General features: G+C 36.2%; 5 protein-coding genes across 5 annotated transcripts; all 5 read left to right on the top strand.

Annotated features, from left to right (window-relative positions):
* The first annotated feature begins 50,337 nt into the window (after positions 1 to 50,337).
* rps16 (ribosomal protein S16) lies at positions 50,338 to 53,916 on the top strand. The gene is made up of 6 exons (XM_088922829.1): positions 50,338 to 50,396; positions 50,484 to 50,535; positions 51,406 to 51,507; positions 51,946 to 52,042; positions 53,005 to 53,052; positions 53,726 to 53,916. Exons 2-6 carry the CDS (start codon positions 50,488 to 50,490, stop codon positions 53,869 to 53,871), a joined length of 441 nt encoding a protein of 146 aa, XP_088778955.1. The 5' UTR covers positions 50,338 to 50,396; positions 50,484 to 50,487; the 3' UTR covers positions 53,872 to 53,916.
* Positions 53,917 to 59,407: 5,491 nt separating this feature from the next.
* otogl (otogelin-like) lies at positions 59,408 to 132,458 on the top strand. The gene is made up of 57 exons (XM_088923690.1): positions 59,408 to 59,483; positions 60,433 to 60,475; positions 61,390 to 61,438; positions 62,499 to 62,580; positions 63,593 to 63,685; positions 69,798 to 69,952; positions 70,723 to 70,844; positions 72,421 to 72,626; positions 73,527 to 73,651; positions 74,348 to 74,454; positions 77,689 to 77,795; positions 80,633 to 80,758; positions 81,645 to 81,753; positions 82,309 to 82,355; positions 82,683 to 82,828; positions 84,280 to 84,412; positions 86,572 to 86,749; positions 88,829 to 88,953; positions 89,133 to 89,342; positions 90,400 to 90,565; positions 91,165 to 91,239; positions 91,707 to 91,750; positions 92,187 to 92,358; positions 94,683 to 94,790; positions 95,765 to 95,903; positions 97,631 to 97,765; positions 98,697 to 98,843; positions 99,720 to 99,839; positions 100,510 to 100,626; positions 101,230 to 101,386; positions 101,897 to 101,923; positions 102,714 to 102,881; positions 105,158 to 105,436; positions 108,949 to 109,066; positions 109,397 to 109,476; positions 110,268 to 111,349; positions 112,235 to 112,412; positions 114,303 to 114,445; positions 115,236 to 115,259; positions 115,346 to 115,438; positions 115,542 to 115,731; positions 116,414 to 116,631; positions 117,347 to 117,488; positions 117,821 to 118,006; positions 119,583 to 119,795; positions 120,829 to 120,933; positions 122,126 to 122,233; positions 122,410 to 122,511; positions 122,687 to 122,791; positions 123,112 to 123,152; positions 123,374 to 123,437; positions 123,849 to 124,027; positions 124,134 to 124,238; positions 124,624 to 124,743; positions 125,739 to 125,784; positions 131,275 to 131,354; positions 131,825 to 132,458. The coding sequence occupies exons 1-57, from the start codon at positions 59,408 to 59,410 to the stop codon at positions 132,023 to 132,025; spliced, it is 8,016 nt and encodes a 2,671-aa protein (XP_088779816.1). The 3' UTR covers positions 132,026 to 132,458.
* A 4,473-nt stretch (positions 132,459 to 136,931) lies between these two features.
* On the top strand, positions 136,932 to 226,958 carry LOC148829314 (phosphatidylinositol phosphatase PTPRQ-like). Its single transcript, XM_088923767.1, has 59 exons — positions 136,932 to 137,082; positions 137,665 to 137,751; positions 138,010 to 138,141; positions 140,340 to 140,484; positions 140,818 to 141,075; positions 141,269 to 141,486; positions 148,177 to 148,366; positions 148,679 to 148,975; positions 149,738 to 150,022; positions 150,618 to 150,893; positions 151,177 to 151,437; positions 152,741 to 152,871; positions 152,971 to 153,100; positions 153,295 to 153,448; positions 154,155 to 154,261; positions 155,800 to 155,897; positions 159,199 to 159,364; positions 159,633 to 159,893; positions 160,569 to 160,729; positions 161,354 to 161,465; positions 162,174 to 162,400; positions 163,133 to 163,202; positions 163,319 to 163,518; positions 165,958 to 166,198; positions 172,459 to 172,587; positions 176,322 to 176,468; positions 176,715 to 176,881; positions 177,327 to 177,846; positions 178,399 to 178,560; positions 178,685 to 178,864; positions 179,149 to 179,256; positions 179,549 to 179,830; positions 180,722 to 181,003; positions 188,320 to 188,607; positions 190,794 to 191,069; positions 191,157 to 191,308; positions 191,690 to 191,831; positions 193,727 to 193,996; positions 195,485 to 195,811; positions 197,893 to 198,011; positions 199,440 to 199,626; positions 200,359 to 200,600; positions 201,985 to 202,051; positions 202,666 to 202,824; positions 203,535 to 203,754; positions 205,083 to 205,156; positions 207,235 to 207,334; positions 207,991 to 208,119; positions 212,814 to 212,858; positions 216,420 to 216,446; positions 217,369 to 217,450; positions 219,875 to 219,965; positions 221,638 to 221,714; positions 223,340 to 223,474; positions 223,565 to 223,690; positions 223,800 to 223,948; positions 224,589 to 224,724; positions 225,176 to 225,299; positions 226,445 to 226,958. The coding sequence occupies exons 1-59, from the start codon at positions 137,041 to 137,043 to the stop codon at positions 226,480 to 226,482; spliced, it is 10,008 nt and encodes a 3,335-aa protein (XP_088779893.1). The 5' UTR covers positions 136,932 to 137,040; the 3' UTR covers positions 226,483 to 226,958.
* A 6,153-nt stretch (positions 226,959 to 233,111) lies between these two features.
* myf6 (myogenic factor 6) lies at positions 233,112 to 235,067 on the top strand. Its single transcript, XM_088924113.1, has 3 exons — positions 233,112 to 233,700; positions 233,946 to 234,042; positions 234,325 to 235,067. Exons 1-3 carry the CDS (start codon positions 233,182 to 233,184, stop codon positions 234,438 to 234,440), a joined length of 732 nt encoding a protein of 243 aa, XP_088780239.1. The 5' UTR covers positions 233,112 to 233,181; the 3' UTR covers positions 234,441 to 235,067.
* An 8,726-nt stretch (positions 235,068 to 243,793) lies between these two features.
* On the top strand, positions 243,794 to 246,348 carry myf5 (myogenic factor 5). Its single transcript, XM_088924112.1, has 3 exons — positions 243,794 to 244,469; positions 245,463 to 245,538; positions 245,946 to 246,348. Exons 1-3 carry the CDS (start codon positions 243,966 to 243,968, stop codon positions 246,134 to 246,136), a joined length of 771 nt encoding a protein of 256 aa, XP_088780238.1. The 5' UTR covers positions 243,794 to 243,965; the 3' UTR covers positions 246,137 to 246,348.
* Positions 246,349 to 247,514: the final 1,166 nt, after the last annotated feature.

The following is a 247,514-nucleotide window of genomic DNA, read 5'->3' as shown; positions in this document are numbered from 1 at the left end:
TTCCTTCTCATTTAATGTGTTTTTGGATACGTCTGACTTTGCTTTTCCTACCAACTTTTTTCATGCCTTTTTCAAAGCAGGATCCTGTGTCATATTTGAATTTCTAGATAAGTGCTTTTATGAAAAGTATAATAAGGCTCTAAGAAAATATTCTTTTTCTCGGAATGTATTATCATGGATGGGATGTGTGCAGCACAGATGGGAAGAATACAATGTGCTGCCAGTATGGTCCTCTCTGAACTTTCAATTGACAGAATTCAGTGTTCTTTCCTTTCATTCCAAAGTAACTATAATACCAGAAATAATCTAGAACAAGTGCTTATCAGTATTATGCTTCCATTTACAGACCTCAGTTCGTATCAGTATAAATTATGGTGCAACTCTGCATTTTTAAAGCACACTTTAAACAATAGGACTCTCATTTCAATATAGCTCCTTAATGTAGTTTGAAAATCAACCTTTATCTTGAAAGAGATGTAGTTCTTTTCACCAATGTTGAATGTCATGTAGCTGAAAAATACGAAGAAGAGTACCATATGTACTCTTATATGTGAATAATTTTTATTTTACTTTTATTCTTCACTTCTTGTGAATGATGTTTTGCAAAGAATATTTGGTTTTCTTCTGGGGCACCCAAGTGCGGTGGCTCTGTGGCTAAGGATCTGTGCCTGTGGCTGGAAGGTTGCCGGTTTGTACCCCGTGGCCAGCAGAGGAATCCTCTGTGCCATATAAATGGCTGACCCTGTGCTCTGACCCCAAGCTCTTAATACAAGAAATAGTATATGGCCAATAAAGTGACCTCATCTTTTATCTCTTATAGAGTTATCTGTAAGTCTTCTATGTAAGAGACGCATTGTATTCTTTCCGATTCCAGTGCTTGATTTTGCATACTTTTGGCAGAGCAGTGTGTAAACTCAAGTCATGTGACACCAGGGCCTCTTAAGCATCTGATAGCACAGAAAGCTTGCCATCAAACTCTAAAACCAAACAGCTATAGTTTTTTTTTCTGTAGCATCTCTCATTTGGAAGAAGTTAGCAGTTCACAACAGCCTTCTCATTTGTCGCACTACAGTAAGATTAACCTTGTTAGACAGCAAAAGTGACAGTAGGATTTCCACCCTAAAGCCTGATCAGACACTCAGCGAGGGTGGGCCTGTGTCAATAGTGGAGTGAGAGGCCTCTATCGAAAAATCAGGTTGCTGTTGTACATGCTGCTAGTAGACCAGTTCGTGGCACTCTTCACTCTGAACCAGAATTTTTGTAACAACACTGAAGTATGATGACTAGGGACACAAATCCTTTTTGCTGAGATATCAAAACTAAGTCAAAGACAACTGGTGTCCCATCCAGGGTGTACCCTGCCTTGTGACTGTTGCTTGCTGGGATAGGCTCCAGCTCCTATGTGGACCTGTATTGGATAAAGCAGTTCTGCATTGCTTTAAAGAGTAGGAGCATTACAGAAATAAAATACTTTGTATAGCACTTTTCTTCTCAAGGATCTCATAGCATAACCCTTATGTACTAGCTAAATTAAACCCTGAGCTTTACCTATTTGGCATACCAATTTTTCTCCCATCATTCATTTACTAATTAAATTAGTGATACCATTTCTCACTCTGCACCTTAATTGTTTCGTAGTGGGGCTGCTGACACATAATGGCTGCTGTGCATTACACATTTAAATGCTACATTCCAGTGGTGGTTGAAGTTGGTCTACTACTATATACTAATTATTATTACTGCATTTCATGAACATTAAACACACATTGGCTGATATCGGGCTTAATTACCAAAATAACCAGTCCTGAAAAACAAACCATGGCCTGCTTCTACTTCTTGTCTGAGGTATAATCTGTCTTTAACTAATGCTGACCTAGTCTCTGATTGAGCTGCAATATCTTTTAGATATTCAGCAAGTGAAACCATTTTCTTAGGTCCACTGCTTTTCTTTCTGTCTCTGAGGAAATGGAATATGCACTGAGTTATAAATAAAAAATGAATGATTAGTTTCACTTGAAACCATGAATTAATGGTTTGCAATGGAAGCTTGATTTAATAGTTACCTTTGTTTAAATGATTTATTTTACATAAGAAGACTTCGGTTTGTTGTCCTGCGATGGACTGGCATCCGGCCCAGGGTGTATCCTGCCTTGCACCTGTTGCTTGCCAGAACAGGCTCCAACTCTGCCATGACCCTGTATTGGATAGTTAGAAAATGGATGGATGGGTACAGTTTGTACCTTGAATCTTGAGCTTAAATAAGGGGTAAACTTATTAAACAGGCTAATGTCATTTCCTCAAGAAAACAAATGCTCAATTTCGACGTCTTTGCTGCTACATAACTTTTACATGTCCAGTTACTTTAAAGATTGGACTTTATTGAACTAGGATTATATCTTAAATTACAATGTAAAGTTTTTAAACAGTTGTGTTTGGATATTCTGCAATGGCCACAAAATCTCAGGAGGTAAACAGTAATTTATAGAAAAATGTAATGGAATATCTAATGTGTTTTTTGTTTTGATTTATTTTCATGGTAAAGATGTTTTTTATAGTTTATAATTGTCTCACAGTAACTATAGAAATAAAACTAATATTCTGTTTTTTAAAGAGAAAAATGTCTTTACATGTAGCACCAGGGCACTGCTGTAGATTAGTTATTAAGTAAGGCCTGGTTTATGGCAATTTAATACCCGTGTTCTTTCCATGGGAATTATATCCTTTCTTTTCAAGAAGAGCTCATTAAAGCTTCAAGACTACACAAAGAAGCAGTAAACATGACAGATAAAGAAAAAAAAACAGATGACTTTTAATTGTTAACTTTTAAATTGAGGCAGTTCCAATTACATAAAATGGTTTAGAATATTTGTATTGGTGCTTTCTTCAATCTTTTGCAATGAAGCTTTTAACCTAAAAGCAGATTATCTATCTTCATTAGAAGCAGTATCACTTCTGATTAGATTATGTGCACTCATGCAGACATGACACAGTGAACACTTGAGTGTTTTCTCATAATTGCTCACACACAATTGCAGTTTTAATGCTGAAAGGGAAAAATGTCGGTACCAAGCACTGCTTTCCAACAGAAGAATCCCTTCCAAACCAGCAGGCATGGATTGGGGCTGTTTTGTTGCCTTAGTACCCCAGTGGTTTGCTGTCATTGACAGTACCATGAATTCTGCACTGTTAGCAAATTCTAGAGGAGAATTGCAGGCCATTCATTTACCAGCTGAAACCCAGCTGTAAGTGGGTCATGCAGCAAGACAATGATACTAAATATACTGTATAAGCAGAACTACAGCTGAATGGCTAAAGAAGAAGTTTTACATTTTGGATCAACCAAGGCAAGGGCCGCACCCAGATCCTGTTGAAATGTCATAGGAGGACCTGAAGCGACATTGTCATGCAAGGAAATGCTCAGATATTACTGTCACAAAGCAGTTCTGTGAAAAGGAATGGGTCAAATTCATAAAAGCCACTAAAAGAGACTGACAAATACTTACAGGAATGTGTAGTTGGTGTCACCACTGCTCAAGGAGGTGTCACCAATTACTGAATGGGAGGTTCACATACTTTTCCACATGAAGATATTTATTGTTGGGTCAGTTTTTGGTTTAAATAAACAAATAAAATATAATGACTCATCTTTAAACATTCTTCTTACTTCATACAGTACATACATCTTTTTTTAAGAAGTTTGTGAAGATCTAATTATGGGCAAGATCTTCAAAAGCACGTATTCAAAAGCACAAGCACACAGATACAACTTAGAGGTTCCAATTAAACCAGCGATCTTGTCTTTGGAAGGTGGGAGGAAACATGAGCACCGGAGATCTATATGGAGAAAGAAGGGCTAATATTTATTTTTTTATCACAGGGCAGTAGAAGTAGAAGGTCTGCAATATTTTCTTTGTACCAACCGCAGTGTATTAATCAGATTGCTTGGAAGTTCAATGAGAGGGGAGTTACAGTAATTGATTTTTGCAGACACAGCACATGAATCATGATCCTGGCATAAAGAAATTACAGCCAAGGTAGCAGCACTTTCAGATGGTAGGAAGAGAACTGGCACAGTCAAGCCAATGTAAACACACAGGATCAAGCCCAGTTTGTCGTGATTTAAAGTTAAATTAGAAGCGTATATTGTGCCAAAGTACATGATAAAACCAGTCTTCTGCTTATGTCAGAACATCCTCAATAAGATCATTAGCATATCTCTGAGGTCATATACAGTACGGTGAATGACTTGTGACTGACAGCGTGCTCAGAGCCAGCAGCTATTTTGTCTGGTCTTTATATACAGTATATGAGTATATCAATATGCACCCATAATTTTATAAAAAGTGCTGTTACCCAGTGCCGTGATTCTTACAGGACATACAGTATGGGAATTGAAGAGGTTTGGTAAAATTCAATAAACATTATTACCCATATACATAAATTCTTCGGTTTTCCTAAAGAACTCCTTTAAAATATAAAATTGTTATTTTCAAAATGATTACTTCATAATAATTTAATATCTTCTTATTTGTATTTTTTTTCGCATGCAGAAACTTGAAACTCTTGGCTGGTTTGTTGCTGTTGTTGTTGAGTGGGTACTTTTTTATTATGCAAACAAAAACCTGAATATCATGACAATACAAAAGGTTTACACGTTTCATCATGTCCTAATGTTTCATAGTGTCTGAAGCATATACAAGGGTAGTATAACTGAACATGAGGAAATTGTTCTTCCTCCTACCACAGAGAACATCATTTCACAATTTGAGTCTCAGACTCAATGTACTCTTTCTTTTAAAGAAGAACTTCAACACCACAGCACTCTATATCTTAAACTAAGATACAAAAAGGATTCAAGCCATTTGGTCATAATACATTTCTGAATCCAAGTGGATGGCACAGACAAGTCACCTGTCAAATACAGTTCTTTACAGTAGACGTATCTGTCATTCAATCGATTCATGTTTTTATGTTTTTGTTCGAAAGGCTGCTGGTGCAAATACACTCAGGGAAACTCAATTTTTTTTTTAGAACAAAAGGAATGTCTTTAAAGTTTGGAACAAGCTATCCAGCCATTTTAATGAAGCTGACACCCTGCATCCTTTAATAAACAGCTGGATGATTTCCTTGGATCAGTTAACTACTAGCTATCAGATGTTTTAAACCGGCAAAATGACTTTATGTTATTTGTAACCTATTAAGTGAATGTAATGGTTAAACCTTTATTGGTTGGTGCACTTGCAAAGTATCCTAATTTTTGTCAACCCTTTCATTTTTGTCAAGTCAGTCTTAGTAAAGGTTGCCTTTGGTGCTGATAGTTTGCACAGTCTTGGAAGATTTGCTAGAATAAATAGCAGTGAATTAAAGATCCATGTAGAGCTAGTACATAAGACAATTTGTACAAAGGTTACTATAAGTTGCATTTTATTTGTTTTTAGTAATAGAATTACAAATGCATGGGAAAAACAGAGAATTCTGTACAATTTCGGTTACCATGTTACAAAAAAATCTAAAGAAAAATAACCAGACATATTCCCAGTTTTGAATAGATAAAAATACAAGAGTGTATGATTCTGGTATTCAAAATTCTCAAAGAAAATCCCAAAATCAAGCTAAAAAACTTCTTCAGGATGGATAGTGGAATACAAACCAGAGGATTCAAGTGTAAACAGGAGTGCAAGTGTAAATTTTGAGAGTGAGAACAGATTTTTTGTTTACACAAAGGATTGTGGGAATCTGGAACAAACAACCCAGTACCCAGCCATGTCATCAAACTTGATTCTCTGACTTCCTTTGCAAAATGGCTAAATGAGCACCTCAGAAAACTGGATGGGCATTCTTTTATCTGCATTAGTGACCTCACAAATCAAAATAAAACTTTTTATGTTCATTAATACGGAAAGAAGAGTTCAACATTAACAATATTCATATTCCATCAAAAAGGTTTAGTTTAAGGGGTAGCTTTCATTTAGTGTTTATATTAAGTTCATGTGATGAATTTGGATACATTTAAAAGAAAAAATCAGTGTTAGGAACAGTCCTTCCTGTTTTTAATGCGTTATTACCATAACCCTCCAAAGTGATATGGGTTTAATGGAAATTTCAATCTAGTTTGCTGATTTGGGAGAACAGAGAAACTCACTTAGAACAAGACCATGAAAGAGTTATTGCACTTCTATTGCTATTATAAACTACAGCTACTGAGGTGGCATAAGACTTGACTTGATTTACACCTCCAACTCAGTAATTCCAGGAAGCCTACAAGTGGTCAGTAGTATATTCTTAAGGATCAGGGGGGCCTCCTATCCAGGGAAACTGTCAACCCACTGTTTCGTGTCTGCAGCTGTCAGCACTGTAAAAGCCATTATTTGAATCTGTCACATGACCCTAAGAGGTAGTCAAGTGAGACCAGAGATATAACCACATCATTCACTGACACATCTAATTCCACAATGAATTCTACATTCATCAATTCAGTCAGGGATTGTAATACAAAATGAAAGGCATCCCATGAGTCACAGATTCATACAGTCACCTCCAAAAATTATTTGGCACCTTTAATAAAGGCGAGCAAAAAATGCTACAGTATATAAAACAAACAACACTGGTAATGAGCCATACTGTAATTTTCAGGCTTGCAGAATATATTTTACCTCTTAAAGATTTGATGAAACCAACCGAAATTGTACATTTCTCAAATTATAAATGTATTTCCAAAAAAATAAGTGGCACAATTTCTCAAATATGCATGAGTTGTCTACAAGAGCACCTATTTTTGTAATAATTGCCCTTATAGTGGTAAGTGGTATATTTTTTATTTTTTATTTTCGTATCCATTTATGGAGGTCATAAACCATTTGTCTCTTATCATGTGTGAGTTCTCCTCCTTGGATAATAAAAGGATTGTTCGTGTTACCTCCTTTTTATACCCCAGTGAAACAGGAAACCATGGAAGACCACAATATAGTTTCTTAAGACTGAGATGAACATAAAAAGTAGAATGTTTATGCAGATTTAATTTTGTTTGGTTATATTAATACAAATATTAATTGTGACAATAATTTGACACCTATCTTTTTGAGGAATAAAATTATTACTTGTTTATAAAGACCTTTTTCTCTGACCAATTGCATTAGAGTACAAAAAATACCTTTTTCATTTTTTTTCTGAGTAATAAACTATAGCTCATTACCTGTGTTATTTATTTTATACAGCCTTTCTTGTTCATCTTTATTAAGAGTGCCATTAATATTGGAGATGACTGTATGCATGAAAAGGTATGTTCATCCTTTCTATTTGTTCATCTACAAATTTGCACTTAAAGATATAGACCTCACATTCTATATCCTGAATATTGTGCAGTATTAAAAGCTGTGATTGCAAGATCTAGTATGAGTCTTCCAAAAGACCAAACTGTTTATGTTGTGTTCTGGAATCCAAAATATTCTTCCAATTCAACGTCACACTTTCTCGAGTCCTTTCCTCTGATTTGCCTTTCAGCGCCCAATTTCCCCTTCTCAGCAGATGCCATTAATCAGAGGATGTTCCTGAGCTGCTGACTTTAAGACTCCTCCCAGACACTTTCCATGCCAGGAAATTAAGAGGAAGAGTTCATTAGCCATTACATCTTTCCAAAAGTACAAAGCCTCAAAAATGGGAAAGGCAAGAACGGAATTGTATGTTGTTACAATTTTCCATCATCTACTGTATAAGGTGGATGTAGAGATCATGAACAGTAATTTACAGGGAAGTTGGAAAGCTGGGGAATTGTAAAGCTGAGATATTCCATTTCTGCTAAAGAGCACTAAGCAGGCAAAAGACATTATCACTACATGTGATGTCCAGGAGCACAGTCCACTGTCTGTTGTCACAGTACTGTATATCATTTCATTAAGAGTAATTTGTTTTGCTCCCCTGCCAAAATCACATGTTCTTATGTTCTTATATGTGTTAATATTTGTATTATTTAATACCTCATAATTGCTGTAATTGCTATGTTTTCCATTTGGGACAGATTATTTACAAAAAGGTGTTATTCAACGAGGCTATTGCGCTGAATTGATTCAATGTATAGATTGTGGTCAGTGCTTAGCATTTCTGCCAATATTAATTACTTTCCATTTGCTTATGTTCAGGATTATAGTCGACACACCAGTCTGATTGACGAGTGTGCATACTTTACTCAAACAAGCCATATGAAGAAATGTCTAGTCTGAAACTTGTCAACAGAGGTTAAAATTATGTGACACCTAAAATATAAAGAAAATCCATCTAAAATTTATCTTGATTCTGGGGTTGAGTTTCTAAAGCATTTCAATGTACTATGGAATCTGCACATATCCAAAATATTGGCAAAAATAATCTAAAAACAAGAGAGTATCTCCCTTTTTTCAGTTGGTTTATCTTTGATTGAATATTTCAACAGTACAAGGAATCTTTATTGATTGACTGCCATGGGGGAATTCTGGTACAACAACTGCATTTTAGAAAAACTTTCTAAATGTTAAATACATCGCAGACATAAAGGGAGGATGAAAACACACTTGTGCAGGTCATGAATAAATGCAGAAGTCTGACTAATAACAAATGGAAAGTTGGCACTGGGAAGTGCTGATATTTGAGCGTATGAATTAAATTCTTCTGGATGACTTAATAGTTTAAGTCACAGTCTAAATGTCTGAAAAGTGTTTTTCTACATTTTAAGTAAGGCGTTTTCTTATCTTGTAAAAATAAAAGTTTTGACAACCTTTAATAGCATATTGCATATTTCATTTGGTGAATTGTTCAAATAAGGCACAGATAGATCAGCATGTCTTTACACAATTTGTGCTGATTAATGAACATTACTGTCATATGAAGACATACTGTACAATAGATGTATCTTACATAGCAGAAGGTCGTTTCTAAGTAATTATCTTCAATGACTACTGCTCAGAGAAAACATTGTAAGATAAAAGATGTGGGGAGCAATCAATAAAAGTGAAAGATAAGAAGTCAGGAAATCGATAATGTCACAATTGTAGTCCCTCCCCCTTAAGGGCGCTCCAGCTTGTTCACTTTTTAGTTGATTTTGTGCACCTGCTCCCCGTTCCTTCTTCCCTACAAAAGCCAGACGCTCACTCTGTTCCGGGCTCTGTATTGGTTTCCTGTACCAGCCTAGTCCAGGACCCGTAGCGCCTGGTTCCATTCCCCTTTTTCCCCCAGACCCTTCGCCGGATCCTGCTCCGGTTTTTAACTTTGTCATGTCTGTCTACTACCCCTCGCCGGATTCCGCTCCGGCTTTTAACTTTGTTTTGTTCGTCTTGGATTTATCACCCGGCTCTGGACCTTTTCCTACACTGGACTTTCTTTTGGACTGTTCGCCTGGACCACGCCCCAAGGAGCACCTTCGTCACGCTCCCCCATCCCCCCCCCCCAGGTTCCTCTACCAGCCCTGTTCCTCATCTCCTCCCTGTGTGTGTTCACTCCCTTCCAGATTGTGCCCTCTGCACAGGGTCCTGAAAGAACGCTTCGTAACAGATAAGCCTTGTTTTAAAGATAATACTCTAAAAGGGAAAACTGAATATTCTCACAACCCGTCACCAAGGTACTGTGCATATTGAGATCAGAGAGCAAATCATTGGATATTGGATCTACCCACTGGTAGAGTACAAAACACTTTGGGATATACAATACCAATAAACTTCGCCATGCCATTTCCTCTTGTTCATCTTTGAAAGATGTTTCTGAAAGCTTTAATTTTCTACTGAAAAACCCTATTTGTAATTGTAGACAAGTAATGGTCTAACCAGAATAAAACAACCTAAATGTTTAAAAGCCTTAACATCTATGCAGCCTTGCAGTTTTGAAATAACCACATAATATGGAATGGTCCAGTTTTTCCTCAACAATGAATAACGTAAGAAGGGCTACAGATGAGAAGAGGTCTTAGTTTGAGGATTCCAGGGACTCTGCTTCACCAACACTGAACAAATTTTCCCAGAAAGCCAGATCTCCCCTGTTTTCAGACCCAAAGGGACACCTTTTTAATTTCTGCTTTTGTCCTCGAGTTCATTTTTCACTCTCAGTCCTATAAGACTCCTTTGGTTTGACCTTTGTCGATATCTTTTAGGATATGAAATGCATGCATTAAGCGCTTGTTTGATCAGCTCGTGTCTAGACTTAAGTGGTTGATTTCTTTTTCTCCTTCTTGTGTAAGGCTTTCTATTAAGGCCAGGGATTAAAATCTCGCTCACTCATGTTCAAGATGATTCCAGACTAGGAATGTCTTTTTGGCAATAAAATTGTAATCGCTGTTAAATAATTATTATCTTAAGCTAACTCCGATTGCTTGTTAGACTTATTCAATCGTTGGATATTAACAGATATAGATGAGCTATTGGCAAATTTCAACCTTTTAAAACAAGTGGTAAGGTGAAGGTGTAGAACCAGGTATCGTGCAAGTTTCAGGTGAGACGAGGCCTTAGACAAGGAGATGTGCGCTCGTGTTTACTATTCAACTTGGTTCTAGAATCAGTGATAGGGAACATTGATATCAACAGAGGAGGAACATTACTGAATAGATTGGGACAGTGTTTAGCATATGCAGATTACGTCGATTTATTGGGTAGTAACGTCTGGACACTTAAAGAAAACTTTATTCAGCTGGAAGAAGTATGGCTGGGCTGACCATCAATATGGCGAAGACCAGATACATGGTGATGACCAGGAAGGGCACCATCACCAGCGATGCACTCCTCAAAATCCAGGGCTACCAGTTCGAGAAAGTCAGTGCTTTAAATACCTGGGTTCGCTGATCTCAGAGAGAAATGAAAGCATCCTGGAAATTAGAGAGAGATGTTTTCTGCAGGAAATCAATGCTACTTTAGTGTGCAGGACCTGATGAAGACCAGAAAGACTTTTGTCGAGGAGGGTAAATACCAATGATATATCGAACCATTATCCGCCCTGTGGTTACCTACGCAGCGGAAACATGGGTGCTGACGAACTCCTTAATACGTGGGAGAGAAAGATCCTCCGAAAGATCTACGGGCCAGTCCAGGAAGCAGGAGAATGGCGAATAAGAACCAACATCAAGCTACACAAGCTGTATGAGGATCCCTCAATAACCACGGAGGTAAGAGCGGCACGACTACGCTGGCTTGGGCATCTAGAGCGGACAGACGACACCAGAGGGGTACGGTGAGTCTTCTGTCAAAAGCTGGAAGGAAGGCAGCTTCGGGGGTGTCCCCGCAAGAGATGGATGGACGATGTTGAAGGAGACCTCAGAAAGTTGAGAGTGAGAGGATGGCGAAGACTGGCTTAGGGCCGAGATGCGTGGAAGAGGGTTGTAGAGGAGGCCAGGGCTCTACAAGGGCCATAGTGCCATGGGGTTAGGTTATTGGCAAGTTAACATAAACATCTAACTTCCTTTTGTAAGTTGCTTCAAGAGCAGGGCCTCCCATCTTGTCTATTTTTGTATGTCCTTCTGTATTTGGAATTTCCAATTCCAATGGTATAAATATCAGCACTGCATTTTGCACAGTGTCTGCATCAATGACAGCATGATGGACGAGGCCAAGCCATCAGATGCTACCATGTTTGCTTCTGTTCCATTTCATCCATGCTATTGTACAGTATTGTATCGTATGTTATTTACATGCTAATTTTAATGACAATGATTGGGATAATGGCAAATACGTCTCTATAGGCAAATGGTAAGTGCAGAAGATATGAAATATGTACTCTTTTATAACTCCATTTTCAGCTCAGGAGTTTTAAACTGACTGTAACTGTAAGTGTTTCAACTGACTATAACGTGTTTTATACCGGTAGAAAAATGTTCTTACTCAGGCTGAAGACTAATCTTGTAGAGCCTGCCACACCATCCAGTGGAAAATTTAAAAGCTATCTAAATCTGTGTTCTATCGTCCCTCTTATTTACAGTGCAACATGGCCAAACAAGGCCCTTTTTTCTGTTGCCATGTATTGCCATCACTCAAGTTTATTATACAGCTGCACCATTACTGAATCCTTTATGACTGCAAAGATAACCAGGATCAAAGGGAGGAATCTACAGTATGTTCTTCTGGTTTCTCTGGAGTCATGCTACCCATGTCTGTGAGGACATCTATTCTGAACAAAGCTGAATGGGCGAGGCTGCTTGTTTTCTCAGTTGTTTGCTGTCCTTTTAGTTCCATTCTCTGAGGGATCAAAGAACCCCAAAATGCAAACCAGTTAAGATAATCGTACCCATGAAATCCCTGCTGTTGGCTGATTTGTAGTAAAGCATTAACTAAATCAATTGTAAAAAATACCCCAGTACAATACACACCAACTTTTAAAGATAGCTCAGGTGGGTAGCTGCATCAGCATGCGTAGGCTGCAAAGGAACAAGTAATAGGTTTATTCCATGCTGAAAAGAGAAGAAAGAAAACACAACGTTTCGGCCATGGAGCGTTCTTCAGGTTTGCCTTCTTCACACACCTAAAGAAGGCTCCACGGCTGAAACGTTGTGTTTTCTTTCTTCTCTTTTCAGCATGGAATAAACCTATTACTTGCTCCTTTGCAACTTTTAAAGATGTGCTTTATATCATATTCTGAACATTGTCCATATATTTCATTCACTTGTTCCTTATCCTGTGTTTTGAGTGATGTGTTGTGTTCTGCTATTGATCTTCGGATTATGATTAGATTTTGTTTTTGCTTTTTACTACTTTCCTTTAAAATTTGAAAGCAGTTATGGACAAAAGAACTTGGTTCACCACTAAGGCCCTCCTATCAGCACATGATGGATGCACATTTTCTTATAAAACATGTACTGTCAAGCCATCTGCCTTGTTTCACACAGCAAGTCCCACAGTACCTAATGATGGCCTTAACTGTTATTAATTCTGCAAACACGCAGGCAATCCATGAGATCTGGGTTTGCACAGCAAGAAAGATACTCTGTCTGGCCCAAGCCAATGGCATCTAGCCAGATGTGAACTGCTGCTCCAAGAATCCTGCCAGCACTTAGCAAATAACACACACCAAGCTTAAACCACACGCTTTGGATTTTCACCATGATGATTAATTATCCATCCGTACGTCCAACCATTTTCTGCTACTTTATCCAATTCACGGTCAAGAGGGAACTTGAGCCCATCCTGGCAACAGTGGGCGCAAGGCAGGACACACCCTGGATGGGATGCCAGTCCATTAGAAGGCATACACAGACATCATTATGTTGTTGGGCTGTAGAAGGAAATTGGAGCACTGACTGGAAGCCCACTTGAACATGGGATGAACATTCAAACTCCGCTCAAAAAACACCCAATGTTTGGAATTGAACCCAGGGCCCCAGTACTGCAAGGCAGCAATGCTAACCACTGCATCACCATGCTGTTTTGATAATTATTTTAGAAAACAGCCATATCACCCTGCAACTCACAACTGGTAACCCACTGAAGCTAAGCAGGTGTGAGACTGGTCAGTACCTGGATGGGAGACCTCCTGGGAAAAACTAAGATTGCTGCTGGAAGAGGTGTTAGTGGGGCCAGAAGGGGGCGCTCACCCTGTGGTCCATGTGGGTCTTAATGCCCCAGTATAGTGACAGGGACACTATACTGTAAACAGGCACCGTCCTTCGGATGAGACATAAAACAGAGGTCCTGACTCTGTGGTCATTAAAGGGCATTTCTCGAAAAGAGTAGGGGTGTAACCCTGGTGTCCTGGCCAAATCTCCCATTGACCCTTACCAATCATGGCCTCCTAATAATCCCCCTCTATGAATTGGCTTCATTACTCTGCTCTCCTCCCCACTAATAGCTGATGTGTGGCGTGCGTTCTGGCACACTATGGCTGCCGTCACATCATCCAGGTGGATGCTGCATATTGGTGGTGGTGGTAGGGAGTCCCTATTACCTGTAAAGCGCTTTGAGTGGAGTGTCCAGAAAAGCGCTATATAAGTGTAAGCAATTATTATTATTAATTATAAACATATCTCGCAAGTAACGTCACATCTAAAGGAAGTGGTTGGGAGGGCTTTGCAAAAGCAGACTGGTGTTGCACACTGAAGGCACCAGTGAAGCTCTGTGATGTGACATACTGCAACACGCAGGTAGGTGTACATTCCCAGCAAACCTCCCCAAATCATTTTGATTAATCTTTTCAGAAACCACTTTTTGTTGGAATGTATCCACATAAGATATTAATGACACAATTCTCAAGGAACATGGTTTATATACTGTATGTAAACCATTTGTCATTAGAATAAATGTGGTTAGTGTCATGTCTGGCCTGAATTAAGAAAGAAGAAATGTAAGTTAAAAATACAGCTAACAATGCAAAGAGAACACATTTTAAAGAACTTCAAATTAAAAGCTTTTAAAGAATATTTTCCAGAGATTCCTTCACGCATTTTTAATATATTCTTCAGAAATTAAGACAATTATAAGGTCTTAAATATGAATTGAAAAGAACTGAGGTCCTTATTGAACTACTTGATGACTGCAGTATTTTGAAATTAATTTGAAGTAATCATGGGCAGACCTCTGGATTCAAGTTGTTTTCCAAGAGCCACACAGCCAAAATGAATGTTTGAAATGCTTCCCTAAAAACAGTTCTTGAGTACTGGGGATCTGGCCACTCCTGAGATGATATCACTATATCAGACTAATTCTTCACTTTGAGTACTATTTAACGAATTGTGAGAAATAAGGATGTACCCCAGTAAAAAATCAACAGGTAACACATTTATTCAGTCACAGATAATTAAGGCAAATTTTTAAAAAATTATTAATTTTGGGAGAAGATTTAGGAGCTATACATGAAAGGACAGGGTTTAATAAACAATGATCCTGGCTTCTGATTTTGCCATATACTTACATATCTCTACATATTATTTACTACATATCTTCAAAATAAGTAAAAAATGAGATTGCTCCAGAAAAAAAAATGTTCTCTGGGTTAGTCTTAAATCATACAGGATACATACAGTATTTGGAGGTGATGCACCGGCTTTGATTACAGGAAAAACGGGAATGGGAGCTGCAGGCGGTTAAAGGAACTGTGGACCATCAGAAGGTTATGATGGTTATGATGTGATAGTGTCACGATCGCAAACCCCTCTTCTTAAGGGCGCTCTAGCCCTTCATTGTTTGCCTCATTCCCCGCACCTGTTCCTCGTTCCAGCCCCTTTTCAGTTCCCCCTTAAAAGCCAGACGCTGAAGCTAATCCGGGCTCTGCATTGGTTTCCGGGACCTGGATGCGCCTGGCTCCGGTATGGTTCCTGTTCCTGTTCCTGTTCCTGTTCCTGTTCCTGTTCCTGTTCCTGTTCCTGTTCCCCTGCCGGTCCCGACCCTGTTCTGATTTTAATCGCCTGTCTCGGATGGATCGCCTGGCCTTGGACTTATGTTCTGTTTTTGAATTTCTCTTTGGACTCATCCCTGGATTGTTTGCCTCGGTCACACCTCCCCCGACCACCAGCACTCCTTGGACACGCCCTCCTGTTTTTATTCCCGTATCCTGCATACCTTTTTTCCCAGTGTTTCCTCATTCAACCCCGGATCGTGTCGTCTGCATAGGGTCCGGAAAGAACTCTCCTTGACAGATAGAGGATCTGAGAACAAGGTTACAGTTGAGCACTTACCCTGTGAAAAGGAGAAGTGTCCTTTGGTGATCTTGGGAATAGAAAGTGTGTAAGGGCGAAGGGGGAATGGTTCTGAGAAATCTTTGTTGGGTTGATGTAATGAAAGCTCTTCATGGCTTGAGTGAGGGCCCAATCAATGGAATGTCTAGGGTTTCCCCTGTCCATGGAAAAAAAAGCAGATTTTAAGAGCTCTGTTATGGACGTTTGTGTTGTCACTGCATAACTGACAAAGTCTGAGGAACTATGAGAAAAAGAGTTTTTAGAAAAAGGTGACTTTTATGGAATGAGCTGTAGAAAAGATAGGTGTATGAGTCTCTGTGTCACGATCGTTACTCCTCCTCTTAAGGGCACTCCAACCCTTCCTCGTTCTGTCCCATTCCCCACACCTATTCCTTATTCCAGCCCCTCTTTAGTTCCACCTGTAAAGCCAGACGCAAGCGTTTGCCCGAGGCTTCTCATTGAATCCAGCTTCGTGAGAGCCTGGAGTCCTGCCACGTCTGGCTCCGTTATGGTTTTAGTTTCCTGTTCCTGATTCCCTGCCCTGCTGGTCCTGACCCGGTTCTGGTTTTTAATTACTTTGGATGGATGCCCTGGTCTTGGACTCTGCCTTCTGTATTGGATTTCCCTTTTGGATTTATGCTTAGATTGTTCGCCCCGGACTCACTTCCCCTGGACACCTGCACTTCTTGGACACGCCCCCTGTCTCCATCCCTACTCCTGCATGTTTTTATTCCTACTGTGTCTTCACCAACTGGATCACGTCGTCTGCATAGGGCCCGGAAAGAACTGTTCCTGACACTCTGTGTTTGTAATACACAGAAGTTGATAGTCCCAAGTTGTCGATGGAGAGGCTAGAAAAGGAAGAATGGTGGAGGATACATTGTCTGTGAATTTTAGTGAAGGGCGAAAGTTGGAGAAATGAAGCAGGTATTGCTGTCACTGATTGTAGAAGTTGGTACCAGCACTGGCAGTCATCGAGTATTGCTTGTTGAGATAAAAAAGCAAGCCAGTATAGAGGGGCAAAAATCTATTCTTTCATATGGCCGACAAAGATGTTGGCACACCATGGTACCATTTACATACCCATGGCAACTCCACTGACATGTGGGTGGAAAAGGGGGTCAAAATGGTTTGTAGAAATGCATTCAGTGGTAGACCCATTGCAGCTAATCATACAAGGGTATGGGTAGGGGGATCAAGCACTGTGTGTTTTGCAGGTGTGCGCCTGAGGGCTGTGAGACCCTTGTCATGAGGAATGATGCTGCAGAGGGATGTGATGACCATGATGAAAATTAAACATTCGGGACCCTGAAATTGGAAACTGTCATAAATCTAGTTTGTGTTCTTAATATATGAAGGACACACTTCTTAAGGCCATCAAGAAAAGCTGGTGGGGCAGGAATGTCTTTATTACTGGTCTGGAGGTACCCCATTACTGGTGAGAAGTAAGATGGTGGATATAATGTCCTTTTGGTAGTCAGTGAAAGGATCCTATTGAAGAGGGCAGTATATAGAAGTGTTATTTTGTTGTCTAGAAATGTCAGTGATATAGAAGTCCTACAACAGCACTCCCTTTGTTTACTGCTTTGATGACAATATCATTTCTGTTATGGAATGACTGGCGTGTCAGGAGTTCTCCTTTGGTGAGGCTGGACTTGTTTCCTGAGTGTGGAAAAGGGTTTGGGAGCTTGGTTATTCCATTGAATGATTAAGTTGTCCTCCTAAGTACAACAGACAGAGGGGTGAGTCCAACAACTTTGTCTGGGATTAATGTTGTTAATGATGTCAGTTACTGGGCTGTTGTCAACTGCTGATGAAGGGATTTCATTAGAGAAATGTGCTCTGAGATATCCTGTGGTAAAAACCTTTTTTTTATTGCACCACAGAGTACAACGATAAGGAGAAATTATATAGATAGTAGTGCATGATCACAACTAAGTTAGTAGTTATACACTATACATTAAGAAAAAATGTCAGCCATAGTAATCAGATACTAGATATCAGGTGTAAGTACAGTATCATTTGGATTTTATTTTCAAGCTTTATAATTTAGTAACAAGCAAGAGCCAAAGACTATATGCCCTAGATAAGTTCAAACACAGGATTGACACAAAATGTATGGAGCATAGAATTCTTTCACACATCCTCGTTCATGCTCAGCTTTATCAAAAGTGAATTAATGAGTTGCCATATACTCTGGCAAAGAAAAAAAAAGAAAGAGTGACAGGCAGTTCACACTTCATAAAGGCACTGCTCTCCCATCTCAGCCCTGTCTATAGTCACGGTGAAGTTAACAGGTTGTGTAAAACAATGCGTGTTTGAATCACAACTGAACAAATGAAATCTGAAATTCAAGAAAGAAGTCAAACAAAACAAAAAGAAATCAGCCCTCTGTGAAATTATGATCTTTTCACACTTTGTCTCAGTACAGACAGTCCTACCCAAATTATGTTGCAGTGAGCTTCATTCTAAGAAGGGGGATACGTGTACTTGGCACCTCTTTGGTAGACACAGAGATCTTGATGCCAAAAAGTGCGTGTGTCTGAGCTACCAAGCGCATGATACAATTTCACTGTATCCCCGTTGCTCAGGATAATAATAGCATCTTGACCTCCATAACAGTCACATGCGAGCAACTGCCATTGCCTTCATTGTAATCTAAATTGGTCCCAATAGAGCCATTTTAGCCTTTTTTAACAAAAACATGGAATCAATCGTCATGAACTTTTAAGGTTAAAATAAGAACATTCCAAAAATCTGCAGTTTATTAAGAAATACTGTACAAGGTCAATGGGTTTATTAAGCCCTGTGTAGCATTGAAAAAGTCCAATACTGTCTGAGACTGAACTAGTCATCTGAGGTCTGGGAAATGATGCAAACATACACCATGTACACATTCGGAATGGAGGCATTCTGCCGAAAGAAGTTGTGGTTAAACTTTGACAGGCCAGGATTGGTTGTCCTGAATCACTTGGCTCTGCTGTCCTGTAACAAAGCAGCCCTTCCGGATTCTGTTAGACTTCAAGTTCTCACTACCTCTTTGTTGGCTGAACTCAGCGAGTCACCTTTCTCGGTTAAAATGCTTGTATAACTCCCTTGCTTGCAAGTCTCAACATTTTTTGCCTCTCGCTTTGCCCCTGATGAGGGCTCTAGCCCTCATCAGTGTGAACCCCTTCTCCTATGAGTCCAAGCTTTGAACAGAAAATGAGCTCCTACAGCCTATGAGCAGAAATACAGGGAGGGTTTAGCAGGTGAACCCTTATACCATGTCTTCAGAAGCGAACATCAGATTCAGCTTTCTACAACAGCAGATCATGGATCTTGCCCACAAATCAAAGAAAAACTCATATAACCAGAAGTGAAACAGTAAGTTAATTTACTGAATAATAACTTCACTTTTTTTAACAGCAAATAGCTTCACTAATGGGCACCACAGTGGTTAACATTGCTCCCTTGCAGTACTGAGGCCCAATTCCTATCTGTGGCGGAGTTTGTATTTTTTCCCTGTGCTTATGTGTGTTTCCTGTGGGTGCTCCATTTCCTCCTACAGTCCAAAGATATATTGGTAAGCTAAAAGACTTCTGAGAAAATTAGTGCTGGTGTGAGTGCGTTTGTCTTTGTGTCTGTGCGTGCCCTGTGATGGACTGGTGTACCATCCAGGATGTATTCTGCCTTGTGCCTGTTGCTCGCTGGGATAGTCTCCAGCTTCTCCTCAACCTTTCATTGGATAATACAAAATGGATGGATGGATAGTTTCACTAAAATTTGGGCCACCATTCCTTCACCCCAGGCCAGTGTTTTTCAAGTCCTTGTCCTGGATTACTCCTGTGTCTTCTGGTCTTCATTCAATTTAAACTTGGTTAGATTGGCTCATCAAACTCTTAAATCAAAATGTGCCAGATGCTTGGCTTCTCCCTCTCCCCCCCCAACTTCGGTTTATTTCTTCAGTGACTTGTTTGAACTGAACCAACAGGCCTAAGCAGATACATCAGCAGTATAGTTGTTTTATTTTTTTTCAAATTTAACAAGATTAAATATGGAAATCATATCTGTATTGTAATTTTACTCAATGTTTTTCTTTGTGTTTTCTGTTACCATGTGCATTGGATTTGGCATGGTATCAGTACGTTTCTGAATGAACCTTGGCTTGGTTCTGCAAAGCATGGACAAGATGGTTTTGTAAAATAGTGCTATGACCAGCAGCATTTTAAATAACTATGAATGGGAACAATCAGTGTTTTAAACTATGCCTAAAATGCACCCCACACATGACACTGACACCACCAAATTTGACAGATCTCTGCAAACAAGGCAGAGGGAGGAATTCAGTTTCAACATCAATACACATCTACACATCTATAGGAGCTGAAGATCTGAAAATGGGATTCAATGGAAAACTCTGCTGTCCTCCATTATATCTCAGGATGTTGACTCATTTCCCTAATATAGGAAAATTGTTGTCTTTAATGTTCTGTAGTCAACCACAGCTTTTCTCCTTGCTACACACCTTTAGTAACCAAGCTTGTGAACCGATTCTCTTGCCTGCTGTTTCTGGAACATTTGACAGGCTCTAATAATTGCTGATGCAGAGGAGCTCAATTTATGTTTTCAAACTGGAGGGCAGAAGAAAAGTCAAAGATGATACCAAAATCTATAAAGAAATTCAAACCAAGACTAGAAAAAATGCTGACACAGATCCTGTCTGAAAACAGGTAGTTTTTCATAAAAATGTTTGGAAGGGATTTTATGTAAGCATGTGAGTATGTTTAGTCTCTTTCAGTCTCATGGCTCTTTGCTTTGTGAAGTATTTGGAGGGCCATTTGGCACTCAAAGTCCTACTTGCGGTTGCTATAGTAACAGTGACAACTCTTTCAGCACAGGGGATTGTCTCTGAGAGTGACTCTTTCTGTATTTACCTTTTTATTAGCAACAATAAGTACATCTTCTTTTTTATTTGAAACAGTAAAAACAATCACAGTTACCAATTCACACCAGGTTGTTTTTCCTACATTTTGCTTTGTTTTGTCAATTTTTTGTGCTGTATCTATAACTTGTCATCCATTGGCCATTATTATAATCTTTTTATGGGAATCTTCAATGACATGTAATTATAAGACTAATTATAAATACTGTTTTCAGACTAATCCTTTCTTGCTCTGCAAGTGGTTATTTGATAGCCTCTCCATCTTGCTGATTGATGATTCCAGCACAAAAACCTATTTTCCTGCAAAAGTTTGAAGAGGGTTGCGTTTTTCCTGATGTGACTTGAAACGTTCCGTTATTTAACCTTGTGGACTTTGAAAACGCCATGTTCTTTGGACGATTCCCCTGCAACACCACATGTCATTTACTGGAGCCAACCTGGCAAATGAGAGACTTTTTGACCTATCTCCCACCATACATAAGCTCCATCTGTTTGTGTTTATTGTGGTTTTTTGGGTGGGGTGTCGAATGACAATGTCAAGATCAAGATGGTGTTTTGAATAAGAGAGATGTAAATACAGTAGATCCAGCCATGGTTTCAAGCAACAATTTGTTGTGATACTGGGCTCAAGAGTCAGTTTGAACATGAGCGTTTTATTGGAGAGTGTTGAAATTTCCTGGCTAAAAAAAGCAGAACTGACTCATAGATACATGATGATTTTAGTAATATTCAGAACTAGGAGATCATACAGTAGTTAATACTGGTACTGTACAATGAAAAAAATACTGTGCCAAGTTATTAATCTTTTTCCATTATATTCAGATATTTCAGATGTTATTAGTGGAGCTATCTACATGGTAGTATAATTGAAGGTACGTTATAACCTAATTTTGCATTTTAATAGACACATCTGACTTCCCCTCCTAGCAAAATCAGGAAGTTAAAATGTGCTGTGAGGCTATTCGTGTTCTGCAGAATAACACTCCAAAAAGCTGTCATTGAAACCTGTTCACCTATGCAGAACATTGATTCTAATCACACCGGTTGCCAATTTTTGTTTTTAAAATGCAGTCATGCTACCTTTGTATCTTCTCTACGCTTTATACCTATGGAAGCCTGTTTTGAGTCAGAGGTCTTGCCCTTTACACAGGAAGCCTGCAAGCTGAAGCGACAAGTGTCTGCAAGATGAAGCAATTCTCAAAGTTATAAATAGAGATGTCTACTTTCAGTACATTTATTATTGTGTTCACAGTGGCGAAGGAGAAAAGCTGAGCACAATTTCATTATACTGGTATCCTTTTTCTTAAAAGTGTGCAAATAATGGTCAGTTAATGTTAATAATAGTAAAAACAATGATAACAATACCTGGACTCAAAGGAACACAGAGGTATATTAAAGCTAATTCTGCTTAGTTTTGAACAGAGTTCAAGTTAGTTTTGGTTGCTAATAGCTAAGTTTGTTTAGCTAAGTGATCCACGTATAACCATGGGAGAGACATGTGGAGTCACTAACCATTAGAACTCAGATTTATATTGCATTTGAAAAATGAAGCATAAGAAGTCAAAAGATTGTGTCGTCCTTTTACAAAATAATAATGGCAGTTAAAGTGAACCAGTGACACAATGACATGTTGCCCCTTTTTAATAAGAATTGAATGAAGATGAGTGTTTTTAACTAATTCTATTTTTATTTTGAATTGACCTGGAGATCACCTGAGATTTTTGCTTCCTTATGAAAACTATGAAGAAAGCAGGACTTCTTTGCTGATATCAGAATATGTTGATGCAGCCATGAACGGTAAAAACACAGAAGCTTATTTCAATCGGCAGATGGAGACAACACTGTCAGATAAAAACATGGTCTCTTTGTGTCTCCATGTGTCCTGTGTGTAGAGGACAGGCTCCATTTTACAACTGAGTACAGAAAAAAATCTAATTGCACAGAAAACCTGTTTTTACTTAATATTATTGTGCTCAGGATGAATATAGACATCAGATCATCCCTGATTAATCATTTTGTTGAAACATCAATTACATTGTATGAGACATGGCCAAAATCATTACTATACATTACTTATATTACTAAAATATAAGCATAATACTAAGTAATTTTTGTCTCTCCTGCCCTCCCTCTAGTAAGCATAAAGGAGCATACAGGAACGTTTTCTCGTGAATTCTACGTCTACCACTGTCACACACTGGTAGGGTTTTTTGCACACTGCTTGTGCTGACTTTTATTTCTGTTGAGTGCGATTTATCTTATTGTTGCTGCTGTAGTTCTGTGTATAAGATTGTTGTTTCCTTAATGTCTTTGTATTGGTGTATACATACAAATGAGCATTTGTATACATACAAATAAGTATTTCATTGCCCTTGTGCATATGACAAATAAAGTGAACTGAATGATATTGCACATTTAAGCTTCTACATCTGTTGAATATTTTATTCAGGTTTTCAGTAAATTGTTTTAAATTGCTTTAAGAAAAAACACTTTCTGTAATCTGTTTAAGAATGGTTTTAAAGTCTGTTTAAGGGAAAGAATGGCAGGTTGTATTATTGATGATATATTTCATTATGATTTTTAAGATGCTGAAGTTCAAGAAGCAAAGCAATCATAACAGATGGACTGCTAAAATCAAACTCATAACACTGAACAATTAAAAAAAACCTCATTAAACATTAAACTGAAGGGGTGACTTGCTGAACCTCATTTCATGTAAATTATCAGGTTTTTATATTACACTTCATACTCTTTGAAACATAATAATTTAATCAAAACAAAAACAGACTTTAAATTATGTACATTTCTAGTTATTGGTTAAAATTATTCTTCTCAATCAGAATTCAATCCTTCTGCAGACACATACAACAGCTATGATCAGCAATAATTAACTTTGAGAACAATATTGTAGGTTGCTCTTATGTGGGAGCACAAAATCTGCAGCAATTCCAAAACATGTCTCTGCCTCAGGCATGTTTACTGTCACTGCGCTAAAAATCAGTGATAGTGACTGCATTCAGAAGTCATCCCAGATAAACACTGCACCACTAAGCATCTATAGTATATTGTTTTTGAGTTAGGATTAAAGGTATATTTTTTTTTAAAAAAAGGAATATTTGATCACTTTGTAATGGCTGTGCTTGGGTGTCTTGAAATTGTTGGTTTCCATAAAGGTCAAGAAGTCATCTTTCCGGTTTTGCATTGTAAAATTAAAGCAACAAAAAAAACAACAAACTCAACCTGCTCTTTATAGTAGAATCCATTCAAGTGAAGGGTAAAACTGCAATACATTATACAATGTGCATGATTATACATTTTGGTCGTCAGTTAAAAGCATCAAGTTTCGAAGATTAATTTGTTGGGAAGAATACCAATAGTAGCAGTGTCAAAAATGTATATACACTAGAATGGCAATATGCAAAGAATAAAGTTTTTTGGCATTGATTTTTTCATCAAAATGGTATCCCTGTTTCTCAAAATATTAAGAGTCAGACCTGTACACAAGACATTCTACAGATGATGTCAAAACTTATTTATAATCCTGACATGTTTCAACAAGAGATGTGTTAGTCATGAGTGCAAACCATAGACATCTCCTACACGGCAAAAAATGTAATTTATGGTTTTCCAAAAGAGAAACTGCAGACTGCAGGTGTCTGAATCACCACTAGAAACCAAAACTAATCCACAGGCTCCTGGTTTTTTCAAACTCAAATTCACACTTGCTGCCCTAAATCACCACTAGGATCTCCAAAAGAAGTAATCATGAATTGTGAAAACTTTAATCTGGGTAAGAATACTTTTTTGTATACTGCTCTAACCACAGTTTATTTGTTTTAATTTATTTACTTTGTGCAGATAACACCTCCTTCCACTTGTATTAATATTGCTTCTCCTCTAGATAGGCTAGGCTGTCTATTATGTGGAAAAATGAGTACAGTATATGAGAGAGGCTCTGAATAACAACAGGCCATTACAGAGCCAATCTGTACTGGAGCAACTTGTTGCTTACGAGTCCATTTCTAAAGTGAATCTCGTAGTTGCAAATGAAGAAAGCCAACTGTTTTTATACCTCAATAAAATCTGGTAGTTTTACACACTAATTAAAGTATCTTACATTCATGGCTTAAAATAAAAATTAAACATTGCAGAAGTGGCATTAAACCATTTTTTTCTGATTAATAGCATGACATCATAATAACAACGTTAACAGAAGGCGAAAGCTAAAAATAGAAAAGACGTCAACTTACTGGTACATATATGTCCAGAAAATGTGAGCAGCATTCCTAAGATATCTGCAGATGGTTCACAGATTCTGTACTGTGAAACAACAACAGCCTGCACAGTTTTAAACAGCTCTTGTAAACCCTTAGGTTTAGTACTTTATCTATGTTATTGCCCCTGAATCACAATATTGAAGAAAAACTGGTTTAATAATAGGAGCAGCTTAGCTCTTGTTCGTCTTATGGATTTATCACCATAAAATTGACTTTCTCTTTAACCCAGGTAGCCTTTTCAGTTTAGTTTGGTTTTCAAAATGTATCTACCACTGTATAATATATCCTTTATGAATGAATTCTGTCTTAGACAATCATAGATTCCCTTGGTTGCTTCAGAATATGGAAACATAGGCAAAGACAAAAATATTCATCCAATAACAATATGTGGGGGCAATGCATGACTACAAATTAATTGCCAAAAAAATCCATATTTGTTAAATGCCTCTAGTTTTGCTGAACATTTATGCAAATGCCAGTGAAGGAATGAGTCAGCTGACCAATTAAGCATAACATTAAAAGGGTACCACTGGTCTGTCATTTTTAGAACCAAAACTGAAAGAAAATATATTGTCAAATGATTATTTCCCCTACATGATGTTTCTTCTGATATGAGTGTGTCACATGAAACAGTGCCCTCCAAAAGTATGGGAAAAGTGAAATTCAAAATTGGAGTTTTGCTATGAACTCTAATAATCATTTCTCTTAAAGGAAAAAAAACTACAACTCCCAAGCGGTTTCTTTTTAAATAAAGTCAATTAAATGTTAACACTGATTGTGTGTAACTTCCCTCTTCCAAAGAAGCAACAGCACCAGGACAATAGGCTGACAGGTGTCTCTTGTTGGTCCAGTGCTTATTATTTGGTAATTATGCACTCACAAAAAACCTGCGGACTTCCTTTCAATCTTGCTTTCATTCCAATGTTTCAAAATCTTGCAAAATGAAAATCAAAGTGAAAACAAAGAACTTCCTATTAAAGAAAAACAGACGATTCTGAAGCCGAAAGAAAATAAAAAAATCATCAACAACTTTCAGAAGGCGGGGGTAAAGTTTGCAGAAGACTGAGAAAGCCGAATTGGAAAGGCCGCATCACAATATACGAGGCTTTCATCAGTACCTAGAACAGAAAAGCCAGACTGGAGTTTGCCCAGAGGTACAAAGATGAGTCGGGAGAGATTTAAAAACAAAGGTTTTTGGACAGATGAGACCGAGACCAAATTTGAATGATTTTAGCATTTGTTTATATAATCTGCAAAACGATAGAAATTAAGAAAGCAGGCTCTCAAAAGAACACCACCGCGTCCGTGAAGCATGGTGGAGGTACTGCTAATGTGATCACCTCTGTACTAACTCACTCGTCTTTCTTGATGATGTACAGTAACTAAAAGGCTGGCAGCAGCAGAATTAACTGTGAATATAATTGAACTGAACTAGAAGGTGCAATGCAGAAAAAGTCACATTCACTGTGAAGGTATTTATAGTAGTGTAGACCAAAGGATTCAACCACTCTTTGGAGGGGAACCCAATTTTGCACTCTTTGGTCTCTGCCATTATAGTTTTGAATGATGATTTCTCCCTGGTATGATATTTTCATTATACAGATCCAGTGAAATAAATGAAGCAAAGTCAAGTAAAATGCATTTAGATTTTGCATGACATTTTTAGAAACCAGACAAGAGCTAGTGACAAAAATCTGTCCTAGATATAGTGCCATTCAATGTTGTGCATACCCCTGCTGAAAAAGGAACACAAAAACATCAACTAATGGAATAAATAATGAAAACCAAAGGGTCTGTGGAGATGTTCATCCATTTTCCCTCTGCATTGTTAGAACCTCATAGTCACTTTAGGAATATTGTATTTCCTTCCAGAGAAGGGGTGTGAATAATTGTGACCATTGTGTTTTCTGGACATAAAATATTTTTTTATGGCAAATATGCTTTGCATTTTTATTTTGTTTTAATCGGGAAACAGTATCAACTATTTAAGCCTTTCTGTTATTTGCTGAAACAATCTGGAGGGCACTGAAATCTTTATATCGTACTGTGTTCCTAAACTGTTGCTTTATGTGACAAATATGACATTTGGGCAGTAAGTATTATTAAAGGTCCAAATCTACAAAAAAAGAAAAGTGGGTACAGCAACAACTGCTTGGGACCCCCAGAAACCTGTTCTCTTCTAGTGAGTAGTTTCATTTTACACCATTATGTGCTTACTTGATACTAGGTGGTGAATATGGATAGTAGATTAAAATGTGTGCATTCCAGTGGGCTGCAATTTACAATTGAAACCCATTTAACAACTAAAGTGACAATAAATAATGTAGAATTTAAAATAATGAATCCTAAACTATTGAAATCTAACCCTAAAATCCTAGTAATTTTCTAAAAACAAAGAAGTGAGCAAAATACATCGTGGAATTTCTTGTATGACTTGTATTTCTTGAGAGTCCCAGTTGTGCATACCCTCTGCTGTGGCCCTAATGTCACTTTAAAAAAGAACGGCCATGCCAGGCAGATTCAAAGAACTTCCCTAATAGGCTTTAGTTAAACTCCACTTTAGCTAACTACGACTTAACTTCAGTGGCTACATGGTTAAAATGGGTGAAATGGCCTCCTCTCATTTGTAACCTTTCTTTTTTGTTTGAATTTCGGGAAGAATTGTGGTAAAAATACAACATTGTGTCACAAAGCGTTCTTTCAGGACCCTCTGCAGACAACACAATCCAGGGGGGAGTGAAGAAAACACGGGGGAAAGGCATGCAAGGGGGCTGGAAGGAAAACAGGGGACGTGTCCATGGTGCGCTGGTGTTCGAGGGAGGTGTGGCCGAGGCAAACTGTCCAAGGGAGTCCGAGGCAAATCCATGAGTGAAACAAATGTCCAAGACCAGGTAATCCATCCTGACAGACAAACAGAGTTAAAAGCTGGAGCGGGATCCAGCGGAGGGTCGGGGGAATAAAGGGGGTAACAGGACCAGACACTTCCTAATCCCGGACTCAGTAGGTCAGGACCCCATGATGAAGCCTATGCCGTTGAGTCGCTCCTGGACTCGCAGGTAGGCGGGCTTCTGGAATGTCTGGCTTAAATAGCATGGGGGGCTGGAACCAGAGGCAGGTGTGGGAGATGAGTATAAAAGAAGGAAGGGCTGGAGCGACCTTAAGAGGAGGGGTTTACGATCATGACACATTGTCCAAACCAAATTCATTACAACAAATACATTTTGCGGTGCATTTTTACATGTGGGGTGGTGCGGTGGCTCTGTGGCTAAGGATCTGTGCTTGTGGCTGGAAGGTGGCCGGTTCGTATCCTGTGGCTGGCTGAGGAATACTACTTGATTGGGCCCCTGAGCAAGGCCCTTAACCCCAACTGCTACAGGGGTGCTGTATAGATGGCTGACCCTGCGCTCTGACTCCAAGCTTCTCTCCCCATCTGTGTGTCTCAAGGTGAGCAAGTTGTGGTATGTGAAAAGACAAATCCTTAATACAAGAAACTGTATATGGCCATTAAAGTTATCTTATTATGTGCCACACTATATATTCCTTATAATAACTGTTGCAAAAATGCAGTATTAAAATGCAATCAGTGAAGCCAGACGCCAGTTAGCGTTTTACTGTAGGCAAAAAGGCACTGCAATCCAAGAAGCAAGGCTTTTCCTGCTGGCCCAGAATACAGTGGTCTCAGTGACTCACAGGGAGGACCCTCAATGCTCTATTACTCTGCCAGATCAGCCAGCTCAGATATACCTGGAAAAAACCAATGGAAATGCCTCTTGTGATAAATCATCTAGCCTGGAAATCCTGGCTCAATGCCTCCGTTTATCCGTGATCATACTTTCAGTGTAATTTTGTAGTCCAAAATAAACCCAGTAACGGAACAGAAATGCAGGGCCTGCAGGAAATTTACAGGTAAATGAGTTTCTCTTCTAACTGATCTCTGTCTGTTCCAGAGTCCCCACGAGAAAGAAGGTGATGATTTCTCCCAGCTGTCCAGCAATGTGACACACATGGGATCTTCAGGGTCCTAACACAAGGGATTGAAAGGTGATGGGAAATTTGTGGTTGTGGTGGGAATTTGGGAATTACAACAGAATATTACACGAAACCTGATTACCTTTTGATATCACACTGGCCTCATAAACTTAATTATATATGGCCATCCACACTTCAGTATATAACCCTCCTTGTGAGAAGGTTTTTTTTATTTATGGTAAATCCTTTAAAATGATGAGGGTACAGTACTCCTCAAGTTCTACATACAGAAGGGTATTTTTAAACAGTCAAAGGGTTCAAAGAATTCTTGGTTAAGTGGGCTTTAACTATGTAAAAGTGAAACTGTTATGGTTTCCTGTAAAAATGCATGGCTCAGTGCCGAAACACAGTGGACATGGTTCTCCTGACTTTTGTACAACCTGCACATGATACTTGTGAAAAATCATTCTTGGAAGAGGGGGGGGTGGGTCACATACAGAAGCAGCACAGAAGTGCATTCTATTTGAATTCCACAAGCTGAGATAGGTGCTGATATTTGTCATATTAATTGTGCATCGCATTTGGGAGGGTAAGAACTAAATTTTTCTTTCCTAGTTATGAGAACCTACAGAAGAATCTACATTATACTGCCATCACCGTGCTTGACAGTACGGATGGTGACTGAATGATGCATTATTGTAGATTTGCTTCAGATGTCAAGCTTTGCCTTCAGAACAAAGAGCTTAATTTTGTCTTGATTGACCACAAAACCTGTGTTTGCAGTATCACTTATATGATTTGATATGGTTTTTGCATTGTGTTGCGCATTGGTGCGGCATGGCGGAAACTCAGGTTAGTTGGGAAGCTTTTGTTCTCAGATGAATGAGAAACCAGTAGTCTAGTACAGATGCCAAGCAGTCCAGCTAAGCTCAGGGAAGAAAAAAACTAATAAACAGTCAACCCCCTTTTTTGAAGTTGCGCCTTCCTTTTTGTGGACAGCAAGAAAAGTCACAATAATAAAATCAACATCTTTCACAGTAATTTACAGCAGCATGTTTAAGTCTAAGATATTATCCGCTTTGTGCTTTTTATACCCTATTACCTGAAGCCATTATGAAGGTGAAAAATGGTGAGCTTGTATCTTATAAAACACCAAGAAGAATATGAAACTTCTAAGTGGTACAGAGCAAATGAATTAAATATGATGAAGATAACTAAATCGGGTACCAGAGAAATAAAACACACATACAAGCATTTAAGACCTGACAAAGGGGATTCAAATTAATGCAAATTAAATGGCAACAAGACCGCAGCCTTCAAAGATCAGAATTTAATTGGCCTAGCGAGTATGGCAGCCATGTTTTATCTATTGTAACAAACATGCTTGTAATTTATTTCTTCTAATCTTCTATACGTTTTGCCAAGCCGTACGTTGTTAAGCTGCCACATCAGAGCGGAGGCTCAATATGGCAATTCAGGGCGTCTGTACATTTGTGTAACACAAACAGGGGCTATATGATGAATTGCTGTTTTTTGTGCCAGCAGCAGAAAAAGAAAAAAAAATGGTGGCTGAACTATTGGGCATTCTCTTTCCCATAAAGGAGTACATGTGCAAAGCCATTCTTGGGTCTTGGAAAGGTAAAGATAGATAGCATCTTTGGAATCCATATACAGATGCATGACTCATCCAAATATTTTCAGTGCCTACCTTTCCCTGACATTTATAAGAGCGCTGCTGAGCCGAAAGTGTTTACAGTAGTCGCTTCAGGAAGGGCCACCTGGGTTGTTTTAATTACTGTCACAGCCATCCTCAAAGCTCAGAAATGTGTTTTCATGTGCCTTTAGGTATTTTTATCTTCCGCTGACACCCCTGACTGCCCACACAGCTCACTGCACAGACCCCAAAACAGTCCCCCTGTATTGTGCACAGTCTGAATCACTGTTACAACGAGTCCCTTCCCAGTCCGGCTTGGCACCAGGAGCTGCAACGGCGTTGAATGGCATCAGCTGTGGCTGGAGCCAGGTGGCATCTTTCTGCTCCTCTATTTATAGTGCTTTATTCCCGTTAAGGCATACACACCAGGAGCTACAAGCTGCCCTGCCTTTGTTTTGCATCGCAGATCTGCTCCATGTTCTCCCCTCACACCACTACCCTATCTCCGGTCTAACCCGGAAGAGCAGATCGACTTGGGAGTTAAACCACTGCTGGCCCAGTGGGTTTGAATAAGCAGGAGTGTTTTAAGACCTGCTCACTGAAACCAAGAGGTATCGCTTAAGATGCTCGTGAGAGAATAACAGACTGCAAGACCGGAGTGAAGAGGCAGTTATCTATCAAGTGTCGGTACCTGGAGCTCCACAGCTGTGAAATAATAATGTGTCCTCAGTCCAGTGGAGGCAAAGATACCATTTCTTTCCAAATTAGTTTGAGACTTTTGCATTTTTATTTATGAACGTTTACTGTATATCTATTAAAATGTCAGCAAGGACTGGATAATTCAGGAAACGTGCAGTTACATGCAATTTTGAAAGCTACAAAGTTGAAACTGCAGTTAAGATTTTCTTGTGGAACGTACTGCAATTTAAAAAATGATATACGTACATGAGATCAATAGATATTCTCCTTAGAACAAAGGCTGCTCTGAGATTACCCTGTTTGGTCTAGCAAGAAGATGTCATATAAAAAACAAAAGAATGATGTTAAAGGTCCTAATTTTCTCTGTGAGCGAACTGCCCACTGGATAGAAAATTAATTAGATGGGCAATGTGCCGACAGTTAGCCTGGAAGGGAAATGGAGCCAAAAGACATTTAAATTGAAAAAGAACAGTACAGTATATGTTGGATTTCTCTCAAACACTATATGAGACTGATATGTTGTAAGGACTCTCAAGAATTGTACTACACATTGTTAACAAATATCATAAAGGAGCGAGTGGAAACGAAACCTGACTAATCAGCTTCTAAGACTGAAATACTCCCAGAATGTCTTATGGTGTCAGGATTCACCAAAGACACTTAAGTTTATAAATAGTGATTGATGTATATGTATATAATGATAAGAAAACAATGTCCATTTGAAATCCAAAGGATTTTCACCTTTTGCTGTATTTTGTAATTAAAGCTTTTGGACATGTGTGACAGAGAACAGTAGAAATTAAGTACTTGTAATCTGAGTCTGTTGTAATCTGATTTCCTGAGAAATCTGAATAATTGTCACAAACCAAAACAATTGGAACATGACATGTTTTTGACAGGATGTAAGCAGTAGGAATTTACTGTGGAAAAACACTGTAGTTAGCTCAGAAGCATTCTTGATCAAATAATTTGACTCAGAAAGAGAGAGCACCAAATAAAACTAAGTGAGATAAAAGTATCATGTTTAATTTGGTTTAGCAAGACTTTTGAAAACCTGGCAATGAGCATGTTTCGTGGAATAGTTTCTTTTGCCCTCTTCAGGTACTTGGCAAATTCTGTACGATAACATTTAGAGAAACAGAATATTTTGACACTTTCCTTGAAATATTGAAGGAGAGTTTATGGCTGTTTTCCAAGATGAGATGACTGTCTTTGTTTTTTTGTTTTCTACTTGCATTGCACACACAGTTTCTGTATTCATAACTGTCAGGCTCTCGGTACATTTTCCAGACCTTGCAATCCGCCAAATGAAAATGCTCTCAGGTTACTGCTTTGGGTATGGTGTTTCACAGAGGTCTTTGTGGTGTACAGAATTTCTGCCTGCAATATTACAATCTAACTTGTTTCATTAGTAATAAGCTGGTGAAGGGCATTTTGTACTTAAACAAATGAGCAGTAAACCGTATTTACAGGGAAAAGAAAACATCTTGTGGAGAAAAGGCTGAAGTTCACAGATTGCGGTTAATGTCACAAGTAAAACCCTAAACCTGACTAAAAATCCTACCATATATGTCTTCTCTGGCAGCCTGACTGTTTACACTGAAACACTGAATGGAAACGTATCACCTAGAGCTGTGACCTACCATCCCTAAAGCCACAGTCTTTTACTTGGTTTGGTAACCTGAGCAGGAGAAACTTGTTCCAATTTTACACTGAAGAGGCTGCCTTGCCTTATTAGACTTTGTTTTACTTGACCATGATAAGTTCCATCCTCATTAAACTATTGCTTGTAATTGAGGTTTTTCTTTGTATCTCAGACCTATCATACGTGGGTGCTGTTGCCATGGCAATGTGGAAGCACTCTTTGGGCTGCTTGTGAGCAGAAAAGGCTGCCATATCCCAAGGTGGGTAACTAATGCAGTGTAGCAGTATTAACTGCATCTGCCTTTTTTTAACCAAATCTTGAAGTATCAAGAAACATTATTTGTTTCACTTCGCAAAGTGAAAAGTTCCAATTCAAAAGCTGTTTTGTTTTTTTAAGATTACATGTTCTAACTTAATGAATTAAGTACTTCTTCCGCACGGAACCACTACTCCCTTGTAAAATTCTAAAGGGCTAAAATACTGTGGGCATGTAAACTCAATGAACTTTTCTTTTGACTTCATGCATTGTTTTAGTGGGGCTTGGTCTTTTTTGTAATGTATGTGTCATTACAAAGGCTCCAGTACGGTATCTGGAGTTTGGAGTTTGACCTCTGAACATACAGTAAAGAAACCTAATTTAGAATTGACAGAATAAACATTTCTGTATGTCTTTGTGTTATTAGTTAATAATTTTGAGATTCATTATTTTTCATCCTGTTGTTATGGATTACAGACTTCTGCAAAGAGAATTTTATATGTGGTTTACATACACAATACTGGTTAAAGCCACCGTAGATATCCCCGAGGACAGACATGTGGGTTTAATTGTAATGAAATACTGTATGCTAATAGCATGTACTGTAAAGGCAGGACTGGATATAGAAGGACACACAAATGTAATTTCTTTGTATTAAATTAGTACTTAAAACCGTTAGACATTAAAACGGCTCTATTCTTCCATAACAAAGTAACATTGTGCCATGGCAGCTGTAAATATTGATGTTGACTTTGTGTATGACAGCACACTGCAATAGAATGTGGCCCAGTATTGAACTTGTTGGATATGAGCCCTTCCATTAATTTAGCTATTTTAGCCTACATTCATCTCATTGCAATTCAAAAGCAGCTGTCTACAGAGCCTGCACGCGTGGGTGTTTTGTCTACTGACTTTCATCGACGGTAAATCTAAAATGTATAAGAGACAGGTCTGGTTTAATGTAATTGTATGTCTACCCCCCATTGCTGAATATGTTATATGTTATCCCTGTATATCATGCTTGACATTAATCATAGTTGAGACTGTCATTGCTACGAGGGAAGCAAATGAACTGCAAACCTCTGTCTTGGAAAAAAAAGGAGAATGTGTATTTTATGTTATTCCTTGTTCTAATTTATTATTCTTAAAACTGCCTTTTAAAGACATGGGGAAGGTAGGGCTAAGTCCTGGAGAGGATGTAAGAAGAAGACATTATTATGTAAAGGAACAAGTAATAAGTTTATTCCATGCTGAAAAAAAGAAGAAAGAAAACACAAATGTTTTGGCTGTGGAGCCTTCTTCGGGTGTGAGAAAGACAGGGCAGTGGGCAAAGGTAATGTAGTGGGTAATGTAACCTCTTGGTAAAAAAGCTTATTGAATGAGAATGCATTCAGTGTGAGAACCAATTCTGCTACCCACCTGAACTACTACAGCCTACACCAAATATTTTTCTAGATCTCTTCGTCATACCTTTTCTTCCTCCCTGGGCCACTTGCCCGCTTCTCTCAATAAACCAGCATTCCGTCTCTTCACAGCTACCTGATTCAAGACCAGGCTTTCTAACCACCTTCTATTCCTTTACAGATGTCGTCGACAGAATATCATCCCTAAAGGATTTCACCTGAAATTTAATAGCTTTTCTTTTGACTCTGATACCACCCAGAGTAACACTCAGAGACTTCTAAAACAATTTTTCTAGGAAACTAATGCTTTCTACCATTTTCTCCCTCAAAAAACAGATTATCCTTTCTGACAACAACATCAAAGAGGCTAAGGAATTTCTACGGCAGACAGCTCCACATCATCTTCCCTTTATAACTAACCTCATTAGATCTCTCAGCTCTAAACTCTACCAGTTTCTCACTACAGAGAAGGACAAAAAAACCATCAACACCCCAAACACCTTCACCAATCCTAAGCTTGTTGTCACTATACCTTCTGACCTTTCCCTTTCACAGGATGAGCGATCCCTCCTCAGCAAAGGCCTCAGTTTTGTACCAGTTCCCAGGAAGCTGGACATCCCCCAGACCAATGTTGACCTTAACCGCTTTTACCGCAGGATCTGTCTCAGAGCACATTTTGCTGACGATTCACAGGCAGCTGACAACAGCTCACACCTGAAGAAGGCTCCATGGCCGAAACGTTGTGTTTTCTTTCTTCTTTTTTTCAGCATGGAATAAACCTATTACTTGTTCCTTTGCAGCCTACGCAAGCTGACGCTGCTCCCCACCTGACATTATTATGTTTTACAAAAAGGGTTACAAAAAGAAAATAGTTTGAAAAAACAGAAACATGGAAATGAAATCTGACACTAGTTTATGACAGTAAAAAACAGCATTTTTAAATCACTTATAATGTTCAGTCATACCTGAAATTCAGATGAATAAAATAAGATTTGATGAAAATCACTAAACATGAAAGTAATAGTCCAGAGAATGAAAGTAGTCAAATATCTTTAAAAACGTATGGTTACTTCCTAAAGAAAATGTTAAGGAACACCACAAATGGTTATAAAACGTTATTGAAAGTGACTCCGTTATCTATTGTAATAGTTAGGACTATATTGAAATGTAAGGACTAAAATTCACATTTTGCATCATTCTGTTGAAATAATATTGTTTTATTGCATAGGCACAGCACAGAGCAGCTGTTAGAGCTCCAGACTCCTGACTGGAAGACTGAGTCTGGTCTGCCGTGTCCTTGAGTAAAATAATTTAATCCCTGTTGCTCCAGTCCACCCAGCTGTAAAAATGGGTATCAGCTTTGCTCAGAGTAACTTTCCAAAGGACCAGCATCCTATCCAGAGGGGAGTGGTGTACTCTCAGACTACTTTGCACTACAAAAACCAGGTGGAGCTCCAGACCTGATGAGTCACTGTTTTGAGGTCCGCCAGAACATGCCAGCTCTAAATGAGAAAATTACTGATCGAGTGCTTTTAAACCAGCACTTTAAAGAAGTAAAGATAAAGTCACTTTTGTACATTATTTAGAAAAAAATATCATTCACTTTTTCAATATTTGTAATACTCATTACATACTACAGACTTATGCCAAAAGCTGACCACATAGACAGAGTGGACAGCAGGGAAATTAATCAGTGCAGTAGGGGATGATGGGGATTTTCGTTCACTGTTTGTTTTCTTCCTGGGTGGTGGGTACAAGAGCTAACAGGACAAACAACCCAAAGCCTTAGAGAAAGCTGGTTTTCCACTGTAAAGCTAAAACTTTGACTTTATTAAAATTTTCCAAAGAGGATGACTAATACAATTATCTGACAAGTAATGTTTTTTTTGTGATAATGAAGAAATTACCTAAAAACTGAAAATGGAGTAATTTTTAATAATGGCAACGTTTGTTTCTGAAAAACTTGTCATATAAGGTTACTTTTTTAATTACTTAAAAAGTTTAATGAAGTGTGTCCAAGACCCATTTATAAGTTGCTTTAAGCATATTGCAGACATGCAATATATATATATAGTTTTCAGTTGTTTCTTTTTATATTTGTATATTTTTAAATTAATTTTACAGTGGGGTTTTTGTAATTCTTTGTTTTTTTCCCTTTTAGTCGCTATAACATCTTTGATATTGAAATAAAATCTCTTTTCTAATCACTCCTTTTTTCACACTGAACTACCACTGTTTATAATGTACAGTATGTGAAAAACTGAAACCTGTCTTTTAATTTACAACTTCTTTTGTCTTTTTCTTTTTTACAGTGTCAACTGCAACAGGAACATCAAATACAAAGATGGAAGGTTAATCTGCAATACCACTTTTGTACTGGTAATGCGAAGTTGTTTTGGCACATTCATGAGCCATTCAAACATTTTTCGGATAGTTGTTTCTTTTTATATTTGTATATTTTTAAATTAATTTTACAGTGGGGTTTTTGTAATTCTTTGTTTTTTTCCCTTTTAGTCGCTATAACATCTTTGATATTGAAATAAAATCTCTTTTCTAATCACTCCTTTTTTCACACTGAACTACCACTGTTTATAATGTACAGTATGTGAAAAACTGAAACCTGTCTTTTAATTTACAACTTCTTTTGTCTTTTTCTTTTTTACAGTGTCAACTGCAACAGGAACATCAAATACAAAGATGGAAGGTTAATCTGCAATACCACTTTTGTACTGGTAATGCGAAGTTGTTTTGGCACATTCATGAGCCATTCAAACATTTTTCGGATATTCAGATACATTTCCTTTATTTCCAAGGAAATGTATCTGTATATCTTGTGTTTTCAGGAACTAAGATGAAAATTAAAGAAATGTATCGGGTTTTATGAGAAGCCTCTGGATCAGACTATGGCTGTGTTCCTCTTTCCCTACAGACAGCTGAGACTGAACAGAGAATGTCCGTGCCAGAAAATTAGGCCAATACATTGCTTTAACCACAGCAGGACTCCTTAAAAGGTGCGGTAGGATGACACAAGGAGTTCTGAAGGCATCTTTTTGTAAAAGAAGGTTTGTAGGCAGTGGAAACTGGTTATCCACTCAAGAAAAGTAACTAGCACAACAGTGGTTGTTTACACAAAGCACGTTCCCTACAGCAGTAGTGTATTATTGGGGCTACAAAGAGTTTCAGAATTGTTCAGTCTTTCCTCTCCATTACCTCTCAGTTATTTCATCAAATCAGTAGTTCCCTTAATTCAAATATAACAGAGTTTGGAAGGAAACTGCTGCCATACAACATGTGAAACGTTGAATTTAATGCAGGCATTTATTGCAGAAAAAAACTTTATTTAAAATTGTTTGATAATTATGTGATGATGTAGTATATTCCTCAGTATTTCCATATCTGGGTCATTTACTATTCTTCACACTTTACAGTGGTAGTAGATAGGGGAATATTGAACTGAGTGTTGGCACAGTCGTACCAATAGTGTCAAACTAAACCCATGATAGAGTGCTGTTTGGTAAGTAAGAAATTTGGTAGATTTGGCGCTAACTTGATTGACAGAGTGAATGACAGCCTGTCCCTGAGGATAAGAGAGTGTCAAAATCCAAAATCCAAACACCAAACTCTCCTGCCCACACACTTGCACACACACGCATCAAAGGAAGGAGGGATATGAAATGATGGATGCTAGGAAAAGGGCACTTGTTATTCATAATGCTACTCACCTGGGGGCTGTAGGGGTTGTCTTTAGCTCTCAAACCTAAAGGCCAGATTCTGGAAAAAAATATTTGAACCTTGCTTAAAAGAGCTTGCTGTTCCGTAATTTTAGGAAACCCTGATTTCTTGTATAGGAATCCGTATGCAAAAAAAATTCTGTCTTGATTAGTGGATGCTTTTTTTGAGTACAGAGATAGATTCCTTTTCGCTTCGGGAGCATCCAGATTTCTAGGAAAAAAGACTTAGCTCTCTGTTGTATTCTGTCTTGCTTAGGACCTAGGTTTATCTATCTGCGGGGCCTGTTTAGTACTTAGTACAGGGATAGCAGTCTGGGTTTTTCTGGTTGGTCAGGACATCGGCCTCTGTGATGCCAACTCTCCTGAACACCCCGGACAGAGAGAGGGAGGGACAGGAAGAGAGTGAGACAAGGGGAGGATTTGTTTTATGTTGTATGTTTTATGTTGTGTTTCCTACTGTTTAAGTTTTAATAAATAATTGTTTATCCCAGTTTACCTCTGATTTATTACTCTTTTTCCAGAGCTATGCCAGAGAACAAAAAAACTCAGGTGCCTCTAAAAGCTTTGAAATATTCTTGGTATTTCTTTAACGATTTGTGGGTTATGATTAGTTGTTTTAATTATTGATTTCCCTGCTTGATATTCTCTAATTTCTTAACTTCCCTATTTGGTAACTAAATATATATAATTATATGCCCCCAAAAGTGATCAAAATCCTATATGTTGTTACATATTATTTTTGAAGTACTGTATATATATGTATATATTACCATCTGTATACATACATTTTTTGATGAATACATATTTGCCCTTTTAAAAGTAGATTTGCTCAGGCCTCACTTAGGCAGAATTTGGCTTAGAATCCTAAAACCAAAATCCAGAAATACATTTTTTAGGAAGCCCTTAAGCACATATTAATAAATATTAATTGGGCTCTATATTAAAGCTGAAAAACTTCAGTAAAAATAAAAAAACCTTTACACTTTAAATAAAGTGAATAATAATTTGGTTACTTGAGATTATTTCATTTTACAAAATGCAGACCGGGAATAAAGACGACCACACCGAAGACAGACTTCAGGTCACAGGATTTGCTAATTGTAATACTCCTTCTCCTGTCCATGATAAGAATTTTACAAAACATAATGAAAAGATATTGCTGCTTTGGAATCAGTACAAAGAGGAGAAATCAGATGCATTCTGGGATATTAATGTCCTACATGTCAGGGGGGCCGCTCCTGACTCCCATGTAGTGCATAGTAAAGACCCCATCTGTGGCTGTATAATCCAGAAATGACTGGAGAAGGACAACATGGAAGACACGACGAGGAATGGATGGGATGACGAACAGGGGACGGTGTAGACAGTGATCCGGTGCTCAGGGGGAATCGAGAGTGAACTAGTCCAGGAGGAAGTCCAATAGGGGAAAATCAGGCGCAGTCCGGGGTCCGGGTACCAGGAGATCCATACAAACGAACACGGGGGAAAAGGAATCCAGGAACATAGAAGGTTAAAACCATAATGGAGCCAGGCGCTCCGAGCTCCGTCTCAGTCAGGACACCGTGATGAAGCCTGTGCTCTCGGGTTTCTCCTGAGCCTGGTGATAGACGAGCTTTCGGGCGTCCGTCTTCCAAAGCTGAGCACTGAACACTGGAATCGCAAGACTTAAATAATAAGAGGTGGAACATGGGACATGTGCGCGTAATGACAAAAATACAAGGTGGGAGAGCCCTCGAAAGGGGGGATGATGATCGTGACACTACAAGTACAGGTTGAATGAACTAAACATTTTTATTCTTAGATAAGACTGTAAGGGGACCTGACACTACTATTCCAAATCCTCAAAGGCATGGACAGAGTCAACACGTCAAATTGCTTCAGAACGAGCAGTGAAACTCAAACCAGAGAACATATGTGGAAAGTACATGGAAGAGCATTTAAAACTGAGAACTAGAGGCACATGTTTACCCAAAGGCTTGGGAGAGTAAGGAACAAGCCATGTGGTTGAAGCCGATCCTTTGACTTCCTTCAGAAAACAACTGGATGAAATCTTTGGATCAATAAGCTACAGTATGAGCTACCAATTGAACCTGATGGGCTGAATGACCCCCTCTTGTTTGTAACCTTTCCTGTGTTCCTGCTACTATGGGAACCTAGCACATTTAGTTCCAGAAACTGGAAACAACCAGTGGGAACACCCCGAGAATAATGACACAAAGAAACTTCAGAAACGCCAGCCTTCCAAAGCCAGAAACCAGAGGCTGGTTAGAAAGAAACACACTGCTGCCCTGCAGCTGTTTTTTTAGATACTAATAACCAGCTTTGTACCAGCTGCAATCTTTATTATATATAAACGTACAGGCTGTGCAGAATAATAGTGCAGAAAAATCCAGGCAAGTACTGTAGATTGTGCCTGTTCAGATCAAAGGCGAAAACACTATGACAAAAAAGGAGAAGTTCTTTTCCCCATCAGTGTCCTGGAGTTATTTTTAAAGAAGAGATGGTTATCTGTTCAGGCGAACAGATATATTACTTATCCATGGATTACAGATGCTTCTAAACTTTAGAAAGCACTTTCTGACTAGCGTAAAGGTCGATTAATACTAGTATGGAAAGCCAGATAACTCAAATTACAAATGTATTGTTCATTTTCCAACAACTTTTATCAAGTCGCCAAATCTTTTCTGAACATGGAAACACAACTGACAATTGTTTTTGATCAGTGATGATAGCGAGGTGGTGGTGGTGGGATGGTGTGGTGCTTAACATTCACTGCTCTTGCAGCTTGGGTTTGATTCAGGACTGGGACACTTTCTGTGTGGAGTTTGCATGTTCCCCACATGTTTTCACAAGGTGCTCTGGTTTCCTCTCACCTCCCATAGCAGACTGGCATTTGAGGTGTAAATGGTGTGTCTGACGTTTCCCTGTGTGTACAGTATGTGTGCAGAAATGATGCATCATCCCCTAACCATGTGAACAGTAGTTCCCTGCTGGAACCTTTGCTTTAACAAGAACTGACAGCCTTCTGTTAATGATGGATAATTGTTAAGAAAAGTGATTAAATATGAGTTGTTTTACCACGCCAGAGTCATGTATGTATTTTGTTTTTAGAATAAGTCAGCTTATTGGAAATCACCAGTTATTTCCGGTTTTATACCGACCCAATGCAGAATCATTATTTGGTAATGAATGATCAAGTTTTCTTCCTAAACTAGAGAGTGAAGAAAATGAGGGCCGCTGCTTTGAAAGGACTCCCGCATTCTCCACCTACTGTATTATACAGATTCAATCTTTGACACTGCGATCTCCACAGTGACTCACAGGAGGGTGAGCATGACTGGTGGACTGAAGAATCTCTCCCTGGCATTTCTGCAAGCTCTCAGGTCCCAGGAGGCACTGTTGAAACAATAAGCTAGAAACAAAAACAGAACACTAGCCCATCCAATGTTTGGCCAGTTGTGCAACACAACTTGGGAAATCCTGGTTATAGCTTGGAAATGGCACAGCTCAGACTTGAAGCAGAAATGTCGGGGCTACGAGGCTCAGCCAACTCTCCTAGGAGATTCACGACCGTGCAGTTTTTTTTAAAAATAACATATTATACAACGCTAAAAGCATCGGGGACAGAATAACAGAGTGCAACAAGAGCTTGGGAAGGATAAAAAGTTTTCCCGAGTGGGATGAAACAAATAGAAACATAAAGAGAAATAAACACAGTCAATCAATTTTGTTGCTGCCCAGCGAATGAGAAGAAATAGGGAGCATGCCAAGCCGAATGCAAATAAACCTGAAACCTGATTTGCATACACTGTTCATGGCTAGCAAAGAAAAAAAAGAGAAGAAAGTAAAGAACTCTGCTGCACCATCTGACATGCAGTGAAGTATAAGAGTGAACAGAGCTTGTTTTGATTGCTATGCTTATTTTTAAAGTTGTTTTAAATAAAACATTTGTTAATACTGAAAAAAGCAACATGTAAAGAAAACATGTGAAATGGTTTAGCTAAAGTTAAACAAAGCTGTTTTATGAGTCATAGCACAGGTTTCGTGCTTTATTGTATGTAGGTGCATTTAATGCATCTTACAGGGTTGCATTTACAATATGTGTTTTTTCACAAGAAAAGTTGCAAAGGAGTTTCTAGTGGAAAGCTCAGAAGAATCAAGAAAGTTGATGACATGAGGTCAAACTGAGGATGACAACAACCTTGTATAAATGACTGAAACTTACAGCTTATGAGATTCCAAAATGTACAAACTTTCCATTCTGTTAGCACTATGCCAAACATTTTAAAGAAAGCTGGTCACTGATTTCATTCCAAAGCTTTTACCTCTCGAGCTATCGTAAGCAAAAGATATATGCAGAAGCAAATTAAAACTTGAAACTTGAAAACCAGCGTATGAACTTAAGATTCAGTATAGAGCATCATTGATATGGGGAAGGCAAAGTCAAAAGTAAGTTTTGCTTTACAGTTATTTGTCATCATTGAGATTAATATGAATAATATGGACATTATTATTTATAGTTTGTTTCTGGGAAATTTAAAACATACATTTAACCATTTTAGAACAAAAACGCACTCATTTCGGGTGTCCGTAAGTATTGAGACACTTTCAATTTAATTTTCAGACTGTGAAAGTCAGTGTTTGGTTGCATATCACTTTTTGGAAATAACAGCATGAAGCCTGAGACCCATTGAGCTTACGCAGCGTTTTGTGTTAACATCTGAGTTGCTTTGCTGAGCCTTTGCTGCAACCACTTTGAATTCTTGCCAGTTTTTAAGGTTCTGCTTTTTTTTCTTCACCATATAAAATGCATACTGAAATGGATAGGATATATTCTATCCTATATAAGGAGATTAACTTGGCCAATCTATTTTTGTTTACGTTTTTTGCTGGTGAACTTGCTTGCGTTGGCTGTGTGTTTTGGGTCAGTGTAATGCTGCACAGTGAAGCACTGCCCAAAACTTATGGAATCATCCTCTTTTACATAAGAAGACAATGTTTCTAAAAAGTTTAGCTAATTAATAATATTAAGTCTAAACTGTGCCCCCTGAGAGCACTTAGACTAGGAAATCTAAAGTGGGGTTTTCACTTTGAAGTCTAATAAAGATAATTAGGCAGTTGTCAAGCTGAAAGAAAATAAAAACCCATTGTGAACCACATCTCAGAAATTGGGCATACCAAAATCAACAATTTGAAATGTACTGAAGAGGAAAGGAGCCGCGGGTGTAATTCAGAATCAGCCACATGTGACCAACCTGCATTTGATACAGAAAAAATGATCACACTGTCAAGGGAATACTTGAAACAACTGTCGGGGAAATTGACAACCTCCAGAGTGCAGAAGTGAGGGTATCAAAATCCATAGTTTGCAGTACAGACGGCAGAACTACAAAGAGTGCATCACACGATGGAAACTTTCTACAGCACAGAAATTGTACAGAAATGTCAATTAGAATTGGCTCTGAAGTAAAAAGATGAGCCAGTAGAATTCTGGAACAAACGTTTATGGTCAGATAACACCAAGATAAACCTTTATTGAGGCAAAGGAAAGGTTTAGTGTGGAGAATGAAGGTAACTGTGGGGGCTCCAAAGACTTCCATCTCATCTGTGAAGCATATGTTAGGCATAGTTGCCTCTAGAACTGTTCAATTCATCTCTCTGGAAGAATGATGGCAGAAGCAGACTTAATTATAAATTTTACAGACACCTTTTATCTGCTTATGTATTTTAAAAAATGCTTCCATAATTATTAATTGGCTCTTCACCATGAAGCATGACAATGGCCCAAAACCTAGTCAGTACAATCAAGGAGTTCATCAAGAGAAAAAAATGGAAAACATGGAAATGACCATTTATCCAATAATCCAATAATGATTTCAGTTTTCCTACCTTTTTGAAAAGTCAGAATCAGTTTTGTTTTATGTCTTTTAATGACATTGATGTAATTTTACATATGCTGAGCATTCAAGTTAAGCTCAAAGCTACGTTCTAAATCTATTTTAGCTCTGGGGATAGATTTAATGCTCAGGACAGGATTAAATGTCTATGAAAATACCTAATACTTATTACTTGCTTGCTTTATTCCTTCTTTACATAATTTAATACACTTCTGTACTTCTAAGCAGGGTAGAGTATGAAGCACATATTGTGCTTCAAGTTTTACAGCTACGCAAATCAGACTCAAACCCAAGTCATCCGAAGAGTGAGCTAATTGAAGTGGAGATCTCACAGGCAAAGGTCCCATCATGTAACATAATTCTAGTAGAACCTTAAACAATATTGCTTTGCAATGTGGAATATGAGAAAAAAGGCCACCCAGAAACTGACACAAAAGCAAATGTTATTTATTTTTATATACTGCACCTCTGTATTTAACTTTTAAGGTTAGTGTTAGGATAGGTTGTTAGACGTTGTTTTTCATTATTTTAAAAATGTTAATTATTTGCACTTCGATCTCTGATCAGCTCTTTCTTATTCTCCCTTTATTTTTCTGAATGGTTTGTTTTCATATTCAGTTTTTGGTGAGCAATATTTTTGTTTTCTTTCAGAAAGTCAAATTCCCAAGTTTAAGATCCAGTATTTCCAACAGACTAATATGTAATCAGATGTTTTGGCAGGATTTGTGCACGCACATGAACTTTCAGCTGCAGAAATTACTTTTATTTTGGTACAGGTGTCATCTGTGACTTGGGTTGCTTTACGTCCTCTCTGTGATATGTAGCAGTAAGTTTCCTAGTTGTATATTTCTTTCTCTACCCTGACCTGCTGCATGTTTCTGTATTATTTTTTGTATTATGCTCCGTTATTTAGCTTTTGTAAATCAATGAGCTTTGATATTATGTGCATAGTTTCTCTGTCCAATATTAGACATGTTATACTGCTCTACTGTTGGCACTTTACTGTGGGCAGGGATGTACCTTTACTTTTGGTGACTATCTTTCTCTCTTATCTTATATGATAGATGGGAACAAAATGACAAAAAATGCAGAAACGCCTACAGCACTCCACAGCAGAGGAATGTAAAACTCAGTATTTACCATTCTTCTGTAGAAGCAAGTATTGAAAGGACCAGAAATAAGTAATATTCAGGTGACCCGTCTACCTTCAACACAGTGCCATTTCATTGGCTCAACTATCCAGGATGTTACGTTACTTTCCCCTTGATGTCTGATACCTGATCCTAGACTGAACTTGAATACACAGTTTATTATTTGCCTTATTCTAGGCTTTGAATTTCTAACAAAGTACCTTGATTTTAAAGTAAAGAGAAGTAGCAAATAGTTGCTTCTAAACTAATAGGGTATATATATAATATTTTGCATACTTCATCCTTGTTACTTCTGTGAAATATTATGTTTTAACATTTTGGTTGTAAGTTTGAAGGATTCCCCTACTTGAAAACATCAGAAGTCATCACAGTGTCCAAAGTCTACTTTTTTACCAATGGTGTATATAATGCTTTTAAAATCTACTTTATTGGAGACAGGCTCATGAACTGAATCGGAAACATTATTTCTTTCCCTTTTAGTTCCCCACTTTCACTGCACCGCAGTGCAAGAACATTTACCAGGACAGGAATGAACGTCTTTATGTGGAAAGAAAGAAGCGTAGCCAAAAAGAAATGATGTATCGTGATTTACATAAGACAGGAAAGCACTCAGAGAAGCTAGTGCAGTATGCACAATTGGAACAAGCAGAATCTTTTTGCTCACATAAGAGAACGAAAGAGTGTCTGCAAAATAGCAGACAGAATCTGTTTACGTTAGTATCCGAACAGTGTGACAAAATGCAGTCTTTCAGCGATACTCCCTGCATTTTATTTTTTAAATTAAATTCATGCAAGACAAATGGTGTTAAATACTGTGCGTTGGAAAAGGGAAGTCTTTGAAGTATGTTAACAGTTTATGGCTCTTCTACAGTATAACATGAATATAAATATTATACAATATCATCCTAATGTCATCACGGGTTGACTAAGTTCAGAAAATAGATGCTCCTTTGAGGTGTTGAGCTGTGGTAGTCATTTCTAAGTTTAATATGATAGGATGCAGTGCAGAAGAGTTTAGGGAATGAAACTCAGGAGGTCCTGTGTTATGAAGATGAAGAAAATCTTAATTTCTTCATTAGGCTGGGTACTTAAAAAAAACAATGAATAAAGGTCAAATGTGGCCCACTGTATAAATTGATAATATGCAATTGCTATGCCCCCCAAAAGTTTGTCTGGAGTTTAGTTCCTTCAAAAAACGAGTTATTTACTTATAGAGACTAATACATTCTTTTGTAACCTTTAAAAACAACTACATTCGGTAATATTGCAGGAAACTCGCAAACTCCAAAAGATTCAATGCAAGAAAAAATGCAATTTAATATTTATTTATTAACCATTATGAGCTTTTCAGTTTGGCATGGCTATGTTCCATATACAACTAAATCACACACATAACATGCATTAAAACATTCGTTATTACTCATGATAACTTGGTCGCATGTAGACACCTCGCTACTTGGACATGTGATCATATATAGGAACCGGGACTCCATCTTGTGGTCGGCATAAGTAAAACACAAGAAAAAGAAGAAAAAAAAGAAACTCCAGGACTTTGTAGCACCATTAGAGTAAAGCAGTATTTGTCCTTACCAGGATGCAATCTACACACATTTTCATGCCCCATTTCCTTTTCTCTCATAGTACATTGTTAACTTTATAAATGTCCCTCAGTCCGCCCCAGGCTGTGAAAATAATGGTACAATTTAAGTACAGGGAGAACACTTCTTTTACTAAAATTCTGGTGTTTTGGTTTATTTGGGCTCATCTTCCAAATACCACTATACACCCAACACTAACGGACATAGTAAAATGTACAAACATCTATTTCTCACAGTTATTTATAATTTTTAGAAATCATACGGTTCTCATAAATTTTGAAGAGTAAATACACCGCAGTAAGGTGCTGCTTGACAAAATCTCTCGGATTGAAATTATTTTCTTTCAAATTTGAAAGTAAGACTAGGTTTCTGTGTAGTCTTCACACTATTCACACAATTGCTTTGTATATAGTGACATCAGAGTGAGCTTCCATTGATATCTTCTACTGCCAGTTTCCGCTAACAAGTCAGGAGAATAAAAAGGGAGACATTTTTGTCAACATTAACCTGTTTTGAGGGCTGAACCTGAATCTTCTGTTTACAACTGCTGTTCTGTTTACAACGGCTGTGCAATCTATGGAAGTGAATTTGCAAGTGATCTATAATTCTGTAATATATATCTACACTTGTGTAATATGCTTGTGGATTGTTCAATATATCTATACTGTGCAATACATCTTCTTTGGGCACTGTATATTCTGGTTTATTTTGGTATGTTCTGTATTATTACGTTGTACTGTGCTGTGTTGATTGTGCCTGGCTGCTGTTGCACTGCGATTCCCCTCACGGGATTAATAAAGTATGTATCTATCTAGTTTTGTCCTTTGCTGTTTTTAGTTTTCACAATTACGGCAAGCAAGAGTTGTAGTCAGATAAAAAATAAACTTCTGTGACACTTTTTGAACACTATTTATATGTAATAGAGTTAAGAAAGTGTCATACATTAACCATTAAGACCTTGTAGAGCGCCTTAGTGAAGAAACTGTAAAGGGTGTCTTACCCAAATATGGCAATAAGCAGGGCCAACAGAAATATGTGTAGACACACTTTATTGTTCATCAGTCATTTGAGGAGCAGCTGTGTCTCTTCATTTGCTGCATGTCAGAGAGAACAAGCACTCTCAGGGGCAGGCTGTCTTTGTACTTATCAAGTTCAGGCCAAAACCTCCATGGTTATCCCAGTGTGAAGAGTGAAACAAGGTTAAAACAAAGCAGTGCTAAGTGATTGCAACGATCTTAAACAGAAGCACTATCTTTTCATCAAAGACACTCAATTTGTTTTGATGGTAAACATTAGAAAACTGCAGAGTAACATACAAAAATCTGTGCTACACAACATAGATACTTTTTCATCTTGTGTACTACTCGTCAATCAGCTTATCTATTACTCATTAAAGACTGTTTACACTACACTTTCCCAACTCTGGACTTCAGGGTTCAGAATCCCCCGTTTTTCTGATTCTCTTTAAAACATCAGCAGCTGAACGCTTTGGAGAAGAGATTTAGTGGTCCAGTCAAGCCTTGATTGAATCAATGTACCCCTTATAACTGTTTATAATTCAAGAACACATAGAACAGTTGCTGGATTCCGGACTCCGAGAGATGATTTGGGGAGTCTGCAGTTTACACCAGGTAAAGGAAGGTACTGAACACCAGAACATAAAAAAGGTTATAAAAGAGTGAAGGCCTTAAGCCCAGCTACTTGCAACTAGCAACCCACTGAAGCTAAGCAGGTATGAGCCTGGTCAGTACAGAGCTGAGAGACCTCCTAGGGAAAAACTAAGGTTGCTGCTAGAAGAGGTACTAGTGTGGCCAGTAGTGGGTGCTCACCCTGTGGTCTATGTAGGTCCTAATGCCCCAGTATAGTGACGGGACACTATGCTGTAAAATGGTGCTGTCCTTCAGATGAAATATAAAACTAGGGTCCTGACTGTGGTCATTAACAATCCCAGGGAGTTTCTTGAGAAGAGTAGGGATCTTACCCTGGTATCCTGCCCAAATTTCCTATTAGCCTTTACCAGTACTGGTCTCCTAATAATCCCCATCTATGAATTGGGTTCTTCACTCTGTTCTCCTCCCTACTGATAGCTGGTGTGTGGTGAGTGTACTGGTGCACTCTGGCTGCTGTGGCATCATCCAGTTGGGCCTGCACATTGGTGGTGGTGGAGGGGTGTCCCCATTACCTGTAAAAGGGCTTTGAGCGTAGTGTCCAGAAAAGTACTATGTAAGTGAAAGGAATTATTATTATTATTATTATTATTGATCCAGGGATTTCATCCTGTCATTTCCAAATTGAAGCTAGGATATTGTCAATAAAATTACTGGGTATTTTGTTCCAGAATCCTATAACACTGCAAAACAGTGCTTCCTTTTCTCAGTTTTAAAAGTAATTTACCTAGTTTTCTTTCTGCTTCTTCTGGTTCACGTTTTACTGTTGTTTCACGGGCAGTGAGATAGCAAGAAATGATTGTGCATAGCATTCATATGTTGTATATACAGTACAAAACTCATTTTTGAGAAATTAATAACAAGGAAAAGGAACACTCCTTCGTGAACACATCGCTCACCGGAAAAGTTGTGATAATACGTACAGTAGATGGTGCTTCTGAAACCCCTGCAATTAGATATACATTCAGTTACAGAGGGTTCATGGGCATGTGCAAAGTGGGAAACATTTCACTGTTCATGAACGAGGAAAATTTAGTTACGATTTTTCTAAAAATACGTATTTTCCTCGGATCCTTGCACATAAAGTAAAACATCTATGCACACTTTTCAATCAGTAGTTCTTATTTTGAAGTTATTGAAATGTATCTCCACCTAGTGGCAAATATGTTTTCGACTGCATTTTACATGCAATACTCGTGTCCCCATTTATGGTACTGTTAGGTTGGTTTTCAGGTAAGGTAGGGTGCGTGATTACGTGTGATTTATACGTTTCGAATACTTGATATAATAATGCCAAACCTGTTTTTGAACATCTTATTTCAAATTGCTATTATTTGAAATAGGCATAATACTGCTACCCACCGAGTAATTGGACAGCACACGAACACAACCATCATTTTCTCACTGCAAGTAGGACTAGACTTTTTTAACAGGCAAAAATTTTGCTTAGGTATAATGTCATCTGGGGATTTTAAAAGATGATTCAGTACACTTAAATTGTGTTTTCCAAAAATTCTATATTTCACTTTTAAAAACATTTCATTACATTGTATGAACTCAAATGTTCGCAAAATTAACTGGAGGAGTGTAATGTGTCTTAAAAGTGTTAAGTATATTGCTTCGGTTATTATACCATATTATCATGAAAGCGTATACACAGACCTTTGCGCTGTGTTGCCTTTTACAGTTCCATATTTTTATATTCTAAAAAATCTTAAGATTTAGATAACTTCGTCTGTTGTAACAAGGCACTACCGGTAAGGCAGATAAATCACATGACGGAAAAGGTCCACAAGTGTCGTACTAATGCCCCCCCTCCTTGCCGTAAAGTAATCCGGCAATGTCGCGCTGCAGCCCGTGATGTGTGGGGTGTGAAACCCGCTCGGTCTTTTCCTGCGACTCTGCATCACAACCTGGTATGGCCGATTGAGCGCTCTGTAAAAAACATCCCGTTTCTGAGTCTTTATGAGTGAAAAATAACGTTTATGTATTATTTCTTTTAGGAACATGCCGGCTAAAGGTCCCCTGCAGTCCGTCCAGGTTTTTGGACGTAAAGTGAGTGAAAAAATAGTTTATTCCTTACACGTGTGTAATGAGGATCTCTTCGCTAGGCACCCACAGCGATTAAAAATTACTGTTATATTGTACAACATCAATAAAAAATCAGCATACTTACTTTATTTTACTTTATATAAGCTCAAGTGGTATGTGTCGCCAACAGCTTTAGCTACATTATGTTGTTAGAAAACAGTAATAACGTGAAGTTTGTCTGCGGCCTTGTCATGTTGTAACTGGAAGGGATCGGCTTTTGTAAGCAGCGCTGTCGAAAGCAGCATTGTGTGGCAGATAGTTTACATTTCTGTCACAGTTTGATCCAAAGACGTTTTTTTTAAAAAAATAAAACATTGGGTTGTATTTTTTTGTACCTCGGTAACCCGCCGAGTGTAAGCACGGAACCATTAGAAGTATATATCATCGTGGTAGTAAGTCTGGTCATCTACATCGTGTAACAGGTCTGGAATTCATTAGGATTCGGTATGTCATCTTTTGATTAATTTAGGTTTTCGATCTCTGTGCGATAAGTCAGAATCGATACTGAACAGATTTGTAGAATTGGAACCGGATGTATTAGGAAGGCATCTAATATCCCGTGGATGAGGAGGTTAAATAAAAATTAGGACTCCTAATGTACTGTATCGCTCTTGGTGAAATAAATGAACGGCACATCGGTCATATTGTGGTCCTTTTGTGTAGCACATACCCGGGCCTAATTTGTAAAACTTCACTCTGTTTTCATTTTTAAAGTGTTTCAGGAAGTAATAGAGTTTAAAACAGTTACTTAAAATATTATACACTGTGGACATTGGCCCATTTAAATAGCACTTTAGTTTGAAGTAAGTTATAACTTTTTTTTCCCCCCAACAGAAAACAGCCACTGCTGTCGCTCACTGTAAGAGGGGTAATGGCCTCATCAAGGTGAATGGCAGACCTCTGGAAATGATCGAGCCAAGGACTCTCCAGTACAAGGTAAGAGTGTTGTTTTAGCACCAGTTGTGTTTTGGCCCACTTGCAGCTCGTATTGAAGCCTTGGATCATACTGCGTACACGCACCTGGCAGGGAACTATCTGTCAAATGCAATTTCTTTAGCCTATGTATGAAGCAGTTTTTTATTCTCCCAGTGAACCTTGGCTCATGGGGCATCGTAGAGTAGTAATTAGTGCTCTGGGCACATAACTGTAAGGGAGATTGTCTTGAGCAAGATGCTTTGCTATAACTGCTCTTGTCAACTAAGATATAAAAATGGATACTAGCATTAATAGGAGTTAACCCTGAGTGTTCATTTTTCTCATTTATGCTATTTAAAAATTTATTTTTTAAACATTAGTATTAGTAAATTGGAATTACTTGTATTCAAGGTATGGTGAATCCATTGACATTGTAATGTTTACTGTTTTTCTTTTCAGCTGTTGGAGCCAGTTCTTCTCCTGGGCAAGGAGCGCTTTGCTGGTGTTGATATCAGAGTTCGTGTGAAGGGTGGTGGTCATGTTGCACAGATCTATGGTAATGCAAGTTTGCTTTTTGTTCTTAGAAGTTCAGCATTGCTGTTTGCTTAATTCTGATACATTTGTAATATCGCATCTAATTCAAGATGAATGGTGAACTAGCTAAACACCAGAAAATATATGGATTTAGATGTATTTTCTTATGCACGATTTTTTAAGATGTATTTTGTGTTTTGCAGTGTTACTTTGTTCCCCAAAGTTCTGTATTGGAAGTATAAATGACTTTCTGTGGTTCTGTTACCCGATGCAATTCAGTGACAATCATTAATGAGACCCTTTTCAGTATTAGCTGGGACTTGTAATTTTAAGGGTCAGGATCCAGTGTTGAGTATTGCTGCTTCTGTAGGACCACAGGTTTAAAATGACGTTACCTGTATGAACAGTAGATTGAATTTGTGCTGGTTGCTTGTCGATATTTGTTTACGCTATTGCTCCTTCATGTAGTCACTAAAGTGAAGTTTATGGAAGAGACCAGGATTCAGTAAGTGTACAACATAGTCCAGCCCACCAGAGGTAGAAATTGATCATGGTGGCTGCCTGTCAGACAAACATACATGACCACCATATAACAACATAGCATCACTTTATCAGCCCTATACAATTTCTTGCATTAGGAATTTGTCTTTTCGCATACCCCAGCTTGCTGTCCATGAGACACAGACACACAGACAGGGAGAGAAGCTTGGGGTCAGAGTGCAGGGTCAGCCATTGTACAGCACCCCTGGAGCAGTTGGGGTTAAGGGCCTTCCTCAGGGGCCCAACGGAGTAGGATTCCTCTGCCAGCTGTAGGATTTGAACCGGCAACCTTCCAGCCACAGGCGTAGATCCTTAGCTACTGTACATATACAGGCAGGAACTTCTAGTTTTTGATTGAGTGATTAGCCTTTTGATATATGTATAGAATTCATGACACTGGATGATTTCGTTTTGCTGAAGAATTTTTTTCTTTTTACTTCACAGCCATCCGTCAAGCCATATCCAAATCCCTGGTTGCATACTACCAGAAGTGTAAGTTTTTCTGTTTTAGCACGGGGTTACCATTACATTCTTTGTTGAGTTACAAAATAAAATTCACATTATTAAATACATCCCAAGATTCTCAAAATGACTGTGTTAAAAACTATGTTGGTCAGCAAACATTCAGTAGTTATTTGTATCGGGGAAACCAATAGGTTCTTTTCTGATCGTTGCTTTGTAGTTTTAAAAATACTCTTTTGCCCACCTCATTCCTTGCATCGGAGTACTTTTTCATTAATTTGGTGGCTTAGATGTTATTTTACTTTGTGCAGATCAGGAATTCTGAGAGAGTGCTTTAAATATGGGATTACCCACTGTTTGTTTTGCCTTTTGGGTTCTGAATTTGGGTTCATGGGCAGATTAATGACGTATGTCTCAGTGTTGTCCTCGTCTTTCCTAGTGTTGTGTGGGAGCTCTGGTGATACTTTCCCATTAACTTGGATTTGGTTGTTCTGAACCAGTGACTATACAAGACAGTTTTCAATGTTGTGAGTTTTAAGATGTGTGGGGCTTCAGAAATGTTCTGGCTGAAAGGCGTTTCAATTAACATAAAACTGATGAATTAGAGGACACTTTGTTTAATGCATAGCATTTTGGATATCCCTTTGTGTCCCAGACCTTGAGGTGCCTGACATCTTGTCAACACGGTTCTCTTCTTTCGTAGATGTGGATGAGGCTTCAAAGAAGGAAATCAAGGACATCCTTATCCAGTATGACAGGACCCTGCTAGTTGCCGATCCCCGTCGCTGCGAGTCCAAGAAGTTCGGTGGACCTGGTGCCCGTGCTCGCTACCAGAAGTCCTACCGTTAAACTTTGTGTGTACATTTTCATAAATCAATAAATCTGGATCCAAAACATCTTGCATTCTTTTTATGTAATATTTGTTTCTGTAATAAAAGAAAAGACCCTTAATTTTAATATTTCAGACTCAAACCAATTTCCTTTTAATTTAAATGCGTGTATGAAATGATTGTCAGTACTGGGGGACAGTGCATAGTATGAAAGTATTTTTGGGAAGAGTGGTGTGTTCAGCTAAATGTGTTTAATACTCATAATGGAAAATGTGTAGATGTTACCTTGATCAGGCAGTTGACCTGATAATACTGGATGCGTAATTAGTACTGGGTGAAGCCTTTTCGATTCGATTTTCTTAACGGCATGTTGTCAAAGTTAAAATTTGAATTTTAATGATCCATAGTGTGACATTTTTATTACTGGAATGGTGTTGCGCAGCTTTTGTTTCCCTGGGGGCTCTCTAAGCAGTCTGAAGACTCAACAGCTTCCCCAAACCACTGATTGAAATGATGATTAGCTGGTGTTGTTTGCAGTAATATAGATTCCTCTGTCTTGGTTTTATAGGCCATGCTTGTTTTTCAACAGCATTTGATCAATTTCAGCAGTTGAGGTACAATGACATTTTCACTCTACTATATAGCTTGGATGAAGCTGAAGTTTAGTTTCTGGCTCTTGTGCCAGAAACCATTTCACCATTGTTGGACACATGTTCTTATTTTTTAGGCAGGGACACCTTGCTAGTCCTGGAGAACCCCAGTACAGTAAACCTTATGCTAATTCTTAAGTATTTTACTGATCAGTTAAGTGTGCAATTGATTCAGTGAAGAAAACTGGTCAAGAACTTGTGTTCTGATTTGTGTTGATGTTATTTGTAAGTACTAAGCTGTTAATCTGTAAAATAATTACAAATCTTAAGTCATTATTTAGAGGCTCCATAGAGTGCCTCATAAGAGAGCACAGATTTTTTAGAATATTTCTTAATCGAAACCCAAATGCTCTAACTATACATTAATGGGTAAAATGTAGGTGTGCACAACCTGCAAATAATCAAAAATCAAAGTACTGATCCAATGAATATTCTGTATCGGTGTTGCACACTAGCATGGTGCAGTTTTTGCATCCCTGTCTGTTGTATCAATTGATTTCTTTGTGGTTAACTCAATGAAGGAATATGATTTTTTTGCCAGTTGCTATAAAAGTGAGTTTTTCAGAGTGACTGGGATATTGACTCATTTTCCACCCCTCTCAGCCATTGAACTTTGTAGCTATTTAATGTTAGCCTCACAGGTGCATCCCTTACCAGTTTCATCCTGACTATTCTTCTGGAGGCACAGCTTGATCTAGGAAGTCCCTGGGTATCTTCTAATTCTTAATGACTGACTTCACCATGCTTAAAGTGATAGTATCTCTGCAATTTTTTTATTACCCTTCTCCTGTTCTGTGCCTTTCTACAACTTTATCCCTAAGCTGCTTTGAAAGCTCCCTGGTCTTCATAGTTGAATCTTTGCTTGAGCTAACTGATGGAGATTACAGAGGTGTATTTATTTTTATAAATCATGTGAACCACTATTACTGCACACTGAGGTTAATTCAGTCAGTCATGACCTGTCAACGTTAAGTGCACAGGAACTATTTTATTTTTAATAGCAAAGGCTAGTGAATACTTAACATTTTGTTTATTGGTTTTTCTCCAGTTTTGCTGACATTTAACTCCTTTTGCCCCTAAAAGTGTTCAGTGCTCACAAATATTCACTTTCTAAAAAGTGGACACCTTATTAGTACTTCAATACAATGGGACAGCCAGTAGCCATATCACCCTGCAGCTCTCAACTGGCTACCTTTTGAAGCTAGGCATGGTTGACTCTGGTCAGTACCCGGATGGGAGACTTCCTAGGAAGCTATGGTTGCTGCTGGAAGTGGTGTTAGTGGGACCAGCAGGGGGTGCCCACCCTGTGGTCTGTGTGGGTCCTAATGCCCTGGTATAGTGGGGGGGGGGGCACTATACTGTAGTGGGCGCCGTCTTTCGTTAAACTTAGGTCCCGACTCTCTGTGGTCATTAAAGATCCACGGGCATTTCTTGATAAAAGTAGGGGGTTATCCTGGTGTCTGGGCCATATCCCGCCCCCCTCCAAATTGTCCCCATGTATGACTGACTTGCACTTGTCCTGCGATGGACTGGCGCCCCGTCCAGGGTGAACCCTGTCTTGTGCTCGTTGCTTGCCGGGTAGGCTCCGGCTTCCTGCGACACCGTATGGTGTAAATGACATAACAGAATGGGACATCACCAGAAGGAGGCGAAGACTTTTTTAAAACTTTGTATAAAACTTGCTAGATTGGAGCTTTGCAAAATCAGGTTTGGAGACACCTGATCTAAAGTGTTTGCGTTGTCCACGAAGTAGGTAGCCCGTCCCCAGGGAAGCTCTATAAGAAGCGCAGGCTCATTAACTACCACACTGCTTCCTTTCCTGACTCAGGATTAAAAACCCGACAACATTTTTGTAAATATAATCATCCAAGATGCATGGAATGTGAAAGACATTTTGCAGTGTTACTTAATTTTATTATATGTTAAAATTATCTTATCAATTGCCCTTTATTGAATTTGAGTGTACGTCTAAGAATATGATGTTTCCTTTCATGTTATATCCTAATGGATTTCGTAAGCACTAAGTATTTTTGGTTACTTCTAACGATTGCGAGCTACAATATCTTGCATTTGTGTGTGCGTGTTGTGTTATTAACAAAAATAAAAACAGAAGAAACGGAAGTAAACGTAACGACTTGATAGGGATTGTCGGGTCTAAACAGAATTCCAGCTTGGTAGGAGCTATTTTTAAAATCAGATTCAAAACATGTTGGAATTTCCATCTAGTTCGTGTATCATGTGTAACGTTCCTGTCTTCTGTGATTTTTTTCATAGTAGAATTAAATTGTGTAGTCATTTGGCAGTATTACGACATTGCCATATCAAATTAAGTTGTGTCACTTGAGTGAAGATAAAAATAACCACAGGTAAAATGTGCCTTCCATTGTTGTGACGTCGTACAGAACCCTTGTTCTATCTGTCCTCAGACATTAATTAAGATACAGCAAAGTACCCTGCAATGGGCATTTCACAGAACCGAAAACCACGGCATCTTCTACATTCGGTAAGTGCTATATTTGCCAACTGCTTCTTAAAAACACGTGTAGTTGGTGATAAAGTGTATTTTGGTTTCTGCTCTTATTGAACTCAGATTAATTTTATGCTCGGCAGTGAAAGAATCTAACCAAATTACTTTATCTTTAATGTTCCTGATAATATAATATACATGTCACAGACGAATATGTCCTGAGATACAACTTATTTGATCCTCAGACTCATGAGGGCAGTATTTCCAAAGCTTTGCTACCTGTTCATCAGAAACCTGAACCTTTGATTCGAATGCTAACAAATTCAACCTTAGTGTACTTTATTTAGATGTGTTTTTTCCATGCTTAAGTGTCTCTGTGTAAAATTTAAATATTTACAGCTACTAATGACATAATTAGTATATAAAATATTGGTATTCTTAAACCCATCATTTTTTGGAAAGCGGTGTTCAACATGCACATAAGAATATAACATTACTTAGTATATAAGGCGAATCTTATGTATGGAAAAATACCCTTAAAGCTATCAATGAATTTGCACAATTAAGGCTAACTCAGGCATTGAATACATGTACAGAATAAAACTTTCATGTTTTACTTCCAAAACAATTCAAGCAGTTGCACAGCTTTTTGGAATACCGTTTTAAAACGTTTCCTATGGAGAAAATAGCTTCTGGGAATAAATTAAAGATAAATGCTTTTTCTGAAATTCCAAATTTAAGTTTTCATTTAATTTTGCATGGAGCAGTGATTATGATTCTGCAATCGGACTGGATAGTCGCGGCTTGCAATTCGGGCAGGACTGCTGTTGTAAGTTTAAGCAAGAAATTTCACTCATAATTGTTACAGTGAAAATGCCCTGCTTAGCAAATGAGCATTCAGATTGTCATAGTTAAATTTGATTTTTTTCCAGCTTTCATGGTAAAACGTTTAAACCTCATCAAAACATAAAAACCGAAAAATACTTAAGTTGGACTCACTGAGCCACTTCGTTGGTATGATAGGACTACACTAATGTCTTTAATGATTTTAAATAACACAATGGCTAGGAATAAATACTGTACAACACTGCACCAGAAAATAAAAAAAAACACTTGTGATTCTTACATCTCCGCGTTTCAACTTAAAAATATATCGTGGGTGTCTCCGTAAGTTCATGTTCTAAAATGTGTCCTTGTGATGTCCGTGATTTATTGTGAAAACGTCGACTGCAAAGCATTAAATGAGCCCCTTAAGCCGTACTGACAATACTTTTTATTTCTATTGATATCGGAGATTTATTTTAATTATTGAAAATAATTCAAATATTGTATCTATGCTGTATTGCAATGTGAATTTAGCAATTATTCAAAATGTATTGATAAATTATTTTTATCCACTCTTCTGTGCTTTTATGAATGCATCTCGTGTGACGTTTTCTACTTAATGAGATTGATTTCTGCCTATGTTAAATTTATCACCACTGTTATGCTTTCTCGTTTGTATAAGAAGTTATAGATTTAAAGTGATTTTAACAATAACAACATAACATTTTGATATTTTGAACAACAATATATAATTCAAGCCCTTAACTCACTACTTACATTAGACAGTAATTTGTTTGCCGTCTTCAGTTGCAAAGACAGTAGATCCTAACTCAAAAAAAATAAACTTCAAGTTCGAGACAGGAGTTGTGGTGCTTTGTTGAAATTTAAAATAAATGTACGGAAATATATAATGTGATAAGTCCCGATTATATTGTAACGCAACGGGGGAGCCCCCGTTGCGTTACAATATTAAAAACTACATTTTGTATTGCAATGTAAAAGTCTGCATATTTTGTATACTGTTGTATACTACTGTATATAGCTCTCTCACGTTGTCTTTGCATACAACCTTGTGTCATGTACAGTATAAAACGATAAGAACAAATGTGGAAAAGACTGACTTGCTTTTGCTGTGACGTTTCACACATTATTAGGCCTATATGTATTTTTTGTCCTTTGTCACTTAAAATGCACTTCTATATTCAGATATTTTACCTTTAAGACCAGGATTGGTCGTCTCATTCATAGTTTCATTGTGAAAAAAAGATTGCGTTTTCATTTAGCATGACGCAGCACAATTTTTCAGTTCACAAACACGTTATTTAACCACGAATGCAGCCTGCAAATAAGAACAGATAGACTTTACATGTGTTATGTGAGGCAGTGTAACTAATCCACCCACAGGTAAACGAGTCACTATGCATTGCTAATGAGAGGGAGAAAAAGATTTTCATGGAAGATTTGTCAAGTCCTCTGAAGACTGTCGGCGAAAGAGTCTATGCTGCTGCAGAACAGCTAAACCTGGAACTGCACAACAAAATATTCTGACAAACGAATGTACTAAAATGCCCTCATAATTTTGATTGCTGGTTTCAATAGGACGCAGCCCTGAAATGAACATAAAGAGGAACTTAAAATTAATGATTCCTTGGATCGTAGTATTATTCTGCCAACTACTCCTTTTTCAAGGTAAGGTGTATTTTTTTTTGTAATTATTGTTCGTTTTCTAAACGTCTCCGCCTAATTGTTGCTTGACCGCATATACATTTGATCTTTGACTAATAAGATGTTTTTTTTTATCATTTAGGAATATTAACCAAATAATGAGTACAATCCATTAGAAGAACAGACGATTTTCATTTTTAATATTTAATTGTAAAGTGTTTTTCGCCTCTCATTATACTCAAATACAATTTATTTTCTTTAGAAAACTAAGATTTGTAAGAACAAAACTACGCAATGCGTTGTAGAATTGAAACTCAGTTTAAATAATTCAGTATAATTATTATTGATTATTATTAAGTTGATGCCTGATCTTTGATTTTATATCAATATCTTTGATGTCAGTATTTAAGCATTATTTCACATAAATAAAAATATTGGCTGTAATTAAGTGGCAATTAGTTATAAGATGAAACTAACGCCGACAAGTATTCATATTCAATACCATGGACACAAAGCCGTCTGCCGATTCAAGTTGAATAATGAAATAAAATGAAAACAACTTTATTATAAAACAAACGTAATGCCTTCGTATTCTTATGTGTTCAGTATAAAACATTTTACATAAAGCAAAAAAAGAAAAATATATGTATAATATTAAAATACTTATGCATTTGGCATTGCGTTCTGTATTCCTTTCTGACCCCCCTTGGCCGAAACAAGGCAGATTTAATACACTTGTGTTTGTTTGTAGACACTGAATGACATGATTTATTGTTAGAAGTTTGAATTGTCAAAGAAATTGCAAACAATGTTTTAAAATAAGTGCGTGTTAAGCTCTCAAGAGACTACGTTTTAGTAACGGCAGGATTTTTTTTCTTCATTTATTTATTGAAAACCATTCCTGTGTTTTAAGAAGTAAAGCACTGCTTCTTGTGCCATGGCTATTAATTTAGGCTGTCTCTATGTTAATCAGGATTTAACTGCCAGTCTACAGATCCACAAAGTAGAACACAAAGGTAAGTTTATTTGAATTAAACATATCCATCATTTTGCACTCTTAATAGATTACGATATTTGTGCAACTTTACTGCATATTTCTTGTATCACATACAATAATTCGTAATGCTACATATGTTAAAAAATAATTACTATTGTATAAATTGCAAGTATTATAAAATTATGTGCACTTAGAAAAATGTAAGTTTATACCACTATTTAATTTAAAGAACCCCATGTACTATGAAAAACATAAATTAGTTGTTTTATAAACATAATTTTCTTTACTACAGGAATGTGTTCATCCGTAAATTTGTAAAATGTGGGAAAAACTGATAAAGCATCAATTTTACAAAGTTTGAAGTTTGTCACTTGTGTTTTAATGTAAAACTGTTTATTAAGTTGTGGTACCACTTGTTGTATTGGCAAATTATTTGAAAGATTGTTATTTAAACAACTCTGTAGAAGACAATTCAGAAAAAATGAATATTATGGAAAGTGGGAGGGGGAACTAATTTGCAGTTCAAGAGCTTTTTAATTAGAATATGACTGATAAAAGTTGTGTATCCTTCCAGGGGTAGGGAGCGGTTTTTTAATCAACTATACAGTAGTCCCATTTTAGCCTCATCTGTGACTTATTTTATGAACAAATGTAACTGTCCAGGCCCTGTTGATCGTCTAGTTCACTGATTTGCTGTGGAAAACAAATTTAACATTGATTGATTCAACATTTTGAAGAGTTCATTGTGGGATCTCTGGTTCAGCTGGAAAATTCTTTTTAAATTTCTTCAGTATCTTTTGAAATCAAAGATCTTCTTAGAGAAGAGGTGGGCATATAGTATGTGTATGATCCATATTGTAGGGTAGGTGCCTTAGGTTTCTTAAAAAGCCACCTTGCCCTCTGATAGTACAAGTTGCTTTTTGTTCCTTCCAGGAAAAGGTTTAATGCACTTCGGCAGAAACGAGATCTCTTCGGAGAAGGGGTAGGTATACCTAAGAGAAAGGAGAAAAAAGGGCACCAAAATATTGAAGCACACCTGATTTTACAAAGAGCTCTTTGTGTGCAGCATACAAATGGCCGAGCTGCTCAAAGGATGGTTCTTGCAGCCAGCTGCCTCATTGCCACTGGTTCCTGGTCAACAGGTGCCTACAGTCATGTTGATCAACTCTCAGATGACAGTTATAGTCTTCGCTCTTGAAAGCTTAAGATGAAGCCTTCCTGAATGGAATCCATGAGAAACGTCTGTGGTACTGCAGTGTTGTCTCCTAGTCATTCCTCCTTCAGTGCAAAAAATGACCTCCCCGCTGTTTCAAAGGAGTGTCGTTTTTCATTTCCAGTTTACCTTGACTGCTACGTGCCTCAAAGCTGGGTGTTCACAAAGTCAGAACAGTTGTAGAACTTTTTGTCACTGTAGACGTATCTGCATTTCACGGCTTTTTGAGGTACCCTTTGCCCTTTGTGTTTTTTTCCTGTTTTGTAGACAGATTTCATTATAAGAGATGTCACTGGCTGGTAGTCCATAGCACATGATTAAATAAAAAAAAAACTTTCTCATTCAATTGTTTTAAAGGAGCAAATGACAATAACTGTACTAAATAACTGCAACTCTCACTTAAACTCATAACAAAGTTATTAGCATTCCATTTATAGTAATAAGCCAATTACACATGAGACCAAACTGAAATGTCTTTATAACAATGCAAATAACCGCTACTGGGGGTTGTTTCCCATTGGCTTGCTAATATTTTATTAATTTATTAATTATTTATTAATCTTAATTTTATCTCATGATATATGAAATTTCTAAAATTATTTTGCTGTCCTTTTAAATGAAGTGTTCCAAATAAAACATATCAGAAAAAGCAGACTATTTATCCCCCTTTTCTCTTGTGGAAAAAAAACCGTTTTCAATCTTATTTAGTACAGAACATAGTTGTTTGCTATTATTATTGGAATAAAATACAGTATAACAGGTAATATCTTTTGTAAAGTGTTTTTCCTGTGAAATGTCAGTTCCGATTTCTGTCATATTATTATTACAGACGATAAGGCCACTGCTGTCTGAACCTGGCCAGCAAAGAAGCATCATTCATAACCGGTCTCTGGCTCGCGACGCATCGTCAGGTGTGGTTTTCAACACTCTCTGCTGATCAAGAAATTATTTCATATGTTTGTAAAACCTGAAGAACTTCGTTATGTAAAATATATTTCTCTGTGGCTTTTATTTTTTTCATAACAATTTTAATAGTCTGTTAGCTGTGGGTGGTCAACTTATAAGACTAATCCAGCTCCACACCAAGCGACCTCAGGCCTCATCCAATGAGATCACTAATGAACTGTATTTACTCAGCAGGGAAAATTTTAAAACAAATCTGCTTAAAAAAACAATAGATATGAGAATCTATATAGCATATTTTTTGTTGTTATTTCATAACATTACAGAAACATTTTACAGAAATACATTAATCAAGAGAACATGTTTTGCAGTCCTCCAGAGAAAACCTGTTCATTAGAAAGAGAGACTCCTTTCGTTTTACAAGTGACACAAAATCAGGAGACAGATTGTGGACTAGAAAGTTAAAAGCATTAATTGCCACTGACTTGCACTCACCTTTAACAATGACCCTCTTTTTTCTAGGTTTTGTGTTTCACTGAGGTATTTGCTTAGTCTGTGGAGTTATCACTGGAAGCTCATTTGCTTTAACTTTATTGTGTAACAGCAAAAACTGTTTTTGCCATGAACAGAGCTTTTATTTTCTAATTTAATGAAGACTGACTAAACCATTTACCTGTATGTAGGTGGATATAAAGGTCTGAATGGGATAGTGTATCTCAACTGATGTCATCAGTGACATTATAATTGCGGGTTTTAGCATACCTGAAAGCATCAGTTCGGTCATCTTAAGAGTCTGACTGTTTGGATAAATTGTTTTCGGGCAAGAGACAGTTGTAATGTGTAAAACATGAAATGCCACGTGGTGTGAAATGAGACGTGGTGGATGTGTATTCAAAATGTTGAGAGTAAATTAAGGGTACATTCAAAGACACAATCCGGTTTGTCCTAGAGAAAGTAAAGGCTAGGCTCTTGATGGGAGCAAGTGGAGTCTGACAGTCTACTGATTGTACTGCCTTTCAGAATCCTGCAGTTGCCTGAATGGAGGCTGGTGCATGAGTGGTGGTCTTTGCGAATGCAGCCAGTTCCAGGCTCTAGGGGACCGTTGTCAGATCAGTGAGTACCAGTATTCATTTTGTAACAATGAGAGGGATGTACACGAATGCCAAGAACTGCACTTTGTATAGTACAAAGTCAGCATTTTCCTCTTTGAAAACCATGCGGTATTTGTTACAATCTTGCCTTGAATTCATTCAGTAGAATAAAAATAAATTTGTGCTGTTGTTATACGTCTTAGTGATACTAATTATCGTGTAGCCTATCGTACCGAACAAAACAATGTCTGTCCCCATTTCAAAACTTCCTTTTCTCAGAGACAGTAAAGAGTTTATTAAACTGGTTGCATACCTACCCATACTACAGACTGTATTGTCAGTAATTGTGTATTTTTCCTTCAACACAATATGGTAATAATTGCAATGTGGGATTTTGAAAATCAAATGAAAAATGATGCCGTAGTTTAAAGTGATAATTTTAGATTTGATACATCCCAATCATGTAGATGAAATCGAGTTTGCAATTAACTTTAAAAGGAAATCCATTACTTGATTTCATGAATAGCTTCAGAAAGCAGCCAAGTACATAATTACTGATCATATCAGCAAGGAGAGCTCCAGAGAGCCGGTGAATATCCAAAGCAATAAACAGAAAACTATTAAAATCTACTTAATGCAGGATAGAATCATTAGATAATTCTGTTGTATTCTCAGATTGGAGGTTATCCCTTTAACTGTAATATAAGTAACTACCTCTTAATATGTATTTAGTGTTAACAATTTCATAGCATTTTAAGATTTTCCTCAGTAAATTGTGTCATCTTAGGCCATGTGCTTTTCTGAAATGGACCAAAATCGTAACATGCTGCTCATCTTCATGAAAGGCCTCATCTTTATTGATGTTTACGAAGAGCATTTTCCTTGCATTGCAAGTTTTTCTGCAGTTGTGCCATGTTAACACCATACAGTTTGTGTTGCCATAGCCTCCCACCTTTTCCAGTGTGCATTGCCATAACACTATATTATTCACCATGCTTTTACTGTGCTTTCACTGTGTTTTTTTCTCCCCATTCTGCTGCCCTATTTTCACAGTAAACCTTTGTAAGAGTGGCCTTGTGGTAAACTACTTCCTCACAGCAAAAGTGATTGGCTCCTGTATTCTGGCTACCTTTCACATTCAGTCTTTTCAACAGGACTCAGATAATCAGATTGTCTTAGGAAGTATATTCGAAGATTGTTTGTCATCTCAGCACTAAGAACAATTACATCCTTTCTTCAGATCCTTAAGTGCCATTTCCATTAAATGCTAAAAAAATTGTAGATGTGTATTTTGGTCTTGGCATGGCTTATTATGATAGAGCCAGCATTTTTTAACAGAGACAGCTTTTAGTGTATTGGCAGAAGAGATTTGTCATTTTGCTGTGCCCACTCTCTCATGAGTACTTATGGTATTACTTATTCTAGTTGTATTTCTATAGTTTTCATAAGAGCTGGCATGGGCGGCTTGTAAAGAAATTCTTATTATGAGGTCAAACATATTTATTTAATGTATTGTAATACAGTATACTGTATAATTAATGTATACTGTATTGCTTTTTTTCCTGTATTTTGTATCTGGTATTACCTGTGAACATATGATAAAAAACCTATTATTTAACAGAAAATACATACTGTAGGATTGGTGTTTCCAGAGTTCTTAACAGTTGCGTGTTCAGAGGGTACTAATCGTTATGCAATCATTCTCCAGGGATGCAATGTCAACCTTCAACTTTGTTTCTGTCGTCAAACTCAAACCACACAATTTAGTACACCCTGAAACTCTTGAGTTGTTGATTTTTTTAAATATCTTGCATTAATAGCACAGGTAGGTGTCTTATAATTCATAGGTCCGGGGTTCGATTCCATGAGTGTGCGTTGCTGAGTTTTTTTCACAGCACCTTGGATTCCTCCCAATGTACAAAGACATGCTGACCAGGTTAATGCATGCATTTAGTAGGCAGGGGACTGACAAAACAAATAACTTATAGGTGGCTGGGTGGATCAAGCAGACACCAGACACACTGAGGCAAGCCATGATTTGAAACAAAACACATGTTCAACATTTAAACTACATTTTCATTTTTATTACATGTGCATAGCTATATTTTCAATACAGTGAAAGGGGAATGATAGCCAGACAAACACATACTCACAGAAACTGCTCTCGTAGTCTCTCATACTCTACCTTATACTCTACTCATACCTTTCCTCTCTTATAGTTCCAGCTCATACTCTGCTCCTTTCCTCTCCTACAGTTTCAGCTCATACTCTACTCCTTTCCTGTCCTACAGTTTCAGCTCATACTCTACTCCTTTCCTCTCCTATAGTTTCAGTTAACACTCTACTCTTTTTCTCCTTAATAAATGTTGTTACTATAATATCTACTTCAAGACCTAGCCAGCAAACCTTACGATCACTGCTATTTCAGTATTGGCTCTCATAACACCTGCTGTACTTTTGTTCAGTCTGAATATTCAGAAAAGTTATGCTATATCATGAACTCATTGTGGCTGACTTGCCACAATGTCTTGTCTTTTTTTACTGAAACTAAATATATGCCAGCATTAAATTCCATCACCATTTTGGCTTCCTTAATCTTTAAATATTGCAGCAGACAACAAAGGGAGCTTTATAATGTGTATTCTTAGAAAATGAGCAGAGCAGTGCTGGTTTCATTAAATTTGGGTATACCTTACAGATTAAAGTGACTTTCAGCCTGATCTGAATAGAGTGTGGCTGAGGTCAAGCTGCAAATATTGTGTTATCTCCTTTGCTGAATATAACAGTCCCAGTCAAATAATTACACAAAGGGAGGTGGTTACTACAGGATATCATGAATGCAGAGCGTTGCAAAAGTATTCACTCCCTCCAATGATTTCCAGTTTTGTTAAATTACAAATGATGTACTAGCAAAATATAAAATCCAGGCTATGCATAACAATCTATACAGTGCCTGGCAGTTTTTGGCAAAGTTTGAAAGAAATGTATTTACATACTATGTTCAGTCCTTTGACTAACTATTATATAAAATACCTAGGTATTATACAGTATGAAATACTGAAATTAACTTTGGTAAAGTGCTAGTAAGAAAAACAGGCACGTTTTTCATATTTAATAACAATATGTGAATGAAAAATATGTACATAATACTCTTTGTTGTCAACAAATTAGTGAACTATTATTCAGCAGTATATGAAAAAAACTTAAATTAACTGAGACAAAGTATATATTTTTAATATGACAAAATATGAGTGAAAAATATCGACATAATGGCATGTTTTGCCAAAATAATGAGCTGATATTGTAATGAACTGAATTAATGAATCAAAACTATTACAAAAGTATGTTTACTTATTGCAGCAAGCAAAACTAGAATGGCATTTGAAACAAAAACATTTAATGGATTGGCCCTTTCTTTTGCACATGCACTTAACACAACCTTGTCCAGTCCCCCCCGTATATACAGTAGCTGAGTAGCTGCTGATCTGAGAGACATTTTTTTGTCCACAGGGACTTCCTCTAATCCTAGGAATCCTTTCTGATGTTCTGTGAACTGTGATCCTGTATGCAGTTGTTTCAAAACTCCTTGTCTTGTGCGCAGCTGATAAAACCCATCACTCAGGAGCAAGAACAATGAACTGCTGCACTTTACTGAACTGGCAGGAATGGCTTGTCAAATTGTCCTTTCATTTCCTTTGCTTGCTGCTCCAGATTAACCTTGGCATGAACACATAGAAGGCACAAAACATGTGAGCTGTTCCTTCTTTCTCCTCTTCCTCACTAAAATTATAGCCACAGATGAGCATGACGCCCGCTGAGTTGTGGAGCACACACAATAATGAAATCACTTGACGTACTTCTCACAGATGATGCATAGTGTTCCGAGTATTTTTTTTTCCGTTGTTGTGCTGGGCTCGGGTTGAGCTTGGGAAGCTGTTTCATCCACTCTCTCATCACTCAAATTATTCTCAGTCAAGTCCCGCTGAGTTGTGGAGCGCACACAATAATGAAATCACTTGACGTACTTCTCACAGATGATGCATAGTGTTCTGAGTATTTTTTTTTTCCGTTGTTGTGCTGGGCTCGGGTTGAGCTTGGGAAGCTGTTTCATCCACTCTCTCATCACTGATATTATTCTCAGTCAAGTCAACAATCTCTTCTAATTCCTCCTCCTATTCCAGATTTTTAAAAAATTATTGTGGGAGATTCAATGTGTTTTAACACAATTTTATTTCACAGCCAAAAAGAGCTTCATAAGGTGACCTCTTTTTACCAGCATGGTAGGCACTATTATTCATTAAGTGGACAAAATCTTAGACCTTCAGTCCATTTTATGCATCCTGCATCCTTGTCAAGATCGTATTTTCAATATCTTGATTCACCCTTTTGACACTGCCCTGGCTTTGCTTGTAATGGGGCTTTCTGTGCATAATTTTCAGTTCAGGTAAGTAATCTTAGTGGCTCAAAGAATACTGTTAGCAAACTCTCTTCCATACTGCAACAGAGGGAGCTCCAATAAGAGAAAATATATCAAACAAGTTGTAAGCCAGCTGTCTTGAGAGCTTTAAGAACAAAAAAAATAATGTTTTCCAGGTACACTAATGGAATCCATCAGTTTATCTTGATGGGTTTGAAAATCATAAGATTGACTTGACAACATGACAAAATAGGTTGATTGCATAAGTATTCACCCTCCTGAGTCAATACTCGGTGGAAGCACATTTGGCAGCAAATACGAATCTTTTTGTTTCATTTTTTACTCTTTCCTCTTTGCAAGTTGTCTGGGTATTGACAACAATATTCAGGTCTTGTGGTCTAGACAGATTTTCTGTTGGATTCAAGTCAAGACTTTGACTAAGCCACTCATGAACATTCACATTTGTCTTGCTAAGCCAATGCAATATAGCTTTGGCCATGTGCTCTTGGGTCATTGTCCTGCTGAAATGTTTAAGTCTTTAACAGATTGAAGTAGGCTTTTCTCTAGTGTATTTTCCTCCATCCATTTTCCCCTTAATCCTGACAAGCTTCCTTACTGATGAGCAGCAGTGCTACAACATGCTGGCACTACCTTGCTTGACAGTAAGGATGATATTGAGTGGGTGATGTGGGTTCTGTGTTGGTTTTGACCAAAAAGTTCCAATTTTGATTTCATCTCACCCTTTTTGTCATTTGTTGGCAGTATCACGTAAAAACTTTATTGATAACTCCATTTGGGAATAATGATGAGTTTGACATTCTGCCATACAAGACAGCTTTGTGGAAGGACTGAGTTATTGTTAACTCATGGGAACTTTCTTCCCATGTCAGTCATCTGGGCTGCTCATTTTGGAGGGCGTTCAAGTTCATCCTGACATTATGTGGGTGGCGTGATGTACCTTCCACTTCTGAATGATCACCTTCACAGTATTCAAAGGGATTTGAATTTTTCTACATTTATTATGATCTGTGCTTTTCTACAACTTTATCCGTGTTTTTTTGAAAGCTGCTTGGTCTTTCTAGTTGACAATTACATCATATTAAGTTTTGGATTTTTCTTTGCAGTTTTTACAAATAAATTCTTCATGGTTAACTTCACCCATAAAGGTATTCAGTTTGAGAATAGAAGTCTTGATTAAAAATACTCACTTGAAATATTTTTTACATCATTTGTAAATCAATTAAATGAGACTTAAAAGGAAGAAATTTGTATAATTTTACAAGATACTGGAATGAAATGGCAGATTTGATTCTCTTCTGTAGAGTTAAATCCCAACGTTTTGTTTTTTGCTCCTATTTTTTTAAATCATAGACATTTGACATCACATACAGTACCTTACATTTTTTAGTAACTAGTAATTGCCATCGCCTGTTAGTATTGACTTTTTCAGTCAATGGTGCAAAGTCATTGGAGCATTTATTGTGATTTGTAGAGCTTTCAGTCTCATTTGTATGTTCTTGTGTGCCTAAGATTATTCAGTCTTCAGTACTGTGGATTGTGTTTGAAAGTGGGAGGAGTAGATTTTTAAATGTTTTAATGATATATTAACAGACATATACAAGAATGCTATTTTCAGTGTTCTCAGCTGCATTGCTTTAAAAACATGCATTGCCAACTTCAGTAAATGTTTTTTTTATGTTTTTATTGTTTTTTTCAGTCCCCAACAATGGAGAGGACAGGGATGGCATCTGCAGATCATGGGGACAATACCACTTTGAAACGTTTGATGGCATTTACTATTACTTTCCAGGAAGATGTTCATACATTCTTGCCAAAGACTGCCACACGACAGAACCGCAGTACACAATATGGGTATATCCCTTATAAAATTGAACATTTTTTGTTTCTAAAAAAAGTAGAACTTTAAAAAGCATTGAGACTTCATTTATATTTCATATCATTTAAAAAAAAATAAAATTGCTTGCTGAATATAATGACATTCCATTTTTAACTGAGGTTTAAACATTTGGACAGTTAAAATTGTAAAGCACTGCATTTAATTTTAACAATTAATAAAAGATAAGGTACAGTACATGTTTTTTAATGCAGTCAAGTGGGTGTATGCTGAAACTGTACAGATTTACTCTGAGGAAATGTTTGCAGTGTATTTTGGAAAGAATCCTTGCTACAAATATTCTGCCTGGGCTTCTTTCACAAGAAAGTGTGAAAGGATTTCTTATTTTTGAGGTGAACAAATTAAAGATTCCTCATATCCTGTATTAGCTACTGATATCTGGATGGAGTATTTCTTTTAAACTTTATTTTTAAAGAATATAATTACATTGGAATTTTATTTAATCTTTTAATTTTGGTTTATACCCTTGCAATTTATTTTTAATAAAGAGATTCTTTTTAGCATTTCCATAATGTGTAATTTAACAGCATAATCGACTAATGCACCTCTAAGGATTACAGCTATGTTATTATCCACATAAATGTTCTGTATATGAAGGATTCAGATTTAGGTGAACCACGCTTGCAGGTGTTTTTGAAAGCACATCATTTTAATTTGAGCTGAACTCTAGAAATCCTCTGGGGTCCATGGATAATCCCCGGTAAATTATTTTCTCACTAATTTTCAGGTTCATAACAGCCGGCACTGTGAAGACTCAGTGTACTCCTGTCTCAGATCTCTCAGCCTGTACTTCCCCAACGAGGAGGAGATCCAAATTACCGGCTATGAAGTCAAGAAAGGTGGCATCAGGTGACTGCCAGGGAGAAAAGAAGGAAATGAGGAATCGACAGTTTTAGCAAACTCACAGAGGAGAAGAAAGGAGAAGGGATAAGTGCAGTAGCAAGGGGGTGGAGAAGGCTGTCTTCCCCACTTTTTCATTAAGACAGGATTGCTCAACTCGCATTTCAAAAGTAACGCTATACGTTAAATTACAGGATGAGTTATTTACAGTTCTAACCAAGTTGAAAATGACACAATTCATTTTCCAGTATGGTTAAGCAACCAAATGTTTTTCACAGCATTATTGATGATGGTGTGCTGCTGAGATCTTTAGTGTTACACACGCAGCAAAACCATCAAGTCTCGACTACCTCAATTTAACAATGATCTAATGTTATTCTGTCATAAAAAAAACATTTTTATATGTACTGTACATATGTGCCAGTGCTACATATTGATATATATATATATTCTTGTGTATATTAACATGTTTGTTTAATAGTTTGATGCCTCTGAGTATTTTGAACAGGCTCATTAGGTCACATTTGCATGAGCAGGGTTTTAAAAGTGCTTTAATTAGCAGATTCAGTATATTTTACAAAAATAGGTGCAAGATATGGGATTAACCTTCCAGGTATTAAAAATAAACAGACTTATCAGTCTATGGGTATGAACTTACTTCTGTGCACTGAAAAGTGCTAAGATATTTCTTTATGAAAGCAAGCTAACGATCAAATAAGTTGAATTGTGAAGGTGCAGTGACCCATTTTGAAGGAGGTTGAGGATTTCAGTATAACTGTCTGCCCATGGGATTTCTTTGGTCAGTTCATTTTGCTGCGAGTAAGAGGAGTCTCACAATACAGCAGTATTAAAATTCAGCATTCCAAGAGGAAGTGTATACAGGCTTGGGCAAGAGAACAAGTTGTATGTTCAAATTCCTCCTTTGACCGTACTTTAGTGAGTGACCCTGTGGGTGTCATTTGATCCCAATACAGAAAGCCAATGTCTTTGCAAAAAAATTACTGATTTATTCAAAAGACAGGTAAAATATCTTGGGTTATTTCCAATCTCAAACCAGGGAGCCTGATGTGGCTTTAGAGGTGCTTGAAATTATAACAGTCACTAATGACTTTCTAATGGCGAAAAAGTATCATGAAGTTTCTTTAATTGACACCTGTTTCCTAGTTTTCTTTGTCGTGGCTTCGTAAAGTTTATGAAGATTGTCTTGGGTGTTTGTTTGCTCATGAGGGTAATTGTAGTAGTTGAAGCACCAAAGTAAAACAATACTAGCAGTATATACAGTAGCTAAAGTAGAAGATCATCTGAACAGACCATTTGACTTTGAATTGTTAATACTGAAAAAGTAACAGAGAGGCATACAGTATTTATAGTCAGCTGTATAGATAGCAAATACACACATTAGTGGAGCAATACATGTATGTTACTTACACTCCCGGATTTGTTTTAGAATGGTTTAAATCACATTACAAAGACTTTAGCAGTGAATTGAAATGATCTATTAACAATAAATGTGATTACTATGATTTTTGTGTTACAAACCTGGCAGTGTGGGTGCTTATCCTGTGATGATGTGTGTTTTTGACAGGCTGACATTACCCCAGACCATTCGAAATGTGTTCATTGAGAGACTGGCAGACTACATCCTGGTAAAAAGCACCTTTGGGTTTTCCTTGGCCTGGGATGGGGGCTCTGGAGTGTATATCAAAATGACAGAGGAGCACAAAGGCAGGCCTTGTGGGCTCTGTGGAAACTACAATGATGAAGGAACAGATGATCTCACCACCAGCTACAGTAAGACAAATAGGCCGGCAGTAGTTATCCATTCATTCATCACCAAATTGCATGCGATTATTTCTTTAGTGAGAACTGCTGTTCACCTGATTGAAATCCTGCATTTAAACAGATAATTTCCATTGTCTTTGTTATGTCTGATTGATGTAGGGGAATGGTTTCATCCTAACCCTAGACTTAGTGAAAGTTGAGATTTACAGTTCTTAAAGAAATTCAAGATGTACTTTCATGAATTAATCAGAAGAAGTTAAAATCATATTAAATATTATAACTTTGGAAAGCAATGGAAATGCATAGGTAAACTGCATGACATTATGGATTTTGAACAGGAATGAGCATTCATTATTATTATTATTATTATCAAAACTGGGATGGCACAGTGGCACAGTGGGTAGAATTGCTGCCCTTCAGTGCTGGGGCTCTTGAGTTCTGAGTTCATTTCTGGACCTGGGGTGCTATCTTCGTGGAGTTTGCATGTTCTCCCCGTGTTTGCATGGGTTTTCGCCAAGTGCTCAGGTTTCCTCCCACAGTCCAAAGCCATACTGGTCGGTTAATTGTCTGCTGGTAAAATTAGCACTGGTGTACATGTGTACGTGTTTGTTTCTGTGCTTGTGCCCTGCGATTGACTGGTGTCACTTCCAGAGTCTGTCCTGCCTTGTGGGCATTGCTTGTTGGGATAGGCTCCGGCTCCCCTGTAGACAGTGGATTAATTTCACTCAGAACAGATGACAGAATGCACAGACGTGATGTGGAAATGAAAAAGGAATGATAATTATGATTATAATTTTGAAATAAATACTTTTTAAAATGAATTTTCAGCCAGATATTCAGAGCTGTACTTTGTGTCAGAATGATATTTTTTGGGTGATGATTATTCAAAAGAATAACTTTTTGTCACAGGTGTGCTGACAGAAGACATTGCCCAATTTGGAAATAGCTGGGCTGTGGAACTGCCGCATGACAATCTCTGTGAAACTGTCGAAGAAGATTTTCCTAGTCCTTGCAAAAGGGAGTCTGATATGGAAGTAAGCTGTATTGGCTTCAAACACAATATATTGGCTTTCTCAGTGGTTAAACTGAAATATGCTCAATGAAAGACTTATAGAAAAAAGACATCCCATTCTATTTTTTTTTAAATCTGGAAGCTCTGTTTGAATTTATTGCTACACAGTTTAAGGAGGGCATTTTTGTCTGAAATCTCCATAAACAAATTAGTTTCATTTATTTAGACCTTGTCTACTAAATGAGAACTGTCATTGATTGTATCCTTTATTCTCACTACCAATGCATAATCTTAGAAAAACAAAGTAATGTATTTTAATGTATTTTTTTATTTCTTGATGTAATGTCGGGGCTAGCACTGATTGTGCCACTGATGTGCAAAAGATACAGCCATAGATGAAGAACAGTCAGTTTGCAAACAGACTGGTTTGCATGCTGGAGCCAATGAAGTCAATTGGGATGGATCTGAACACAAAAACATTTATACAGTCAAGCAGTATTGAACATCAGTTGTATTCAAGGGCTAAGGGTTCAGAAACCCAATTAATGGCATAACAGTGAGAGTCGTCCAACACCTCCTGCAAGTTGCCATGATTATATTTGTAAGGAAACCTTTCAATAATAATGGTTAATCCTAAATAATCATCATCATTATCAATAATGTATAAATCCTTTAATTCTATTATTCAGTACTTGTCTGTTCTCTTGGTTTTGAACAGGATGCTTCTGAGAAGTGCAGTGCCCTCCTGTTTTTCCCCTTCCTCTCCTGTCATGACAACATCGATCCCAACCCCTATGTCGCCAGCTGTGTCAGTGACCTTTGTCTGTAAGTCAGCATGTTGTTCTTAAGCCTGTTCTTTAGGCTACCCTCAGTCCTGCTTAATAGTTGCCCCCCCACCTCATCATAGTATTTTTTGAGGGCCATAACTTGTCATAGTAGTAAACTTTAATCTGCGCAATAATTAAAACAACCCATGTCCACATTGTCTCAAATCTGGCTCCACCTCAATGCAGATATTTCCCAGGGGAGCTTTTTCCAATGAAGGGATTATATTTATTGAGGAAAATAATTAAATGGCCTCTTGGGCTGCTTCAAAGCCTGAAATCATAAAGGAATGCTAGTTTGTTGCTGATTGAAACCTTTTCAAAACGTCTGATGCCCGAAGAATGACTGAGAGAACAAAGCATGTGGAATTTGTGCGTGGACGTTTTTGCCATTTCTTTAGCCACGTTGGCTGTGGTCTGCGTCAAAGGTGTGGTGGCTCACAGCTCTGACAAATGAAAGCAGCCCAGGGCCCTCATCGGCAACGACCTTGGCAGCAATGTGAAGCCTAAATGAAAAGCAGTCAGTTTGTGTGCAAAAAAAAATAAACACTGCATACTTCTTTGAGTAGGTGGTTCACTCACAGAAGGGAACAATGCAAAGAGAAGTAGAGACAGGTCTTATATCTACTCAGTGTGCTCTGCCTGCTTTGTGGATATGACCTCAGCTTTTGGTAGAGTTTCTTAAGCACTAAACTGTATCCCTACAATTACAAACTGACAGATGTAGAATAAAAAAGAATACTGATAAACTAGTAAATAATGCATTACTTAGAGAATATGTGCAGTGTTTTGTCACTAGACTTAAAGGTTATAGAGACTGTAGGTGAAGTTTGTTTAGCACAAGCTCTAAGGCATTTAGTAATAATTGCTTACACTTATATAGTGCTTTTATGGACACTCCACTCAAAGTGCTTTGCGGGTAATGGGGATCCCCTCCACCACCACCAATGTGCAGCATCCACCTGGATGATGCGACAGCAACCATAGTGTGCCAGTCTGCTCACCACACATCAGCTATTAGCGGGGAGGAGAACAGAGTGATGAAGACTGTTCATAGATGGGGATTATTAGGAGGTCATGATTGATAAAGGCCTGGGGAAAATTTGACCAGAACAGTCCTACTCTTTTCAAGAAACACCCTGGGATTTTTTGTAATAGCCACAGAGAGTCAGGACCTCAGTTTTACATCTCTTCCGAAGGACAGCGCCATTTTACAGTATAGTGTCCCAATCACTTTACTGTGGTATTCGGACCCACACAGACTTACTGGTCCCACTAACATCTCTTCCAGCAGCAACCTTAGTTTTTCCCAGGAGGTCTCACATCCAGGTATTGACCAGGCTCACACCTGCTGAGCTTCAGTGTGTTACCAGTTGTGAGCTGCAGGGTTATATAGCTGCATGATTATAGCTGGTCACATATAATCATGTTAAATGCCAGTTTGCTTCATTGCGTTGGTATAATGGTTTGGATAATTTTTTGAATGAGAGGAGGCCATTTGATTCATCTAGCGCATTTGGTAGTTAGTAGCTAATTGATCCAAGAATCTTATAAAGTTGTTTCTTGATAGAAACCAGGGTATCAGCTTAAACAACTTGATTGTTTAGCTAGTTCTGTACACCGATAGACTTATTGGTAAAGAAGTGCCACCTGTTATCGGTTTTAAATATACGTCCAAGTACAGTTCTTTTGGGTTGTCAGTGTAGGTCATTCCCTTAAGCCCTAGAATGTTTCTGGTTGCTGTTCTTTGGACTGATTCCAGAGCAGTAATGTCTTTCCTACAGTATATTGTGTTGATGAAAATTGTACGCTATTATTACTACTATATTATTACTATTATTGCAACTATTATATAACCTTTTAGTTGCTTCCCCACATTGCATAGGAGATTTAAACAATGTGTCAGTTATGAACACCTTAGTCTTTTTCATAAACACTTTCTTCTGTCTAAGCATTTCCATTGTATAGTTTATGTTTTTGTTACCTGCATGTAAAACCTTGCACTTGAATGCATTGTGTGTCATTTGCCAGATTTTTTCCCATTCTTGGATTGTATTTATTTTTGAATTTCCTTTTCAGCATGTAATGCAACTGTGTTTGCTAATCCTTTTAATTTGGCACAAACTTAACTGAACCAAAAATTAGGTCATTGATATTGTTACGTCCCAGTGTGTGGTCTATGTGTGTTTTTGTTGTTATGTTCCACACTGCTGACCTTTAATTGTTCTCCCTTCCCCATTGGCCCACCATTACCCCACTGTTCCATATGACATCATCCTCAATCACCCTCTCACCCAATCAGACTGCATCTTATTCACTATATAACATGGAGGTTTTCTGAAGGAAGGGCCTTTTGTTTGACTTCGGTCCTGTTTGGTTTCGCTTTGCTTCGTTTCGCTTTGCTTCGTTTCGCTTTGCTTCGTTTCGCTTTGGTTATCGCTTCGCTTTTGCTTCAGCTTTGTTGGATTGTTTTTTTGTTTTGTGTGTGTGTGTTTTTCGTATAGCTTCGGCTTTGTTGTTTTGTTGGTTTCTGTTCGTTTCTTTGTACTTTTGTTTGTTTGTGTGTTTATCCTTGTTTTGCCATTACTTTGCCCTAACGTGTTACATGTTCAACCTTTGTCTTCTTTTGTACCCTGTTCCTGTTGATTACTCTCGTTTTCCCTTATTTATATTCCTAGTTCACTTGTGTTTTTGTGTGAACTTTTGTGTATAAGGTTAGTTTAGGTTGTTGGGTACATTCTACACACTTAGTTGACTTTGTATTAATAACACTAGTTTAGTACGGATGAGTGCCATTTTGTCTTGTATGGTTTTGGGTAGTCAGTGGAGGTTAGCTAGGGTGTTGAAGACCCTGAAGACCGTGTGTTTCGGGTTTTCTTTTGTTGTCAGATTAGCTTTCCCTTACTGTCCTAGCCAGCTCCATTTTGTTTATTTTCTTTTCTTTGTCACCACTCTAGTTCCCTTACCCCTGTGTGTTATCGTGTCTTACCAGTCACTTGTTCAACTTAAAATCATCACTTTTTCACCCACCTTTGTCATCACGCTTCCTAGTCCCTCACCAGAACCCACCTGTTTCCAAAAGAATTATCCTAAATGTTACACCCCTGTACCCTTAGACACTTGGGGTCGTAACAGATATACATTAGGAAGAGCATGGGTACTAGTATAGATCACTTTGTCACACTGCTAATGACCCCAATTTGAGTATACTAATCTCACAAACTTTTTTTAACAGGTCAGATGATGACGACACATTCTGTCGAGCTCTAACAGAATATGCCAGGGCCTGTTCCCATGTGGGCTATCCTGTGCGTGAATGGAGGGAGAACTTCCCCGCTTGCAGTAAGTAAATCATTCGCCATCCAGTCTGGGAAGACAGTGCTTTGTTATGTACTGAAAACTTTTCTAATAACTACTTGGTATGAAAAGTAACTTTCAAAGATAATTATTTTGTTGTCCATTGTCTTGCAACTAAAACTAGGGGATGCACATCCTGGCCTGGCAAGGAATAGTTGGTGAGCACTGAGATCAAATCAAAACGTGGAGATACTAGCACATTATTTTCTGTGTAAAAAATGTATTTTGAATTGATTTGGTTTGCTAATTGGGTGTCATGGTGGTGCAGTTGTTAGCATTCCTGCCTCGCTGCTCTGGGGCTCTGGGTTCTGTTCTGGACTGGTGATGCTGTCTGTGTGATGCTGTTTGTATGTTCGTCTTGTGTTTGTATGGGTTTCCTCTGTGTGCTTTGGTCTCCTCCCATAGTTCAATTATATTTCTTTCTATCAAAATACATTTTATTTCAAAGAAAAACATCTCACAATCAGTACACGTTCTAATAAAATATCAAACTATCATCAAATAAAAACTTTCCGAATGAGGTGATTATCCATTATCAATCAGTGCAAGTGGATGGTAGGGCTGTATTTGTGCAATGAAAGAGTTCCTCCAAGCCCTGCGACTTGCTTTTGTCCAGGCCATTTCCCTGTCCCGGCTCTGAAACTGCAGAGCAGCAGCTCAGGGGACAAGGATTTGCACTTTTGTCCCTGTACAGGGCCCAAAGTCCCTTCCAGCGCTCCCTCGCCATTAGGCAACGTCGCACTTCATCCTCCCTCTGAGGTCCGCTCCCCGCTCCTCCACGCCTTGTTTGATCAGGGACACCAGCAGCCAAAGCAAGTAGTGTGTCCCTTTGTCCAATCCGGTAGGTGCTAGCCCCAGTAGGATGCTCTGGTAACCGAGCACCGTTCTCACTCCCAGGAGTTGCATGGTGTTGTCCATTCTGCCCCACACCGCTTTGACCACTTTCCATCAGCTTTGGTGTCCCGGGGGCAGTGCGGATTCCTGGTGATCGAGTGTCTGTATAGAACCTCTCTGGTCACTAGCCTCTTGTGCACGGCCATCCAGTTAAGGTCCTTAAGTGTGTTGTCTAGTGCTTTCGGCTGCGTCTTTTCCCAGACTTCTCTGGGAACCCGCAGCCTTTCTTCGGTGACCAGCTGTCCCCTCACCTCCTTGTAAAGCAGGGCTCTGTGGTTGTTTTAGAGCTCTGGCTGTCTAGTGGCCTCGTACCTCTGGCTCCACTTGACAGCATGGGTGAAGGCCTCTGGTCGCCTGTCTGCTTTTGGTCCGGTGTTTGTCCACTGGACCAGGTGCCTCATCGGGAAGGAGAACCACAGCCTGACAAAGTCCTGGTACTTGTGGCTGATGGGCTCCTGCAGCGCCCGGCAGAGGTTGCAGAATAGGATGGTTTCAGGGGGAAATGCGGGACATCTCTTCCCCCTTCCTCGACCGGCTGGCACATCCGGTTTCTTGTGATGTACTCATACCTGCCTCTCCAGACGAAATTGAAGATCATCCCTTGCAGCGCTCGTCTAAGTCTGGCTGGCAGCGGGTACACCACAGCCAGGTCCAAAGATATACTGGTGGGTTAATTGGCTTCTGGGACAATTGGCCCTGGAGCATTTCTGTGTGCATGTGTGTGTCTGTGTGTGCAGTGTGATGTGTCCCATCCAGGGTGTATCCTGCTTTGAACCCACTGCTTGCCAGGATAGGCTTCAGTTCCCCGTGACTATGTATTTAATAAACCGGCAAGACAATGTGTATGGTTTGTTAATTAAAACCACTTCTAATCATAGAATAAGGTTAGTTGTTCTTAAATTCTTGATTAAACTTTTGATTATTCTGTCTCATTTGGAATACAGCTGATAACTATATTGACAGATCACTTCCGAACCTGACTCAAATCTCATCATCCCTCCAGTAATGTCTATTATTATGGATTGGTTGTTTATATTAATTTTCTCTGCTTCTTTGACAAGAGATCGATGTTCTAACAAATATTATTTCTGCATAAAAGGGACGTGAATGCTGCCTGAAACCCACAAACGCAATGCATTTAAGATAAGACAACTTTATTAGCCATATACAATTTCTTGCATTAGGAATTTGTCTTCTCGCATACCCCAGCTTGCTCTCCATGAGACACACAGACAGGGAGAGAAGCTTGGGGTCAGAGCGCAGCGTTAGCCATTTATACAGCGCCCCTGGAGCAGTTGGGGTTAAGGGCCTTGCTCAGGGGCCCAACGGAGTAGGATGTCTCTTAGCCACAGTGACTCCACTCCACCCATTTCAATGAAAAGCAGAAAACATTCAAATCCCAGGTGACGGGGAATGCTCTTCTCTTAAATAGGACAGAGGCCATGTACACAGCACTGATTATGGTGAACATGCAGTTGGAAAATGAACACCCCTAGGCCAGCAATCTTACATGTCTGTTATTTGCAAGTATTATTTACCTCACCAACCTATCTCGTGAATAAAAATAAACCATGGTACAATGACTCCTTCCTTCCTCCGTCCTGTACTTCAGAACTATGTACTTCTGCTGAAATCTGTTAGTGCCGTGATCTGAATTTGGCCTGATTCGCTCGTCACCTTCTTTTTTATGTGATGTGTTCATCTTAACAGTCTACATTGATGGAAAATGAAATAAGCTCAATAATTAGATAAGCATTTGTCTGTGCACCTAAAAAAGTATGTTCAGTGTTTTCTTACATAACCGAGGAGGGGACGCTGGAAATATTTTGTGAACAAACTGAGCTTCATTTCTGTATGCTACTGCAATACAATATACTATTGGGCCTGAGCATGTGAAATGACAAAGAAATGATCTGTGAAATTTTCAGCGGATGGTTGTGAGGATAGTTTCGTTCACCGAGACTGTATCAGCTGCTGTCCGCCTACCTGCACATTTGAGAAGGAATGCCTGGGAAGCAATCTGCACTGTCTGGATGGCTGTTACTGCCCTGATGGTAATCATATCTCTTAATAACACAGCAATCCATACATCCAAGTCACAAATATGTAATGTATATACACATTTATTGTGGGATCCATATGTGCTATGATTTGTTTTACATAATTAGGAAGCAGACATATATTTTAGGCGGCTATTTTTCAGTTAGTACCTTTACTCTCTAAAGTTAGTTGATAATTTTAGCTCAGCTAAATAGTCTTTGCCTTTATGTGAACCTCAATACAAATGTTCCTACACTAATACATGGAATTAGTGGTTAGAGTGGAAGCACATTAGATATCCCTAGTATTTGGGTTATATCAGAATTTTATGACTGTTTACAACATCATTGATAACATGTTAATAGTTCGTTTATATTGACAGATATAAAGGAGCATATAAGATATATGAAACAGTATTGATATTGTAGTGTCAAACAAATGACAAAGTTCAGGTGTCTGTGAAGCAGAAGTCCCTTTATTCATATGCATATGGAAGTCCGGCTTGGGACCACCAGACTTAAAAAATAAGTAGCTAAAGATGGTCCTTTATACCTTAAAACACAAAGAGTAACTATGACACATTATAAACAAATGATAAGACAGCAACACTTGCCAATTAATTATATCTAAGTTGCAGACTAGTTAACAGTTAGTTCTTTTCATGTTCTGGGCATATAGCCAGCTTACCAAATACATGCCCCTTATCTTACTGACCAAGGACAGGCACCATCTTTATATATATTTGAACACAAAGCCTACTTCAAGCCACTAGACTGCATAGTTTGCAAAAACATACAAAAACAAGAAAATAATATTATCTCACTTCCCGGGCATCTCTCTTCTTCTTCAATATGGAGAAAACACATAGTTATTCCTGGATTTTTAATTGTTTCCTGCCAGGTCTTGTCTTGGAGAATGGGACCTGCATCTCAGTAGCAAATTGCCCCTGTGTGTATCATGGTACTGCTTACCCTCTTGGACATATTTTGGAACAGGGCTGCAGCACATGGTAAGATGGCTCTTGAATGGATCTTGAACAGTCAGTTTCTTTGCAAAAGCCCTCTGAGAAAAGACCCTTAAAGAATTCATTTGTACTGGAACATTGTAGTCACACAATCACATCTGTATGCTGCAGGGCACTAGGAGAAATATAGAAATTGGACAGGGCTGCAATTTAATGAATCCTTCCAAAACCCCACACAATTATGATGGAGAAAAGATATGGCCATATAGGAATGCATTTCTTATTCAATGGGAAAATTATTGATTGTGAATTACTATGTGATTATAATTAGCTTATGATCACATTTGGGGCTGAAATAATACAATAATGCTCAACAAAATATACAGTATTTGCTGAAAAACTAGTCAATAGGAATCTGCTAATCAGGCAGCTGTGCTACAGTAGGAAAGCAAAAAAAAATGAACATATAAAAACATAAGCCTTTTTTTCCATACATTTCAGGTAAATATGGTAGAAATAATCTTTTATGCACACTCATTTTGATTTTAATTGTGATAAATGAGAAATATGGTGTTTTAACCACAAATGTCATGCTTTCAGCATTTGCAGTGGCGGTGTATGGAACTGCACAGAGAACAATTGCACAGGTAACGAACCTTTATTTCTTTCCAAGCATGTGAATGAATTGGTCCTGTTTTGCCCATAATAAGGTCTCATTATTTTAGGAAAACAAAAAAAAGACAAAAAAAGTATTGGCAATCATTGACTAACAGAACCTTTCGTGATTAATCCCAATGAGATTTACTCCCTACAGGCAGAATTGTGAAACAAATGGCAAAAGGCAACTCCCATCTCATGATGCAGTTAATGAATGATCAATCCACTGCAAGCATCTTTAATCTTTAATTTAATCTTTATTACATAGTGTACATATCATAAAAACATATTACACAGTGTACTGTCTTGTATTGTAGCGGAGTGCTCAGTCACAGGTGACTCTCATGTAACCTCCTTTGATGGGCGGATCTTCATGCTTCACGGTACCTGTCAGTATGTCCTGGTGAAGAGCTGGAGAACCTCCAAGTTCACTCTGACATTACAGAACATGCCCTGCGGTGAGGTAACACAAACTCATATGATACTATAAGACAAAAAAACGTGACTCAGATTCAGACCATTGCAGTTTGAGCTTGTATGGATCTATTTGATTGTTTCTGAATAATCGATGCTGCTGTAACTAAAAATAGTTTATTAGTTTATTGCCAGATGTGAATGTGGTAGAGATTGCCATATATTATCAGCATTAATAAGCAAATCATGTGGACAAGACAACCAAATGGACATGTAAGACTAAAAGAAATCTGTGATTTTCTTCAGAAGATGAAAAATAATCAGGATAATAATTGCTTACACTTAATATAGCGCTTTTCTGGACACTCCACTCAAAGCGCTTTACAGGTAATGGGGACTCCCCTCCACCACCACCAATGTGCAGCATCCACCTGGATGATGCGACGGCAGCCATAGTGCACCAGAACGCTCACCACACACCAGCTATCAGTGGGGAGGAGAGCAGAGTAAAGAAGCCAGTTCATACATGGGGGATTATTAGGAGGCCATGATTGGTAAGGGCCAATGGGAAATTTGACCAGGATGCCGGTATCAAAATCAAAAAATGATTTTGATACTGGCATTGCAGGCCATCTGATAATTTTTCTGAGGCAGAGGATGTGTTTTTAACTACTGGTGCCCTAAAGATACAGGGGAAGATATATGCTTAGAATAACAAACTAAGGCAATTTCAGGTCTGTGATTGGTGAAGGTATGAGGAAACTAAAATGGTATTTCAAGTAAGTTTCAAAGTTTGAATGTAAGTAAATCAATCATCCAATTCAACTTTTATTTACAGATTTCCTACTTTTATAAGTAATATTAAATTACTTGTTCTACAGTATGTTATGTCAACATTTGTCTTATGAGCTTTGAATTGAAAACTGTATAATCAACATCACTCATTAATAGGCAACCAGGTTTGTTTTTTATGACTTTCATTTAAACATTTTTTGTCTGGATTATGTAAAATTGTCCCACAATGTAATTGTAGATTTTTTGGAATGAATACAAGCATTTTTTTAATGTCTTAACTTTTTTGAAGAATACAGGGTGTGGACATTTAATAATACTAAAGATTTATTCCATGAAAAATTCTGTATCTCTTTTGCCTCCAAAATGTGTATTTTTAACTGTTTTAGGAAAGGTGAAAGCTTTAATTGAGCCTGAGAGCCTGAGACTATATAAGATTCTGAACTATCATATATCATGTAAAACTAAGATGTGTTACAAACTCCATGTGATGTAAATGCAGGGAATCAGAGTCAGACTGCTTAGAATGTCATTAATGCCATATACAGTATTTATGGTGTCTTTTAATTTCTGCTGTTTCTTAAAAACTGCTGCTGTTCTGCTGTTTCTTCAAAACTAAAATAGGGGAAGACGTTTCACTTTAAGGAACAAAAACCTGATAAATGTGATATTTTTCTTTCCTTTCACGCTATTTTGCTTGTTTCGTAGTCTCTGGAATACTCTTGCATACAGTCTATAACACTGGTGGTAGATGAAGATGTGAACAGGCAAGTGACTCTCACCAGAGAAGGCGAGATTCTAGTTGGAGTTAATCAGGCTGCAAACCTGCCCTACTCCGATGGTAAGATACTGCCGTGGCTTCATCCTTTATGGATCACTGTGTCTCCAGTACCCTGCAGTAACTGCAGAAAATGCCGTTAGAGTAGTAATAATCTCAGTTATTCATCACTCTGAGGAAAACTCATCATCCTTGAGAGGTCAGAAGTTTAAAATGTGTGCTTTTTAATAAATGTACAGTGTATGCTCTCTTCAAGGAGCACCTTCTTCATGTGTTTTGGGAATGTATAGATATTACATTTTACAAATGGGTGTCTGGCTCTCCCCTACTTCTCTCGTTAAGTGATAACTGAAGTCTTGGCCTCTTGCGATGGCAGCAACACATTTGCTTGGCTGGTCTCACTGCTGCTGAACAAATGTTGGCACACTATGAAGAGACACCACATTCCCTCAGACATCCCTGGATCCTGCCCCATTTTGATATCTTTTGAATGGAGCTCTCTGCCATCCAGATCCATGGTACCAGGGAGAGATAGCAAAGACTTGGAGTCCTGCTGCTGATGTGGTCAAATCCTTATTGCACAGTGTTTCTGTCTTAGCTGTCTGATTCTTGGGCAGGAATGTTATTGTGTAAAACTTGAGGCGTGTTTAACAGTATATTAGATTGTGCTTTGCTCTTGTTTTGTAAATTACATTAAAAGAGCCCACAATTATGTGGATGCAGACGGATTAATATATAAAAAAACACAACAGTTTTCTTAAAAGTGAAGAGCATTGAAGTGCTTTTGGATAATGAAGTATTTTGGAAAAGAAGTGTTCTTAAGGGAGAAATGTCTTTCTGCTGTATAAGAGATCTTCAACCAAGGTGTGCTGTCTGTATTAACATGGTTTTGAAACCTGAATACAAAAAGATACAGAAACAGAAAACAGTTCATAAAATAAATGTAAGCTTGGATCAGTAAGAAGAGACAAAAAATGAAAGAGTTAGAATGCTGCAGAAGAGTAAGTTATTGGGAGAATTTGAGAAATTGCATGTTGTGGCTACAGCTCATGTGGTTTGGGAAAAACAACTGCAAAAAATGCAAAATATTATTATTAAAATTATTAAAATTATTAAAATTATTATGGAAAAAAGCCACAGAAAATGATTGGATAATGATTTATTTTTGAGAATTGGGGCAACACAGTAGCTTGCAGTTGGTACTGCTACCTTTAGAGCTCCAGTGCCCCGGGTTTGATTGGCTGAAAGCAGGTAGAGATGTAGGATTACAGATTATATCTGTGTGTAGGATGCATGTGCTCACTGTGTTTGCCCACCCAGCCTTGCCTTGGTAAAATCCATGGACAGTGTTTGGCAAAGATCTCTATAATTCTACATCTCTACCAGTTTTCAGCCATGGATACTTTCTGTGTGTGTACACCATTTCAAAATTTCCCCTTCATTTCCATGATGTTGGGTGATCTCTGGAAAATCCCCATTGTACAAGTGAAGGGATTAAAATGTCAATTGACTTTGCCACATAGCAAGCAGAATGGATTATTGTTGGACTCAAAAACTGGAACATATCCCAGAAGACCAAAATGACCACAAAAGGTCATTTTTCATTTTTTCTGTGTGGTGTCATAACATGAAAAACTAAAGGTGAACCTCCCAGCTTCCCAGTCTCCCTTTCTCTCATTGAGCCTTTATGTGTTATTTTAACAATTCATTTTGGTGTAATAGTTATAATGATATTTATTTATTAAAATGACACATGCTGAAAGGAAGATGGCGCAGTGGTTAGCATATCTGCCTAGCAGTGTGGGGGCCCTGTGTTCAATTCCTTTGTGGAGTATGTGTTTTCTCTGGGTGCTTTTGTTTTCTTCCACAGTCCCAAGACATACTGGGAGGTTAATTGGCTTCTGGTGGAATTGGCCCTGGTGTGAGTGTGTGTCTCTGCCTGCCCTGCAATGCACTGCTGTCCTTTCCAGGGTGTATCCTGCCTTGTGCCTGTTGCTTGTTGGCCAAGCCCCTGGCTCCTCTTTGATCCTGTATTGGATACAGTGTTTAGAAGATGGATTGTTATTGAAAGGACCGTCACTCTAGAGATAATCTGTTTTCAACTTTTTAATTAAGAGTTACATGTAGAGGCAGAAAGCAATTAGCCTTTTTGCAGCCATATTCTGAATCAGGATTTTTTATGTAATAACAAAAAAGACCAATTTGTCTGTTTTCTTGTGCAGATACCATCGAGATACGGAAGTTGACCGCCCTGTTCACGCAACTGAAGACCAGCTTCGGGTTACGGATCCAGTTTGACAGGAGTGGGGGGAGGCTGTACGTGGTGCTTGACAGTAGCTGGAAGGGTGGGACAGTGGGTCTGTGCGGCACCTTCAATGGGAATTTAAGAGATGATTTCCTGTAAGTCCCTTTGTGCTCTGAGCACAGTTTGTGTGGTTTTCATCCTGAGCAACTATAATGTCATTCCAAAAGTGTGAGAACAATGATTATTTGACATGATTTTGTCATCTGTGTGATCAGTCTACTGCATCAACGATTGTGATTTGATGTTAATCATGGTCTTGAATTGATGCTTGGAAAGTACGTTCTGTTGGTAAGAAATGACTAATCGCCTTAGCTAATTCTTACCATGAAAATCCTCATTTAGTTAATGGAAACTGTAATAAAGACTCTCTCATAATTCTACAAAGATAAATATTGTCATTTATCTGGCATATTAGGCTGAACAGATGTTTTCTGAAATTCCTCAGAATATTTTGTTTTTTTACAAAGCAGGTCAACATGTACACAGAAAATCATAGCCGCCCCCCATAGTTTGAAGCACTTTCTCTTCTCTGTGTGTTATTTGTACAACTTGGTTATCGCTGTGTATCAACTGATAAGTGATAAGTGTATTTAAGGTTGATAAGTGTATTTATACAATGTTTGCCACTCAATAGTTTGCCTCCATTTTACAGAAACATGGTACTAGTAAGGTGAGCCTTGTCGTGCAAAAGCCAACCTTTTGTTAGCTTTAAGAATGTGTAGAGAAGAACAAATGATTTTAATGATAAGGAACACCTGATGATGAGTCAATGAGATTTGATTGATAAATTTATTGATTAACTACATTTTATATTGGCTACTCATACATTGTTTATATTGAGTTGTTGTGAAAAGACTTTGACCAAAGAGAATTATAAATTGCTTAATGACAAACCTGTAATATTTACAATTCCTCCTAATATTAATTCATCAGTAGTTGTATTTGTAAAGGACACATTATATCTACTGTTTTGAAAATGCAACTGGTTGAACTAATGTTTTAGATTAGTAATGAAAAGATACAGGGGCACAAAACCAAGTTGCAGTCCACGTATTTTTTAAAGCATTTTTGAAGCAATATAACATTTAAATTGAAACTTGACGAGCTAAATAACTTTGAGGTAAATATTCTGAAAATGGTCTTTGATTTTTTGTGTTTTAAAAGATGCCTCCTTCTAGCAAAAAATTCTGGAGTTTCAATTGCGATTTAAAGCTTTGTGAGTTTCCTGTAGTGTCTGTATTAGTATTGTGACTTTATACTAGAAGTCTTTTCTGTTGTGACTATTATTTATTGCTTTATTTAGTAAAATACATTCAATATTTAAGAGAAGCAATGATCGACTGAAATAAAAAGAAATATTAAGAAATAGAGTGGAACAAATAAGTTCCAACACCTACATTTTGAAAATGTTAAGCAACTTTTTCATAATCGCATGTAAAATGTTTGAATTGGCAGCAAAAATCATTCTATGATTAATGTTGTTGATTGGAGCAAAATGTAAGCAATGACACCTTGGACAATCCTCCAGATCTAAATGAGCATTTTGAAAGCTGTAATGAGGAGTCAAAGTGCCTCTTTACTGAATCATCTCCTGGCATGTCTTGGACACTATTCATATCAATGTCTTTGTCATTCTCCTTCAACAGCTCTCCCAAATTCCTCTTGGATTCACATAGTATTTGATTGTCTGATCTGTAGGTCCATCTGGCATTTGCTTTATGTTTTTCCCACCAGTGTATAATACCATACTTATGGCTGAATCCGATCTTGTTCATAATCCGACTGGTTTTTTAAGTGACTCGCATTTGCAGTGGACAAACACTTAAAAACAATGATAATTTAAACCAGTATACTAGATGATTATTATTTCATCCAGAGGTCTTCAGGGTCTGTACTAAATCTCAGTGCACTATCAATGATGAGAATGTGTGAATGTGTGTTTTCTGCATTTCTGCAGTGTCTCTAAAAAAAATAGTTTAAAATAAAAAAAAATCAAGATATTGTAGAGCTACGCAGCCATGTTGCTGAAGCTGATGTCCTGATTCTTGAGATCAAACGCCTATGTAAAAGCCCCGATTTGTAACTGTCTTATGTTCTAATGTTCTTTCACAATACAAGCATTATCAAATATGTGAATTGCTATTAAACATAACTTGTATTTTATACTGTTTCAGATCACCATCGGGAATGATTGAGGGTACTCCTCAACTTCACATCAATGCATGGAAGGTCTCGTCTGCTTGTACAAGCCCAGTTAATATTCCCATCATTGATCCTTGTGAAATGAACCAGCAAAATGGTACATTTTTAATTGTACTAGGGGAATATGTCTCTTTGGAATAAGTAGTTGCTCTTTCACAGAAGAACTGTTGAATATTTGTAATATTGAGTTTGTTTGAGAGGTGTTTTAAGAGAAAGTGGCTTAATGTTAAAATCTTAAGCTCTTAGAAGGCTTTCTAATAGCTGTGTGTGTTGTAGTTTTCTATGCCTCGCAGTGTGACTTCATCAACGAAGACCTGTTCGCCCCGTGTCACTCCTACGTCAGTCCCAGCGTCTATTTCCAGCAGTGCCGATTCCAAGCCTGCAGATGTGGGAGTAACTGCCTGTGCACTGCTCTTGCACACTACGCGTACGTCTGTGCCAAGCACAAGGTTGTCATCAATTTCAGGGCACACGTCTCTGAATGTGGTAAGTGAAACAGCCGGGGAAAAAAGGCACAGATTGTGGATTGTGGCTTACCACTTCTGAACCCTTTTTCACAAAGTGAAATATCTAAAAGTGATCTTGGAGTATTGTTTAATTTTGAGGACACACTCTGTATTTCTTAAACTCCTATTAGTTTTTCATCAGTTGATTTCATGATACCCATTGTTCAGGGAAAACTGCTTTGGTTTCTAATGAAGAATTCAATGGCCTGTGATCAAACAGCTTTCAACACTGATGTTTAGCTCCAGCAGCAGCATTGCCACCTTGTAGCCAGAACTCGTCCCTGGTCAATACTGGGAGGGCAGAAATCAAAAGACAACCAGCTTGTTACTGCAGGTGGAGTTGGTGGCACATGAGGTTTTACTGTTCGATCCGGATCGGAAAATTTAAAAATCCACTGCTGCAGCCAGATGAACATGTGCAGTAAGAGTTGCTGTCCTGCAGATGAGACATTAAATTGTTTTCAAAGGTCCCATGACACTTTTCAAAACAGTAGCAATGTTGTTGCTGGGTAAGTACTGCTCTGATCTTATACAATCTGGCCTCCCTAAAATTACCTGTTAATTTAACTGCTGAAATCTGTCACATGTCTGTGTGATCTGTCTGATCTAATGTGTAGGAAGCTGCCAGTGCATTAATGGAGCTTTGAGATTTTTTGTAATGAACGGTATATATTGGGAACTATACAAATACCATTGGTTATTGAGTATTATAATAATCTGCTGCCCTGGAGGAGGGACCCAGGTTTTCACTGGTTAGGATGAGCTGTCAGAACTGAATCTATTCTTTTAACATAAGTTTTGATTATATTCCATATCACTGTACATTATTAGTACTGTAGTCTGTTACAGCAATCTGGAGATGTTCATATGAATAATACTTCATGAAGGGCAACATTTAAAAAGAAAAGGATGGATGCATTCACGACAAGTTGCATAGATATACGCAAGCACCTTTGTTTTTGAGCAATGGGCTGTTACTGTTGTTACATTGGGCAAACAGGAATCTCTCTATCTTTGGTACAATGTTCTGCATGCAGGTATGGTGTGCCTGGGTGGAATGCAGTATCACACGTGCACGTCGACTTGTGGAAAGACATGCCAGTCCCTCTCTAGCGATGACCACTGTGATGAAGACTGCGCAGAGGGCTGCAACTGCTCTGAAGGGGCATACTACGATGACATCCGGCAGCGCTGTGTCACAGTGTAGGCATCTACAGCTTCCACTGCACAGGGAATTGCCCTCTTCATGTGATATGAACAGTAGTCAATGATGACATCTTTTAAGGGGATGTCACCATGAGAGTGGGGCCCAAAGATGTATACTACTGACAGGAGGCATGTGGTCCAATCAGTGGTTTGTCAAGCATGCTCATTGCATTGCATGTCAAGTAGAGGGTACACTGGTAGGTTTTGTAAAACACTGTTGGATTTAGTTGATAACCCTCTGTTGTAGTGTAAAGTTTATTTTTTCATTTGTTTTGAAAGGATCTGTGATTGACGAGGCGTTTTGAAGACTTTAAAAACGTTAGAAAATTGTTAAAAAAACGATGGAATCAAAAAGAATATGATCATATTATACCTGTATTTCAATTTTTTTTTCCTTCTAACACCACTTTATGTAAAAACGGTACAGGCATTTACCATTCCTGACAGCAGACAGTGTCATGATCATTTTACCTAAACATTTCTTTGGAATAAACGGAGTGTGAACAAAAGTATTAAAATTACAAAGCAAATTGCATAGCAGTGGAATAAGTTTTAATAGAACAGAGCAGAAGCATAATTCTTCTTTTTGCTTGCAGTTCCCAATGCCACTGCTACTTCATGGGCTCCGTGTACCAGCCTGGAGAAGTTTCTTTCAGTGCATCCGGCCCCTGGTAATCGGTGTTCTTCATGTCTAAAATATGATTTCACTGGCTTCATCCCACCTCTCTAATCTTGAATTGTATTCTATATTATTAAACTTTCTGTCATTGTTTCATAGAGGCATCATATTATTTAATTTGAGAATTATTGATGGTTGAGAATACGTTTTCAGCCCATTATTTTCATCACTGAAGTTTAGTATGCTGTGAAAAAGAAAATCGACTCCTAATGTTACAGACCTAGTTCATTTTCTCATTTTCTTAGAATTGTTATGATGCCATTTACAGTGTATGTTTGCACCATGTGTTTCTGGGATGAGCTCTGAATTGCCATGTCTCTTACTGGGGATAAGGGATTTTCTAAAAATGGATGGATGGGATAATTGCGATGTCATGTGTTCATTTCTGTTGTGCCTCACACTTGTCTGCAAGATGCTGTAGTAGAAAAAAGTAACCCAGAACCCTCTTTAAATCAACAGCCTCTGCAGAAATGGCCGGATGGAATGTGCACCTCAAGAACCGGGTAATGTTTTCCCTTAAGTTTTTATTTCGCTATTGTACACATGTCCTGTAGCACTATTGTTTTACCCCTGAGAAGTGTTTAGAATCTATGACTCCATGAATTTGAATGCACCTGACATAACAATGCTAGTTTGGCTTTAGGACAACGATAAGAATAAAAATTAATAAATGAATGGCTGTGCATTGATATAAAAATATTACAAATAATGTGGAATATGAGGTGTATTTTAAGATTTATTTGTCCATCTTATAGATTTATTTGTTTATTGTTTTGTTAATAGTTGCAAAAGGCAAACAAAAAAAGGCACTGATGTCCAAGCAGTGAGAAAGGGTGTATTCTCAACTGTGAGAAAGGGTTGTTTAAGAACTGTGGGTACAGTATAAAGAACTGTGAGAAAGGGTTGTATAAGGTGATTTAAAGGCGCTGGTTGTTGCAGATCCGGAGCCAGGAGAGTGTCCTCCAGGAAAGACATATTTCAACTGCAGGGAGCACCAGCCTGGACAGCCCCGTACTGGCATCGCATGTGAACTGACGTGTCGCAACCTGATGATGAACCTCACCTGCCCGCCCATGACACCCTGTGTGCCAGGCTGTGGGTGTCCACCAGGGTAGGTGATCTGCAGGCATAGAGCTGTTTCAGTCAGTCGCCAGCTTGATTGCCTGACATGAAGCAGTCACAGTTCTGATGTGTTCAGAAATTCAGTGGAAATGAAAAGATAGTCATGCAAATGATGCCAAATGTACTGTAGATGGAATCTGGTTTCTTAAATATAGTGTCCTGATCCTTAAAGGGTTTATTAAAGCATAATACTATTACTCTAACTTTTAAAGGGAATGCAATGCAAATTAAATTTAAATCACAGTCCACAGCACATAAAGTTTATTTTAATACCAGGATGTATTAAAATTACAATGTACTGTATACTGTACTTTAGGTTCCAATACTTATTTGTCATGGTTTTTAATGCCCTCTCAGTTTAAAAGCTGTGAAGCTGTAGTCATTCTTTATTAAAATTAGTGTGTTTTGTGTTTCATTATAGCCTCCAGGAAATTAATTAATGCTTTGTGAATGCAGGACACTTGTTTAATGTAAAATATTTTAAAATGTGTTTGTGTTGTAGTGTCTTAAGAAAGCAGTCTGTAAGCAATCCTTTTTCAAATATTTTTAAATTCTACAATACTTCAATATAACATATATTAAGTTGATCAAAATGTAAGTAATTTACAGGCATTATATTGAAATGTTTTTTCTTTCATTTTCTTTTAATTTGGTGAGGCATTTTTAAACATATTTTAAGAAAATAATGAACAAGTGAGACCTCATTGTATAGATTGTGCTATTACGCATATATATACTTACTATGTACATATTAAAAAATATTCAGACCCTTCCTAACTTGTTCCATTTTGTGTAATTACAAAATTATACCTGTACATATTTTTGTCATCTGAAATTCAATACTAGAATTCTCACACTGAAGAATTCTAAAGGGTAGGTACAGTACGTTACAGTAAATGTCCACAGAAAATAGAGACAAAATGCATATATTGATGGCATAAGTATTCAGACCTAAATTTGAAGCAACTTTGTCAGGAATTAGTCTTTTTGGGTCAGTCTCTATTAGCTTTGCACACTGGTCTGGTGTAGGTTTGGCCCATTCTTCTTGGCAGACTAGCTCAAGCTGTTTCAAGTTACTTGCTTTTGCTTATGGGCAGACGTTTTCAAGTCTTTCTGCAAATTCTTTATAGGATTCAAGTCAGGGCTTTGACTGGGCCACTCAAAGACATTCACTTCCTTATTCTTAAGCGAGTTCAGTATAGCTTCGGCCTTGTGCTTTGGATTATTGTCCTGCTGAAAGGTGAATTATCACACCAGTTTGAAGTCTTCAGGAGTCTATTTAGTCTGTTTTCATCTAAGATTGGCATGTACTTTTCTCTGTCGTAATAAGCTTTCCAGTCCTGCCTGCTGAGAGGAAGTGTTTTTGTAGTATGAAACAGCCACCACAATACTGACTGTGGGTGCTGCTTTTTCTGGTTGTGCCAAACATAGTGCTTGGAAAGTTCCAGATTGATGAGATGGATTTTCCACTCAGCCACACAGGTTAACTTTGTAAAGTGACAGGGATATTGATGACTGATACGGATTTATCCTCTTACTTATTGAACTATAGCTCCTTCCAGTTATTGTCGTTAGCCTCACATTGGCAGATATTTCCTTGCCCGACTGCTCAGACTAAATTGCCAACCTGATACAGGCAGTTTCTGGGTGGTACAATGCACTTTCCATTTCTTGAGTGGACTGTGCTCGCAGGGATATTCAGAAGCTTCAATATTGTTTGTATCTTTCTCCTGATATGATTTTTTAAACATTATCCCAGACGTGCTATGAAAGGTTCTTAATGGTTGAGTCTTTGTTTGAAATTCACTGCCTGACCAAGGTACTTCACAGAGACAAGTGTCTTTTTAATCCTTGGATCCACTATTATTGCACACAGAGGCCACTCAACTATGGTTTGTTAATGTTATTTTGTGCATTTAAATTAATTGAGGTTTGCCACAACAAATGGTTTGAATCCTTATGCAATGATGACTTTTCCTTTTTTCTTTCATTTTATCTATTTACTTTATTCTGTTAGTGTTTAGATTTGAATAGATTGAGTATGTAACAAATATCATGTGTTATTGGGGTAATGAATTTATAATTGCTGATGAGATGGAAAGAAAACAACAAGTTTTACATTGCTGGGCCAGTTTTAACTTAAATCTAAAAATATTGCTCAATTAAGTGTCTCTAAAAATATGTTTGGTGAAAATAATCACTGTACATACAAATTTTGTTTTACAGAGTGGTAAAACTAGTGAGCAAACAGACTTCGTCAAATTAGGTCAGCAGAAATGCCTTTTGTTCTCCGTTGTCTTTTTTTCTTTAAAGGTTGGTGAGGCACAAACAAGAGTGCTATTTTCCAGAAAACTGTCCATGTGCCTGGCTAGGCCAAGAGTATTTACCAGGAGAAATAGTGGCCACACCTTGTTATAAATGGTATGTGCAAACTTACTGTAACAGAAAGTAATGAATAGAAAATAAAATAATGGATATATATACAGTATATATATCTGTTTGTCACTAGGTGGACTTCACCTACTAACAAAATTACAAATAGTCATAGTGTTTCTGGAGGAAAGTGTACCCATACTTTCACAATTAGTAGTTAGTAATTTATAGAATAATATCCCTTGCATTAAATTATATTTAACTTGCTTTTATACATGTGGTTATTGTGAATATGTTCCAGAGAAATAGTTTGTATTTATTGCAGAATATAGCTATATTTTCCTGATTGTAATGAATAAGGAATGACAGAAACAAACCCTGGTATCAGTGAAAAATGAAACTTCAACATGCCTCTTTTGGTATGAACTTTAACATTCCAACTAGACACAATTATTCGATGTTGGCTTTGTTCCTTGCTTTTTGAGTTTGGTGTTTTTCCACATTCAAGTTTGGAGGTCACCTTGAGTCATAGAACTCATCAAGAGAGGACTTGTGACGGAGCACAAGAAATAGTTATCATTCAGTAACTTCATTTTCTGAGCTTCATTTTTTTTTGTCTATAAAGGCACACTTCTTTTGTTCTTCCCAGGACAATATCATTTTTCCATCACTTAATTTCAAAACTCTTTAGATTCTGTGTGAAATATTATGTGATTGTTGCAAATGTAGTGTATAACATGTCATTTAAAATTTCAGGGCTATGCGATATATATATCATTATATTATAAATATATTTTAATTTCGTATTATGTTACCAATATTTTTGTGTATGCATTTGTTAAAAAGTAATTTTTAAGAAATGCATACAGAAATACCCCCAAAATTAGGTGTAGTCTGATAAAGGTTTTTTTTTTTAATCTAAATTGTTTTTTATGATGTTTGTAATTTGTCTAAATAAGAGCTGGAATAAGTACAGCAGCTTGTCTCTAACTAAACTGGGAAATTCTTTGTCTTGTTTCCAGTGTTTGCCATCGAGGGTATTTTAACTGTACCTACTATCCCTGCCCATCAGTTTGCACTGTTTACAGTGACCGCCATTACCACACTTTTGATGGGCTGGAATATGATTATGTCAGCGATTGCCAGGTCTATTTAGTGAAGGTAGGCTTTCCTACACAAACAAAATGATGTGTAATTTAAAATCTTTTTTCTGTATTTATCACTCTGACTTAAAGATTATGGCAGGTGGAATATACATATACTAATAATTTGTTTTGTATTGCATATTTGTGTAAACTATAAAGTTAGATAAAACTAAGATGTACAGTATTAGAGTATTAAACATACAACTGAGTTGTTACCAGTTCTATAGCATGACATAGAAGTACTGATGTTCCAGAATATAACTTTTTTCTACAGTTAGACATTAGCTGCAGTCATTTATGTTAATATATTTAGAAAACCCAGTTGTCTATAGCACTTTTCCCATTATTTTTATTTTGCAGAAAACAGGATGTACAATAAAGGGCACATTATAAGAAAATATGGTGGCTAAGAAATTATTTTTTTCCACTCCTTTATTATTGTTCAGCGATTATAAGTCTATTACTGAAAGCCTGTTTTCTTAGGAAAGTTGGAAAGCAAAAAAAAAATAACTGAGGTACCTTGTAGTCAAGAGTAACTGGTGGATTCTTGGCACTTACTTGATTAAACAGTCACACATGCAGCATTCTTAAAGGCATTGTGTGGAAGCATAAGTAAGTTGTGTGTTTGTCAGTTTCTGGATGGTTAAAATTAAGTTTTTATTCAGTGCTCTGAATGTAAAGCAAGCAGTCAGGGCATCCAGCACTGTGGTGAGCTCTACACTCTTGATACCTCAAAGCAGTTCTCGGCAGGGTAGATTGAATCACTGGAAAACAGATATGTGCACATTTTCAAAGCCCTAATCTTGGGAAAATCAGAAGCATTTTTAATTAGAACAGGATTGCTGTAATGTAATCCAATGAAATGTCAAATCCATTGGATAAACAGGGCAAAGTCAACATACCAAACAAAGGCGAACTTGTTCCAATCAGTTTGCTGCTTTCTTTATTCCCAGACCTACAGTGGCAACATAAGAGTGTTTTTAAAGTGCATTTTCAAATATATTATATGTACATTACGAAGAAAAGTCTGGGATGCAATTGAACAGGTGAATTGGTTTTAGCAGAACAACATACATCCGAGGCTGTTAAATCAATTTTTTTTAAAGTATGTATTCTTTTCATGAAAACGGCCCAAGGATAGCCTCTTGTTTCTACTGAATACTTGGCTTTAAAGGCCAGGGATTCCCAGAAGACCAGACGGATCTGCAGGAATGCCAGTAATCAGCACTGAGAATATCATTATGCACTAACAAGGCACATGTGACGTTGTACACAGATGACAGAAACAAAACATCACTTAAGGCAGTACTGGAAAATTTCAGCTTTTAAGAATGCATCATTAATGCTTCCAAAATCAGTGTATTTTGTTGTAGAATTCATTTCTCTTCAAAAAGTTACAAAATAAATGGAGTAACTAATTTAATTGGATAATGTTTGTTTAATGTATACATCAAGCATATATAGGTAGTTTATTGTCCCCATTAAACTGAATTTCTATAGCTTTTTTGGGGATACTTGAAACATGTTTCGAAATAAATGTAAAATTCCTTCTAGACTATACACATTTCTTGTCTTTCTAGTGTGTTCTATCCAAGGATCTTCATAAAAGGCACTGTATAGTTATTTAGTTATTAATTATTAATTTGTCACGCCATGTATAATGACTTTTTTAGCTAAAACAGGTGGTACTGTATGTCTGACGGTAATTAAGAGTAATATTATTGTCTTCTAAAATGATTCCAGAGTATCAATGGCACAGAAGTCTCCATAACAACTCAAAATAAGGATTGCTATGAAAGCAGAATCATTTGTATGAAATACCTGGTGATTTATGTTGGACTCACAAAGATCTATTTCAGTGACAACTCGGGAAAACCGGTCAGTACCTCTTAAGTGTCATGCACTTGTTAGATGTAGCAATAGATTTAGCAATTTTGAGAAAAGAGGGATAAACCCAAAAAAATCAGACCTGAATTCTGTTGAAAGGGCTTTCACTGCAAAGTATGCAAGTGTAGCTAGTGTATTTTTCTAGTTTGTAGTATATAACAAGTTACAGCTAGACAAACCAAAAGGACAAAAATGAACTTTTAAAGTGCTCCATACCTGAATGCAATTATTTTATAATTAATTAACAATACATGAATCATTTATACAAATTTGCAGTGTGATATATAGTATTACACTAGATACCACACAATTATATCTTGAGGATGCTGTATTATTAATTATTATGGCACTATCTTCCCATCAATATTGTATTTGACATAGGAAATCAGTTATAAAAATTCAGTGTGGGGGAAATGGGGTCCTACTGTAAGTGTGATAACCATTTTACAAAAATAGATTGCTGTTCTGGAAATCATCAAAAATAAAACCAACAGATACACTCCCAGGCTGAAAGAAATGTCGTACACAAACAGAATGAAAAATCTAAAACTTTTCAGTCTTGAACAGAGAAGAATTCAAGTATTAAAAACCCTCAAAGGAACTGGCAAGATCACCCTAAAGGACTTCAGAATTAACAGTGAAACATAAACAAAAGGACACTATTGAACACTACAGGAAGGGTCATTTAAAAATGAGAACAGGAGATACATTTTTGTAGAAAGAGTTGTAGGAGTCTGAAACAAGGCATTAGATGAAGCAGATACGCCGGCTTCTTTTAAAAAAATCTGATTTAATCAGACCAAAAATCTCTCAAACCAAACAAGCTAAATGGGTTTATTGGCCATCTCTCATTTCTATCTTATGTTCATATTTGAGGCCTCTCTCCATCACTTTCTGTATTTTGTGGATGTTTGTGTTGCAGAGCTCATCTACTGTAATTGGGAAAGGTTATGAGTTTCAGTTGTGGAAAGCTGGCTACTACTTAGTGGTTCACTTCCCAAAACAGGAGATCACCATCCTGTGGGACAAGAAGACCACAGTACACATTCAAGCAGGGCCTCGGTGGAAGGTGAGCATCGACAGCAGCCCTTAATTTCCCTGTAATGTTCTGGTAAAACACTTAATATCTGTACATGTGTGTAGTTGACAAAGCTCAGTATCGCGTAACATGGTATTATTTCTGTGATTTATGACATCCTGACCGAAAACACAGTCATGCGATCAAAAATTGCCTATGTTTTGTGGGAAACCTAACCCTTTGGATTTGGTATATGTTAGGGTTAGGGTTAAGACTTTCTTCAAAGAATTTGCATAATCATCCACTGCTCTGAGTGGAAAATATCCTTCACTGAATTAGTTACTCTGTCATTAATATTTATAAACTCTCCAAAATTAATACATTCCTGGCAATGTTTGGTAAATATTAATTGCTCTAAGGATGCTGCAGTGGTACAGTGGGAAGTATTACTGCCTCACAGCTCTAGGTCCCTGAGTTCAATTCCTTTGGTGCTGTCTGTGTGGAGTTTGTATGTTCTCCCAATGTTTGAGTTTCCTTCAGGCGCTCTGGGTTATTGGATAAGGTAGTTAGAGAATGGATGGATGAATTCTGCTGCATGACCACCAACATATTGCTAGACTGAAGAACATACATTTTGAAGGGCACCAAATGAGTAGTTCTACAAGTTCAGTAGTCATCTTCCTGGGCTTTGCTTAGAGTAAATCTTATCCTTAATAATGGAACAGAAGCAAGTTGAAATGTATTAACCAGAATTTTAAAATGTCCTATATTAGCAAAAAGAAATTTAAAAAATCTTACTTAGCCATATAAACTATACTCAGAGTATGCTTTTGTAGCTTCATTATCGTATCATTTGGGCATATCATGTAAAAAATATTGTTGTTATTATTATTATTATTGCTACTAACGCTCCCTCCTAAACCTTAGGGTCTGCTGACTGGGATGTGTGGTAATTTTGACAAAATAACAGTAAATGACATGACTACATCCAATAACATGGAGGTGAGCAATGCTCAGGCTTTTGGAGACAGCTGGGCCCTTGGACAGGTAATGAACACAATGGACAGAAATACAGTGTATTCTGTGTACGTGTTACAGGGTGATATTAATAAGCTGGGTAACCACACATTTTGGTTTACTGTTGGAATAAAAAAATCATTAAGAGATTTATGATTATTAATCATGGTTTCATGCAAAGTAGTGTCTTTTACCATGATTATCGTAGAGATCAGGTAATACAGGAGCTCAGTTTCCGAGCTGCTCAGTCCAGACAAATTGTGTTAATCTTAAAAATTCTTACAAAAAGAGGCAGTCTATTTTATGGTCTTTTGCTGGCCATCATTGTAACCTGAGTATTTAGTGTTATCATGAGTAAACTGTGAGGTACAAGTAGTTCTTGTTCCCTAGACTTCAAATCACTCCACTGATACAAACAACAGGCTTCGCACAGACTCCTAGGGATACCTTTTATTAGATATAAATTTAACAATGTGTTTCTTTTTATGGCCTTACTGTTGAATCAGATTAATTGGGTTTTTTTGCCCCGGAGTGATAACATGTACCTACTTTCTGACATCACTAGATTAAAGTTCTTGCTTGCTCACTTGATCTTTACTTTGCTATATGATACCTGTAAGAAACTGGATAGCAAGGCTGGAAAGGTGGACTTTCAAAACACGAAATGTAAGAGCTAAAAAGCTCATGTTTTTTTTTTCAGTGTGCGAGTGAATTTGTTGTGAAGAGACCATGTGAAGGAGACCTGAGCAGGCAGCCATATGCCAAAAGAGAATGTGCAGTTTTATACAGTGACGTATTTGCAGCCTGTCACAATGTGGTAGGTAGTTTGCTACAGATGTTATATTTCAGAAAATATTTTAGAATATTTTCTCAAATATAGAGCTAAGTAAAATGACATTTTTAAACAGGTTAGACATTTAAAAAGAAGTGCATCCACTTGACCACTAGATGGTAGTACTGCCACAGTTTTTACTTTGTGAATAAATACAGCCTATTGAAGTCCTATTGATTGATTGAGCGTCCCAACACTTTCCCTTCTGTCAGCTCCCAAAGAAGGCAGAGGATTATGTCAGTTGGTATTAAAATAACATGTGAGAAAAACAGCCTCACTAAAGGTTTTAACACTCTTATTGAGCAAAAAATGAAAACAAACAAATTTTTGTATGCAAGTCTACATACTAATTTTTATACAAAATTAGCAAAAAAGTTAAACAATGTTCTTTTTTTTACTTATGACAGTTGGACTGTTCTGTAAATGTAAGAATTAGGCTGACAAATGGTGGCCAAATTATGGTAATTTGATTCTTTAGGTCAAGATCTCAAACTAGTTTGGTGAGCCAAAGATTTGGAACACTGTATTGAGGGTCGACCCTAAAATCTTTATATGTCTTTGAGCACAAGTTGATGTTTTGTTTTCCAGGTCGATGTGACATGGTTCTACAAAAACTGCCTGACCGACACCTGTAACTGTAACCGGGGTGGAGACTGTGAGTGTCTGTGCACCAGCATAGCTGCCTATGCTCATAAGTGCTGTCAGCGGGGGGTAGCTGTTCATTGGAGGTCTCCTACCGTGTGCTGTGAGTAGCCTGTCCATACCAAGGCATGTCTGTCCTGTGGCTGCTGTTCTTTGAAAGACAATACTGTTTCACTGGCAAATTCTGTTCTAACTAACCACATTGATCTGTATATAAAAGAGGGCACCCACAAATACACTTGACTTATTTAGTGAAGTAATAAGTTTGCATTCTGAGTTATATCAGCATTGAAATGAGAAAGTGTTGTTTAAAAGTGCAGCTGTGATATTGGGGATGCATTAAGCTGAGTGCTTAATATAAACGGTAGATTTATTGTCAGGAGGGTTTTGCCAAATTCCATTTCCTTAAAATTGTACATTGGTAAAGTTCAGATTGATACGCAATAAAACTGTTCCAATTCATATTTTTCAATTGTGAAAAATAACCTGAAGGGCATTTCTAGAGTAGATCACATTGTAATCAATGTGTAATACATCCCTCATGTGTGATGAATGGATTGAATACTCAGCCTTTCTGGATATGTAATTCTTTGATTTCTTTATTAATTTGCAGCCTATGACTGTGAATATTACAACCAAGGTATGTCACAATGATTTGAATTCATTAAAAATTCAGCTATTATTTGAAATATACACTGTATTTATCAAGTAATGTTGAAGTGAATGACAGTTGAAAATCCCCAGTCAACATTAATTATCTGCAGATGTATAATCTTCTACAATCCAGCAAGTCTCATACAGTAGGTCTCTCAATCATTGTTTTAAGTTTTCCAATTGACCTTTGTTGAACAGATAACCTGTGTTAGTGGCAACTAACGTCTAAACGTCATCTTCTATCCACATGCCAGGATTTTCCAGTGTGGGAACATATGATGTAATTAGCCTTTTACAGTTAAAAGAATGGGTATACAAGTTTCAGAAATACAATTGTGCTGTTGTTGCAGCGGAATTGCTAACAAGCACAAGGCACACGTTTATTTGTAAAGAGTTAAAAGTAAAAAAAGATATAGTGAGATATAGTGATATAAGGATGTAAGGAACGAAACATTGTATTTTCTTTCTTCTCTTTTCAGCATGGAATAAACCTAATATTAAACATATTTGTTACAGACGTATTCCAAAATGTTTTTAATATTTGTTTTCTACAAGATTAAATTTCCATATTTTAGATGAGTTTTTTTACCCAAGTGTCAGCTTCTTTTGATACATTTCTGTTTTTAAATGTTTGTAGGTTTTGCTAAAAGTAGTGAAGTGCTTTTTCTACCACTTTTATATGTGTATTAATATATTTTTTACATTATTAGCCATTTTACATTTTTCTGTGATAAGTGATTCCTCAAATGATCCTCAAAACTGTTCATTGTTTACAGAGCTTGGTGAAGGACCTTATATTTTATTTAATTCTGCATACAATGATACGGTTTTGGGGGCCAACTTGACCAGTGGTGAAGTTTTTCCATTGCCTAAAATAAGTGCTGAAGGCTCAGTTCTGTTTAACTTCATGATAACTGCAGGACTTTATAAGGACAGATTTTCACGCAAGTATCAGTTTTTATGAATTCTTTCTTTGTATTCTCAGCAGCTAATTTACTAACATTCAAAGACCTTACTAATGCTGTCTGCATTGCAAGATATTACAGATTCACCTAATGTCTGTCTCAGTATGTATGGCAGAAGATTCTTTGTTTTCTGGACTGTAGGAACCATATATTTACCCAGCTTTTTAAACCTATTCTTAAGAGACCCACTGGACATATACAGTAAATATCTATAACACAACAAATTCTGTTTACACAATGTTTCCGAGCTGTCACATGAAGGTGGAAGTAGTTCCATTAAGCAGTTTTATTTATATTTTTGTATAAGCAATGAGAAGGTGTAAATAGGATCTTGATGAACGTTATCTTCCATCCATCCATTTTCAATAATTACTTAGGCCAATAGAGGGTCTCAGTGAGTCAGGTCCTAACCCACCCAACAATGGCCTCAAGCCAAGACGCCAATCCCCTTCAGGGTACATACATAGGGGACAGCTTAGAGAAGCCAGTTAACCTGCACAGCATGTGTTTGGACTGTGGGAGGAAACTGGAGCACCTGGCGAACACCCATAAGAAGAATGCGCAAAGGCCGTGCAGAAGTCACTCCAGACTGAAATTGAACCCAAGATCTATGAGGCAGCAAAGCTCACTGACACACATCCATATCCATTTTTTAATTTGTTCTAAAAGAAAAAAAGAATGGTAATTTACCAATCTCTCATATAGTTAATTCAAAACAGTGCTTTTCTAGTAGTGTCATTTTACTGGGATGACCACTCATTAGTTCATTTTGCAATACTACTCCTGCATGACTCGTGTCATGAAAGGCTTTTGTCCGGAACTATGAAGTGCTTAAAGAGGCACAAGAAAAACATTGACATAAACTTAAGACTAATTATATTCCTTGTAACTTGTGCATTTCCAAGAAACTGCCTTTAGGAAAATTCAGTTTTATTTTTTTTTCCAAAGTTTGAAAGATCAAGGCCTCTCTCTAAACCTAAACAACCTCTCTCTAAATCAGTATGACCCCAGTCAGGTGTCACCTTCCATATCTGTTACTGTGTGGGATCAGTATCAGATATAAAGACAAGTTTTAAATTTCCATGACCCTTCACAGATGGCTGGATAACACTGGACATGTAGAGAATATGCAAGTAGCTCAGCAATTCAGTTTCTGTGCAAGTATTAATTTGATAAAAATAATACCCTCCAACTGTGCACTATAGTTACGTACAGTACATCAGCCACAACAATTCCCTGTGGTAACATTATGCCTCCAAGTGTGGATTAACGTGCCTGACTGCCTCCTCCTGTTACACACGCTGTGTTATTCGGAGTCTTTATCATATTCTGAAACAATTATCACACTGATAAACTGATATGATGGCAAAGGGAAGCCAATCAAAGTGCTGTTCAGGTATTTTTGTGCCAATGAAACCTTGAAAAACCACCATTACCAACTGTTCAAAAGATGAAGGAACTTTATTGTTAAAAAGAAAGACAAATGTCTTTTACCTGATCGATACATCCGTTTCCCTGACGTAATAAAACTAAAGTAACATTGCAAGAATGTCTTCCCATATTTGGAACCATTTCAAATATAAATACATTATCCACAGAGTAGTAGTTTAGTATATTACAAAAGTGTTCATTCCTTGGAGTGAGAATGAAATCACGTGATTGAAGGGTTCGTCACAACATGGGTTTTTATCACATAAAACATAGTTATATTTATTACACAATAATATAATATATATAATAATATAATTGGATACAGGGTGGCAGTGGTTAGCATTGCTGCCTTGCAGACTGAGAACCTGACTTCTGTTCAGGACCTGGGGTGCTGAGTACGTGAAGTTTGTACATTCTCCTTGTGTTTGCATGGGTTTCCTCCCACAGTCCAAAACAATATGAGTGGGTTAATTGGCTGCTGGTATGTGTGTGTGTGCCTGTGATTTTGTCTGTATATCTGCCCTGCGATGAACTCTGCTCTTTTCCAGGGTGTACCCACCCTTGCCTGTTGCTTGCTGGGGAAGGTTCTGGCTCCCCCGTGACCTTGAATTGAGAGAGGCAATTAGAAAATGGGTGGATGGACAGTTGGACACTTGAGTAGAGGAATTTATACATGGCATAAAAGTTTTGTTTTAGGCTGAAGTAAAAATGGAAGTCACATTTGAAGACATTCATCAAATAACTTGGTGAAACATCAGTGTTTAGCTGACAGAAGATTGACACTTGCAGTTTGATTGAGATGTATTGGTCATGTCCTCCTGAAGGTCTCCCCATTGTCTCGTTTGAATCTGCCGAGAGACCGAACTACTTCCTGTGCATCTCGGAGAGCAGGACTCTGCGGCTGGAGCAGTGGAGCGCTGGTGAGGAGTTCCGACGGAGAGCCACTTTCTTCCACCACCAAGGCCTGTGGCTCCCAGGCTACAGCTCCTTCGAGCTCTACAGTGAGAAAGGCTTCTTTCTCACTCTCACCCGGACTGAAATAAGAGCAGTGGGCTATGACTATGCTGAGGAGTTCAAACATATTAGCAGCTTTACAGTCGAAGGTAAGCAAGTCTCATTTACTCAGTTTCCTTGTACAGTAGTCCAGATATAGGCTTTACAGCACATTAAAGACTTACTTGTTCTTGTACCTAACTTAAGAGTTTCTGTTCAATTTATAATGAGTATGTTGTTGTATTATTCTTTTGACTGCTTCTGTGCATTTTTGTATGTAGAGTTTATGTAAAGTGTCTTGACAGTGCTCTAATGGAAAGGCACTATATAAGAATAAAATTCATTGAAATTGAAATTGTCCGTGCATTGTATGAAAGAAAAGAACATTCACAGTTTGGATAACAAGCATTATGATTTTTACTGAATGAGAATTTTGGAAGTTTGTGGTCAGTATAATTTGAATAACTCAATTCCATCTCTATAAAAAGAATGTAAATGTCTCAATGAGGGCTGTTCTTAATTGTTCTTCACGTTTCATTGAAATTTATAGTAGCTCCTGCTCGATTATTAGCTATCAGTTTTGGGCTAGTCATTTCTTTGACCTCATGTGAAGAGAACCATTTCCCTTATATTTTCATTGCAGCTGTTTAGAAGTTAGGATGTGTTGACTGCAATTTACAGAATGATCCTTTTTTTTTGTCTTTAGCTCTTAATTACACAGATTTCATTAACATGGGGCTCTTGCACAGAAGCCCCTAAATTCTGCATTGCTGTACTGCATATCTGCTGTTTGTACTATAGCCTCCAGCAGTGCTTTGCAAAAGTATGTTTTCAGGCCTTTTTAATATTTATTTCAAAACCTGAAAGCTTAAACTGACACCTTGAATGTCAGAAAAAAGCTAAAGAGAAAAAACTTAACAATATCAATTGCATAGGTATCCAGACTCATTAACTCAGTATTTTGGTGGAAACATCTTTGGTAGTAATTACAGCTGCATGTTTATTTGGGTAGTTCTCTACCAGATTTGCAGAAGAACTTGTGTTCTTCTTGGCAGATTTGCTCCATCACTCTAAAGTTTAGTCTTTACACAGATTCTGAATAAAATCTAAATCAGTGCAGCAGGAGACTTTCAAGGACTCTTAGTGGTGTCACGAATTTAGGTTCTCAAGCCTGTGCCCTTGCCACTCCTGGCCCAGTTTGTCCCTCACCGCATGGGATCGAACCCGGTCTCTGGGCATCACTCAACAGGGGTCCTTGCTGGCTGAGCTAAAGAAGACCTTCATCAGCTTTGGGGGCCAAGATCCCTGTTATGCGCAGTGGCGAATTTGTTACAAGTGGGATATCTAACCAGATTCCATATTTTGAAATCTCCTTGTTTTTCATATTTGAATCTTTGCTTGAAATTCACTACCTGATTGAAGAATCTTATAGAGATAAGAGTATTCTGAAATCATCTGATCTACTTTTACTGCACACTCAACAATTGTGTGGGTCGATAAGGTGATTTTATCCACCTGGATTTGATTAAATTTGCCAGAGCAAAGAGTTTGAATACATATGCTATCATGACATTTCAGTTTTTCTTTAATATTAATTATTTCTTCTTTTTTGTTTTTTGAGTGTGTGGAGTAGGTTGCAGTCATGACACTGTTTCAGAACGTCAGAATGGAAGTTTTAAAGCAACAAAATGTGAAAACTGTACAAGGTTTTGAATACCTTTGCAAACACTGTATCTGTATCTCATGTACTGTGACGTTTACCTCACTGTTGTGCAAAAGTACTGAAAAACTGAATGAACAAGTGATTTTAATATAATTATTTGGCATTACGGACATTAAAGAATTCTGGTTTAATTAATCTGGCTGGAATTCCTGCCTTGTCATTTTTCATAAAACAGCTTATCAATCTTAGAACCTGTCTCTGATCCTCTCAGTTTCTTGCTTTGTTTGGAAAAACCTAGGTTTGTGATGCAGGGAAGCCTATTTCAGTGAATCTGACCTTTGGTTTTTCCTGTAGTGCAATGTAATCTTCAATGAAAAGGGAATGAGGAATTATTTTTAAATTTCTTTGAAACTATTAGCTTGCAAGGGTAAATATTAACCACTTTACTGCAATTGACTCTTGAAAAGTTGAAATCTTGTGTTGTTTCACATTAGGAAACAACTAAGAAAACTAAACTTTAACTTGAGGTTAACTGGAAATGTACATCTGACCGTCATACTGCAGTCCATTTAGATTTGCTGCAACAGGGGGGCATTTTCTTGATCTAGTCAAGAATAAAACAATTGAACTTGATCTCCTGTAACATTTGTGTCAGATATATGTACAGGCTGTGGCAGTGAGCTTTTTGGAAAGGAGAAGTCTGCAAAAAGGAACTGGTCAGGCGTTGTTCTAAATAATCTAATGCTACTGTGGCATTTTTGGAGATCAGCACCAATGGTCATGCGGGATCTAAAGAGAGGACAGTGAAGTCAGGGTTAAGAAAGAAATATTTATTTTGGATGAACAGCTTAATCCCTGTCTCTGAACTGGCAGCACTCCATGCTCTGTCAGCTATGAGCTTCATTCCATCTCTCTAAGCTCTACTGCTCTCAGAATGAACTGGGGTGGTGCCAACCATGCCACTGGCACCAGACCCCAATCCAGACATAAGTGCCCTAATCAAGGGCTTCGTTCGCTGGTATTTTAAACCATGAGTGTGACCAATCCAATCATCAGGCAAGAACTCAATTTAAATGAGAAAGCTGCCCACCCAAATTTGTTTTTTTTGCTAAGGAACTAGCTAGCCTATATACCTAACATTTCTGTAGGGAAAATACTGTTGGTTTTTATAAAGAAGACTCAAATTTATTATTCAGTGTCACCCTAATGTTGAAACCATTTAAATTTAAAGCGGTTAATTTAGTTTTTCTGTTTTTTGTAGTAGTACATAGTAAATTGTTACTTAGTAATGTAAATTTACATTCACTGCTTAAAATAATAAATAATTATTCACATAATTACATACAATATTTATACTTTACAACTTCTTTACTGAATGTTTAATATATGGAAATCACTAAAAACACATTTACTCAATATGAAGTTTTGACATTCATCTAAAAATGCTTTTTTCAGGATTGACACTTAGAGCTGTTCCTGGGAAATGTTCAAGATCTTGTATGTTGTTGTATTGAAATATTGTGATCGCTGCTGATGCACAAATCCTGCCATTGGATTCATAGGTAGTGTCAACATAAATATATTCATAGAAAACAACCTCATGAAACTAAGCTTAAGAGTCTTCTAACTCCATCTTTCATACAAAACCTTTTTAACATGTTAAGAAAAGCTTCTAAATGAATCAACCACACAAACAGTACATTTATTAACCAAACCAACACTATATGGAATATGGCAGCAGAAATCAAATACAAAAGTAAGGCAAAATAATGTAAAAATGCTTTGCACATTATAAGGAATAATATGAAAGCTGTGTGCTTTATCACATTAAAATGACAGCTTTGACGAATGTTTTTAACAGTTTTTAAGGTTTGCAATAACTGCATTTTAAATGTATTTATGACAATTTTCGCATTGCTCAGGTATCATGTTATAGATATCTACTCTTTTCTTTTTCAGAGAGCAGTTTTGTTATTCCATACAGGATGATGTGTGAGTGGAAGTACCACCCCTGTGCCAGTCCTTGTGTTAAAACATGCAGTGATCCTGATGCTGCCAGTTGCAGTTTTCTTCCCCCGTAAGTAAAACTACCAATATTGAAACTCATTTTTAATATCTCTTTTTGCAAAAATAGACAGTATTTGTTGTAAGCAATGTGTAGTGCTATCTCTCTGGCCAGTAAGCTGTAAGCCAGCTCTTCCACAGATTCAAGTTCTCTATGAGGGAACGTTTAATGAAATTAATGACAAGAATTATACATGTACAGCCAGGCATGTTTAAAATGACTTCAAATGAGTGTGTAAAAATGTGCAGAAAAAATAAATGCTGGATTACAAAAAAGGCCAAAAATAGACACGGGAGTCAAACTTTAAAGACGTGTTAACAATACTTGTGATTCTTCACACAGGGTAGAAGGCTGCTTTCCACGGTGTCCTAAGAGCATGATCTTTGATGAGGTAACAAGAAGATGTGTGTACCCCGAAGATTGTAAGTATACAATTTTAGTTTTCTCCACAGAGACAGGCCTTTTCACGTTTTGATTAGCATTATGTAGGCAGTGGGGAATTAACATGAGGTAGATTAAAACCAAAATAAAACAAGTTCCAAGCAGGAAAAAAAAAAGAAATATACAGTATAAATAGAGGGTCATTCTGTTATCAATGTGACACCCTACTCAGCATGTTGTAACAGGATCTTTGAAAGCAGACACATACAAATACAGCTGTAAGGTTTCAAAAGGTCTTTATTTACAACACAGGGAAAAATATACAGCCACCCAAAAATACAACAAGCAAAACAAAATCTTAGCCACTGACTAGACTCCTTCTGTCCCTATTAGTATTGCCGGGCAGCTAAGCTACTTATTGGCTTCAAAAACAGATCCTCAACACAAAGTCTCTCTCCAACACTCTTCACGAATCACTGTTTCATAGTCCCTTAGTTAGTCTCTTTCTGCCTCTGGTGACTTCTTTTCCCCCTGAATAGCAAATCAGACCAACACAGAAGCTATGCTTCCTGGTTTTTAAATTGTCACCTGACTAACTGCCTTCTCACAACTGGTCAGGTGACAGAGGGCAGCCAAGCTCATTCCCCAGAGCTTTCTGGGGTGTCTGGTCCTGACTAGACCTCCATCTTTTCTGAACCCACTGCCCTCTCATATCAACCACTGTTATTGTGTTAACATGAAATATAATAATATTTTGTGTTTCTATAGAATAAATGTTTAAAATATTTAAATAATTACATAGGTAATTAATGTTTTTTTTTTATTTGCTCAGGCATTATTTTACCCCCAACGCCAACTCCTTACATGTTTGTGACAAGATCCAACAGAACTACAGCTGCTTCAGCCACAACATCAGCTGCTACCACTGAGCCAAGCACTCCGGCTAGAACAGACCACCTGACAAATATGACATCATCCACTGAGCACATTGCAACTGACGAACCCACCACTGTGGGCACCATTCCAGTTCCTGCAACTCCTCTGTCACCGCTGACCACTCTGTCTACTTTGCCACCAGCCCCCAGCACACCGAGTGTTCAGACTTCTGCTCGGACTGAACTCTCTTATACCCTTCCTTTCCTTACCACAACTGCTCTCCCAACACTGGCCACTGGACACACCACAGAAACTACTAAAAAGACCACAGAAGTGACGACAGCTTCTCTGGCACCGGTGACCACAGCCACAAGTCAAGTACTTAGTACTTTGCCAGCTACGCCCATGACCACGTTGACAGTCACATATACAACTTCACAGGCCTTAGCTACCTTTTCCACTGAAGCATCATCAACAGCTCACCCTGCCCTTAGTGCTGAAGCAACCACAACAAAGATTTTGGGGGCAACTACTACACGTCTGCCATCTCCCTTTACCTATGGAGGCCCTGAGAATGTTACAGAAACCTCTGCTCTTACAAAGGAAGCTTTGACTCCTACCACAGTGGCCTTGCCTTCATCCACTGAGCCAAGATCTACTCCTCCTATTATCACAGTGCATCAGATATCTACTGGGGACACAGGATCTACATCCCACGTTGTTACTACATCAGAGCCTGTGACTCCAACCCCAGTGTCAACTACTGTTGAAACAATACAGACTACCTCAGCTACTTCGCACTCTGCTGGAATTGAAACAAAATTACCACTGGCTTCCACAAGCCCTTTGACCACTGCTGAATCCACCCAGTCCCCACTGAATGTTACTGCAGCTGCAGAGACTGAGGCGGCCACTCACGATATTGTGACAACTACACCACCGTTCATGAGCACTGGATACTCAGCTACCTCAGCACCTGACTTAGCCAGCCTTGGGACAGTGATACCTTCAGTGCTGCAGCCAACATCGACATGCACTGTAAGAATCTACTTGATCATACTGTTTGTATGAGTGAAAACAAAGAAGGGGAATGATACCCGTGTTAGCTGCAGTACACAAGCACCATAATCTGTTTTCCTAATCTAGCCTTTTTTCAAAATTATTAAAAACACAACTATACATTTCGGGAACCTTTCTGAGGGAACCCTTGGGTAGTCCTGAAAATTAATTTTTCCCCTGTCCCCAATGAGGTGGTCACTCCAGGACAGGAGTTGTAGCACATTAGCAGGAGATTTAGTGTGGGAGCTATTCCTCCCATGTGGTTATACCAAGGGGCTCGGTTTACAGTGCTATCTGACTTGCCCTTCACAGTTACAAAGCAAATATGCCACCTTTTGACATTTCAGAACAAGACTTTCTGCTAGGTCTTAGCGGCTTGACTGTGGTGGTTTTGATCAGCATAGATCAAAAGTCTTTGCTATTAATCTGCATGACTACTAAGCAGCAGGCTCCGTATGCACAATTCATTATTACTTTGAGCAGTTTGACTACATCTGTTTTAGATCCTAACGAAATAATTACCAGTTGAAAGATCCTGTAGATTTTGTGACTATAAATCCTCATTGGATAGATATATTACTTCATATATTTCAAGGGAGAAGTCGAGGGAGATAAGGTTGGAATTCTACGAAGCTTAGTCTGTACATTATGAAAAACAAACCAAAATACAAACCACAATACAGGAAATCAGTCTACTATGACTATGATAGGATAGTTGTGCAACATAGAGTGCACAAATAGGAGGCTGACGTTTCAATATACTATACTGTATGCTGATTGAGCTGTATAAATGTACAGTGCATGGATGATAGCTGAATGTGAGACATGTATTTCATGCTGTTGTTTTCTTTCTTCTGACTTCAGCCTCCATATTCTTACCGTGTGGACGAATGCAGTGAATATATCTGTTTCAACGGGCACTTGATGTTCCATAATGCCTCTATGCACTGCCGAAACAATGTATCTCAGCCAAACTGTGGGCTCCTAGGAATGCCAGTTCAGGTCAACAAGGATTACTGCTGCCCTCAGTGGGAATGCCCTTGTAAGAAAATGCTTACTATACTGTATATATATCACACTGTGCTGTGTATACCTGTGCTGTAAAATGTCTTCTTCTGAGCTTTAGTGCCACTGAACATAAACAGTGTTTTTTAGTAAAAATATAATTTGCAATAGTATTTAGACCTTTCCTGTGGTGTCTTATTTGGTGAAATGCCCAAATTATTTAAAAATATTTTGAAACTTAATATTTTATTCAACATCTGAATGCTCAAACTGAAGGCTTCTAAGGGTAAGATAAGTTACAGTAACTGTCAGTACAAACTAAAGGAAAAAAATGAAATATGTGGATTGCGTAAGTATTTAGACTTGTGAACTCGATATTTAGTGGAAGCAACTTTGGCAGCAATTAGAAGCTCAAGTGATTTTAGGAAGGTTTCTACCAGCTGTGCATACTGTCTTGTTGCAACTTTTGGCCATTCTTATTGGCAGATTTGCTCAGGCTCCCTCACCTTGCTTGGGGATGGATTATGGACAGCATTTTTAGACTCTTTCCACTGATTCTCAATAGGAGTCAATTCAGGACTTTGACAGGGCCTCTCAAGGAAATTAACATTTTTTATTCTTAAGACACTGCAGTGTTTATTTTTTAATACCAACTCTTCTTGGCAGATTTGTTCAAGATTTGTCAAGTTACTTGGGGATAACTTATAAACAACAGTCTTTTCACATCTCAATAGGATTCTTGTCAGGACTTTTGACTAGGCTACTCAAGGATATTGACTTTCTTATTCTCAAGCTGCTTCAATGTAGGCTTTAGCCTTGTGCTTTGGATCACAGTCTTGCTGAATGGTGAATTTCTGTCCCAGTATTAGGTTTGAAGGTGGTATTCCTCTATAGTTTTCCAGTATTCTGCTCCATCTATGTTCATAGCAAGTCCCTCTGTGGAGAAACAGACTTATAACATAATGCTGCCATCACCAAGCTTGTAGGATTTGTGTTTACTGAGTGATGCACAAAGTTGGATATGTAACACTTTGCTTTTTTGAGTTTAATTGTTTTCTTATCTGACCACCTTTTATCATACTAATATTTGCGGTATTATATGCTTTTTGCAATTCCATATCAGGCCCTTTTGTGATGAGACAGCACATAGTTGTTGACCCATGGACCAAAGAGTTAAGTCACTGGCCAAAGTCACTGTTAGCCTCAATCGTTATCCCTCCTCTAGAGGGCGCTCTGACCCTTTTTGTATTTTAGTTTATTACGTTCACCTGCCCCGTGTTGTGTGTGTATTATTTAAACCCCATGCCTCCGAAGCTCTGTGCTCAGTTTTAGAAGATGGACGCCACAAGGCTTGCCTATTCCCCGGGCTCGTGACTAGCCCGAAGGCAGGTCTTATTCCCCGGTGTCCTGACCATCTGGGAGGTTTACCCTTCCGTGTTCCTACTTCCTTGTTCCTGTGTTAGTCTCAGATGGACCTCCCAGTAATGGACTTTTGGCTGCTTCCTGTTGTCCCCTTTTGGATTGTTTTGGACTTGTTCGCCTGTGCCACGCCCCCCCGAGCACCGGAACACTGCCGACAATGCCCCCCTGTCAGTCATCCCGTCCTGACTCTGTCCTGTTTCCCTGTTGCCCTTCTCTAGTCTCTTCCGGATTTTACCGTCTGCATAGGGTCCTAAATACGCACTACATGGGAGTCAGGACCGGCTCCCGTTACACAGTTGCATTCATAGCCAGATACTGTACCTCCTTGTCTGGGGGCTCAGTTTGGAGAGACAGTCTGATCTAAGCAGTGGCTGGGTGCCTTGTTCTTAATGATTGACTTCACCATGTGCAAAGAGATGCTAAGGGTTTTTTAAATGTTTTATACTCTTCTTCTCTGTGCCGTTATTTAACTATGCTGTACATATATATATATTTTTACTTGCAGGCCGCTGTTCCATCATATCAGATCTTCGTGTCATTACATTTGATGGCAATAATGTTGCCCTTTATGACAATGGCTCTTACATATTGGTTCACCTTCCCAGAGAAAATATTGTGGCTCATATTGAGAAGTGCCCAACCAGTGAGGTAATATTGCTGTTTGCAATAACGACACTCATTAGCATATTGCTTGATCTATGGTCCTAAAGTCCTGTTTACAAACAATTCTTAAAATTCAAAATGAGGTGCGCAAACACCATGCTTTGTGAAAAATTCATTCAGCCTTAAGTAAGACTATATTCACAAATACAAAGATAGGGGTAGTTATCATAGAATTAGCACAGCAAAATTATTAATAAGAGTTTGGAGACAGCAAAGTGTGGACAGTGGTGCATATGCTTTTCATATGCTGCTCCCCATTCTGTCCATAATATTTTATTTGACTCCCCATCCCTCAGTATTAGACTTTAGGACTCAAAGAGGTCTGAATCTGGTGAGTCTAGAAATCACTGATTCCTTAGACTCCGTGTGTGATATTTTTTGCTCATTCTGTATCATCAAACATACAGTGTATAAACCTTGATGTAAGTGCTTCATATTGCATAAAACTGTTGGTGAATGAGGCCCTAAATCTCAGCAGTGCTCATACAGTATGTTATATCAAACCATTCTCAAATATATCAAACCATGCTTACTAAAAATTTCAAAATTGAATCCTTAATTTTGTATATTAATAGCTGGTTTTGGTAAAAATAATTGTATGACTTATGTGATGGGAGCTCTGGATAGTGAATAGTAGTTATTGGCTTCATAGCCTTGAATAACTACAGTTTACTTCATATCACATATTAAAATAAGAAATATTAAAAATGTCAAGTGTCTTTTCTGTAACATCAATTGTTTTAATGATTAATTATTATTTCCTTTTTCATTTCAGAGTGTTAATTATATAAGACGTCCAGTAAGTACATTCTATCATTATTATTATTTTTATGAGTAGTAATAGTAGTAGCGGTAATATAATTATTTTCCTCCTTTTCTTCGCAGACACCTACTGGAGGGACATCTGGGCTGTGTTTTAAGAAGCTGAATATAACCACACATTCCTATAAGATTCTCATTAATCGGCTGGACAGAAAGGTAAATAGCTGATGGCCACCCTGCTTAACTCATTTTAGTTTTCATCCCGTTGGGTTGTTCCCCGTAAAATAGCTTGGTTTATTTTTTTCTTTCTTGCTCACAGGTTTCAGTAAACTTCATAAATGCAAGGCTTCCATTCACACGTCAGAATCTGCACATTGACGACACAGGCACCATGTACTTAATCAACACCCCCGGGGGGGTCAGCATCCAGTGGTACCACAGCACTGGCATCATGGTCCTCCAGTACAGCCCCCCTTTCAACACTACTGGAGGAACTCAGGGCCTGTGTGGTAAGACTGCTTTTAATAAGGGTCAATGCTGACGGACAGTTAAATTGGCTAGATTCCTACATTCACAAGAAGGATATACAAACTTTCCTCCTGGAGGTCAAGATCCTGTCGATATAAGGTGAATGAGCCCTGGGCAGCTGGTCCCACTATGCCCTCATACTTGGCTGCATGCTGCTCTTTGGGAAATCCTATTAAGACACGACTCAAGTTTGAACTCTTGGTAATAGAACTCAACCTGCATTCAGGTACGGTAAGTGCCTTTATCGACTGAGGCATTTAGGAGGCAGAGCTGGGTAATCCTGGTAAAACAAATAGTTAAGGTCTCAGGAAAACACAAAAATAATTTAAGAAGTAAGCTGGCCCTCACAAATTGCTGGAGTAAACAAGTTCTGGTTGTAAAAAATGCTACATTTTTGCAAGGTTTATTTAGAGTAAAACACATTGTGAAATCACAAAATCAGATATACTTAAATGATTCATAATCTTTTGTGACCATTGAGAAGTCATGTTTGTGTATGTTTGTTTTATTCTGTTAACCTCATGGACATTTTCCTTAGCTCCTAGATGTTCACACATATTCTCCTTTAAAGCTGTTGTGCTTTTTGGGTTTTGTAAGACTGAGGTTGATGAAGTTACAGTATGTAATGATGTGTACTATCACAGTGATTTTTCTTGTTTTGAGGATGCTGTGATGGAAACCCAGCTGATGACCTGAAGCTTCCCAATGGGACTATCATTAAAAATGTGGAAGATATCCCTGTCTTCTTGTACAGCTGGATGGTCGATACCTCAGAGGAAACAGACTACTTCAGGAGAGTGGGAGATAACTGCACCACTGGCAACTGCACTAAATGCTTCCAGATGTTGAATCAGAATCCTTTCACTGTTTGCCATAAAAAAGTAAATCTGTTTTTTTTATCAAGGGGTGTTCAAAATGTTGGAAATGTAGGATAATTTTTCATTTTTAATTACAAGACTTCATTCTATAGTAGATACTGTGAATAAAGTCTTGTTTTCATAAATGCTTGTAAAATACTGTATATTTCAGTTTAGATTGTGGTCAAGAATACTGTTTTTTCACCTCTCTACACAGTTTACACATTTTATTAACCTCTGCTTGTTATGTCATCAATAAATTATAGTTTTATATAGTTTTCAGATTCATACAATGTATAATTATATAATAATATATAGTATTTAGTTGAGTTATTTTCATTCCAAAAACTTAAAACCTTAGGACATGTAACAAACATATGAGTAAGATTACCTCTTGATTTACCACATCTCCAACAATTACAGTATCTTTGTTTTGGTATTTACATCTGAAAAACGGAGTAAAATATGCATGTGTTAATTTGAATTCAAAATGAAATCCACTTCTGCCTCTGTACCAGACACTTAAATTGAAGCCTATATCAGTATTATATTATCGTACAGTCTGTTTCCAATAAAAATATTCAAAGAATAATTAAGTTCTGAAGCTCAGAATTTCAGTGCAAAATAGATAGGAATATTGATTTCTGCATACCGTATGTAGAAATATTAAGTTTTGTTCTCCAAATACAAAATTAATTTCAAATTTAAACTGTTATTTTGAATTTTGTGCTATATATAGGTTTCCCCAGAGCAGTTTTGTGATAAGATCTGGGCTGGAGATCTTCATTACAAAGATCATGAATGTGATTTCCTCGCTGCTTATGTGGCAATCTGTTACACTCACAACCTCTGTATCAACTGGAGAACACCAGAGTTTTGTCGTGAGTACTATCACAAGAATTCTACCACTAACCAGGAGAGTTTAAAATAAAGGAGTAAATATAAAGTTGTTCACACAATCTCCAAAGAGCTGGGCCTGAACAACATTCTTGTAGATATTTTTGTCATTATTGTGCTGGTTTACAGCCTTTAACTTTTCATTACTGATAACAATTGAAACAAATAAACTATCAAGGTATTTTTGTAGCTCTTCATTTAAAGTGCTTAATTGCAGTATATTGAAAGTGGGCAAAACAAAGCTTGAATTTTTTAAAATATTGTAGTAAGGACATTGTAGGAACATGACAACATTTTACATCTTTACCTCAAATAGCACTGAAGTGTCCTCCAGGAAAGGAGTACCATCCTTGCGTAAGCACCTGTAAGACAAAGACGTGTCAAAACCGAGAATACTACGAGGAATCCACCTGTTCCTATATAAGAGAGGAGTGTGTGTGTAAAAGTGGGACCATCCTTCACCGAGCAGACTCGGCTTTCTGTGTCACAGAGGAACAGTGTGGTGAGTATGTGGTACAGTACTTACATACTGTACAAGTGAAATATCATGACCCATGTTTCTGTTTCAGCTTGACTGCATTATTGAAAGCCTGTTGTGGGAAGGATGGTAGGAGAAACAAGGAAGGGATAGGCTAATGCACATAATTTACTTTTTGCTGAATGTTGTAGACATTTTTTTTCCATTAAATACTTTATAATATATAATAGTTTAAAAGTCAATAAAGAAAATATTAACAGCCCATCATGCAAATATAATTTTACATAGGTTAAACCGTAACAAGCTAGCTTAAGACGTCTAATAATGACAGTTTTTTCTGTTTTCTGGACACCACACAAATTAATCAAATGTGAAATAGGCTAAGCGCAGCTGATCCACTTGGTGAGTGAATCTTCAAATGGGTCAGTAGGCTGCAAGTGTTAAATATCCAAATTAAATCTGCCTGAACCTAGAGGATAAAAAGGTCACAGAGTTCAATAACAATGTGCTATAACTAGTGTTCTTCCTTTGAACTGGGGTTGTATGTTCAGGGTCGTGGAGGGCCAGAGTGTCTGTAGGTTTTCTGGGTCTGGTTAACAGCAGCACCTGAAGACTGTGGGGGCCGGGGGGTAAATTGGTCCAGTCACCCTCTGCATCCGTTTTAGTTCTAAACTTGGTGCCTAAGCTTAGTTTGAATTAAAATGGAATTAAAAATACCAGCCCTACAGAAAACTGATTTAAATCCAAAACTTTAAATCTTCTTCTGGCTGTTTTATAGTTAAAAATGTAAAACCTATTAAACAAGGTGAGCTGCTTTACACTGGTTATCACAGCCACTGGGTATTTTGCCTTATCTAAACCTCAAACAAAGTTTACAGGTGACAAGGAATCCGTACTCTTAGAGCCCATTTCTGTCCTGTAGTTTACTAACCGATATATGTATATATTGGTGGGACATTTGTTTTCACCACTTGAATGAGGCATCCACCTATCATTTTAAACAGAATAGAGATGGGTTTAGTATACAGTAATCACAATTATATTATTATACAATTTTAAATAATCATGAAAAAACAAGAATAACATCCAATACACAGAGGTAGTGAACAGGTTTAGCTAAATCCAGATCTCACAGAAACTGGATGCTAATTTTATCTTGAAGTTATGTTGTAGTGAAATAAACACCAAATAAACTGAATAAACTTGAAGTGTTAACCAAGTTAGTTCACATAAAGTCACTAGATTATAAAAGGGCCCTCCAAACTCTGTAACATTAAAGACTTTATCCCTGGTCAACCTCAAGGGTTACAATGGTATTTCATCACAAATAAAATATGTTTCTGTGAAGACATTTAATTTCAAATCATTTAATTTTATATACAAGGGCTGTGGGGAGTGTTCTGCAAGTCTCTACTATCCCCTATTTACCAGGGGATCTAAACTAGACATTTCCCTGCTAGCAGCAATAGCAATGTTAACTGGCAGACTCGCCCGATATCACACATACATGGATTCAGTACTCTGACCTGCTGATATAGAGTTCTAATAGATTTAATTGAAAACTGGAATAGGCTCGTGAATATTGCTGTTTCGCCTCCAGTGTGCACTGACAATGAAGGACGTGCCAGGGCACCGGGTGAGGTGTGGAATGGCTCTAACAAAGGCTGCTGTATGTACAAGTGTATGGAGAACGGGAGCATTATTGCAGTGGAGCCAGACTGCAGTGAAGTGCCCTTGCCCATCTGTGAAAGAGAGGGAGAGTACGTATTAGATGTTATCGAAGAAGGAGCATGCTGTCCAAAGAAAATGTGTGGTAAGTTATTGAAGGTAATGGTATGAGACCAGTGTTAGACAATGTAAGCTAAATTATAGATTTAGATATAGATGTGGCCCTCAGATAGCTTGTGAAGGTGTGGTTTGCTAAATGTCCCAGAGCAATTATCTAGAAATAGCAAAAAAACATCAGTGCTTAATTTAAATATGTAATATTTTGGATGCCTTTTGAAACTCTTGTTAATATGTTAGTATATAACACCAGCAAACTAGTGGCCCCCAGACTGACACTGTCAGCATCTCACTGTTTACAATTTTTTTTAAGTGGTCAGATGGTGTCTTTCAGAACCCTTCCAGGATTGTAATTCTTAACTGCTGGTCCTCTCTCAAGTAATACTACACAAACAATTTACTTGCATTTTACTCTGTTCCACTGACTCACAGCTAACACTAATGATTTATGAACTTGGTTACATCTAGTTTCTTAAGCTGAAGAGTATTCTCAGTATTCTCCCTTCTCAGTCTCCACTTCATCAGTTATAACAAAACAGCTTTTCTCTCTTAATCTTCAACAATCACTAGAGCTTCACTAGCAACCACTGCAATTACAATCAGACTTTCCTAGCTGATCCTCTATAATCAGAACCTGCGTCCTTGACAGAGCAGCAGCCAGACTGTTGTTTTCTCATACAGAGTGGGGGCTGTCCTTTACAAGAAAAGGGAGTTTTCAGGACTCAACACAGACTCAAACTCTTTTCCTCCTAGCTTGTCTTATAAGCCTCTTAATTAGCTCAGCGGAATGACCAATTACACACTGTTCCTATCCCACCGGCTCCCTTCCCTCAGTGGAATTTAACTCCCTCTGAGCACTAATTATTCATTCAGAGCAGCTGTGTCTCATTTAACAGGTGCTCTCAATTAACAGCCGAACACCTTGACATGGTGCCAGTAGATCTGAATATTTTGGATCAACGATATCATCGTTGAAGTGAAATTAAGAGTTACTTTTTCTTTCAATAGACGAAAAAGTGATTGATGTGACAGACCAATTCCCCAATTTGTTTTGTTTACAGAGTGCAATTTAACAATCTGTGACAATGAAGTTCCTACCTGTGAAAATGGAAATAAACTTGTGATCGGATACAGCACCATTTCCTGCTGCCCAGAGTACAGATGTGGTAAGCCTTATGTTGCATAGCTTTATGCTCCAGTTACAACTGAATTATTAGAATACTCCATTAATCATATTTTGGAATAATCATTTCTAACACTATTAATAATTGGTTGAAAGGATCAACTGCTGGACAACAGTTTAGTCAAGAGAACTTTAGATTGTAGACTTTGGCTTAGACTTGGATTTTCAAACCTTGATACTATGTTTGTCTGACAAGTGGGAAGGAGAGCAGTATCTTGCCACTCTCACTGGTTGATCAGTCAAGAAATTCAAAATGTTAATTGGTAGAGGCAACTTTAAAATCCCTTCTTTGCCATTCACTGGATGTGTTTGCTTATTCATGAATAAATGTGTATCAATTACTCGTTCTGTGGTGTGATGCCATATGTTACAAGTGGAAGTGACCTGACATATGGTTTGTGTATGCCAATATATGGTTGTATGCCAATGGAAAACATGAGCTTTCTGCTTGAACCATTCTTTACTTGATACTCAAATAGGTACATTTTCATTATGCGTGGATGGAAATACAAAGGAGGCTGTAGGCATAGATGTTAGTATGAGTCAATGGAGTACAGTCAGGCATAGATCCCTGCAAGCCCAGTTCAGAACTGGAGTTAGAGGTAAGGCGAAGGTTAGGGCTAAAATTTAGCAAAGGAATCATGACATGGTTTTGTCCTAATAATTAGTTGAATGGAAACATATACTATAATCATGCTAGAGTCATTACGTAAACATCCTAGCACTTAAATCGATCAATCAAGCTCTTCTACTGTAAAATAAGTGTCTTAAAAATGAACTTATCTTTGTTCAGTCAACAACACAGTTTTTGTTTACCTTAACCAATTTCATCTTGCAATATAATTATAAATAAATGCCTTTAATTGCTCCAAAACTTGAAAGTCTCAAAGCACCATCCTGGAATAAGTCATTTTGCAGCTGGTCTGTTTTTGTCTTTTCAGGAAAATAAACAGACATGAAGCACAACGATTTCAATTACTTTTTTATGCTTGTCTGGCAAATTGATACCATAGAATTTTCATTATTTTCACGTGGTGGATGTCAGTGTATCAAAATGATCAAAATCTTAATAACAGAGTGTATCTAGTATATCTGTATTACTTTTTTACAGCTGTTATTTTAGGTATGTCATAAGCGATGTGCTGTTGGCTATAATTAATCTTCTTGTTTAACAGAATGTGATACCATGGCTTGTCCAACTGTGGTACCCCATGAATGCAGAGAAGACCAATTCCTGGTTGAAGTCAGAGAAGACAAATCCTGTTGCTATTCCTTTCTCTGTGGTAAGTAAAAATAAGTCCCAATTTAATCAGTTAATAAATAAGTAAATGTAAAATTGTTCATTGTTCTGGACTGTTAGGGTGTTCATTTTTATTTTATACTAGTTTCAATGTGAGGTTCCACGATCCAAGTCAAATTTCTGCAGCCATTCCTGTTAAATATGTCTTATTTCTTCCAGTATGCGAGTCCTGCATCGAACCAATTCCCTCATGCAACGATGGCGAAATTCTTGCAGTTGACCTCAATTCCACTCAACGTTGCTGTCCTCAATATCACTGTGGTAAACCATTTACCTTCAGATCACTTCCAATTTAATTTTCAAGACTGTTAAGTTGAAAGAATGATTTAGTGTGAGTTTTTCCAGAGAAACAAGTTATCAACAAGTTCTAATCTCAATTATGAATTCAATATGTGAAACACAATTGACTTTTACTTCTTTCCTTTTTTTCCTTTAGTCTGTGATGTGAATCTATGTCCAGTAGCTAATATAGAATGCACTCATGGAACTGTTCTGGTGAAGGAGAATGTCCCTGCACAGTGCTGCCCAGAATGGAAATGCGGTATCATTTTGAATTTTATTTTGTAAGAAAATATGGAAAAATAGGGTACTTTTCTAATTATTGAAAGGCACACATAATGAAAGCTGTGTAGTTTATGGCCAAGGTAAACATTCTGAAGTTGTTTTTGATATATGATCTTAGAATTAATGATTTTATGATAACAAATGACACATTATATATTACTTTTTAGTATTTAATTGCAGTTTTAACTTATGATTTTAAGAAAATTTCTGAGGGCTGTTTTTTAATTTAATGAATAGCCGTCTCTTTCTTTAAGCTATAAAATATGGTCTTCAGGTCTCGTTGTTTGTTTTTAACAGAATGCAGCTGCCAAAATAGTTCTGTCCCATTTTGTCAGGTGGTAAGTGCTTGTATTTCTTTTTTTTGGGCCTTTCAGCATTAAAAGCAGAAGTCATAATAACAGTTTAACCACTGTGTTATATTAAATTGTATTGTATGAGCACATCACTGTAAAGATTTTAAAAAAGTAATAATTAAAAGTGCTGCTTTAAGACTGTCCATATCATCAACATGCTATGTATTTAAATTAACTTTTTTTTCTCCCCCCCCAAAAAAAAACAGGGAGAGATTCAAGTTGAGGATCCTAATTTTACCAGTTTCTGTGGCTGCACTCAGTACTTTTGCAGTAAGTTTACATTGCAAGTAAGATCAAGGTTTAGCAGCTGAACCGTGTTGATCACAGAGGTCACAAACAAAACACCCACCCTGTCGGCAGGAGGATACATTCTTGCAAGCACAATGTATTACATTGTGAGACAGCAGTTACTCACTTTGTAATAAACAGAGAGGGATGAAGTGCTATAAATAAATGTGGTGGAGAGGGAAAGGAGGAAATTGATCAGCCAGGTGTTCAGGCCTCTTGAGTCCTCAGAGTTCAATTTCGAGAATAGAAAGATAGAAAAATCAATTGTTGTTTTGTTAAATTAAGCATAAATCGGGCTGAACACCCAAAAATAACGAATCATCTGAACAGAAGATTTGGTACGTGGTCTTATTGAAAGATGAATCAGTTTTGCTGTGTATTTGTTTCTTGCAGAGAAGGCAGATGTGTGCCTGTTTCAGGGAGTCACAGTGCTGAGTCCAGGCCAGTCCATGGTCCAGTACTTTGAAGGGGACCTCTGTTACACAGTGCAGTGCTTACAAGCAATAGATATTGCCACGGGTTTCCATGCTATGGACGTGTTCACTGTCAACTGCTCGGAAAAATGCGGCGCTGTATGTTCACATCATTTTACAATTACAGTTTTAAAACTTTGTGCTCTTGATTTTTGCCCTTACTGTTCTCCAACTACTGTCTTTTCCGACTTTTCCTTCCTCACAGCACCAGGTTTATGTTCCGTCTTCAGATCCTCACATATGTTGTGGTGGCTGCAAGAATGTTTCCTGCACTTTCACCAGTGAGAATGGTACAGTTGACATTTACAGGGTAAGATACTGTATTTCCCAATTAAATGTACTGTATATACTGTATATAAAATAACACGCTATAGACAACGCTGTATTGTATATAATGTCTCTGTTATATTGTATGATTTACTTTGTCTCTGCCTCTGTTTGCACTTTCATGAAATAAATAATAAACTAAAACAAACATGAAATAATTGCTAAGATAAAATCTGACTTTTCAAAGTAATCTCTCATGTTGCCTGTAATGAAATTACAGTATATTTTTCCTTCAAAACAATGTAAAAGTGCCCAATTTAGTGGAACAAACTTGTTTCTACACTGGTAAAGAAACCACTGAAAAACATTCCTAAAAGTAACAGCAGTTATTCCCCTCTGTAACTCTGTGTTCTTCTTTTGAATTGTAGGTAGGGAGTACATGGGTTTCAAACTGCACTAGATATGACTGTGTGGAGACAGCAGTTGGGGCTGTGGTACTTGGCTCAGGGGTTGTCTGCCCACCTTTCAATGAGTCTGAATGTATACAGGTCTGTACTAAGGCATCAACAGATCATTTGAATTTTGACGGAGCTTCAGTTTTCAAGGTTTTTTTGGACTTACCAATTTCATGGCCCTCTAGCTTGATGTTTTGTAATTGCTGTTGTCCTTTGGTTTCTGCTTGAAAAGTATTATTTTGTTTTAATTTGTCACTCCAGTCACTCCTGTCCTGTCTTGTGTTTTTGCAATTTAATGAAGACCAAGTGGGAGGATTCTAGATACACAGTGTTGAAAAAATATTTATAACTGCTTTCTTATTTTTATCATTAGAAATGTTTTATTTCACAATGTAATGTCTGCTCATGCCTCCTTTTTGATACTACAGTTGTGTATACAAGAAAACAAAATTGGCCAAAAACTGTTGTTTGAGGTGAAATTTTAATAGTGTATCTTGCAGTGCCATCTAGTGTTTAAATATCTTTGAAGGAACTAAACTTTCTAAATGAAAAACTGCTCATTAGCAGCTGGGAAGGTTTATTGCTTAGCTTTCCTTAACCTTCAGTGAATGATTGAAGAAGACAATAATGCTTTCACGTTCAATACTATATTGCCATAACAACTAGCTGGACTTTGGTTTGGTAACCTCATACAATTAAAGACATATAAAAGAAATATACAGTACAACATAAAGCCAACAATAGATTGCATCCATCCAGCACATCTTCAAATACCATACTCAACACCCACCAGTAATAAAATAAATAACAGTGAGAATCGATAGAGTAACAATGAGCTATGCAAAAATTTCAAAATTAAAATGCAGAATTCCAGAAGTACTGTAAATCATAATAATGGGCTTTTGTTCTGTCTTTGTTATGTTGTACCCATTATACGTCCCACATAATATTTGTCCGGATACTAGGTCAGAATAAACCAGCTTTTAAAGTGTTAACTGTGACTCCATGTTGAAGTTGGCATGTGTCTTTTTCATGGCGCTATACTGGCACAATCTTCCTTGATATATCCTCTTATCCTCTTGTTCCAGAATGGAGGCAATGTACAGAGCTACATCGATGGCTGTTGCAAGACCTGTAAGTGACCCAGGACCTTGTGTCCAGCTTGTTTGGCTTCTGGGAATGGAGTGCTGCGTTATAATTAAACTCAGTGGGTGGGGGTTCAAATGAGAACAAAAAAAAACGCATGTCGCATCCCAATCAAGGGAGGAGTGCAAAAAACACTGACTTGATAAGAACGACATGGCTTATTTGTGGCTGCTGGTGAATGCCTGTTGCAGACTGCTCGTGTGATTAGTCTGACCCCCGTTATTCTGGAGTATAACTGTGTAATCCTCACCACACGTAAACCATTTCATACTGTAGGTGCTCATTTCAGCTGTATTCCGAGTCTTAAAGACTCTAAACGTCTTCTTTTGGGAAAGAAAAAACATTTGACATGACGCTTGTTCATTTGATGTCTTCTATCTGTTTATATAAATGTCACATATGGAGGATTCTCGTAAAGCAGAGTACAGCTCTACAGTATGACTCTGTAGGTTATAATCAAGTTGTTACGTCCTTTAGGAAGTTCTAATACATGTTTCTTTTTGAACAATAGCGCAGGGTTATAGGCAAACGTAACAAAACACAACAAGTATGTCTAATTAATACTTTTACATTATTCACAACATCCACTACCACTCGTCAGACAAATTTTACCCTTAGGGTATCTACTGTCTGCTGTACGTTGAGGACATAACCTAGCCCTAAACTGTCTATCTGACTTGTGTATGTTGCATTTCATGCCTGTTAGTCTAGTAAAGGAGATAAAACACCTCAATTTATAACCATTTTACACATCTTACAGATATTGTAACACTTTACCAGGGTCTCAATAATGTTTATTATTAAATGGTTATATCATGTTATTATATAGTTTGAAGCATAAGATTATTATGCAGACATTTTAGACAAATATTAGAAGTGACCTCTTTCAAATAAATACATTTAGAAATCTTAAGAATTTTGGGAGGAATGGACAAGTAAATGACACCCTGTCTGATGAAATAATGAACTTATAAAGAAAGATTAAGATTCACTTGGAATTGTGAAAAACACAATTTACAGAATCATAATGGACTAGAAAGTCCAACTATAGGATCATTATCCACTAAAAAATGTCCTGTTTTTGCATTATTTATTATTTTAAATTTTGAATATGTTATATATTATTTAATGAAAATACAATGCACAGTTTTCACTGCTGGAAAAAAAAATCTGAAGAACAGTTTGTGTAAACTAATTTTCCTGTTTTAAGTTGAAAAACAAATATAATAAAGCTGATGTTTGAGTCTGCAAATGACTACTTCATCTTCAAGAATTGGATAAGATATTTAAGTTCAAAATCAAAAGATTAAAACATAGAAAACTCCTTTGAATAAATGCATTTTCATCTATATCAGCATGTTTATATTGAAAGACTGTTATACTTCAGAAAAGGTTTTAGCTGTGGATGCTAGGAATGTTTTGCACTATCTTTGAATCTCTTGCTAACCTGATGTGCTCAAATACGCAATGTTTTAGAGGGGCGCCCCGCAAACTAAAAGCATGTGCTCTTACTGTGAGAATTAAAAATTAAACTTTAAAAAACAGAGCCTGAAAACAGCTTCTGCCTTTTGGCATTTTGTGTAAGCAAGAAGCCTTGATTTTAATGCATGCCGGAATGAGCTGATTAATATATTGTGTATCCATAAGTATATAACATGTTTTCTAAAACACTGCTATTCCTGATAATTCTGCCAGGTTCTGGATTGGGTATATTACCATTTACCATTAGCCCAGTAGCCCCAACTGGTAGTACTAATTGTGACACAGGTACTATTACTGTTACTGTATTTTCTCTTTTTTATAATAACAATGCATATTTAAAATGAAGGAATGTAAAATGATTTCATTATGATTTATTATGCCCCGAATTCTAACACTGACATTTCCTAAGGTTAACAACACAGTTTACCACAAAAAAAAAGATTTGACAAATTACAATCAAAGATTATTTAGATGATTCTGTAATTTAAAAATGCAACCCAGATACTTTCTCAGAGTTACAAAGTTTCAACTCATTTAAGTTTTCTCTTGAGTTTAAAACACCTCGGAGAAAGTATTAATTAGTGAAATTTACCGTTACTGCCTTCTGACTATGACTTTACCTCAAGGATCTGAGATATGTCTTGAGCTGGTGTTATATTCCGTGAAAGACTAACACACACCTGCATGTACAGTATGTGTGGGGATGTGAAACAGTAAAGGGGCCCTCAATATGAAGTATTGTTGTAAATATTTGGTACTCTGGTTTGGAAACTCAACATTGAGATTACGGCATTGCTCAACATTGAGTAAAATAAAATAACAAAAATGTTTTTGTCACTATCTCTGACCTTCAGGGAAGAGGTACTAAGGAAATTACATTTTGTGATCTTCAAATAATCATATTTTTGCTTTTATTTTGTTGATATGTGTTATTTGGAATGATGGATGTTGTACTCCCTATAAGATATGGCATAACTAAGCATTTTTTCTTGGAATGACAGATTTAGAATTTACTGCCTTTAAAATATGTAAGATCAACTAATGCTTTGAGTCTAAAAAACATGTTTTACACCCTAAATGTTTCATTTTTTCACATTACCCTTTGGAGTCTTTTAAAGATTTAAACATTGTAATTCATTCTTTTAAGAGATAATTAGAAAAGAAAAAGTAGTCAAGCAATGAAAAAGCAAATCGGAAGAGGCACCAAAATCTATCATCACAAGATTGTGAAATTTCTATTTTTCAAAGCACCTGTCTCCACCTAAATGAATACGCATTTTAAAAAACAAAAGACACGACAATTTTAGCAGTAACTCTGTTCACTAGAATAACATAAAACATTGCAGATCCCTTTCCATTATTTTCTAAAACCTAGGCATGATATCCTTTACTACTTTAGTGTTCTACAGGTTTTTCTGTTGATTAACTTACCCAATATTTTTCCATTTTCTGGCATAAAAGATGTTGGTGTGTTGTTTGCCCTTCAGTGCCTGTCACATACTGTACTCTTGTGTCCCTCAGCAAGCACTGAAGTGAGAAAATTATCTGAGATCATTTCAAATAATTAAACACAACCATACGTCAAAAACGTCCACACATCAAAGGCTCCCAATGTGTTGCACTGGTTAAAGCCTGTCTGACATTACTGTAAAATGGATATACAGTGATTTTAAGTACTGTGGCTCAGAGTGCTGAGTGGCTGTTAAATCGTACCTGTGTTTGTGTGTGCATGTGTAGGGAATAGCCTGGTAGCATGAAGTACAGTGGGGTTTGTGACACTAAGCCACCATAGCAGCTGTAAAGGCCTGTAAAAATCCTCAACAGCTGTGAAGTGCTAAGAAAGAACATGATCCCAACTGGGATGAGATGCTTCTTGGTCAGATTTGTGTGATAGCTGGTGTGCATCAACCACCCCATTTTAAAAGAATGTCTTCCACTGTTGGTCTTATACACTCCAATGTATGAAATGTCCTTTGGAAACCATTAGTCATGACAGGAAAAAGAGTGAAATTTGGAATAAACCAGGCCCAGTAAATAGGCTGCACTTACAGTATACGATGGTCCATTCTGTAACTCATCTTGTTAGTTCAAATTTTGAATGAGTCAAGAGTATAATTTGACAGCAAAACTGTACCTGTGACTAGCTGTCCTCTTTAGAAGGACTCTGCTTACACTGTTTAAACCAAGGAGCGGGGGGCAAGACGTGCTGTTCCAAACATATTCATTCATCATTCATGGACTGGATTATGGATAGTGAAGTCTGGGACTCAGATAATCAGGACCGCCTTGACCAACCCCAATAGCAACTGTTCTGTGTATCTTATTGCAATTATTTCAGTTTCCACTAGAAAACTTATTGACCACTACCTTGTCTGTTCAACTTTACCTTGTACCTAGAAATATTCCATTCAGCCTACAACTCAGTCAGCCTGTGACAGTACTCAGCCATCCACAGACACAGATTGTTCACAGTGCCTGGCCTGGTCTACCATCTTGTCCACAATATTTAACACCTGCGAAGAGTCAAACACTGGTTTGACAAGCATGACCAGGAGAGCTAATAAGCCACAAGTACAATACTTTCTTTAAAATGGAAGCATTAACATGTTTCAAAGGAAAAGAAACAGACAGGTACCTGAAGGATGAAATGAGCACCGATAGCATCAAAACTAGATGTTAGGTGGAGAGAAATACAGAAGATCTCACCAATTGGCCCATTCACTCAAGGGCCATTTGTTCTGGAATCCAAAGACAGAGGGGAGCTCATTAAGCATAGAGAGACAATTAATGGCTCCAGGAAAAAAAAAACACTGATTTGCAGTATCTGCCGAATAATCTCTCTACTGTCCGTCAAAGGAAAAGTATTGCTAAAATCTTCCTCAACAACCTTCTCCTTGCTCTCCTTGCTTCTCTTGTAATGGAATTCATTTACAGTAGAGAAAACTGTTCAATCTCCACCATCTCCATTCCTGAATCAATTGTTTGAGATTAAAAGAAATTGGATGGGTACTGGGTAAACTAAATTTAAAAATATATATTTTATAGAATAAGCCCCACGCTAAAATAGACTTCCTGGTAAACCTGTACCATTTCCAATTAACTATACTATAAGACGAGATCCTGGAATTACTTTTTATATTTTATGTAGCTGCCTATAAATATACTGTAGGGTGGTCTTCAATGAGAAAGCTACATGAAAGCAACTTAGCTTTAGGAGAACAGACAAATTCTTTAAATGTTCTCAAACGTTCTTGAAAATTACATCAATATTAACTTATAGGAGTCCCTTTCTCAAGATGGCTGAAACTAGAGGAGATGCATTCAGAAAAGCTCTGAGCTTTTGGAGTGTCTTAGACAAGAGTATGTGGAAACCACGCACAAGCTACAGAAGGGAGATAAACAACACAAACCATGTACTGTATCCACCAGTCCTGTCAAGCACCACCTGCCAAACCTCTGGCAAGAGTGCAGACTGTAGATCTGCTAAAGTGCACGCCAGCCAACTCTGCACTCATCGAACTCCAGTAAAAGCAAGCCACACTTGGCTTCAATGGACTGCCAGAGAGAGAGAGAGACTTACATTCAAAATGTTGTTTTTCATCTAGAAATGGCTTGACATGCATGTTGTGGAACATGGAGGATGTACCCTTTCAGTTTCTTGCTGGACAATGCTGGGCAAATGATTTCCGAATTGGTTATTAACAGGGGCAAATTTAGTAATGGATGAAAAAAATATATGTTCTGTTGACTGAAAATAATTTAAGGGCAGTATATAATAAAGACTGAGTCATAAGACATAGAATAATCTTTTTGTTTTGTCTATACATTGTGTTATAGTATAGTGCCATGGGTTTTATTTAGATGAATTTATGTTTTTAAGTGAGTTGTGCTAAGATGGTCGTGTTCTTTAGGTTCCAGACGTTTTCTCAAGATTTCTTTTCCAGCGATAAAAGGTTTTCCTTTTCGGTTAATTCTGTTATTTCTCTGTATGATCAGGTAAAGAGGACGGTAGAGCCTGCAAAAGAGTGACAATCAGAACGACAATCAGAAAAGATGACTGCAGGAGCAGTGCACCGGTGAGCGTTCACACTAACATTGACAACGTAGCAATTCTTATAGTCATCAGCAAACACCACAATATTGTAAAATCCTGGGTTCAGTTACGGTTGTAGGCATTCAGATGAAGGAAAACAGAGCTTTCACTGAATGATTACCAAACTTTATTGTGAACCAAAATAAAGAACAGATTAGAAGAAAAAGAAGAAGCATAACTGACACAGCGTGAGCATGCATTCTCTTCTCAACCGTCCACACCATGCTGGGTCCCCCTGGGTCAGAGATGAAATAAAACTTCTCTCACGCTACACAAATTACCACAGTAAAAATAACCTAAATAATAACATAAAATACAAAATACTGAATATGTTAATTCAAATATGTCTCACAATATGGAGAATTTCAAGAGCATATTTGTTCGTTAAGGCGATTCACCTTCTTCCCCAATGTGCTCTTGCATTATTTTCATTGCTTCCTTTTTTATTTTCAGATAACTGTATACTCCTGTGATGGGAAATGTCCTTCAGCAACAATTTTCAATTTCAACATAAACAGCCACGCGAGGTTCTGCAAGTGCTGCAGGGAGAGTGGGCTCCAGAATCGCACTGTGCAGCTCTACTGCACTAGAAACAGCACTTTTGTTGACTATGCGTTCCAGGAGCCCATGGATTGTTCTTGTCAGTGGAATTAGTCTTGCAAAACGATTATTTTTTCAGGAGATTGAGAATTGCTGAGGCACTTACTGTTGCTCAGCTCTTATTTTATCTGGGATCAAGTACTACAATGTTACTAATTAAACACCTAGATCTTCATATATATATATATTTAGCCAGTCACTAAGTTATGGGTAGTATTTTTTACTCGTAGTAAAATTCTCTAATTTTAAATTGATTTGTTTTGCTAGTATTATCATTGTCAATAATACCGCAGATGCCAAATATTTTTTTAAAATATACTTAATTGCTATTGGGTGTATTTTTAAATGACTTGTAAAATACTGATCTGCAGCTCTATTCTACAGCCCTATGATATACTGTACTACAATATTACTCTTCCACAATGATGTTTCTGCGATCCTTCTATTGGTGTTTCACACATTCTCTCAATAAAAGTCTTCCAATGAAGCTTAATGTATCCTTCTTTTACTTTCTGCTCTGAACAATTCTTTTACATTGTTGGAACTTTTTACTTAGTACTGTATGTTAGTATCTATAGGCTGTTTTCACAAATATAAACCCACTTTAAAAAAAAAAGCTTAAAAAAATTAATGCTTTTGGAATGTTCTTTTATCAACAATATTAATTTCTTTACACCAAAAGCAAAATTGTAATAAAAAACGTTCAAATTGTGTTTTTTTAATCATTTTACTTTTTTTTCACCCATGACTCATAACAATCTAAATGTCTTTTTCCTGAATTAAAAAAGAATGCTTAAATCAATTTCTATTATATTTGCCTCATAATTTTGACAAGGCTCAGTGTCCTGCCCCAGTGAAATCAGAAGCAGAGTATATTGTGAATTAAGAGAATGGAAATAAAAGTAAAGTCCAATATGCTCTAGTATTGATAATATAAGTTCTGTGTCATTAAGTCTGCCTTTCTTCCTATGCACCAGTATGGACAAAACAAGATTATATTCATGTTTCAGTTACAAACAAAAAAGTAAAACATTAGAACACTTGCATAGCTGAAGAACATACTTAAGTTTACACTGTAATAGTTCTGACACCTTATAAACATGACTTTAAGTAGTATGGGCAGTCATTATAAACCATTTAGTGTAGCAGCTCATTATCTAATCAGAGTTTAGAATACTAAAGTACTGTGAAAAACACAGCAGAATAAAGAAAAACAAACTGGAGTGCTTAATTAAATGTAATCAGGAAGTTTTCCCTGCTACACGTACAGTAAGTGTTCAAAAGAGCTCAAGAATTTAAAGACAAGTAAACTCCCCAAAATAAAAACTGACAATAAATAACACAAACATAAACCTAGGAATTCACATAAACACAATCAATTACTGTACAGTATGTGTTGGGTGCATTTATTAAAAAGATAATAATAATAATTCCTTACACTTGTATAGCACTTTTCAGGACACTGCACTCAAAGGGCTTTACAGATAATGGAGACTCCCCTCCACCACCTAGATGATGTAATGGCACCATGAACGTAGTGTTCAGACAGTACAAAAAGCAAATAAATAGAATCTGAATTTGAGGTGGGGATGAAGATCCCCTACATGTAAAAGTAGTTTGATTCATCTTCAGTTGTATATGTTTTGCAGGATCAAATAATACTTTGTTAAAGTCTTTAACTCACAAGAAAAAAAACACATTTCTGGATAACAACATAATGAACCCAAATCAGCATAAACCAAAACAACCAGATAAACTCAGAAACAATAATGGGTTAGGTTTCTAGCTTTGCCAATGCATATAACACATTACAAAAACAACATTTTAACGTCTTTTCAAGAGGATAGAGAGGGACCTACATCAGTGTGCAGGCTCCAAGTAGAGGTTACTTTCATATTGAAGGGTAAATAGAAAAGTTTTTTGTTTGTAGGCTGAAGAAGCCTACCTGAATTTCCTTATTTTAGAGGTGTAATGTAATATGTGGTTTTATATTGATGGTTTTACAATGCGGCTGGATATAGACACATGGGTGGTGATTGGTCAGAACCCAAGTGCAAGGGACCTGAGAGTGGCGGAGACACTTGAATAGACTTAACAGATTAGGGATTGAGTGCTGCAGTGTGGGGGGAAAGTAAAGTGAAAGTTAGTGCTAGTAGAAAAATAGAGTATTGTCCGGCGGAGCTAATCAGTCCTAGCCAGTCAGTAATGAAAGACAAAAGGCAAAGATGCAAGTCTGAGAATAAGCTGTTTGTCTGCATCCCAGGCAAAAAAAGCAGAAAAGCTGGCATGGCATAGCGCTAGCCTTCAGAGAAACTGCCCATCTCAGCCCGTCAATCGGAATAGGGGTGTCGCACTCTTAGCTTCAGAGAGGATTCCTACTGCCGATCTCCTAGAAATGGGGGGGGTCTGCATGGCCCTGATGAACTGCGTCCCTTAGTAGTAAGGGGTGCAAGCAGAAAGATTGACAGACTGGTGTGGAGAGAAATTACAAGGGAAAAAAAAAAGAAACACTGGCCAGCAGAACAACAATTGATCCACTAGGTCAGCAATTGACAGTCTACATAGAGACCAACAATCTACATGAAAAAGAAGACCTGGAGTTCAGAAGCCTGGACACTCAGCCCCTCAACCTCCCAGGGAAAGGGAGCTGCACGGGTCTGGCATTCCATAGTGTGATGACTGTCCCTGAAAAGCCACTGAAGTTTCAGCCCGCATGACTGGAGAATAAGGGCGAGAGTGGTGGCAGTACTGCAACCGGGGAGAACAGTGGAGTCGGCAATGAAGAATGATGAAGCGCCGCTAAAGCAGTGTCTTGGCATTAAATAGGGAAATAGAGCATTTGAATAATTGAAATCATAATTGCTCATTAGGGCAGATCACTCCGGTCCGGTCAGAACAGCAAGCCGTGGAAAACTGTGAGCCCCTGTGAGAATGTGAATGTTTCCCAGGGCAACCACGGGCCGACAGATGCCACAGGACGTTGTGATACAGGGTGGCATGAAACCAGAACCTATCCCAGCAGGTAATGGGCACAAGGCAGGGTACACTCTGGACGGGATGCCAGTCCATCACAGGGCAAACAATCAAAAACACAGACACCCACACTCAGACCTACTGTAGGGCCAGTATGTGTATTAGGAAACCCAACTGAACATGGGGACATACTGTGTAAACTCCAGATTTGGTACTCCACTCCAGAATTGAACCCAGGGACTCAGTGCTGTGAGGCAGCACTTCTAATCACTGCCCCACCATGCCACCCAACTATTCATATGAAGAACCGAAATTCCAATCTCATTTTACTTTTCAGTTAGACATGGGAAATCCACTTTGCATTCCCTTCTGAAACACTTATATAGTATACAGGGATTTGAGAACTTCTAGGGTATTTGTGCTTATATTTGTGCTAGAGAAGACAGCAAACTACTGTATATATGTAAAATATACATTTATATATACCTTACTTACTCAGTTTTCAAAATCTCAAAATTATTTGGGGTATTAAATCAAAATAATAAATCCAAACTTCTTATAAATAAATATCTTAAAGTTGTTATTATTTTCTGTTATCGCTTTAGGTGCTCTCAAATTCTATTGTGTGAAAATATTGCTGGCAAGTCCATAGCCCACAGCAGGAGCTTTGCAAAAGGCAACAGCTGGTTCTTAAAAGTCATCATCCTACACAAGCTGACAATTATGCATCTTACTTTCTCGCTGACTTTTGTTTTCAAAAACCTGTAAGAATGCAGCAATGATTCCTTTCCCAGCTTCCCATTACAGAAAACGCTGATTCGCGGCAAAAACTAAAACAATCAGCAACATATTTCAATTGATTAATGAGCCCTTGGTTTTAGGAAGCAGAACTAAGAATGCACAGAATTCAAGGCTGTTTGTATAACCTTTAGCGTGTCAATGGGAGTCATTCGCGAAGGCGTTTATTCCAAATTATCAGCACCTAAAAACATCTTCTCTGGAGCACCTTTCTAAAAAACAATTGAATTTCACATGACTGCTGTGCTCAAAGGCTTTTAAACAGCTTAACTGAGGTCAACAGTGCATTGAAGTAATTAAAATTAATGTATTTAACATATGCATAGCATTTAAACAGCAAACAGCGGATTAAGAAAATCGCTCATCTGAATGTGAGGTGCGACTGAGATTTTGGACGGAGATCTTCACTTCTGTATGCTTTGCGGTGTTCAATGATGTTTTACAAGAAGTACTTTAACTTACAAGAAAAAATGTTTTCTTGATCACACAACCATTTACTGCGTTAATGATGGATGAATGGCTGTCATGAATCCTACAAGATTAAGAAAATTGATGCTACGCTTTTGTCTGCGATGTGTGAGAGCCAATGTTTTCAATTTATTTGCATGTGTTAATCGGAAACGTGTAATCAGAATGTTATCAAATACTGCATTTTAATTTGCATTATATAATCTTATGATTTAACTTTACTATAATATTCAGTTACGTTTATTTGTCATATACAATCAGTGCAATGAAATGCTTATAATATTAACACAGCATGTGATGGTATGAGCACAAATGTGTCATATTGGTATACGGAAGTTCGTATTGTCTAAAACAAAAGTTTAAATTGTTTTAAAAAGACTACATATTTTCAGAAAGAAACATAAAGCTTCAGCCAATAAAAGAGGTGAACCTCAATGTTACCCCCTGCACAACGCGTAATACAGCAACAATTTATAGTAACTAGTAGGATAGCCCAAGAGCGAGTGTATCAAACCGCCTTGCCCCCGTTACATTCACAAGCAGCTGGTCAGACACTCCTCCACTTCCCTGCTCTTTGGAGTCCAGTTATGGAGAGGCTGCCTGCTTCAGTCGTCATGACAACCTCCTCTCAGTCCAACAAAGGGAAAAGGCCAGCAATGGCCAGAACAAATTGGGGAGAAGGAAGAGGGGAGAGACAACTTCGAACTGCTGAATGGGAGAAAGACGTGCGAGACAGAAAATCACATGCGTCCACTGCAGCTGTTGGGCTTCTCCAAAATCACTGAACGCCTGTGGGGGAGAGGGCAAAGAAGCGCGCTAAATTCAAAAAAATGAGTTTTACGGGCTCTAAGAAGTTGAGTAAGCCATATCAGGTAACTAGAACGTTTTTACTTTGACTGTAAGAGTTTTCCCCCCAAAACATTTTAATGTTACACACAGAAAATGTGCTTTGTCTTTCAAATGAAAAATTCAGAAGTGCGGTTTTTAACAGTATGCTGCTACACGTTCATTCAGTCAGCTTGTTTTATTTGACTAATTTTACGTGCCATTGCTGCTGCTGCGTTAGGGTAAAAACGGTTGGATATTAGAACTGTTATCCTAAGTTTCAGTTTATGTTTGTGGTTTCAAGTTTGTGGCAAAAGGTGTGATACTGTAGCAGCACGACGACGTTTCAGAGTTTCAGACACTGGACAGGAGCTGGTAAACAACATCAAACATTGCCAAGTCCCATGCGGTTCCACTAAAACTGAGTTTTTCTTAACGAAACATATAATATGTACAATATCATAGTTTGTATGCGTTATTTATGAATGTAAATTCATGAGCTGTCTGTTTTCATCATGCCGTGCTTATCTTTTAAGACCGGAGAACTGTGTGGCGCCCTTGGGTTAAAGACTGAAACAACAGTTTTTATTTTATTAGCATTTGATGACATTTTTTTGCTTTTGCTTTAGGACGCATGTGCTCTTGTAGGAATGAAACAAAGCTGCCACATGGCAAAAGCTGTCCTTCTCTTGCTCGTTTTAGATTATTGTCTGCAGGTAAGCATGTTTCTCCCACTCCTGCTCTTTAATCTTCTCCCTTTGTCTTTCTTCACACAAAAAACAGCATTTTCCGTCACTTTCAGCTTTTAATACTGCGGCAAAAACTTTTAAGTTAAAATTAAAAAATTAAAAATTAAGTTATCCTTAACTTTTTATTTTCAAAACAATGCAAAAAAAAAAACCTGTACTTTATGGGGTACTGTATATACAGATCTAGGAAAAAAAGAAACTGTTGACTTTGAATGTGTGTTTCAGGCTCACAGTCTAACCTGCCTGAAAGAAACCATCTATGCTAACGTGTTTGTGGAATGGAAATGCTTCCCAAGTAAAGAAGATGCAGAATGCTACTCTCTCCGAAACAGTCATATAAAAAACAGCAACCAAACGGTGAGAACAACCATTTTCTTGCAAACAGAAGCTCATACAGTTGAAATGAATGGCTTTGTAATTTATTGTTATTATTGTTATTGTCAAGTCAGAAGAAAAGCATTTGCACTCTTCCATAATCTACAGTATGCATACAATAATATTGAGTATTGTCACATTAAAAAAAATGACATCGTCATGCCAATAAAACAATAATAATAAAATAGACATTTTTCCAAATAGTAAAGTAAAATGTAATAAAAAGTACTGGATTAAGTTCCAGAACGCCTTATAAGGCATTAATAATCTGCTACCTGTACCTAAATAAATTAAACCAGAGTGTGGATGTTACACTGTCACCCTTTTAGTTGAGATCCAGGTCTATGCCACCATGGTTATGTACAGAATGTTAAAATTATGCAGATAGTCCATTTATTTCTGATATATACCACTTTAATGATGGAAGCAGCCTAGGCCAGGGGTTCAAGCTGGATACCAGAAGTGTAGGTATACAGTAGGTGTTGCTGAACCTACCTCAGTTAAAGTTTCCCAGGTGAAAATCAGCTGCTAAATCCATCCGTCTTTATTAGAACTATGGCAGAGTTGAAAATATACAGTAACATCTGTAACACATTGCAAAAACTAATGTAATGCACAGATAAAACAGTTACACATTATATTACTGTGATACTTAGTTTGGTTTCTATAACAACGAGCAGATTTTAACAGTTTTTAAATCAAATTTACATTTTTTAAATCAAATTTGTGGGTTTCCTGGTATTCCAAGGAATACTTAAGGAAACATCTCCCCCATTATGTTTCAATATTCAATATGTTTGAGGGACGGTGACCAGTATTTTGTATCTTTGTTAACTTGGTTTAGTCTTAGTGGTGATGCTGAGGTGTGCAGCTACAGTACACCCAGGAGCTAAGTATAATTTCAGTAAATATTATGTATTAGTCATGTGCTCTTCTCTCTTCTCTTTTCAGCATGGAATAAACCTATTACTTGTTCATTTACATTTTTGTCAATCATGCAGAAATTTCCAGTTCAAGAAGCAAGCAAAAACCTTTACATCATTTCTGAGAGCAGATGAACCAGTCACTGTATAACTCTTGCTTTTCTCAATTTTGACTTTATTCATATCAAAGAGCATTTTGATATACTGAAGATGTTTGAGTAGGTAGCTAGTTTATGTCAGTATGTGTAGGCTGCAAAGGAAGAGGTAAAGGTCTATTACTTGCTGAAAGGAAAATAAAAGAGACATCATTCTTGGTTGTGGAGCCTTCTTCAATTGTGGTATTTTGACATACCAATGTCCTGTACATGGAGTTGATTTTGGGAAGAGACTTGCAACCTGCCTTCTTGCCTGTTAAGGTATTATTGCACTAGATGTTCCAGATTCTGCCAAATACATCTATCCATCCATTTTCTAACTGCTTTATCCAATACAGGGTCACAGGGGAGAGCCTATCCTGGTGAGCAATGAGCACAAGGCGGGATACACCCTCGACAGGACACCAGTCCATCGCAGGGCACACATACTGTAGATACTAACACACACGTATTCACACATCAGATGCAATTTTCCCAGAAGCCAATTGACTTGGATTGTGGGAGGAAACTGGAGGAATACAGGGAGAAACACAAACTTCAAATAGCACCACATGCCTGGAATTGAACCCAACACCCCAGTGTTGCAAGGCAGCAATGCCAACCACTCTGCCATCCAGATTCTGATTCAGATTTTTAGTTTTTTAAAACAAATTTCTGTTACAGCTTATAATGCTTGGATAGAATAGTGAAATAGTGCCTTTGATAATGTACTGTAAATGCATGCATTACAGAAGTCTCACAAGCTTTCTTTTTCATTTAATACCATTATTTTATGTAATAACATGTTTATATGTGCTGTAAGTAATTGTGTACAAGCCTGCACAAAAATGAACAACTCCAAAGTTAAAAAGAAACTATGGAGTTTTTTTTCAATGACTGTGTCCAAAATCCCATCCAAAAGAGGATAATGTTTTCTGCAAAACCAGCAAGATAAATTTACCTACAGATAATCCTAATATGTGCTGCCCAGTTAATATAATTTATTAAGCCATTAATAGTGGAGCAATATTGTCTGCCAGAACACACTATTGTACAGTAACTGTGGTGTTTATATGAATACATTATATACTGTACTAACTAACCCTTCTGATTCCTAAAACAGCTTTTGCTGAATAGTTCTGCACTTAATGAATGCATTCCGGATTGCAGAACATATATCAATGAACTCAATGTAAATGAGAAGTACTACATTGATGTGACAGCAGTCAAAAACAAAGACATTCTGGAAACAAGGTCTTTCAGTATTTGTAAGTAGATGTTCAAATTATTTTTAAAAAACTTAGGTGGTATAGTTTGATTAAGGATTGAATGATAAGCACTCTGTATTAAGTATAGTTTGACAGAATCAAACAATTATTAATTAGTAATTAAGAATTAGTTTTTAATGCACTAATTAACATTACATGTTGCAGTCAATATATTGAAACACAGTAAACAGAGTTAGAGATGAATGGATTATTTTTTTAAAATTAAAACCATAGTGTACATGTGCCCTGTTCAGAATACTTGTTACTTGCACATTATTTAAATCTTTTTTCATGATTCATCTGCATGAAAGTTGTTTTTTTTTTCTTTTCTAGATACATTTGAAGAATCTATCATTAGAACAGAAACAACAACCACATGTGCTTTCTTCAGGTGGAATCCTCTGGACAGTGAAGTTCAAGTTTCTCTAATACTCAATACTTTTACATGGCGTGTACCAAAAACTCAAAGCACTTATCAAGTTACTGACTTAAAACCTGGTACACCTCACAATTTTTCTGTGGAATTTAAGAAGCAAATCCCAAACATGAATGTGGTAGTAACACAAACACTAAATATTCTTCTTGAAACAGGTAAATAGTGTTGGTTTAATTTAATTTGATTATTTTATTTGCGTATAAAGTGCAGCTTATAACAACATATTATGTTGTACTTGTGTGAATTATGAAAGAAAAAGAACCACTTTAAAATGTAATTTAAAAAAAAGAATATGTAACCGATAGTGGCAGGACAGTCACATCTTTTTTGCCTGGTTTGTCTTTGCAGCTTTATGTCCCCAAGGTTGGGTGCAGTTTGACAGAAGCTGCTATAAGACTTGGAAAAATGCAAGAAGATGGAGTGATGCTCAGAAGTCCTGTGAATTATCAATGGCAGGTGCTCACCTCGTTGATATTGAAACTGAAGAAGAGTTCCATTTCATATCATCATACCTTAGTACTCTGAATTATATGGTCATGCTTTGGACTGGTCTCAATGACGAACAGGTAAGCTGTAAGAAGCATATTTATTTTTTAGCATATTTGATTCAGATAAATACAACAATTATAATGTATGTAAATTTAGATGATGCATTTTGATGGTATTCTGAAACATTGCATATCCAAGTTGAATTTTAATTATGTGGAGCTGATATTAACAACATCAAAAATATTTGATTGTGCTCATGAAAAAACCCCAACATATATTACATTATCTACAGCTCCACAACTGATCCATGAGGTTACAGTATTAAATGTGTCATCTATGAAGAATTTATAGCTAGGCTCTTTGTTTGGTTATATTTACCTATTTCAATCTATTCTCAATGCTTTTAATCTTTGTATTGAGAACATAATATATGTACGGCCTCTTTATTAGTAACTTATTGATCAAAGGATCACAACCAGCTGTTTCTCAAAGGAACCCAAAGTATTAGCTTTAACAATATGGCTTGGTAACTTGTTCCATATTCCCACTTTTCCCTTTGGGTAAAGAAGTGCCTTCTATTTTCAGTTTTAAATGCACTTCCATGTATGTCGTTTCCACTTGTGGTTTCTGGTTTGTGTTTCACTGTTCATTTCGAAGTAGCCAACTTATTGACGTTGCCTCTGTGGATTCTGTAGACTTCCAACAAGTCCCCTCCTTGACTTCTCTGTTCAGGTCTGTAAAGGTTCAGTTCTGTCAGCCTGTCAGTGCAGGAATTCCTTTAAGTCCTAGAATGCATTTTTTTTGCTCTTATCTGGACTGATTCCAGACCAGTAATATTTTTTTGGCACATGGTGACAAAAATGCACACTATATGCTAAATGAGGCCTAACTAGTGCATTGTATGATCTATACATTTAACTATATATCCTAACATTCTGTTTGCCTTTTTTACTTCCCTACATTTTCTGGAAGATGTAAGCAATAAGTCAACATATTGTACTGTAAAAGCCCAAGTTTTCTTCATAAGTAGACTTTTTGAGCTCATTGTTTTCCATTTTGAATCTGTTTTCAATACTGGCATGCAAACCCCTACACATATCTACAGTACATTAAACATCATTGCCAGATGATGGACCAGTCTAATTTTACCTAAATTGTTTTATGCTTTACATTTGCTGCTTTTACAGTGGTAGTTAGCTACTCCTCCTAATTTGTGTCATCTGCAAACCTGACTAGTGGACCAACTACAGTATACCTAAATCTAGATCCTTGATATAAATAAGGACAAGCAGAGGTTCTAGTAGATACCTGTGGTACTACACTAATTACATCTCTCCAATTTGAACATTTACTCCTTATCTGTAATCACTATTTCCTATTTATTAACCAATTCCCAATCTATGTGCACACATTTTCCTGAATGTTAAGCACCTTAAATTAGAGAATTGGCAGTGCGGTGGCTGGAAGGTTGCCGGTTCGTATCCTGTGGCTGGCTGAGGAATCCTACTCCATTAGGACCCTGAGCAAGTCCCTTAACCCCAACTGCTCCAGGGATGCTGTATAGATGGCTGACCGTGTGCTCTGACCCCAAGCTTCTCTACCTGTCTGTGTGTCTCATGGAGAGCAAGTTGGGGTATGCGAAAAGACAAATTCCTTATACAAGAAAATTGTATATGGCCAATAAAGTGATCTTTTATGGATAACTTTATCAAAAGCTTTTGGAAAATGTAAATACACCACAACATGCTTTGTATGTGTCCATTACAGCTGTTGCTTAATGAACTCTTAACTCTTAAGTAGGCAAGACCTACTCTTTCAAAACCTATATTTTCTTTTTTTCTAGGATGTTATTTCCATACTGGTGACCCTCTGGTTTAGTTTCAATAATAATAATAATAATAATAATAATAATAATAATAATAATAATAATAATGTATAATATAATTGTTTCAATGATTCTACATGCAATGGAAATTAGATTTATTGGTCTATAATTATGTAGGTAATTTTTGTCACCCTTATTTTGAATGGACACTACAGTAACTATTCTCCAGTCCATGGATACTATCCCCATCTTGAGGAAACGTTTGAAGAGATCTTCTTTATAACACCTCTCTTTTCCTTGAGTACAATTCTCCAAAAGGCCCTGGAGATTTATTTAAGTCCATCTAGTACCGGATACACATTTGCTTCTATGCAAATACTGTTTAATAAGTAACTTCTTTCTGTAGCCTGAGGTATGCTGTCTACTTTTTTCTTAGTGAGCACATGAGTGAAATACTCTTTTAGTACACCTGCCATTTAAATTAGGGTTAAATGTACAAGAAACCATGTGGCAGAAAGAAACAATACATTATTGTTATAAATAATTGCAGTTAATTTTGATATTCAGTTGACATTCTCATATTCATCTGCCTTTTCATGTTTAAATGCTGTATTTCTAAATGCAATATGTCTTGGGTTTTTTTGCTTTTAATAACACTACAGGCTTAGACCTTGTGCTGTTAGATTATTTTGAAAATTACTATTCAACCTGTGGCCCCTCAGATCAGATCTTTTGCTCTTACATTGATTCTAATTACTTAATTAGGGAGCTAGTTGAATCAAAATAGTATAATAGAGCAGATTGGAAGGGTTGCAAGCTAAATAGCTCTGATTTAGGCTTCTGGTGACAATGGAAAATAATATGTTTTTGATGTTAGCCTAATTACCAAATGTCCTGAGCACATCTTATCGTAATAGGTCAAATATATGGAATTCTAACGAAGAGAGCTGAACTAATTAAGCTCGGCTGCCACATCTCACAACTAATCCCGACGTCATTGCCTCAGTTCCCATATATACCACACGTCATCCTCTCCTCTTCCTTGTTCATCTCTTCATCCATCCCATGCTCCATCCCATCTCCACCTTTGCAGCTACCCCTTGGTCACCTTTCCACCAAGCACCTTTCTAGCCTCCCCATTCCATGCGGGTCAAGTCAAAGTTTTCACAATATTCAGTAAACAAATCTACTGTCACACAGTCTTTGGTTGCTGTCATTCCTCATGAATTATTTTTAAAGATAAATTCCAGTTTTGCAGTCATATTGCCTCTGTTTAAGAAACACTGATAACAACACTCTGTTTCTGTGTGACAGTAAAAGATATTCACAAATTCTTCTCTGTAAATGATATCGTGTGGGAGTATAGTCCATTTCATAACCATGGTTAATAACTTCATTTCAGTTGTTGCCAAGGGAACAAATTATTTCATGTAGGCCAGTTACTTTAACTTTTGATTCTGAAAAACAAAAACATTTGTATGTGATTTGTCTTTCCCTTTCTAGAAACACAAAATATAGATTACAAGACTGGAATTACAGTACATCACCATAATCAAAATACTGTATAGTTTCAAAGAACACTTGCTTACTCAGTTATGAAAACAAAACACTGACCTGCCTGAAAATTGTTAATGTTTAACTTGTCAACCACTTAGTGTTTGCAGAAGACCATTTTCCTGTTCCCTAAAAATTAATCATCATGCTGTGGGTTTTTAAATTGTGACTGGCAAATGACTTTAATTTTGATTAAATCGAGGGCTTAATCTTTTTACTTAAAATGTATTTGACTGTTTCTTGGAAGTAGACATATTAATCAGTAGATGATAGTAGATGATAATGTGATTAAAAAAGAAGAAAACCTCAAGGCTAAACGGCTAAACTACTTATGGTTTAAAATGGTGTCTCTTTTACTGAGGCTATTTGTCTAAACATTTCACATTGCCCTTGGAATCCTAAAGAAGAAATATTGGACATTTGTAAACCTAACTATCACATGCAGTTACTTTGCTTTTCCCATAAAAGTACACAATGCAATAAGAGTTCTATTTTTGGATGCCATTATTACTGACAGAAAGCTTTTATTTGTATTTATTGTGGGATAGTGGGTGGGTTGATTTTGTCAAGTACAGTATCCTTTTCTCACAGTGCTTTGATTAGATACTTTTTGGCTCAGAAAACACTGAGAGAGTCTTGTGAATCTCAAAGTATAATGTTGTTCCTTCTCCAAAGGGTTCCATGACAAAGTACTAAAGACATTACTGAAAGCTTCCTTTTTTCCTCTGATAGGTTATATTGCCTTTAGGGAGAATTGGGAATACTGTTTTTTCCTGGAAATACTTACAAATGTTAAGAAATCGAGACACTGCTCCAAAGGTTAGAAAAAACAAACTCTAGTAAGAATAAGGTACCTGTGTGAAGCCTGGCTTGCATAGCTAAATCTGATATGTTAAAGAGTCTTTTCTATCCAGCCTTTTAATCTAAAGATAAGAAGAGCATGTATTAAGTTTTTGAAAGAGATTGTGGTGAGGTTTCCCTCTTTTTGTCATTTAAAGAGGTAGCACCTGTATTGTACAGCACTGTTTCCATTCCCTGGGGTGAATCTAAAGTTTCATTATTTGGTTATACAGCTGCTAGTTGTGAATTAACAAACCATCAATTTACTTTTGCTAAACATTTAAGTTTTAAATAATAGTTTGGCTTACAGTATATGCATATAAAGTTCTGATATTTTGACAAGTGCTGTTAGTTATTTCCCACGTCAGTGAGGCAAATTGAATGGTTAACAACCCATTAACATGAGTAGCAAAGGAAAACTTAATTTTTAATTCAATAGTTCTTACAACTAATACTTGATCCATGTCTATGTACATGACGTGCATTGAGCTACTAATATACTGTACAGTTTGTTGGTATACATACAGTATATCGGTTGTATTGTCTTGTAATTGAGTATATTTTTCACACTGTTGTGCCGTGTTGTACTGTATATCAATAATTAAATGTTTGTGCTATGAGCGCTTTGAAAAATTGGAATTGAAAAGTACTCACCATTTGTATTTGTGATTAGTCATCTAAGCTTCAACTATCAGTTTATTGAATACTATACCCATAAGCAGTTTCTGTCAGAATTCATAGACTGTGGGAAAACCTGCAGGTAATTGTAAGTATTTTGAAATACTGGTCCATAGGTTTGAAAGATAAAATAACATTAGAAATCTTTTTAATACACAATGCATAGATTCTCCAATACTATAGTGAATTTTTTTCATGAAAATTTAAATGAAAATGAAAATTTATTGTACTCCATTAACAATTGTTCCATATTCTGCTACTGTCAAGCAAACTTGCTTGAAGTTTTTAAGGTCTGATGCCCTGCAGTGTTGAAGTGCAATTTGGAATAAATATTCATTTTATTGGCAACATTTGTGAGAGTGTTTTCATGAATGTGAATTAGAAATCATCGAGCAGCTTTACTTTTTTACTTTTACATGTTTTCATGTCAACATATATACATATATAACATCAACCTATACCTCTACAGTCATGGGGTCATAGATGTATTGCTTATTTGGGAAATCTGTAGTTCCTCAAAATTTGTACTGTTAAAATATGTAGTTAGGAGTTAAAGAAAGTTAATGAAGTATTGTTACTATTATATTTTTATTATTGCTGCTGAATACATTTTTCTTGATAGTGGTGTTGGTGTTGTATGGATCTATTTATTGAACTTACTGAGTTCCACTTACAGCAGTTTTACAATTAGCTTTATACAGTATCTTATACATATCTAATGTCTGGAGTTTGAAAATTCCAGTAATTAAGACACTGATATGAATGCTTATGGTGGAAAATGTACTGACACTATTACTACTTATTGTACCTTGTCAAGTTATACTGTATGAGCTTGGTGAGCATATTTTTACCAAAACATAATAACTTTGGACTATGAGATCATTTTCTGAAGGAATGAGGATTACAGTATGTCAACCCAGTTCCAGAAAAATATTAGCTTTTGGAATTAATCCAAACATTGGTTTCAAGTTCAACCTCTTTGTTGTTTGCAACCTGGAAAAAGATATTACTCACAAGTATAAATTAATTCCATGCTATTTTAGTAGAGATTCCACCATTTACTAGAAATAACACATTTTAGCCTTGTGTTTCTTCATTTTACATTTTAAAGTGGAATTAATTTAATTTGAACCTTTGCAGGCAACCTATAATAAGATAGCTCCCAGCTCACCTGAATATCTTTTTTAGTCAATTTTATTGTCACCTCAAACTTCTCACTTTTGGTTTTTATTCTGAGAGTACACATTTATGCTTTTGTGGCATAGAAGGTAGTGTAGCATGACTGTAGGCATTGTGATGATGACCCACATTTAGTTTTAAAAAGTTTTTCAGTTTTTCATTTGTTCTGCCATATTTTCTATACATATTTAAACATTTATCAATACAGTATATTTGTCATAGACCTTTGCGCTGTTCCTTGTGTAAGTCTTGTGAACTATATTAGTTTAGTCAGTTTTATGTAAATTTAATACCCATGCATCCAACAGCCAGGATTCTATTTCAAGAAAAGTTCTATTTCAAGCAAAGGACGAGAGAATACTTAAAAAGTCACATGAGAGACGAGCATCCGATATTAGTGGTAAAAATAGAAGTGAATTAAGATGAGCATAAAAGATAACTTCTTTTCTTCTAAAACATGAGAAGTTTATTTCACTGTGTGTCTTACAGTGGGTTACCTGTGGGTCCATACTTAGATGTGTAGGTACCCTCTTACTGCTCACCCTTCATTACTGGGCCCTGGTGCAGTCTCAAGCAGTCTCACTAGCTATAGCTCCATCAATGGGTAGTACAGTATATATTTTTAATTTTCCTTGTGAACATGATTGAATTGGGTTACATCTTGTATGCTTGTTCCTGTTGTGTTTTACAGCGAGAAGGAGAGCTTCGCCAGTCTGATGGATCAATCTCTAATCTGAAGAATGATGTGCCAGAGCCACTTCATATTCTGCCTCCTAATGAGACGGACTGCTTTGCTTTAAAAATGAATGCCACTGGTCCAAACTACTACTACACAGGCTTTTTCTGCTATATTCCACTGCCATATCTTTGCCAGTACACATGTAAATATGAGTCAAGACTTATAAATAGTTTACATGTTTAAATTATTTTAAAATGTATTTTTATTTGTGATAATTATTCAATCAATATGTGTTTTAAAACTGTATATAATGTAGCAGTTTTACAGGTTTAGCTCTATCTGAAATTTATACTAAGACGTACTGTAGCTGAATAGATGTTTCCCTCTTCTCAATATGTAAGTTGAAGTACTTACTTTGAATTGTTGAGACCTGACACACATTGAGAGAATAAGAAGTAAGAGAAATTAAAGAAACTCATTCACAGTCCTTTTGTAACAGAACATATTTTTACAGTTTCCACAGCACCAGCAGATTTTGAATTTGAGGTGGAGGATGTTAAGGAGAAAGAGGCCGGTTTCAAATGGAGCAATCTGGAACACTGGCTGAAGCCAGAAGAGAAGACAAGTTTATTAATTCAGTATGAGGAAGAATTGTCAACAGAGCAGTGGCACACAAGAAGCCTTCCTCTCAATGGCACACGTCTGACCATTTCAGGATTGTCTCCTGGTCATGTCTACCTTTTTTCATTCAAAGTAATGCATCATGGTGGTGCTTCAAGAACCCTTGGCCCCATTCGTAAAGTGCAAACAAGTAAGTTCTATCTGTATATCCAAACATTGAATATTCTGTATATTCTGTATTTTTTTCCAAACAATCCAGTCAGTTTGTTTTTCTGCTTCATGATTTCTCTAAAGTGTGTTAAAATTAACAAAATAACTAATTTAGTCAATAATTACACTTAGCTTGTCATTTATATATACTATTTATATACAATATTTTTATAAGATATATATATGTATAAATAGCATTTTCCAGATTCTCTTAATGGATTCTTATCCATAGCATGTTTTGATAAAAAAAACACAGATTGCAGATTATACTGTGGTTTACAGACCACCCTCATTTGCTCATAAGGAAATGGTGTTTCACAGTTTAAGGGGACATCATATAGTATTTGCATTAAGATATTATCCACATTAATTTAATTGAAATATGGACTGTAAAAGAGAAACACTGCTTGTTTTGTGTAGGGCACTTACAGTAATGTTTAAAACAGAAATACTGAGCTTTTTTATGAACTCTTTTGGAATAACAGAGATAACACTATTTTTCTTTCCTGTCATTTTGTCAGCAGTGCACATCATGAGGTTTATTTATTTTTATATTATCTTCACATATACAGTTTGAAACACCAGCTACAGTACACAGTGAAAATGTTGATCTGAAATATGATTTATTAACTGTTTTATTTTCTAATTGAATAGCTAGGTTTGCTACTAAAATGTAGCATTTTCTTCTTTTAATGATTATGAACCTTAAAAGCAACAGTAATTCACATTTCTTTTTTTATAGGACCTAATCCTCCACAAAATATTACAGTGAAGAAAGTAACATCAAAGGAAATACCATTGTATTGGACTGCTCCTGATAACTCCCATAATGCATCATTTGATCATTATTTGATCACCTGTGTGGATGTTGCTACCAGTATGAAAAAGAGCCTTGTTGTTGAAAACTACAAAACATCAGCTATCATAACCAACCTCAAGTCCTTTCACCTCTATAGCATCAACATACAGACTGTGTCAGCATTTGGCTCATCAAGCTGTGTGGATTTACCACTCTTCATAACCACAGGCATGTGATGAATGTGTATTGCGATAAGAACTTTTCACACAAACATTTCTCGTTTCCAGTTACTTTGCTAATTCATTCTTTGCTGTAGAGAAAAAAATCTCATGTTGATTAGAAACTATTGGTTTTACTTCCAGTTCGCGTAGATAGAAATTTGATGTATTTATCAATAATGTTCAATCATCGTAATCATAAAAGAAGTCAGATAAATTATAAAATTAAAAATAAAATGTTACACATTTCTTCAAACTAAAAAGTCTTAAAGTGGCTTCCTATTTAGAATTACAGTAGGTTGAAGGTAAACAAAACAGTTGTAGTATATATGTTTTGCAGCTTTCCCAGAAATTAGCAAATTACTGCATAACTCAAAGTCGATTTGACCTGAGTTTAGTTAAAGGCTCACCCCACCTGCAAAAGCAAATTTCAAGTATTTCACTTGATTGCTTCATTCTGTGTGTCAGAGAATTATTGGTTTTGGACTTAAAGGTCAGCAGATGGTCTGAGGTCTTAATAATGTGGTCTTTCAATTATCATATGTAAATATTGATATGGTATGCTGCAGAGTAGAAAAAAGGTAACATTTTGTGCTTTGTTTTAGCTGTCAGCCCCCCTAGCAGGGTTTATATAAACCCAGAAGATGTGGGAGTAGAGAATGTTACAGTGCACTGGGAAGTGGAACAAGAAGAGGATATTGATGAGTATTATGTCCTAGTGAGATCAGTCACTGTTGGAGGTGACACGAAAAGCTACTGGGTAAACAGCTCAAACAGTTTTAAACTTAGCATGCTAAATCCTGGCATGACGTATGAGATAGGGGTGGCTGCAGTTAAGAGTGGAAACATGAGTGAGATGAAGACTGTCCTACAGACTTTAAGTAAGTTTTCAGTTCCTTCCCTCAAGGCTGGTCAAGCCTTCATATGCAGAATATTCTTTGTGTTAGTTATCAGTTTAAACATTTTGTAGATGTCAGTAAACATAAAGTAATACTGAAAAGTCTTGCAGCTGTGTAATGGGAACATACCTTTTTTGTGTTCACTTGAGGATTGTACAAAACTTGATATTAACAGACTAGCAATATTAGAAACCTACACATCACTTTTAACTGTGCCTCTCTGATTGGTTCCTGCCTTTCTATATAATATATTTTTGTTTTGTAGATCCTGAAAGAGTTCAGATAGTGGTTCCTTATGAACAAAACACACATTCTGTTGTACTTTACATTCAAATGCCAAATGCTGGCATATTTGATGGAATAAATATTACATACAAAGGAGGAAGCCAAAGAAAAATTCTCTCTGACAGTAACGATAAGATAACCATTGAAAATTTGACACCTGGAACCAATTATGACTTTTCTGTGTACACAACAAGTGGAAACATGGCCAGTGCAGTCTACCATGTTCCAGACGTAAAAACCTGTAAGTACAGTAGCCACTGTTCTGTTTTTTTCTGGAAAAGGGATATACAGTATGTGCTTTTATAACTGCAACTAAGAAGTTGGCGTGTAAGATTAACAATTGAATAATGTTTAGCAAAACAATTAGTATAAATGTTATAACAAATAATGGCATTTTAAGAGGAAAACATAAAAGACAAATGCCTTTTGCCTTTTAATAATGGAAAATTCCAGTGGTCAATCTGTTACATGGCTTGGTGGTGATAAATAGTTGTCTGCTTCAGTTCCAACAATAATTTATGTTTGTGTAGATTGGTTTATGTAGCTCTTGATTTATCCAATTCCAGTCTTGAGAGGCCAGTTAACATACTTAGAGGTCACATAAGACTTTGTAACATAATTCTTACTCGTTTTTAACTATTGCTCCAATATTACAGGGTGGTCCCAAGGGTGTGCTCACACAAAAAATACAAAAGACCACAAAGTGGCCATGAGGCTTTATTTGCAAGCCTTTTCTGGTTTTACAACAAACAACAACACTAAAAAATCCAGAAAGCAGCAGGCGCAATGCGGGGTACACCCTGGACAGGATGCCAGTCCATTTCAGGCCAGACACAGACAGATACACAAACACTCACACCAGGGCCAGTTTTCTCAGAAGCCAATTAACCTAACAGTATGTCTTTGGACTGTGGGGGGAAACCAGAGTGCCCTGAGGGATCCCACACAACCATGAGGAGAACACACAAACTCCACACAGAAACACTAAACAAGAATCATAGATTATACCCATGAGACAATGTGAGTAAATGGTTAACCAATTAACCAATAATTTAGTCAGTCACCCCAGGAGTGGCTATTGTAAGGTATTTGAGTCTGAATAATGGTGTCTAGTGGCAGTTTACCTGCAACAGCATCCCTTTATTCTGCTGACATGACATGTCATTTGCCATAACATAATATTTGTTAGGGTTAGGAAGTTAGAGGTAGGGTTTAGTGTTTGGATTAGAGTTATGGTCATTTTAATTCATTTGGGAAAATAATTAAAAGTGTTATTACAGTGCCTTGTGAAGGTGTGCTTGCTATTTTATACTGCAACATGATAATACATAATTCAAAAAACAATATTCCTATTTAGTTGGCCTTAATTCTTGAATTCCATAGGGACATGAACACTGCAATATGAAGTGATAATAATAATGTTGACATACTACCCAAATATAGTCACTTGTACTGTATATACTGTATATAAACCAACACATGCATTGAGAGGGTTTACAGATACATCCATTGTTGTAATTATGAATTGATTCTGACTTTTGTAGGTCTGGCTCCACCAACAAATGTCCATGAAGGGAAAGTCTCAGAAACGTCGATAGATGTTCAGTGGAATAGAGCTGAAGGGAGCTTTCAGCAGTATGAAGTTATATGTATTAACTGCGCTGCCACTTTCACGGCAAGTAAAATTAGTGATGTAAAAAAAACCCAACATTGACTTTTTTTTTACATGACTGGCCATGTTAACCATATTTTTTTTTTCTTGGTGTTGTTTAAGGTTAAAAAAATCAAAGATGAAAGAGCCTTGTTTACAAACCTTATTCCTGGACAGATGTATAATTTTTCTATTCGAACTGAGAAGGAAAATTTCAAGGACAGCATGCAGGTGCTGCAGCAAATTCAAACAGGTGAGTCCTGCTTCAGGACTCTTTTGAAAAATGAACCTAGCCTGACATTTTCAACTCATCCTCTTTTTCAAAATCAAATCTATGATAAATGTATATCTGAATTGAAAAGTAACGCCTACTATTACATTTTATTTCTAAGTAAATAAAACTGCTATCTTAGAAAATTAGTATCACAACATGTTTTTCTTTTGCAGCACCAAGCCCAGTTGAATTGTTGGACTTCAATAAGAGTTCTAATGCCATATCTGTTAGCTGGTCAGCAGGTCAGCATATATTTGATGGCTTTGTTCTGTCCATAACAAATGGAAGTTTTAATAAAGAAAAAAAGTTCAGTTTTCTTGATCCAAGGTAGGACTTTTCTTTCTGTGTTGAAAATGCAGTGAAAATTAGCCCTTCATGGTGTTCTAACACGTGTTCTGGAGGAATGAAAACGGCCGGACTAATTAAGCTCAGATGACGCAACCCACAATTCCCCTGACGTAATCTCTCAAATTCCCATACACCGTATACCACATGTCACTCTCTCCTCTTCCTCGCTTATTTTGCATCCCTCCTCCACCTCACCTCCACCTTTGCAGCTACTCTGTTGGTCGCAGTTTCACCGAGCTTGGCTGAGGGCCTATCGCCGGGAGGCTGGCCCTCCGCCAAGCAGGTTAAGCCAAGTTTTCACAAACTCCATACAGTAAATGATTCTGCTTTCGGACAATCTGCAGTTGCCCTCATTCCTCGTGAAATACTTTTTGCCAGAACTGTACACTCTGTACAAATTGAACATGTTTTCATTATCGAGGTAATGACAGAATGCTCCTATGTAGAAAATGAAGATGTCAGAGTAGTTGACGGGTTAAATTGACTAAATGTAATATTGGTGTTTTAATTTAATTAAAAAACTTCATTATATACATAGAGTACTGTGCATAAATTTTGATAAACATCCAATTATACATATAGATATACAGTATATTGTTTTATAATCTGGTGTATCTTTGTGCTTGCTTTTTAATTATTAAATGTCCTTTTTATAAAAAGAAAATGCCTTTTTTTGCATTAATAGATATCACCAGTTTAGAGATCTCACTCCTGGAAGCAGCTATAACATTGACATAGTGACCACAAGTGGAACGAAGAGGAGTCTTCCAAATGTTATCCATGTTACAACATGTGAGTTCTCGCAGCATTCATGAAGTGTAATGAAGATGTTTTAGCACTAATGAAGTTTTTATCAGCACATTTAAAGTACTGGCTATAATATACTGTAACATACTGTAATATACTTGCTTTATTTCTTGTGATCTTTGGATTATAAACATGTTGACGGTTGTTTTTCCAGTAGGCTAAAGCAGGTGTTTTATTAAATATAAAGTGTCCTGTATTGTACCTTATATTGTCTGTTTTTTTACTAATAACCCAGTATATTAGTAAAATCCAAAAGCTACTGACTTTTAGGTGCAAAAACCTAAAAAGAATAACAGAACAAAACTAAAACAGAGGATTTATATGCCAGATGTTTCCATATGATATGAAAGAGCACCTTTCTTTATATTTATTTAAAACTCATCCATGTGTATACTATTGATAGTGGCCTAAACAAGAGAATAACATCATACAGTTAAAATCAGGTATTGCAGTAGATATAAAGCAATGAAAAATAATCACATCAAGAGAAGACAGAACTCTGCTTAAGAAATGTCAAAATATCATCCTAGGTTAAATACCTACCAATTTAGGTGACAATGCACTTTGTTTTGACAAATGTACATTATTTCCTTGCACTGAATTGTACCTACCTGTAGCTTTAATTTTTTTAACTGGAATTCATTCAAATCTTAAGATGGCTGTTTACATTATTCTCAACACCAAAATATACAATATATTTAATATATGTATATTTAATCTATATGGTATATTTAATTGTTACAAACCAAACTAGAAGAAATGCTAAAAACCTGGATGAGACTTACCATGTATAATTTATGTTAATTAAGAAACAGGATAATTCCCCACAGAAAAGTTAAAAGAAAGGGTAAGACACATTTTAGTTATAGGGTCTTCCATTGTCTAAATATAGTTTGATAACTCTTTCTTTTTACATTTCTGGGTAGAATTAAACTCTGATTTTTTCTTTTTAGCTTACATGCTGACATGCAGTAGCTCCATCCTCAAATGTCTTGAATTTTCTAGTAAACCATTTTAGATTTTTTTTCAAATTTTCACCTGGCAACATACACTGCCCTCTGGTGGAAATGGAACAGAAGAGCTTCTTCAACATGTAGTTACAGTATTTTGAAATTATGACTTCAAAAAATGTACATATGTTTTGTTTTATTAGGACAGAGTAATTATACACAATTAAAAAGTGATCAAATAAAATCATTTAGTAGGTGGTTTGAAAGCAAAGCATCTATATACTGTATTTAAAGGGCTAAGTGCTCATTAATATTCATTGCTAGATAAAGGTATTTTCTTGGCCTTTCACTGTAGCATTCTATGGTCTTCTCTTAGTTACTTCTAGGCCCATTTCACACTAACTGATACTCTATATGAAACTCAAAAGAAAACTTTAATGTAAGGTGGTTATATAAAAAATAAATGGATTTTGTGGTCCTTTTTAACCTTTTCACCAGTCTATACTGTATGTCAAGAATGTGATTAGTTTTTAAAATGGATCCATTGAAATAACAACTGAGTTTGTATTTTAGATCCAGAACCCCCTGTGGACATAAATTTCATTGAGCAAGATGAAAACTCTATATATGTGACTTGGAGTCATCCACGTGGCTATGTTGATGGTTATAAGGTAAATTGTTAAATACTTCAGTGGTGTATTCTAATGTGTATGTTTACTGATAAGAACACATTAATTTGACTGCTTGATAAAGATGTTTCACTCAATACTATCCTTCAAGGCTATCGGTGACATAAGAATATAAAAGCTAATATAATGTTTTTTTTTACATTAAATAGCCATTTTCAGAAACCTTGGGTACCTAGAACAGCATTAGGAGAGTGCACTAGATTTTTTCAGTAATAATATACTATCAAATGATAAATTAGTGAACTAACCCAACAACAACTTCATTGCATGTTTTCAATTTTAGAATATTTTCACCACCTTCAAAAAATAAGGAGATACATACAGTACCTGTATACTGTATCTAGTTTTTACTTACATACATGAAAGATGGTGAAGAAACTCATCTATTGTTTCTTTACACATCCTAAAACTGAATTAGTGATAGTTATTTCAAACATTTTGTATGATAAAGTATATAATGCCAAGAAAACGTTTGTTTATAGGTTGGTATGTATTATATTGTCTATGTCCTTGCCCTAAAATGTAAATACTGTAGATATTAAGTCTTAATAAAATTTGAAGATAATCTGAATAAATGTATAACACAAAGACATAAGATATATTTGGTATATTTAATTAACAAAATGATCCAACAATAAATATCCTGATGTGAATAAGTATGTAAACCCTTGGATTCAGTAACCGATGGCACAACTCAATCAGCAATGACTTCAGCTGTGACCTTTTACAGTTTATGTGTTTTCTGCATCTGTTTCTAGGACTTTTTGCCCATTCTTCCTCGCAGAAGCCATGCTTCAAGTCTGAGGGTTAACTTGCATGAATAGTTCACTTCCTGTCCTGCTATAATATTTTAATGAGGTTTAAGTCTGCACTTAAAGAAGAAATATATTTTTTAGCCTTTGTGTATATCTGGTTGTTAGTTTAGGATCATTGTATGGCCCTCTTCACATTCCTTTTGACTCAGCTTTAGCAGATAAATGGATGACCTGACATTTCCGCCAGATTTTAAGACACAATGCCAAACTAAGCGTTCTAACAATGATGGCATGCTGTTCAGTTCTTGAAGCAGAAAAGTAGCCCCAAATCCTCATACCCCTACCACTATGCTTGAGAGTCAGGATGCAGTTCTTCTGTTGAAAGGATATGTTTGTTTTTTGCCTCACAAAACGTTTCTTACTGACCAGAAAGTTCAACTTCTGCCTCGGCTGTCCAGAGAATTTTGTTTCAGTTGTCCTGTGGATCATCCAGGATGTCTTTAGTGAACTTGAAACGGGCAGAAATGATCTTTTTAGAGAACACTGGTTATTTCCTGGTTATCCTCTTAGAAAACCATTCCTGTTCAGACTTCTCCTGATGGCAGAAGCATGAACACTGACGTTAGCCACAGTAAGGGAAGAAAGCAGATCCTTAAATATTACTCTGGAGCTCTATGTAACTTCCTGGGTGTTTCTCGGGGTAGGTCTTGGGGAGCTTTGGGTTCCTTTTTTCTTGTACTTCATACACCATTGCATTTAAAAAATATTTTTTAAAACTTTGATTAAACAAAGGTGTCATGGTAAGAAATTTGAATTCACTTAATTCTGTTGGGGGTTCACAAACGTTTTCTTGTCTCTGTGGTTTTAATTAATATCCTTCCTTTCTTGATTGCAGGATTCTTCCACCACATGTAAAAATGTTTTATTCTGATTATTTAATTAATTTAATTTAATTTAAGTAAATGTTTTTTTTTCTTGGGTTAACAGCTTTGAGAAGAAAACTTTGCAGCTTTTTAAAGTTTTTTCATGCAGATATTTTCAAATCAGATATGAAAAAATATCTCCATAAATTAATTGCTTGCTGTATTCTGGATTCCAAGTATATTTAACATATATGGCTATTTGTTGTTTTTTTTTTAGTGGAAAATTCCAACAAAGCACATATACTGTAACTCTAAGATGTATTAAACCTATTATTTAGAATGATGGATACAAGTGCCTTATTGTGCTTTTTCATCAATCATGATTTACTTATTTCAAAGTCTATATGTATGGAAGATCTAGAGGTTTATACACAATTGATTATATATTGGCACTGAAATTAACTGAATTAAGGCAAACGTCCCATGGGAAACAGCCTGTATTCTTGATCTAACAGTATGCTTTTATTTACAACAAAGTTTGAACTAATATAGTCCTTAATATTATAAAAATGAAAAATATTTTTTTTAGAAATGTTACTGAGCTATTAATGAATAACACTGCTAGAACTCTGCAGAACAGTTCTCAATTTACACCTTCCTGTGTGAATCTGAATGAGTCTTTTATAAAGGAATGAGGCTGCTTGTTAATGTTTCATGACAAAGCATTATTGGATGGGTTGCTTAGCAGAGACAGCTTGCCCAAAAGAGATTGTGTTCCTGATCATTTAAAATTTAATGATCCAGTTGTTACTGGAAAGATCCTGAAAGGCTGAACGATGAAGTAAATTTAATGTTCTTTCTGATAAGAAATTACATCCATAGAAATCATACAAATTATGATATAGAATATAGAATATGAGATTTTGTAAACCACAAACTAAAGTACAGTTAGTCTCAGTTTTCTTATTTTTAGTTTTATTAATTTTTGCCCTACTTTCCTCATGATTTTAGGTGATATAAAAATTATATTATTAAGACAAAAAAGTCACTGGGTGAGTCACAGTTGGATATTTAAACAGAATATATAAACATCTGTCTTTATTGCACATACAATTACTTACTATGACATACAGTGATTTTCATACTGTGAAACACAGCAGTGTTGTTCAATTACTGTACTGCACTCAGATGGAGAGGAATTATCCTGTTTTTTGGATACAATTTAGTTGGAAGCTCTAAAGCCATCTTTAGTATTTAAGATTGAAATATTTATGATTTATATATTACTAAGCCTACATAATCAATCAATTTAATACATTAGATTATTTCTGCAGTTCAAGAAATAGTGATAATACAAAGTGTTAATGGAAACTGCACTGTGATAAGAAAGGACAGGGACAGTGTTTTAGTTCTCAGTTTAACCCTGACGTTTGCTGAGTCACTGTGTCACCATCAGGAAGTTACTGCAAACTTCTTATGCTCAATACACATTTCTATGGGAAATGTAAGATGCAAAGGATATAAAAAACTTAAAAACTAGCTTAACAATTTGCTATGACTGTTTTATTAGTCATGTGTAAGAGAATGTTGTCCGCTTCATATAGCCTACTTTTTGCAATGTGTATCATTAATTAAAACAGCTTTTCTCTGTGTGTCGCCCTGTAGCTCAGCTATGGTTTGTCAGAAAGCAAGGAAACTCTTTATAAAACCACCCTCCGCAACAGTACAATTAGAATTAAAGATCTGGCTCCTGGAATTGAGTACTTATTCAAACTCCAGTCTTTAAAAGGATCAGAGACGAGTGCTGCTGTTACCAAAATAGTTACCGCACGTAAGAGCTGATTTTTGTTATTGTTCTTAGGTTGAGGAGAAAATGTTTTTCTCATGTTTTTTATGATTAATTAATACATTTAATGATAGAACTGGAAGTACATGTGGGCTAACTTAAGCCTTACATTAAAATATACTTGAATTATTTGAAAATACAAGTATAACATGGTCATTGTATTATTGATTAACAACTGTGATCATTGTATCATTGTTGATTTGATAAGAATGAGGCTCAACATTCCCTTATGTACATATACATCTCTTTCCAGGGCCATCTGGGATATGCTCACTGTCTTTAACATATGTTAACACATCAGCAGCTGGAATAATGTGGAAATCAAGCCCTGGAAAATTTGACTATTACAAGATCAGTATTACAAACACTTCCTTTATTTATGAATTAAATATCTCAAAAGAGAGCCTAAATTATACAGCCTCAGGCCTATTTCCTGGAAATCTCTACAATATTACAGTGCAGAGAGTCAGATTAGGGATTACTGGGATGGCTGCATTTGTGACGGTAGTGACAGGTGAGTAAAATACACTAAGTACTTTAACTACCATCTGGGCTAAATGGCATTCTCTCAATTGTAACCTTTCTTATGTTGTTTTGTTCTGAAGTGTTTCTTTTAGTTCAAATACAATAAAGCAAATCTGTGTTGTGATATATATATGTTGTGTATGTATATACAGTATATTGTCTATTACAATATGTAATGTAATTTTAATAACTATATGTCATAGAGAATTTAAGGAACCGAGTCATAAAAATTGTAATTATTACAAATATTTGCTTTCTATATAATCAGAAATTAAAGTATTGGTTAAAGGTTAAATTAGTACTTTAAAATAAAAAAATAAATGTCTCAATGTTTCCACAATTAGCTTGACAACAAATTAGGTTTTAAATTACTGAATAGTATAAATTTCTTCCAGTAGAATTAGTAGTATTTGTAATAAAAATCAAGAAGAAAAGCATGAAAACACAAATTGATAAATTAGTTTCAGATGACTTTTGTGGTTTACAAACTCTTAAAACTTTCAACCAATTTACCAGGACTTTAGAGGTTCTAATGTGTTTTTGCACTTTATGAGATGTGTGAGTATGATTGAACAAATTAAAAAAGGTTGAATTTTCTGAAATGCTTATCAGATCTTTTTTTGACCAAAACAACTAATATGCAGCTGTTGTCAATATCTTGAAGAACCCGACAGGCCACAGGATGTGCGAGTTGTTAGTACATCGTCTGACAGATTTTCTCTTCGATGGAGAGCACCCTCTGGGCATGTCGACAGATACCAAGTGGATGTCACCCCTAATGAAGGCACCGTTACTGTCACTAACCTCAGTGCTGAGGAGTCACAGGTAATGGCAGGCTTTCCTAAAACTGCTGCTGCCTATACATAGTGCAGCTATAGAGAGGAACTCTTGCTCAACCATGTGATGTATTTGGGAACAGGACCCTCTTTATGTTATTTATTGTCTTACACAGAAAACTTCAATGGCTGCCCCAGGTTTAGAGCTACTGCTAGTACTACAAACATCTTCAGTGGTCTGTTTCTTAACATGTGATCTGCGAAGTGTTGAGTGTAACAAAATAACAAAGGAAGGGCAGTGCTATTGAGTAATAAGGTTCATTATTTATTACTTAGTCCTCTGTCAGGTCTATGTCTAAATGTTTAATGTGATGCATCTTTTTGGAGTTTGGCTGTTACTGAACAGCAGCAAAACCTAGTTGATCATCTTGAAGAGATTAATAATCTATTAAAATGCCTAGTTTTATTGTGCTGCTTATATTTGTTTGGGTGGAATCTGTGTCAGCACAGGTAATGTAACTTTTCATTATCTTTTGTTATACTTCAAGTGAAATTTGAGTTGATTAATGGAGACAATAAAAATATGTGTCTTTCAGTGTTTTTGCGGTGAGCAGTACTGTATTTTTCTAGGTATACAGAGTTAGATTAATGCCTTTTATTTTTAAATCCATAGGCTGATGTTTCTAGTGTCACACCTGGGCAGCCCTACACAGTTACTGTCAGTGCAGTTTCTTCATCAGCATACAGTTCACCTGTTAGTAGAATTGTTACAACAAATGAAACGAGTAAGTACTGTATGTCCTAATAGCACATAATATAAGGGCTGAATTATTTTTTTAAAGTGCTTATGAAGCTTATATTTTGAATGTATGTCTCTCGGTTTTCTCAGTCTCTCAGGAAAAAAAGATTGAGAAAAGATTAAATATTTGGTTTGCTTTTAGGCTTAACTTTTAGAATTCCAATAAATCTAAGCTGCTACATCCTTAAAGTTAATACTGTTGTGGCAGAAGTGCTTGATAAAAAATGGGTATTTGCAGCAATTTTTTACATCACCCAGCGGGCATGTACATGCACCACTGCGTAATTTATTGTTATGTTTAGATTCTATAAATTATTTAAGCATATGTTTCAGATAAAAGACCTATATTTTTCTAATCTTTAAATGTGTGAAACTTTTGTTAAAAAAGCAGAACATTACAGTGTGTGTCAGAGTTAGTCACACATATCTGAGTGACACAGCAGTTAAAAAACTGCTTGGTATTATATTCTGAACATCTTGGATGGGCGTATATTCTGTCCAAAATTCTTATCAAGTTCAAGTTATGTCTGTGTTCTTGGAAATCATGCAGAAAGAAATAATGCAATTACCTCTTTCTTCCCATTTGTAATGATTATGTTTTAATTAAAAGTGACATTTTTAAATAACTGAATAAGGCCTTTCTATAGCTTTACTTATGTAATGTTTACTTAATGTGCTTTAATTATGTTTAAAGCTCCAGGTGCTCCTTTAAATCTTGAAGGAGAGAGGGTTGGTTCAACAGGTATCCTGCTGTCCTGGACAGTACCACCAGAGCCCAATGGAAAAATTCTTTCCTATGCTATTAAGTACAAAGAAGTCTGCCCTTGGCCTGATTCATCATTTACTCAAGTGCTAACGTACTCTGATATTCCAGAATTTCTTCTCAACACTCTTACCCCTGGATCCACTTACAACATAAAGGTAAAATTGACTGATCAGGAAAATTCATGTTAAGATTCAGTATTTACAATAAGTTTGAATAATTTTTAAGAACATTAAGTGAGTGCACTTGTAGAACCAACTAGTTGAACAGAGCTACTGTATATAAAGCAACTACAAATGGACCTTTATTTGCAAAGAATTAGCTATAAACCATAGACAGGATTATACATAGAACTTTAGTGAAGGGTTTTTCATAACAGGTACTGGTCTCATGCTGTTAAGTATTTGTCAACAGCTCTATTTACCCTGATAGTGAAACACATCAGCAGATTTATTTCTGACATAACTAGAAGTTGATCCACATTTCTTTTTTTATAGAAACAACATTACATTGGTAGAATAATATACTACATGAAAATGTCTTTATTCACATTCTACATAGGGTATATCCTCCAGTTCTGTCCCATTTGGAAAGGAATGTACATTATGATTTTTCCAAATCATAATTCATATAGACATCTGTCCACATCCTGGTAGCGTTAACCTTAATCCAGACAGTATGAAAAGAGACTTCACTGTTTAAAGTCTCTGGGCTTTACCATGCATAAGATTCCTTTCTGGTATAGGGAAATATTGCAGTTATACGTTGTAGTAGGTTTGAAGTATGAATTTGCTCTTCTACTGTACATCTTTGAAAAAGTGAAGTGAGCATGTTAACAATTAGATTTCTTATACTGTACTTTTGCTTTCGGGTGATCTGTTTTTCTGCAGGTGGCAGCAGAAAATAGTGCAGGCATTGGTGTTTTTACCAGCTCACTTTACTTCAAAACAGCTGAAAGCCGTATGTATCTCTTTTTAAACAGAACACTTTCTTTTGTTTTGAAAGCTCTTTTGATTTACATTACAAGATGAATTGTTAAACACTCACTTGTGTGTTTTTCTTCATTTCTTTTTTAGCTCCTGGCCTTGTTACAAATCTCACTGCTTTTTCATACAATCACTCAACTGTGAAGGTTACCTGGTATCTACCCATACGCACAAATGGACTTATTACTAAATTTTCCATCAAAGTAAAACATGCTCGAAATGGACAAACTGTAAGAAGTTGGGAAGTCAACGCAGAAGACATCATGAAAGGGACTTTACCTCACTGTAATGTAAGTACCTTTGTTTATAAAGTAAAAAACAAATGTATTCACCATATTGCAGAACATGAAGCTGTAACATTATCATTGCATAATATAATTAAAATTATATATACTAGTAATTTAAGAACTTGTGCAGCAGTGTGAAACTAAATCATGTGAAATGTAAATTTTTAATACTATTACAGCATAGAAATGGACCGCATGTGTGGATAAAATGTATTCACGTGGTTTAAATCACTATAAACAGTGAGTATATAACTGTCCGGTTATCAGTGATAACAAGAATACACATTTCTGTCTGTAGATTGAATTGTCACATTATAACAAGAGCCAAGAACACATCATGAGCACCATTCTGATGTAATTTCACAATGGGCCTAAACAAACAAAATACATGGATCGATGTTTAATAAAGATTACAAACTTAACACATGTGATGTCAAATAAAAAAAACGAAATAATAAAAAAACCTTTAGAAAAGGTTCCATAAATTCCTTCCCATACCTTACTTCTTGTCTTCTAGGAATGTCCATGTGTTACTGATTTGGTTATTTACCCAATTTTTTTGTTCTAATGGTGAAATAAATGTTTTTTTTTTCATTTTGTACAATAAATGATTGCATATCAGAAATAGATTAGTACCAGGTAAAATGGCTAGGCACTTATTTTTCCATATAAATCTGCAGAACTTCAAAATTCTCCTGAATTTCAAATGCAGGGTAACTTAGCTGATTCTGTAATGCATTGCTTTTCCTTAGCAATTTGTGTTTCTTCATGACCAATTTTGAGACATCATTCACATCTATATCAGTTCACAACTGAAAATCAGTTCAAATTATTTCTTTGAAATGATCATTTTAATCATCTTTAAAGAAATTATAGCTATACATCTTAATGAGTATTAAACATGTGTGTAGTGTCTAAGGCATTAAGCCCTTTTTACTAAATGTATCTCTAAAATAAAGATCAACATTCAGGGTGATTGGAAATCAGTGATGCTGCAAAGCAGCACAGTCTTAGACACATTTAGTGCAGGAGAAACCAGGACACCTCGCACACCACTTCCTTCTGGTTATTCCTTGACCTTGAGAAGTTGTTGAATAATTGGGCTTGGTGATAGTGAGCATCATTACACTGTAAAGGATAAATAGATAGCTGCTGCATGTGGTGAAACAGGCTAAAATATACAGTATAATACAAGTTCTGTATCTCCGAGCAGTGAATAAGCTGTCCTCAGAGAAGTGCATGCAGATCAAGACTCTTGTGAGCAGCACACAAACTGGTTGTGTAGTGTGGTTGCTGGCATATAATGACTGTGACGTGTCACTTCAGCAGTGATTGAAGTGTGGCCCCTCTTGTGTGTAAAGTGCTTTAAAATTCTTTGGGCTGAAAATCTCTGTTTAAGGAATTATTATTGTCTGCTGCTCATTATAGCTCTTAATACAACTAATAATAATATAAATAAAAAACATGGCACATCATCTCAGGACACTATACATTTCACACGATTAAAAGCTAGAATATAAAAGTAATTTCTAAACAGTATTGCAAAGTGCTCACTTATTTATAAGATCTGATATTAACAGGGAAATAATTTCAGTCTTGGAATGACAAAATAGACAGCTTGGTCTCTTAGTTTTAGGAGTCTCTTTTTGGGAACAAACAGAATGTCAGCAAAGCACAAACAGTGTATAGAAATATAGGGAGTTAACAGTTCAACCTATTACGAATGTTTGGAAAGATCAGCAGGCATTGCATTAACATAACGGTGTGTGGTGTGCACAGATATGCACAATGAAGATGAAAAAAGACCGATCCACTACACTGTGAACATGAGCCAAGACTCAGTCAAAAATTACCCCAAGATTTCTTATTTGCACAGATTTTGGGAGCATCAGTAGTCAAACTAAGCTTGACATATTTGCAGAGTTGATAAGGAGAGTCAGTCAACAAAATTTTGGTCTTGTCACAGGTTAAAGGTAAAAAGGTTTTGCTGCATTCATTTTTAACATAATCTAAACACTGTTATAAGTTAAACAGCTCCTTGACAGACACCAATTTGAGTATTAACGACAGTATAAACATAGAGTAAAATCTGATGTGATATATGCAAAGAATATGACCCTGACATAATCAAAACATATAAATACTAAAAGGATATGGACCAAGAATAGATCCTTGCAGAGCACCTGTTGCTCCAGCTTCAATAGCTTCCAGCTTGAACAGCCGGTGTTCTATTGGTTTAGATGTCAGATAGCAGATATCAGGCAAGATTTAGGTCACAACAAAGCAAATCTAATAACAAAAACAAGCTTCTTACTGTATCTATCAAGTATCAAAAGCACCATTAAGGTACAGCAGAACACAAATGGATAAAAAAGTCGACAATAAATGTTTTGTTTACAAAAGACATTCAAGTCATTTTTATTGTACTTGTATGAATGACAGGATGCGGCTGAAATCCTCTCAAGAAGTACACCCAGCCCCTCTGTGTCCTCTCTGTTGACTTCCGCCTCTTCTCCACCGATGACCTTATCAGCCATACCTCCTGCGTCCTCCTGGGCTAAACCAATCAGCGTGGTGGTGGACCAGCTGAAATCTTACACTGCTTACGTGTTTGAAGTTTCTGCTTTCACCAGTGACGGGGAGGGACAGATTGCAAGTTACATGGTCAGAATGCCAGAATCAGGTAACTTCACAATCAACAATCAAGACATACTGTACATACAACCAAGAAATAAAATGTAATTTTTCACAGGGATGACTTGGAGAACCAGACATGCTATAAGAGTTTTATAGGTTGCAGAAAGTAGGCAAGGATTGATGTTTAGGCTGTGGGATTGTCAGGAAGGTCATGCTATTTTCCAGCTATTGGAAAAGTGTAATTTAAATGAGCAGTGAGTTTAATATGTAAATTGGAAGTGAACTATCCGTGGAAAAATCAGGGATGAAATGTTATAACATGTTACATTATTGTACTATCAATAATAAAGTTTTTATTCATTTAAAATTCTGAAACTGCTTTATAATAAAAAGAGCAATTCAAGTAATTTATTATGATTAAATATTGAACAGATCATAGAAACATTATATTAGTTTGTTAGGGGAAATAAATTGAAAGCAGTGAGCCATCTAAAAATTTAAATAAAGGAACTTTCATTAACTACTTTTTAAATATAAATAAATGATAATAATTAATATGCAAGAAACATACGTACTGTACATTTAAACATACACTTTATCATCCTAATCTTGCTCTCCTTAGAATCCAAGTAGTCACAAATTTTCCAGCATTCATTTGAAACCCAGACTAACAGACAAATCATTTTAATAACACCTCTGCTCTGTGGTTCTAAATCTTACCTCATCAGTCTAGTTTTTTACCCTTAAATGAGCTAGAAACAGTATTAACCAAATGGGCTAGTTTGGCTAGTGAAGCTGTGCCTTGGGCTTTTTGGATTTTACAATCGTTATTTAAGAACATCCAATAAGATAAAATATGTTTGTAAAAATATTATATTAACAAAATGCTTTTAATTGAAGGATTTCATTAGTATATAGATTACAGTAAGGAATCCTGTCATTTTTACATGCCTAGTTTGAAATGCTTTATTAGTGAGTTTCAGAGCATTGTGTGAGCATAATTGATTCCTTTTTCATTTTGTTGCACTCAATATTGGGAAATATACAAGGCAAAATATCATACCAAGTACAGGCAACAAAAGAATATCACTAAGGATTCAAATAATAAAGCACTAAGCAAGTAAATTAAATTATTTCTGCCTTAATAAATACTGTAGTAGTTCAGGTGGGTAGCTGCGTCAGCATGCGTAGGCTGCAAAGGAACAAGTAATAGGTTTATTCCATGCGGAAAAAAAGAAGAAAGAGAACACAACGTTTTGGCCATGGAGCCTTCTTCAGGTGTGAGCAGGTCCTCACACCTGAAGAAGGCTCCACGGCCGAAACGTTGTGTTCTCTTTCTTCTTTTTTTCCGCATGGAATAAACCTGTTACTTGTTCCTTAATAAATACTGTACTACAGTATATGAGCTAGAAGTAATGTAGTTTTAATACTACTATATCTGTCTTTAAGGGAATTACTGTATTGTTTCATTGATGTTTTCTGTAAAATAGGGGAGTTTTTTCATTTATTCCCAATGTGAAATATATTCTGGTGCATGCATGTATTTATAATATTGCACTTTCTAAAATTACTCGACTTGAACAATCGTGCTAAAGCACAAAATATCCGTCAGTTTTATCCATGATGCCACCGGTTGACATTTAAATGCCAGCCTATGGTGATTAAGCCAAGGAATAAAAAGAACTGGTCAGCTGTGAAGGACAATATCTGACTCTGAGTGAGTGAAATAAGCAGGAAATATCTACCTTATGGGGTATTCTGTGCATAAACCAGAAACAGGATACCTCTGAGCAGGAATAAAAGTACTTAACCAACACAAAGGAGAAATTCACATAGGATCAACTCATCGAGGCACAAACACTAAGTATGTTGGCAAGCCACAGAGTGTAATATGACTCTGTACTGATATGCTGCTGTGACCCAGCTTGTTGGTCTTGCACTATTCATTGCTTGCCTTGGTTAACTGAAGCGCATGTCCTACACGTACATTTCAATGCACATTCTGAAGTATACAAAGGACGATTCCTCACATTAAGTCGAATGAGTTATGAGTCTTTAGCTGTTGTAGCCTGCTTGAGACTCAGGATAATCTTACGCCCATATGACAAATTCCATACCCAATATCTGAGTGGTTTTGAATTTGATCAAAATTCTACCCCAGTAGATTCTACCCCGAATCTAATTCTATTAGATTCTAGCTGTTTAAAGTTAGAATCTAGTAATGAATATAAAATTAGAAATTGGGTCAAATATTTTGAGGCTAGTGCCTCCTTAGTTTCATATAAAAATTGATCTTTCAAGATAGACTCCAAAGAAGAAACTTAGTTCAAAATTGTAGTCTGCAAAGCTGTTATAGTTATATACAGAAAGCATTCAATTTAATTGGTAAAGTATACCACAAAATCATTATTAATAGCTCAGTAGTTTACCTGTAGGTTTTAGTTTTTTTATCTTAACTTTGAAGGTTATCATTATTGTTCTAGAACTTTGTTTTGAAAATTTATGTACAATACACAGTTCACTTTAGGAGTCTTAGAGTCTTAGAAAAACAGATGGTGAAATTTGATTACTTAGTTTTGGATTCCCATAATCCTTATATTGACATCTGCTGTTCTCTTTTCCAGAATACCAGTATTAATACTATTGAGTTATTTGGTAACATCTCACTAAAGAGGTTCTTCTACACCCTGGTGTGGTAGTCTTCCGGAATCTTATAAGTCCTTGCTAAAGTAGCTTGCTAAACTCTTCATGACCCAAGATTTAAAAGACATTCAGATGCACTCATGTGATTTTGTGATTTTTCTGAGAGCCGTCCACAAGCTTATGTCAATATGGTAAAGTAAAAGAGCAGAGGTAATCATAGCATCGCACTGTTAAAACTATCTTAGTTCCGATCAAATAATACCAAATATATACAGTATATCAAATACATAACTAGATAAAATATTTTCTGTTATGTAAGTGCTATCATTTTAAAATATTATTTTAACTAGTTTAACTGTTTGATCTTTAACATCGCATGTCATTTTGCTTTCTGTTTAATATAATTTTGACAACAACATGGATAACATTTTTAAGACAAGTTTCATAGTTTTAAAATTATTTACTTTCAAGTGTCAGTCAAAGGTTATGAAATTTACTACATTATGTACATTAAGACAACAAACTACAAAATCTGCATTCCTCATTAGAAAAATCACATTTGCATCTATTCTACAGTACCTTTTTCTAAAAATAGGAAACATGCCTTGAAATTCATAATACGGACATTAAACATTTTACTAATATGAAGAAAATGAAATGCAATGCCTTTTTCTTGGGTTCAAGATGAAAGTCAAGTGGCTGTTACTTAGAAACAAAAGTTCAGGTAAAGAAATGATATGATATGTAGTGGATTTGATTTATATTTGACTCCACCGGTTGCAAGGATTTAGAAGCAGGGTATAAAAATCCTTAAGCAGAGCAAGAGACCAGAAAGTAAGCTCTTCTTACAGGGCTGAGCTATTGAGTCTTTTTGAATGAACAAAGCCTTATTGTAAGTGTAGGAAACTTTCTGCATAATGAAAAGTAGACTATTACATTTGGTTTTTCTGAGTATATAACATCAACATCAATTTTTGCCTTATTTTTAGTCTAAATGTTTAAAACCATAACAATGTGTAGACTTTGAAATATTTAATATTATTGTAATATTTTGAGTAGCCTCCGTCAGATGTTCTTCCTAGAAGATTTACCTTGTAAATTGATTGTCCATGAAGCAAATAAAGTAAAATACTGTAGATGTTGAATTGATAGAAAACCTGACAGGAAGTAGATTGAAAATTACAGCATTTGGATTGCACCCACAGATTATAAATCTGACAGCTACTGGCTGTTTATGCACAGAAGAAATGTAAACTAATTTATGAATATTTTTTCATTCTATTTTTAAGAGTTTGCAACAAACAGTTTAGTAATGATAAAGATAATACTAAGGATGAGATCTGAAAAACTATGTTCGTAATAATTATGATACTGGATATCGCATTGGTTAAAGAGGACCTATTCACACAGTTTTCAGTCAGTTAATCTGGATTGACATTATGATGTTTAACTCATATGGTTTTAAGAAATTGCAATAATATTCTTGTATTTTTCTGAATATGTTTGGGTTGTTTATTTTTACTTCAAGAACTTGTATTTTACTCTTCCCATTCATTGCTCAAAAATATGCTGAAGTAATCAATCCCAAAAAATAAAATCACTTAAAAGAGATTCCACATTTATTTCTGTTAGTTTTACTGAAATGAATAAATAATACTCGTCTTGTTGACGGCAAATCAAATGAATACGAAGATTAACAGCTCAAATTAACACAACAATTAAGAAACTGAAACAGCATTGGTTTAAGCATACAAAACATTTCCTTTCAGCTACAGTAAATTTCTCAATATTCTTTGCCAGTCAGATTGGAATCCACATATACCACTCTACCAAAAAACTGTGATTTTTACAGTTCTCTTTGTTATTATGCAGAGGGAAGATGAAATAAAACACATTAGAAATGTATGTTTTTAGTGTAGGAGAGGAAATATTTCCACACCATGCCCCTGATTCATCTGCTCTTTGACTTTGATGGACAGCACCGTGGCTGTGCTACATATTCATGACCTCTCTGTAGCTAGTGGAGAGGAATTTTTTTCTGCTATGCAAAAGGAAAAGAATGGCATGAATGTTACCACTCACAAGGAGCTCTGGAAATGGATCAAGACCCTTTTAAATTTAGTTTTTTGTTTGCTATTGTAACTGTTCTGTGCAGAGAAGGTAAGTAAGCGCACTAGTTTGCCTTCTATGCGGTGCTTACTTTAAGGAGCTCTTTAATGTTTTTATTTTCTGTAGATGAACAGGCCTGCAAGTTCATTTTTGTTTGGCTCATGTCACAGTTGGGTGTATTATGGCTCATCAGTACTGGCCACTCAGTCTTTCTTAGTGTGCTTATTCTTTTAATTTTTTTTGCACTAAAACTGCATTGTTAAGATTTTTTTTCAAATAATGTAATGTTAATGTAGAATTTGTTTTCTAAAAAAATGTGTAATTATTTTAAACACTTTACACTTATTTTGGTCCAATATTTAGATAGCATAAAAAGCTACATAAAAAGTTTGAAAGGGGAATTGTAAATGAAAAAGTAATGCAGGCTGATGAGCAATGGAGTTGTTCTACTTTGTGCAGAAGCTACTTAGATATCAGGGAGACACAGTGTGTCTCCAAAGGTTTGCCTGACTACTGCAATCCCTGGATCTCACATCTGTACCACCCATGTGGGATGAACTACACACAAAAGTTAGCAGGATGAGGCCAAGAATGAAAAGCAGCTGTGGGAATACCTGGAATTCCATAAACTTGGAGTACCTTGAAAAAAGTATTTCTTGGGTAGCTAGATTGAATACCTACAATACACAAATATAATTAGAAATAACTAAGCAATAACTGTTTTGGAATTCTTCTTTCATGAAGCCTGTTGAACCTAATAATATCCTTTTCATTTTACTTTAATTCTTAATTTATGATGGTTTTAAACTTTAAACCAGTACATTTTCCCCAGTTAGAAAGAAAATGAAAACTATTAATTATACAGTTGGGTGGCACAGTGGTCAGCCTTGCAGTGCTGAGACCCTGGGTTCAATTCCTAGGGTGCTATCTGTGTGGAGGTTGTATGCTCTTGGTCCCCTTTGGGTTTTTCCTCCCACAGTCCAAAGACATGTTGGCTGGTTAATTGGCTTCTGAAAAAACTGGCTCTTGTGTCAGTGCATACTGTATTTGTGTGTCTGTGTGCATCCAGTGATAGACCGGTGTCCTGTCTGGTGGGCATATCCCACCTTGTGCCAATTGCTTGTTTGGTTAGGCTCTGGCTCCCCCTGTGACCCTGTACTGGATCAGCAGATCCAGATTTTCACTAACTGGTGGTACCAAAATAAATATAATTAAATGATTTTATTTTATTTACACTTTTTTAAACAAAAATACTTTTGAGGACACTGTATAGATATATACTGTATGTTCTAATAGCTAACATATACTCAGTCATTGAGAGTTAATATTACATTTTGTAATATACAGTATGGACACTTAGTACTATGTACTATTTGAAAGTCTTGTGAAGTATAGTACAATATGCAACAGTTTGGCTTGTCATACTGTATCACTGATACACTACAAAAAAGTGATGTTAAAGTTGTTAGGGAGTATTTAAATCCACTGAATATGAACATTTCATTTCATAATTAGAAGTATAATTAATTAAATTGTAATATTTTTTTATTATAGCACCTGAAGACCCACCTCAGAATCTCACAGCATGGAATATCACTTCAAAATCTTTCTCAGTGTCTTGGGATGCTCCAACCATTGTAACAGGAAGATTCAGCTATGTAATTGAGCTACATGGACTTTTGGGTGAGTTTAAAGGTTAAGATCAAATTTTTTATGACTTTAGAATGATCGACCATGTAAAAAACTATTCAAGACATTTTAATTTGTTTTTCCCACCATATCAAATATATCAAATGCATATCAAATGCAAAGAAAACTACAAGTTAAACTAAGCTGAAACAAATGGAACTTTTAAGGAGAAATTTGGGAAGAGGTCAAATTGTAATCTTGCCCATTTTCACTTTCCTATGCATAATTATCTCACCTCCTATGTAGTGCCCTCTATTCACTTCTTTTCACATGTCCCTCCCTGCACCCCAGCTTCACCCTTTGCAGCAAAGTATGGAGGGGGGCTCCTGTCTCCCTCATTTTTACAGTCACATTGTCATTCCCTCATCCAGACAATTTATGCCAAATAAATTTCCAATAGGTTTTGTGTCTTCGTAAACCTAGGTAAGGTGCATTCACTTTTTTGTTTCCAAATATGACATACTTGAATATAAAGGTTCATTTACATTTAATACATGTGTTTGTTAAGTGATCTGTTATCACTATATTATATATATTAATCTGTCAATAGAAATCATTTTCTATTAAAAATAGTACAACTATTACATACTATATTTTAGGTTCAACAGACTTTATACTAGAGTCATAATAATAACTCCTTTTTTAGCCATAACAATAATGACAGCGAATAGAGATAATGTACATTGGATTCTGAGCTTCATTTTGTGGTAGTAATTTCATTTGCAAGTTTTCCTGCCTTAAAGCCTTAAAGAGAATAATAAGAGAAACCCATGTGTCTTACAGCTTTCAGTGTTTTGCAGAACTAAACTGAGATTCTCCAGCCACAATCTTGGACCACATAACAGCCCTGTTACTGTATAATCACACTCTAAACATTCTAACATATCATGACACTAGCATCTGAGAATGGTGAAGTCTGTGTTTTGTTAGTTTCATAGGCATATAATCATCATTTTTATTTGTGTAATTGCTGTACAGTTTTTGTTTTTGATCTCACTGCAACGTTCATTATACCACCCCCTAGAGCCTCTGCTTATTTTTCATTTTAGCAGTTGTAGTTTTCATATGGATGTTGAACATACAAATCCATGTCCAACAATTGTGTTGTATCTCATTTTAAATAGTTTTTTAAAATCTCCTTAATGTGTAGTAATTTTAATTTTCTCTCACTCTTTTCCAAGATGATTCTCGATTAGTATAGTGGTGGTATCACCGTAAACTGTGACTAAACATAAACTAAACTGACTAACATAAAAAGGATCAAGAGTGATCAAAATGTATTTATTACTGGGTTGTCTTTATTCTTATTTTTAAAGATCATATTGCATTTATTTACACATTAGTTAGTATCTATGTCTTGGCTTTGTTGCTTTCTCTTGCTTTCTGTTATGGAGTCTTCAAACTTTGGCAGCACAGGATCTAACTGGATCATCCATTTATCCACCATTGGCATTATTTTTAGCACTGATTTTCAGATCAACCCAGAATTCAGTCCAGTTTGCTGGTTGGCTCTGTTAATCCATATACAGTGGGGTCTTGACATTCTCTGCACCAATCTCTCACAAATAGCCAGATTCACATATAAACAAGTACACCTCTATATCATTGCATAATGTATAACAGTATTGTTACAAGGCAACTAGAACTTTACTATAGGCTGCACCTGGGGAGGCCAGTTTTCTGTAAAAGCACTCAAAGAGGAGACCGAGGTTGTCTGATCAGACCATCACAGTCACTTGGCACAGTGAGATTGTATGATCTCAGGGTGAGTGAAATCTGTAGGAGGAACTTATAAAAGCTTTACAGCTACATGTACTCTGAAGGAAGTGAAAGTAATTATTCTGAGAAATAAGAATTTTCTCATTTAGTAGCAGCCTTGGTCATTTCTGTGTTTCTGTGTTAGCTTGCTGGTAAGAAAGAAGATGGGCAAGAGTCAGACAAGTCATCAGAATTGACTGGGTGAGGAACTTCCACTGCTACTGGATTCTGGTGGAGTTAAATGTGTGATTAGAAGGGTGACTAACAGGGTAGAAAAGGGAGTGTAGCAGCAGTGTGGTTCCCTAGACTGTTTAACCTCCCATATTTGGGTTGGGTTCATGTGCAGATTCCCTGCTACACTACCATCAAAGGGGTATCTGTTACAAGTATATGGTATGTATGTTTAAAATACATAAATAACCCTCCTTTATATGATACTTAAAGTACAAATGCATTGGCTTTAAGTAAATAAAAAACATAGAGCAATTAAAACAACAGTAATCAGAAACTTACAGTAATCAGATTCATAACATGAATCCCTCCTCTGCATCCAGCAGATGCCTGCAGTTTCTCTCTCTGCCTCCCAATCTCTGTGATTAGCATGCCCCACTACAAAAAGGTATAAAAATGGCTTTAACATTGTCTGTGAGCCTGTAAGATCATCTGTAGTCTGTCATTCCTACAGTATGTGGCTGACACAGTTCTAGGAGCATTCATTAGAATGTAAAAAGGAGGCAGGGAGTAGGGAGAGACTCACTCACTCGATTCATCACACGGTCCTAGTCTCTTGTGAAGCTAATTTGAAAGATGTGCTTAACAACCTTCTGTTTGGTTTGGGCTCTACTCTTCTTCCATCCAAGACCCCGTTGGCCAGATTATTGCGAATAAACAAATTTGCAAATGTTAAATTTGCAGTTGTTTCCAGTTCATACAGTATTACCTTACGCTTTGCCATTGGAAATTGTTGTAATTATGAAGAGATCATGATGAAATGAGTTCCAGTTGAGTAAAATTTCAATAATGGAGTGCAACTAGAGAGGGTGCTCTGTGACATGGCAATTACAGTATAATGTCTGCAGTCCAGGAAGGCACTGTTGAGCAAGTCCCAATATGTGTCTGTGGCATCAGTATTGTCTATCTTGTTCTTTGATTGCTGCCACCAAGGAAAAAAAAATCCTCACCCTTATCTAGTAATTACGAGAAACATATCTCGTAAGTATTACTTAGTAATTCTCGCATACTTTATGTGCTCACGTGATTGTCGTATAATACCTACAGTATATCAAGTAGGTAGCTACGTCAGAATTCCATGCTGAAAAGAGAAGAAAAGAAACACAACGTTTTGGCTGTGAGGGCTTCAATATTTTGATTCTGTTTATATTTGCTCAAATTTGCGAGATTTAATTATGACTAAATCCCAGTCGAAATCTGTACAAAATCTGCCGCGCTGGACACAATCATTAAACCGAAAGTGCCAGCCAAGTTCACCACAACTTCTACATGTGTTCAGTGCACAACGTGACAGGTTGTACTTTCACTGACGTAAGCATTGCTATCTCGTAATTACAAGATAAGGGGGCGATTTTTTTCCCCTTAGTGGGAGCAATGTGCTTCCGTAAAACTGTGTTAACAAAATTAATACTGCATCTGAAATGTTGATGTTAATTGTCTATTTATTTGCAACATTTTAAATTTTAACACATACAAGAAAGAATGTCACATCCATTACAGAAGTATTTCTTTTTAATTATTTTTTAAATTATTTTTCTTTTTAATTATTTCTTGTGATTGTAATGGTAATTTCACAAACATACACTGAAAACTGACTACCTTTGTAAGAAAGGCTGTTAAGAAAAACTTAGTTAATACAAGTAACAGAAAATTATTTTAAAATAAACTAAAAACATTTTTAAAAGTCAGCAGACAGTATGTATTTGATTATATGTGTGCTTATTTGTTTTTCATTTCAGGGTTTATCTTTGAAAACACCACAAGTGATATGAGGTTCTCATATTTTGGACTGACTCCATACACAACATATACAGTGGTTGTTCGTGCAAAATCTGCAGGAGCTTTGGGGCCTCATGCCAACACAACTGTGTTAACTCCAGCTGAAGGTCAGTGTTGGGCTGTCTTTTTTCAGTTATTATCAGTAGTAAAAGTGTTTTCAAGCACGAGATGTTCTCCCCAGGTTTAGTTTAAACTTTAGTGACCCCTTGTGTCCATGAATTTACAAAGATTAGAAATCACCAGTAGATGGCATGAGGAAACAAAGAAAAGTCAAGTACTTTCAAAACTGTTGATGATCCTCTAGTATATTGATTTCTGAATATTTTATTACCATCATTATTATTTATTTACAGCTCCTAGTGAAGTTATTGGCTTGAAAGCAACAGTCATTGATTCAACATCTGTGAAGCTATCATGGAAAAGCCCACAGCATCCAAATGGAATAATTACCCAATACAAGATTCTTGTTTTAATGAAAGGGCTTCATGTCCAAAGCATCTTTCTTAAAGGAAAAGTGAAGGTATTTCTCAAATATATGTTGCAGTTTGTACCATTTAATAATGATTAGAAACCTCCCTGCTGTAGTTGTGAGCTTATTGAGAAATCAAAGTTAATTATTTCTGATAATTTATTTTAATCTTTCCTTGTAATTTTCATTTTGTGAGGTAAGTTATCCGTCATTTTGCAAAAGTTCACACATACATTTGCATTTATTGCCAGCTGGTTAGGAAAGCATAGTTAAGAGTATTGTTTTGTGATTGTTAACAGAGCCAAAAAATTCAAAAAATAAATACTACTAATCAATTTATTTTATATATTCGCTGATAACAGCAAAAAGTTAGTATTATAAAGATATCGTTATCTTTAACTTTGAATTTGTGAACAATGCATTGTGAAAGTAATCAAATACTATATATTACTTGCTGTATGCATTATACTGTATTTATTTTCTGTTTTTGTTTTAGGACTTAAATTACACCACATTAGACAGCGATGGTATGGTAATACAGAATGTTACCTTAGGCAACTCTGATGTTTATGAAGGCACAACTGATTTGATTTCATCAACTTTGTCACCGGTTTCTCCACTTACTTCATCATTTCCTTCATCCGCAAAAATACCGTTTCTCACAAACAGGCCAAGCACCACCTCTCACACCTCTGAAAGTAGCACAGCATCTTTTGTTACACAAGCTCCATTAACATCATCACTGCCACAGACTTCCTTGCATGCTGGAACTTTGAGGTCATGGTCATCTAATGCTGCTTATTCACTGCCTTACACTGCTACTGACAACACAAAGCCTACTGAAGGAAATGGAGCTACCACAAAGGCGCCCTTGAGTTTCACCTCAACATCTGGATCGTTACCCACAGAAACAGCTGCCCCACCAGAGGAGATCTTACGGTTCACTTCCTTCGACTCTAATCCAACACGCCCTCGTGTTTTAGCACGAGCTGCTGTCTTTGCTGATGTTCCAGGAGGTAAATAAGGCTTAGATACGCTGACCAGTCTAGTGCTTGGCAGCTAACAGGTGGAGCTTACCGCATTACATGATGATGTCTTTGGCATATAGAGCTGCTCTGTGTTGCCAATGTATTTTTACCTTTAGTGACTTTATGACTGTGTAAATGGAGCATGTTGTGGTTATATTGGAAGGATTGAAATATCTTGTTTCCCTTTTTACTAGTAATATGATCTCTGAAAGCATGTGGTAAACATTTTAATGCAGTGAATGTATTAACACTACTGACAATTTGTGTAAAACAAAAAAAGCTTTTGCTGTTTTTAATATTACTATTTAATTTCCGCAATATGAATTTGAGCTAGAAAGGCATGTGGCAATCACATTAGTTATGTTTACCTGGTGAAATATAGTCAACTGTCCAATTCAAATTAGTGTTAATTAGATTGTTTCAATGTATCACTAGTTTTGCAGGAGCATACGTATATTGTCTTGCATGAGAACGTGCTGCGAATTACCTTGATGATGAAAAATAACATAATGAACTACAGTTTTTTTTTGTAATTTACAGTGAAAGTTACAAACATTGAAGTCCCAGATATCTCAGCTGATCAAATCTCATATGTTGTTAAAAACCTCATTCCTTTTACTGAGTACACCTTTAGCGTGTCTGCCTTCACTGCTGTAGGAGAAGGACCACCAACCAAAATATCAGAGAAAACAAGGGAACAAGGTAATTTGTCATTTGAAATTCAAAGATTCACCATTATTTCATAATTTCATAATTTGATAATTTAATTATTCTCAATTAAGTATCTGTCCTGGTTTTCTATCTAATATTATGTCTGTTTTTTTAGTACCAAGTTCTGTACAAAATGTGTATTATCAGAATATAAGTTCAACATCAATTTTGTTGTCCTGGGACCCTCCCCTGAACCCCAATGGCAAAATTATCCATTATACTGTGTATGGGATGGATTTGCTAACAAAGGAAGCTTTTCACAAAATCACAAATCAGACACAAATTATCCTTTCAGGTAAAGATAAATTACTATTTTGCTTATTTACTTTACTTACTATAAATATTACTACTGTATGTAACTATTATGCAAATTAAAATTTCATCATGTTAAGTAGATTGTGAGTATTATATAAGTCTTGTATAAACTCTCAGGAGTTGTTAATGGTATTCTGTTGTTCTTTTATTCTATTGAATTCATCTACCGTTAGAGTGCTCTTGGCCTGTGATGAGACACCACAGCTTTAACTGTAATGCACTGTATTCTTATGATATAAATTAATAGAAGTCTTTTATATATAGGATTGAAAAAGTACACAGAGTACAAACTGCGTGTAGCTGCATCGACCATTGTGGGAGAAAGCTCCCTTTCTGAGGAAGATGACATCTTTGTTATAACACCTGAGGATGGTAAAGAATAAATCATACACTTCTCTCTTTTGTATGAATACATTTCTGCAGTAGAATTTAACTTATTTAATTGTCCCTTTAAACTGAAGTACTCCTTCGGTTATAATATTACAAAATGTAACAAAACTCAAGTAGGCCAGTTTCTTTGGGGAATTTTAAACGGAAGGTAAAATTTAATTACATAAAACTCGTCTATGGTTAAAATTATGTTCAACTGGGAAAAGGTAGAGAATCCTGGAAAAGAGTTGAAACGCCTAACTTTTAAATTCTTTTTAAACCTTTTTTGTCACAGAACCAGAGTCACCTCCTACGAACCTTACCGTTATTGAGTTGACTGCTTCCACTGCTATAATCAAATGGTCACCTCCAGAAAAGCCAAATGGAATTATTAAATATTACCAAGTTTTGTATGAGAATTCTACATCCTGGTTAACAGTGAACAGCTCAACGACAAGTGTCAAGCTTAAAAATTTAAAACCTTTCTCTTTCTATAATGTTTCGGTAAGAGCCTATACCAAATATGGATATGGAAACCAAACATCCACAACCTTAACACTGCTGACTAGTGAAGATGGTACGTTCTTCTTTGTAAATTAGTCTTCAGTGTATTTCAATGACTATTTAAATAGATTACATGTATCTTTATAAATCTTGAATAATATCTTTATATAATCTCTGTCCATTTATCTTGTGTCATCACTACTTTCACTGCAGCACAAAAAAGGAAATTAGGTTAACAGGGAAGAAAGTTTGGATTGCTTTTTTAAATTTAGAATCACCAATTCTCTTTATCCACAGACACTGAGGTTTGTAACCATCTATTCTGTGTTTAAGGTCTTGCCTCATGGCTACAAACACCATGATTAGTCAGTCAATAATAATATCTAGGTTTAAAGCCCTCAATGCCTAGATCGTAGAGCTCAACCTGTCATAAGGTGAGCAACGTTACCGGCTGTGCCACTTAGGACATCGCTGAGAAGTTTGTTCATTTAGTTGTATAGTTCTCCACGTGGAAGAAATTCAAGTACAGTAGGTACTGTAGCTGCATCAGCATGTGTAGGCTGCAAAGGAACAGGTAAAGGAAAAAAACAACCACAATGTTTCAGCTGTGGAGCCTTGTTTGAAGCATTGTGTTGATTGTCTTTTTCTTTCAGCATGGAATAAACCTTTACGTGTTCCTTAGTTCTATGAGTGGTTCAAAATACATTTAATTTTGGTCAGATCCTGGGTTCTATGATGAAAATATGTGTACTGTGTAGTTTTTTGTGTAATTACCATATTTATTAAATGAAATGTAAATATATAGTCTAAGTGGAATTTGTTTCAACACTTTTTATATGCAGTGTGATGCTAATGATAAAAAGCATATTATTTAGATAATCAATTAACATATGTAAAATAAAGTAATGGTTCCTGTATTTAGGACCTCAGTTTTGCTTACATTGTTCTTTTCTGCTTCTTTCAGCTCCTGGCAGTCCACCATTTAATTTGACATATGGGAGTATTAGTTCCACCAAGATAACAGTTTCATGGCTATCCCCACTGCATGCCAATGGCATTATACTATCTTACACCGTACAATACTGGAATGCATCCCACTCCCTGAATATCAGCACTAATAGCACTAAAGTCATCATATCCAACCTAAAGAAAAATGCACAGTACTGGATAACTGTGGTGGCTAACACCAAGTTTGGGAGTGGAAACCAGACCAGTGATGTTTTAAATGTGACAACGCTAGAAGATGGTGAGTTGCAGGAAAATATGCAGTTCATTTAAAATTTACAAAATGTGTTATCCTGTCATTAATGAGCATTCCGACTTTTATTACAAACTAAAATGCCTGTTTTTCAGACAGAATAGGTTTTCACTTAAGGGTTTAATAAATATAAAGGTGGAATGTGTCTTGGGTGGGTGTGTTCTCTGAATTTGTTTTTGCAGTATGTCCAGAATGTGCCATTAAAAGGGATCCTGATGAAGATATTTCTTCAATTTCACTTTAATATTTTGTGAGCAATTGATGACATAATATTTGATGATCAAGTGTGTTTAGGTGAAAATCTTAATTTGCTGTGTATGAAACGACATTTCCAAATTGTCAAAGGGTTTATAATTACTTCAGTGGTTTCCAAAGGAGGACACACGGAAAAAGCATGCACTAATATAACATATGTACTTCATTTCCGACCAGTTGTAATGTGTATTTAAGTTGTGTTTCACTTGTTTCTCTGCTTACTCTGTGTTTTCTTCAGCAGTTCTAGAGAAGCCTACCCATAATGCAGTACCTCTTACAACAATACTGACTCCTCTTTGAAAACTTTTTTTTCTCATGGGTTACCCTGGTGAAAAGGTTATGTTTTAGTGAGTTTATTGGTTGTATTCATCATACTGTACCAACGTGTTCGCCATCTTTACTATTATTGGTGTCCTCCAAAAGTGTATGTAATAGGGTCCAGACAAGTGGAATGACAGTTAAACAAAAAAGATTCTGTGTCTTTGAGCACCGCAGTGTCAAAACTGGGCTGCCATGCTTTCTCATCATATTAAGAAAAACATTGGCCTTTGCTTTTCAAGAAAGTGAAAAATCACTCTCCTGATTGAAACTGAGATTGAGATTGGTCTGTAAACCCCATTTCATCATTCATTATCAGAATAAGATCTTTATCATAACAAGAACACAAAGTGCTATGTTATTTCACTGTTCACATGATTTGTATTTAAAAATGTCAAACTCGCATGCAAATATTTTCTCTTGCATTTAAGTACTAGTCAGGTTTGTATTCCTGTGTAAAAGTGGATATTTTCCATGTTAGCAAAGTAAATATGCTATAAAATACAGCATTTATAGTGGTATTTTAAATGTTAAACTATTATATTTTAGAATTTTTTACATTCTATTTGTATTACATTTTTTAATTAAACCAGTATGTAATCAGTAAAGTATAATACTATAACTCTCTTACAAATTCTAAGGTAACAGTTCAGTACATCATTTTGCAATGATTGTAATCTCAGCATATCATTTAACCACTGACTTTTAGAACTTTTCATTTTGCCAAAAAAGAATTTCTAGTGGTGATCTTTGATGCTTGCATTTTCTGCCTCAAACCATCATCTACATATCCACTGACACATTTTCATTAGAGATAATCCAAAAGAACAGGAAATTAAATCATTAGCTTTAAAACACATTTTTCATATTATGATTTCCTGGAAAATAATTCTTGGCATACTTGGTTTAGATTTCAATATTGGCAATGTTTTCAAAACAATGTTTTGTCGAGAGATATCTTTCTTGTTATCTTTAACCTTCTGTATTTTATTCTGATTCTGAATTGTGTTTATAACAATTGCAGTCTATTAGTGTAGTATTTTATATTTTTATTATTTTATTTTTATTTTATTATTAAATTACTCAGATTACTAAATTAAAATGAGGTTGTACAGTTATTTATGATAGGAAAAAGTCAGTGATTGTACACCTTAAAGAAGGTAATATAGTTTAGTATATTTAGATTGTTTATAACTCATCTGCAAATGGATTTGAATTCTAGATGTGATTTTGTTTTTAATGTATACATTATGTTGGGGGTAATTTAAATAATTATGCTGTTTAGGTGGGACAATACCATAATGACTTTCCAGGAAAAAAATGGATCAACAACCATAAGGCACAAGAATGTTCATTAAATATGACATACACAATTCCAGTGATATCCATTAACAACTACAGGGCACTAGAAACTGTACTTAAACAGATGTACTGCTCTTTAGGTTGAAAGCAAATTACATATACTCTATTATGAGATCAAATGGAATACAACCGAAACAATGACATCCCAGACTTTATGTAGATGTGCTCCTTTTTCTGAATACATCATTAACAAATTCACATTCTCTGGGAAAAATGTATTTTGGATAGCACAGGCCAATCTGGATGCAGCGGATGTTGGATGCAGTTCACACCCACTAAATTGTGTGGGATACTAAGCTGTTTACAAGACTTCAATGTTCTGCTCAGCAGGGATTGCTGCTCCCTCTAGGCCCATTATTTATTTGCTTCTTTTCTGCTTACCTTTTCCTTTAGCTGTGTGTGAGTCACAAGCATGTTTTTTTTTTAAAACTGCAATTTTTTATGGAAAAGGAGTTTGCTTTTCTAAAGCACAAGGATTGCAACAGCGGTATGCGAAACAAGTGGGTTCTATTAATTTAGATTACAGTGAAATAAAACTATTTCTTCATAAAAACAGAGCTGATGTAGTCTCTAGATGGTATCCTGTACTGTGCTTGAATTGTATTTACTGCTACCTTTTCACAGACTATAATTTTGCATATGTTAATGATTTTGTAAGACCACTCATTCACAGGAGATTTTGACCTGTAGAAACTGTATTTCTCATGAGTAACAGTTCCAAGCTCCCCTCCACAATTCCTGACTGTAAAGCAGTTGTCTGATTCTGAAGTCAAGGTGTCTTGGATGCCACCATTACAAGCAAATGGACAAGTGCTGTACTACATAGTTTATGTATGGTAAGACAATCTAATGTTTTCCCAACATTACAATACTGCCTTTTCCAAAATGCCAAATGAAATTTTGATTTTTAATTTGGACATTTTAGTTTTGAAGAGAAACTTTTAAATTCATTGCTCTACTGCTCTAGTAAGAAACCATTTGCAATGTTGTGGGATAGCGTTTGGATAAGATGCCTATGTTTAATATTTCCAGGGTTAACATGACATATCCAATAAAATGTGTGCTCCATTGTTACTTCATGTATATTGTGTTTAATACTTTCTAAATAGAACTTAGAATCTATAATTGAAAGGTTAAATGTTAATGGAAAAACATATGCTGTATTGTTTGAATGTATGTACAGTATAGTATATACAAAACTTCAATGTTTTAGTTTGTTTTGAGTTGATTTTTAAAAAATATTAAACAATTAATAAGTTAGAGGCATTTTGCCAGTGTTGTTTACTTACAGTCCTAACCAGATTTACCCCAATACTTACAGTATTTTAAAAAAATGTTGTTAGATTCATTAATAGTAACATAGATTAGATTCATTTATCATTGTTTTTCATTCATTCGGAATTCCTGAAACATGGTTAACAAACGTCTCTTTTAACGTTTTGGAAACCACTGCTGATCTACTAGGAACCAGTCAAGTGAATTCATTATAAATGTGACAGAAACATCAGTGTTATTAAGTGTGGAAAGTGGTAAGGAGTATAATGTTTCTGTAAGCACCTGGACCAGGCTTGGTGATGGAGGCATTAGAAGTGTAATTACATTCAAGACTTCTGTCAAAGGTAAGCAATTAAATGGGCATATTACTAGTTAAATAGACCAAAAAGGTTTTTGAAATAATAGCTGTTTGCTTCTTGAAACTAAATATAACTATACAGATACTACATGAAGTATTTAATTTGTGTTTTTACCAGAAACTGCAATAGCGTGTAAAGGACACCTTGTAGAAGTTCAATCATACATACTGCATAAACGAACAACTTTCTGCTGCTGAATCGAGACTTTTTTAAATTAAACAAATTTACTGATTATTGTAATACCTATAACTGCAATGTTACAGACTTTTCAACATTGTTTTGAATTGTGAATCTTTAGTTGTATTAGTTTTTGTAAAATAATATTTAAAATGCATTTTTTTTGTAGGTCCAGATGATTCTTCAAGAAACATTTCATATGTTAACATAACGTCCACTTCAATACAAGTGTACTGGGATCCTACAACATTTGGTGGAATAAGCCAATTCTACACAGTTTATTACAGTAACAGCTCAGGCATTTATAGTCAGGTCAGGCATTTTTAACTATCACATTTTTATTTTCTTTTGTTGGTATTGTAACCAAATGTTTCAAATAATTAAGTGTATCTTATTGATTTGGGTTATCCAAAACTTAACCAAAGCTTTATCTTTGAAAAGTAAATATGTTACAAATGAGAGATGGCTATTCTGTCTATGTTGCTTTTCTATAATCAAATAATAGAACCATTGTATATTGTTTAATTGGAGCTTATTTAGTTTTCTTCTGTCTTGTATGAATGGTGTATATAAAGATTATTGTTTTTTGTTTTAACAAACTTAGATGTTAAAACAAACCATGATGTCCTGTTCTTTCTTGAATTGCCATTTTGATTTGAAATACCATTTAACAGCATGCTGCAGCAAGGTTGCTACTAAAAAAGCTTGAGTGACATTCTATACTGTATGTCCACAATATATATGGAAATGAATGCCATTACTTCAGGAGTTCAGAAGAGCTTTGCCACAGCTATATAAAAGATCATTGTTAACAGCTGGAGTGATGCATGTAAGTTATATAAAATAAAGTCATAAAAACATGAATTAAAAAAAATGGGGTTGGTTCAAACAACAGCGCACAAGATTGGAATCCTTTTGTGTTGTTTAATATGAAGTTAAGAACAGGACTGTAAGTTTTTCCGTTGATACAGATACTGGTTCAGGAAGACAAATAAAGCCCTGCAGCAGGAAGGACTTAGTTCCAGCTCTAGAAGGTTGAAACATGAGCCTGGTGTGTTGGGAAAGTGCCCTTTCCTCTGTTCACACCTCGGTTCATTCCTATAACACTAATTACAGAAACAGCAGAGGTGTTTTGTTTGAGTGCATTTTGGTGTTGTTTTCCCTAATACACAAACTTACTATCAGCAGACTCACTTAAAGGGGATTATTATATCATTAACATTTAGCAAGTTCTCCTGATGTCCCTTTGCCTGATGTGTGTAAATAACAATTGGTTCAGGATGTCAAACATCACAGGACAGTAGCTAACAAACAGATGCTGTGTCAGGTAAAAAAGGAAATGCAGATTAGCCAAGTGACACACCGGTGTTTTCCTTTGAGGGTGTTAATTAGAACCTCTGCAATGCCAAATAAAAAAACAGCCAGAAAAGCAGTTACTGTTCATCAAAGCTATCTGCAGAAGCATGTAGCCCCCTTTACTGCGATTTTATCATATTGCAATCTACACAAATGAATTCCAGTAATTCCCAAATTACATATACATTGTGCATTACATATACATAAAAACATAAGAAAGGTTATAGACAAATGGACACCGCCCATCTCATCTAACCTAACTGCATATAAAAAGGCTTGTTAGATTGATTTTAAGAATGTAGCAATGTACCAAATAAAAAAGTACAAGTCTGAATGTGTCTTTAAGTTTTAGCTTTATGAGTAGAGTTAATAGGCTTTCCTCCTGTGCGGGGTATGGTGTATTGACCCTTGTAAGGCTGAGGGTTAAAAAGTCCTGAGACCTATACAGGTATTCATTTATTTAATTTATGCAGATGTTCTTTATTTCCCATTTATTTTTATTGCCTGGTATATGTTCATGCATAATTATTTTTTTTTTCAGAACGTTACAGTCTTTGATTTTTATACTGATACCGCAAACTCAACTTATTCCACAATAATTAATGACCTTGTCACATTCAGTCTATACCGTCTATGGATTAGTACAAGTACTGCCCTTGGAAATGAAAATTTTATGAGTGACATGATATACGTGTACACAGAAGAGGATGGTAGGTATTTACACTGCAACATTCTGAACATATTTGTACTCTTGTGTAGTCTACTCCATTTTTTCTATTTTTATAAATCACATAAAAACTTTAAAACATTCTCAACAATTTTCATGACAAATTATTTGTCATCATTTGTTTTGTTAAAGGCAAAAATGCAAAAACCTGAATTTACTTTCTAAAATGTGTATTGGGAAAGGAATAGTAATTTTGTTGGTTTCTCAGAGCAGGAGCCATATTTTTAACATATAGTAGGCTATAAACATTTTGTTAGCTGAGCTTTGTTGCAGAAATAAAAATGGATATTATAGTGCTGTTTTATTAATTTTGCGTAATGATGTTTTAATCAAATGTTTTACAATATTGTCTTTAAAGTTATCCATTTGCATTGCTGTTGGAGTTATTTTTGTTTTTATTCTGTTCTTCATATTTAACTTAATCTTTACCTCCAGCATAATAATGAAAATATAAAATTACTAAGATCTATAGTGTTGCTTTTAAAATTAATTTATTGTACTCACTGGGTTTTTATGAGATTTTAGAAAAAAGTGGTAATGTCACAATGAAACTTTATTTTAATTCTTTACACTCTGCTAAACTCTCTCAAATGAGGAATCATATTTTTACTTTGCCATCTGCTATTATTATGATCTGCTTTGTCTGATGCTATTCTACCTTGTTAAAGTCTTTTGTTGTGTTCCAGTTCCAGAGGATTTGAAACCTGCCTTTCCTGTTCAGATCATCACATGGGCTCTTCTTTTCTGGCTTCACCCTTTGAAGCCACATGGGCTTATCACTAAGTATAAGCTTCCAGTTGACAGTAGTCAGAGTTTCCATGTTTTCTCTACTGAGATTTCTTACATTTCAGTGGAAATGTTTTAGGCTTCTTACTTCAAGTGCAATCATTGTACAATAATTATTTCTTACTCTTCTTATTACTGAACAAAAGAACATACAGTATTATGAAGAAATTGGTTTGTGTAATAAAATCAGTTTGTAACAATAGACATGGTGCAATATGAAGTGAAACACTTCCAATATGTGAAAATGTGTTTGTGTTTAATGATCCCTGCTGGCAAATAAGAATTGATTAATTAGTGTGATTTTGAAGTGGTAAAATGAAGTCCAGTCTGAAATGGTCAGCTCATTGAAAAAGTGTGGGTTGTCCATGGAATGTTTGAAGAGTGTGTGCCATTTGTGCCATTCCATAAAATTCTAGAAATAAGCTAATGTGATGGGTATAAAAGACCTTACAGTCCTTGTGCAAGAAGGATGTAATCAAAGTGCTATTTTATAAGTTTTATTTTGTTTTCCTGGTGCTCTTAGATTACCTTGGTAATTACCAACAAGAAAATGGCTTGAAGATGCATTCCACCTTTATGTTAAGCTTTGGGTTATATCCAGTTGTATTGTTTTATTGATTGTCTAATAGCATCTATTTTGTTTAAAAAATTAAAGCAGTTAAGTATTCAATATTATTTTATATTTGTAGTTCCAGATGGACCTGTTAACAATCTCAATGCCCAAAACATTTCTTCAACGACCATCAGTGTGACTTGGCTTCCGCCAGATTCACCAAACGGCAGAGTGTTTTACATGGTCTCCTTAAGGGAAGCTCAGAAAAACACTCCTACATTAAAACTCACAACCAACAAAACAGTCATACTTTTTGAGAATCTCCAGAAATACACGGACTATATTTTAGAAGTGACGGCAGCAACGGCTGCAGGCTTCTCTGAAAACACTACTACAATAAAATACCTGAGAACCGATGAAGACAGTAAGTGTGTTTTTCATTTGTGCCATAATGTCCATCAAACTAATTGGTATTTTTTCTGTATTTTATGTGCTGCCTTCACATTGGTTAGATTGTGCTTTTTGCATTAGAATGAAAGGCATCATGCATTTTAAAAATAATAATAATGCAATATATATTTTTTAGAAACACAAATTGTATTTTAATTCCTAATTGTTCATTTTGTGACCCTAACTGTTTAATATGTTGGAATAATATAAGTGCCTATAAGTTCTACAAATGTAAAGCAACTCTTTGCTTCCTTCTCCTCATTTATACTCTGTATTACCGTTTGGGTACAACAACAAATATTGTGTGATACATGCATCGTAAAAAGAACGAAAGAGAGAGTACAATATATGCAGTGTAGGAATGTTTCTGTCAAGTACGCTGTAGTAAGAAATTGCTGGAAAACTCAACGTCCATCCATCCACTTTCACTCGACTCTAACAAAGTAACCAAGTGTCAGGAAACACCTCAGACTTAACCAGACTTGGTCTACCTGGTGCAGTGTCTCAATGTTAGGGTTATGTTACTCATAGGAACCACCTGAAAGATTGCTTCTAGAGAGGTATATCTGTGACTGCAGGCACAATTGGGTATCATGTAATACCTGGTACCGTGTTTTTGCTGTCAGTGGTAATTTCGTAGCAGATTACTCTTATGACCACTTTTTAGACATACTTTCCACATGTTAAAAATACTTATTCTAACATAAGAGGTGTGTCAAATCTCTGAGTTCAATATATTCAGGAGTAGGTCACATTCTAATCTTGTACTTCCACGCTGTTATGTATAAATACTTGTCAGTTTCTCACAATTCTGTGCACATCTTTTCTAGTGCTCCGCTTTTTCAGTTTTCTTGGAGACAGACATCTTATGTAAGACGTTACCATTGTTGTGTGGGCCTCCATCAAGCCAGGATAAGAATCGCTGTCTTACTTCTTCTCAAACAAGGAGCTGTTTAACCTCAAATTCATAGAAAAAAATGTCTTTCTAAACTTGCTGTGCTGTCTATTATTTTCTTCTAGTTACCTGATGTTGTCAACTATCACTGGATTTATGAACAAATGTGGGCGCTTCTCCCTCTCTCTTCTGCTCTCAATGCTCACTCCACTCTCTCTCCCTTTCCCCCTTTTCTCTCCGTTTCTGGTCAAGAGTCCAGTGGACCACCACTGTAACCCCAGGAAATCTTCATTGTTTCATCGCTTCATATTCTTGTCCTGCAGTCCTGCTTCTTTCTGTCTTCCACTGATCTGGTATCCACTCTGCCCCAAGAGTGTGAGCACATAGTGTTAGTCTACACCGGTATAGGGCTCATCATTCGCAGCCCGATCTGTTCCCGGTGCCTGCACCATATTCATGTACCCTGTCAGCTATGGTAGCGAACCATTTACTCCCACCCCCTTTGGTGTCAAACTGGTACAATAAGGGCCCTTGAATTTCTTCTCCTTAAGCTTCCACCCACAGACGTAACAGATATTTCTTCTTCTTTTAGGGATTCTGTGTGGAATCCTATGTTCCTTTGCTTGTTTCATATGTGCTTCTTGTTCACTCCATTCAACACCACTGTTCTTCTAAAAACACTGCTTATCCACTTCTACTTGATCATACAAAGCTCATGCCTGCACCATACAAACTTCTCATTCATTCCAAGCTATGGCACATGTTTTCCAATTGGTTTCTGCTAAACTTGAGCTCTGATAGTTCCTTACTTGAAGAAATCTACAGAACTGTTTTGAGGATCCTTTTGGGTTGTGATAGCTCTCACCTTCAACCACGGCTGTCATTTCTGCAGCCAGGCAAGTTAACACCTAACACTAAAGGATTAAGTTTCTTATCCCTCAATATTTGTCAGCTCAGTTTGTCATAATTAGAATTTACCTTTACCAATACCATGCAGGTGTTTTTTTAAATGCACCCACAATCATTTCCACCTGATCGCCAATATCTATAGAAAAAATATTGTTTTTCTGGTGACTAGCGAATGGCAAAGTGACTTTATTGAATTCTTACCCTCTGAGCATCTTACATTACAAATTCCATTATCTTCCTGATAAAAATCAGCATTTTTGTTGCACAAATTAATTGGGCAGATTGACAGCTACATACATATTAAATGGCACTATTCTATATGGCATCACATTCTTCTTATTCTTTTTGTTTTTCAGTACCAGGATCACCACCTTTGATCAGCTCTGCTACAAATCTCTCGTCGTCATCTATTCGGGTTTCCTGGAAACCACCCAATCAACCAAATGGAGTCATATTAAACTACTCCATTGCGCTTGCAGGACCCACAGGACCCAGTATCTCTTTTACTTCTAATACTAGCCTGATTTTGTCTAATCTTACCCCATTCACACCATATAATGTGTCAATTTCTGCTATAAACAAAAGAGGTATTGGCCCTTCAACCTCATTTCTCCTATACACAGATGAAGCAGGTCAGTATGTTGTGAAATTTTTTATAATTAAAAATATCTTCTAGATGACATTTATTAATATTCATGATAATTGTTTTCAAATTACAGAACCATCGTCTCCACCGCAAAACCTGATGATATCTAACTACACAGCGAATTCCGTGTGGCTAAAGTGGAACCTTAGTCCTGAGCCAAATGGAATTGTGCAGCTCTACAGTTTTAAAATATTTGAAAACAAAAGCCAGACCTTATCATATCAGGTATTCAATAAGAATAAACCAGTCATTCTCTAATTAATTTGTAGTGGCTTTTCTTTTTATGTTTCTTTCCTACACAGTATATATTACAGTGGTTTTTCTTAATTTTCAAATTTGAAATTTGGAATAGAATATTTTCACGTGTCAGGAATGCACTGTAGGAATATGTAGAATAGGTGGTCTTTAATGGCATTTTTTAAATAAACATGATGTAAGATAATGTAATAGATTTAATAAATGCTACAATTTTAAATGCTTACATTTTTAAATAAATAGAAAGTATAACTATAATGAAATAAGTTTTTAAATGAAATACACACTATTTAAGCAAATAGATGAAGGTTTTCTAATTCTTTGCTTTTTATTTGAATGTTTTTTTGATAGAATACATCAGGACGTGTGACAGAAACACAGTTATCTGGATTTAAACCTAATGGCTTCTATGAAATCAGTGTCTCTGCTTTCACAAAAGTAGGAAATGGAAATCTCTTCAGCAACTCTGTTACATTTACAACAAATGAATCAGGTATGTGAATCTTGTGCATAAAACTGACAATGTGAATAAAAACATTTTAGGGGATTTTCCAGCATTGAAAAAAACTTGAGTTAAATAATCAGAAAAAAAACATCAGTTCTAAAGAGATTGTAACATACGGTACTTTTGGCATTTTAATAAAAGAGTCAGTGCGTTTTATGAACACCATAACAATGTTAGTTTGTACTACTCTGGTATTTGAGTGCAGTGACATCATGAGAGAGAAGAACAGAATGTAATGGATTGAATATTGGGATATGGAATGTTATTTCCATAAAAATAATGATTTGGAAAGGTCTCGTTACAGATAGGCTCTGCATTACGTCTCAGGTATTAGGTTAGACCCTATACAAAGTGGAAAGAGCTGGAGGAAACAGGAGACGTAGTTTGGGGAAAACACACAGGGGTTTAATAGTGCATCAAAACAACAGTGACAGTTTGTGAACCAGTGAATAGGGGAACAAAGAGAGGCATCCAAATCCGAACAGGTCTGAAGGAGGGCCAGGGCACAGTCCATGAGTCCGATACCGTGGGATCCATCCTGAGACAACTCAAGGTTAAAATCCACGGGAAGGGGAAAACACGAACATGGGAAGTCCTGGGGTCACGGGGCGAGGTCCTCCAGGCCCCGGGCTCAGAGATCAGAGGATGTCGAGGATGAGGCCTACAGTATGCCCTCAGGTATCCAGCAGCCTGGTGATAGATGGGCCTTGTGACATCCGAACCCTAATGCTGAGCCCTGAGCACTGGAGGCACTGGGATTAAATAGGGGGAGACAAACAAGGCACACTGGGAGAACATACAAACAATCACACAGAACTAATGACAAGAGTAGTGGAGCGCCCTCTAGAGGAGTGATGTCAACCGTGACAGGTATCAATTAGAAACCTGCGTGGTAGTTCATTTGCCAGGCTCAATGGGGCTGAAGTGTGTTGCCGAGGAACAAGGCTAGCCAGCTGAACCAGGGCTAAATGTAGGCAGTAGCAGTTGTAGGAGTAGGACAACACCTGGCAAAGCAGCAGCATATTTTCTCCTCATAGCTCAAAGACGGAGGCTTGAGAAGGAGCCTGGAGTTCTGAGTACTACAGGTTTTATCACCAGCAGACAACTGTGTGGTCTCAGTGGAAGAGAATGTGACATTATGTGACAGAAAGAACAACAAACCGGCTGCTGCTATTTCAGGAGTGCAAGTGAAGATGAGATTTGTCCCTAGCCAAACAGGATCACCGGTATAGTTATAGTTAAGTGGGCGAGGGTTTTTGAAGATCATACACTTAGGAGGACAGAGAGTAAAGAGTTGAAAGAGCGGAATGAACTAAGTGGTTGTTAGTGTTAAACTGAAGATTACAATTGGGTGACATAGGGTGAGTTGTATTGAATACTCCAGTACCTGATTGTATTGAGTACAGTGGTTAATGAAGGTATGAGTTAAAAGATTAAGTAAAATCCTGAGAGAAGAAAATAAACAGAAGACCCTACAGAGGGGACCATGAAAACGGTAGCCTGCAGGGGTTCTGCCCACAAGACTTAATGGCAGGTCTCTAAAATGGGGAAACTTAAGTGGCATTTCTGCATTATTATGGTTAATATATAATATACCAGTGATGTTACAGTACCTGAATAGTGTATTTGGTGCTCAACTGGGTAGCATTCACCACATAGAACTTGAGAGAACATGTAAAACAGTATTGTTTGAAATTTGGATTTGCTGGATCACAATTTGTAGTATTTGTAAATGTTATGTAGTTGTTTTAATAGCAGGTTTCATGATCATTTTAATGTACAGTACCTCTTGGAATTATAAGACCATGTAGATAACTGTTAAATTAAACAACACAGATAATGATTTCTGATCTGTATGTGCTTCTTTTTTGGGTTTTCCACAGTTTCAGATGTTGTTCAAAATCTTCATTGTATTGGGACAAACTGGCAGTCGGTCTTTATTGAATGGGAAGCCCCTGTTGATCCAAATGGAGTTATCACTCATTATATTATAGAATTTGGGCATAATGTGCAGAAACTCAAGCCATTTGAATTCAAGCACACAATTGGAGGGCTGCGTGCAAACACGACTTATGTCTTTTTTGTCATGGCTGTGAATTCTGCTGGAAAAGGGAAAAACCATTCATGCATTGCCAGGACATTAGAAGAATCAGGTACTACTTTTCTCTCATTTATAGTATTCTTAGATATGCTTTTCTTTCTATTGAAATATGCTATAAGATGCACATAAATAATCCAACCTACAACCTACAGTTGTATTTTATAAATCACATTTTAAAATTAGAACAAAGTTGTGTTGATTTGGGTTGTTTACCATTAATTGAGATTGTTACAGGATTTGTAAAATAATGAAAATTATATTGCAGCTTAAATAAAAATGTAGAGATTTGTTCTCAGTTTTTGTTGTATCAGACACTCATATTTGGTATAAAGCTTCAAGTTAATGACCACCTAGTATTAGTCACACTTTTCTAGCCAGCATTGAGTCATTCTCAGTGCATTTATTTCAGACTTGAACTAAAATGAAATTAGTTTCACTACTCACAGTACCAGTCTTTTATTTTCCACAAACATCATTTTTGGTCAAAAGATTAAACTGATGTTTTGCAGAACATGGCCTTAAAGCCATACCAGAGATTATATGAAATAAAATAAGTGAGTATTTTTACAAGGGGGAGAGTTCTTGATACATGATCCTGCCAGAAGGTCACATGGAGCTGCACATGCCTGGGCTTCCCGCTGTGGGACAACAAGGCTGAGATCCCGGTGGTCACCACAGCACACTTGGGGCAAAGGGGCCTGTCTGAACAAGAAAGTATTTCTACACATTGGCACAACTGACCTGAAATGGACCAATGCCAATGACATTACTGTTCCCAGTATTTCTATATCATTATATGAAAAAACAATTTCATCATGATGATTAAAATTAGAAGTAGCCAGAACAGAACACCTTGTGAAAAAAACAAGTTACTGAAATGGAAAGTCATACCATTAGATTTATTTTCACTCGATTGAAAAAACACAATTTAAACTACAGCCATATTGCTCAGAGTGCATCACCTAAATCACTTTATGTTCCTTATAGCAACATAAACTGCTGTTGACTTTTCCATTGAATATTTTTTCATTTGTCGGTTTTGTTTTATTATGCTATAGTTATTATACACTGATTTGAAAATGCAATCATGGAGATAACTGAACTGAAACCCGTGGTTTCCACTGTTTTGTCACAAAGAGTATAATAATTACACCTGTAGGCTCCTGTCTAATTCACTTTAACTTTCACAGTTGTGCTGTTTCTAAGTAAGATCCTAAAAAATCATGCTCCAAAAAAATACACTCACAAAGATGTGATCTGGCTGGGGTTGTTATAGAATATTTGAGGTTAATATTACAATCTAAACATCGGGACTAGAAATCCAAGACCATGATCCTGAAATATTTCTCTTGTGTTTTCATGTTGGCTTATCTATCTGTTTATCTAATATGAAGAAGGTTGTTTGCCTTCAAGTATTAAGCAAAAAGAGAAGCCGTGTTTTTATTTTCATTTCATTTTAAATATTGAACTCTGGAAAGGTATGTTTACTGTTCTTATTCACCACAGATGAACTGCTTCTGTTCTGTTTCCTTTTACTAAGTTCCAAGTGCTCCTCGGAATCTAAATGTCAGTGACATCCAGTCAACAAGTGTGACCTTAAGTTGGTCTCAACCTGACACGATTCCTGGCTACCTGCAAGAGTACCAGATCGTGGTGCAACGTCTGTTTACGTGGTGTAATGATTGGATCACAGCTGAATGTGTCGAAAATGAAGCAATGCACTATACAAATGGCACAGATGAGGTCCTGGAGGTCACAGTATATTCTCTTATGAAATTCAGACGATACAGGTTTCGTGTTGCAGCCCGAACAAATGCTGGTTATGGCAATGCTTCAGAATGGATAACTACAGAAACATTACCAGGGCGTAAGTACAATGTATTACATTGTATGTGCAGCATATAAATGACATTTTCTTAGTTTTCCATTAGTTTATCCCTTACAAAACAGGAAAGCTGTATAAGACATTTTGATAGCAGGAATGTATGGGAAGAGAAACTTGAATACAGACAGGGGACGTGTAAGGTTGAGAATAGGATGCTCTTCCTTACACAAAGAGCTATGGGGGTGTAGAACAAGCTATCTTCCTACATTGTTGAAGCTGATAACCCAGTTTCTTTCAAGAAATTGCTGGATAAGAGAAATCACTTATTAGTAACAAGATGAATTAAATATACTGTGTAGCACATGGAATTCATTTAAAGGTTTATTGGTATAAAAAGCTACTGTGAGAAAAGAAAGCTGAACTCTTTAGAATGTTATCAGCAGTGTGGTTTATGATCAGCAGTGGTTCTCATTTGTAAAATAGTTTCCATTAGTGAAAAGTCCTGTTTGGGTTTTCAGTGCAGCTATACACAATATGTATGTGTCATTTGGTCTTAAGTGGCAGTCAAGGGGAATGATATCGGACATGTATAATTAAATGGGTGAAAAGCTGATGAAAGGCACAAGATGCAGTCAACTCAAAAGGACTTGACACCCATGTACTCATCTTTCTGCAAGGTGGTTACTTACCAAGAAAGTGGCAGGCGTGACTTTCCTTGTTAATGTGTCTGCCTGCTAGAACTATTGCTTGGAATTGTGTGTGAAATGATGTGTTATCCAGACTCACCTTCCAGCCAAGGCCTTTTAACCACTATCCATGCATCCGGGTACACAGTAAGGAGGAAAGATGACCCTGACCCCTGTAAGACCCACATTCCTGAGGAAGGATGGAAGCATGATAATCGGGAAATGACGGTTATTAGTTACAGAAAATGCATTATTATGGAGGGCTAGAGAAAGGAGCTATGGAGAGGAAGTGTTTGGATTATGTGGGGCTGAGAGAATGAGGACAGGACATTTTTTACTGAGTAAATTGCTGTGATTTATAAGACCCTGCAGTATACTGATACCTTGACAGTACCAAGACTTGACAGCATTTTATTTGAAAATAATCTTAAATCAGTCATTGACAGTCATCAGTAGGCCAAATAAAGTTCAGCAATAAAATTAATTCACTAAAAAATCATAGGCCCAACTTTAAGTCTTGTAGTCTAGGCAAGTAAATGTAGGTTACAGATGTCACTGAGTAGATCTGTAAACCTTCCTAAAATACTTTTATATTCTCCTTGGTTGATTTAATATTAGTATTTTGTTCTCTGGTATTCAGATATTTTTTTGTTCATATTTTGTTCATGCTACACCTTTGTGTAGTAAAAAATATTCAAGGATCCTACTTAGTGATGGTCACATTTACTAAAAGAATAATTTATTTTAGAAAACTATAAAACATCCATCAAGTATTCAGTTTTGGTTTAGTAATCTTTTAGCCTGTCAAACTCTTGAATCAATTACATTTCAAGGTTATTTTCCTTTTACTGTCTGCAGTATCCATCTTTCATCTATTTGTAGGTCTGTCAGAAAATCATTCTGTTTTGCATGTCTGAAATGATTAAAAACATTTTATTTCAGGATATGTTTACACAAAAGTCTCTGATTTTCTGTGTAGGAAAAGCGTGAACACATTTCAGTAAATGCGTTATTTTAAAGAATTAGTTTAGTGCATTGCTTGCAAGAATGCTACAAACTACATTTGGAGAAACAAAAGACAATTAGTTGACTGTTGAATATTTGCAAAGTTCTCAAATCAATACCACAGCTCTTCCAATACACTGCTAGTTCTGTGGCAATTAGCATATTCATTTATGTGAAACATGATTTTTATCTGTACATTTTTTGCAACATGAAAACATATTTTTCTTTTCAGTCCTTTAGTTTGAACATTGCTCTTAAACACTCTCTACTTGTATATCTTTATCAGTTCTTTGAAAAAAGAATATTATTGTTTGTATACATAAAGCCCTTTGAATATGTATAGAACCTCACAGCACTGACACCTCAAACAGACAATTTGTCTGTGAAACTGATTGACATTTTTCGTATGGTATATATACATTTTTTTTTCAGATCCCGATGCTGCTCCTGAAAACGTTACGGTGGTAGTTTCTTCCAATAGCATGAAAATTAGCTGGGAGGACCCTGAGGTTGTTACAGGACCCACATTCTATCTCATAGACATCACTTCAGTGAGTAAATATTTGGCTTAAGTAATAAACAGTAACAATTAAAGTGTCTGTGGGCAATAATTCAGTCACTATTCGTCTTGCACATCTCTGATCTCTGAACATTTGGTAGCAGCATCTTTCAAAATGCTGGAGATGGTTTTCATTTTTTAACTGTATATTTGGAAGCTGCCTTTACAGTAATAGGAAGTTGTAAATGTTATGACTGCTCATAATTCTTGAGCTTACAAGTCCATATCACCGTGTAAGTTATCCATTTTAAAGACTTTCTGTAAATGTTTCAATGTCACATTGCCTGTCTTGGAGGTGTGAAAATGAACCATGCTTTTGATTGTCAGTAGAGGAAATTAAGGCCTGTTTAGTGCATCAGAAACTTCAGTCATGGTCAGCTCTCAGTTGGGCTGGAGAGACACATCTGTCAGATAGCAACCATGTAACATTATTACACAGCCACAACTTACCTGCTGCTTCAGCAGCTGCATTTAATACAAAACCCATCCAGTGGGAAAACTACTGTGTGACCTACTGAGAATCTGCACAGAATGACCATTTAAAACTGAAAAAACAGCAAAACTGCAGAGACATACATAACATAAAAAGAAGCCATCCCAAGAGAAACTGTTTCACAAGAACAGATTTGTTTGGCTCAGAATGAGGTGCATGTCTGGGGCCTTTTTGTGTTCAAGAAAATAGTTTATGTTTAATTTAAACAGCTCATTTGTTCATCTCAAATAAGTTTCTAAGAATTTGTCTGCACAAAAATACAGCTGGATAAATACACTAAAACAGTAGCTGTGGAAGTTCTGTTAATATGGTGTATGGGTTTTATAAAATATTTTAGGAAAATCTAAAACTAGCAAAATATATTTTCTAGTGGTGTTCATATTTCCTGAACATAAATTAAAAAAAGTCTATCATATCAAAGATTGCAGAAGTTACTTATGTAACAGATATATACAGTATGTTTATTAATGTGTTGGCCAAGAGAATACTAGTTAGAAGAGACCAGTTAAAAGCAACAAAAAGGAAGTAAAATAAACCAGGGAACACAAAACTGACCCTATTATAAAAATGACTCATTACAGTTATGTAAATAAGTTGTTTTCGAAGTCGTGTACAAACAAAAGTTATTTATTGACTAAATTTCAATGCCACTTAGTCACAATCTATTGTAGAAATTCAACATTTTTGTTGGCTTTATCAATTTCCAAAACAGATTTAAGATATAAACTCTTGAAGCTTTTTGTCATTTTTGTCTTTGTTGTTTGGTTCATCACATTTAATAAAAGGAGAAGTAAATTCATTTTAGACTCCAGCTTTCAATCTCATGATTCAACAGATTTTCTGATTTTGGTCTGAGTGCTTTCAATTGTGAATCAACAACATAAAAAGGTGTTTCATACTTGATCAGTTTGTTTTTTACTGCTATAGGTAGACAGTGATGTTTTCAATTACACCTTGGTGAGGAGAAATGAAGAAACAAAGAGTGTTGTGGTATCAAATCTGACAGCATTTACAAGGTATTCTGTAATAGTAACAGCCTTTACTGGAGATGTGAAGGATGCAAGGGTACATGGAAAAGCCAGTAAACCTATATATGTCAGAACACTTGAAGATGGTAAGTCCCCCTTTAATCAGTAACACTCTTTCTGTTTTGCTTCAAATATGAAGCCCCAGTTTTGAAAATATGTAATCATAACTTTTGCTCCAACAGATCACATCTGAATTATTTTGCACTTTTTCACTTTTGTGAAAAGTTTTTTTTACAAGGAAATGATTAACACAAAGACTTTTAAATTTGTTTTTGAAATTTAAATGTGAATTCCAGATCTCAATTGAGTAAAATTATACAATTATCTCTCCTATATTTGTAGGTTTTCGTTTTTATTTTATTTTCCTTTAATCTGCTATGTTCATTAAATGTTATTAAAAGTTTGTATTTTAAAATAACTACCCCTTGCGAGCTCTGCTTTTCAAGAACTTTTCACCATCTGCCTTTGTGTAGCATGGTCAATGTGCAAATCTGAAGTAATACTTTTTTGATAGCTGGTATTTAAATTGCTTATTTTTCTCAAATCTGTCTGATATATTGACAGTTTGTGTCCATATGACCAAATAATACAAAGGAAAACTAAGGGAAACTGAAAATATTTTACTGGGGAAGAAAAATTGTATGATTCTCACAACAAGCAGTAATAAAATAACAGTAAACATTTCAGAAAAATCTTGAGTTGGGGGACATAGGAATGATACTGTACATTTTTAAGAGTGTGTTAGTTTTTTTGTAAAATAATTTACAGTATTTACATTATTTTTTTTTATATTCATCCTTTGTGTGTTTTCTTCTCAGAACCTAAGGATCCACCTAAAAATGTGACTTTTCAAACAATACCGAACAATGTAACCAGAGTTTATGTAACATTTTCACCCCCTGTTGAACCAAATGGAAATATTAGTGCATACTGGGCTAAAGTTTTCAGAGGAGGTACCCTTGACTTTGAAATAAAAAGTCTCCCAATAACTGAAAATGAAAACCATACTTTGACAGCTGTCATAGAGGGATTAAAAGGGGGACACACCTACAGCATCAGAGTGAGTATAAGTAAATCCACATACTTTAACAATTGTGTTTTGGTGACAATTGAGTGATTTGTAGTGCAACCAACTTTAACCTCTAATTATGGTATTTTTACTGTTTTTCATCAAATACATCAAATTAAGTAAGGACATTTTTAACATGGCATTCAAACACTATTTTATGCAAAGGTCAAGGTTTAAGTATTAAAGTCAAGGTTTTATCTTGATATTTTTGTTAGAGGTAATTTTTCATATCTTATTTTATTGGAAAGAAATGGGATTGCTTTTGTGTCAAGATCAAAGACACTAATTCCAGTCCATGAAATGAAAATAATAATTCCTGTATTATATTTCCTTTTTTATTTTCTGGTACTGTATATGACCTTTTATTGTATTACTGTATGTTTTACTCTTCTTCTACACAGAAGTGGAAAGTGACCAACATTTTTATCCTTGTTTAGTTGTTCCTTTTTTCTTTGCAGTTTTTGTTTTTTGTTCTTTTTTTTTGTTTTTTTTTGCAATAAACTGCAAATTTAGATAAGGAAAAAATATAACTCAGGTCTTGATTACTTTATGTAATAGCACATTAGGACATAAACAGTAGTGCTGTAAATTGTAAATGTGTATTTTAGTTTTATTCAGACTTTTTTTTCACTTGATGTATTTATGGAGCTCAATTCCAAATTAAATAAAAAAAATAATAGAATTTGACCTTTAATATCAGATAGAATTTCATTGCTAGCTAGTTATCACCGCTACCACACAGCTCTTGGATCTAGGGTGCAATTCTGGACTGTGTGGAGTCTTCAAGTCCTCCCTGTATCCACATGGGTCTCCTCCAGGTGCTCTGGTTCTCCTACCTCCTAAAGAAATGCTGCTTAAGCTTGATTGAGTGCATTCATTGGTCTTCCCAGGGTTTGACCATGTTGCCACAAGTCAATTGCATATTGCTTGAAATGTTGTATCATGGTCCCCCGCGACATGCACAGTAGTACGATCGTAATGAGTGCGATAGAAGGACGAAATGCGTAGAGAATATTTGGAGTGACTGCCCAAACTTCCCTTCACTACTGTGGGGAGTGAGCAAGGGAATTGCTGCTAGGTTGGAGATGGGGATGCAAGAGATACATGTAAAGGGAAGTCCTGGGTATGAGAATTATATACTGTATGTAGGTGAGCAGAAGTATAACCCTCTTCCTAAACTTGTTATAAACTCTTTATCTTACCTCTGCTGTACTAATTTGATGTTATTGTTATTGATTGGTGACATTTTTCAAATTGTCTATGTTGACCAGTGACAACTGCGGTAAATTAGCCAATTGTGCTGTAAAAGAAAGTTTATTGATACTAAACTCTCTAAATATATCATATACATAAACAATATCACTTTATTACCTAGATCTCTGCTGTCAATGGAGCTGGTCCAGGTCCCAGTGCGGAAGTAAAAATTACCATGGATACCTTGGGTAGGATTTTCTTGTAAACAAACACACATACACGATACTGTATGTACTGAGATGCATTAAAATGCAAAAAATATTGCATTGGAACCAATAGCAACCAGCTTTTACAATCCATTACCATTCATTTAAGCCTCTCATTAATCTAGCCAGTGTACCTTAGGATGGAAATAATCATTTTAACATTAACATAACACAACAGTTGGAATTCAATAGGAAACAATGATGTCCAATGGCATTGCGTAAAACCGAAGGGAAAGAAAGAACATTCATGGGCTTTTGCTCCAGTGCAAAATATGCTCCACTTTTTCCCTATTCAAATAAAATTGAGACAGAATGCCAAAAGAATATGTAAGTGATAAGTAATCAGCATGTTTATTTGCTAGTCAGCTGGATTTGCACCTTGAAACGTTTAAAAAATACTTCCACCAAATCAAGAGCATTTTTTCTCTTCAGAAGAAATCCTTGAAAAACAAAAGATGTTTCAATATAGTTAAAAAAACTATGTGTTGTTAGCATAGTATGTAGAATACGCACAAAATTAGAGAACCTTTTTTTGCAGAAATGTAGTATCTTGAAGAACAGTTGCAGATTTTAGAACTGTAAATTCTATGTTCTAGCACCACCTGTACCCAGCAGAAAGCCAGTGCCGGCCCTTGACAGAGGTGGAAGTGTCATTGCTACATCAAGAACAATTACAATCAGGATGCCTGTCTGTTTCTTTACTGATCATCATGGACCAATTGAGAAAGTACAGGTTATTGTTGCAGAAGCTTCAGGTATGATATGTATATCCTAGCAATGTAACAGTGTGGTTCATAATACGATACTGTTTATATAATATTAATTATAACTTTTATTTTTCATTTGCATAACAATGCATCTTTTTATGCCAGCTCAAACTAAGAACAGGCATAATTGTTTTCAACACAATTATTTTTTCTCACTCATTGGCGAGAGATACAGTTCTACAGTCAGTGCTAACTCTGCTGTAGGCATTGAAGGACATGCAGCGTGAATATGAAGACCATGACTCTCATGGTACATTTTTTCACAGGAAAGCAAGTACAGTCCTCATCTTTCCTGTACTAGTATGAGTGTTAAACAGTTGAGTTGGTTTACAGTTAATTGAAAAATCTGTATGTCAGTGGTTGCAAAAGGAAAATAATGTACTGTAATCTAAGATTCAAAATCTAAGGAACACATACAAACATAATTTAAGCGCAATCAGTATAATTTCCATTCTTTAACACCAAAATTAATCCTTGGAATAAAAGTAATTCTGTATTTTATCTTTTTATCTTGTTTATTATTTAGAAGAGTTTTGGAATCATATAAAATGTTTTTGGTGTCTGAAATTGGATTTATTGATTTATGTCTAAAATAGCTTGTACGTACTGAAATATTGTATTAATATGGCATATAAAATCAAACTTTATTTTTTAATACTCTTACGTTTAGTTGTTGTCTTTATTTTTTTGTCCTTTAGTAAGTGATGATAACAATGTAACCACTTGGAAAGAGGCCTTTTTCAATAAACCAAAACCATACTTCACCAGTGAAGGCTTTAGAAATCCTTTGTGCTCTGAAAACACAAGACTGTTTACTGGGGTGGACACTTATGTTATCGGGGCTGAAGATAACTGCTTGTCTATGGAGAAAGACAATACACTTTGCAATGGTCCTTTAAAGCCTAAAAAACAATATGTGTAAGTATCACTTTTAATAATTTGCAACTAGTAAATAAAATTCATATGTGATATCTACAATATCAATAAGAACTATAGATAGAACTATCCAGTTGGAATCTGGAATTACATTGGTCTACTAGTATTACTTAATCACTAGAAAATTGGCAGGAGTGATTTTAAATAACAATAAATATTCTGTTGTCAGAACGTGTTTCTGTTTTCATCCCTTTCTCGTAGTGAAACCTTCAATTAAAGTATTGGGAAATATGTAAAAATATCACTTTCATAGTCATGGCTGATGCTCACATACTTCAGGTGGTAAACAGCTTTATAATCTCTTTAACAAAATGATCTGCAAAGTAACTGTGATTGATTCGTCTTGCATATTGTTTGAAAGTGCTTTGCAGGTAGCATCTTTCCTAGATGATTGGAAGAGAGAGTTGTGACCGACCTCCAGGTCAACACAAAAACATACACAACAATGTAAATCCTGTTAAGAATACACAGCTTTGCACATGCTCACAACTCAGGGATAAGGCTTTAGCACTGGTCTATAAAATAAATTATACATAATGCCCGTATTCAAAAAGAATATTTAAATCTTTAAAATTTTAAGAAATAAATGAGCTTGGATACCCACATCTCAGTAAAAGCTTATTTTGTATATTGTGTGTGAAGATACTGTTGTGTCCGTATGCACCAATAGACATCAGCAGTGACACTGCCAGTGTTGTAGATGCAAAGATGAGATTATTTTTAATAAGAACCAAGTGAAAAGTGAAAAAATACAATGTTGTGGAAAATGAATACAAGTAGGTAAATGATAATAAAAGGGAATTCTCTAATTTATTATTGTTTTACACTTAAATTGCATCTTATAACATGACAAACACATCTAGAGACACTTGCTTACTCAGTGCTTGCTTACTAAAATTACAGTGATGTAGTCTGTGTAATTTCTTTGCTGCTTTTTGATAAAGGAGAATTAGATTTAATGCATCTAACCATAGATGGAACTATTATCATAATCACGTAGTGATGGTAGTGTTTTTCTCTTGCCACACTTTACAAACTATAAAATGTCACAATAAAATTATATTTTTAGCTAAACTACGTAACATCACTTCCATTAAGCAGTGCTGGCTGTAGCATGTATTCTGTTCTGCCTGTAAGGAGATTAAGCAAGATTTATTTTCAGGATTGTAGGAATATCTGCCTTTGGATTATAAGTACTTGTCTTTTGGTAACCTCAAAATGATGACATTCAGTGCTTTGTGATAATTAAATGTATGTAAAAATGTTCAAGAATTATATCAATTAAATAAATATTTTGGAATTATTTTTAGGTTTAAATTCAGAGCAACAAATTCCAAAGGACAATTCACAGATTCTTCTTATTCAGATCCTGTTGTGACTAAAGGTAAAGTACAATACAAGCTACTTATTCTGAAAAGATTTGTCTGTTTTCATAAAAGCTCTAGCAAAAATGTAATAAATAGGCATCAGTATTTATAACTTGTGAAGTAAGGAATTACAGTATGTAAAGAGTATAACAAATACTGTATTACTACATTACTTAGGGTCTAAGTATGACATCATTCCCTTTTAAATTAGTACATTAAATAAAGTAGCAGTAGACTGTGTGGATAGAGTTTTCTTGTGCAGAACAGGATCAAAAGCCATGATCATTCACTATTAAACGTGTCTACGTTTACCCTCTGCGCCCTCATTCTGAGAATCCGTATCAATTAAGTGTTTTGGCTGCAGTAAACTTTCTGTGATGTGAAGAGCAGACTTGCCCTTCTCCAGTTTACTTGAAGCACAGTTTGCATTAACATGTTTGTGTAGGGAAGAAGGGCAGGCCTCAAGGGCATTAGTCTTTTTGAATACTTGCTTCTGGCACAAGGTCATTGTGTTTGTTTTTAAACAGAAACCCAGCCTGAACACACTGTTAACCAACAGGGACTAGTGGACTAATCCTGTTCTTTTCTCTTTTGTTTGATTTGTTCTATTGCCTTTAGTGTTTGTTTATTTACTATTTGTAAATAGTTATTAATTTGAAGTAAAAAAACAATATGTGTACTTTAAATCTGGGTTCTTAGAATGAGCAGTATTAATGATAATTATACCTCCATGATGTACAGTAGTTTAAAATCCCCTTTAAATCTAAGATGAAAAGATTTGATTTGATAAATATATATATAAACTTGCATTAGGTGCATTAAAACTTAAGTTAATTTTAAGATTATGAGAATTAGGAAAGAGTAATAAAATGCAGTATGTTATTACAATCATGTTAAAATTATAAAATGCAACTTCAGTTTTCTGACAAGAAACGTTCTTATAAACACTAAAAGTTTTATCAGGAAGTTAACATTCTCATCATAATAATTAATCATTTTTCAGCATTTTAAGAATGCTCAGTAAATCCTGCTGCTTTTGTTACCGTAAAGCAAGGATTCACATGCTTTGTAATGAAATTACATCTCCTTTTGTACTGTATGTACATTAACTGTGCATGTAAGTAATTTAAGATGAACTACTATGAAGATCACTGACATCGCTTACACCAGGCACACAGACTTTCTGTGGGATAATTGACAGTCATGTTTCCCATTTGGCCAAATGCTGTCTCCTATATTTAAAGATAAAATCTCTATACTGTATATCATGTATGGTGGCAAAGCTTCTATTATTTTGCCATTCATTAATGTGTAATCAGAATATATACACAGATCTCAATATCAATTATTAAAATGCAGAAATAATATTAAAACTAATTAATAAACACCAAAGAGAAAAAGCAAACAGAACATTTCATTCACAAATATTTCAGAATTTATATGCACTTTATAAATGTGTAATGCAACGGCTTATTTAAATTTATTAACACCTTCTAGACCATAATGAATAATGTTCTATAATCTGAATACTATGTAATACCTTTAAGATGAAAAGAAAATAAGTATATACTCTTTGGTATTTTAATTGTTGCTATAATACATTTTTATTAAAACACGATGTGTAGTAGGATGTAATGCACTCCTGTTAAAATCATTTTCATGTTTACATGTTCATGTTTAAGTTTTGGTTTTGATGTTTTTTAAAACTGTAACTACAGTAGTTTTATCCCTACATTGTGATGCCTGTGTTTATTGTGTTTTAGAATATTATATTAAAGCACTACACTCTTTTACCCTTTGTCTGTAAATTGTTTATAAAACAACTCTACAAAATGTCTTACAGTATGTTCACATAATATGCTTCATAGTATGTATCATGTGTAAATGTTGATCACTCTAAATTGCACCATTAAAAAATGACAGTAAATCGTGTTTAGATGTAAACTTTAGTTTCAGCTCGCTGAGAAAATGAGGTTTGGATCCTCCACAACCTTTAAATTATCAAGCTGATACATACTGCATGACTGAAAATCATTGGTAGATGTTTTTCTTCCATTCTACGAGATGAAAAAAGTTCTTCTTGTTTTCCTTTCAGTTGACCGTTTGTTGAATCGAGATGATCAAATAATCCTCGGTGTGGTTTTGTCCATTGTGTTAGCAGCTTTTCTTGTGCTTGTTATCTATGCTTTTGCAAGGTAAGCTGATATGCTGAGTTTTGTCATTAAACATGTAACATGAACCTCAGCTGTACAGCAGAGCCAAATATTTCCCTTGATATAATGCCGATACTTGATACTGACAATTTCTATAGCCCAATATTTCATAAGGATTATGTACATGTATATGATTTACATTTTTGTCCTTGAAACTAATTACAGATTTGTATAATGTATCAGATGTTTGTTTTAATGACAAGGTTATATTATGTGATTTTTACTAGTAATTGAGCATGATATGCATGATATAGATTAATGTCAATTGCCATCTGAGATATTGAACCCTACATTTGGGGTTACTTTTGACTTTAAAGTAATTTATTTCATCTTGTCACTGAATGGACCACCACAGAGAAGTGATTCAACACGAACTGACATATAGCAGAATAAAGGAGTGTGAGTTTTTTTTCTCTAAAAGTAAACAAAAAAAAAACTAAAGCCTTTCAGCCAAATAATGTACTTATAATACATAAAGTGAAATTGAAGTGTTTAGTGACTTTGGCTTTGCATACTCAAAAACAAATATCTGTTTTGTTTATTTCCAAGAAAATCATTGTGAATGGGATGGTAAATTATCAAAAATTCTTAGTACTTTATTAAGTATCAGGTATTTACTGTTTCCTTTTCCAACAAAGGATCAGGCAAAAGCAGAAAGAAGGAGGAACTTACTCTCCACGGGATGCAGAAATAATTGACACTAAATTCAAGCTTGACCAGCTGATAGCTGTAGCAGACCTGAAAATGAAGGAGGAGAAGTTAAATCGGTGAGTAGGTTTTCTGAGGGCAAAACAGTAGCCCAGACTTTCCCAGCCCTGACCCCTGTGTGACATCTTACCCCCCTTTTTAACCAGTTCTGTATAGCGGGGTTTATTTACTCAGGCTGCTGCACTCCACTTTCAAAGCTGACCCCCTTCCTCCAGTCAGTTCACAGGACCGTACGAGAAAATCCTTCATTTGGAATAATGAGCTTCGGAATAATGAGGGTATCGCTGTCCTACTGTAGCTAGCATTTTTATCGGACACAGTAGCATATCCACTCCAATATCTTACTTTTTCATTCAGAAAGTTGATTCCAGTACACTGGATTTCTATAGAAGAGAATAATTGTGTGGCACTCAACTTTTTGATAACAAGACTTGTGATAGAGTGATATTTTCTGGAAAGTAATAATGTTATAATTATGACTCACACTAACACTTTGACATTTATCTGATGAGTCATGGAATCACCGTTTGAAGTTGCGGTATGCTTCAGAGTTTGGTGGTCACATGAATAGGAGGTGGGCATCCTAATGACAATGTTATGGGCATCAAGTTGTTCCTATACAGGTTGTGTAGAATTCATGACTGGTTTCTGTAAAAAGACATCGAATAACATATGTCTTTTCTAGGCAAGTGCTGTTTATTTTATGATATACACAGAAACGTCTGGAGAAATTCACAGGGGTATATGTCAGTACCCAGAAATAATGTCTTATCAGAGTTTAGAAATTATGCAATAGATAAATTTAGAGTGATTAAACCTAAAGATCCTTGACATACTAGAGCTCCAAAAAAAAACCAAATACCATGAAATTAGAAGAGAGCATTCAACTTTTTTTGCATTGTGGTTTTCCTCTTTTATTCACAACCATCCTTTGAGAATAAGAACAGTAGTGTGTACCATAGTTATAATAGAGGGAATAATGTAGCTTATTCATCAGTCCCACATGCCCCTGCTTTTTGCACTAAAATAACCTGCAAAAGAATTAAAACTTTGAAAAGAAATACAGAAGGATAGAGAAGGCATTACAATGTTGAAATATGTAGAAGTATTTGTTCATTCAAACCATAAACAAAACCAATGATTTTCAGTGTTTTATATGTTACGGTAATGTGTGTAACTGAAGTGGTAACTGTGTTGCAGTGGCCTGAATTGTAGGGACAACAGAAATAACCTTGGAGGTTTTCAAGTCACAGCTTCCAACTGCACTGCATTGGAGCAGTAATACTGTTTTTACAGTTTTTGAAAGACAGAAAAGAAATGGGACTTCAGTACCGTGTCAAAGTATGGGGACCAGTTGCGGTGGCAAGATCAAATTAATTTAGCGTCAGATGTGATTGCAGAATTGTAAGGATAGAATCACAGGTAATGGGAGAAAATATAGTAATGTTTTAAGACTAGCTGTAACTGAGTTCAGTCTTACCATTGGTGCATTAGGGTCATGGCTTGTTTCAAATACATTGGTCTGGTAGCTGTTTGAATAGTATGGTTGCTGCATAATAGGAAGTTTTCTGGTGACTCTGGATGGGATATTTTCCGACAGGTTGATCACTTGCCATTAGGATAGTTTTGCTGTCCATCAAAAATACATTTAATCAAACTGCAGTTTCCTTTTTTATGGATAAATGTGGCAATGGTATGTGTAATGCCCAGCCACTGTCAACAACTCTTGTCCTGGGTAATTTTATTTTTTTACAGTTTTCCTCTAGTAGGCTGCTTCATTAAATTTAAATATATTGAACATTGCATTAGAATTCAACAGTTCAGGATTTCTAAATGAGGCAAGTATGGAATGCTATAAAACTTCTGATCTGACTTTCACAGGGCATTTTAAAGGAAAACATCAGCTAAGCCACCTCAAAACAATTATTCTAGTTGAAAGGAAATTTACTGTTTTATAGAATCATCTTTTTAAGTGGAAAAAAATGTGAAAGGTAAGGAGAGGTAAAAGAAACATCATATTCAAGTCTGGGTTTTCATGAACAGCAGGATGAGCAGAAAACAAATAGTTATTAAACAAACTGTACATTTAACACAATATCTGTTTTACTTTGACAGTGACCCCTTAAAAGAGAAAAAGGTTATGGTTAGATACCTGTTACTTTATTTAGAAAGATTATTTGATTTTCCTCTGACATGCAAAAAAATGTTTTATCTCTTTACTGTATGTCTTTACAATTTTCTTATTATTTCTTAGATTATCATTTTTGTCTAGTTAGAAACTAGTTTTCTTCCTTCTGTGTTGCTTTTGGGGTACAGTTTATGACCTAAAGTGTGGGGATGACAGAAAAGTCATTGCAGGTTTACTTGTCATGACTACTGTGGTAGCCTACTGCATCAAGGAACAGCAAAATAAGCCCATGCATTTTAGAGTCTGTTTTTTTAAAAACAAAGCCTATTATGTGGACCATGACCACTCTTGTGCTAAAACCAGAAAATAAATTCCCATTGTGATGCCATTATGTCAAAAAGTGGCATGTTCTTAGCATGTGACTTTGTATTATTCTACCAAAACAATTCTGTGACTAAACCTTTGCAACTTCAATGTTCAATTTTTAATATGACTGAAAAGAGGAATTATTTCTCTGGCACCATGTGATATGGATGCCATTATGATAAGCCCTCTCTCGGGATATACAGACTATTGTGGCAATGAATGGTTAGAATGGTAATTAATTTGGGGTTTAAGACCGAGAATACCATGTGCTAAAATTTCAGTGCCCTGCTGTTGTAAACTGTGGGTGGTATGGAGATAAAGAACAGGCAGTGTTGTTTTGTTTTCCCTTGGTTGTTTTTGTGTCAGTGAGCATCATGGAATACTGTGGTGTGTACAAGCCTGTGCAGGTCTGTGGAACCAGTAGGTTGCTGTTATGTGTCACACAGGCATCAGGGACCACAAGAGGAGCTAAATCAGGGAGGCATCTGCTGCTTTATTGGCAGCCTTGCAACTTGTGTGGCACACATCCACCTGTGCTCACATGTTGTTCAGAGAGTGTCATGTGTTAACTACTGACTGAGGTCAGCCCACTGGCAGCAGGCCTTGGTAGTACATGTTCATTGTCATTAAATGGTGTTACTCATGAAATTTGAAACAAATATCCCTCATTTGCAGAAATCTTTCAGAAATCTGTGTGCAGTGTATGAGCTTTACTTCCCATTTCTTTTTTGGACAGGAATACAATTCAAATATCTATCATATGATGATATTGTATATTCCATTCATACAAATTAAAGTTTTAGAATGATAATTTGTGTCTTGTATATATATTGTGCAGTATGACTCTTAAATTCCTCCTTAACTAGCGAACGTTATCCTTATATAGATTTTTTTCAAAAATAATAATCAAGTGTCTACTGTCCAACATTGTTTTAATTAGGAGTTAAAGTTTGCTCTGTAGCAAAAACACCGTGAACACAGAGCTTTATGTACTGTATGTATTTTATGTACATACTGTTTATGTTTTCCAAGACTGCAGTGATAAAACTGAGCACTATTATATCTGAAGGAGGTGGAAAGTCAGCAAAACATGAAAAAATGAAGAAAATATATATAAACAAATTGATATTCATTGATTATAGACATATTCATCCCTCAAAATGTATAGTTGGTATAAAGATCTTGCAGCATCTACTGCAGTGGTTCAATTTATATCTCTACAAGCATTGCACATTGGGATGGTAAAATTATTGCCTATTCTTTCTGGCTCAGTTTGGAATTGCAGCCTCTCACTGGTCTGGGTAGAAAGATGCACATTCCATTTCTTAATGATGGACTTCATTGTACCATGTTATGATGACTTATTACAAAAGCTCCTTGGAATTCATGATTGGTGTGTCATATTATGTGATCTGTGGAACACACAGATAACTCTCTGAAGTTTATTCTGAAGTCATGATTGCACACATGACTTTTTTTAACTTTCAAATGAATCTTTTGCAGATAAACATATATAGAGTTGCTTTAGCAAAGGACTTGGTTATTTACACAATTGAGAATTTTCTAATTTTCTTTGCACATCTAATCTTTTCAAAACTTCAGGCTGTCTCATTTGAAGTAGATTGTGTAAGTTGTAAATAAAATAGTGTTATGATTGAAAGCTCAAATGGCAGCCGGAAACTTTGCAGATGTATGATCATATATACTGTATGCAAGGTTCTGAGTTTGAAATGTGTCACAGAAGTTATTCTTAAGTTTTAAATGCTTTTTGTACTGCATAATGTGAGACTTTACATTAGATCTGAAGACTAAGCATGATTTAAAAAAAAATATGACAAATTTTACCAGTTTATCAGTTTGGATGCCATCAAATTAAAACAGGATAACAAACCTGTTTATATTATAAAAAGAAGAACAATTTTAGCAATAATTTGGCACATTTAACTACAAATGAGTTTTATTACAATAGCTTTTCTGTTTTAACTGTGCATGCAACACTTTTACTTTCACTACTGTAATTATTATTCATATTGAAGGAAAACGCAGCCAAGACTATAAAATAACATCATGCAATCTTGTCTGTCTTGCACCTTACTTTGACACATTTGACACGTTTTCTGTTTTCTCTATTAATCAATTTGTGCTTTATCTCTTTTTTTGTTGAGTTTGGATTTTCGAAACTGTGCTGCCAATGAAACAAAGCACTGCACTGCACTGCTTTCACTGCTTACTAACCAATTGCTGGATTTATATTTCCAGGTATTCTTCATTTTTCTTTAGACGGAAGGAAATATTTGTCATCCAGTAAGTTTCCAAAATAGTGCTTGCCATTGATTTGTTTGTGTGTTACTGTGTGTTGATCTAGTGATTTAAGGATTGACATAATTAACCAAAACTAGCAATTTTTAGATGAATGTTTTGATTTACAGCTTGTTGGAAATAAAGGAGTCACTACTTACAGTATAAGCTTCTGAAATAATAGAAATTGTCATAATCTATCCATCAGATCAATTCTTATCAATATATCTCTTTTATACAGTATATGCAATTTGATTGGTAACATATGGATTTATTTGGAAAATTTGAATAAAGTTCTTTTAATGTGACTTTTTAATTTCCAAATCTGTGTCTGTATCTGCAGAGGTGTTTTGCCATGTAAAGACATTTTTTACTTTTGTATAACATTTTTAGTTAACTTCAATTTTAGTGAGATTGCTATTTGGCTTCTTTAAATCCAAATCCTAAAGAAATCAATTTAGTTCCTATACAGGAGTTACTGACTAAAGGTCAAATGTGCTGATATCTCTAATGATTTCTGGAATACATAAATACTGTAATGCATTGAGAATCCTAGTGTCTTTACTTATTTAAACACCCTTGTATATACATCTGAAAGAAAGCAAAAATACCTTCCATTGTCTGCATTTTTCCTTTTCATTGAACTTTAATCCTATAACTCTTTTTTATTTAAATTACATTAATTTTAAATATATACAATATAATATAATACAATATATTTTTCTTTGATAGTTTTTAGAATGCTAGGTTAAATATTGATTAGTCAGTTTGGGTATGTCATTTTGATATTATTATATCATAGTTCCCTTCCAAGAGGAAGGAAAATGCAGATAAAAAAAGTATATGTGCATGGAAGACTCTACAAATAAAAATCTCTATATTTAAAAGATGTATAACTGTGTCCTTAAAGAACCAAGCCAGTCATGTTGAATGACTTTTTATTTGTAATTAATAAGTATGAGTAATCTCCAGCTGCCTATCAATAAAAAGATTCTGAAACAAATTTGACCATGAACTTACCCACATGTGCCTGAAGATGTTTAAGTAAAACATATGATCCCAACAACTTCACTACAATAAAAAGTTTAGATCTTTTTCACTTTTGTATTTTATTCAATGTGATTTTGATACATGACTTGCTATTTTTACCCCTCCAAAAATGTTAGAAGATAAACAAATTCCTGTCCAAATGACATTATCAGTAATTATTACTAAGTTACCAGTTCAAAATGAATGATATTATAGGAATAAACCAAAACACAAAGTATTTTAATCATTCTGTAGTAAGCAAATGTCGACTCAGTGCAAGTCCTTGCCAATTTTTTAATGATGCAGAAGATAGTTCGAGGCATTTTGAAATCAGTGAGACACATTTTATCTTTTAGAGCACACATTTCAGAATGCCAGCTACTTCTAAAAATTAGAGGTATGGTATAATATCTATAGTGCTACATGCTTTTGTTTAGAAGACTGTTAGATGTTCTTTAAAATATAAATTATGGATCCAGTTGTGATATGAATGCAAAGGGCTATGTATATAGTCAAAAGAGCCTGAGCTGTGTGCTATAAAGAAGGAAAACACATATGTTATATTATTAATATTATTATTACTATTATTATTATTATTATTATTATTATTATTATTATTATTATTATAATTGCTATTATTAGTAGTAATAATAATCACCCTCTCATTTACTGTTGTAATGTTAGTGGACACATTTATACATTTATATCATTGTCAGATTGCCTTTTTTGTATGTACTTTAGCTGTCCTTAGTATTGACAACAATTTTACATCAGCCAACTTAACAACATTACATAAACCTATATCTGGAGTGTCAAGCAAAAAAAAAAATTAGGCCTATGTAAGTGATTTTGTTGCAACCTTTTCACAGTAAGTTTTAAACCTGAATAAAAATGCTTTTGGGTTGTTTAATGTATCACTATTTTGTTCATCCGCAGAATACTGAGTTTTTCCTGCAGTATCCTGCAGATGTATTGTCCAGACTTTCTATAAGCCACAAGTAACTTATTCACAATGTTAAAAAAAGAGATAGAAACTCTTAGTGTAATATGTTCTTTCTTTTCAATGCATGCAAATTACTCTTCTAATAAACAACTACTTTGCATTCTTCTAAAATATCTGTTTAAATGATCTAATTAGGTACTACCAGGCCAGATATTAATGTAATATAAAGTATTTTGTGCACATCTGTTTTCTTTTGAGCAAACGCTATATGTATTTATATTCTGTATACTGTACACCTCCATAACACTTACTATATTTAGGAATGTCATTTGCTTCTTATGTTCCTAATTTCTAATATTTCAATTCTCACGTCAAATTGAATCTTTATTATCTGATGTCAACAGATGTTTAACTTGAGAATTGAGTTGAGAAAAAGCCTTCTTGAAAGGCCAACTCTAAAAATTCAAGACACTAAAGTACTTTTTGCCTTCAGCATGGTCACTTAACAAAAAATTTTAAAGAGCCCTAGTGCTGAAACTCTGTGAAATGCATAGTTCCAAAATTGCATAGCACTGCAAATAATCCTTTGCTTTGAATCTGATCTAGATAATCAGATCTGATCTCGATAATAAGGTATTCAGATATTTGCTTAATATTAGCATTTTGATTGGTGACATTACTATATCTGTCTAGGGCATTTTGTGTTTGAGAGCAGTACATTTTTTGTTGCCATCCAAATTCAAATTGGCTCTAGCAGTTCCCACATGACTGTAGGACTGTCAACAGAATACATTTCCCTTGGGCAGCAGCATTGGCACTTTGTAGCCAGAACACATAAGATCTCAGAGGCTAAGCAAGGCTGTCTCTGGCCAGTACTGGGATCACAGAAATCAAAGGAAAACCCACTTGCTACTTCAAGTGGAATTAGAGGAACAGTAGACAGTGCTTTTCCCTCTGAGGCAGAATTTCCAAACCAATGTTCCAGTATAGGGAATGGGAACATTGTACTGTAGAAGGCATCATCCTTCTGCAGAGATGTAAATTCATGGTACTGAATGCTTGATTGAATACTAATGATGCCATTGCACCTTTTGAAAAATTAGGAGTTTTAACACAGGGTCTGATAAAAGGGGTTTGAGGTTGCGCAATCTAGCCTTCCTAAAGTTCCCACTTAATTTAAATGGTGACTAACTCTTAACCTATCCACTTGATCTGTTTTATAGTGGGGCTATTGTACATCACCCAGGTAGTACCACTTCAGTGTACTGTATACAAAGTACTTTTAACTCACATTAACTAACAGTATGCTGTCGTCTAGTCACCTAAGATGATCAATTCACTATCTTAAGAGTATCTGTAAAATGTTAAAATACCATTGAACTTGATAGTGAAATCAACGGTGTGAGGTAAAAGGATGTTCCTCTTGTATTCATCCTGCTCTCTCTGTGTAGTTTCAGGCTATGAGGTGAATTCAGAAGAGTGCACTAACTTGAATTTAACTTTCTTTACAGTTTTAAATACATGTTAAAAATGCTAATGCCTATTTATGACAATGTTTTTATTTCACTATGCTTTTCTATGACCTTTGTTTTCAGGCTTCTCAGTTATAGAAAGTCACTCAAGTAAGTTGGCTAAAGATTTTACATGTGTGCTTTCTTTATACGTTATTTTTGTTTGGCTGCTTTAGTTGGAAAGTGTGACAGTTTTGGGAGTCCATTACTAGGGTCTGCAACCAAGCTCAACATAAATCATAAGGGTGTGACTAATTGCATGGTAACTGGAGAAAGGCCCTCTGTCTCTCTGGGGTGAAACCTCTGTGTCTGTGTTTTAGCTTGGGAAGGAATACAGGGATGTTTAAACTCCTTGGGGTTCTGGAAGCATATCATAATTAAACAGTGAGGTCACTGCTTTATTTTTCTTCTTCTACTCTCCATGTTAAACACCAAACATAGGATGGATTTTGGAGCAATGGAAACAGATCTCTCAGCTTAAAAGATAAAGTGTTACATTTCATAATTTTACCCACCATCATTTCTACTGAAGTATTCAGGGACTGATAAGTTTCTTGACCTTCAGAACAAAGAACCCATTTGTTTCAATCAGATTCCTATCAATACATGAGAGTGTACAACAATAGGGATTGTGTGCGATTTGTCAGTTTTTCTGAACTGTTAAAAGATTTAGCAATCTTCCCTTTCTTAATTGAATCCCCTCACATGTGCGAGTATGTTGCTATTTTTAAATATTAGTGAAGGCAGTTCCCTGTTACATACCCTGACTCCTTCATTTTGAATTGTCTATCCCTAAAACTCAGATTTAAAATTCAGCAGTATTCTGTGTAACTTCATTTTGCTATATTTTAGAACTTTGAAATAGGAAATAATACTTAAACTTTAATACTGTTGTTTTAAAGATGTCTTTAACAAAGCTAGATAATCTTTGGAATTATATGGAAAAGTATTAACTTTGTCTAACAAAGGGAATTAAGAGTGCACCTTGGTCTCAAGACAGCTGATCCAATTTGTTTCTGCTATTTGTTTGTAGACCTGTTAACAAGAAATCATTCCTTCAACACGTTGAGGATCTCTGTGCTAATGACAATGTGAAGTTCCAAGAAGAATTTTCGGTATGTAACCAGCAGTTGTTCCAAGACGATGTTGATACCACATGCCACATGTCAGACCCATTTCACCCATACTAGACCACCGAGAATGCTACCATTGATAATCAATACCCAATTACCAGCCTTACTGTTTGGATAGTAAAGTTACACTGATATTTGTTCTCCACATCATACTACAACCTGTTCTGAATAATTCACAAGTGTGTCAGCAAAGTGGATCCACATGCCACCTCACCATTGTGAGAGTCCACACTGTTTTACTATTGACTGTTTTTCTTGTGGTTTTATATAAAAAAAACACTGTTTAACTTGATAATTGGTAATATTTTAACACTTTTTAAAAGTGTACATTATAAGAATATAGAATTTAATATAAATGAATTATTATTGCATGTACAATTTTCTTAACATATGTGAAAAATAAGGTGTAATACAAATTGAAAGGTGAGAGCTTTGACTGCATTGGTTTGTTTTTAAATAGTTTTGCACAGATGTTATCATGTTTTTTTCATCCTGTAGCTATAATCTCTTTTTTTCAGTTTGCTTACTTTCAAATTAACAATGCCTTTAAATGTAATACTTATATCGTTGATATCTCAAATGAATCATATACTTTATGTTGTTGTCTCCGTTAGGATTAGCAGACGCTAATGAAAGATTTAATCTTTAAAAGCCGATCATATATATATAATATGAAATTATGTCATTATAATTTAATAAAATGTGGGAAGACATTATTTTATATGACTTTAAAGCCTTCTTATCTTCAGTGAAAATCTTTAAATTTTATAAAATTGGTATAATATTTCAAAAGATTTGCACAGTAAACCTCTTTTGAGGTTGTTACTGTATGCTTTACTGGCTGCAGTTTTGTGGCTATCATATTATTTCTTCCTCTCAACTGACCACTTATTTGTTGTTTTAATATTACAAAGCCATCATAGCTCATTACACAGAACTATAGTGTCAGCCATTACACTCCTGGAATCAAACCATCTATCAGTCTCCAGTTAGTTTCTTTTGGACTCTTCTATTGAACATTATGGTTTATCTTTCAACAATGCAGGAGCCTGTTGTTTCTGTAATAAATTGATACTTGTATTTAACCAAAAAAACAACAAAGCAAACAGTAAAATAATTGTACTTTTTGCTGCTATATTATGCCCTTCTGAATCAATAAGAAATCAGATTTTAATACAGTAGTCTCTCCAGTCCCCGGACCTTATCCCCTCTAAAATACTATATAATAAACATAACAAAAAAGGAACAGTTAAAATATTCCTATAGTGAGAGGTGTTAAGGAATGAAAAAAAACACAAATGTTTGGTGTTGCACTCCTAAATATTGTATGACAGAATACCTGGTTTGTTGTACTGTATGTAAGTAAAGTACTGCATGTACTGTATATCAGCTCATTTTGCTAACATAGAGAAGCTTTTGATTAAAGAATAGTCAGGAAACATATAACAAACATATGTTGTTGCATTTTCTTTTGAAATAAAATATATGTGTTAATTTTTGTAGTGTGAATGAATTATTTATATATGAAATGTCCCCTGTCTTGGGTGTGCACAGCATAAGAATACATTCAATGTTGATATTAAAAAGATAGATTTCATCTTTTGATTTGCTTATTGTAGTGTACACAATTTATACTTATAGCCTTGGACTGTTCATGTATATGTTGCATGGTGTCTGAACAAAGTATATAATCTTATTTAGCATATCTGGAATTTTTACAAAGTATACAAAAGTTTGGGCTTAGTACATTTTTTTTCAGGGGGATCTAACATGGACAGCACTCACTCACAAAATGTCCATGCAATTTGGCCTAAGCAGTAGTCTGGTTTTAAGAGGCCCAGGACATAATAAGCGTGGAAAAGAGATTACCCTTTCACCTTTAGACTGAAAGAGGGTGGTCCCATTAGGTCAAGGGTAATGGGCATGTACTGGTAAGAGGAGGTTTATTCAAAAAGATGCTCATTACTGCTGGCTGTGTGTAGAATTGACCAGTGGATAAATACAGGGCATCGGTTAATGCAGCTGCCAATCTATCACTGTACTTATAGGAATAAAATCAATCAGGAAAACTAGAATTTGAAAAAGTAATAGTTTTGTTTTATTTTGAGTTTCTGATGTCTCACATCACAGTAACCAGTTAAATTACATACTGTATAAGTAGAGGAAAAAAAAACATCTTCCCAAGTTTAATTGAACTTTGAAGAATTTGAAGAATTATGTTGCTGTATACTAATGTTGTTTCCACCATTTCAAGATTGTGATAAAGTTTAATAGGGAGAGAAAGTAATTATTATGCAGCTTGCCTTTTGAAGGTCTTTCAAGAATAAAGTAAATCTGAGAAAAAACATTACTGCTGTTAATATCTGATTTCACTCACTGGAATTTTGTTGTTCACATTTGTTTTAGGAACTTCCAAAACTGCTTCTAGATCTTGCAACATCAGATGCTGACCTGCCCTGGAACAGATCCAAGAACCGCTTCACAAACATCAAGCCATGTATGTCTAGCTGAAGTTGCATCAGGTTTACAGGGGAAGGGGGGGGGGGTGTGGGGTGTGTGTGTGTGAAAATCTTTCACTACATTCTCTTTAACAGCTCCCAAGTTAGGCCAAAAATCAATACACCACAAACAGCAGACTGCAGTTTGCTTTGCAGACTGAATATGAAATTGATCACTGTTACTCTCTTCTTTTGCAAATTTGTAAATTCTAATTTGTAAATTAGACTGAGAGGAAATAATTCCAGACTTGGATTAGCCAAACTAGCCATTTATATGCTATAAAAAAGTTGACCAAATACCTTATTCATTTTTTTCCCATCTACAATATACTTGAAAAGTTAGCATCCAAAAACTGTCTAAATATGAGAACAGGTTTATGATATAAGATAAAATCATAGGAGGCAGAAGACTCTTATTCCTGTTTTCAGTGGTCCTGGTCTTGGTTAATAAGGGAAGACATGCCTTTGTTTTTGTAAGCATTAGCTATGATGTGAGATCAGGGGTGTCTGACATTCCTCTGGTAATGTAACTTCATTCTATGATATTAACTTTTTTGAACAGCTGGTGGTGCTGATCCTGGGTCCTTTTTCAGAAACAGATCCTACTACAGGCTGCAGGAACTTTGTTCTTCTCATGTTAATTGAGCTACATTCAAGTTGCTAATCATAATACTTCACAAACAATCAACAATCTAGAGACGCGCTCACATCTTGATCTTATTCAAGGACAAAGGTTTTAGCACTAAGGTTAAACCTTGCTGCTTTTTAATTCATTTTAAAAAGAGACATATACTGTAGGTGTTCTTTGGAAAACAATTTATTTACATGGCTTATAGATACAACTAAGTAATACTATAGTACAGTATGTTATCAGGATATTTCACTTTAAGCAGTACATCAGACAGTAACATTTGTATTCAAAGAAAAGAATCATAGAAAAATAATTACAGATGTATTAAATCATATGTGAAAAATTCAAAATGATCATTTGATAAAGAAATGTAAATGTGCATATGGACAATATTACAATAATGTTTTAACAGATAATAAAATATCACAGTATCCTCAGAAGTAATATGTGTTGTGGCACTAAATGCACACTTATGAGAACAACTAATACAGTAGTTGATGAAATTGTTTTTACTATTAAGAAAACCATGCAGCTGCCTTTTGTTTTTCTCTAAAGATTAATGTTCCTTAATGTCTATTTACATCTGGTCACAAAGAGGTTAGAAACAAATTGTTAAATAAATTAAAATGATATAAAATGCAGGTTCTAACAATTAAATGAGCAGTTATAAGTTTAAAACATCCTACGGATAGTTTCCTCACTGGTAAGAGCATTAAGGTTACAATTTTTTTTACATTTTCACATCAATTTTCCACTTGTAAGCATAAAACGTTCCTGTTTCTAAATCCTAGTTATATTAACTATATTTACTAAACTATGGTGTTTAGGTTAACTTATTTGACATTAATTATTGCACTTTCACATTCCTTAAAAATATTGCATTTGAATTTCTGAAGTCAGTTCTTCAAATCTCATTTAATTACTTTATTTTGTGAAGAATACTGTGAAGAATGTCTTCAAGTGGAACAGAACATAACATAATACATCTTCATGATGTTAGCAGTTTGCACTGTATGAATAATAATTTCACTGTTTCCCAGATAACAACAACAGAGTCAAACTTATGTCTGAGCTCGGTGTACCAGGATCTGATTACATCAATGCCAGTTATGTGTCAGTAAGTATAAACGTATTAGTGATGGGGAGATGAGAGAATTTCTCCAAGTTCTGCTGGCAATTTATTGTGACAGTTCTGTAAGCTTGGTAATGCACGATATGTGACAAAACAGTGAAATTAAGAAACTGAGAAAATGAGAGGTCCTGAGAGTAAACAATTACTTCAGTCATCGTTATTAAAATTCACTAATGTCTGGGGAGGTTTCATTGAGTTAGTCAGCATTAAATGCCTTTTAATCAGCTCCATAGACTAGAATAAAAGCCGTCATACCTCTTTATGAATGTACACATGTATAGCTATTAATATACTGTAACTGAAAAAGAAAAGGAAGTTTAACAGTTTATAATATCATCTGTTGTACTGCTTTTTGGTCTGAAAAGCTAAAAAGTTCTTTAGGAAGAGAAATGTTTAGGAAGAGAAATATGCACGTGACTAGATACCTAGTACTGTTTGTATTTTTCCTGCAGTAGTATCTGTTCTGTAGCATAATAAGATTCACTGGCAGTAAAATTAACATCACAACTGAGAAGCCTAGTTTTTTACAAGAATACATGTACAGTAGCTGATTTCCAGAATTTTTTTCTGAAGTAGATTTAGAACATTTTTCTATTTAATGCCATAGAATTTGTTGGACACCAAAGAAGAACTTGTATATGGGTTTCTAGAATTGTATATGAGAATGTCTCATTTGTACAGTGACATAAGCCACCCGAGAAATGTTGCTTGCCATAATGGGTGACAGAGAGGGAGTGGAATGTTCCACTAGAGGTATCTTGTGATTTCTGTGTGGGTTTTTCCATCTCATCTCTGTCATATCTAGAACTATTATTCTGGGTATTGTCATGTGTATTTTTATCTTCTGAAATGTAATCTCCCATCATGATGGAGGACAGTAAAAGTTAGTTTATTAAGAATGTTGTAGAAAGAAGGAAATAAGTTGAACAAACAGACCTGGTTTTAAAAGACTTTTTAGTGAAAAACAATAACATCATTATATACTGTTCATTTAGGAGTTTATATATGTTTTAATTGAAAATTTAGTTTCTTTTTATTTTCATTTTCACAAATATAATGATTAATGCATGCAGAAAAGAGAAGAGAGGAATAAACCTATTATTTGTTCCTTTGCAGCCTATGCATGCTGACGCAGCTACCCACCTGAACTACTATAATGATTAATGACATTATGACATTATCACATACTATATTTCTGGTAAAGACTGAAAAATGTGTTAAATGTATAGTGCCTCCAATTTTATTTTTTGCATTACCCCCATCCCTTTACCCTTCAATAGATCAAATATCACTATTAACTTTGTCATTGTAACTGGAGAGGGAGTCCAGTTACATTTCAGTCATATCGAGGGAATGACATGAATTTTCCTGCCGTCAGCCTTCACTTTTGAAATGACCTTTGAAAAAGAATGGCACACTGAGTTACCGTAGATGTCCTTCTAAAGCATAGTATGCGTGTGATCTGTTTAGTCAGCATATTTATCTGGCTTTAGGTAAGCAAGCCGTAGTTTTTAATGATTAAAGTTAAAAGTTTACACTCTTAAGCCAGAAGTATTAATCCATTGGCTGTATTAACTCTAACTCTGTCCAAATATTTCATTCTGTCATAGGGCTATCTGTGTCCAAATGAGTTCATAGCCACTCAAGGTCCATTACCAGGCACTGTTGCAGATTTCTGGAGAATGATATGGGAGACCAGAACCAGGACTATAGCCATGCTAACACAGTGTTTCGAGAAAGGCAGAGTAAGTCATGGACAAATACTGAAACAAACCCATGACCAATTTGTCTTTCTTCCTCTGTATTTCATAATGACATTGTGTCTCTTATTCTAGATCAGATGTCATCAGTACTGGCCTGAAGACAATAAGCCAGTTACTGTGTTTGGAGATATTGTCATCACCAAATTGGCAGAGGATGTTCATCCAGACTGGACTATTCGTGTTCTGAAAGTTGAAAGGGTAAATTATTCACCCCCAATTTTTTTTAACTTCACCAAGAATCTTTTATTACAATTTTCTCTTCAGTAGTTTTTACTATCCCAGTCTCCCTGCTTCTTTTTTTTTCTAGCATGGTGATTACATGGTTGTAAATCACTTCAATTTCACCTCTTGGCCAGAACATGGAGTACCTGAATCTAGCACTGCACTAATCCAATTTGTTAAATTCATTCGCGCTAACAGAGCCCATGATAACACAACTATTGTGGTACATTGCAGGTAAGGTATTCTAAAATATTTCCATAAGTATGTCTAACCTATACTGTTACAGTATTAATCAATTAAAAATGCATAATGTTTAGACCATGAAAATGGAAACTTTGGTTGCATGCCACTTAAATGTGAAAAAGTTCTAAAGGCACAAACTTAACAAAAATGTCAGAAAAAAAGTGGTGTCACCCCAACTCAAATACACAAAACATTATTGGGAAAAAAGTAAGCACCCCTTCAAGTTAACTGTTTTTAGGTTATTTTAAAAAAATAATGATTTTACTCAAAACTATGTAAGGGTGATAATGGAATTTAATATATACATGTATTAGATTTTATTCTCCTTTCAAATCAAAGTTTTAGATTTTTTTCAGATAAGAACAGCACCTTGCTTTCAAAGGAACCATTTGAAAAGAGTTGCTTATTTAAAATATTAGGACACAATAAACCAACTTTCCACTTCTGATTTTCAAGGTTATACTGTATAAATATATATATTGACCAAAAGCATGTTATATAAAAGTGTGTGAATATATACAGTATAAAATATTAGAAGGTCAAAGGTAAAAAAAAAGTTGAGACTAAATTATGCTATTTAATAAAGGGTGTTCTAATATATAACATCCTCATTTTTGTGTTTTACTTTTAGTGCTGGAGTTGGAAGAACAGGTGTGTTTATTGCTTTAGATCACCTCATACAGCATGTGAGGGACCATGATTTTGTGGACATTTATGGTCTTGTTGCAGAGCTACGCAGTGAGCGAATGTGTATGGTACAAAACTTGGTAAGAAAAACAGTTTAATGATAATCATCAATAAACCATTCCTAATTGCTAAACGTTCTGTCTCACTATATTAAGTAACAGTTTAGTTTCAAAGATTGTTCATCTAAATTTAACTTTCTCTGACATATGGTAAAGAATATAGCAAGGATAACATTATGTTTATTGTGTCATAAATGTGAGGAAATAAAAATGTATTATGTATCGTACTGTGTATTGTAAAATGTATAAAGTCTGTGTACAAAATCAGCAAAATAGGAGCACAGCCATTTTTAGTTAAGTGCTTTGATCATTCTGAATAAATTAAAATCTCTGTAATTTGAAGAGATCTTGTATGATATTTGGGATTTGTGTACAGTAGTTTAATATGAGCACTTTTCTAAATTAAAAACTGAATCAAAAAGCACTTTCTAGGCTGTAACTTTTACATTTTTTCCCAATGGATTCTGTACAGGCGCAGTACATGTTTTTGCATCAGTGTACACTTGATCTGCTCTCAAGCAAAGGAAACAGCCAGTCTGTTTGGTTTGTTAATTATTCAGCTCTTGAAAAGATGGACTCTTTGGATGCCATGGAAGGTGACAATTTTCCTTTGAAATTATGTACAATGTATTTTAGAGTGTATTGTATGTGCATACAGTATGCATTGAATTATCTTTAAGAATAATCTTATAGTGTACTGGATTTATGATATATTCCCACAACATTAACTGAAATAAACAGAGTAAAATACTGGATAACTAATGTAGGAATGTTTTCACAGCATTAATTACGTTTTATAAGGCATAAAACCCTTATATATGCCTTTTAAGTTTCACTTACAAGTTATATGCTAAATATTTTAACCAACAAGCTAGGATTAAGAAGTGCAGTAATAAAGACCTATTATGGTCCTTTTAAAATATGCCCTCAACAATGTGATTTAGGCTAAATCACTTCACAGAATTCTGCTGCTGAACTCATGGCCAGGAAGATATTGCCTGTCCTATTAAAAGTGTGCTTATCAGGCCATAAAATGAAAACAGAACGTGACTGAATACTTCTGGCAATATAATATGATTTGTTTGAACTAAACCGGACATCTGTTCTGTTATAGAGTTTCTAGAAATTAGAAATTCCTTTACCAGTGCTATAATAATACCTGTATTAGGGACATTTTTGAGTGGTAATGAAAATTCAATTTTTTTTCCCTTTACCTTTTACTACTGTTTGATGGTATTAGTGCTATAAAAAGAATACAGTAAATCTTTGAAAGAATAATCTCTCAAAGACTGCTACAAGTAAGGTATAAATGTATTGTTTGGGCTCAGTTGTAAATTTATTTAGTTTTTAGTGTTAGTGTGATATAGTTCATAGAAAATAAAACTAGTTCAACATTTTCAAGAATTGAAAACTTTTAATTTAGGTTAAACATGAACAACCTGGAAGATCACTGTTCTCTGGAAATACCACCATACGAATTTTGGAAACATTCCTAGTTGATAAACATGCCGTTATGCCGCCTTTGTTGTTTCCTTTATTGTTAATCCATTGTAGTTGCTTAAATTTTGTATTATAGGCTTTACAATTTTCCCTAACTGTTGAAGACTTTGTAAAAGTTAAACTGATCCCATCGAGCATGATCACATTAATTTTCCATCAGCGTTCTACAGTCAGCATGCAGCACAAGATTTCTTCCAATGCAAACTCTTTATATCTCTCTCTCTTCATATTTCTCTTGTAGGTGATGTTGAACTTGAGTGGGAAGAAACTTCAATGTAATTCTGATAATTATTTCATGAGGTTAACTGATTTTCATCAAAGATTATGAAGTTGGAAGGACTTGTTTGGACACTGGGGCCAAAACCTTGTACATACAGTAGGCTTTCCCCTGAATTGCTATGCTTACCTCTGTGCCTTTATTTCAAGTCCCACTGTAGATCACAAATGACAATAAGCAATATGAAAATCTTTTGCACATGAAGTTGATTGCATTTAAGCAAAATCTTGCACTGATAATTTAAAGTCTCTTTTCTTCTTACTTTAGATCATTGTATTTTTTGTATGATAAATCAAGCCAAACAAGTCTTTGAATCTGGATTTTGTTTTGTGTGTATATGTTGGGTGAATATAACTTGATATGTTTTTTGATGTAAAGATTCTATTTCTTTAGACTAAGTGTTATTTTGGCCTCTGTATTGTTGATATTTCTTGTGGTTTACTTCCAGTACTGTCTCAATAAACCCTATTTAAGTACATGTTCTTTTGCTCTGAATTCTAAGCATTGTGTTTTGTGGCAGAGTATATCATGATCCTTAACAGCTGAACAGTCAACCCTTGACACTGAGGAGATTTATCTAGCACTCTAGAGCACACAGTAGCTCTTCAGAGACTCACGGGAGATTTTAAACCAACCTCTTACTGTCCAAGTTACTTCGACCTTTCCCCTTACTCATGCATTTATGATGTCTTAGAGAAGAAAACATTCCATTCGGTGAATTGCTAAGACACGAGGAACAATTGATGTCGATTTCCAATAATATTATGTGTGTAATAATTAGAATCCATATGTAATAATAAAGGCTATTTCAAGATACCAGCTTTCACACACCAATTTGTACCTCAGCTTGTATAATAGAAGTGGTCATTGCTTTTAATAACATAGTTGAAGAAAAGATATTTAACAACTAATTACATTTCACTGATACAGTATGGTGCTTATTTTACCAAATGTTTAAATTGTTTCAAATGCATTATTCATGACTGTAGATGTTACATAGATCAAATTAAAATACATAGTAACACAAAACATGCCCTGTAGTGTGAAAAAAAGCTAATTGCCCCTCAAAGACTAAAAATGAAATGATTTAGAACCTCTCTTCATAAATATTTGAAAATGCAAGGATTATGCATATATAAGAGTATTTATTTGATAAAATACATATTGTAGCATCAATCTGTTCTTCACTACTGACTGATATCTCTGGGGATCGAGTGTCTGTGGTTTTAACAGCAATGCTTTTTGAGAATGACCCAAGGCTTAGGGTTTAATGGTGGGTGATGTGTTAGTGTAGGTTGGACAGTCTCTGTGGAAGATAGGGATTATTGATTTAAAAATGCTTGAAGGATGGCTGTCCAAATATTGCAAAGAGGAATAATTATCTACTAAGTCGTTTTACTATATAATTATAAGTTATTTTTGCTAATATTGTAAACATCAGCACAACCCCCTCATACTGTTTTTCAGCAACACACTATAACCATGCTTCAAAGGAACAAGTAATAGGTTTATTCCATGCTGAAAAAAAGAAGAAAGAGAACACAACGTTTCGGCCGTGGAGCCTTCTTCAGGTGTGAGAGAGACAGGGCAGTAGGCAAAGGTAAAGTAGCGGGAGAACAAAGGTTGGGAGGGAGGAGGAGTGAGAGGCGGGAGCAGGGGACAGAAAGAGAGGCCAATCAAGAGGTGTGAAGTCAGAATGGGTGCAGAGAGGTGTGAAATGAAACTTCCAATGAATGGAGAAAATTTAAAAGAACAGTAGTCTGTCGTTAAGGGAAGGGAGAAGGTGTGATCCTAGCTGCAGAATAATTTTAGTTTCGGTGGTCTTTCTGATGTATGAGTTTGGAAAACCGTCTTTGAGAACACAGAACACAGAACAGAACAGAACAGAACACATAACCATGCTTCACCTCCTTTATAAGTCAATGTTGTATAAAATAATAATTTTATTAGCAGGACAGATTTTGCTTCCATGTATAATTGTTGCCGCTTTTCACTCTCCTACAATAATACAATGAAAAATATACTGTATACAGTATGTTAAAGGGTTTATTTAATGTATTTACTTGTGTGTTTTACTTTCATACATTGTATGTTAAGATCATTGTGTAAAGCAAACTCAGTTTAATGTTTTTTACCTGTAGGTCTTTAACCGTGACACATGTAAGGAGCTGTAGAATCTGAATACTTGAAAAGAATAAAATGTGGCATTTGAAGTGTATACAATGTGTATAATAATAACAGGTTCAGTTTTAAATGAATTTATAATATTTTGTTTCTTGATGTGTATGTATATGCATATAGAAACTCACATACGGACACACAGGAAAAAAATATGTAACATTTCCTGATTGTGTTCCTGTCTTAGACATGTCTAGACATGTTCTGTCATTTTGAACACATGCTAAATTAGGCGCTGCTCACAACTGGAATTGTTACAATTAACAAATTAACTTCATTCTTTTTGTTTTACTGTACAGTATATTAGATATTTCAATCTTCTTGGTAACTTTACTTCCCATTCCTGTTCCCTTTACTTCCTTCAGGTCTCATGTTTTTTAATTATGATTTGTGATTTAATAATGACATAACTAATCTTAACTCATTAATATTATTAAATAGGTAACCAAATACCTTTCTTTTTAAAATAAATTTTTAAAATAAATACTTGGGAAGTAAATACTCAATATACTAAAAAAAAAATGTGTTCTATTAGTCTATCAGTGGTAGCAGTTCATATTTCTGCATGAATTCAGCAATTACAAATATAATTCAAAGAACTCTTGCCATAACTTGATAGTACAGGACACATATCTTGCCTTTTCAAGTCAGTAAAGATTAACAGACTGTGTCTACGTTTTCACAACACAAGCACATATTGTTGGGCTTCTCTTTAGCTGCACTGCTCCATATTAAGCCAACAGCGGTGGTACAAGAATCCATTTACAAATGGATCCAGTATTCAGAGAGGCCGGACTTATTGGAGAGATTGCATAAAATCCTGTGAAATCCCTTCAGCAGCTGATGTTGCAGAATAGTTCCATTGAAGAAATACAGAAGAGCCCAGTTCTCTTAAACAGGCAGTTGTCAAAAGCCTGTAGTGTTTCAAAATTACAGGCTCAGAAGATTATTAATGGTTCCAACTGGGCAATTTTCATAGAGCGAGGATGGGTCTCAGGGCAATGAGAGGTCACGAGTCGCATAGGGCAATGTTTTATCTATTTGCAAGCCAAGCATGACACTTAGTGCATTTGGCCCAAGCAGATTATTCTGACATATTTAACATCTCACACAAACATAAATAAAACAAGGAAACAGCACATTCATGAAAATGTATTTTTAAGCCTTTATTTAAAATATATTTCCTGTGCATTATGGAAACTTTGACATAATGACATTCAAATATATTTGGAGGCATTAACTTTTAGATATAAGATGGCCTGAGCAAACTTTTTCTCTCTGCTTCTATGAAAATAAAGTCAGTTAGGTCAGATTTCCAGTCCTCTGGCCCATTGACACAAATCGTTCCTCTAGTTGTGTACACTGTAACTGTGTGTTGTGTTATCCCTCCTCCGATCCACGGTTTTCTCTGAAAAATACTTGAATGTTTATGCAGAGTTATCCATTTGTCACTACGGGGCCTGACACAGGCATTAGAGCACCTGCTGTTTGAGCCTCTGTTTCACAACCACCCACAGCAAGGTAACTGGAGATTTGAAATGGAATCCTGACATAGCCATTCTCCACTGTTTGCTTTGCAAGGTGGTATGGGCTTTAAACCCAGACTTTGAAATAAATTACTTCAAGAAAACGCTAAGCTAATTGGAGTGTAGCATTGTAGGCCTTAGCAAAGTGGATCCATTTATTGCTTCATTAATTGTGATAATATTGTTTGTTAAACATATTTGTCACCGATGCCTCTTATACATTTATTGAACACTAATCTGAACTAGCAAGAGGCAGAAAGGAAGTTCTAATTATGTACAGTGTACATGGCTACAGGGTTGGTGATGTAAGCATTGGCATCATCTAAATCGTAACTACCATCCATCCATTTTCTAACTACGTCTTCCAATTCAGGGTCGCAGGGGTGCTGGAGCTCATCTCAGCATGCAGCGTGCGCAGGGTATTCAGTCCATCACAGGGCACACACAGACACCACCACATTCACACCAGGGCCAGTTTTCCCAGAAGCTATTTAACATACAAGTACATTCTTAAACTTTTGGAAGAAACCAGAGCATCCAAAAGAAACCCACACAAACACGAGGAGAACATGCAAACTTCTCACAGATAGCACCCCAGATCTGGAACTTACTCAGAGCCAGAAGTGCAGAGGTAGCAATGCTAACCACTGCACCTCTGTGCTACCCATCTTAAGTAATATTATATAGAATTAAGGTGTTTAGCAAATTTAAAGGAGGAATAATTTCAAATAGAATTGAACGAATTATATGCTGTATACTAAGCTTAATAAATGAATCCATTATTTTCTTTAAGAAATAATGCCATTACTTTCATTACTTATGACTGGGATGACATTGTATACAAACAAGGAGATGCAAGGTGCAAGGTCAATATACACAAAAGGGGTGAAAGGAAATGTGCATCATAATTATAAATTAATCTATGAATACATTTCAGTAAGAACCACAACTGAGGTCTCAGGAAATGTTCTCTTTTAACATCCACCCACCTATTTTCAGCAACTACTCTGTCCTTGGAGGGTTATGGTAAGTCAGAGCCTAACCCAGCAGACATAGGGAGCATCCCTGAATAGGATGCCAGTCCATCGCAGTGAGTCACACACAAACATTCCCACAAACATACTGTATATGTTTGGAGTAACATAGGGATCCATGTCAATGAAGCTGATACCCTGGCTTGTTTCCTTGGCTGGATGAGATCCTGTATCAATTAAGTACTAGCTTCTTAACAGGCTGGACAGACTAAAAGTCTCTTATCTGGAACCATTTATTGATCTTAAGACATTAATTAAAGTGGACAGCATCTCTGTGGACTGTGAACATCCATAATAATCAAGACAACTAAAACAAACACACAAGGAACATTAAAACTGCATAGGGGGCACAGCACTCTGAAATTGAGTGTGAGACAGTGAGAAGCCACCATCCTGCCCTCTATGGTAACAGTCACTGATATGGAGAGGATATCAGCATTAGCTTTTACTTCAATTCCAGTGTCAGACTTGTACATCTACTGTAAATTAAAACAATCCCAACCAAATGTCATTGTGGCAAAGTTCTAAAAACATTGCAGCTGAGAGCAGAGCATTGTATACTCCAGTGGACATTGTTGAACTTTCTGTATGATACTGTCATAACCAAAACGAATCATTAACACAATTCTGCTGCAAAATTCACTTGTGAGATTGGGATTTTTAATGTAGTTATATCTTAGTATCATTTTCTAAAACATACTTAACACATACATGTATTTAATGTGTGTACATCTGTTAAAAGGATGAATTGAAATGTCTCTCCTAGTATCACAAAACGTGTCAAAAATGTTAATGTCTTGCCATGAATTTAGAATGCCTAAATCCCAACCTTTCAGGAGCATTTGCATCACTGGATTTTTAACAAAACCATTACAATTAAGTAGAAAATATTTTCATTACCAACAGCAACGTTTTTCGCTATTTATATTTATTCGATATTTTGCCTTTTTTAATTATCTTATTTATTTATTTTCTATAACAAATTACATGAATAAATACTGTACATCACACCACACACACGGGGAATAACTTTTTTGACTCTGAGATATATGCGCACAGGGTATGTCCCCTTTAAAATATATTTGACAGCAGTCACGAGGCCCTGTTTGCGTTTGAAGTTCCACATACAGTATCGTAAATACAGTCATAAATACTAGCTATGTGTATGTTAGTTTTTATTAATAAATCTTATAGTGCACATTCTGTACAGAGGGCAACAGGTGTATTCTACTTTTCGGGAGACTAGATGTCTCCCTTTACGAATTTGTTTGTGTGTGAAAGTGCTGTATGTTTGTATCACGCCAGAAGATTGTATTGTGTTAAAATTATGTGTGGAGGTAACGTGTATAGCGGTAAATTAATCAGTACAGTGAATACACATGAGCATGTACTGTACGTATATGAACATATATGTTAATTTACAAAGCTACTTTGTGTCATAATCTGAGTTGCTGTTAAATTGTACAAACTTGCATAATCCAGTGGGGTTGCAGTAATATATGTAGATAAATTAAACACTTCATGCTTCTAGACCTTCACAACTGACAGTACTTTTAAATTTTAAATACCCCCATCGTCAATTTAAATTCTGGAGCAACAGATAACTCGACAGCAGCCATTGCTTGGTATGTCCCCACAAAAGCACAGTATGCTGCCATTCATCTGTGAAATAAATATTAGGGGCACCTGTCGTGTTCGAAGTTAAGTTTCACCTTTCATTGAGAGGTGTTAACGTATTTGTTTTTTACGCGACTTATGCTGTATTGGTTATAGTACCCCAAGAGGCTCATTGAAATCAGATTTGGAGTTTGATGCACTGCGACAGCCAAATGGATTGAATTTCACCTGCTATATATAAGCCGTGTGACTTGTGTCATTGGGCTATTTAAATGCTATCGTCGGAGTTGCACTTCTGGTTTACAGCACTTGAGTTGAACACACAGGCCACAAAGGTGAAAGCACCATGATGGATCTTTTTGAGACCAACGCTTATTTTTTCAACGATTTGCGCTATCTCGATGGGGACAGTGGACCGTTGCAGAATTTGGAAATTACTGGAGTGTCTCCTTTGTACCAAGGGAGTGATAGTCCCTTATCTCCAGGACAGGATCAGGTTCCATCCGAGACTGGTTGTGACAGCAGCGGGGAAGAGCATGTCTTAGCACCTCCGGGGCTCCAACCACACTGTGAGGGACAGTGTCTGATCTGGGCTTGCAAGACGTGTAAAAGGAAATCCGCCCCAACAGACCGAAGGAAAGCAGCAACTCTCAGAGAGAGAAGGCGGCTCAAAAAGATCAATGAAGCGTTTGAAGCGTTAAAGAAAAAGACGGTGCCAAACCCAAGTCAGAGACTGCCCAAAGTGGAGATTCTACGCAGTGCAATAAAGTATATTGAGAAACTTCAGGACATTTTACATAATCTGGATCATCAGGAGAAAACGCAAGAAAATGACCCTTTTAACTATAATCTTAAAGAACATCATGTAAGCACTGCAGACCTCTATCTTCATATTTTCTTTTTGCCTTTAGAAAAGTGTGATGAATGTAAACATATTTGCCTTTACTTTCCCCCTTGAAGTTAAAATAGATTTGTGCTGTGCAATTTTTCTCCTCTTCGCAGTGGGGTGTCAAATGTTATTTTACCATAGTGCGCTACATGAAGACAAATTGCAAGCAAGGCTGTTGTAAGATGTTTAACAGAAAAATGTTATATATACATTTATTTTAGGTTTCCAGCGTGGAGTCCTATGGAAGAAACACTTGTCATTACAACTGGCAAACAATTTCTGACCATTCCAATTTATCATCAATGAATCAAAGAGAAGGTGGGTGAAGGGCACATCATCTGTCTTTATACAGAACCTGACTATGGTTTCTATCCATAATGAAAACCTTAACTGAAAATAACAAAACAGAAAAACATTTAAAAGGCTTAAAATCCATAAGCCTATTTTGTATCTTTATTTATTATATACTGTATTTATGTCAATATAAGAGATTTTCTGCATGCTACCTAAATGTACAGAATGAAAAATAAAAGTTCACACGTGACAATATTTTAGGTTAAGTCCAAGAACTGGATGTGTTTTTTTCCCCCTTTATATTAGGATCCGGTATTGAGTCTTCAGCTTCAACCAGTCTCCGTCGTCTCTCTTCCATAGTGGACAGTATATCAAGTGAAGAACGAAAAACAACCTACAGCGAAGATGCCTCTGAAAAATAAGTTTTTTTTCTGAGGCACAGCCGCTTTTTCACATTTCCAATACAGTATTTTCATAAACTTACGAGTTTTTTCCATTTGCGACGGCAGTGACTTTCGACTTGTGAGTCTGTTAGCCAGCGCTACTGCTTAAACAGTATATCTAAATATTGAAACTTTCATGATAGCTTTTCATTCCCCATATGATTCATAGTTAAAACCGAATGGTCTTTTTTTCTTAACTTTTTAACGAGAGACTGCTGTAAATATTAATTTATTCATATTTTGTAATTAACAGGTTAAATTATTTTGTATTTAAAAAATCTAGTATTATCTCTAAATAAAAAATTACTATCAGTAATTATGTTTGTACATTTTATAGTTCTACTCCTGGTACTTGCCTAATGCATCGTCTGAACTAAGTTCATAATGTTTCAAGGTTTAATATGCAGAGAATATTGTACTGTATAAAGTTTATAGAGATACCCGAGTATTGGTTAACTTTGCAAATACAGTTCAGATTCCATTAAAAACGAATAGTCCGACATTTTATTTCAGGGTAAGATATTTATTGCTTTTTATTGATTTCATTTATCGATTTCATTGTTTGTAGAACTATATAATTAAGATAAAAAATAAAATAACGTCAAGTGAAATACTCTTTGCTTTAGTTTTTATTCTTGGGGGACATTTATGACACCCTTCAATCTACACCCCCTGCCCCATAATTAAAATATTAAACATTACTGCTAAACCAAAACGAACGCCTACTGTTATTGGGTGTGAGAATTACATCACGACCTATCCTAAAACTCTGAGCAATTCTTTTGTTCAATTGTTCACTCACATGCAAATATTTTATTTTAGACGTTCATCAAAGTTTAGGCTTTCACTAAATATACAAGGAATTGTGCTTAATAATAAAATATATATGCTGCAAGGCATAAGAAGACCTAAATAAAAACAATTCAAATTTCATGATTATAAGCAACATTTATTAATAGGCCACATGAATTATAGAAGCTTTATAATTATGTATTTCAAAATTAATTTTGGGTCAGGTTGTGTTTTTAACTTTAGTTTCGAAACAACAAAAATAAAATATATTAATTAAAATATATAAAATATATTCATTATGACTTAAATTGTAGAAATGTATTTATATTAAAATGGTATTTCTGCTACAATTTGGAGTTCTACTGGGGTACATTTTAAAGAAGAGTGATCCGTAACTTTCCGAAATTAGAGACACATGGAATGTCATAGGACAACCAGCACATGATGATTTAATGTATAACCAAATAAAAAAAAACGAATCCAATGTGTAAGTCACTTGAGGGTTAAAACTGATTTGTGCTAAAAAAACAATGACACTGGGAATAATTTGAATACTGAAATAATATATGTCATTACATTTAAGTCATGAAAATCATTTATGGAGTGGCTATTGATTATGATAGGCAGTAAATGCCTCTTTTTTCTCTCATGAAAATAGCATCTGTCAAATACGAATAGGCAGTTTTAGGAAGTCTTGAAACAGTGAATGTCTGCATAGTACCAAGCTACCTGTAGATGTACATTCAAAGTTTATATTTGTAAATTTAGCTTCATTTTGCAAAATCCCATACAAAGTTACTATATTACAATTTACCAAAATTGTGCCACAGAACATTTTTACAAAACAATTTTTAATGAAATGAGCAGAATTTTGTTTAAATAGCAATTACATTAGCCTTCATTCATTACCCCTACTTCTCATAAAATACAGCCTGATAGATTCATTAATCCATTTTTCTTTTAATCTTTGTTTTTCTCTCTTGCACACAACATACATATACTTTTTTATATAGCTGCACTTTGTTAATCATTTTGATGGTTACAAGTGTTTCAATTAGCAGTCTGCTTCATGGAGTTTGCTACAGCTGACAAGAAGTACTGTACTGCTTTGACGTTTGTTAAAGAAGCTCCCAGCATATCCCAAATTTAAGGCTATTAAAAGACGTAAAATGACACTGTCCCAAAAATAACCTCAGATGCCTCTTTGTACCCACTTGTAATGTGTGTGTAACCCAATTCCCCTGTTACAGTGACTTGCTGCTTAGAGCAATTATAAAAAATAATTCATTTTTGGACGTTTCATTAATTTAATGATCAGTTTTGCCGTAGGTGGAACAACAACCCCTAAAGAAGTATCTTGATTGCGTTCTTTATTATTTAATTTCTCATCGTGTCTGCTGCTCTCGTAGAGAATATATAAGATAACTCTGAAGATTCTGAGTACTTGAAGTGGTACAAAATACTTGTGAAAAACAACAGATGATGAGGATGTTATGTTTTCTTTTCAGGAGATTTAGAAGGTTCAGCAAGAGAGTGGTAAATAGGTTTAGTAAAATTATCCCGGTGTCACATCATTGTTAATGTATCTCTCTCCTTTGGTATGTTCACATGATAAACAAAAGATGGATCCTAAGAAAATCAAAGTGGTGGAGGACAGTTATTCAAATTAACTTTATTATTACAATTTCCTCTTCAGGTTTCACTTACTAGTCAAAAACCGGTTGTTCAAATTTTAAACACTAGGTCAAAATATTTCTGCTATTCATGTTGAAATAGTTGTTTAAAATGACTGAATGAACATGGAAATAGTTTTTCTTGGGTTTATGCAAACAATTTCCACCACAATTTAGTTTGATTAGCCAATTGTCTTTCCTATGCTTTACTTCTCTAGCCAGAATTAAAATAAGCAGTGGTTCTGTTGTCCTTATTTTCTGTTGCAGCGTCCACACAAGTTATTTGTGACTACATGGCATTTCTAGCCTATCTTGTTCTAAATATTTCATTGACTGTCCTGCCGATGACATATTCAACATCAGGAAAGCTTTCCTGCTGTGAGAGAAACCCAACATCTCCTCAGATCTTTGCCTGCGTGTATGTCCTAGCAGACTGACCTGGTCACCTCTTGTCAACTCTATGCCTCTATATGAGCCACAGCATCTCTGGCTTCTTGCCATGCGTGCACCATCTGCCTGGTTGAAAAAGAACATAGGCAGGCAGGTAAGAAGCCCTTATATCAAGTTGACATCACCAAAGTGGAGACTACATCAAGTGCAAAGCTGTCTGTGAGGCATAAGAATGAGGAGGGTTATGAGACATTCAGTGCCTTGCAAAAGCATGCAGATCCTTGCACAGTCTTCACAGTTTGTTACTTTAAAGCTCACAGTCATGACACCTTGAGGTGGCAGTTCAAATTTATAATATTGTAATGCATACGGCCACCATTGGTTGTGATAGCCGGCTTACCAGCACGGTGACGTCACTGCCCTTCCCTGTGAATAGCAGGGACCGCAGCCGCGGAGCTGACGGGAGATTTCCCTTTACCTCAAGTGGCTGGGTCCCTGTTGAGTGACATCGGAGGCCGGGGTTCGAGTCCCCAACGGTGGGGGGCTGACCTGAGGTGGCGCTACAATATACACAATCAGCTACACACATTCAAACCAGAAACGTAAGAAGCAGAAAGAAAGTAGGCAATAAAAAATAGAAATGGACAGCTGTGGCAAACTTAAATTAATTCAGGTGCACAAAATAACCTGAACGAGCCACACAAATGGTTTGGGGGTCTCTGTCTGCAATAATAGTGGTTCACATGATTTCAGAAGGAATGCACCTATTTTTGTAAGGTCCCTCAGTCAGGTAGCGAATTTCAAGCAAAGGTTTAACAGAGAAGACCAAGGTGCTTACAAAACAACTCAGGCAAAAAGTTGCATAAAGGCATATATTAGGAGAAGTGTATGAAGGCATTATGAAGACCCTTAATATTTCTTTGAGTAAGGCAAGGTCAACACTATATAAGTGAAGGGACCCCAGACATTGTGCAAATCAGGTTGTTCCTAAAGCTGGTCAAGGAGAAAACTGGTTAGGGATGCTACTGTGAGGCCAACATCGATTTTTGAAAACAACTACAGAGGAAAGCTACATTTGAATGACTGAAATGGGAAAAATGTTTTACTGTATGAATGAAATCTGGCCTTCTTGGCAGACTGGCAAGAAGGAAGCCAATATAGAAACCCTCCTCCCATCTCAAATCCCATATAGGTTTTGCAATGAATTGTTTATTGTAAGTGACACTGCAAATATGTGGCAAAAGCTGTTGTGGTCAGATAAAACAAAATTAGATCTTTTTGGTCTTAAATTTTATGTTTATGTTTTTCTGTCAAATTATGCAATGTGTGATATCTGTAAAATCCCCAACACAGTGTATCAACCAGTCAGCTCCATCCCTACCTACTGTTAAGAATGGCAACATTATGTTAGAGGGCTGCTTCTCATCAGCAAGGAACTGGGAAACGTGCAAAATTGAGAGGCAAATGAAGGGAGCCAAGGACTGACAAAACTCCAGTTCCTTATGATTCCAAATTCACAGTAAATAAAACGGCCATTTTTTAATTTAAAGTAAAAGTACTTATTTTTGGTGCTTAATTCACATTGGTTTACATTCAAAATGACTAATGATTGAAAAAAATTACTTAGTTTATCTTTACAAATAAAAGCAACAATATTAGTATTGAGTGTAATTTAATAAATGCACATTCCTTTATAATTGTTTCAGATCATAATTTGGATCTTTCAAATGGTATTGACAGGGACAAAACAATTTATGGAGGTTAACTGTGGGAAGAAATGTGAAATTAAACAGATATCCAAAATAGCAGACATCAAAATAGTATCCTTTTATGTTTCAGTTAAAGGTATTTCTTCTTATAAAGAATGTAATGCAATCATATATTGCAAGAAACATTTACTACATAAATTCTTACAGTAGTTGATATCTAAACAAATGTGTTGGGCATCTGGGTCTATTCAGAAAAGCAGAAGTTAAAGTCTAAGGTTTTGTTACAAAGTAAAATTGGTCTGTGGCTATAGAATTATCTTTGTCTGAATATGCAGACAGAGATTACAATATCACAATGACTCATGCACATTATCCTCTTTCTTTTCTAATAGAATGAGATATTTGTCAAACTTAATTAAAGCCTGATAAATTATAACAGATTGAAAATAGCATACTTCAAAGCGATATGGGTCTTCTTTCTTATTTCTGAGTCACCCTCAGCACTTCATGAAATCAGATATTATGCAGTATAATGACAATTTAATGAATAATTTTGAAGAATGTTTTATCTCCCATACCCCCCTCATGTAACCAGTGCAAAGTTTGAAGTTGCTTAGTCTGAGTTGTAGGGCTTTTCATTTATTTCCCTAAATGTGTTTGCAATTTAAGTGTTTGCTTTTGATATTATTAATGATAATCTTTACCTGAGTCTAAATCCCAAGTCAACATCGACTTCTTAACCTTCTCTCAAAAAAACAATAATATTGTCATGAAAAAGCAGGCAGTAATGTAATCCCAGTCTATTTCCAAGGGATTTGGGTGCGAAGTTATCAGCTTTGAACCTAATGAAGGTGATTTTCTACTTAACAGCGATTAAACTGTTGAGCTTTGAGTCACATTTGATAAATCCAGACCCAGACGTTTCTGGTTAAGTTCTGGGCTTCCAGAATTCCACCTGTATTAATTAACTGTTGAGAAGTCTTCTATTTATTTTGACTAAACTTGGCTAATTATGATATGCTTTCATCTCAGTTAGGACATATAATTTTTATGTAAAATGTGTTAGTATTTCCTGGGAATGGTATAAATAGCTATTTAGATTTCCTTTTGCAGTTTCTTTTGGAACATTGCAATATCACGGAGGTTCTTTATGAAATTCTAGGCCATCCTTGAAGGTGTTTTAAATACCTGTACTTGGTACTGTATATCAGTTGGGATACTGTCATGAAAGAAGAGTCTGATCTATAAAAAGAGCCTTTTAGTACCCAAAAGTTAAAAAAATCAAAATTGAAAAAGAATCTGAAGAGCAAAAATATTATCAGGACACTTCCTCCCACCAGAGCATACATTGATGTTACATTACTGACAAAACCTGTGAGTTTAGGAAGTGAGACATCAGACTTCAGCAGTGCCTGTATGGTCTTCTGAATTGTGATCATATTTAAGCCCTCCAACTATGTACTGTATTAGCTAATTCAATAGTTCAGCTAAATCCTAACAAATGTGACATAGAGACAAAATGTGTAGAAACTTATGTGGCATTACTCACCTGGTTGGCAGTCTGCCCATGAGAATGAGGCTGATGGGAACTCTCTCTCTTAATGAGGAATGAGCCAGGGAGCAGCTGTAAAGGATGAAAATGTGCAAGAAAAAAGCTAAAAGTATGCTTAGAGGTGAGGTATTTGTGTGTAGGAGAGCGGAAGCGGGCAAGATGTAAAATTTGGCCTCCTTTCAGACGTCTGTTTAAGAACACCATTTAGTCTCACTAGAAATATTTTTGCATGTCTTTTAAAGGTGATTATTTAAATAACTCACCTGATTTAATGTATTTTAGCAAACATTTCTTTTTTTTCCAAGCAGGATAGAAATGTTCCTATCCTCTTCTTAAATCAAATAATTTTACCGATTTATGGAAGTAAGAGCCTGTGTGGAAAACAAGCCTGATTCCTCTTTGGTATTTGACACCCATGGCTTAAATGAAAGAGATGCCCTAAACGTTGATTTATTGGAATTTCATACAGATCCAGCAATAACACCATTCTCCACAAAGTTTTAGTTGGCAGTGTGGTTCAATTCTGTGCCAGACAAATGGTGTTGCCAATCACTGCTTCTAGGCTTGTGATCTGACCTGAAGCAAAACTTGTGATGAAATACATTATCTCTGTTAACCCTGGAAGTTACAAAAACCTAAACAAAACAAAAATGCAATAGCATCAACAGCAGAGCCTAATGTGAAAGACAATTACATTATGTGAGCAGTGTTAGCATACAAGGGTATAGAGACTCCCTTCCCTTCTGGAAATCTGCCTCCTACCTTATTCTTAAAGGACACAACTGTGGAACTTGAAGGCTATTGAGCTGTTCAGCACTGAGACACTTACAGTATAGTCTTTACTATTGAAAGGTTTTCCTAAAAATACTTTGTGGAAAAGGGTATAGCTGTTACCTTCTTTAACAGAGTGGGTTATATCCTGAAAGGTATAATGCTCTTTTGGACATTTCAAAAGCTTTTCTAATGTCAGGAAAAGGCATTTAAAAACAGAATGCGAGCCATGCCGTGATACAGGGATCTGTGAAAGTGGTAATGCAGGCTACATGGGGAGAGTGGATTTTAATACCTCAGAGGCTGAACATTAAAGAGCCCTCCTGCCCCCTACTTAACACAGCCCCTGACCCTTTACAACCCTGGCCTTGCTGTGCTGCAAACAAACTCCTGTGTTCCCAAGAGCTTAAAACAAGCTATGCTGATTAGACTGCTGGTGTTTATTCTTCTCCCCTGCCTTGGATAAACCAGGAGACTGAGCAGAATGTGGAGACACAGCAGGTTTAGTGCTGAATTTGTTTAGCGGTACTGGCAAGCCTATCTACTCATTTATCATCTTTTCTACAATTAAAATGGTACTTTCTACTGTAACTCCATAGATTGCTGTATTTACTGCATTTTAAACATTGTAAAAAAGGCTAATGTTAAAAAAGAGGGGGGCGGGTTGGGTAAATGTTGTAATATGGAAGGGTAATACCACAGTACCATATGCTTGCTCAATCTTGGGCATCATCAGCAGGAGCTAGCAGCTTTTCTCGTTGTCAGGGCAGTTCACAGTCAATTGCCTTTGATCTCTCTGGCAGCCTCATTGTACAGGCATACCCCAATGTCTTCTTCAGCTGTCTACTATACAAACTCGGCCTGTAATTCAGAGGCAGGTACTACAATGTTTTCTTAGGTGTGCCGAGTTCCCATAGCTGGAAACAGCCAAACGTTTTAACACGTTGTGCGAAATATCCTCTTTGTATCCTTACAGGCTGTCAGCGCAATGCGTGGTAATTATTGTGCTGACTTAATTGGCAAAGCCACATCAAGTACGATTTGTCTGTCATCTTTATTTCAGACTTGAGCCATGTGTGTTGTCTTAAAATTAAAAAAAGATGTGCTGCTATATTTTCATTCATGATCAACAAATATAAAATTCATCGCAACAACAGTCCTAACGTCACGCGTTGTGTTACATGCTTTATGTTTCAATCATCATATTTGATGACTCTGCTTTCGTTTTCATCCCAATTTTTCAAGTCCGCGAAGGTATTTCTTCGGTGCAGTCACATGCTGGCTATTTGAATTAGGACATCTAAATTGTGTTTGTGGGTTTTTTTCCGTACGCACCTTCACATTCTGCACATGGTGTAGTCCCACCTTGCGCTGTGTTTCCCATGTACTGTACTGTAGAGGCTCCGGTTGCGAGTTACCAAGAAATAAGAGGCATTATTATTATTATTATTATTATTATTATTATTATTATTATTATTGACAGATATCTAAACTATAATTTAATCCAATTTTTCTGTAACCGATGCTACAATAAATATTTGCATCGTAAAATTGCATTAGTGTTGCTTCATTTCGTACTGCTGGCTCAGCAGGGACATCTGAAAAAAACGATTTGATACAGTATGTACAACTGAAACGATAGTATCAAAGGATGTCACCACGCTAGAGAAAGCCTTGTAGCAGATTCATTAACAATTTAATGATCACTTGACACTTTCAATGATTCGTAAGACTTTTCAGAGAGCAGTGTGTGAATTTGCCGAGTTTGAAATTTTACACTTTGCATCGCAGCTGGGATACATCTGTAACGGTGCAATTTGTCTCGACCATAAAATTAGCCAAACCCTGGAACACTGAAGACAGCACTGCTTTACCGTTTAGTTTGAAATATCAGGTCGCAACAGTTAAATCTTTAACAACAACAAAAGCCGACTTTCCCTTTTCCTGACGATTGCATTGCATATATTGCTATAATATATATATATAGTCTGCCCCCAGCCGAAGATGGAAATTATCTTTAAAGACGCAGATAAAAGCAACTTTGTAAAAAAAAAGACATTCATTAACACGAATTGCTGCTGTATATTCTCTCCAACCGTTTTTCTTTCAGTTGAAATATAGAAAAGAAAATCGGTTGCCTTCAAATTTTTAGACCATAACATCCAAGATGCACGGTATACTAAATATTTAACATTTTTTAATTTGATTAGGGTCGTTCAATTAAAAATAGTTAACTGATAATACAAATCTTATTTATACCACGCACTGCGCTATGCAAAAAAAAATATATATATTTGGGGGGACTGGAGAATTATGTTTGATGTTCAGACCTCCAGAACGTGTGAATGCAGATGTGAGAAAAATCTACAGGAGCAGAAGTTGCAAAACTGGGAGGGAATTTCCCCTCACCCTTCAAGTCAGCAATGGGATATGGTAATTAGAGCTAGCCAATGTGGGCTAGCTACTCCACTGTGAGACATATAAGGAGCCCGTTTCGGCAGAGGCTACACCATTTCACTCCGTCACTTAAGAATTGAGAATTTTCCCTTTCCAACGAAAGGTTTCCAAAGCTTCTGTTCCTCAAGGAGCCCGAGAAGTTCAGAATCTCCAACCTACAATGGAAATCTCGGAGAGCTGCCATTTTTCCCCTACGCAGGTCTTTTATGATAACTCTTGCATGTCTTCGCCAGAGGCCTCTGAATTCGTTGACAGCTTCGACCAAAGGCTGGCTGTTCTGGGGGAGCTTCAAGGCTCGGACGAAGATGAGCATGTGAGAGTCCCCAGCGGCCACCACCAGGCTGGTCACTGCCTGATGTGGGCTTGCAAAGCCTGCAAGAGGAAATCCAGCACAGTGGACCGCAGGAAGGCAGCGACCATGCGGGAGAGGAGGAGGCTGAAAAAGGTGAACCAGGCTTTCGAGACTCTCAGGAGGTGCACGTCAGCCAACCCAAACCAGCGGCTGCCCAAGGTGGAGATCCTGCGCAACGCCATCCAGTATATTGAAAGCCTTCAGGACCTCCTGAGAGAGCATGTGGAGAACTACTGGAGAACTCCAGGCAGCCTGCCTGGAGAGAGCAGCTCAGAACCTGGGAGTCCCACCTCCAACTGCTCGGACGGAATGGTAATTAAGAATTTTCTGCATCTGTCTGTCTAACATCCAGGCTGTTTTGTGTCAGCAAAGATTGGTCAAAGAAAATCTAAACAAATAGACTGTGATGTTGATTTATAGTGTGAACTCCAATTAAAGCTTTTCTCTTTTGTAGGTAGGGAAGGCATCTGTGACTTCATTTGCTTTTACCATTAACTTTCTCCAGGCTTTGTTTCTGCCAATTGTGCTCACAAGAGATTTCTCCTGTTGAAGTTCTATGTTTGATCATAATAGTAGCAGTGACTGTAAAAAATCAGTGAATAACTAATTTGTTGCAGGAATGCAGAATTTTGAAATACCTTTGTTATCTACTGTATCATAATGTAATGAATACCCTGAAAACCTGTAACAGCATATTCACCATTCATTAACAGCGTGCCACACACAAGGATTTTAATAGATGGTTTAAATGGATGCAGAGATAATGAGTTTAACACCACTAGTTGTTTTATAGCCTAATAAACTCTTGAAAAAATGAACTTACTGAAGTCTGGCAAAGTGTACATGTTGATGCATTCTTTCCTGACTGCATTTTCTATGTTGGTGCCAGGATTTTCTGCAGATTTACCCTGGGAAAGTTTCATCTTGCAAAAATCGGTGTAGCTTCCACTGATACAATCAATTCGACATGCCTAATGCGATGCATATCATGGGTGGTGCTTGGCTTTGGCTGTAAGGCTTTTAGGAAAAAGAAATCCTGGGTGCATACTGTATACTGTAGCACTTAGAAGAAATTTCTCCCCTTTCCTCCAAACTATACTGTACCATTGACATCAGTGTTTGGTCATTACCAGATACATGGTCTTATTTCAACAAAATACACACATGAGTGCATTTTAAATATTTAAAAACTGAACAGCTGAAAAAAAAATCATTTCAAAATCTAGGAAAATCCTTTTAGTGTCAACCTCTACAGCCATCTAAAGCTACAGAATGAATGGGCATGTTTCTGGTTTGTTTCCACAGATCGAGTGCAACAGCCCAGCTTGGTCTCGGATGAACAGTGGCCATAGCAACATGTTCACTCAGGAAATACAAAATGGTAAGCCCTCCCACACATTTAGTGTTGTCCTTACAGGATAGATTTAAATTGAGATAACGTGAATTTGTTGTTTTATTTGCATTTTGAATCATTATATAACAATATTCAGCTGGAAAGAGCTTGTTTTTCATTAGAACTTTGTGTTTTATTAGAAACAGACACCTGGAAAAGCAGATAATACTGGATAACACAAAATAACGTCTGATTATTGAATGTGTGGATTTATTGGCAGTATACATATACATAGCTTTCAGGGTTCCATTCTCACTAACTTGAAAAAAAAAACCGTTCTGAAAGTTCGTAGATTGCTTTGATAATTCATCTATTTAGAAATGCCAAAGTCTTAAAACTTGTCTCATCAAAAGTGATATTTTACTCAAAGTTTTCTTGTTTTTCTGTCCACTCAGTGACCTACAGTGAGAGGGCTCCTGTGGTGTCTAGTCTAGAATGCCTGTCAAGTATCGTGGAACGACTTTCTTCGGCTGACCCTTGTGGTCTGGTAACAAGAGATGTATCTGTCCTATCGCCATCAAGCCCTGACTCCCAACCCCACACCCCTGGGACCCCTTCAACAAGACCCATTTATCATGTGTTGTGAAGCATCTGTTACCAAACCAGCACATATCCTGATAATATATTCATTATTGTTTCACTGTGTGGTGTGGGTAGTGGCAAGTTAAGGAATGCCTATTGCTATGGCTATGTACTGTATATAGGAACTACATACAAAATGTATATAGGTAATGTAAATACACCAGTTACTGTAATCTTTTTATACTTAAAATATATTTAATTGAACAAGTGTTATTAAAAAACACCAAATGCATTTTCATTGTTTTCTAAAATGTTAATAAATCATATTTAAGTCATGCTTGTTTGCTCTTTTAATTTGAAATAATATGGTTCAAGGTGTTTTTTTCCTCTTTCTACTAGCACATTTATTCAACTCACTAAAGGGTGTCTATCTTGTGATGTTTGAACTTGGCCAATACAACTGTGACAATGACACGTTGAGTTCTGAAATATTGTTGCCAGCATTCCCCCTGAAAACAAAAGGTCACTCTGTCTCACAGGTGGCCACGGAAAGCTGAGTCAGCAGATGGGTGTATCAGTGTGTGAGAGAGCAGGACAGGAAGTGGACTCAGCCAGGGGGGGCAGATGTGTGTTTGTATATGCGTGAGCTGGGATTTGTTGTTGTGGCAAATGCTGGACATCTTCAACACTTTGGAAAACATTGTTTCAGGCAAATGGTTTGAAGCTGACACTTACTTAAAAAAATAGTGCGTAGATCTGTACAGATTGAGACAAGAGGTGGGGGGAGAGTCACAACTCCACTTAAATTTAGCACTACAGCTCTGTATTTCTAAAACAATGAATAGGCGGAGATGAAGAATTGGGTGTTAACTGGTGTCCCACAGTATTTCTCATTACTTTGACTCTTCTCTCTTCTCAACAGCTCATATAATCTTAGAAGACCCCATACTCACTGGCTTATGAAACTGGTGTTGAAAAATGATAACATACAATGGCATTTGCAAAGAAAAGTACTAATTATTTGAATTTTGTTATTATTTTGAAATTTGAAATTTGGATACCGAAAGAAAAAAACAGTCAAACCTTTAAAATGAAAAGGAAAATGTGTTTATGTACTTTATTGCCAGATTGAATTATTATCAAACTAAAGCTCAATCCAAACTATTTAATTCACCAGAAACGTTTTATGGAAATTCGTATCTGTTACATATACTGTATGTAGAATAGCAACACAAACTGCTCGGCAACGTCCTTCAATTAGTACAATTCCAGAAAGCTGTCTAAGAAAAAAGATCAGGCAAAAAGTCATTTTATAAATGATTTATGAGCAATATTACACATTTAACATCCATCCATTTTTAAAGTGCTTCTCCCAATTCAGGGTAATGGGAGAGCTGAAGCCTGTCCCAGCAAGCAACAAGCACAAGACAGGATCCATCCAG

Source organism: Atractosteus spatula, chromosome 8 (assembly GCF_055471065.1).
Source record: "Atractosteus spatula isolate fAtrSpa1 chromosome 8, fAtrSpa1.hap1, whole genome shotgun sequence".
Lineage (NCBI taxonomy): Eukaryota > Metazoa > Chordata > Actinopteri > Semionotiformes > Lepisosteidae > Atractosteus > Atractosteus spatula.
Note: the sequence above shows the minus strand (reverse complement) of the source record. Positions and strands in the feature narration are given on the sequence as shown.

Coding starts and splice junctions, on each gene's coding strand:
- rps16 (XM_088922829.1), top strand. CDS start 50,488: ATGCCGGCTAAAGGTCCCCTGCAGTCCGTCCAGGTTTTTGGACGTAAA. Junction 51,508..51,945: donor CAAGGACTCTCCAGTACAAG/GTAAGAGTGTTG, acceptor TTTTCTTTTCAG/CTGTTGGAGCCAGTTCTTCT. Junction 53,053..53,725: donor GGTTGCATACTACCAGAAGT/GTAAGTTTTTCT, acceptor CTTCTTTCGTAG/ATGTGGATGAGGCTTCAAAG.
- otogl (XM_088923690.1), top strand. CDS start 59,408: ATGAACATAAAGAGGAACTTAAAATTAATGATTCCTTGGATCGTAGTA. Junction 62,581..63,592: donor GGCTCGCGACGCATCGTCAG/GTGTGGTTTTCA, acceptor ACTGCCTTTCAG/AATCCTGCAGTTGCCTGAAT. Junction 95,904..97,630: donor GCCAGGTCTATTTAGTGAAG/GTAGGCTTTCCT, acceptor AAATGATTCCAG/AGTATCAATGGCACAGAAGT.
- LOC148829314 (XM_088923767.1), top strand. CDS start 137,041: ATGAGTTTTACGGGCTCTAAGAAGTTGAGTAAGCCATATCAG. Junction 148,976..149,737: donor CATTCGTAAAGTGCAAACAA/GTAAGTTCTATC, acceptor CTTTTTTTATAG/GACCTAATCCTCCACAAAAT. Junction 150,023..150,617: donor ACCACTCTTCATAACCACAG/GCATGTGATGAA, acceptor GCTTTGTTTTAG/CTGTCAGCCCCCCTAGCAGG.
- myf6 (XM_088924113.1), top strand. CDS start 233,182: ATGATGGATCTTTTTGAGACCAACGCTTATTTTTTCAACGATTTGCGC. Junction 233,701..233,945: donor ATAATCTTAAAGAACATCAT/GTAAGCACTGCA, acceptor CATTTATTTTAG/GTTTCCAGCGTGGAGTCCTA. Junction 234,043..234,324: donor ATCAATGAATCAAAGAGAAG/GTGGGTGAAGGG, acceptor CCTTTATATTAG/GATCCGGTATTGAGTCTTCA.
- myf5 (XM_088924112.1), top strand. CDS start 243,966: ATGGAAATCTCGGAGAGCTGCCATTTTTCCCCTACGCAGGTCTTTTAT. Junction 244,470..245,462: donor CCAACTGCTCGGACGGAATG/GTAATTAAGAAT, acceptor TTGTTTCCACAG/ATCGAGTGCAACAGCCCAGC. Junction 245,539..245,945: donor CACTCAGGAAATACAAAATG/GTAAGCCCTCCC, acceptor CTGTCCACTCAG/TGACCTACAGTGAGAGGGCT.